Below are 288,358 nucleotides of genomic sequence, written 5' to 3' on the forward strand. Positions count from 1 at the left end.
ACCTTATATAGGCAGGTGTGTGCATTTCCAAATCATGTCCAATTAATTGAATTTACCACAGGTGGACTCCAATCAAGTTGTAGAAACATCTCAAGGACGATCAATGGAAACAGGATGCACCTGAGCTCAGTTTCGAGTCTCATAGTGAAGGGTCTGCATACTTAAGTAAATAAGGTATTTCTCTTTTCGCTTTGTCAGTATGGGGTATTGTCTGCAGATTGATGAGGATTTTAGAATAAGGCTCTAACATACGTAACAAAATTTTGAAAAAGTCAAGGGGTCTGAATACTTTCCGAATGCTCTGTATTCCGAGTTAACCATGGATCTCAACACTGACGCAGACCTACCATTCCTCATTGCCAACGACAAGCACCGAATCTGACCATTCTCCATAGAATTTACAAGACCATTCCCATCAGCAGTCAGAGCGAAGTTCTAGTCGCATGAAGCTCATCAAGAGCTATTTGTGTGCATGCATAAATTACGCCAGACTATCCAATCTCACTTTGCTTTGTTTTGAGCAAGAAAAATAGCCACGAGAAGATGTTTGCGGGTTGGGGTGATGCGATAAAAAATATACAAAATAATTCTGATTTTTCAGGGTGTGCTGCAGCACCCCTACGTCCTGTGACTATGGCAAGACAATGACATTTACAAAGTGGTTTGACAATATGAAGCAGGAGAAGATGACGTTTTAAAATGGGACCTTGATTTGTACATAGTTCGTTCACTTATTGGGATTATTATTTTGTTTTATGGAATGCATGATGATGGAATTAACAAATTGACTACTAGGCTAAATCAATCTACAAAATGGCAAGATTGGCTGAGAAGAGTGAAAAATCTGGTGAGTGAAACATCACCAACATTTGTTGTGTGTGTGTGTGTGTGTGTGTGTGTGTGTGTGTGTGTGTGTGTGTGTGTGTGTGTGTGTGTGTGTGTGTGTGTGTGTGTGTGTGTGTGTGTGTGTGTGTGTGTGTGTGTGTGTGTGTGTGTGTGTGTGTGTGTGTGTGTGTGTGTGTGTGTGTGTGTGTGTGTGTGTGTGTGTGTGTGTGTGTGTGTGAGAGAGAGAGACACTGCCTGCCATGTGTTGCTTACACTGTATCTGTTTTTGAGTTGTAGACTTACGTATCTACTTTATCTTTGAATGTAGGCCTTTTTGTCTACTAAACAACCTCTTCATGCCTTAGATTAATGATTTTGATGAATGGTTTTGATGAATCTTCGCTTGGGTGCTGCTGACCATGGTGCCGACTACCTGTGGAGCTCTCCTGGCCGCTACGCTTTGTAGAGCGACACGTCCTTAGTGCTAAAACATTGTTTTGCTATTAGCGGCCGACTGGCAACCGACTGGTTTTCTTTTTTTTTGTGTCTGGCAAAGTGAAACACCGTATCTCTCTGTGTGTTTTATTGGAAATCTGATTGCATGGCTCAATATGTGATAATGCCTAATTTGCATTTATGATTGGCCATATCAGCTATACTTTAAAAAATGATTTGGTCAGAAGGGCCCCTCGAGACCAATCCACCCCCTCTGTGCTGAGACCATAGCACCGCACCTGGTTGTAGGCCATAGTTTTGTTGAATTATTATTTGCTATAGCTAATGTGGGAAGCTACAATGAATATGTTCTCCAGCTCGCTACCACCAATGTTTTTCATTAAGCGCCAGCTGTTGGCTAATCAACCGGTTACAGACTCATTTTCAGCCAGCTACATTTTCCACTTCATATTAACCAGGCTACTTTTCATTTAAAAGACTCAGTTCGCCAGTCCAGCAAGCCTTCTCCCACTAGAATGAACGATATGCATCTTCTAACAATCTATTGGCAGGATAGGCGCCTGTCAGTCACAAAGCGAACGATGACAGGACAATGCAGAAGAGAGGAAGAAGCGAAGCAAGAGGTCTCACAGCCCAATGCATTTCTATGGGCTTATTTTGGAACTAAGCTTGATGCCTGCCTTCCCGGACAATGACTCCCGTTTTAGGGCGGAGACATGAGCATATTGTCATTATATACAGATCTCCAGTTGCAGTCCCAAAAAAAATACACAGAGGGAGAGAGCATAATGCACATGAATTTTCACGTCCAATGTCATGTAAGTTGTAACGATGAGTCAAAATCCGCGGCATATCTTAATCCTTTTTTTCTGACACATTCATTTATAAAAGATTATTATTATTTCATATTAAAAGGTGTCGAACTTGAACTGACTGAATAAAGTGGATCTCCTATGTCCCTTTGCCATTCATAGATAATGCAACTTGGTTATACTGTATGTCCTATGGTATCGCATTGGGACAAGTAACCTAAAGGATTTCCTAGGTTTCCTTTCCTAGCATGTCGGGGCCAGACAGTGAGTGACTCTTGTCTCGTCAGTCAGTGTAACCTACCGAATCACATCATCGGTGAGAGAGCCGTTCATTTGGTTACCTATTGGTAGGCCTAGGCTTTTTAGCGCTTATCTGCAGTTAAATGATGAAAACATTGGACGAAGTTGGTGAATCATCACTGCGGGAACAATGGGCTAGCCTGGCAAACCATAAAGAGCATGGCCGGCATGTCAGCTCCCTGTAAACCCCTCCACATAGATGATGAGCCGACATTTGTGAAGAAACTGAACCTGTTCTACAAAATAGTTGACACCCATAATCACACAAATGACGGCTTTGCTGTCCTACAGACTCTCCCTGCCTCTCACGCAGAGGAAATCATTGTGACCACAGAGCAGGTCACAAAGGTTTTTAAACAACTGAACCCAAGAAAGGCCTCTGGGCCAGATAATGTCAGCCCAGTCCTCCTCAAGACCTTTGCTGAGGAGCTTGACCCAGTCTGGCAACCCATCTTCCAGTTATCCATCGACTCACACACAATACCACAGGCCTGGAAACGTTTCACTTCATCCCCATCCCGAAAAAGCCCCAAGGAGCACGATAACTACCGACAAGTGGCTCTGACCACAATGCTCATCAAATCTTTGAAGAGAATAGTGGCTCTGAACCTAAAACTCTCTGCAGATGGGAAACTAGACCCTTACCAGCTAGTATATAGAAACGGGCACAGTACAGAGGATGCAATGACCACCCTCACACACCTGATTCTGAAACACCTAGACCAACCAAAAATATATGCCAAAGCACTCTTTATAGATTTTTCCTCTGCTTTTAACACCATACAAACACACCTTTTACTAGCCAAAATGAAAGAACTGGACATTAATCCACACATCATTTACTGGTAACACTCATTTCTCAGTAACAGAACTCAAGGTAAACAACACTCTCTCCCCTCCTGTGGTCACCAATTGGGGAGCCCCACAAGGTTGTGTGAGCTCACCCGTCCTTTTCATTCTGTACACCAATTGCACAAGTCAAAACGCCAAGCATTTTATGATTAAGTACTCCGATGACACTGTCCTGCTGGCCCTAATGGAGGACAACAGCAACCTCCCACTGTACCTAGACAGTGTAAACAGCCTTGTGCAGTGATGTGACAAACTATTTTGTCCTGAATGTCACAAAAACACAGGAGGTTATCTTTGAGCCCAGGTCAGTGGCTGACCGAAACCAGGTAGTCATTCACAGTGAACACATCCAGCAGGTCTACTCTCATATATATATCTGGGAGTACATGTTGACCATGCCCTGAGATGGAGTGTCAAAGTGGACTATGTGCTGTGTGTGTGCTAAGGTGCAACAGTGCATGCACTTTCTCTGCAGGCTGAAGTCTTTCAGGGCAACCTTGGAAATACTGAACATGTTCTTTTGCTCCACTATCCAGAGTGTTTTGCAGTACTGCATCACTGCTTGGTACAACACACAGTACAGGCAAAAACCAGGATGTCAAGTCTACTGAAAACTGCCCAAAAAATGATTGTCAAGCTGACCATCAAAACCTTTCTGGACTGCTACCACACAAACATGCTGAGGACGGCAAACAAAATATCAGAGCCCTCCTCCCCTGTGCTCAACTCAGAGTTTGTGCTTCTGCCATCCAGGAAACGCTACAGACTCCCCCTGTGCAAACTGGTCAGGCACAAAAATGAATTTGTGCCACATGCACTGACCCTTATGAACAAATAAGGAGGACATTAGGGACACAGTAGATTCACTCATTCAGGAACGGGCAATAGTGAAAAGTGAGAAGTGAAATATAACTAACTGAACTAACTGTGTTAAATTGTGCAATAACATTATGTGTCACGCTCAGGGACCTTGAACATTAAGGAGATGTGTAAGGTCTAAATCCTACCCAATATTCTCATCTCCCTAAGTAAACATAATACATAATTAAAACCTATATTCCCTGAAAATTTCCCCAGCAGTTCAGTTAATCTTGGCTCTTCAACCCCATTACTCCTCAAATCTAATAACAATCACTCCCTTTCCCTCCCATATTTCTGGCACTGAAATATACTGAACAAAAATATAAACGCAACATGAAACAATGAAATCATTCTGCCAGGAAAGTGTAAGCTTCTTTGTAGTGAACATGTAATTGAGTATGTTTTTAGGAAAGCCTTTCCATCTATCTACCAGAAGGCAGGGGAAGTCTCGTTGTATCACTGATACATTTTGTTCATGTCTTATGATACATTTGGGCAAATTAATACATTTTCAATACATTAGTTGATTCCTTACTAAGGTAATACATGTTTTAATATTTTTTAATGTCTGGATTCCGTGAGGACCCTAATTATCATACTTGGACCAGAATGAGGCTCTCCACTAAATTAGATATTTCTATTGTCTGATTTTCACAGATATTTACTTTTCGTACAAGAAAATTCACTGGGATATGGTGAGAGGCATGGCATAGGCCAAACATAACATCAAACATACACATTCATGAAAAAAATAAAACAAGAATGACAGTTTAATGACTTACCCCTCCCTTCCACATTACATACACTCCAGTCCAGTTGGTGGCGGTAATGCACTTTAAAGTTGGTTGCCAGCAGTCATAAATAATACACAGAAGAAGACGAAGAGCTTGAAACGAAACATTCTTTCGACTGTATCAACTTCTGCAGCTCAACATACGCAAAATGACTTGTTTTATGAATTTCTTTACGTTTATTTTCAAGGTAGTAACGTTGCCACTACAATTAATGGAAGTGGTTGGCATATATGGCATCTACAAGCGTTTCTTTCCATTTCTAATTTACAAGATATCTTTCACCTACAACAAGAAAATGAACGACAAAAAGAAGGATCTTTTCAGCAATCTCTCAGAGTTCACCAAAGGCAATGGCCCGCTTCGCATTTTGGAGATCGGTTGCGGAAGCGGGGCTAACTTTGAATTCTACCCGTCTGGTTGCAAGGTGGTTTGCACCGACCCCAATCCTCACTTCGAGAAGTATCTACAAAAAAGTCTGGCTGTCAATGATCACCTAACATTTGAAAGATTTGTGGTCGCTTCCGGAGAGGACATGGGGGCAGTGAAAGATGACTCTGTGGACGTTGTCGTCAGCACGCTGGTGCTGTGTTCTGTCAACAACATACCGCGAACATTGCAGGAGGCGCATCGCATATTGAGGCCTGTAAGTTGATTTTCATATTTAGAGTGTAATCATTTGAGCGCTTATCAATTTGGAAAGGAAACAATGCATCCACTCTCAAATAGAAAATATTGGCCATGGTATAACCCTTCAGCATAGTTAAATTATGTTTTTCAGAGAAATGTCAGTAACGCGCTGCTGGCATTTTGTCAACAGTTTATTCACTGAGTGTACAAAACATTAGGAACACCTGCTCTTTCCATGACAGACTGACCAGGTGAATCCAGATGAAAGCTATGATCCCTTATTGATGTCACTTGTTAAATCCATTTCGATCAGCGTAGATGAAGGGGAGGAGACGGGTTCAAATGACTTTTAAGCATTGAGACTATTTAAAACATGGATTGTGTATATGTGCCATTAAGAGGGGGAATGGGCCAGACAAACGATTTGTGCCTTTGAACGGGGTATGGTAATAGGTGCCAGGTGCACTGGTTTGAGTGTGTCAAGAACTGCAACGCTGCTGGGTTTTTCATGCTCAACAGTTTCCCTTGTTTCTCAAGAATGGTCCACCACCCAAAGGATATCCAGCCGACTTGGCACAACTGTGGAAAGCATTGGAGTCCACATGGGCCAGCATCTGTGTGCAATGCTTTGGACACATTGTAGAGTCCATGGCCTGACGAATTGAGGCTGTTCTGAGGGGAAAAGGGTGTGCAACTCAATGCTAATGTAAGAATATTTTAAGATGATACATAACGCAGAGGACGAGAGTTCTTATACAGTTCTAACGATCAAGGGATTTTTTTTCTTCAGTAATAGCGATTAATGCAGAGACATATGGGAGGAATTTGTCTATGTATTGAGTCTGAAATAGGATACTTGTTATTTGGCCATTGGCCCAGTTTTATTGCAAGGAATTCTATTTGGTCAACCACAGGCTAGGGCTGGGTTATAGAACTACATCCTGTCCCTTTGTTCAGGAGAGACTCACGGGAGAGAATCACTGAGGACAGGGAAGGAACGACCATCTACCTCTCAGCATAACATCTATGACTTATTCTCTTTAAATAAACCTATTTTCCTCCCCATGATTTGCTTTGGGGTCAGTGTTATTAAAGAATAACATCAACTGCTAACATTAGGAAGGTGTTCCAAATGTTTTGTACTCTGTGTATAACTGAGGTCACTATTGTTAGGGCTTACTATGTAGATTCTGTAGTCTAAATGATTACAACTACTTTCCTACAGATTATGATGGCAATTAGCGTTACTCAGAAAATCAATTGGTAACTTGCAAAACAATTAATCAAATGGCAGCTTGTAACTCAACTGGCAATCTAACATTGTAAATGTTGTTTTGAAACACAACCAGTATGTCTAGGTAGTTTTTAAGTTATGATGAATATTAGGCTATAGCTAGGAAGTTGCAACAAGCTATAGCAGGCACCAAACGTAGGCAATATATCTACACTAACTAATTCAATTTAGTTTGATTGAATCATCAGGAACACAAGCTAGTGGGCAACGAATACACCACTGTGCAGGCACTTGAATCACTAAACATAAATGCCCTGCTGCGGCTAGTTTTAGAAGGCCGTCATGTTTATAAGTTTCAACTAAATAGTCAGTTACTATCTACATACTGACAATGCATTTTTCTACTAACAGTGGTATGGACTGAAGGTTGGAACACAATGCTTTGTAACTACTGGTAACTTTTGTTGTTGTGACTGTCCAACAGGGTGGTGCTCTGTACTTTTTAGAGCATGTAGTGGCAGACCCATCCTCTTGGACATACTTCTTCCAGCACGTCCTCCAGCCGATATGGTACTACTTTGGGGATGGATGTGAAGTAGTCAGGGCGACATGGAAACATCTGGAGACTGCTGGGTTCTCTGAGCTCAAACTGAGGCACATCGAGGCACCACTCAACTTCATGATCAAACCACATATTATAGGCTATGCTGTCAAGTAAAGTTTGACAAAAAAAAATCAAAAAAGCACTTGCACATCTGAGTTATCTCGTTGCAAGTGTGTGGGGAATAATGTGATGACGGTTTAAAGAAAAAATAAACCCGCACAGTGCTCTTGCTTGTATCACTTGTTCCTATGCAGGCTTTAATATAATACGTCATAAGCAAGAGTGCGGGTTTCTCTTTTCTTTACAGTAAAGTTTGATACAAATCTCTGGTCTTAGGCCTATCCCAGCAACTGTTTAAAAATAATTGTTGACACTTATGTATTCAGTGTAATTTTATAACCCATATTTTACCAGGTAAGTTGACTCAGAACACGTTATTATTTAACTTGGGGAATAGCTATTGGGGATGAATGAGCCAATTGGAAGCTAGGTATGATTAGATGGCCATGACAGTCAGATTGGGAATTTAGCCAGGACACTGGGGTTAACATCACTGCTCTTACAATAAGTGCCATGGGATTCAGGACACCTGTTTAACGTCCCATCCAAAAGACTGCACCCTACACAGGGCAATATCCGTAATCGCTGCCCTGGGATACTTTTATTGACCAGAGGATAGAGTGCCTCCTACTGGCCCTCCAACACAACTTCCAGCAGCAACTGGTCTCCCATCCAGGGAATGACCAGTCCAACCCTGCTTAGCTTCAGAGGAAAGCCAGCAGCATACCACTGTGTTATATTGGTTTTGGGCACTTTTCTTAAAAAGAGTTATTCAAAAAAAGTACTTAAAATGGCATATACAGGGAGTGTATATTAATCTGAAGAGATCACCTCTGTGTAACCAAATGGGGCAACACGCTGTTTTTTCTTTAGGGAGAGTGGAGGCTCAGAATGCTAGGAGAAGAGGACCGCTGTCATCTAGTGGATATAAACTCTAACCAATAGGCCACCACCTGATCAGATAAACTCTGGGTCTGAGACCTGTTCCATCGGGATAATCTCAATTGGATACTCAAGTCCTCCTCTCTACCTTCTCAAAATCCATTGGATGAGAAAGCTAGATGTCCCGCCACTCAAACATTCTCCTCCAACAGGTTATGAGGAGAGGGAGAAAGGATGTGAGGAGTATGCAATTCTCCCATAGTTTAGTTTGGCATTTCCTCAATTTCTCCTGGCATTGCAGTGCTTTCATAAAGTATTCATGCCCCTTGACTTTTTCCACATTTTGTTGTGTTACAGTCTGAATTTAAAATGGATTAACTTGAGATTTTGTGCCACTGGCCTACACATAATACCCCATAATGTCAAAGTGGAATTGTTTTTTGAAATTTGTTCACATGAATTAAAAATTAAAAGCTGAAATATCTTGAGTCAATAAGTAGAATATAAAAGCAGACACTGAATATCCCTTTGAGCGTGGTGGAGTTATGAATAACACAGTTTCATTTAATTTGTCATTTCTCCCAATTGGTAATTAATATCTCATCACTGCATCTCAATTACGGACTCAGGATAGGAAAAGGTCAAGAGCTGAAACACAACCAAACCAAGCCGCACTGCCCACTTAACCTGGAAACTAGCCACACCATTGTGTCAGAGGGAAACACTGTACACCGTGTCAGCATGCATGCACCCAGCATGCCACAGGAGTCACTAGAGCGTAGTGGGACAAGGACATCCCTACCAGCCAAACTCTTCCCTAACCCGAACGACGCTGGGCCGATTGCGCGCCACCCCATGGGTCTCCCGGTCGCAGCCGGCTGCAACAGAGCCGGCTGCTTTAGACCACCACGCCACTCAGGAGGCCCATCAATCACCCTTTGATGGTGTATTAATACGCCCAGTCACTACAAAGATACAGCGTTTTTCCTAACTCCGTTGCCAGAGAGGAAGGAAACCACTCAGGGATTTCACCATGAGGCCAACAGTGACTTTAAAACAGTTAAGAGTTTTATGGCTATGATGGAAGACTGAGGATGGATCAACAACATTGTAGTTACTCCACAATACTAACCTAAATAACAGATTGAATACAGAATAAAAATATTCCAAAACATGCACCCTGTTTGGAATAAGGCACTAAAGTAAAACTAGAAAATGTGGCAAAGTAAAATAACTTTGTCCTGAATACAAAGCTTCACTTAATATTTTCAAGCATGATGGTGGCTGCATCATATTATGGGTATCCTTGTCATCGACAAGGACTAGGGAGTTCTTTAAGATGAAATATATACAATAGAGTTAAGTACAGGCAAAATGTTTGAGCTGGGCCACAACATTAACGCTTGTCTGCTTGCTCAGGACAAGTAGACAAGCAGACTATATATTTTAGTTGTCCGAATGGACAATATAAAACAATTAGGCTATCCTGAACAGAATTGGATTAAAGTGTCCTCCGGATGTGTTGCTCACGGTCTTCCCAATCTCTGGAGACTGCATTGACAGGCACAAGTGGTCTTTCAATCATGCAGTCGCGAGATGCGTTTTCAAATTTGTTGATAATAATTGTTTGTGGTGATTTTCCCAGTTATAGCAAATTTGGTAACACTTTACTTGACACCCTGTGTCATAACATGTTATAACATAACGTTGTCATGTCATAATAGCTAGCATAACCTGTCATTACACTGTCATGACCCATATATTTGCACCTGTTGTAATATATATTGAGTAATTTTATGGCTGGTTATGACACCTAAATAAGAGTGTCAACCCACATTTATAAAAAAAATTATAATAATCCTTGCCAAGAAGTTTTCTTTCGTTTTGAAGGTTTTTCTTAAATCCTTTGTTATAATTAATTATTTACAGTCATGTTTTTTCATCATATTTTAAATAACTTTATAACACTGTCATTATGACCATCCTGTGTCACTTTACTTGGACTAAGAATATACACTTTTGACACTGTGAAGAAGCATTATGACCATCATAATCATATAAGCCAGATGGGCCTGTCACGTACATGCCATTATATCAGTCAAAAAGAGCGTGTCCTGTCCTGCTCCTGAAATCTGCTCCTGCATTCAACCCAGTCATCCGCAACAGAGCATTGGGGTAGGTGCATGTCTGACATCAATGTGTGTGCAATTACAATGGTGATAATTGAATATGGTCAGTTTAAAAAATACCTATACAACATAAACATACAGTTGACACGTAGGCTATGGGCAATGGAATGTTGTGCCTTGTGTGGTGGGTTTTGTGGGTTTTGACACTTATGTACGTGTCATAACCAGCCATAAAATAACTTCCATGGTAGGATTTGTGAGTTTTTACATTGTTATGTAGGGGTCATAACCAGTGACAAAATAACACAAAATATGTGTCATGAGAGTGTTATGACCTGTTATGTCAGCTGTCATCAAATCAAATTTGATGTCACATACGCCAAATACAACAGGTAGTAGACCTTACAGTGAAATGCTTACTTACAAGCCCGACAATGCAGTTTGAACAAAATACCTAAAAAATATATAATAAAAAGTAAGAGATAAGAATAACAAATGATTGAAGAGTAGCAGTAAATAACAATTGTGGGGCTATATAAAGGGGGTACCGGTACAGTGTCAATGTCAGTGTGTAGGGGCACCGGTGTCGAGGTAATTGAGTTAATATGTAGGTAGAAGTATTAAAGTGACTATGCATAGATAATAACCAAAAGTAGCAGCAGCGTTCTGAGGGAGGGGGTGGGGGCAATACAAATAGTCTGGGTAGCCATTTGATTAGCTGTTCGGGAGTCTTATGGCTTGGGGGTAGAAGCTATTTAGGAGCCTCTTGGACCTAGACTTGGCGCTCCGACTACAACCACCGCTTGCCATGTGGTTGTAGTCTTTGCCAATTTTTAGGGCCTTCCTCTGACACCGCTTGGTAAAGAGGTCTTGGATGGCAGGAAGCTTGGCCCCGGTGATGTACTGGGCCTTACGCACTACCCTCTGTAGTACCTTGCGGTAGGAGGCCGAGCAGTTGCCATACCAGCCGTTGATGCAACCGGTCAGGATACTCTCGATTTTGCAGCTGTAAAACCTTTTGAGGATCTGAGGAGCCATGCACAACATCTCTGCTTCTCACTATCACGCATTAGTTTCGCTTCCCCACCCGCCATTTAAAAAAAAGACCCGACGGTGCGCATTGCCTTCTTGAATTATGCAGAGACGGGTTTAGGTCATGTCATTTATTTTGTTGGAAAGGGGAGAAAGTGTGCTTTACAATGGTATTGACATTACAGTTGATCTGGAAGTATTATGTTTTGGGGGCGCTAAAATAAGGTCAATTGTACAGACCAAGGCGATGTACAAAAGTGAGTTTACGTTAGCTAGCTAGGCAGCTGACAGGCAAAATGTGGCTAGCAGTAGTTTCTCTGCTAGCATGAAAACAAGTGAAGAAAATGCTGTACAATAACAAAATATGACTAAAACATTGACAACTCTGTTGGGAAACATTAGCAAACAAATACTGTACTCATGGTTCTTGCTTCCCAAACAGTGAAGGATAAAACAGTTAGAATAATAATGTTAGCTGAACTTGGTAGTTAATTAACACTGCAAGCCTGCGCTAGCTATGACATCATCAGTCGCTCTTAAAGGGACAGACTTTCTTAAAGGTGAATAAAACAAAAATTAATATAGAACGGTTGTCTCCAATTAACAAAAATGTAATTTACATGTTGTATTGTCCTGGAACTTATGACAACAAACTATACTTTTGGGGTTCAATTAAGACAAAAGTTCTGATACAATTACAAGCATACCCATAACATGATCCAGCCACCACTCAATAATGTGTTGTATAGGATTTGCCCCAAACATAACACTTTGAATTCAGGAAAAGTTAACTGCTTTGACACATTTTTTTGCAGTTTTACTTTACTGCCTTGTTGCAAACAGGATGCATGTTTTGGAATATTTTTTATTCTGTTCAGGCTTCCTTTTTACTCTGTCAATTAGGTTAGTAATTGTGGAGTAACTGCAATGTTGATCCATCCTCAGTTTTATCCTATCACAGCTATTAAACTCTGTAACGGGTTTAAAATCACCATTGGCCTCATGGTGAAAACTGTGAGCTGTTTCCTTTCTCTCCAACAGCTGAGTTAGGATGGACGCCTGTATCTTTGTGTTACTTGGTGTATTGGTACACCATCCAAAGTGTAATTAATAATTCGCCATGCTCAAAGGGATATTCAATGTCTGCTTTTTTAAACATTTTTATCCATCTACCAATAGGTAGGCCGTCATTGTAAATAAGAATTTGTTCTTAACTGACTTGCATTGTTAAATAAAATGAAATAAATGGGTGCCCTTAGCGAGGCATTGGAAAACCTCCCAGTTCTTTGTGATTGAATCTGTGTTTGATATTCACTGCTTACAGATAAATGTATGTGTGGGGTACAGAGATGAGGTAGTCATGTTAAACTCTATTATTGCATACCAAGTGAGTCCATGCAACTTGTGACTTTTTAAGCACATTTTTACTTCTGAAATTATTTAGGCTTGGCATAACAAAAGGTGTTGAATATTTATTGACTCAAGGCGTTTCAGATTTGAATTTGTTATTGATTTGAACGAAAAGAAGAAAAAAAAACATTAATGCACTTTGACGTTATGGGGTATTGTGTGTAGGCCAGTGACACAATCTCAATTTCATCCATTTTAAATTCAGGCTGTAACGCAACAAAATGTGGAAAAAGTCAAGGTATGTGAATACTTTATGAAGACACTGTATATCACTGGTTAGAAGAGAATTTGCTAAAGACAGTCATCTACATACATTGTAGAATGTCGGATGGAAGTTTTGTGAGGCTGCCGAAACGGGGGAAGGAAACAAATCAGGTGCTTTTTAATTTAATCACAAACCGCCATAGGATATCAACAGTGACAAGAGCTGGCTGTTATTTGAGTGATACTTTCTCTCAAATCCATGTATTGGTCTGTGACCGCAACTTTTTTTACAGAGAGCACCCTGAATTTTCATTGCCATTTGAGTTTTACAATTATTGTAGAATTCTAAGTCCTAAGACTGACAGGGTGTATGTCAAAATCAACAGTATAAAGCCAATTATATTGATTTGTTTTAATCAATTTTGTGTCATTGTGATTACTATAAATGTTTATACTAACATCACTAATATGAGGTAAACAGGATGTGTAATTACACTGTTTGATGTGGTCAAAACGTGAGGTTCTGTAATGTAGTAATACATACTGTCCACGTTCAGGAAATTAATGCAAATCTAAAATAATCTAATATGTAGCTTTATTGGACAATTTCACAGATTTATATGGCACAGAATCTGTACATTTTATGTTAAACTGCAATCAAGATTAAAGAACAGTAAACTGAGGAACAATCTTTCTCCCGTGTCTCTCCAGAGCATAATCTCCATCTTTTTGTCTACTCACACAAGTGATAATTCTCTGAGGTTCTCAACCTCTTCAACACACCACCAGAACCAGTCCTAGGAATCCTATTGGATTCCAATACAAGAATCCAATAGAAAACCCTATCAGATTTTGGAACCAGTCCTATAGGATAAGTGCTATAGGATGGATTCTATCCTATAGGATAGGTTCCAAAATCTGATAGAAAATTCTATTGGATTGTATATTCTTTTTTTATTGGAATAATATAGGATTTTTTTTTACTAGGGGTCCAACTTGACAAGTGGCTAAAAAAGTTAATGTCAAGCCCTGTAGAAAAAAACCCGGTTCAGTCTGCTTTCCAAAAGACACTGGGTGACCTTCCCCTTTCAACAGGACAATAACCTAAAACACAAGGCCATATACACACTGGAATTGCTTAACAAGACGACATTGAATGTTCCTGGGTGGCCTAGTTACAGTTTTGACTTAAATCGGCTTGAAAATCTAGGGCAAGATTTGAAAATGGCTGTCTAGCAATGATCAACAATCAACTTGACAGAGCTTGAAGAATTTTGAAAAGAATAATGTGCAGATATTGTACAATCCAGGTGTGTAAAGCTCTTAGACTTACCCAGAAAGATTCACAGGAGTAATCGCTACCAAAGGTAATTCTAACATGTTAGAATCTATAAATTTGATATTTCAGAATTTCAATTTCAATAAATTAGCAGCAATTTCTGAAGAATAAATGTAACTTTGTCATTATGGGGTATTGTGTGTAGATGTGTGAAAGAAATATTTAACACTTTTTAAATTCTGGCTGTAACACAACAACATGTGGAATAAAGATTCAGCTCAGACACATTGATGTCCCACGGGTCACTTTCATGATCAAACTGCACATCATGGCATAGCATTCACTTTTTGGCCCACCAGCTACTGTGGCAGGAAGATAAAAAAAAAATTATATATATATATATATAAATAAATAAATAAAGATACAAAAAACTGATGAGCATGCTTTGTAATGTTTCTAAAACAATACATGTATTACTAGTAAGAAGTAACCTATATGGTATATTGAATAACAACATTTTCTATAACTTGAGCCTTTTAACCAAAATATCACAGATGAGACAAATGTTCACTGCCCCTTTAAGTGGTCAGATGAAGCAAATGCTAAGCTACAGGACTGTTTTGCTAGCACAGACCGGAATATGTTCCAGGATTCTTCATTTACATTTACATTTACATTTAAGTCATTTAATGCCATTGTACACCACATGTACACCACATCAGTAACTGGCTTCATCAATAAGTGCATCGACGACACCACCACAGTGACTGTGTTCATACCCCAACCAGAAGCCATGGATTACAGCCAACATCCGCACTGAGCTAAAGAGTAGAGCTGCCGCTTTCAAGGAGCGGGACTCTAACCCAGAAGCTTATAAGAAATCCCACTATGCCCTCCGACAAACCATCAAACAGGCAAAGCGCCAATACAAGATCGAATCGTACTACACCGGCTCCAACTCTTGTCGGATGTGGCAGGGCTTGCAAACTATTACAGACTACAAAGGGAAGCATAGCTAAGAGTTGCCCAGTGACGCGAGCCTACAAGACGAGCTAAATTACTTATATGCTCCCTTCGAGGCAAGTAACACTGAAACATGAATGAGAGCATCAGCTGTTCCGGACGACTGTGATCACGCTATCCGCAGCCGATGTAAGACCTTTAAACAGGTCAACATTCACAAGGCCGCAGGGCAAGACGGATTACCAGGACGTGTACTCCGAGCATGCGCTGACCAACTGGCAAGTGTCTTCACTGACATTTTCAACCTCTCTTTGTCTGAGTCTGTAATACCAACATGTTTCAAGTAGAGGTCAACCAATTAATCAGAATGGCCGATTAATTAGGGCCGATTTCAAGTTATCATAACAATCGGAAATCGGTAATTTTGGACGCCAATTTTATTCTTTATTTAACTAGGCAAGTCAGTTAAGAATACATTCTTACTTCAATGACGGCCTAGAAATGGTGGGTTAACTGCCTTGTTCAGGGGCAGAAAGACAGATTTTTACCTTGTCAGCTCAGGGATTCAATCTTGCAATCTTGCGGTTAACTAGTCCAACACTATAACCACCTGCCTCACGAGGAGCCCGCCTGTTACGCAAATGCAGTAAGAAGCCAAGGTAAGTTGCTAGCTAGCATTAAACTTAATCAATCATAATCACTAGTTATAACTACACATGGTTGATGATATTACTAGTTTCTCTAGTGTGTCCTGCGTTGCATATAATCGATGCAGTGCGCATTCGTGAAAAAGGACTGTCGTTGCACCAACGTGTACCTAACCATAAACACCAATGCCTTTCTTAAAATCAATACACAGAAGTATATATTTTTAAACCTGCAAATGTAGCTAAAATAAATCCAGGTTAGCAGGCAATATTAACAAGGTGAAATTGTGTCACTTCTCTTGCGTTCATTGCATGCAGAGTCAGGGTATATGTAACAGTTTGGGCCGCCTGGCTCATTGCTAACTAATTTGCCAGAATTTTACGTAATTATGACTTAACATTGAAGGTTGTGCAATATAACAGGAATATTTAGACTGATGGATGCCACCCGTTAGATAAAATACGGAACGGTTCCGTATTTCCCTGAAAGAATAAATGTCTTGTTTTCGAGATGATAGTTTCCAGATTTGACCCTATTAATGACCTAAGGCTTGTATTTCTGTGTGTTATTATATTATAATTAAGTCTATGATTTGATAGAGCAGTCTGACTGAGCGATGGTAGGTTGCAGCAGGCTTCTAAGCATTCATTCAAACAGCACTTTTGTGCGTTTTGCCAGCAGCTCTGCTGTCAATGACTTCAAGCCGATCAACTCCCGAGATTAGGCTGGTGTAACAATGTGATGTGAAATGGCTAGCTAGTTACTGGGGTGCACGCTAATAGCGTTTCAAATGTCACTCGCTCTGAGACTTGGAGTAGTTGTTCCCCTTGCTCTGCATGGGTATGGGCTTCGAGGGTGGCTGTTGAGCTTTGAGGGTGGCTGTTGTCGTTGTGTACCTGGTTTGAGCCCAGGTAGGAGCGAGGAGAGGTACGGAAGCTATACTGTTATATTGGCAATACTAAAGTGCCTATAAGAACATCCAATAGTCAAAGGTATATGAAATACAAATGGTATAGAGAGAAATAGTCCTATAATATCTACAACCTAAAACTTCTTACCTAGGAATATTGAAGACTCATGTTAAAAGGAACCACCAGCTTTCATATGTTCTCATGTTCTGAGCAAGGAACTTAAACGTTAGCTTTCTTACATGGCACATATTGCACTTTTACTTTCTTCTCCAACACTTTGTTTTTGCATTATTTAAACCAAATTGAAGATGTTTCATTATATATTTGAGGCTAAATGGATTTTATTGATGAATTATATTAAGTTAAAATATGTGTTCATTAGTATTGGCGTAATGCATTTAAAGAATCGGCCGATTTAATCGGTATAAGCTTTTTTTGTCCTCCAATAATCGGTATCGGTGTTGAAAAATCATAATCGGTCAACCTCTAGTTTCAAGCAGACCACCATAGTCCCTGTGCCCAAGAACACTAAGGTAACCTGCCTAAAATGACCACCGACCCATAGCACTCACATCTGTAGCCATGAAGTGCTTTGAAAGGCAGGTCACAACAAACACCATTATCCCAGAAACCCTAGACACACTCCAATTTGCATACCGCCCCAACAGATCCTCAGATGATGCAATCTCTATTGCATTCCACACTGCCCTTTGCCAACTGGACAAAAGGAACACCAATGTGAGAATGCTATTCATTGACTACAGCTCAGTGTTCAACACCATAGTGCTCTGAAAGCTCATCACTAAGCTAAGGATCCTGGGACTAAACACCTCCCTCTGCAACTGGATCCTGGACTTCCTGTTGGGCCGCCCCCAGGTGTTAAGGGTAGGTAACAACACATCCGCCACGCTGATCCTCAACACGGGGGCCCCTCTGGTGCGTGCTCAGTCCCCTCCTGTACTCCCTGTTCACTCATGACTGCACGGCCAGGCACAACTCCAACACCATCATTAAGTTTGCCGATGACAAAACAGTAGTAGTATCACCGACAAAGACAAGACAGCCTATAGGGAGAGACCTGGCCTTGTGATGCCAGGACAGCAACCATTCCCTCAACATGATCAAGACAAAGGAGATGATTGTGGACTATAGGAAAAGGAGGACCGAGCACAACCCCATTCTCATCGACAGGGCTGTAGTGGAGCAGGTTGTAGAGATTCAAGTTCCTTGGTGTCCACATCACCAATGAACTATCATGGTCCAAACACAACAAACAGTCGTGAAGAGGGCACGACAAAACCTATTCTCCCTCAGAAGACTGAAAAGATTTGGCATGCATCCTCAGATACTCAAAAGGTTTTACAGCAGCACCATCGAGAGCATCCAGACGGGTTGCATCACTGCCTGGTATGGCAACTGCTCGTCCTCCGACCACAAGGCATTACAGAGGGTTGTGTGTACGGCCCAGTACGTCACCGGGGCCAAGCTTCCTTCCATCCAAGACCTCTATACCAGGCGGCGTCAGAGGTAGGCCCTAAAATTGTCAGACTCCAGCCACCCTAGTCATAGACTTTTCTCTTCGCTATCGCACGGCAAGCGGTACCAGAGCTCCAAGTCTAGGTCCAAGAGGCTTCTAAACAGCTTCTACCCCCAAGCCATAAGACTCCTGAACATTTAATCAAATTGCTACCCAGACTTGGCCCCAGTACATCACCGGGGCAAAGCTTCCTGCCATCCAGGACTTCTATACCACTCTAGGCTACCTAGTATTTCATTATCTGATCAACTTTTCTTTTTTTCTGTGTAAACTCACATCGGTAGCCATGAAGTGCTTTGAAAGGCTGGTTATGGCTCACATCAACAGCATCATCCCGGATACCCTAGATCCACTCCAATTCGCATACTGCCCCAACAGATCCACAGATGACAAAATCTCAATCACGACTCCAACACCATCATTAAGTTTGCTGACAGCACAACAGTGGTAGGCCTAATTACCAATAACGATGAGACCGCCTATAGGGAGGAGGCCAGAGTCCTGGCAGTGTAGTGCCAGGACAACAACCTCTCCCTCAATGTGAGCAAGAAAAAGGAGCTGATCGTGGACTACAGGAAAAGGCGGGCCAAACAGGCCCCCATTAACATCAACGGGGCTGTAGTGGAGTGGGTCAAGTGTTTCAAGTTCCTTGGTGTCCACATCACCAACTAACTATCATGGTCCAAACACACCAAGACAGTCATGAAGAGGGCACCTTTTGCCCCTCTGGAAACCTTTAAATGATTTGGCATGGGTCCTCAGATCCTCAAAAGGTTTTACAGCTGCACCATCGAGAGCATCCTGACCGGTTGCATCACGCTCTGGTATGGCAACTGCTCGGCATCTGACCGTAAGGCGCTACAGGGGGTAGTGTGTACGGCCCAGTACATGACTGGGGACAAGCTTCCTGCCATCCAGGACCTATATACTAGGCAGTGTCAGAGGAAAGCCCCAAAAATGGTCAAATACTCCAGTCAGCCAAGTCATCAACTGTTCTCTCTGCTACCGCACAGCAAGCGGTACCGGAGCACCAATCTAGAACTAAAAGGCTCCTTAACAGCTTCTACCCCCAAGCCATAAGACTGCTGAACAATTAATCAAATAGCCACCCGGACTATTTACACTGACACCCCACCCCCATTTATTTTTACACTTCTACTACTTGCTGTTTATTATCTATGCATAGTCACTTTGCCCCTACCTACATGATTAAATGACCTCGACTAACCTGTACCCCCGCACATTGACTCGGTACCGGTACCCCCGGTACATATTCTTATTCATCCCTTTACATTTGTGTGTATAAGGTAGTTGTGAATTTGTTAGGTTACTTGTTAGATATTACTGCATTGTCAGAACTAGAAGCACAATCCTTGAGGCAAGGGAACTGTTCCAGTAATAAAGTTGTAAGTTGTGTCTGTCTCAGATGTTGGGCTGAAAGAAGAGGGATAAACAGAAAATACAACATTAATCAAAAGGTACAATGTTTACAAAAGAATCACAGTCATATTTCCTGTCATAAGGACCATAATTATGTAACTAGTATAGAACATGTTTCTCCAAACTTTTCGATGAGCTGTGGAATCAACACCCGGACCATGGACTGTGTCTGTTGGATTGAGATGCTTGGGGGGGGGGGGCAGGTATCCTAGCAGTTAAGAGCGTTGGGCCTGTAACTGAAATGTCGCTGGTTCTAATACACGAGCCGACGAGGTGAAAAATCTGTTGACGTGATCTTGAGCAAGGCACTTATCCCTAATCGCGCCTGTAAGTCACTCTGGATAAGAATGTCTACTAATTACTCAAATGTAATAGACCTCCATTGAGGCTGGCCACAATGACTTTGCCTTCCAGTGTTGTCTTTGTTCAAAACAGTTCCATTTGAGTTTTCCACATGCTCTGCAGCTAATAAGAGAACTTACAAATGATGCCACAACTGTCTGGTGTCTGTCTCTGGTGCTGGTCCAATAGGTTCTGCTGGTGTATGATGCTGTGCCTTATACATTATGGCCTCTCTCTTGCATTTCAAAGATGATAGTACATGTTTTTTTCTTGGTATTATCTTTTACGAGATCGAATGTGTTACATTCTCTTACATGAATTTAACATTTTCATTAAACTTAAGTGTTTCCTTTCAAGTGGTATCAAGAATATGCATATCCTTGCTTGAGGTCCTCAGCTACAGGTAGTTAGTTACATTTGGGTACGTAATTTTAGCTGAAAATTTAAAAACTGGGCGGATCCATAAGAGGTTTTATAGAAGAACAGAAATAAGTAATCAGTCACTGTTTCATATAGTCAAACTACAATGCATTCGGAAAGTATTCAGACCCCTTGACTTTTTCCAAATTTTGTTACCATACAAACTTATTCTAAAATTGATTAAAATTGATTTCCCCCCCCTCAATCTACACCCAATATGTGACAAATTCATTCAAAATAAAAAACAATGAACTAAATTCCTTTGATCCCAATGTTATGTAATTATACTGTATGTTATGTATATCTAACATTTGGTGATCTACAACATACACTTGAATACAAGGTGTCAGACCAGGTCCAAGCGACTAGTTGGTTAGTTCCAGGGTTTTTAATGTTGTATTCATCTCTTGGAGGGTGTACAGTGCTTTTGTTAAGTATTCACTTTTTCCACATTTGTTACGTTACAGCCTTGTTCTAAAAATGATTAAATAGTTTTTTCACCCTCATCAATCTACACACAATACCCCATGGTCCTTCTGTAGCTCAATTGGTAGAGCATGGCGCTTGTAACGCCAGGGTAGTGGGTTCAATTCCCGGGACCACCCATACGTAGAATGTATGCACACATGACTGTAAGTCGCTTTGGATAAAAGCGTCTGCTAAATGGCATATATTATTATATTATTATATTATAACGACAAGCAAAAACAAGATTTTAGAAATGTTTGCAAATGTATTTAAAAAAAGTAATATTACATTTACATAAGTATTCAGACCCTTTACTCAGTACTTTCTTGAAGCACCTTTGGCAGCGATTACAGCCTTGAGTCTTCTTGGGTATGGCACTACAAGCTTGGCACACATGTATTTGGGGAGTTTCTCCCACTCTTCTCTGCAGATCCACTCATGCTCTGTCAGATTGGATGGGGAGTGTTGCTGCACAGGTACTTTCAGGTCTCTCCAGAGATGTTTGATCAGGTTCAAGTCAGGGCTCTGGCTGGACCACTCAAGGACATTCAGAGACTTGTCCAGAAGCAACTCCTGCGTTGTCTTGGCTTAGGGTCGTTGTCCTGTTGGAAGGTGAACCTTTACCCCAGTCAGATGTCCTGAACACTCTGGAGCAGGTTTTCATCAAGGATCTCTCTCTCTGTACTTTGCTCCTTTTATCTTTCCCTCAAAACTGATTAGTCTCACAGTCCCTGCCGGTGAAAACATCCCCACAGCATGATGCTGCCACCGCCATGCTTCACCGTAGGGATGGTGCCAGGTTACCTCCAGACATGACGCTTGGCATTCAGGCCAGAGTTCAATCTTGTTTCTCATAGCCTGCTAAAGACTCAGACTGTCATGTGCCTTTTACTGAGGAGTGGCTTCCATCTGGCAACTCTACCATAAAGGCCTGATTGGTGGAGTGCTGCAGAGATGGTTGTCCTTCTGGATGGTTCTCCCATCTTAAGAGGAACTCTAGAGCTCTGTTAGAGGGACCATCAGGTTCTTAGTCACCTCCCTGACCAAGGCCCTTCTCCCCCGATTGCTCGTTTTGCCGGGCAGCCAGCTCTAGGAAGAGTCGTAGTTCCCAACTTTTTCAATTTAAGAATGATCGAGGCCAGTGTGTTCTTGGGGACCTCAAATGCTGCAGTCATTTTTTGGTACCCTTCCCCAGATCTGTGCCTCGACACAATCCTGTCTCGGAGCTCAACGGACAATTCCTTCGACATCATGGCTTGGTTTTTGCTCTGACAGGCACCATCAACTGTGGGACCTTACATAGACAGGTGTGTTCCTTTCCAAATCATGTCCAATCAATTGAATTTACAACAGGTGGACTCCAATCAAGTTAAAGAAACAACTGAATGATGATCAATGGAAAGAGGATGCACCAAAGCTCATTTAAGTCTCATAGCAAAGGGTCTGAATACTTATGTAATACATTTGCAAAAACTTCTAAAAACATGTTTTCGTTTTATCATTACGGGGTAGTGTGTGAAGATTGCTGAGGATTTAAAAAAAAAAAAATTATTTTAGAATAAGGCTGAAACAAAATGTGAAAAAAGTCGGGGGGTCTGAATACTTTCCCAAAGGCGCGCTTCCGAGGCTGCGCTGAGTGCGCTCCCTCCCAGTCCCCAGGTATGCATCTCAAAAGGCTACCATGGTTTTTTTAGGGAGAAGAAATGGCCTGAAATGTAAATGTTTTGAATGCTCATCCATGTTGTAGGCCAACCATTTGTAAAACAGGGCATTGCATTGGTTTTATTTTTCCTGATTCCTGTGGCTAATCAATTTGGCTATTTAAGCAGGAAATGCAGAAGTATTTCCTTTTTCACTATGATCAGCTTGTCAAATTGAGGGATACAAACTTCAAAGCACTGATCATGCCAATGGGGTGAAACTCTTGGACAAGTTGTGATTGTCCATTTTACTTTGACCGGTCCTGTTTTTAGGATATGTTAACATGACAGTGCATTTGTTTTTTGGGCACCATATAGGTTAGGCTATTTGATCTGAGAAACCTGCATGATGTAAAAAGTGTTCCCTAGCCAACTAAACGCAACTCCTCGATTTACTATCGTAAATGTACTATTTGTCGTAAATTGTGGTGTTGAGTTCAGTTGGCTACATTTCCCCCTATACATGCATTGACTGTCTCTCCTCTAGAAATAAACTACACTAGATTTTGTTGCCATCTGAAATGTCAAACCAAGCACAAGCATGTTACAAAATTAGCTAGCTAGACTGCCTATTACTTCATAGTACAAAATAACCATGTCCATTGGCTAGCAGCATGGCTATAGGCTAACTATAAAGTTACTGCAGTGTAATATGGGGCTAGCCTCAAATACATCAATACATTGTATACCAATCCATACAAAACACCTTATTTCCAAAAGGTGTTTTAAAAATGTTTACCTTGGAAAGTAGTGACAACCGCTTTCAGAACCTGGCCTAGACAATGGCCCCCATGCTCTTGATCTACAAACTGCATCAATGACCATTCGAGGTCATCATATACCAATGAAAACCTCATACTTGTCACTAAATGGGAGACTGGACCAGTGGCGTAAAATTCTTAAGTTGTTTTTTTAGGGTATCTGTACTTTACTATTTAGGACAAGTTTTACTTCACTACATTTAATAAAATGTCCTTTATTTTACTCCATACATTTTCCCTGACAACCAAAAGTACTATTTACATTTTTAATGCTTAGCACGACAGGGAAATGGTCCAATTCACATACCTATCAAGAGACAATCCCTTATCATCCCTACTGCCTCTGATCTGGTGGACTCACTAAACACAAATGCCTGGTTTGTAAATGATTTGGAGTGTTGGTGTGCCCGTGCCTATACATAAAAAAGTGTGCCTTCTGATTTGCTTAAAATAAGGAATTTGAAATGATTTATACATAAGTATATTTTAACAATTAAAATGTACTTTTGATACTTAAGTATATGTAAAACCAAATACTTTTACTCAAGTAGTATTTTACTTGAGTAATTTTCTATCAAAAAAGGCACCTTTAATTTGACTGAAGTATGACAACTGGGTATTTGTTTTCCACCACTGGACAGCCCAAATGAGTAATTACATAACAGAAAAATCCCCAGTAAGCAATGTATGTAAAGACTGGAAAAATATTTATTTCAATTTACTTACAGAATGAGTGACATTGCTTTCCCTCTTTTTGTTTGATTCACTCATTACCCCTCTCCAGAAATAGAAAATAAATATTACCCTGCCATTGTGTGTTCTCCCTGATAGATTGTCTTAGTAACAGCAAAGTCCGCCTTACACAATGTTATCTTATCTAAATACCCCTTACATCCCTCTTGACAAGGATAAGGAATGGTACTTGTAACATTTCCTCATGGGGGAAAGAATGGGGGTGGGGTTGGAAATAGCTGGTTCACATAAAAAAATACATGAAATCACATCATAGAAGTCATCATACAATCAATACAGCCGCAAATTGATAGATGTTAAAAAGAGCAAATTGAACCTACTGCTACACAAGGAAAACAAGGAGCCGATTCTGGAAAAGGGGGACAATTGGAAATTGAATGTCAATGATAAAGCTCACAATTCACGCCTTCCGTGTGCTTACAAAATATACACAAATACAAATTTAAGCGTTAGTAATCCATTTGTTAGCGCAATAAAAAGACAATGAAAAACAATCAACCTCTTTCACACCCTTTCATTGTCTTTTAAAAATGGGACAGTTCCCATGGCCACCACTCACGACATGTTAAAACAGAGTATAAAACAAACTGAGGAGGAGGATTTCAGGTCTGAAATGAAATGTGTTCCCGGTTAACCCCGCGTTGTCCATGTGGCAGAGCTGAGCCGCTCACTGCCGTTAAATGTCCTGTTCGCTGGCTGGCTTCTCTTCCTCCTGGTTATCCTGTTTTGACACAGTACAGGTCCTTTAACGTCTTGAGTTCCTCAATGAGAGTCTTGTTTTGGTTCTCCAGCACCGCCACACGATTCTCCAGACATTTCACGTATTGCTTCTTTTTCCTGCGACACTCACGGGCAGCTTCCCTGTCAGGGAGAAACACAGAAAACGGCTTTAGAGGATTACATTTGAAGAGCGACTGAACTCATTGATTCTCCATGTTTTTCTGTTGCGCATTAAAGAAAAACAAGATTTCAGTCTTAGTGGTGTGGTTCGATGTGGGTGTCTTATGTTGACTAGATCATATCCTTGCAGTAATGTTGATTGTTCCTAGTCGGTCACCATTCCAAGCAGGCCACCACACCACATGGCTTAGCAACCACATGACGCAGCATAGCAACGTGTACGTGATTGGTCAGGGAATTCCATGCTTCGAGCATCCTGCTTTCTAGATGTTGCCATTTTTGATAAAAGTTGAATTTCTGGGGCTAACATTAGCTCACAATTGTGATTTTAAAACATTTTTATTTATTTAACTAGGTCAGTTAAGAACAAATTCTTATTTACAATGACGGCCTACCCCGGCCAAACCCAGACGACACTGGGCCAATTTTGCACCGCCCTACGGGACTCCCAATCACGGCCGGCTGTGATGCAGCCTGGATTCGAACCAGGTATTCCTGCATTGAGATGAAGTGTCTTAGCCCACCGCACCAATCGGAAGTTTTAGTTGGGGGGGAAAAAGGCTTTTATAAAAGAACTCTCATTCTTTCAACATAGCAATATAAGACATTGTCGCAAATGCTATCTAATCAAGTCTGAGGCGCTGTGCGCTAATGGTTACTTTGGCTGTTTGTAAATAAGTGGCAGGGTAATAGATTGAGTCTGGTGAGCGATTGGATAGTGTGCACTACAGCACACCAGGCAGCTGTGATCCAGATGATTTGATTACTGCCAGCTGTGATTACGGTGCCAGGCAGCAGTCTTGTGTGGGGAGGTTTGAAATCAAAACCCAACCATCGTGTAAGTTGAGATATCTTCAGTTACAAAAATCTCACAAAACACTTTTGGAATATACCGACTTTATGACCAAAATGATTCGACTTACACTCTAGTACATTTGCGTTCTGGAATAAATGTTTGACAAATATCGATGCCTTTTTCAACCAGAGAAGTTGGTTCACACACAAACAGACAAAAGGGACCAACTGTGCAACACATCCTTATACACACACACACACCTGTTCTTGGCGAGGCGGATCTCTCTCTTCATGGTGGGGTCGCCACTCTTTTGTTCAGATATTCCTACAGGGGAAGTCATGACCACGGTCTGTTGCGCTGTGGGTGCCGTGCGGATCTGGTACGTCTGCATCTCTCCTCCTGCATCTGAGGGGGATGAGGCCAATTAAAACAGTAGATGAGAGCATCTCCTCTTCAAAATCTCAACACATTACAATGTGGCCCACAAGCTGGGATCAGTGGATATTTTACACACCTTCAGAGAAGCTTTAGTGACAACACAAGACAATTATTGGGGGGGGGGGGGGGGGTTTAGCAGGCACTACTGGGTACTTCTCCTTGTGGTATTGTCTCAACGCTTACCGTGAGTCATGAAGCCATACTCACTCTGTACGACCACCTGGTTGCTGGGCACAAGTATCTGCTGTCCATCGGGCGTCTGAGCGTACTGTAGGATGGTGGTGCCCTGTTGTTGGCCTGAGTTGGTCATGGTGAGAGTCTGTAACCCCTGGAGACCCTCTGACCCAGGGCTGGCCAGCTGGATGGCGCCATTAGGGGCGATGGTAACTACAGACAAACACACAGGAAGTTAGGGACAATGGTAACTACTAGGTATGACGGGCACCGATATGAGAGAGAGAAAAAAAATCAGTTGCATTTTTTTTCGATATATACATTTTTATAAAAGAAACTGCAACTGTGTGAAGGTTCACTTTTCTGTTCATGCCCATGGCTGCCTGAGTTGAAAGCCTGTGAAAAGTTGAGGGATTTGTGCATGCTTACAGTACCACACATCAGGAGCCAGTTTGCACACCCTGTCCCCGGCGGTACGATATATTTTCACAAAACTGTAGAATCCCATTATTGATGATCCCTTACTCAACAAGTGCCTCCAATTCTAACAATATCTACCTGTATAATCTATTTATGGTGACATTATTATGCACTGGTAGGATGGTGTGTGGTTGTAGTGCTATGTAGTAGGGCAACCCTTACTGTATTGGCCACTACTAGTCTGGTAGATTGTCTGGGTGTTGGGCATTGTCACTGTGGTCATGCCAGAGGAAGCAGGGTTTTCATCCTCTCCTTCATTCCGTGACGCCACCTCCTCAGCAGACAGCTCATTGAGGATCTTCCTACAGACCACGGTGAAGAAGCGGGAGATTACTCATACAGTAATCCATTACCGAAATCCTTACACTAAAACACACAGTGCTACAGAACCAAATTAATGGAGAAGTGGCTCACTAGTGTAGGAATCGGCTAAACTTTGATCATTGAGATAGGAAATGAAAGAGACTGGGTTATGTCCGAATGGTTCTCTGAAGAAAAACAATGGACATCTGTGGATTAGATGAAGGAATGTGTGAGGTCAAGGAGGTGATTATTTTAAGGCAGTAAAATATTTGTCATCCTGTTACCCTCTATTAGTTTCCTGTGGAGCCATAAACTGTAAGGAGGAGGAGTGTCTTAAGTAGGATGTATATAACGGTCAAGAACAAAATGTTTTGCTGTCTGATTACAGCTGTACAGAACCTTTGGGAATGATTAAAAATTATGCAGAAAAATTCATCCATGCTTTTGTTACTTATAGGTTAGACTACGGCAATGCTCTACTTTCCGGCCACCCGGATAAAGCACAAAATAAACTTCAGTTAGTGCTAAATACGACTGCTAGAATCCGGACTAGAACCAAACATTTTGATCATATTACACCAGTGCTAGCCTCCCTACACTGGCTTCTTGTTAAGGCAAGGGCTGATTAAGGTTTTACTGCTAACCTACAAAGCATTACATGGGCTTGCTCCTACCTATCTTTCCGATTTCATCCTGCCGTACATACCTACACGTATGCTACCCGCTACGGTCACAAGACGCAGGCCTCCTAATTGTCCCTAGAATTTATAAGCAAACAGCTGGAGGCAGGGCTTTCTCCTATAGAGCTCCATTTTTATGGAATGGTCTGCTTACCCATGTGAGAGACACAGGCTCGGTCTCAACCTTTAAGTCTTTATTGAAGACACATCTCTTCAGTGGGTCCTATGATTGAGTGTAGTCTGGCCCAGGAGTGTGAAGGTGAACGGAAAGTCACTGGAGCACCGAACTGCCCTTGCTGTCTCTGCCTGGCCGGTTCCCCTCTCTCCACTGGGATTCTCTGCCTCTAACCCTATTACAGGGGCTGAGTCATTGGCTTACTGGTGCTCTTCCATGCCGTCCCTATGAGGGTTGAGTCACTGACGTGGTCTTCCTGTCCGGGTTGGCGCCCCCCCTTGGGTTGTGCCGTGGCGGAGATCTTTGTGGGCTATACTCGGCCTTGCCTCAGGATGGTAAGTTGGTGGTTGAAGATATCCCTCTAGTGGTGTGGGGGCTGTGCTTTGGCAATGTGGGTGGGGTTATATCCTGCCTGTTTGGCCCTGTCCGGGGGTATCATCAGATTGGGGCCACAGGGTCTCCTGATCCTGTCTCAGCCTCCAGTATTTATGCTGCAGTAGTTTGTGTCGGGGGGCTAGGGTCAGTCTGTTATGTCTGGAGTATTTCTCCTGTCTTATCCGGTGTCCTGTGTGAATTTAAGTATGCTCTCTAATTCTCTCTTTCTTTATTTCTCAGAGGACCTGAGCCCTAGGACCCTGCCTCAGGACTACCTGCCATGATGACCCCTCGTTGTCCCCAGTCCACCTGGCCGAGCTGCTGCTCCAGTTTCAACTGTTCTGCCTGCGGCTATGGAAACCTGACCTGTTCACTGTGATTACTATTATTTGACCATGCTGTTCATTTATGAATATTTGAACATCTTGGCCATGTTCTGTTATAATCTCCACCCGGCACAGCCAGAAGAGGACTGGACACCCCTCATAGCCTGGTTCCTCTCTAGGTTTCTTTCTTGGGAGTTTTTCCTAGCCCCCGTGCTTCTACACCTACATTGCCTGCTGTTTGGGGTTTTAGGCTGGGTTTCTGTACAGCACTTTGATATATCAGCTGAAGCCTGCTGAAGCTGAAGATTAAATTAAACTTGGTTAAAGCTTCTCTAGTGTTAGGTTCTTATTTTTCAGAGTAAATAACTCCCGAACACTAGTAAACATTAAAAGATATCATTGTAGGAGTACAGCAGTAGCTCATCCTAGGGAAATGTTTTAAAATTGGTCCTGATGGTGGCAAAGTGGGCCAACAGCTTTAACCTCGACATTGCTGCTAGCAGCTTTAAATTTGGAAAGACAGCCATGAATCATCATAGCTACAGTATTTAGACCCCTTGACCTCTTCCACATTGTTACATTACAATTTTATTCTAAAATGTATTAGTCCCCCCCTCCATCTACACACAACACCCCATAATGACAAAGCTGAAAACAGTTTTTAGAAAAAAAGTCTCCCAGTCCCTGCCTCTGACAAATATCCCTAAAGTATGATACTGCCACCACAGGGGATGGTGCCAGGTTTCCTCCAGACATGACGCTTGGGATTCAGGCCAAAGACTTCAATCAGACCAGAGAATCTGGCGGGCTGTCATGAGCATTTTACTGAGGAGTGGCTTCCGCCTGGCCATGCTACCATAAAAGGCCTGATTGGTTGAGTGCTGCAGAGATGGGAGAACCTTCCAGAAGGACAACCATCTCCAAAGAGGAACTCTGTCAGAGTGAACATCTCAGTCAACTCCCTGAACAATGTCCTTCTCCCCCGATTGCCCAGTTTGTGCCTCGACAAAATCCTGTCTTGGGAGGACTACAGACAACTCCTTCTACCGCATGGCTTGGTTTTTGCTCTGACATGCACTGTCAACTATGGGACCTTGTATAGACAGGTGTGTGCCTTTCCATATCATGTCCAATCAATTGGATTTACCACAGGTGGACTCCAATCAAGTTGTAGAAAAATATCAAGGATGATCAATGGAAACAGGATGCATTTCAAGTCTCAAAACAAAGGGTCTGAATACTTATGTAAATATTTTTTTTTGGTGGGGGGGGATACATTTACAAAAATGACAAATCTATTTTTCGCTTTGTCATTAGAGTATTGTGTGTAGATTGATTAAATAAAAATTCCTCAACAATTTCAGAATAAGGCTGTAGCGTAAAAATATGGAAAAAGGTCAAGAGGTCTGAATACTTTTCCAATGCACTGTACATACGTTGTCTCAACTGTATCAAAAAATTTGTTTTCGTTGTTGGCTACCTAGCTAGCCAATTGCATACAGGTAAAGTTACAGCCAGCTAGCTTGCTGAGCTGGCCAGTTGCATTCTGCTCTTAATGTTGATTGCTGATGTGCTAAGCCATGCATGATCATCTTTGTCATGTTGGTCAGTTTGTCATGTTCACCTAGCTAGCTACTGAAATTAGCCACTGTGGTGCGAATGCTAATCAAACTCCATGTTAAATGATAGGGACATGGTAAATTGGCTAGCTAGCCACAATGAAATTATGGCTAAATAGTTAGCCATCTACACTGGATTATATAACTCTGTTGTTTTTTGCATGTTCAACTAGCTGGTAATTATCTAGTTAAACGTTTCCTAAATCCATTTAGTTATCATGTAGTGTCTGCATTGCAATTGTATGGCTGGAAGCAGGTTGAGTGTACAGGGCATTTTAGTACAGCTGTAGCAGTCAACAGGTAAAGATATAGGAGATGAATGAATTTGTGTATTAACCGGTTTTTCTGGATTTGTCTTTCAGCATAAACCTTCTCTCCGCCCCCAGTACAAGGAGATGAACGAGGGTGAACAACCAACATTTCAGGTATTTTGTCTTTGTACTTTGAGCTTATTGCTTGAACTTCGGGTCAAGGAATGTTATTGCTAGTGTGCAATGTCTATTTTTGTCTGCTTTTTTTCTATTACAGCTTCAATTGTCTGGAGCCTGGTGTTGCAGCCAAGGCACTTTCACTCAGCTGGGACCAGGTTTCAGCTGCTGTGCAACGTTGATGTCCTTCCTCCCAGAGATGTGCAACCATCCCCCATACATGTATTTTTTTTATAGAAAATCAGGACTTTTACACTGAAAAGGCTATGGGCATTACATGTCCTACTCCAAAGCAAAGGACAGAAATATGCTATTTTCAGGTCTCTCGTAAGATGTTAGACCGGGTTCAAGTCCGGGCTCTGGCTGGGCCACTCAAGGACATTCAGAGACTTGTCCTGAAGCCACTCCTGCGTTGTCTTGGCTGTGTGCTTAGGGTCACTGTCCTGTTGGAAAGTGAACCTTCTCCCCAGTTTGAGGTCCTTAGCGCTCTGGAGCAGGTATACATCAAGGATCTCTGTACCTTTCTCCGTTCATCTTTGCCATGATCCGGAATAGTCTTCCAGTCCCTGCCCCTGAAAAACATCCCCACAGCATGATGCTGCCACCACTATTCTCCCATCGCCACATAGGAACTCTGGAGCTGACCAAGGCTCTTCTCCACCGATTACGGTTTAGATTTTTTAAATACATTTGCTAAAATTTCCAAAACTGTTTTCGCTTTGTCATTGGTTATTGTGTGTAGATTGAGGAGGATAAATATTTATTCAATCTATTTTAGAATAAGGCTGCAAGGTAACAAAATGTGGAAAAGTAAAAGGGTCTGAATTCTTTCTGAATGCACTGTATGATATACAATTTTGAAGCTCAGAGTCTGTACTTTTACCTAATGTAAAAAATAACATTTAAATGCTGTTCCATTTAAATGTTGGAACATAACACCAAAAAGAGAAGGTGGTGGGGTCACAAATCAGGTGTTAAACTAGGTGAAAAGGTGACTTGAGTGCCACCAATATCCCAGTCCATCACCAGCATAGACCTCTGCAGTCTGCACACACTTCTTTCCACCACTGCATGGACAGGTTAAGATGGTGTTTGATACAACGGCGCGGTGGCAGGTACCTGTAGGAGGGCCGTCTGGCCAGTATCTCTCTGGTTTTCTGGGCAGAGGCTCCACTGTCTGAGGAGTCCTGGGAATCGTCACTGTCTGAGCCCTGGCCCTGTGGAGGAGAAGAACAGACACCGGTACATGATGAGTTACTTATACACCATGTTTACTTAGAAGGTCCTGCACAGTCAAAAATCATTATTTGTGATATTTTGATGAAATCAGATCATGAAAAATGAGTGTTACTGGTACATTGATAAAGTTTGATCATAAAGTTATTGGTCAACTTCCATGTCAAACACTTGAATTCAGAAGGCGGGATTATTTAGGGGGATTGTGATATCAAAATCTAATTTAAATACACCAATGGTAACATCTTATTCTCTTACCTAATTTAAATACGTACCGCCTTGTAACCAACATCGCAGAAGGTGTGGTTTACAAAACTAGAAAGCTAATCTACTGGTGCCAAAATTTGACTGCAATGTGTCAGCAAATAAAATGAACTAGTCTAAAGTCTAAAGGCCCGTTTTATTGCTTCTTTAATCAGAACAGTTTAACTGTGCTAACATAATTGCAAAAGGGTTTTCTAATGATCAATTAGCCTCTTAAAATGATAAACTTGGATTAGCTAACAACGTGACATTGGAACATAGGACTGATGGTTGATGATAATGGGCCTCTGTCGCATATGTAGATATTCCATTACAATTCTGACGTTTCAGGCTACAATAGTCATTATCAACATTAACAATGTCTACACTGTGTTTTGATCAATTTGATGTTATTTTAAAGATGGGCAAAAAAATTGTATTCTCTTGCAAAAACAAGGACATTTTTAAGTGACCCCAAACTTGAACAGACCGACAGACAGGACATAAAAAAAAAATTTAAACTCAGCAACAACAAAAAAATCCCCTTTTCAGGACTGTCTAACAAAGACCCCCCGCCCAAAAAAAACATCTAAATAACTTGTAAAGGGATTACACTTTTTCTCATGCTTGGTCAATGAACCATCAACAATTAATGAACATGCACCTGCGGAACGGTCATTAAAGACACTAACAGCTTACTGACGGCAGGCAATTAAGGTCACAATTATGAAAATTAGGACATTAAGAGGCCTTTCTACTGACTCCGAAAAACACAAAAGGAAAGGTGCCCATGGTCCCTGCTCATCTGCGTGGACATGCCTGAGGCATGAGGACTTCAGATGTGGCCAGGGCAATAAATACCCATGTCTGTACTGAGAGACGCCTAAGACAGTGCTACAGGGAGACAGGACGGACAACTGATCGTCCTCGCAGTGGCAGACCACGTGTAACACCTGCACAGGATCGGTAAATGATGGCAACAACAAGTTGCCATTCTTTTACACCAGGAACTCTCAATCTCTCCATCAGTGCTCAGACTGTCCTCAATAGGCTGAGAGAGGCTGGACTTATTGGCTTGTAGGTCTGTTGCGAGGCAGGTCCTCAACAGATGGCAAGGGGCAACAACGTCGCCTATGGGCACATACCCACCGTCACGGGACCAGGCAGGACTGGAAAAAAAGAGCTCTTCACTGACGAGTCGCGGTTATGTCTCACCAGGGGTGATGGTCGGATTTGCATTTATCGTCGAAGGAATGAGCGTTACACGAGGCCTGCACTCTGGAGCGGGATTGATTTGGAGGTGGAGGGTCCATGGTCTGGGGCGGTGCGTCACAGCATCATCAGACTGAGCTTGTTGTCATTGCAGGCAATCTCAACGCTGTGCGTTACAGGGAAGACATTCTCCTCCTTCATGTGATACGCTTCCTGCAGGCTAATCCTGACATGACCCTCCAGCATGACAATGCCACCAGCCGTTCTGTGAGTGTTTTCCTGCAAGATAGTAATGTCAGTGTTCTGCCATGGCCAGCGAAGAGCCCATATCTCAATCCAATTGAGCACATCTGGGACCTGTTGGAAGAGGTAGGCGAGAAGCCTGACCACGGAGAAGGTGATGAAGCGTAGTTCATGAGCCATTACCCAACTTAACTGATCAAATAATGCTGTGAAAATTAGCTGGCTAATAACATTACAACATCAGATGAGCTAACGTTAGTAACTAGACCATAACTAACCATTAGTATTAACTGGTATACGACTCCTTGCCATTCCTTAAGTTACAACGCGTGCGTTAGTTGCTTACTGGACCCTGAAAATCTGTGTAAAATGTTAGTACTCTAGTTAGTTTGTTATATGAACTAATGTTTCCCCCCTTTCCTTAAAAAAGGGGTATGCCAGGTCTACTCTCTGCCTGAAAGAGATCAATTATGCCAACAAAGGGTATCATGCTCTGGCGTCACATTGTAGAATCGATGTCCACAGGCAGAAAGTGCACAACGTAATAATGTTCAGTGTAGCCCAAATACGTTGTTTTTGTTGTGTTGATTTTGACTAACACGTGAGTAAGCGGGGATGATTATCCTTTTTTTATTGTAATTTTTACTCCGTGAATATTATTTTTGCACAAGGCTACATGTTGATTGACGTTTACATTTTTTATTTCACCTTTATTTAACCATGTAGATCATTTGAGAACAAGTTGTCATTTACAACTGCGAACTGGCCAAGATAAAGCAAAGCGACAAAAACGACAGCGTTACACATGGGATAAACAAACGTACAGTCAATAACAAAACAAAGCTGTATACAGTGTGTGCAAATGAAGGGGGTAAGGTTATAAATAGGCCAAGTGGTAAAGTAATTACAATTTACACTGGAGTGATATGTGCAGATGAGGATGTGCAAGTAGAAATACTTGTGTGCAGAAAACGAGGATGAGGTAAGTAGTTGGTTGGATGGGCTATTTACAGATGGGCTGAGTACAGCTGCATCAATTGGTAAGCTGCTCTGACAGCTGACGCTTAAAGTTAGTGAGATATAAGTCTCCAACTTCAGTGATTTTTGCAATTCGTTCCAGTCATTGACTGCAGAGAACTGGAAGGAAAGGTAGCCAAAGGTGTTGGCTTTGGCGATAACCAGTGAAATATACCTGCATGCTACGGGCGGGTATTGCTATGGTGACCCGTGAGCTGAGATAAGGCGGCGCTATGCCTAGCAAAGACTTCTAGATGACCTGAAGCCAGTGGGTATGGCCAGCCAATGAGAGCATACAGGTCAGTGGTGGGTAGTATATGGGACTTTGGTGACAAAACGGATGGCACTGTGATAGCAAATTGGATGCAGTCTGGGCAGAGTGTTGGAGGCTAATTTGAAAATTACATCACCAACGTCAAGGATTGGTAGGATAGTCAGTTTTACAACGAGGGTAGGTTTGGCAGCATGAGTGAAGGGGTCTTTGTTGTGAAATAGGAAGCCGATTCTAGATATAACTTTGGATTGGAGATGCTTAATGTGAGTCTGGAAGGAGAGTTTACAGTCTAGCCATACACCTAGGTATTTATAGTTGTCCACATATTCTAAGTCGGAACCGTCAAGAGTAGTGATGCTAGTCGGGCGGGCAGCGATCGGTTGAAGAGCATGCATTTCATTTTACTAGCATTTAAGAGCAGTTGGAAGCCATAGAAGGAGTGTCATCTGGCATTGAAGCACGTTTGGAGGTTTGTTAACACAGTGTCCAAAGGGCCAGATGTATACAGAATGGTGTCGTCTGCGTAGAGGTGGAGCAAAGAATGACCCGCAGCATGAGCGACATCAATATATACAGAGAAAAGAGTCGGCTCGAGAATTGAACCCTGTAGCACCCCCATAGAGACTGCCAGAGGTCTGGACAACAAGAGTCCTCCGATTTGACACACTGAACTCTGAGAAGTAGTTAATGAACCAGGCGAGGCAGTCGAGTCTGGCGATAAGAATACAGTGATTGACAGAGTTGAAAGCCTTGGCCAGGTTGATGAAGACGGCTGCACAGTCCTGTCTTTTATCATCTCATATAGTGGCCACTATAATATAGTAAAAAATATAAAGCACGTCTCATTCTAGTTCTACTTTAAGATGTTTTTTTTTTCACAAGTGCAATACTTAGATATAGGCTGTGTGTGGTCACAAGCATTCTATTATAAAGGCTGTCATGGCAAACTGCAATATTAGTGTATTGTTTTTCCCCAAGACTTGTGTCAGTTGCAGTGAAGTCTAGGCAACAAATAAATCAAATTTATTTATATAGCCCTTCTTACCTCAGCTGATGTTACAAAGTGCTGTACAGAAACCTAGCCTAAAACCCCAAACAGCAAGCAATGCAGGTGTAGAAGCAGTGGCTAGGAAAAACTCCCTAGAAAAGCCAAAACCTAGGAAGAAACCTAGAGAGGAACCAGGCTATGAAGGGTGGCCTGTCCGCTTCTGGCTGTGCCGGGTGGAGATTATAACAGAACAAGTTGGAATGTTCATAAATGACCAGCATGGTCAAATCGAATAATCACAGTAGTTGTCGAGGGTGCAGCAAGTCAGCACCTCAGGAGTAAATAACGACACAACACGCATTTCCTTGCAGGTAACCATAGTTGACAGAGGAAGAACAATGATTCCAAGCACAACGCCTCCTTTTGAAGCTTCCACTCTGATATTCAAACTAAATAGGCATGACAGAGTGATCTCCGGCCGTCTCCATCAACACTCATACCTAAACAAGAGAATCACTGACATGATGTCAGATGGTCCTTTTGTGGCAGGGCTGAAGTGCAGTGGAAATATTTTTTGGGGGGGATTCAGTTCATTTGCATGGCAAAGCGGGACTTTGCAATTCATCTGATCACTCTTCATAACATTCTGGAGTATATGAAAATTGCCATCATAAAAACTGAGGCAGCAGATTGTGAAAATTAATATTTGGCCACGACTGTACACACACCTGAAGTCTGAACTTTATATACACCTTAGCCAAACACATTTAACCGGTTAAGACTCTAGGGGCAGTATTTCATTTTTGGATAAAAAGACGTGCCCGTTTTTAGCGCAATATTTTGTCACGAAAAGATGCTCGACTATGCTTGGAATTGATAGTTTTGGAAAGAAGACACTCTGACGATTCCAGAACTGCAAAGATTTTCACTGTGAGTGCCTTAGAACAAAACCTACAGGCAAAACCAAGATGTTTGAGCGACCAGGAAATCAACAGGATTTCTGATGGCACGTTTTCCATGATCGCCTTATATGGCTGTGAATGCGACAGGAATGAACGGACACTTCCTATCGTTTCCCCAAGGTGTCTGCAGCATTGTGACGTATTTGTAGGCATATCATTGGAAGATTGACCATAAGAGACTACATTTACCAGGGGTCCCGCACGGTGTCTGTGTGGAAATTGGTGCACAAAAGTCAGGTACCAGTATTTTTCCATCCGAATCTGAGAACAATGCAGGCTTCCAGGAATGGCATTTCAATGAAGAGATATATGACAAAACACCTTGAGGATGGATTCAAACAACGTTTTCCATGTTTCAGTCGATATTATGGAGTTAATTCGGAAAAAGTTTGACGTGTAGGTGACTGAATTTTCGGTTAGTTTCGGTAGCCAAATGCATAGTAACAAAACGGAACGTTGTGTCCTACACAAGCATCTTTCAGGAAAAACTGGACATCTGCTATGTAACTGAGAGTCTCCTCATTGAAACATCTGAAGTTCTTCAAAGGTAAATTATTTTATTTGATCCCTTTGCTGGTTTTTGTGAATATGTTGCGTGCTAAATGCTAACGCTAAATGCTAAGCCAGCTATCACCACTCTTACACAAATTATTGATTTTCTCTGGTTCTAAAGCATATTTTGAAAATCTGAGACGACAGGATTGTTAAGAAAAGGATAAGCTTGAGGATAGGCATATTTATTTCATTTCATTTGCGATTTTTAGAAATCGCTAACGTTGCGTTATGGTAATGAGCTTGAGGCTATGATTACGCTACCGAATACGGTGTGGGTAGGACTAACAGGTTAAACTCAGTTTCACACAATTCCTGACATTTTAGTAAAAATTCCCTGTCGTAGGTCAGTTAAGGTCACCACTTTATTTTAAGAATGTGAATAATAGTAGAGAGCGATTTCAGCTTCTATTTATTTCATCACATTCCCAGTGGATCAGAAGTTTACATGTAATTGTTAGTTTAAATTGTTTAACTTAGGTCAAACGTTTTGGGTCGCCTTCCACAAGATTACCACAATAAGTTGCGTGAACTTTGGCCCATTCCTCCTGACAGAGCTGGTGTAACGGAGTCAGGATTGTAGGCCTCCTTACTGGCACACAACTTTTCAGTTGTGCCAAAACATTTTCTATAGGATTGAGGTCAGGGCTTTGTGATGGCCACTCAAATACCTTGACTTTGTTGTCCTTAAGCCGTTTTGCCACTACTTTGGAAGAATGCTTGGGGGATATTGTCCATTCGGGAGACCCATTTGCAACCAATCTTTAAGTTCCTGACTGATGTCTTAAGACGTTGCTTCAATATATCCACATAATTTCCCTTTGTTATGATGCCATCTATTTTGTGAAGTGTACCAGTCCCTCCTGCAGCAAAGCACCCCCACAACATGATGCTGCCACCCCCGTGCTTCATGGTTGGGATGGTGTTCTTCTGCTTGCAAGCCTCCCCATTTTTCCTCCAAACATAATGATGGTCATTATGACCAAAAGGTTCTATTTTTGTTTCATCAGACCAGAGGACATTTCTCCAAAAAGTATGAGTTTTGTCCCCATGTGCAGTTGCAAACTGTAGTCTGGCTGTTTTGGAGCAGTGGCTTCTTCCTTGCTGAGCGGCCTGTCAGGTTATGTCGATATAGGACTCGTTTTACTGTGGATATAGATACTTTTGTACCGGTTTCCTCCAGCATCTTCACATTGTCCTTTGCTGTTCTTCTGGGATTGATTTTCATTTTTCGCACCAAAGTACATTTATCTCTAGCAGACCGAACGCGTCTCCTTCCTGAGCGGTATGACAGCTGGTCCCAAGGTGTTTATACTTGCATACTATTGTTGTTACACATGAACGTGGTACCTTCAGGCGTTTGGAAATTGCTCTCAATGATGAACCAGACTTGTGGAGGTCTACAAAACAATTCTGAGGTACTGGCTGATTTCTTTTGATTTTCTCATGATGTCAAGCAAAGAGGCACTGAGTTTGAAGGAAGGCCTTGAAATACATCCACAGGTACACCAACCATCAGTCAAGGTGAGGTCCCCCGCCACTCAGCCTACTATCTCCCTCTCCACTTGGTCGGTCTTTTCAGACTTACTGGTAGTTTTTTGGTTTTAACATAAGACGCAGTTCTCAATTTTAGCATTTTTATCAGGAAAAAAATACTATGGGTTATGTTTTAGTCACTCAAAAAGCTATTTTACATGGGAATCAGAATCACTGTCCAGGACCCTGACTTAAATTAGAATGTGGTTCTAGAGTGTACAATGTAGAGATATCTGCCCAATCAATCACACATTTATCCTAGTAATACCATTTGGCAAGATAACATAAGCTAAAGGCTAACAATGATTAAAGTATGCTAGAAGAACAGGGGACACCTCCATGTCCTTCAGAGGCACTGTGGTCCAGAGGCAGTATTCATAAAGCATCCCAGAGTAGGGTTGCTGATCTAGGATTAAAATCAAATTTTATTGGTCATATTTAGCAGATTTTGTGGATGTAGCTTATTCATTATGATCTTTATGGTAAAACTGATCCTAAATCAGCAGCACTCCTACTCTGAGATGCTTTGTGAATACGGGCTCGGGCCTAGTTGTTGAGGAGCACCTCTTACCTGAACAGTCTGCAACTGTGGGGACTGGATGACAGACGACTGGGCCGACTGGATCACCCCCTGCACCTGGAACTGACCCCCAGGTAGCTGGACCACAGTCACAGGAGAGCCCCCCAGAGACATCTGCAAACACAGTCAGATTAGACGATGACACAGGAGTGAATATTCAATCCTGTACTGTCCCATCCTTTGGATTCGGTTTGCTGTCCTATTAAAGCTACTCAGCCAGGTGACACAGATGCAAACAGCAGTAGCAAGTTTTAGCATCCTCTAAAACTTGCATCATACTGCAGCACGCCTTGTGGGCTGTTGCAGCATTCTGTGGCACGTTATATAATTGTCAGCCATTTTTCTGATAGTGTTAGTTTGACCACCAGAGGGCATCTTTGAGAAGCATTTGATAGCATTTGATATTGGCATTACATTTTTTTTTGTAATAACATAGTATATGGGATTAATTAAGATATTTGGCTCAATTAATATTAATGGTGTTTCTATTCCAGGAGAAAAAAAGCCTCAGGGTTTCTGTCATGATGGAATAGAACATATGGCGCTGTACAACGTGACGATCAGGAGTAGGCTACAGCATAAGAGGAGTCTAAATTGTTTGCCTTCAAACAATTTACAAGGCAATTCGAGAACAAGGCAATTCTTGAACATGGGGTGTAAATAAAGCCAGTTTGTTATTTAGTATGACTTATTCCTGGAGAAACCTAACTTGATTATTTAGCAGACATCACTTGCTTATATTCAGTCAACATATATCTTAACATTTTAATTTCTCCATGCTTGTCTCAGAGCAGTGTGAAACGGTGCTGAAATAGATAACCGCAGTGGGAAGGCATACAGTGGGGCAAAAAAACATATTTAGTCAGCCAATTGTGCAAGTTCTCCCACTTAAAAAGATGAGAGGGCTGTAATTTATCATACGTACACTTCAACTATGACAGACAAAGTTAGAAGAAAAAAAATCCAGAAAATCACATTGTAAGATTTTTAATGAATGTATTTGCAAATTATGGTGGAAAATATAAATAAAATAAAATATAAAATATAACTTTTTGGTAAAAACTCAACTCGACGTGTTTGGAGGACAAAGAATGCTGAGTTGCATCCAAAGAACACCATACCTACTGTGAAGCATGGGGGTGGAAACATCATGCTTTGGGGCTGTTTTTCTGCAAAGTGACCAGGACGACTGATCTGTGTAAAGGAAAGAATGAAGGGGCCATGTATTGTGAGACTGAGTGAAAACCTCCTTCCATCAGCAAGGGCATTGAAGAATGAAACGTGGCTGGGTCTTTCAGCATGACAATGATCCTAAACACACCGCCCGGGCAACAAAGGAGTGGCTTCGTAAGAAGCATTTCAAGGTCCTGGTGGCCTAGCCAGTCTCCAGATCTCAACCCCATACAAAATCTTTGGAGGGAGTTGAAAGTCCGTGTTACCCAGCAACAGCCCCAAAACATCACTGCTCTAAAGGAGATCTGCATGGAGGAATGGGCAAAAATACCAGCAAGTGTGTGAAAACCTTGTGAAGACTTACAGAAAATGTTTGACCTCTGTCATTGCCAACAAAGGGTATATAACAAAGTATTGAGAAACTTTTGTTATTGACCAAATACTTATTTTCCACCATTTGCAAATAAATTCATTAAAAATCCTACAATGCGATTTTCTGGATTTCTCTCTCTCATTTTGTCTGTCATAGTTGAAGTGTATCTATGATGAAAATTACAGGCCTCTCATCTTTTTAAGTGGGAGAACTTGCACAATTGGTGGCTGACTAAATACTTTTGTCCCACTGTATATGTAAAAAAAAATATATATTTTTGATTTGATTTCGTTTTCCAAAAAATGACAGTGAGCAATTGTAATCTGAACAGGCCAAAATACTATTTATAAAGTCCAAAATATAGCCCTGCTAATAGCCAAAATGGCACTGTAGGAAAGAGTATTTTCCAGTAAGCAACAATTTGTTTACCTTCATTCGACAACTTTGTTCCAAATTGTCTAATTCAGTGATATTTATTCTCATAGTAATTCGTTATGGATCCATAACTAAATCAAACATCAGCATTTTGAAACAGTATTTATATAATTATTTTATTAACAAAAGCATAAAGATGCTGATGAAGAAATACAGTACTGTACAGTATATGCTTTTACAAGACCATGGTGCTTGCCTACGGAGCTGTGAGGGGAACGGCACCTCAGTACCTCCAGGCTCTGATCAGGCCCTACACCCAAATAAGGGCACTGCGTTCATCCACCTCTGGCCTGCTCGCCTCCCTACCACTGAGGAAGTACAGTTCCCGCTCTGCTCAGTCAAAACTGTTCGCTGCTCTGGCTCCCCAATGGTGGAACAAACTCCCTCACGACGCCAGGACAGCGGAGTCAATCACCACCTTCCGGAGACACCTGAAACCCCACCTCTTTAAGGAATACCTAGGATAGGATAAAGTAATCCTTCTCACCCCCCCTCCCCCCCCTTAAAATATTTAGATGCACTATTGTAAAGTGGTTGTTCCACTGGATGTCATAAGGTGAATGCACCAATTTGTAAGTCGCTCTGGATAAGAGCGTCTGCTAAATGACTTAAATGTAAATGTTAAATGTACATTTGTATAATAAAGCATTTTGAAGATAAGCCACCGGCATTTGTTTTGGGCTACTGTGCAGTCTGACAAGTAAACATAGCCTACAGTACATACTGTAGTAAACATGGGAAAGTGCCTAACTCCTTACATAAGGGAGAGCAGGCCATGTCCAGACTTTGTCTTTAATGCTTTTTCGGGTTGCATCAGTCAAAAACAGAAACTGAGACACAGTATTAATGATGAACACCCGGAGGTTCACTGGTAAGCCACATTTGCCTCGGGAGCCATCCCAGTTTCTATTCTGTGCCCACTCGTGGTATCTCTTCGGTTACACATCCTTGGAATAGCTGAACAGCACAATGGGCCGGGCGGCCCTTGCTGTGCCTGTGGAGCAGTTGGTCAAGTTCTGTTGTCAGAAGAGGAATGGAAATGTCAGGGTGAACCGATGACCTGACGAACCCACCACGCATGTTGACTGCCTGCCGGAGGTGGAGTTCCAGAGCTCACAGGTGTGCCTGGCATGGATTGTGACTCCATCTCGTTCCTCGCCCTTTTCAACACGTCATTCTCCACCTGACTCTCCGCCAATGCCGCCTGACTCTCACATTACTTTTCACCAAACAATGGTTTTAGAACTCCCCAACCCCCCCAAAAAATATCAGCAGGAACGTTGGGTTGCCGAATCACGTAACCCTCCTGTTGTGTTCATTTCATGTTAATTAATTCTGTGTTCCCGGTCCAAAATGACCACTCCATTATAACTGATTATAAACCCATAATAATCCATATATTATCAAATAATGTTGCATTAGATATTTTTAAATCAATTTAAGTTCTTGTGAACATTACAACTTCTATTTATGGCCTGTAGGCCTCATTGACCTGAGCTCATACAACTCATTTGAGTAAAAAGAAAACTAAATGTATGGATTATTTTGATTATAACAAATACTCAGATGAAACAGTGCTATTTATCACAGACCTCTGTGTCAAAGTTTAACAAGGACTCTCTCCTCACCGGTGTCATGATAAAAGATATGATACGTGCTGCTAAAGAATGAATTGTGAGCAAGGCCTAAAAAAATGTTTATATACCAGAGCTGCAAGTTCTATGTGCGAATGGAACCACACCTGTTGGCATTGAGGGAAAGATTATATTGGAGAAAGGTTCCTGTGGGGGTTGCCATGGAAGCCAAGAAGGGGAGTGAGGTGTGTGTGCTCAAACACACATGCATGCATGTGGGGATCTGGGAGAGGAAGTGTGTCCATCTTATGAATGGACATGTGCCTGAACTCAATTTTATACACTAATTGTAGTCTCGCCCCTTCATTTTTAATGACCGGTCATTTTTAACCCGGGAACACCACAGGTGTACAAAAGTTAAATAAGACACCCAAAATGTTACGAAAATCTTCAGAAATGTATTTTGTGTGTTCAGATGCCCTGTGTGGACACAGTCATGGTACCTTATGACAATCAGATTAAAATGAACTACATTTTTCAGAGACAAAACCTGTAAAATCAGTCCAATTCAACTGGAACACAGCAGGAGGGTTAAGCAAGCAACATTGCTTTGGTAAGAGGATGGCAATGCCGGTTTATTGTCCCAGCTTTAGATACTGTTGTATATCAAATAGTATAGGCTACCTTGCTCTCTCCTTTCTTTCCTCTGGCAACAGCCCAACTCGCACATGATGTGCACACACAGAGGCGCACATGTTGATAGCTCTCTAACAACTTGAAAGTGCACCTCGAGTTCTCATGCGATTCTCTTGAAACTATGTCTGTAGCAAATTGAGTTACAAAACCCCAATGCAAACCTATCAGTTTTAAAATAGTATAACTTTTATTCACAAATGATCCATCATCGAGAGTAGTCCTTAGATGAGAAAAGTTAATTTAATGAATTATATGCTACAGAATGAGATTCTTATTCTCAAGTAACCCATTTCACCCCACTTGGCCTTCTTATTACCGAAACGGCTAAAAAGCTCAAATTTGGAACAAGTCTGATTTAAAATAGTATAATTTAGATGTAAATATTTTTATTTTCAGTGTTGTTTAACTCCAGCAAGGTTAAAACATTTTTCTTTTAGCAAAGGATGTATTTGTTACTTTGAAAACTGTTGCAGTAATAAGAATTGTGGAAAGAAGTATCCCCAAAAAATGAAATAGATAAGTACAGATCCCAATCTCAGTGATCCATGAGGAAATCGGGAAAAATTCCATTCATTTTCAGTACATTTTTGGTAAAATGTCAGTTGTAAGAATGACCCAATTGTTTATATTTTTGTTGAGTGGTGGAAACATTTAAAGCTGCAATATGTAACTTTTTACATATTTAACAGGAAATGGCAGTGTTTTCTGCATAGTGAGTATTTAAGCAGCAGCTCAATATAGACCAGATAAATTAATGTAAGACTTAAAGGACCTGCAGACACCTTGGTAACTATGCCTCTTCATTACCATGCTGATATTATTCACAGAATGAACCCATCTTGTTCTCTGTGACAGTAACACTACATGGCCATCAAATTTCTCACCTGCATAGTACATTGCCGTCGGCGATATCATTCCCATTCCTAATCCCTACTTCCATTATTAACCTCTTGATATCAGCCTGTCTGTTACCTGTTGGGCTATCTGGGAGATCTGGGAGGCTGTGATGGTGGTGGGGATGGTGACAGTCTGTGTCTCAGCGCCATTGCTGTTCTGCACCTCTTCCATTGTCACTGCGGAGGCAGATATACAGAAACATTTAAAGACCACTGGTAAACTTTCCCGATGGGACACTGGTGCGTATGGGCACTGGACAGAGCCCTCTCTCTGGCAAGTCTATTTTGTAAATAGAGGGATATGGTGGACAAGGACTGGACAGGCCGAGAATCTACATGGAAATAGAGTACAGTCACCTATCCCTCACAACTAAAAAACATTTTTTTAACGATTGACTGGCTAGTTATTCGTCATAGCTAGAATTACTATGCACCTCCACCAGGATCTGTATAGCTAATGAGAGAGTGTCTCGCCGAGGATATGGTCTCAGGTAGCCTAGTGGTAACTGCAAAGGTAAAAAAAAAAAAAAATGGCGTTCTGCCCGTGAATAAGGCAGTTATTATGTTCCTAGGCAGTCATTGAACATAATAATTTGTTCTTAGCTGACTTGCCTAGTAAAATAAATCAATAAAAACTAAGGTACCAGTAGCTAGCTAGGCTGACAGCACTAACCTGTGGTAGCTAGCTATAAGTTTATGTTAGCGTTGCGTTGTCTTTCTTGCTCAACATAGCGTTAGCTGGTGGTCAACAGGCAAATTCCAATGTCGTTAGCTAGCTAGCCCGCACAATAAACCAGTTCACAATAAACCAGTTCGCATTGTTTGCTAGCGGAGTTCTCTAGCTAGTTATTAAGCATGGTGAGCGTTTAGCTAACATAGGATCCTCTCATTTGAATACAAGCTAACTAGTTAGGTAAATTCGGGTGCGTTCGTAATTTCACTCTGGCCATCTACTGCGATTTCAGAACACTCGTCTGAGTGTGCCAGAGCGCAAAATAGCTGATGAATTTACGAACGCTCAACACCCCTTGAATATGGCGGGGATGTCAGTAAACGTCCGCAAAAAACGTAATGAAATTGTTGTCATCAACGCTCTGGAAAACAGCCTAGTCAGTTCTGCTTGGGCGAGTGAGATGTTCTCTCATGCGTGTCTGGAAGTAACTAACAACGTTAGAGTGGTTACGGTTGTGAGGTCAGAACGCTCCGGAACAGCCCTACTCCTCGGCCAGAGCGTCCAGTGTGCACTCTGAAAGCTCCAAGAGCGAAACGCTTTTGAATTTACAAACTGACAATGCTCTGAATTTACGAGTGCACTCTGGCACTCAAGATTGAATTTAAGAACACACCCCTAGTAACGTTTGATAGTTATCAAACGTTACTAATTTATATATTGCTAACTAACGTTAATTGGTCAAATCAGGCAGTATAACGTCAGCCAGCTAACACTAGCTAGCTGGCTAACTAAACATTGTTGGACAAGCCAGCTAACACTAGCTAGGTGGCTAATTAAACATTGGTGGACAAGCCAGCTATTCTTAACATTTGCCTTGTAGCTAGCTAACGTTAGCTAGCGTGGCTAGTATGTGCTTTTGTTTCAATGAATGAGCGAATTTTTGTAATACACAGTCACTGGCACGCAAGTACCCGCGTCAACGGACGTCAGCGATAAGGGGAACCATGATTAGCAACTTACCCTTCGACGAGGAGAGGGAGCCGACAGGCGCCATTATATTAGCAAAGCACACCATAAAATGACATTGTGCAGTTCAGAGCGGAACAAATATGCAGACGGTCAAATCATTGAAAAGCGGTATTACCTTTACAATCCTTCGTGGACCTCAGCGATGGCGTTGATTATCACAAAGGCGCGTATAAATCACGGGAAAACAAATAGTTGTTAGCTAGCTAATTGCTAATATGGTAAATAAAAGGGCGGCGCACAACCATAAAAAAAAAACGGTGTATTTGTTTTTAAAGGAAGGAGGCGGAGATGCGCGCAGCCCCAGGAAGGACATATGACGTAATTGCTTCCTTTGAGAACTGTGATTGGTGGAAAAGTGTGTATAGTAAAACTGATGACATAAAATAGATACAATGTCGCTGCCTCTAAACAAATTCCACATGCAGTTTTGTAAATAGCACTTAATTACATCTGTAGTAAATGGCCACCTTCAGTGGACATACAACTTCCTGAAATAGCTTAGTAATACTAAGCTATTTTAGGTACAGTATTTCTTAGTTGTATTCTTCAAAAACAAAGGGGTATATTTCAATAGTTGAAACGATCAATAAAATGTGACAGACAGCACCTTTAACAAATCCAGTTACCCACCCATACACATGAGTAATGTCCTTGAACTCAAGGAGTTCGAAAAAAACCCCAGAAAATAATGATTTGCTGTAAAATCAGTCTTTAATTCATTTTTTCAATTTCAGTATAAAACAGCAATTGTAACCAATTTACTAAATGAAATGAGTGAAAATAATGGGGTTCAGGTAGTATAATATAATCAAGTCTTTATTTAAAAAATAAATGAGCTAAATTAATTCAGAACACAATTAAATCACTATGACTGACTATGGATATGACCTGTTTTTAAAGAGCAACTGAACGTAATAAGCAACTACTCCTTTTTAAAATGGCATATGTGGCATCAAAATGAGTTAGGAACATTTATTCGATTGTCAAAATTGACTATAAAGTGTAAATAGGATAATTTTGGTCATAATGTCAGTCTCATCCAAAACAGAGATTTGCAAGCTAATTCATTATCCTATTTACACTTATATATATATATCTCACTCACAAATGACAAGGGGCTGAAGCTCATTCGAGATTTTGTGGCTAATTGAGGTAAAACAGTATTTCTGCTCATAGATTATGCATGTATGAACTACACATTGACCCATCCAGCCCAAAGCTGGAGGTTTAAAAAATACTTACTGGTTGCCAAAGTACCGGAGCATGTCTTTAATATATAAATATTGAAGCATTTAATGAGACAACTAAAAGGTGTGCAACGTGAAATTATTGTCCTATTTCCATTTTGGACATTTATTGACAGTCCATAACTAGCCCCACAAATAGGCTATCCTAAGTGAATCCAACTTTGCCAAGGTAGCACACCAGCCCATTTAAGCTAATTGGAGAAAGAAGTTGGCTAGCTTCTGCTCTAGTCTATGCTACTTACAGACACAATACCTGGTTAGACTGTCAAGTTATCTAGAAGGGAGAGTGACTGACTAACTGTGTAATGTTTTGGCAGAGTGAAAGCAAAAAACGTCTCCTACGTTTGAACATACACAAGAGACACCCACATCAAAGCAAGCCTCCAAAACCCAAATCTTGTTCTCAGTCACATTTCCTAATGATGAGAATTGAAACTGAGGCTAAATCAGGAAGATCAGCCCCGCCTTTAAATTGAGATTATTATTAACAAAATAATTTATATACACAGCATACCAAGAGTGCATACACAAAATATTGATTGAACAACTCAGATAAAGAGATATGTGCAGTGCTATATGTACAATACCACAAGTCAAATTGAAGTCCTCTTTGTGTAAATTTATTACAAAATGTATAAGCAACATGAATTTCCCCCTGGCTGTGTAAACATTGGGGTTAAACTGCACGGCCATTGATTGCATAGTGTCAAAAAGTATTTTGGAGAGAGCAGAGAGAAGAGGAAGCCCTTATTGACCTCCCAGTGGTAGATTAATTGCAGTTAGTAGTAATGACAAGCAAGTCCTGGGACAAACATACACAACATGGGGAGAATTATTCACTCGGTTGTCAGAGTAGCCAACTATTGTTCCCTGAAATGTCTCCCCCAAAAATAACTATCCCTTTTGTGCTTGAATCTGATGCCGATGTGTGCTTGGTCTCTGTGTCATGCAGACATACATTCCATGGTGAACTTGGAACTTTAATTAAAATGTAGGATATGGTGCTATAACTTGTCACTGTTATAGTTTTTCTGAATGGATAGGGTTAAATCATATGGTAGCTTCTCATCGCTCAATACATTGTGATTGAACAGCATAAGGGGGGCAATTATTTAACTCACACACATCTCTGGTCCAGAACCTTCCCATAATGTTCTTATTCATATATTACAACAAAATTGAATGCAAACTTTTAAGCTGTAGTGTTGAACATGACTGAATGTTACATATAGACAAACCCCATTCACACATTTAAGATGGAGGGGGATTGAAAATAACAAAACTACAAACTATTTACGCATAGACATGTTAGACAATAATAATTATTATTATAATAATGAATAGTTCATCATGGACTCCTACACCACTGCAAGGAGAAAAAATGTTATTTTGAGGATCACTAGAATCTTACAGACAGGAAGGAGCATACAATATAATAATAACGTGAAAACCTCTAAAGGTTACAGTAAATTATAAACTTTCCTCCCCGAGTGCTAAACATTGTGTGTGGAGAGGAGAGGAACATAATAAAACCTAAACAGGTGGATGTTGTTTTCGGTTTCAATGAAATACTACCTTCTTGATTCCAACAATACGATTGGCTCAGGTGTGCAATTGAAGTTTACAGGGGAAAATAAAAACAGGTTCCAGTGATTTAAAGTAGAATATGATTACATTTTCAAACCTGACCACTATGATAGTGGCCAATGTATAATTACATTAAATATGACAGTCCTACTTTTGTAAATTGGGGCCCTGAAAGTCTGTTTTATATGCAAAATGTTGCATTGCCAAATTCTTTCGCTCACATTCTTCAAATCACTCAGCTTCGGACACTCACTGAAAAGTACACTCCATCTAATCAAATTGATTAGTGGTTCATACAAAAAATAAGAGCTTGCTTTACTATGCCACAAAACAGTCATTATAATGGTTTCATCGTTCTCCCCAAGCTCATAACATCAAACCCATCTCTGGTTGGGCCCAGGAGTTATGGCTGACTGTACAAATCCCTGACAACCTTATTCATGGTGGCGTGGTTTTCAAGGTCCTTCGAACTTGATGTGACTTGACCAGGGAAAACTTCTGGCACTATTAGCTGGTTCCTTTCTGCTAACCCCTAGTGAACTTTGATTCCTCAAAAATGATTCCTCACAATTAATATGCTCCTTGAACATGAGGAATGTGCATAATTAGATCATCAAAAATAGACACGTGCAAGATCAGTGTTAAGATCTTGAATTCACTAGTCTTTACCATTACATGTTTAAAAAAAAATCTTATGTACAATAATCTTTCACCACCATCTGTTCACAACTAGGTTAGCTTTCCAGAAAACTATCAGGTGAGAGAGATAAATAGATTTTTTTTCTTTTCTTTTTTTACATTTATACATACAATTTTAAAATAATATCTATACAGTGAAATACAGTATATCTAAAATACAGAGGCCTTGATGGGTACAGTACAGTAAATGGCCTCCATGTTCTACTCCAAACATCCCCTTTGGATATCAAATCAGGATTATCACTCCAATAACACTAAGTTATGAAATGGAAGAACAGCAACGGACTAAAACAAAACATGTATGGGCAAAGTTTGATAAGGCAAGAAGTCATCTTAATTCAAGAAAGTTGAGAATGTGTTCCATTTCTTATTTAGCCTTTTCAAGCAATAAACCTGTGATGCAAGTACAGCCAATGATGACTGACTGACTTAATTTCCTCTACTGCTTCTGATTGGTCTATCTAATGTGTGTTCATTAGTGTTATTACATTTACATTACATTTAAGTCATTTAGCAGACGCTCTTATCCAGAGCGACTTACAAATTGGTGCATTCACCTTATGACATCCAGTGGAACAGTCACTTTACAATAGTGCATCTAAATCTTAAAGGGGGGGTGAGAGGGATTACTTATCCTATCCTAGGTATTCCTTATAACATGCCTTTACACATCCTTCATAAACCCCTGCCTCAAAGTGCACAGACACGTCACTGCAGGGTGAAGCAAGCACAAGCATTTAGAATAAGTTAAAGATAATTTTAAAAAACAAGGACTGGGTAAGACCTGGAAAGCTTGGGGAGGAAAGCCAGTAAGAATGGAGTAAGATGAATGTCTTTAGTACATACTGTATCACTCAACCCCAGGAAATTATGTCCCCAGAGACAGGAAGTCCTCGTCTATTTGGCCCCTCGCAATACCTTGCAGATGATTGGATCTTGGAGGAGTGGGGAGAGAGGTAAGATTGACTTCAGCACCTTAATACTCCCTGACACTGTGCAAATAGAGGGCCAGTCAGGCTGTTGAGGTGTTGTGTGATTGGGCAAGAGGGCCGTATAGGGTGTGGCAAGAGTAGAGTTCTCTTCCCTTCCAGTTGAAAGCTGTGTTTGGTGTAGACACTGACTCTGTCCGGGTGGATATATATAAATATAACACTAAATAAATATATATCTCATTCCTAAATCATGGGCATTAATATGGAGTTGGTCCCCCTTTTGCTGCTGTAACAGCCTTCACTCTTCTGGGAAGGCTTTCCGCTAGATGTTGGAACATTGCTGCGGGGACTTGCTTCCATTCAACCACAAGAACATTTGTGAGGTCAGGCACTGATGTTGGACGATTAGGCCTGGCTCACACAGTCGGGGTTCCAATTTATCCCAAAGGTGTTCAATGGGGTTGAGGTCAGGGCTCTGTGCAGGCCAGTCAAGTTCTTCCACACCAATCTCCACAAACCATTTCTGTATGGACCTCGCCTTTGTGCACAGGGGTATTGTCATGCTGAAACAGGAAAGGGTCTTCCCCAAACTGTTACCACAACGTTGGAAGCATAGAATCATCTAGAATGTTATTGTATGATGTAGCGTTAAGATTTCCCTTCCCTGAAACTAAGGGGCCGAGCACGAACCATGAACAACAGCCCCAAACCAGTATTTCTCCACCAAACTCTTCAGTTGGCACTATGCATTGGGGCAGCTTGCGTTCTCCTGGCATTTGCCAAACCCAGAATCGTCCGTCGGACTGCCAGATGGTGAAGTGTGATTCATCACTCCAGAGAACGAGTTTCCACTGCTCTAGACTCCAATGGAGGTGAGCTTTACACCACTCCAGCCACCGCTTGGCATTGCGCATGGTGATCTTAGGCTTGTGTGCGGCTGCTCGGCCATGGAAACCTATTTCATGAAGCTCCTGACGAACAGTTCTTGTCCCAATGTTACTTCCAGAGACAGTTTGGAACTCTATAGTGAGTGTTGCAAACGACGACAGGCGATGTTTATGCGCTACGCGTTTCAGCAGTCCCGTTCTGTGAGCTTGTGTGGCCAACCACTTGAAGCTGAGCCGTTGTTGCTCCTAGACGTTTCCAATTCACAATAACAGCACATACTGTTGACGAATGTGACGAACTGACTTGTTGGAAAGGTGGCATCCTCTGACGGTGCCATGTCACTGAGCTTTTCAGTATAGCCATTCTACTGCCAATGTTTCTCTATGGAGATTGCCTGGCTGTGTGCTCGATTTAATACACCTGTCAGCAACAGGTTTGGCTGAAATAGCTGAATCCACTAATTTGAAGGGGTGTCCACATACTTTTGTGTGTGTGTATGTGTATATACAGTGCCAGATAAAAGATTGGAGACACCTACTCATTCAAGGGTTTGTCTTTTTTTTACTATTTTCTACATTGTAGAATAATAGTGAAGACATACAAACTATGAAATAACACATATGGAATTATGTAGTAACCAAGAAAGTGTTAAACAAATAAAAATATATTTTGTATTTGCGATTCTTCAAAGTAGCCACCCTTTGCCTTGATGACAGCTTTGCACACTCATGGCATTCTCTCAACCAGCTTCACCTGGAATGCTTTTCCAACAGTCTTGAAGGAGTTCCCACATATGCTGAGCACTTGTTGGCTGCTTTTCCTTCCCTCTGCGGTCCAACTCATTCAAAAATATCTCAACTGGGTTGATGTCGGGTGATTGTGGAGGCCAGGTCATCTGATGCAGAACTCAATCACTTTCCTTCTTGGTCAAATAGCCTTTGCACAGCCTGGAGGTGTGTTGGGTCATTTTCCTGTTGAAAAACAAATGATAGTCCCACTAAGCTCAAACCAGATGGGATGACTTATCGCTGCAGAATGCTGTGGTAGCCATGCTGGTTAAGTGTGCTTTGAATTGTAAATAAATCACAGACAGTGTCACCAGCAAAGCACCCCCACACCATTACACCTCCTCCTCCATAGTTCACGGTGGGAACCACGCATGCGGAGATCCTCCGTTCACCTACCCTGCGTCTCACAAAGACACGGCGGTTGGAACCAAAAATCTCCAAGCACACATTTCCACCGGTCTAATGTCCATTGCTTGTGTTTCTTGGCCCAATCAAGTCTCTTCTTCTTATTGGTCCTTTAGTAATGGTTTCTTTGCAGCAATTCGACCATGATGTCCTGATTCACCCAGTCTCCAGTTGATGTTGATATGTGTCTGTTACTTGAACTCTGTGAACCATTTATTTGTGCTGAAATCTGAGGTGCAATTAACTCTATTGAACTTATCCTCTGCAGCAGAGGTAACTCTGGGTCTTCCTTTCCTGTGGCGGTTACTCATGAGAGCCCGTTTCATCATAGCGCTTGTCGTTTTTTGCGACTGCACAATTTTCCGTATTTACTAACCTTTATGTCTTAAAGTAATGATGGAATGTAATTTGTCTTTGCTTATTTGAGCTCTTCTTGCCATAATATGTACTTGGTCTTTTACAAATAGAGCCATCTTCTGTATACCATCCCTACCTTGTCACAACACAACTGACTGGCTGAAATGCACTATTAAGGAAAGAAATTCCACAAATTAAAAATGCACACCTGTTAATTGAAATGCATTCCAAGTGACTACCTCGTGAAGCTGGTTGAGATAATGCCAGGAGTGTGCAAAGCTGTCATGAAGGCAAAGGGTGGCTACTTTGAAGAATCTCAAATCTCAAATATATTTTTGGTTTGTTTAAAACTTCTTGGGTTACTACATGATTCCATATGTGTTATTTCATAGTTTTGATGTCTTCACTATTATTCTACAATGTATAAAATTGTAAAAAGTAGGTGTGTCCAAACTTTTGACTGGTACTGTATATATACACCATTTTATACAGTGTACATCTCAAAACACAACAGTGCCTCTTGAAATCCAACAGACCTGGAATGTAAAAGACCTAAGATTTGAACCACATGCACCCCAAAAAGGGCTGTGTCGATAAAGTGCAGCCAACCCCCTCCTACTGCCCATTGTGGTACCATGCATTTTCTGTCTATGGAGCAGGTTGGTCCAAACTACTTTCTTCCCAACCCCCACTCCAACAGCCGGAATCTTTTCCACCATACGATGATCTGCCCAGCCCATCTACCTGGCCTCTCACATATTATAGGCCACGTAGATGGGGTCCAGTTGGTCAGCCAGGAAGGAGTCCCGGAGGTGCATGCGCTGTTTCTCTCCTCTGGAGTTGATGGGTATGACCCCTGGGTCCACGATGACCACCACGCCCACGATAAGATGGTGCTCCTCTAGCACCACATTGGTGACCAGGGGCACCAGGTCCAGGGCATCCTGCTCTGAGCCACACAGCTCAGCCACCACCACCAGTAGGTTGGTCCACGTGAACACCGCACTGCATGGGATACATGAAAAAGGGGTTATATTAAAATCAAATGTCAGACAAAGATGCAGTACACTCGTGCGCACGTACACACACAAACACTAAGAAATCTCTTCATCTCCCTCCAATTATGAAAACAGATAAACCAATTGGACAATAAAGTAAGGTTTCCTGGGACCCTCCGGTGTTCTGACCTCTCTGCGATGCTGCGGTGAGCCCGGGACACAGATGTCTCGATGTCGATGGGGTGGTAGCGCAGTCCCCTAAGCTCCAGAGTCTCATCCAGGGAACCCACCACAAACAGGGCGTCATGACGATCTGATCACAGAGAGGAAATATGTTGAATTACCGGGAATGTTGGGATAGTTCATTTAGCCCTAATCAGATCCCTAGTATGTCTCCCTTTTCATGTTAGCCATTAGTGTTAGCCTCCATAGCCCTCCCCTTTTATATTAGCCATTAGCGTTAGCTTCCATATCCCTGACCGTGCCCAGCCACTCACGCCCAGCGGCATCCAGTAGTTCAGTCCTCTTGACGAAGCCCAGGTAGCCAGTCCTGGCCCACAGGGTCGTGGGGTCTCCAAAGCTCAGCTTGGTGTTAAAGTGGTCGGCCTGCAGGCTCTCCTCTCCATAGATGGTATAGTAGCCACTGGCACTGTGAGGGCTGTTGATCCAGATCTGACAGAGACAGAGAGCAGAGTAGGGGACAATGTACAGTTAAGGATAGACTAGGAGAGTAATATATGAGGAGAATTGTTGGTTATTGACGGGGATATGCGTTTTTCCTAATTATACCCTTCTTATTGCCCATCCTTTTATCAATGCCACATGTTGACATTTTCAATCTAATATTAGTATTCTCTCTCCCCTCACCTCCCCTAGATGGGAATCTCCTAGAGGTCCTCTGGTCTCTGGGTTCACAATGATCACCCTGACTCCTGGTAAGATCTAGAGAAAGTGATAAGAGTAGAGACTGATGGTGAACAACAAACTCCCACAACAACTCATCTTGTTTCTGAATACAAAAGGGCATGTAATGTGTGTGGATCCATCAGGGGAGACTTACTTTTCCAGACTCCATCAAAGGGAGACTCTGAGGGGCCCCTCTCTCCACCAGCCTCACCCTGAGACAGAAAGTGAAAGCACATTGTGATGGTGAACTCAATATTGTAAAAACAAAAATATCCTCAGTGTCAAAGCTGCAACACATATGTTCTCACCTGTCATGGCGGAGGGACTTCATGTCCACATACACAGTGGAGGGGTCCGGTCCAGTGGTTCCCTGAGAAACACGCAGAAAACTTGACTGAAAACTCAGATACACATCCACTGTACATGGATCAGTCCTTGAGGAGACATACAGTGAGGTCCTGCTGTACTAACTGACCTGGCATACAACCCTCAGAGTCCTCTATTTACATGTGACTCTTCTAGTATGTATAGTTAACAGAAGGCTTTAGCCTCCAGTTCAGGGAGACACTGGTTAGCGCATCAAACAACATGAGTCAAGGTTCAGCCACAAATCATAGGAACATTGGCCATGGCCGTCAAAACATTCATGTTTTCCTTTAGCCATTAATAAAAGTCTATCTTTCCAAACAAGTGACTTATGCTTCCATCTTATAAAAATCCCTGTTGCCTAGTAACTCCACACAGAACTGATTCTAGCTGGTTGAATACCTGCATGCAAATGGCCAGGTTGACCCTGGATCCAAAGGCTGTGCTGACAGCGCGGGGGGAGAGGCCCAGGTCCTTAAACAGCTTGGAGAATGACATGGTGAGGGCCAGACGAGCACGCTCCTCTGCTATCACCACACAGCTCCTCACACATGACAGGTTCAGCCCCCGCGCCTGGAGGGAAAGAGAGAAGGACAGTTAGCGTGTGCTTGTGCGTGTGCGTGTGTGTGTATATGTATTGTACTCACTTTGAGTATCTCTGTCTGCGTGCCTATCCCCTTGGTGCAGAGCTCCATGACAGAGTAGGAGCAGAAGGTGTCTCTGATGCGGTACTGGCTCAGGGTGCTCAGCCACAGGGGCAGACAGCTCTCCAACTCCATAGGAGGGATTAGGATGGACTGGTGGCCCGAGTACACACTACACACAGGAAACAAGAAGGTGTGTGTTCAGTATGTGTGTAAGCGAGAGAGATAAAGATACCCTGTGTGTGTGTGTGTGTGTGTGTGTGTGTGTGTGTGTGTGTGTGTGTGTGTGTGTGTGTGTGTGTGTGTGTGTGTGTGTGTGTGTGTGTGTGTGTGTGTGTGTGTGTGTGTGTGTGTGTGTGTGTGTGTTACCTTGCGAGGCACCACAGTACAAAGCCCAAGCCACAGTAAGGGTCCAGGCAGATGGCTATTTGGCGTGAGGAGTAGAGCTCACACTGTAGCTTGATGGAGCGACACAGAGCACTGACTGCTGAATGGGAGATCTGATGGCCAGAGACACACATCCAATCACACACACATCACAATGAAACAACCAATAAGAGAAGCAGAATCAACTACTAAAGCCATGGTTATGGCTACCGCCATTGGCCCACTGTAAAGCAGATGAGCAAAATGGGCCGTTGGCTACTGACTTTGCCGATGGCAGGCTGCTTATGGGCTACCATAGGTTTACAAACTATCTGGGGCTGTTTTAGAGTATTGAGCCCCAGCGGTAGCCTCCTGTAGATGACCTTACCTTGACCCCAGTGAGCATACCCGTGGTGGACACACTGAAGTCCAGATAGGCGATCATCTCTGCCGTGGGGGGCTTGTAGATCGTGGGGGGTCTATGGCGAGGGAGGTCATCTGGAAGAAGGGAACATGCACAACAAGGTTGAGTTTCTCTGGCTCAGGTTATATATGTTCTGTATCTTCTATGGCAGGGTTCTCAAAGTGGGGTGTGGAGGTACTTTATAAAAGAATAAAGGGAACACTAAAATAACACATCCTAGATCTGATCTACATAGTTGAATGTGCTGACAACAAAATCACACAAATTATCAATGGAAATCAAATTTATCAACCCATGGAGGTCTGGATTTGGAGTCACATTCAAAATTAAAGTGGAAAACCACACTACAGGCTGATCCAACTTTGATGTAATGTCCTGAAAACAAGTCAAAATGAGGCTCAGTAGTGTGTGTGGCCTCCACGTGCCTGTATGACCTCCCTACAAAGCCTGGGCATGGTCCTGATGAGGTGGCGGATGGTCTCCTGAGGGATCTCCTACCAGACCTGGACTAAAGCATCCGCCAACTCCTGGACAGTCTGTGGTGCAACGTGGCGTTGGTGGATGGAGTGAGACATGCTGTCCCAGATGTGCTCAATTGGATTCAGGTCTGGGGAATGGGCGGGCCAGTCCATAGCATCAATGCCTTCCTCTTGCAGGAACTGTTGACACACTCCAGCCACATGAGGTCTAGCATTGTCTTGCATTAGGAGGAACCCAGGGCCAACCGCACCAGCATATGGTCTCACAAGGGGTCTGAGGATCTCATCTCGGTACCTAATGGCAGTCAGGCTACCTCTGGCGAGCACATGGAGGGCTGTGCGGCCCCCCAAAGAAATGCCACCCCACACCATGACTGACCCACCTCCAAACCAGTCATGCTGGAGGATGTTGCAGGCAGCAGAACGTTCTCCACGGTGTCTCCAGACTGTCACATGTGCTCAGTGTGAACCTGCTTTCATCTGTGAAGAGCACAGGGCGCCAGTGGCAAATTTGCCAATCTTCGTGTTCTCTGGCAAATGCCGAACGTCCTGTTGGGCTGTAAGCACAACCCCCACCTGTGGATGTCGGGCCCTCATACCACCCTCATGGAGTCTGTTTCTGACAGTTTGAGCAGACACATGCACATTTGTGGCCTGCTGGAGGTCATTTTGCAGGGCTCTGGCAGTGCTCCTCCTGCTCCTCCTTGCACAAAGGCGGAGGTAGAGGTCCTGCTTCTGGGTTGTTGCCCTCCTTCGGCCTCCTCCACGTCTCCTGATGTACTGGGCTGTCTCCTGGTAGCGCCTCCATGCTCTGGACGCTACGCTGACAGACAGAGCAAACCTTCTTGCCACAGCTCGCATTGATGTGCCATCCTGGATGAGCTGCACTACCTGAGCCACTTGTTTGGGTTGTAGACTCCGTCTCATGCTACCACTAGAGTGAAAGCACCACCAGCATTCAAAAGTGACCAAAACATCAGCCAGGAAGCATAGGAACTGAGAAGTGGTCTGTGGTCACCACCTGCAGAACCACTCCTTTATTGGGGGTGTCTTGCTAATTGCCTATAATTTCCACCCGTTGTCTATTCCATTTGCACAACAGCATGTGAAATTGATTGTCAATCAGTGTTGCTTCCTAAGTGGACAGTTTGATTTCACTGAAGTGTGATTGACTTAGAGTTACATTGTGTTGTTTAAGTGTTCCCTTTATTTTTTTGAGCAGTATATATATATTTATTTATATATATGATTGCTCTATATATATATATAATAATAATAAATAAATATATATATATATATACATACACACACCTTTTTTAAAAATAGATTAAACTAATTTTGTCCAAGGGATCTGTGGAATAAGTTTAGATGGCATAATACAATACAATATAATTAATATACCATATATTTTCTTAAACCTGGGCATCACGTGCCTGGGAAGCTCACAGGGATATTGGTATCCACAGTAGTCCACCAATTATCAACTTTTCAACTCAATACTTTACATAAATTCACTGTAATTTAAATTTTAAACAGTTAAGTTTTCTCTCTGCCTCATGGCAAAATGTGTAGAATTGCAGGAAATTTGCAAAAGAATGCTCTATGTTCCATCCCAGGGCCTGAGACTTGGTTCATCTGGCCATGCACTGCCAAAGTCATAGGACAACTCATTGTATGCTATTTTTATCACACTCAAGTTGTGTTCTGAATATGAGGGTGTGAATTTGCTACCCCAAAAGGGGTCCCCGGGACCAAAAAGTTTAAGAACCCCTGGTCTTTGGTACCTGTGTCTATGATTGTCGGCCATGTTTTAATGTTCAGAGTGGCAGCAGCCTCTTTAGAGCGTAGGATCCTCATGAGGTTCTGAGTGGTAAGGATACAGGCAGCTTTACTGACCTGGGGACAGACAGAGGCACCACAAACAACATGTTAGTTTGTCTACCTTTGTCTACATTTGGAAGACCAAAATAATTACACTCAAACACTATGCTCATAAGAAAGCACCCAACCTCATACACTGACTTGATCAAAAGATAGTACATACAGTTGAAGTCGGAAGTTTAAATACACTTAGGTTAGAGTCTCCACAAATTGTCTTGTTAACAAACTATAGTTTTGGCAAGTCAGTTAGGACATCTATTTTGTGCATGACACAAGTACCTTTTCCAACGATTGATTACAGACAGATTATTTCACTGTATCACAATTCCAATGGGTCAGAAGTTTACCTACACTAAGTTGACTGTGCCTTTAAAACACTTGGAAAATTCTAGAAAATGATGTCATGGCTTTAGAAGCTTCTGATGGGCTAATTAACATCATTTGAGTCAATTGGAGGTGTACCTGTGGATGTATTTCAAGGCCTACCTTCAAACATAGTGCCCCTTTGCTTGACATAATGGAAAAATCAAAAGAAATCAGCCAAGACCTCAGAAAACAAGTCTGGTTCAGCCTTGGGAGCAATTTCCAAATGCTTGAAGGTACCACGTTCATCTGTACAAACAGTAGTATGCACGTATAAATACCATGGGACCCACGCAGCTGTCATACCACTCAGTAAGGAGACGCGTTTTGGTGCGAAAAGTGCAATCCAATCCCAGAACAACAGCAAAGGTCCATGTGAAGATGCTGGAGGAAACCGGTACAAAAGTATCTCTATCCACAGTAAAACGAGTCCTATATCGACATAACATGAAAGGCCGCTGAGCAAGGAAGAAGCCACTGCTCCAAAACCGCCATAAAAAAGCCAGACTACGGTTTGCAACTGCACATGGGAATAAAGATCGTACTTTTTGGAGAAATGTCCTCTGGTCTGATGAAACAAAAATAGAACTGTTTGGCCACAATGACCATTGTTATGTTTGGAGGAAAAAGGGGGAGGATTGCAAGCAGAAGAACACTATCCCAACCGTGAAGCGCGGGGGTAGCAGCATCATGTTGTGGGGGTGCTTTGCTGCAGGAGGGACTGGTGTACTTCACAAAATAGATGGCATCTTGAGGAAGGGAAATTATGTGGATATATTTAAGCAACATCTCAAGACATCAGTCAGGAAGTTAAAGCTTGGTCACAAATGAGTCTTCCAAATGGACAATGACCCCAAGCATACTTCAAAAGTTGTGGCAAACCGGCTTAAGGACAGCAAAGTCAAAGTATTGTAGTGGCCATCACAAAGCCCTGACCTCAATCCTAGAAAATTTGTGGGCATAACTGAAAAAGTGTGTGCGAGCAAGGAGGCCTACAAACCTGACTCAGTTACACCAGCTCTGTCAGGAGGAATGGGCCAAAATTCACCCAACTTATTGTGAGAAGCTTGTGGAAGGCTACCCAAAACGTTTGACCCAAGTTAAACAATTTAAAGGCAATGCTAACAAATACTAATTGAGGGTATGTAAACTTCTGACCCACTGGGAATGTGATGAAAGAAATAAAAGCTGAAATAAATCATTCTCTCTAATATTATTCTGACATTTCACATTCTGAAAATAAAGTGGTTATCCTAACTGACCAAAGGCAGGGAATTTTTACTAGGATTAAATGTCAGGAATTGTGAAAAAGGGAGTTTAAATGTATTTGGCTAAGTTGTATGTAAACTTCTGACTTCAACTGTATACACACAAACACACACACTTACGTCGATGATCATGCGGACAGTGGGAAGTGTGGCTGCCAGGTTCTGTGGATGAGGAGGTCTGACAGTGACAGGAACACAGCCAGCGTACAGACAGCCATAGAAGGAGGCTATCAGGTCAATACCTAGAGAGAGAGACTGACTGTAACTCTATGTCATCCTCAACAGAGTCTGACGGACAGACCGAAAGGACTCACCAGGAGGGTAGAGCAGCACCACGTTGTCCCCGGTGTTGATGCTGCCTTTCTCTGTGAGCGCCGCTGCAATCTTCTCCGCCCGCTTATGCAGCTGCACACATGTTGCTGTGGATACCGCTACCCCCTGAAGCACAGGAGTTAGAGAGGGTAAGGGCAAGGGGTTTATTTACAACTGGGCACAACTGTATATGGGGGGTTCTGTTTATTGTAATACGTGTGAGAGTGAGTCTATAAGAGTGAGAGTGCTACCTTTGCATTGAGCAGCACGTAGAGACAGTGGTCTGGGTCAGTCTGTGCCCTCCACTGTAGAGCCTCGGACAGGAACTGGTGCTGAGGAGAGAAAAGACATGGTCAAAGGTCATTACATAGATATCGTATCAATATGCATATATATCAATTGTATATCAACATGAGGGGAAAAATATATATTAATATCAACACTAAATAACTACAAATAAATATAATATGAGTTGTATTTTGCTGATGGGATAAACCTGACAGAACTTGAATTTCATCAAGTTAATTCCTTTAAGTTACAGTAAGTCTAAGGACATGAAGATGGCCAGTACAGGTGCACTGCAGTAAATAGCCCTGAAGCCAAAATGTCCTCAGTTGGTAGCTTTTCTACCAGGAGGAAGGCAACTGTCACTCCCATTGGCAAAATATCAAGGAAATTGTCAATTTACACCATGCAGCATTAGCCAAACTACTCCTTAAAATAATGAAAAACTGATTTAAGTTGTAGCTAATCGCAATTATGGGGAGAAATCAAATTGGGGAAAAAACAGCAAAGCACATGAAGAGCAGATGTGCATGTTTGGATCTCTGCAGACGAGCAAGACCTGTGTGTGTCTGTGTGTGTAATGTTTTGAACATTCAGGAGATGATGGGAGCCAATGGAAGGCATGGGGCATAAGGTGACATTAAGATATGCTACGTCAGACTGTCCCCATAACTGTGCTGTGATGCAGAAGGAAAATAAATGGCATAATACATTAGCACGTGTAGATTCAGAGCATCAATTCTGACAACCATGCAAGATCTCACATCTTGCCAGAACTTAGCGATGCATCCACAGAATTATTTGCGTGTGCAACTGAAAAATAACCCCATTCACATTGAGCGCGTCACTGTACAGCACATTGCAGACAGAAGCAAAGGAAGAACCAGGGTGTGGTGGGTAGGGAGGGGGCAGTAGCTCTTACCATCATAGTAGGCCACATACGGAGCTATGTAATGTTACGTCCAGAGAGAGACGAGTGCATTAGGACAGAAGAAAGAACGCATCATGTTGCTCACATGGTTTACCAGCTATCTTGTCCGGTCTAACTACCCGACAAGCAAACACTTACTGGACCAATGGTGGCAAAGAGGCAGCACACCACTGCAGGCAAGCCCATATTGGACCGCTGTCTGCAACCAATATGGCGGCAGACAAACAGCGCACCGAACGTGACTATCCAGCAGTAGGCATGCCATTGTTTGTAGTGTTGGCTACAAACAATGGCCAGGTTAGTAGTACCAACAACTGCTATAGTCCCTACCATGCTATCTATGGGCCACCGTGCATGTGGGTCCTTTCTAACTGATGATGATGAGAGAGGTGGTCCTACCTTCCTGATCAGGTCCTGGTCCTCGATCATGCCCAGATCCCTGCCTGCTGCCTGGGCTATCCTCTTCCCTGCTACCAGGTTCCCCACCATGATGGAGGCTGGACCCACACCCACTAAAGAAAGAAAGAAAGAAAAAGAGAGAGAGGGAGACATAAAGAGAGATGCATTTTCACAATATTCACAATAAAGTCCCTAGCTCAAAAGTCATGGCCACTGTAAGCCAACCAGTTGCCAAGTTTTGCTCTATGATCTCCTGAGCTGAGCCTACTGTACCTGGCTGTTTCTGCCGTGGTTTGGGGAGGTTGGTGACACAGGTATGGGGGCACATGAGGATGTTACAGGGGTGTAGGTTGCCATCCAGGAAGTGCTGCTTGGTCTCGAAGATGTGGATCCCTCCCAGGTGGGTCTTGGGTAATGTGTTGGCAGGCACCAGGGCTAGGCAGTACAAACCCACCTGGTGAATACTGTCAATGGCCTGGACAGTGGACACACACAACACCCCTCAATTAGACAACTTCTCTAATCAAGTGTTTAGAGTATATTGAAAACTGTGGTGTTAATTTTGGAATGTACCAAGAAAGAGGTGTTTGTAGAGGGGTTAGCTACCTGCAGTACTCGGCTCATCCACTGGAAGCTGTCCTCCTCACTGGCATCTGGCCTCTGCTCTGCCACAACCACTATCCTCTCATCATAGAACACTGTCACAGAGAACACCGCAATCCTGACACACACACGCACGCACACAATTAGAATGTCTGCAAAGATCCATAGTCACACACATAGATATTGACCTCTCCTTCCATAAACTGTATATGTACATCCACACATAAAGCAGAGAACACTGCAATTCCTACACACACAAAACTGCTCTGGATAACAAGCATTTTCACAGCTTGAGATTCTCTTTTCGGAGCCAATACACCCCCACATCCCACACAGAAACATGCTGTATACACTCATATTGGAGTGCACTATGGGCCTGCAGTGCTCCCTAATGACCACCAGATGACAGTGGTGATACACAACAAACAAAGCTTAATGCCATAGACTGCAACGTTGCATCTGTGACATTATGGAGTCTGTGACAGCATGAGCAGCGACATTGAGGCTATCTTCGGTTTAAAGTAGTCCATTTTCTTTAGATTAAAAAAAAGTGTAAAGCTAATATTGGTGACTTACTGCAACCTGCAGTGCTGGAGTCTTGAACCACATCTTGTGTGTCATTCATTTATTGTGGCCACTAGATTATGTAATATAGTTTAAAGCCATTTACAAACTTGGCAAACCAATTTGAAGATGACACATTTTGGTCAATGGCTGATCACTCCCAACCCATAGGAATCCCCACCCAGTTGACTACTTTAAACTGGTGGAAGCCCTCAATGGCAATGTCCATGCAAAAACAGGTTATATCCAAGTAATGATCTCTATACAGCTCTATGCTCAATCCCCAATATACCTGACTCACAGTGTCCCTTCAAATACATGCTGACACATGCACACACACACGAATGCACGCACACACACAGTACTCACCTCCCACGATACACAGTCTTGACAGGCTCCACGGCCAGTGCTGTGGCCACCAAGTCATCAGCGTTGTGTCTCCTCCCACTCACCATCAGCAAGCCTTCGTTCTTCCCCACCACAAATATCAGACTGCCCTGTAGAAGGGTTAGACACAGCATTCAATACACACTGCACGTGAATATGGACACACGCACACAGTCACAAGACAGTCTTACTTACGGGTCCTACGAAGCCTAGGAGTCCAGATCTCACAAAAGGGATCTCTCCAATAGGAGCACCAAGAGCATTGACAGGAATCACCTAGAGAGAGAGAGAGAGAGAGAAAGAGAGAGAAAGAGAGAGAGAGAAAGAAAGAAAGAGAGAAAGAAAGAGAGAGAGAGAAGAGAGAGAAAGAAAGAAAGAAAGAAAGAAAGAGAGAGAGAGAAAGAGAGAGAAAGAGAGAAAGAAAGAGAGAGAGAAAGAAAAAGACAGACAGACAGACAGACAGACAGACATTTTAACATTTCTAATGGAAAACGTGTTGGTAAGCATATTGAGTGTTCAGAGTTTGATGTGTCTGACCATGTTCCCCCATACAGTACGTAACACATAAGGGGGAATCGAATGGTTGTGAGTCCGTACCTCAAAGGTGTTCTTGGTGACTCCTGGTAGGCCATAGTACATGTTGCCTCCTGCACGAGAGTTCACCACAATCTCCCCTATCTCATCTGTCTTACAGAGCTGAGGAGGCCCTTCAGGCTTCACTATACACATCAGAGCTAAAGACACAGAGAATCAGAGTCAGGCTTCACTGTACACATCAGAGACAGAAACACAGTCAGCTGCACAGATAAATACATGTACAGGAATAATAAAGCACATACAATTACAGAAACCAACTTACACATAAATAAACAAATATAATAATAGTAATATATGCCATTTAGAAGACACTTTCGTCCAAAGTGACTTACAGGCATCCGTGCATACGGGTGGCCCCAAGATCAAACACATTCATATTTAGAAATGGACCTGCAGTGAAGGTGATTTGGAATCATACTCTCGTGAGTAGTTACTATAGCCCTGCCTGAGACTTGTACGCTAATTACACACATACACATGGATTTCACTCCTGATATCATTCTCAAGTGAGATCCTCCATTTCTCTCTCTCTTCTATACTGTGCACCCCCCCCCCCCCTCCTCCTCACCTCCAGGCATTACATGACCCACATCCTGCACGGTGAGGGCAGAGTTTTTGTCCTCTGTGTTGACCCTGATGACCCCGTGACTCAGACCCCCCATGGAGAGGATAGCCCTGGCTGGGAGAGGCGTCCCTGGCACCCCCCGGCCTGCACACAGAAAGGTACAGGAGAGGACAGGGATTTTACACAAAATACACACATACTGCCGAAAGACAGTCCTTGTATCCGTAGAAAATTTCAATTATTGAAGGTGCATTATGTAACTTTCATTTCATTACATTTTCCAGAGGTAAATCAGGGTGCTACAAACACGTGTTTTGTCAATTACTTTAAGGAGCAGTTCTCTTTCTGTGGGTCTAACACAAAGTTCTAGAAAATGGTTAAAGACCTGGAGAATAAACCCTCCTCCTCACAGCTGCCTATGTCCCTTAATGTTGATGATGTGGTCGTTACTGACAAGAAGCCTATGGCTGAGCTCTTTAAAATCACTACTTCATTAAGTCAGGATTCCTACTTGACTCAGCCATGCCTCCTTGCCCGTCCAACATTTCCTCATCTCCCACCCCTTCTAATGTGACTATCCCCGATGCTTCTCCCTCTTTTTCCCCTGTCCCGCTACAAAGTTTCTCCCTGCAGGCAGTCACTGAGTCCGAAGTGCTAAAGGAGCTCCTTAAACTTGACCCAAAAAAAAACATGTGGGTCAGATGGTTTAAACACTTTCTTCTTATAGGCTTATTTCTATTTTGCCCTATTTATCAAAAGTGTTTGAAAAACTTGTCAAAAATCAACTGACTGGCTTTCTTGATGTCTATAGTATTCTCTCGGGTATGCAATCTGTTTTCCGGTCAGGTTATGGATGTGTAACTGCAACCTTAAAGGTCCTCAATGATGTCACCATTGCCCTTGATTCTAAGCAATACTGTGCTGCTATTTTTATAGATTTGGCCAAAGCTTTTGATATGGTAGACCATTCCATTCTTGTGCGCCGGCTAAGGAGTATTGGGGTTTCTGAGGGTCTTTGGCCTGGTTTGCTAACTACCTTTCTCAAAGAGTGTAGTGTATGAATTCAGAAAATCTGCTGTCTCAGTCACTGCCTGTCACCAAGGGAGCACCACAAGGCTGAATCCTAGGCCCCACGCTCTTCTCAATTTACATCAACAACGTAGCTCAGGCAGTAGGAAGCTCACTCATCCATTTATATGCAGATGATAGTCTTATACTCAAAGATTTCTTAGTGTCCAACAAGCTTTCTCTACCCTTAAGCTGGTTCTGAACACCTCCAAAATAAAGGTCATGTGGTTTGGTAAGAAGAATGCCCCTCTTCCCACATGTGTCATTACTACCTCTGAGGGTTTAGAGCTTGACCTCATACAAAGACATGGGAGTATGGCTAGACGGTGCACTGTCCTTCTCTCAGCACATATCAAAGCTGCAGGCAAAAGTTAAATCTAGACTTGGTTCCTCTCTCTGTAAGGTATGCGTAACTGGCTGCAGGGCAGTCAGGCGCAGGAGAGCAGAATTGGGTAGCAAACGGGGAGCCCTTTATTACGCCGAACAGACACACGGCACTAAGAACAATAAACAGATATGGGTTGACATAACCCGGTGCAAACCAGTCTGAAGTACACATACACAACAAACAATTTAAATACACGTCAAATAATGAGGGAATGTAAACCAGGTGTGCGGGAAAACAAGACAAATGGAAAATGAAATGGAAAATGAAAAGTGGATTGGCGATGGCTAGAAGACCGGTGACATCGAATGCCACCCAAACAAGGAGAGGAACCGACTTTGGCGGAAGTCGTGACACTATCGTAATCGCTCCTCTTTCACCCCAGCTACCAAACTAACCCTGATTCAGATTACCATGCTACTACCTATGCTAGATTACGGAGACATCATTTATTGATCAGCTAGATGTTCTTTACCATTCTGCCATCAGATTTTCCCCCAATCCTCCTTATAGGACACATCACTGCACTCTATACTCCTTTGTAAACTGGTCATCTCTGTAAACCCGTCGCAAGACCCACTGGTTGATGCTTATTTATAAAACCCTCTTAGGCCTCACTCCCCCATATCTGAGATATCTACTGCAGCCCTCATTCTCCACATACAACACCCATTCTGCCAGTCACATTCTGTTAAAGGTCCCCAAAAGCGCACACATCCCTGGGTCGCTCCTCTTTTCAGTTCGCTGCAGCTAGAGACTGGAACAAGCTGCAACAAACACTCAAACTGGACAGTTTTATATCAATCTCTTCATTCAAAGACTCAATCATGGACACTTTTACTGACAGTTGTGGCTGCTTTGTATGATGGATTGTTGTCTCTACCTTCTTGACCTTTGTGCTGTTGACTTTGCCCAATAATGTTTGTACCATGTTTTTGTGCTGCTACCATGTTGTGTTGCTACCATGTTGTGTTGCTACCATGCTGTGTTGTCATGTTTTACTGCCTTGTTATGTTGTTGTCTTAGGTCTTTCTTTATGTAGTGTTGTGTCTCTCTTGTTGTGATGTGCGTTTTGTCCTATATTTATATTGTATTTATTTTTTAAATCCCAGGTCCACGTCCCCACAGGAGGCCTTTTGCCTTTTAGTAGGCCGTCATTATAAATAAGAATATGTTCTTAAGTGACTTGCTTAGATAAATAAAGGTTAAGTAAATACAAATAAATAAATACAATTTGGCCGAGTAGCAAAACAAAACACAAACTGTTACTTTCGCTAAACAGACGGATTCAGCCCATCCTACCTGCGGATGGCTACCGTCATGGCCTCAGGGGAGGTGGCACAGGGACAGATGACCTCTGGCTTCAGCCCGTGGATCTGGAACACATTGAGGAAGGCATCGCAGGACGACACCGACCCTTAGGGAGAGACAAAGACAGAGAGAGAGAGACTCAACAATGACATCTCACACCTATTAAGACGAGGTGTGCTGGCTCACAACACTGACCATTTTTGGAGGGTATCTATTCTAACCATACAGGGCTTTGTTTATCACTTGCAATTGTCCTATTTGCATTTACCGACAGCAATGTTTTTTGGTCCTGTCCAGACTGGACCAAATCTGAACCAATCATAGACGTCTATGTTTGGTTCAGATTTGGTCCGGTCTAGACCAGCCTTGATTTCAACATCCACTGACGTCCGGACTGGCCTTTATTTGGCCCAAACATAGACATCTGAACCAATTATAGACTTGGTCCACTCCTGACATCTACTGTGCCTTCGGAAAGTTTTCAGACCCCTTGACTTTTTCCACATTCTGTTAGGTTAGCCTTATTCTAAAATGTACTTTAAAAAATGCTTTCCTCATCAATCTACACACAATACACCATAATAACAAAGCACAAATAGGTTTTTAGGAATTGTTGCTAATTTATTAAAAATAAAAATTGAAATATGACATTTACATAAGTATTCAGACCAGTACTTTGTTGAAGCACCTTTGGCAGCGATTACAGTCTCGACCCTTCTTGGGTATGAAGCTACAAGCTTGGCACACCTGTACTTGGGGAGTTTCTCCTAATCTTCTCTGGAGATCCTCTCAAGTTCTGTCAGGTTGGAAAGGGAGCGTTGCTGCACAGCTATCTTCAGGTCTCTACAGAGATGTTCAATTGAGTTCAAGTCCGGGCTCTGGCTGGGCCACTCAAGGACATTCAGAGACTTGTCCCGAAGCCACTCCTGTGTTGTCTTGCCTGTGTGCTTAGGGCCGTTGTCCTGTTGGAAGGTGAACCGTCACCCCAGTCTGATCTCTCTGTACTTTGCTCCGTTCATCTTTGCCTAGATCCTGACGAGTCTCCCAGTCCCTGCCGCTGAAAAACATCCCCACAGCATGATGCTGCCAGCACTAAGCTTCACTGTAGGGGGGATGGTGTCAGGTTTCCTAGACGTGATGCTTGGCATTCAGGCCAAAGAGTTCAATCTTGGTTTCATCAGACCAGAGAATCTTGTTTCTCACGGTCTGAGAGTCTTTAGGTGCCTTTTGGCAAACTCCAATCGGGCTGTCATGTGCCTTTTTTACTGAGAAGTGGCTTCCGTCTGGTCACTCTACCATAAAAGCCTGATTGGTGGAGTGCTGCAAAGATGGTTGTCTTTCGGGAAGGTTCTCCTATCTCCACAGAGGAACTCTGGAGCTCTGTCAGAGTGACCATAGGGTTCTTGGTCACCTCCCTGACCAAGACCCTTGTCCCATGATTGCTCAGTTTGTCTGGGCGGCCAGCTGTAGGAAGAGTCTTGGTAGTTTCAAACTCTTTCTATTTGAGAATGATGGAGGCCACTGTGTTCTTGGGGACCTTCAATGCTGCAGACATGTTTTGGTAACCTTCTCCAGATCTGTACCTCGACAAAATCCTGTCTCAGAGCTCTACGGACAATTTCTTCGACCTCATGGTTTGGTTTTTGCTCTGACATGCACTGTCAACTGTGGGACCTTATATAGACAGTTGTGTGCCTTTCCCAAATAATGTCCAATCAATTGAATTTAAAACAGGTGGACACCAAGTTGTAAAAACTTCTGAATGATGATTAATGGAAACAGGATGCACCGGAGCTCAATTTTGAGTCACATAGCAAAGGGTCTGAATACTTAAGTAAATAAGGTATTTCTGTGTACATTTGCAAAACATTACTAGAAAACTGTTTTCGCTTTGTAGTTATGGGGTAATATGTGTAGATTGCTAAGGAATTTGTATTTAATTAATCAATTTTAGAATAAGGCTGTAATGTAACAAAATGTGGAAAAAGTCAAGGGGTCTGAATACTTTCCAAAAGCACTATGTTTCACAATTTTGGACAGCACAGTACAGCACAGCAGAGTACAGTACATTACAGTATAGTACACAGTATAGTCAAGAAAAGTAGAATATAGTACAGTACAATACAGTAGAGCACAGTAGAGTACTGTAAAGTAGTGTACTGTATTGTCCCCTACTTTATTCTAATGCACTATACTCTAATGAACTAAACTTTACTCTACTGTCCACTCTACCAAATAAACGTTTTCCTGTACTACACTCTACTGTGCTCTATTGTACAAATCGGTGCCGTACTGTACTGAGGTTCAAACTTGTGAAACATAGCCTAAACGTCTATTATTAGTACAGTTTTGGATCTGGTCTACACCGACCAAATGTGTACTTGTTTGGGGGCGGGGACTAATTAGCATAATACCCAGCATGCCACATTATACATAAAAACTATATAATTTATATTTTGGTTATTCAGCAGATGATCTTATCCAGAACCACCTACAGTCAATGCATTCAACTTAAGTAGATAAACAACAATATATCACAGTCATAGTAAGACAGATTTTTAAACTGAGAATGTTATTGTAGTTGAAGTTGTCTGTTGGTTTATTACGTAGGTTGAATTAGTTTGAACATAATTGCTGTCAGGTACAAAGCTTTTGAAAAAGCTAACATACCTAATGCTACAGCTGAAAGTAATACTAAATATTCTGTTGCAATCTTCAGTTGGCTCCTTTTTCCTATAGTAAGAGCCTTGAAAAAGTATTATTGTGATACAATGCTTACTTCATTGAGAATGTATGTGCAGTTTAAATTTTACCAAAAGAATCAACATCTGAATTTAAAAAAAAATTTTTTTTACATCTGTAAATTAAGTATTTTCAATGTCCGGAAAATACATATTTTTGACTGCCAGAAAATAAGTCTTCTCACCTTTCATTCAACACCTACAATGCATCCGATTTCAACATCTGGAAAATAAGTATTTTCGACATATGGAAAATAAGTATTTTCACCTTTCATTCAGTACCTAAAATGCAAAAGACCTTTTAAAGTATTTTCAAGGTAATTTTGCTTACTGGGATGCAGACCAGTTCCAAACATGTCTGCCATCTGTAGTTCCAGTGTGGCTTCCACACATTTCCCTTCATGGACTACATTTCACACTCACAGGGGTTGGCTCCGTCAGCGACAATGAGCATGCGCAGTGAAGCCAGGCTGGTGTCCCTCTGTTCCCTGTGTGCCATCATGGCCCAGTGCAGGTCACGACACTTCACCAAGGCAACGCGCGCTATGGGGGGAGAGGAGGAACAAATGAGTACATGAACATCACAGTGTTCTCATGGTCACACGGAGAGAGAGAGAGAGAGAGAGGGTGTGGAGGTGTGGGTGGTGTAACTACCTTTATGTATGTGGACCCTCTGAACCCAGGAGAGAGGGCAAGCCTTCATCACAGCGTAGGGCACACTGATAGTGTGGATCCTGTTCATTACACTCTGAAAGAACAACAAAATACAACTTATTGAATGGAAATACATATGATATGAAATCAGTTTACCTGTAACTATTATCCCCCCATCCACAAACACACTCTCACCGTGAGAACTCCATGCCACAAGCCCATGTCCTTTTTAAAGTCCAGAACGTTCACTAATGTCTCACCTAAGAACAGAAACAAATAGATGAGTCCCTATGAGAAGCATCCTTCAAATCATCGTCAAAACCCAAGATGGCGTAGCAGTCAGACGTCTTTGTCCTTCGTCTTGTCGTGTCCCATGTATATATCTCTTTATATCTTTTTCTTCGCATATCTTTTTAAAATCTTTTTCTAAACCTCAACTTCAAAATACTCTCCTGCAACCCGCCTCACCCAATGTGGTGTGGATCTGTTTTTTCTAACGTATTTTTATTTACCTCGGAACCGGAATCCCCCAACAGAAGCGAGCCAGCTCACTAGCTACTAGCTAGTAGTCAGCTAACCACTGCTAGCGGTCATCAGCTAACCATTAGCTCGGTAAGCTCTCGCGAGTTTGTACAACGCGACTCAAACCAGAGCATACCGGACCGATTTTCTCTCCATATCCCTGGATTCCTACCGCAAGCTTTGGACCTTTTAATCTGGATCATCGCAGCTAGCCAGCTGCTATCCGAGTGACTACTCCTGGCTAACGTCTGCACCAATTAGCAAGCACCAATTAGCCTGGAGCTAGTCCATGCTAGGCCCATTCTCCCGGCTAGCTGAAGAGGCCCACCAGGTACTCCTGGGCTACAATACCTGGACCCCTTCTACTGCTGATACGGGGCATGGAAGCCCGCCGATCCTTCACAACTGGACTACGACATAATCTGCTCAAGGGGGTACTCAACTGGCCCCTACATCGCGACATCCCCTAAATGCTCATCTGCTAGCCTGCTAGCCGCGGCCCGCTAGCTGCTAGCCGGGCCCGCTAGCTGTCGAGAGCATATTGGACTGTTAGCTGAATAGATCCATCAGCCAATTTATTGGGCCACTATACCTATTTTGCCAATTGGACTTGAACCCCTCTGCTACTCGGAACCCTACTAATCCATCACGACTGGTCTATCGACATCACCGCACACGGAATCTAAAACAGACTTTCCTCTGCCGAGACGTCCCTCTAAGGCCCTTCTGCTAGCTTGCTAACCACGGCCTGCTAGCTATCTGAATCGCCGTGTCTCCAGCCAGCCCAACCACTCACTGGAACCCTACGCATGCATCTCCTTAATATCAATATTCCTTGTCCATTACTGTCCTGGTTAGTGATTATTGTCTTATCTCACTGTAGAGCCTCTAGCCCTGCTCAATATGCCTTAAACAACCATTAAATTCCACCACCCACATATGTGGTGACATCACCTGGTTAAAACGTCTCTAGAGACAATATCTCTCTCATCTTTACTCAATTCCTAGGTTTACCTCCAATGTACTCACATCCTACCATACCTTTGTCTGTACATTATGCCTTGAATCAATTCTATTGCACCCAGAACCCTGCTCCTTTTACTCTCTGTTCCGAACGTACTAGACGACCAGTTCTGAAAGCCTTTAGCCGTACCCTTATCCTACTCCTCCTCTGTTCCTCTGGTGATGTAGAGGTAAATCCAGGCCCTGCAGTGCCTAGCTCCACTCCTATTCCCCAGGTGCTCACATTTGTTGACTTCTGTAACCGTAAAAGCCTTGGTTTCATGCATGTTAACATTAGAACCCTCCTCCCTAAGTTTGTTTTATTCACTACTTTAGCACACTCTGCCAACCCGGATGTCCTAGCCGTGTCTGAATCCTGGCTTAGGAAGACCACAAAAAACGCTGAAATGTACATCGCTAACTATTACATTTTCCGACAAGATAGAACTGCCAAAGGGGGCGGTATGGCAATCGACTGCAGAAATTGCCTGCAGAGTTCTGTCTTACTATTCAGGTCTGTACCCAAACAATTCAAGCTTCTACTTTTAAAAATCCACCTTTCAGAAACAAGTCTCTCACCGTTGCCGCTTGCTATAGACCACCCTCTGCCCCCAGCTGTGCCCTGGACACCATCTGTAAATTGATTGTCCTCCATCTATTTTCAGAGCTCATGCTGCTAGGTGACCTAAACTTGTGACATGCTTAACACCCCGGCCATCCTACAATCTAAGATTGATGCCCTCAATCTCACACAAATGATCAATGTTTTGTTCCCACCAGGAACAACCCCAAAGCCATAAACACAGGAATCCTCATAGATATCATCCTAACCAACTCCAAATACACCTCTGCTGTTTTCAACCAAGATCTCAGCGATCACTGCCTTATTGCCTGCATCCGTAATGGGTCTGCGCTCAAACAACCACCCCTCATCACTGTTAAATGTTCCCTAAAACCCTTTAGCGAGCAGGCCTTTCTAATCGACCTGGCCCGGGTATCCGGGAAGGATTCTGACCTCATCCCGTCAGTAGAGGATGCCTGGTTATTCTTTAAAAGTGCCTTCCTCATCATCTTAAATAAGCATGCCCCATTCAAAAAATGTTGAACCAGGAACAAATATAGCCCTTGATTCTCTCCAGACCTGACTGCCCTTGACCAGCACAAAACATCCTGTGGCATTCTGCATTAGCATCGAATAGCCCCTGTGATATGCAACTTATCAGGGAAGTTAGGAACCAATATACACATGCAGTTAGGAAAGCTAAGATTAGCTTTTTCAAGCAGAAATTTGCATCCTGCAGCACAAACTCAAAAAAGTTCTGGGACACTGTAAAGTCCATGGAGAATAAGAGCACCTCCTCCCAGCTGCCGACTGCACTGAGGCTAGGAAACATTGTCACCACCGATAAATCCACTATAATTGAGAATTTCAATAAGTATTTTTCTACGGCTGGCCGTGCTTTCCACCTGGCTACCCATACCCCGATCAACAGCCCTCCACCCCCCCCACAGCAACTCGCCCAAGCCTCCCCATTTTTCCTTCACCCAAATCCAGATAGCTGATGTTCTGAAAGAACTGCAAAATCTGGACCCCTACAAATCAGACGGGCTAGACAATCTGGACCCTCTCTTTCTAAAATAATCTGCCGAAATTGTTGCAACCCCTATTACTAGCCCGTTCAACCTCTCTTTCATATCGTCTGAAATTCCCAAAGATTGGAAAGCTGCCGCGGTCATCCCCCTCTTCAAAGGGGGAGACACTAGACCCAAACTGCTACAGACCTATATCTATCCTACCCTGCCTTTCTAAGGTCTTCGAAAGCCAAGTTAACTTCTTTGGGATAGGGGGCAGCATTTTCACTTTTGGATGAATAGCATGCCCAGAGTGAACTGCCTCCTACCCAGTCCCAGATGCTAATATATGCATATTATTATTAGTATTAGATAGAAAACTCTGAAGTTTCTAAAACTGTTTGAATGATGTCGGAGTACAACAGAACTCATATGGCAGAAAAAAACCTGGGAAAATATCCAAACAGGAAGAGGGAAATCTGAGGGTTGTAGTTTTTGAACTCACCCCTATTGAATACACAGTGGGATATTGGTTATGTTGCACTTTCTAAGGCTTTCACTAAATATCAACCATCTTTAGAATCTTGAATGAGGATTCTACTGTGATGTGGAGCCGGATGGGAGCACTTTGAGTCAGTGGTCTGCCTACAGCCTTGTTCTCAATCACGAGCTTTCACTTGAAAGGTAGCGGTCATTCCATTGCTTCTCTACAGACATAGGAATTCTCCAGTTGGAACATTATTGAACTTTTATGATAAAAAAACATCCTAAAGATTGATTCTATACTTAGTTTGACAAGTTTCTTCGACCTGTAATATAACTTTTTGAACGTTTCGTCCAAATGGACCACTAGATGTCAACAGTCTGTAGAACATTGTTTCAGGCTTCTACTGTGAGGGGGGGTAAATGAGAGGGGAGTGAGTCAGAGGTCTGCCAGCAGCCTCGGTCTCGTGACGCGTGGTCATAGGAAAGTTACCTCTCGTTCCATTGCTTTTCTACAGACAAATTAATTTTCCGGTTGGGACATTATTGAACATTTATGATAAAAACATCCTAAAGATTGTTTTATTTGTTTCTACGACCAGTAATATAACTTTTTAAAATTTTCGGCAGACATTTCCGCTGGACTTGCCCGCACCTCGTGAGTTTCGATTTGTTTACTAAACACCCTAACAAAAGGAGGAATTTCGACATAAATGATGGACTTTATGGAACAAATCAAACATTTATTGTGGACTGGGATTCCTGGGAGTGCATTTTGATGAAGATCATCAAAGGTAAGTGAATATTTATAATGCTATTTCTGACTTATGTTGACTCCAACATGGTGGATATATTCTTGGGTTGTGTATGTCGTCTGAGCGCCAGATTATTGCATGGTTTGCAATAAAAGTTTTTTTTAAATCTGACACAGCGGATGCATTAAGGAGAAGTATTTCTTTAAATCTTTGAATAACACTTGTATCTTTTATTAATGTTTATTATGAGTATTTCTGTGATTTGATGTGACTCTGTGCAAATTCACGGGATGTTTTGGAGGCAAAGCCAAATGTAAGGTTTTTGGATATAAATATGAACTTGATCGAACAAAACATATATGTATTGAGTAACATATTGTCCAGGGAGTGTCATCTGATGAAGAATATCAAAGGTTAGTGGTAAATTTTATGAATATTTCTGCTTTTTGTGACTCCTCTCTTTGCTTGGAAAATCACTGTATGCTTTATGTGACTAGTTGCTGACCTAACATAATGATAATTTCTGATTTAAAAAAACATTTTATCGGACACTGTGGTTGGATTAACGAGAATTGTATCTTTAAAATGGTGCCTAATACTTTGAAAATTGAATTATGAGATTTCTGTTGATTGAATTTTGAGCCCTGCAATTTCATTGGCTGTTGGAGAGGGGTTCCGCTAGCTGAACGGGGTTCCCCAGTCCTAGACAGGTTATATGCAAGTAAAACTAAATGCATGCTCTTCAACCGATCGCTGCCCGCACCTGCCCGCCCGTCCAGCATCACTACTCTGGACGGTTCTGACTTAGAATATGTGGACAACTACAAATACCTAGGAGTCTGATTAGACTGTAAACTCTCCTTCCAGACTCACATTAAACATTTCCAATCCAAAATTAAATCCCAGAATCGGCTTCCTATTTCGCAACAAAGCATCCTTCACTCATGCTGCCAAACATATCCTCGTATAACTGACCATCCTACTGATCCTCGACTTCAGCGATGTCATTTACAAAATAGCCTGCAACACTCTACTCAACAAATTGGATGCAGTCTATCACAGTGCCATCCGTTTTGTCACCAAAGCCCCATATACTACCCACCACTGCAACCTGTACTCTCTCTTTGGCTGGCCCTCGCTTCATACTCGTCGCCAAACCCATTGGCTCCAGGTCATCAACAAGTCTCTGCTAGGTAAAGCTCCGCCTTATCTCAGCTCACTGGTCACCATAGCAGCACCCACCCGTAGCACGCACTCCAGCAGGTATATCTCACTGGTCACCCCCAAAGCCAATTCTTCATTTGGCCACCTTTCCTTCCAGTTTTCTGCAGCAAATGACTGGAACGAACTGCAAAAAACACTGAGGCTGGAGACTCATATCTCTCTCACCATCTTTAAGCACCAGCTGTCAGAGCAGCTCACAGATCACTGCACCTGTACATAGCCCATCTGTAAATAGCCCATCCAACTACCTCATCCCCATACTGTATTTATTTATTTTTCTTGCTCCTTTGCACCCCAGTATCTCTACTTGCACATACATCTTCTGCACATCTACCATTCCAGTGTTTAATTGCTATATTGTAATTACTTCACCACCATTGTCTATTTATTGCCTTACCTCCCTTATCCTACCTCATTTGCACGTACTATATATATAATTTTCTACTGTATTATTGACTATATGTTTCTTTACTCCATGTGTAACTCTGTGTTGTTGTATATGTCGAACTCCTTTACTTTATCTTGGCCAGGTCGCAGTTGCAAATGAGAACTTGTTCTCAACTAGCCTACCTGGTTAAATAAAAGGTGAAATATCTATATATTTTTTTTAAATCCTCATAAAGATGCCATAGACTTACTCTTGCGATAGGGTATGCCCCTCTCATATTGTGTAGTTACTCACCCTCACAGTAGTTGCAGGCCTGGGTCAGTGCTTGGCAATGGGTTAACATGGCCACCTTAGACACAGCCACACCCATCACTGTGCCCTCTTTACTTGCCTTGTACTAGGGGGAGAGAAAACACAATCCATTAGGATTGAATGAGAAGTGCACACACACACACACACACACACACACACACACACACACACACACACACACACACACACACACACACACACACACACACACACACACACACACACACACACACACACACACACACACACACACACACACACACACACACACACACACACACACACACACACACACCTCTATGTATGCAGGGTCAGTGTTAGCTGTAGGGATGTGGGGCTGCCAGTCCTTGCCAGGTTTGGTGAGGTACTTGGAATCTGTCACCACCCACTTTAGCTGAGGCCAGCCTATGAAAGACAGTTAATAACATATGTCAGCCAATCAACTTCATTAAAAAGAGACTCATAGCGAAAGACAAAAAGTATCACATTTTGATCTCTAGAGACAATGGTGGTGATTGAGATCAACCAGATTGCAGTCGTCGACAGGATGACTACAAATCACCTGGCTTCCTAAATAACTACTCATTACTACTTGTAGATCAGTCAGTCTTCTCAGTCGGTGACCAGTGAATGAAATACATTGATGCTCTGTAATACGGCCAGTAAGAAAGGCAGCTCCTGACCTTTGAACTGTAGTATCTCTCCGGTGGGCGTCTTGGGGAGTCCCTTCAGACAGATCTCACTGGTCAGAGCCAGAGTTACACCACAACTGCCAAGCAGGAAGCCCACCTGACTACTGCCTGCATCCTGGTGGAACAACAATGGACATGGAGTCAATCACAAAGCAGATGTAACAGCATGTCAATGTAGGCTTGAAAAAGTTCCAATGACATGTCCTTACCTTGCGAGACAAAGGTACCTCTATAGGGACAGGGATGACCTCAGCCAGCAGGCAGCCATAGAAGGCCACCCAGAACATCCCAGGGTCACTGTTTGGGTACACTAGAGCCACCTACCGGAAATAAAATAAAACATTTGGTTGATGTATGGACCTTAATGCAGAAATCAGCAGTAAAAACAATAAAAGTGTTCTCCCCGCCCATTTCGGTAAAAACCCTGTTTCTGTAAAAAAGCTGAGGGATGGGGCTGAATCATTTATAATTTTATAAAACAGGGAAGACATATTGAGACCTAAGTCTCTTTTACAAATGTGCCCTGTATATATATATATATTTAACTCAGCAAAAACATTTACGTTCTCTCACTGTCAACTGCGTTTATTTTTAGCAAACTTAACATGTGTAAATATTTGTATGCACATAACAAGATTCAACAACTGAGACATAAACTGATCAAGTTCCACAGACATGTGACTAACAGAAATGGAATAATGTGTCCCTGAACAAAGGGGGGCTCAAAATCAAAAGTGACAGTCAGTATCTGGTGTGGCCACAAGCTGTATTAAGTACTGCAGTGCATCTCCTCCTCATGGACTGCACCAGATTTGCCAGTTCTTGCTGTGAGATGTTACCCCACTCTTCCACCAAGGCACCTGCAAGTTCCCTGACATTTCTGGGGGGGGGAACGGCCCTAGCCCTCACCCTCTGATCCAACAGGTCCCAGACATGCTCAATGGGATTGAGATCCGTGCTCTTCGCTGGCCATGTCTGAACACTGTCATTCCTGTCTTGCTCCCTGGTGTAACTTGGGCAGTTGTTGCCATCCTGTACCTGTCCCGCAGGTGTGATGTTCGGATGTACTGATCCTGTGCAGGTGTTACACGTGGTCTGCAACTGTGAGGATGATCAGCTGTCCGTCCTGTTTCCCTGTAACGCTGTCTTAGGCGTCTCACAGTACGGACATTGCAATTTAATGCCCTGGCCACATCTGCAGTCCTCATGCCTCCTTGCAGCATACCTAAGGCACGTCCACGCAGATGAGCAGGGACCCTGGGTATCTTTCTTTGGGTGTTTTTCAGAGTCAGTAGAAAGGCCTCTTAGTATCCTAAGTTTTCATAACTGTGACATAATTGCCAACCGTCTGTAAGCTGTTAGTGTCTTAACGACCATTCCACAGGTGCATGTTCATTCATTGTTTATGGTTCATTGAACAAGCATGGGAAACAGTGTTTAAACCCTTTACAACGAAGATCGGTGAAGTTATTTGGATTTTTACGAATTATCTTTGAAGGACAGTTTCTTATTTTGCTGAGTTTATAACATAAATATAAACATTTCTATCCAACCTATATAAATACACAGTACATTTACATTTACATTTAAGTCATTTAGCAGACACAAGTTTGGACACACTTACTCCTTCAAGGTTTTGTCTTTATTTTTACTATTTTCTACACTGTAGAATAATAGTGAAGATATCAAAACTATGGAATAACATAAATGGAATCATGTAGTTACCAAAAAAGAGTTAAAACGAATCAAAATATATTTTATATTTTTGATTCTTCAAAGTAACCACCCTTTGCCTTGATGGAAGCTTCCCACATGTGCTGAGCACTTGTTGGCTGTTTTTCCTCCACTTCGCAGTCCAACTCATCCCAAACCATATCATTTGGGTTGAGGTCGGGTGATTGTGGATGCCAGGTCATCTGATGCAGCACTCCATCACTCTCCTTCTTGGTCAAATAGCCTTTACACAGCCTGGAGGTATGCGGAGTCATTGTCGTTTTGAAAAACTAATAATAGTGCAAACCAGATGGGATTTAGAATCGCTGCAGAATGGTGTGGTAGCCATGCTGGTTAAGTGTGCCTTGAATTCAAAATAAATCACTGACAATGTCACCAGCAAAGCACCCCAGCTCCTCCTCCATGCTTCACGGTGGGAACCACACATGCAGAGATCATCCGTTCACCTACTCTGCCTCTCACAAAGACACAGCGGTTGAAACCAAATATCTCAAATTTGGACTCTTAAGACCAAAGGACAGATTTCCACTAGTCTAATGTCCATTGCTTGTGTTTATTGGCCCAAGCAAGTCTCTTCTTCTTATTGGTGTCCTATAGTAGTGGTTTCTTTGCAGCAATTTGACCATGAAAGCCTGATTCACGCAGTCTCCTCTGAACAGTTGATGAAGAGATGTGTCTGTTACTTGAACTCTGTGAAGCATTTATTTGGGTTGCAATTTCTGAAGTGCTGTTAACTCTAATGAACGTATCCTCTGCAGCAGAGGTAACTCTGGGTGTTCCTTTCCTGTGGCGGTCCTCATGAGAGCCAGTTTCATCATAGCGCTTGATTTTTTTTTTACGACTGCACTTGAAGAAACTTTCAAAGTTCTTAAAATTTTCCAGATTGACTGACCTTCATGTCTTAAAGTAATGATAGACTGTAGTTTCTCTTTGCTTATTTGCGCTGTTCTTGCCATAATGCGGACTTGGTCTTTTACCAAATAGGGCCATCTTCTGTATACCACCCGTACCTTGTCAAAACACAACTGATTGCCTCAAACGCATTAAGAAGGAAAGAAATTCCACAATTAACTTTTAACAAGGCACACCTGTTCATTTAAATGCATTCCAGGTGACTACCTCATTAAGCTGGTTGAGAGAATGCCAAGAGTGTGCAAAGCTGTCATCAAGGCAAAGAGTGGCTACTTTAGATGTAGCAACTGCTGATTGCAAGCAAGCAATTGATTTTATAAGCAAGCAGTAAAATCTGATTTTAAAAAACAGATACAACTCCATCTTATGGAACAATGCGGACTGTGAAGAGACACACACAAACTCGCTAACATACACACACCCTACACACACGTACATTGTAATGTTGTAATATTGTTGTATTGGGGAATTATACATTTTGTCGTAGAGTAGTGGTGTAATAATGTGCTGTATGATGTACTATTTGATTTGTATTTTTTTGTGATGTAATTGCCTTAATCTTGTTTGGACCCCAGGAAGAGTCATTTCTGCCTTGACAGCAGCTAATGGGGATCCTTGATAAATAAAAACTAATTTAAAATATATATTATGGCGCTATATCATTACGAGAGAAGTAGAAGTAGTGCAAGTCAATGTGTCTCACCCTGTCCCCAGGCTTGAGGACCTGCTCGTTCTTGGGTCCCAGTTTGTTGAGGAGGGTGTAGGCCAGCTTCACACTGCGGCTCCACAGCTTCCCTGATGGCGGGAGAAGGGGAGGTAGGAGGGAGGAAGGGTATGCATCGTAAATAACAGTGTCACAATATGTCAATCAATCTTATACTCCACCTCTCATAACCCTCCATTACCAAGATGACTTTATCCACATCATGACAACAGTATAGCACCAACAATAACCTAAGAGGATGTAATAAATAAAGTATCCCTCACTAAGTACAGTTATAGATGTCAAAAATCATATGTTCTCTTACCATGGATTAGATGGGGGTATCTAAGTCAGGTTGTAGTATCAGTATAAAATCTCTGCATGGCTCTAGGTCTCTCACCGTGGTTCAGTGTGGTTCGGGATTTGACACTGACATACCATAGGTCAGTGTGGTTCGGGGTTTGGGATTGTGAAATATCGTAAGTCAGTGTGGTTAGGGGTTTGAGATTGAGACATACTGTAGGCCAGTGTGATTAGGGGTTTGAGATTGTGAAGTTCCGTAGGTCTGTGTGATTAGGGGTTTGAGACTGTTACATACCGTAGGTAAGTGTACAGGGGTTTGTGTGTGGGCCTAGTTTCTTACCGTAGGTCAATGTGTACAGGGATTTGCCAGTGATGTCCAGGGCGGTGAGGGCAGGGCTCTTGCCCTGTGTGGCTCCCCATCGGGCCAGGGCAGCCTGGAGGGCCGGAGGCCAGTTACTGACCACCCCCAGGGGCTCCCCCTTCACTGGGATGATCTGACGGCCCTCTGGCCGTGGTGTATTGGGGTCCGGCTGGGGCACTGGAGGGAGAGAGGGAGGGGGGGCAGAATGAACCAGGTAGCACATTTGAGGTTGGTACAGAGGGGTGGAAATGAAAACATTGTAGGTGACATTTACAGAGATATAGTCTGATCTCAGATCTGTTTGTGCTGTCTTGGGAGTTGACAAGACAGCACAAACAGATTTGAAACCAGGCTAAGAGAGATCCACTGACTGAAGAATGAATGGTGGCTCACCCTCTACGATCTCCTCCTGGTCATCCACGAAGAACTCACTGAGGGGGGGCCTCTTGGGCCTCTTCAAGGTATTGAGCAGCTGCTGGATCTTAGTGGACACCCTGCTGTTCACCGGGACACCTGGATAGGGGGAGGCAAACACTGTCACACACACTCACCCTGCCCCAATATACGAAGGGAAGTCTTGATTGACTTCACCCACATCTCTGGCTTTCCTTTCTCAACTTGCAGTCTGCTAGTATGAAAAGCAGCAGGCAAAGGGCTAACTCTACACCAGGACTGGGAGGGATGGAGTGAGGTAAAAGGGAAAATAATCATTGGTTGCATAATAGGAAAACACATGAGGATTCATTCGGTTTCAGAGGATGGTTCTGGTTTCACAGAAATACTACTCTCTCTAATCATATGGCGCAGAGGATATGAACAAGGCACAAACAGTACACAGAAGTATATATGACACCAGTAGTTCATGGGTTTCTCATAGGGAATGTGTTACCTCTTCTGTTACCTATTGCCAGTCAAAATAACATGCGACAGGGTGGAAAAAGGCCAGAAGAAAACAAAACAACATGGTTTAGTTAATGATATGGTCCAGTCGGAAATCAACATGTTTTTCAAGAAAAACACTATTACTGGAAAGAAATATATATATATATTTTCAATGGAAATGCAAAAGTGTATGAAGATTTGGCGAGGACACACACACACACACACACACACACACACACACACACACACACACACACACACACACACACACACACACACACACACACACACACACACACACACACACACACACACACACACACAAAAAGAGGCTGTTCTTACCGTCGGCTGTCTCCATCATGCTGGAGCGACTCTGTCCGCGGCTCATCCCCCGGACCACAGGAGGGTTGTTGGGCCGGTCCACCTGAGAGGAGCCCCTGGCCTGGGGGGCTGCCGCCAACACGTCTGGGGGGGGTCCACTATTCTCTGAAAGGCCTGGCAGAAAGACCGGGTCATTTTATCTGCTCGGTTTATCTTATATAGGGTTACATGCCAAGGCGTTCTAAAGTGTTGTGGTCATGAGGACATATCTTACCAATGCGTGCTTGAGCCAGCATGTCAGCTATGGCTGGATGCTGTGGCTGTGACTGTGGCTGTAGTTGTGGCTGGTACTGTGGCTGGTACTGTGGCTGGTACTGTGGCTGGTATTGGGGCTGGTATTGGGGCTGGTACTGTGGCTTGTACTGGGGCTGGGCTTGGGTCTGGGTCTGGGATGGTTGAGGCTGGGGCTTGCTCTCTCCATGGGACAGGGTGGAGGAGGCGGAAGAAGCGGAAGAGGATGTGGAGGAGCCCTGGACAGAGCGGTTGATCCAGGAGTCAGGGCTCTGCAGACTGGGGGGCTGCAGCAGAGAGGAAGGGGCAGGTACCCCCAAACCAGCACCCACTGACGACTGTCTCAACAGAGCACCCTCATCCTCTGAACTTGACGACGAGTCTGAGATAGGAGAAAGGAAGTAAGAGAGATGGAGAGAATTAGAAAGAGAGAGCGTGTGACCTTAGGATTAAACTCTACAGTACCAACAATAAAGCTTACGTAGGCTGTTCCTGAGGAAATAGAAGCAGTCAGGCTGATTTGAAGGAGTCAGTCCTACGCTACCTGGTGGGGTGCAGTTGTTGATGGGCGACTGAACGTAGGTGGAGCGGCGTTTGGTGGGCATGGGTAGTGCCATCTTCTCCTCCTTGTGTTTGGCCAACGCAGCCTGCACCGCCTCTGTGTGGATATCTGGGACAACGGGAGAGAGAGAAAGGGAGTGAGGGAAAGCGGAAGAAATTACCATTTTGAATTTGGATGATTGCAAAGGATAGGGAATAGGGATGGAGAGGAAGATGAGAACATCCAAGATAAACATTCGTTTTTCTGGAAAAGTATAACTGAAATTTAATTGAACCTGCCAGTCAGAGATATTTAAAAAATTATTATTACATAGATACTGATGCATAAAGACAATCACTGTTCTGTCAACACAGTTAAAGCTGAATGGAGGTTTGACTTTCAACCATCAGAATAGGAGAGATGGCAGTTAGGTCCTGCTGTAACAGGAAACCAGACTGTTTGCTGGAGAGAGAGGGGCTATTATCTTGCTCACCCATCCTTGCACACACACACACACACACACACACACACACACACACACACACACACACACACACACACACACACACACACACACACACACACACACACACACACACACACACACACACACAGATCAGAGGATGACCAGAAGACACATCAGCACTTTCTGATACATTTCCTCATGACACAATCAGAATAGGTAATAAAATCTACATAAACCATCAAACACAACACATTGCATAACCAACACTATAGAATGGCATAAGACAACGTTTGATTCTACTAAAAATAGACGGCTATTCTGTTCCCATTCTTCCTATACGCTGCATGCGTGATCATTCATCGCCATAGAAACATGAGAGAACGACCGTCACACACGTCCGAGAGGCATCTCCTGGTGATAGCCGAGGTTGCCGGGCGTTAAAATGTTAAAGTTGTTAGGTGTCTGTCCTCTTCCTCTCCGGCACTCCACGACAACCAACAATGAACAGCACAGACAGCCAGACGCGATCAGAGCCCACACAACAACACACTTGCAGCACCTCAGCCTAGCAACACGAACATACCCTACACACACCCATGTAAGCTCATTTAGGCTACACACACGCCAGACTACCTGGACCTAAACATCCTCATATCGCTGATAGCTAATTATCAATCTCTCAGTCCTCTTGATCGCACCCTCTCAGGATTCCTTTCTCTGTAGCTCTACCCCCTCCTCTATCTCGCTCTCTCTCGATCTCCCCATCACACTCTCTCAAGGAGACTGAGGTGTCAGCAGGTTCTTCATAAGGACTGCTGGGAGTGTGACTGACCCACCCATCGCTGCTCTTCCCTGACCCCTCACTCTATCCCTCCTCGCTATCTCCCTCTCAGTCCTGCTCAATTTCTCTGTGATATTCCTCCGTTATCCTGTAATAGAACAGTGTTTGCCCTCAAACGTCAATTCTCTTCAAAGTCCTTCTCCATTGTCCCTGCATCCTATTTATTTCCACCTGGCTACCAGCTCTCATTTCCTTTCCCTCTTTCCCAATCCTTGCCCTGAATCCAGTCGGACTTCCAGCGAGATCCCCTGAGATTCCTCGACACGTCAAATGGAACTTGAATCATTTTTGCTGTTCTCTCTGGTGAGCTGTCCTATTAGCTCAAACAGACCCCACACAGTGGTGGTCCTTCCGTCCTTCATCCCCCAAAACTCCACTCCACAATGAGGTATGGGAGCTAGTGTGCGTGTGTGTGTACGTGCATGTGTGTCTCACGTGAGAGGCGAGACCAGACTGATGCAGAGGCTGTCCAAACAGGGATGGGAGGAGAGAGAAATGTATGAAGCTGAGTATGAAGCTGCCTAGAGGGAGGACACATGTACACTGCATGCACCTCTAGTAACAGAAGGAGAGAGAGAAAGAGAGAGGACAGAAAGACTCTTATACACTTCTACCATTCGTTATTTTTTCATGTCTTCTCAACCATCTAACAGTCCATTCTAACACTCCTTCCCTGTACTCTATAGAATCTACAAAATAATGATATTGTGCCGAGATCCTCCTTCCTGTTTAGTATTCCCCCTGCTCTCTCCACAGTCCAGCACATTGCCAAGCCATGACCTCACTCCCCAATCACAATGTGAGGGATCTGGCCTCTTGGGCTCCCCTTTAGAGGGGATTCTGCTGCACACTGTAGGGACTTCTCTTTCTCAACAGCCCAACAGGACACACACACACACGACCTCAGCCAGCACTCACAATCCAACACGCACACACAAAGCAGCCCTTTCATTGGGCTATTTGCAACCATTACAGGATTACAAGATTCTGCTTCAAACCAGATTTGACCATAAATTGACTACTTAATGCTTATATTGAATGAAATGAAAAAGAACTTAACATGAACCAAAAATGCAACATTATTGACTGTGACTGGATTTCCTAAGGCAACATAAGTGTTGATTTAAAAAATGGAAACTGAGACAAGTTGTTGCCCACCTGATCGGTAGCGGTCATCCCTGGTCCCTCCGCTGCGGTGCGGTCGCCGAGAGCGACGATCACGATAGCGGGAAGAGGAGCTGGGTGGAGGAGCCTGGGTGTGAGCATTGGCATGGGTGGAGCCAGAGGCATTGCTAGGACCAGGAGCCTGGGCATCATAGGCAGGGGGGGGGGCTTCCACTGGGGAGTACAAAATAATAAAGTAGATGACTAGGAGACAAAAAGACAGTACACAAAGTCTATAGTATATACGGTGCATTCAGACCCATTCACTTTTGACACATTTTTGTTACGTTACAGCCTAATTCTAAAATGGATTTAATTATATTTTTTCCTCATCACTACCCCATAATGACGAAGCGAAAACATATTTTCAGATTTTTTTAATGCAATGTATTCAGACACTTTGCTATTAGACTCAAAATTGAGCTCCGGTATATCACGTTTCCATTGATCATTCCTGAGATGTTTCTGCAACTTGATTGGAGTCCACCTGTGGTAAATTCAATTGATTGGACATTTATTTGTATTTTTCTATTGAACCTTTATTGAACTAGGCAAGCCAGTTAAGAACAAATTCTTATTTACAATGACGGCTACACTGGCCAATTCTTGCGCCGACCTATGGGACTTCCCAACACGGCCGGTTGTGCAACAGCCTGGAATCGAACCAGGGTCTGTAGTGAAGCCTCTAGCACTAAGATGCAGTGCCTTAGGCTGCTGCGCCACTCGGGAGCCCCCCAAATTATTTGGAAAGGCACACGCTTTTGTATATAAGGTCCAACAGCTGACAGCGCATGTCAGAGCAAAAACCAAGCCATGAGCATACCGAATGGTGCAGCGGTCTAAGCTACTGCATCAGCATCGTAGTGCTTGAGGCATCACTATAGACCCGGATTCAATCCCAGGCTGTGTCATAGCCAGCCGTGACCGGGAGACTCATGAGGCAGTGCACAATTGGTCAAGCGTCGGCTGGGTTATGGGAGGGTTTGGCTGGCCAGGATTTCCTTGTCCCATCGCGCTCTAGCGACTCCTTGTGCAGGGCGCCTGCAAGCTGACTTTGGTCACCAGCTGGACGGTGTTTCCTCCGACATATTGGTGTGGCTGGCTTCCGGGCAAAGCAAACAGTGTGTCAAGAAGCAGTGCGGCTTGGTAGGGTCGTGTTTCGAAGGATGCATGGCTCTCGACCTTCGCCTATCCCAAGTCCGTAGGTGAGTGGCAGCGATGGGACAAGACTGTAACTACCAATTGGATATCATGAAATGGGGGAGACAAAGGGGTAAAAGTACAACAAATAAAATAATACAAATAAATAAATAAAACAAGCCATGAGGTCGACGGAATTGTCCGTAGAGCTCCAAGACAGGATTGTGTCAAGGCACAGATCTGGGGAATGGTATCAAAACATGTCTGCAGCATTGAAGGTCCCCAAAAACACAGTGGCCTCCATCATTCTTAAATGGAAGAAGTTTGGAACCATCAAGACTCTTCCTACAGCTAGCCACCCGGCCAAACTGAGCAATCGGGAGGCCCATGGCTTGGTTTTTGCTCTGACATGCACTGTCAACTGTGGGACCTTATATAGACAGGTTTGTGCCTTTACAAATCATGCCCAATCTATTGAACTTACCACAGGTGGACTCCAATCATGTTGTAGAAACATCTCAAGGATGATCAATGGAAACAGGATGCACCGGAGTTCAATTTCGAGTCTAATAGCAAAGGGTCTGAATATTTATGTAAATAAGGTGTTTGGTCAGGGAGGTGACCAAGAATGTGATGGTCACTCTGACAGAGCTCCAGAGATCCTCTGTGGAGATGGAAGAACCTTCCAGAAGGACAACCATCTCTGTAGCCCTCCAACAATCAGGCCTTTATGGTAGAGTGGCCAGACAAAAGACACTTCTCAGTACAAAAGGCGCCTAAAGGACTCAGACCATGAGAAACAAGATTCTCTGTTCTGATGAAACCTAAATGTTACTCTTTGGCCTGAATGCGTCACATCTAGAGGAAACCAGGCACCGCTCATCACAATACCATCCCCCCTTGGGTTGTGCCGTGGCAGAGATCTTTGTGGGCTATAATCGGTCTTGTCTCAGGATGGTAAGTTGGTGGTTGAAGATATCCCTCTAGTGGTGTGTAGGCTGTGCTTTGGCAAAGTGGGTGGGGTTATATCCTGCCTGTTTGGGGCCACAGTTTCTCCCGACCCCTCCTGTCTCAACCTCCAGTATTTATGCTGCAGTAGTTTATGTGTCGGGGGGCTAGGGTCAGTTTGTTATATCTGGAGTATTTCTCCTGTCTTATCTGGTGTCCTGTGTAAATTTAAGAATGCTCTCTCTAATTCTCTCTCTCTTTCTCTCCCGGAGGACCTGAGACCCTAGGACCATGCCTCAGGACTACCTGGCCTGTTGACTCCTTGCTGTCCCCAGTCCACCTGGCTGTGCTACTGCTCCAGTTTCAACTGTTCTGCCAGCGGCTATGGAACCCTGACCTGTTCACCGGACGTGCTACCTGTCCCAGACCTGCTGTTCTCAACTTTCTAGAGACATCAGGAGCGGAAGAGATACTCTGAATGATCGGCTATGAAAAGCCAACTGACATTTACTCCTGAGGTGCAGACCTGTTGCACCCTCGACAACCACTGTGATTATTATTATTTGACCCTGCTGGTCATCTATGAACATTTGAACATTTTGGCCATGTTCTGTTATAATCTCCACCCGGCACAGCCAGAAGAGGACTGGCCACCCCTCATAGCCTGGTTCCTCTCTAGGTTTCTTCCTAGGTTCTGGCCTTTCTAGGCAGTTTTTCCTAGCCACCGTGCTTCTACACCTGCATTGCTTGAGGTTTGGGGTTTTAGGCTAGGTTTCTGTACAGCACTTTGTAACATCAGCTGATGTAAGAAGGGCTTTATAAATAAATTTGATTGATTGATCGATCCTTACAGTGAAGCATCATGTTGTAGGGATGTTTTTCAGCAGCAGGGACTGGTAGAATAGTCAGGATCAAGGGAAAGATGAACGGAGCAAAGTACAGAGAGATCATTGATAAAAACATGCTCCAGAGCGCTCAGGACCTCAGGCTGGGGACAAAGGTTCACCTTCCAACAGGACAGCGACACTAAGCACAGAGCCAAGACAACGCAGGAGTGGCTTCGGGACAAGTCTCTGAATGTCTTTGAGTGGCACAGCAAGAGCCCGGACTCTCCCGATCTCTGGAGAGACATGAAAATAGCTGTGCAGCGATGCTCCCCATCCAACCTAAGAGCTTGAGAGGATCTGCAGAGAAGAATAGGAGAAACTCCCCAAATAGATGTGTGCCATGTTAACGTGATATTTCTTCTTCTTTTTTTCATACATTTGCAAAAATGTATAAAAACCTGTTTTTCCTTTGTCATTATGGGGTATTGTGTGTAGATTTATGAGGGAAAAAACAATTAAAGAGTAAAGAGCTGTCGCTCTCTCATTTTCATGGATACAAACATAAAAAAGGGTTCAGAACTCTATAGGCTTCCACTTCTTCCTTCTCCTACTAAGGCCCTTGGGATATGACCCTTGACCTGACCTCTAAGTGACTTAATCCTCACACGATGAAGAGAATATATTACTGCCTCTCAAATAGAGATTCATAATCACAATCTTACAAAAATGTCATTAGGATCTGCATGTGCTTTTACGACATACCGCATTTTCATCAAAATGTTAAAGATGTCTCTAAAAGGGTCTCACCATAATAGTACATCGTGACTAGGGTTATTTTGTAAAGGGACAGAACATTGTAAACAAGGGAGCAGCTTTGCTCATCGCTGAGAAATGCTGTCTGAAATTGTTCACATTTACAGACAATCAACCCATAAAGGAAGTGAGCGAATAAAGAGGGAAGTAGAGGATAATGCACCAATCAGAGTCCAGAAACGTGTATGCGTTCGCACGGCAGTGTTCTGGAATATTGGACCGTTGGCTTTTATGCATTTCAAATTCACAGCGCGGCTCAAGCAATTTATCCAACCGTCACCCCCATTCAAATGAATAGAAGACACGTACGCAGAGCCCTGCTGGTTGGGAATTTTGGGGGGAGGTGCGTCGGTGGTCTAAGAGCCGCGTAGCTAAGTCACAATGGGCCGCTGGACCATCGTCTCTCGGCATCCGTGGACTGGAGGAGTCTGGAGACACTTTAGTGACCGGCACTACCACTGTGAGGCAGCAGTGAGCACCAAGCAGATTTGACCATGTTTCTTCATCTTCTTAATGGAGGAGAGAGAAAAAAAAAATCCTCATGGCAAATTTGGTAAATAATCTAAAATCAAACAAAAACAGTAGTTGAATATTGAAGGTATGTTCTCATAGGCCTGAGTGGCATTATCAGGAGATGTATCCAGGATAAGGTTTTATGGGTCGTGTACACAGTTTAGCAGATGTTATAGCGGGTGCAGCGAAATGCTTGTTTGTTTCTTACCTGGTGTATGAATAAAGAAGGGAAGCAGAAGTTTAGTCCTTTTCTTCTCATATCCCTTCTGTGTGATATCACCTGAGAAAGAGGAGAACATTGGTCACTGATGTGATTAAACAGACATACAACATACACAAATACTAATTCAGCAGGCAGTACATATACATAGGCTACTGTCTGCATCAAACCTACAGTGGTCAAATAGACTCAGTTGAACAAAAATGAGCAGTGTGTTCTTTATGTAAAGAGCAAGTGCTATTTATTCATTTTGTTAACATATTCCTCAGAAAAGTTGCTGTAGTACACACACAGAGGCAGAAACAAACACAATGTCCAACTTTGATGAAGAAATACAAGAATATTCTGACCAAACAGTTTAAGTATTACAGAGTAAAATATATTGGGGGAAATATCTACAATGATACTTTGATGGCAATTTTTTTTACACTCTTTTTTTCCCTCCTCTCTGTGGTTATTATGTAAGAAATGTGTCATCAGTATTTTCGAATGGCACCGGACCACCCATACAACCCATACACCCTGAAAGTAAAGCAAAAAGGCAAACGGGGCTAGAAATATAATTGAACTGACTGTAGTTGGATTCCCAACTCCCACATCAGACCTTAGCAACTTTTGTAATAACCCTCTATCCTAAACAAGGTGTGGTGTATTACCTGTTCAAACACAGGCCTATAAGTCACTCCCATTTGAGAGACAGAGAGAGAGAGAGAGGGACGAGAGGGAGGGAGAGCGAGAGAGAGAGAGCGGGACGGGAGAGAGGGACAAGAGAGAGGGAGGGAGGGACAAGAGAGAGGGAGTAACGAGAGGGAGGGAGGGAGAGAGAGCGAAAGAGAGCGAGAGAGAGAGAGAGGGAGTGACGAGAGAGAGGGAGTGACGAGAGAGAGGGAGTGACGAGAGAGAGAGAGAGAGGGAGGGAGAGACGAGAGAGAGAGAGAGAGAGAGGGAGTGATGAGAGAGAGAGGGAGTGACGAGAGGGAGGGAGGGAGTGACGAGAGAGAGGGAGGGAGTGAGAGAGAGGGAGGGAGTGACGAGAGAGAGGGAGTGACGAGAGAGAGGGAGGGGGATGAGAGAGAGGGAGTGACGAGAGAGAGGGAGGGATGAGAGGGAGGGGGACGAGAGGGAGGGACAGAGAGAGGGAGGGACAGAGAGAGGGAGGGACAGAGAGAGGGAGGGACAGAGAGAGGGAGGGACAGAGAGAGAGAGAGGGAGGGAGAGAGAGAGAGAGAGAGAGAGGAGAGACGAGAGAGAGGGAGGGAGTGAGTGAGGGAGTGAGGGACGGAGGGACAAGAGAGAGGGAGGGAGGGACGAGAGAGAGGGAGGGAAGGAGGGACGGGAGGGAGGGACGGAGGGAGGGAGAGAGAGTGAGAGAGAGAGAGAGGGACGAGAGGGAGGGAGAGGAGGGAGAGAGGGAGAGACGGGAGGGAGGGAGAGAGAGAGAGAGAGAGGGACGAGAGGGAGGGAGAGAGAGAGGGAGGGGCGAGAGGGAGTGACGAGAGAGAGGGAGAGAGAGGAGGGAGGGGGACGAGAGGGAGGGAGGGAGAGAGAGAGGGAGGGGCGAGAGGGAGGGAGAGAGAAAGAGAGAGGGACGAGAGGGAGGGAGAGGGGACGAGAGGGAGGGAGGGAGAGAGGGAGAGAGGGAGGGAGAGGAGGGAGAGAGGGAGGGAGAGAGAGGGACGAGAGGGAGGGAGAGAGAGGGACGAGAGGGAGGGAGAGAGAGGGACGAGAGGGAGGGAGAGAGAGGGACGAGAGGGAGGGAGAGAGAGGGACGAGAGGGAGGGAGAGGGACGAGAGAGGGACGAGAGGGAGGGAGAGAGGGACGAGAGGGAGGGAGGGAGAGAGGGAGGAGGGAGGGAGGGAGAGGGACGAGGGAGGGAGGGAGAGGGACGAGAGGGAGGGAGGGAGAGGGACGAGAGGGAGGGGAGAGAGAGGGAGGGAGAGGAGAGGGAGAGAGGGAGGGAGAGAGAGGGACGAGAGGGAGGGAGAGAGAGAGAGACGAGAGGGAGGGAGAGAGAGGGAGAGAGAGACGAGAGGGAGGGAGAGAGAGGGAGAGAGAGACGAGAGGGAGGGAGAGAGAGGGACGAGAGAGAGAGGGGGACGAGAGGGAAGGAGAGAGAGGGACGAGAGGGAGGGAGAGAGAGGGACAAGAGGGAGGGAGAGAGAGGGACAAGAGGGAGGGAGAGAGAGGGACGAGAGGGAGGGAGAGGGGGACGAGAGGGATTAAGCAAATTAAAGAAGGAATGAAAAGAGGGAGAAGGAAAGACAACAGATGACCAGAAAACAGTGATAGATTAAAGTAGCTAGCTACTAGTGTCAAGTGCTTAGCGGCAGTGCTCTGGCGGAGAGAAGGACGGATGGAAAGACATGTGAGCTGGATGATGAAAGTGTTGGTGTGACTCCAGTGACAGGATGAAAGGAGGAAGTGGAGGAAGAGAGTGAACTAAATACGGAGACACATGGATGCCAGAGCAGGATGAATCAGAGATATACACAGAGAATGAGGGGGAGGACAGAGAAGAGAGGAGAAATAAGATAGAGGAATAATATGGAGGAGGAGAAAGAGACAGGGGGAGAAGAGGAGAGTTAGGGGAGGAAAGGAGGGGTACACAAAGGGGGAAGAGTGCTGAGTTGGTGTGATGGCAGGTCATATTGAGCTTGTCTATTGGGGCTCAGTCAGCTTTCTACTTTCTCTCTTTTTCTCACTCTCTCCCTCTTCTCTCTCACCCGATCTAGCTATCTGCCTGAGAATCTGGCCTTGAAGCAGAGCAGTCTCTCTGCCAACCACCTCCGTAAGCACTGCTGCTGCTGCCACACACACACACACACACACACACACACACACACACACACACACAGACGCACAATCCATCTGGAATGCATTCACCTCACCATCACCCCTGGTGAACACAGATGATAAATATGTCCTCCCTCAAACCCCCTGTCCTACCTTCCCCCTCTCCCTGAACCATGGGAGCCATGTGAGCAAAACCTAGTCAACATTAAAACTGCTGTTATCATCATCATCATCATCATTATTATCACCATCATCATCATCATCTGAGCTCAGTCTGAATGAGGCCTGTTAGATCTGGAGGAGAGGAGTATAAGCTGCCTCATTGCAAATCTGCACCGTAAAACTCAATCTCACCACTTCACATAAGGTCTGCCTACTCAAGGTGCAGCATAGGGGGCCAGTCAAACAGAAAGCCACTACTCTAGCTGGGACTAAGACAGTTGTCAGGGTGAATGGAACTACACATCTATTCTAACAAGTAAACCAAAGCAGCAACAGTCCAAGGGCCTCTCTGGCAAACACAGAGGAACGCTTAAGGAATTAACAGCTGTTGAACGAACCCCTGACTGCCCTGCCTCCAAATCAACTCAGTCCAACTTGGTCCGTTATTGAAACATTATATCACAGGTGCTGCGGAGTCTGAGATAACGTTCCAAAAACGGTTAGATAATGAACAATGGTTTCCTGTGTCTGATGCTTCACCCAATCAGAACGGGTGATCGGTTTATCTGAGGCCAGAGATGAGATTCTTCCTGGGTCGTATCATCTGGGAAAGTTCTCAGTGGGCAGTGTGTCTCCAGCCTGTGTGTGGCTGGAGACACACACAGGCAGGAAAAGCCACGGTGAGGTTTAGATGTTCCAGTTATGCTCGTCACCTTCTATAGGGATTCTATAGGACTAAAGTGATTAGAGGAGGGTTTCCTCCTGAAAAGACAGTATGCCAACACTCTACATAATGTACACACACCATGTACACATGTGTTTGGACTCATCCGCAAGATTATTTTGGACACAGATACCGATTCACGCTCACACCCACTCAGATTGTCACATCTACCACAGTTAAATAAATCATTACTATCCCCATTGGGCATGGAGTCAAGAACAGTTTGTTGTCAACGCAACTCCCCAGTGTTGTGGGTCACAGCATACACGAGATACAGCGGCATCATACAGAACACACCGTCTGTTCATGTTAGCAGGTTAGTTAACTTCTTCGATATAGGGGGCGCTCTTTTAATTTTGGGATAAAAAAACATTCCCGTTTTAAACAAGATATTTTGTCACGAAAAGATGCTCAACTATGCATATAATTGACAGCTATGGAAAGAAAACACTGACGTTTCCAAAACTGCAAAGATATTGTCTGTGAGTGCCACAGAACTAATGCTACAGGCGAAACCAAGATGAAATTTCATACAGGAAGTGCCCCAAATTTTGAATGTGCTGTGTTCCAATGTCTCCTTATATGGCTATGAATGCGCCAGGAATGAGCCTACACTTTCTGTCGTTTCCCCAAGGTGTCTGCAGCATTGTGACGTATTTGTAGGCATATCATTGGAAGATTGACCATAAGAGACTTTCATTTACCAGGTGTCCGCTTGGTGTCCTCCGTCAAAATTAGTGCGTAATCTCCAGCTGCGTGCATTTTTCCATTTGGTTCAGAGGAGAAACCAAACTGCCACGAATTATTTATCATCGAATAGATATGTGAAAAACACCTTGAGGATTGATCCTAAACAACGTTTGCCATGTTTCTGTCGATATTATGGAGTTAATTTGGAAAAAAGTTTGCCGTTGTAATGACTGAATTTTCGGGGGTGAACAAAACGTGATGAACAAAACGGAGCTATTTCTCCTACACAAATAATATTTTTGGAAAAACTGAACATTTGCTATCTAACTGAGAGTCTCCTCATTGAAAACATCCGAAGTTCTTCAAAGGTAAATTATTTTATTTGAAGGCTTTTCTTGTTTTTGTGAAAATGTTGCCTGCTGAATGCTAGGCTTAATGCTATGCTAGCTATCAATACTCTTACACAAATGCTTGTGTAGCTATGGTTGAAAAGCATATTTTGAAAATCTGAGATGACAGTGTTGTTAACAAAAGGCTAAGCGTGTGAGCCAATATATTTATTTAATTTCCATTTGCAATTTTAATGAATAGTTAACGTTGCGTTATGGTAATGAGCTTGAGGCTATGATTACGCTCCCGGATACGGGATTGCTCGACTTAATAAGTTAATACAATAATAATAATATAAATAATATACAGCCTCAGTCAAAGGTTTGGACACACCAACTCATTCCAGGGTTTTTCTTTATTTTTGCTATTTTCTGCAACCAGATGGGATGGCGTGTCAACATCATGAAGCTGGTTGAGAGAATGCCAAGAGTGTGCAAAGCTGTCATCAAGGCAAAGGGTGGCTACTTTGAAGAATCTATAATATTAAATATATTTGTTTAACCCTTTTTTGGTTACTACATGAATCCATATGTGTTATTTCATAGTTTTGATGTCTTTACTATTATCCTACAATGTAGAAAATAGTAAAAATAAAGAAAAACCCTTGAATGAGTAGGTGTGTCCAAATTTTTGTAAGCCACTTAAGACGCTTTTATCCAAAGTGACGTATGTATGGGTGGTCCTGGGAATCGAACCCATCTCAACAATGTACTACCTGATCTACAGAGGAACCACACTGGGCTACAGAGGAACCACACTGGGCTACAGAGGAACCACACTGGGCTACAGAGGAACCACACTGGGCTACAGAGGAACCACACTGGGCTACAGAGGAACCACACTGGGCTACAGAGGAACCACACTGGGCTACAGAGGGACCACACTGGGCTACAGAGGGACCACACTGGGCTACAGAGGGACCACACTGAGCTACAGAGGGACCACACTGAGCTACAGAGGGACCACACTGAGCTACAGAGGGACCACACTGAGCTACAGAGGGACCACACTGAGCTACAGAGGGACCACACTGAGCTACAGAGGGACCACACTGAGCTACAGAGGGACCACACTGAGCTACGGAGGGACCACACTGAGCTACAGGACTATTCAGTATTTACTCCCTACTGAATACACTCAGAGTTAGTCTTTTTTTATGAAGACAAGGATGGGAACAAGCTAACACTACCATAAGTAATGCATGAACAGTACAGTTGGCCTGGCTTACTCACAACTTATTTTTAGCTCATGTGAGCAGACTGTTCCACTGAAGAGGGAAGAGGGATGTGGATGCGGGAGGAGCGACTGGGGCAAACTGTTCTCAAAGTAAACACTATTCCATCTGGGAGATTTCAGATTGAGGTCTTTATTTTCTTGATGGCGCCAAAAAAAACTACATCCCTGCAACACCAGCTCCAGTTGAGCTTTTCCATTCACTGGTGTGTACCACTAAGAGCCAAACCCCCCTCTCTGGGTGGAGGTGGTGCAGCCCATGGGCAAAGCGCAGGTGGATGGGGTTGGATATGGTCATAGATGCAGAGCAATGTTAAAAGGGAGGTACAATAGCCTTATATCAGCCTGTTCCGGATGAATGTGTGATCTCGTTCTCTGTCGCAGATGTCAGTAAGACCTATAAACAGGTTAACATTCACAGGGCCAGATGGATTATGAGGACACTTACTCAGAGCATGCGCTGACCAACTGGCAGGTGTCTTCACTCACATTTTCAACCTATCCCTGACCAGGTCTGTCATACCAACTTGTTTCAAGTGTGTTGAGAGCTTCAAGTTCCTTGGTGTCCACATCACTAAGGAATTAACAAGGTCCACACACACCCAGAGGGAACGACAGGAGGCGCTACCGAGGGTGATAAGTACATCACTGGAACTGAGCTCCCTGCCATCCAGGACCTCTATACCAGGCGGTGTCAGAGGAAGGCCCCAAAAATTGTCCAAGACTCCAGCCACCTAAGCCATAGACTGTTCTCTCTGCTACTGCATGGCAAGCGGTACCAGTGCACCAAGTCTGGAACCAACAGGAACCTGAACAGCTTCTACCCTCAAGCCATAAGACGGCTAAACAAGACTACTAAAAATAGCTAATCAAATGGCTACCCGCATTCACCTTTTTTTGCACTAACTCTACACACACACACACACACACACACACACACACACACACACACACACACACACACACACACACACACACACACACACACACACACACACACACACACACACACACACACACACACACACACACACACACACACACACACACACACACACACACACACACCTGTTGCCTAGACTGGTGTTTTGCGGGTACTATTTAATGAAGCTGCCAGTTGAGGACTTGTGAGGCGTCTGTTTCTCAAACTAGACACTCTAGTGTCTAGTAAATGTACTTGTCCTCTTGCTCAGTTGTGCACCGGGGCCTCCCTCTCCTCTTTATATTCTAGGGCCAGTTTGCACTGTTCTGTGAAGGGAGTAGGACACAGCGCAGGGTTTTCTGATGATCAATTAGCCTTTTAAAATGATAAACTTGGATTAGCCAACACAACGTGCCATCGGAACACAGGAGTGATGGTTGCTGATAATGGGCCTCTGGATGCCTATGTAGATATTCCATAACAAATCTGCCGCTTCCAGACTACGGTTTGCAACTGCATATCGGGACAAAGATTGTACTTTTTGGAGAAATGTCCTCTGGTCTGATGAAACAAAAATAGAAATGTTTGGCCATAATGACCATCGTTATGTTTGGAGGAAAAGGGGGGAGGCTTGCAAGCCGAAGAACACCATCCCAAACGTGAAGCACGGGGGTGGTAGCATCATGTTGTGGGGGTGCTTTGCTGCAGGAGGGACTGGTGCACTTCACAAAATAGATTATGAGGCAGGAGAATTATGTGGATATATTGAAGCAACATCTCAAGACAAGTTAAAACTTGGTCGCAAATGGGTCTTCCAAATGGACAATGACCCCAAGCATACTTCCAAAGCTGTGGCAAAATGGCTTAAGGACAACAAAGTCATGGTATTGGAGTGGCCATCACAAAGCCCTGACCTCAATCATATAGAAAATTTGTGGGCAGAACTGAAAAAGTGTGTGCGAGCAAAGAGGCCAACAAAGGTACAGCAGATCCCCTTACTGTATGGGACACTTAAATGTGCCTTTAGAGGCAATGCAATTCAGTGCTCATCTAGAAAACAAAAGCAATTTACATCTTAACAAAGGAAATTGAAGGACTAACAGTAGCATATACAAACGGTACTATAGAGGCACAGAATCAGTTAGAGGAAAAACAAAAAGAAATGGAGGAACTTATTCAAGAAAGATCTAATATTGTAATATATTATAATAATAAAGCGAATTGGATGGAATATGGGGAAAAATGCACCAAATTATTTTTCAATCTTCAACATGCTATCAAAAAAATGTATTAAAACTTGGACAAATGATGGAGTCACGCATGATTCACCGGATGATATTTTGAAAGAGGAAGTAAAGTACTTTAAGAATATGTTTTAATTTCAGGCTCCTCCATCTCCACTAACTGAAACTAATTGTATGGATTTTTTTCCTAATAATAATGTAAAATTAATATCTGTACAGAAAGACTCATGTGAAGGCCAAATTACTGAGGAGGAACTGCTTGAGGCAATTGGGGCCTTTAAGGATGGGAAAAGTCCAGGGCTAGATGGCATACCAGTGGAAGTATACAAAACTTTTTTTGGTATACTCAAAGGACAAGAAGGCCTGATATCATTATTACTGACACAGGACCCAAGTGGTATATATAAAGATCCAGTCCATTTAAAAAAATGGTAGACCTCTTACACTTCAGTGTTGTGATGCAAAAATCCTAGCAAAATGCTTGGCACATAAAATTGAAAAAGTATTGTCAGATATTATTCATCCTAATCAGACAGGTTTTTTACATGGACGATACATTGGAGATAATATAAGACAAGTACTGGAAACAATAGAACACTATGAAATATCGGGGACACCAGGCCTGGTTTTCATAGCTGATTTGGAAAAGGCTTTCAAATAATAATAATAATATATGCCATTTAGCAGACGCTTTTATCCAAAGCGACTTACAGTCATGTGTGCATACATTCTACGTATGGGTGGTCCCGGGGATCGAACCCACTACCCTGGCGTTACAAGCGCCATGCTCTACCAACTAAGCTACAGAAGGACCGGCTTTTGATAAAGTACGACTGGAGTTTATCTATAACTTTTGGGGAATCTCTTATAAAATGGGTTACGGTTATGTATAGTAACCCTAGGTGTAAAATAATAAATAATGGCTACATTTCAGAAAGTTTTAAACTATCTAGAGGAGTAAAACAAGGTTGTCCACTATCGGCATATGTATTTATTATTGCCATCGAAATGTTAGCTGCTAAGATTAGATCAAACAATAATATTAAGGGATTGTGTCATTGTACGCTGATGATTCATGTTCTTTTAAAACCACAATTGGAGTCTCTCCACGGCCTCTTAGAGGATCTAGATACTTTTGCTATCCTCTGGATTAAAACCAAATTATGATAAATGTACCATATTACGTATTGGATCACAAAAAAAAAAAATCACATTTTACATTACCATGTAGTTTACCAATTAAATGGTCTGACGGAGATGTGGACATACTCTGTACACAAATCCCAAAAGAAAGAAATGATCTCACTCCAATACATTTTTTATAGAAAGTTAGCAAAAATAGATAAGATCTTGTTACCATGGAAAGGAAAATACCGGTCTATTTGTGGAAAAATCACCCTGATTAACACCTTAGTTATATCACAGTTTACTTATTTGCTTATGGTTTTGCCTACACCTAGTGACCTGCTTTTTAAATTATATGAACAAAAAATATTACATTTTATTTGGAACGGCAAGCCAGATAAAATTAAAAGGGCCTATTTATATAAGGAATACGAATTTGGTGGGCAGAAATCATTAAATATTAAAGCATTAGACATCTCACTAAAGGCATCAGTCATACAAAAGTTATACTTAAATCCAAACTGGTTCTCTAGTCAATTGGTACAAATGTCTAAGGGCCTTTTCCCCTTTATTCAGATTACACCTGCTCACTTTCGGTTGTTTGAAAAGGAAATAATCTCCAAAATATCTTTATTTTTTTTAAACAAGGCTTAGAAAGTTGGTTGCAATTTCAGTTTAATCCACCTGAAAGGACGGGACAAATAGTACAACAAATATTGTGGTTAAATTCAAATATACTAATTGATTTAAAAAACTGTATTTATCGAAGAAATGTTTTAAAAATTTATAATTTTAGTGAATGATATAAATAGGACTGGTGGAATGGTGGAATGTCTGCTCTACTGCTCTACCCAAAATTACAAGCAATTAATTGCAGCATTACCACAAAATTGGAAGAGGCAAGTAGAAGGGGAAAAAAGTAAGGAACTTGTATGTCGGTCATGTATTAAAGAACATAAATGGTTAAATAAAAGTGTGATAAATAAAAACATATACCAATTTCATTTAAGGACCAAAAAACTGACTGCTGTGCCATATAAATTGCAAAATATTTGGGAAGAGATTTTCAATGTACCCATTCCATGGCACATGGTTTATGAATAGATATGCAAAACAACGCCGGATTCAAAACTTTGAATTTTTCAATATAAATTACTTTACAAAATTCTTGCAACTAATAGAATGTTATATATATGGGGGATACAATCTTCCCAGCTCTGCAGATACTGCTGTGAGGAGGCAGAGTCATTAGATCATTTATTTTGGTATTGTCCATATGTAGGTCGTTTTTAGTCACAGGTCCAGGAATGGCTGAAGAATTGCGACATTTGCCTAGAACTAACACTACAGAAAGCAATACTGGGTGATTTGAAAAGCCATAGTAAATCAATCAATAATATAATAATTACATTAGCAAAAATATTTTTAATTTACAATCTGTAGAATCTAGGAGAATAGGAAGGTTCAATTATTTTGTCAAGCATCACATCACAGTTGAAAAATATATGGCAAATAGAAATCCGAAATGGATGATGTTGAGAGATAGATGGGAGAGGTTGAATGGAGCTGAAGGGTGGGACTAATAACAAGATAAACAATGTAAAGCATACGGGATCTGTAAAATGTATATAGTGTAGGTTCGGAACTTCTGTGAAATAGCATAGTTACAAATAGAATTCAAAAACTGGATGGACATCAGAAATAGAGGAAGGACTAAGCACAAACAAGAGAGAACTATTGTAAAGTAGACTGTATGTAGAGTGTGTATAAGATGTATAAATTGAAGGTAAAAGCAAAAGTGTTTATTAGTTTACTCCAATTGGGGGATAGGCGGGAGGGTTTGCTGGGAATAATAATAAGGTATATTCTTTAAAAAAGTATGTATGTCTATATAGGTATGTGTATGTATATATGTATATATGTGTATATGTATGCATGCGTGTATGGATATATATATTTACCCAAAAAAATATAGGGGATTGGAAATGATGCAGACAATTACATTGGAAGCAACATTCCTTCCGCAATATTAAGCTGATCCTCCCTCTAAAAAAATAAATAATAATATATAAAAAAAGAGGCCAACAAACCTGACTCAGTTACACCAGTTCTGTCAGGAGGAATGGGCCAAAATTCACCCAATTTATTGTGGGAAGCTTGTGGAAGGCTACCCGAAACGTATGACCCAAGTTAAACAGTTGAAAGGCAATGCTACTAAATACTAATTGAGTGTATGTAAACTTCTGGCCCACTGGGATTGTGATGAAAGAACTAAAAGCTGAAATAAATCACTCTCTCTCTCTCTCTCTAATCATTCTCTCATTCTCTCTACTATTATTCTGACATTTTCTTAAAATAAAAAAAGTGGTGATCCTAACTGGCCTAAAAAGGAATTTTTACTTTGGATTAAATGTCAGGAATTGTAAAAAAAATATATAAAAAAATAAAACAATAAAAAAAACAGAGTTTAAATGCATTTGGCTAAGGTGTATGTAAACTTCCGACTTCAACTGTATGTCCAGTTTAGATTTAATGCACTCCAGAAAATAGCAATTGTCTGTTCCAGTAGAATGGTTTGTTCTGAATCCAAATTGCATTTGATGAATGGAGTTTTGCCCTGAATGAGGTGATCAGTCAGATGATCAGCCACCCATCTATCAGCTACTTTTGAGAACACTGGAAGAATGCTTATAGGTAGGTCATTTTCCACCAGTGTTGGGTCACCAGACTTTAAAAGAGGTATCACTGCAGCAGACTCCTAAGCGTTGGGGAAGAACCCATAGTTAATGGACAGATTAACTGGATGTAATATAGGGGCAATCAGAGAATATTTGTGTCTATTCAGGAATACAGTGTCTAGACCAAATACATATTTTGTTCTAGAGCTCCTGAAGAAGCTGTCCAATGCTGACGCTGAGATTTCCGGAATTCTGAATATTGGTTGATTATTATCTATGGGAGTGAGAACTGTGGTTTTGGTTGAAAATCTTTGAGCCAGTTCTCCGACAGCAACAAAAATTGTTAAAGGTTGTGGATATGAAATCAGAGTCTTGAATTAGAATTCCATTAAACCAGATGGGATGGTTACTATGTGATTCCACAAGTTGAGGAGACTAAATTACTTGGCGTTACCTTAGACTGTAAACTGTCATGGTCAAAACAGATACATTCAATGGTTGTAGTCAAAATATATTTTATATCTAAGATTCTTAAAAGTAGCCACCCTTTGCCTTGATGACAGCTTTGCACACTCTTGGCATTCTCTCAACCAGCTTCACCTGGAATACTTTCCTGAAGAGTGAAGGAGAAGCAGCCAACAAGTGCTCAGCATTGCCACAAAGTTAGAAACAAAGTTTGCAAACACACACACACACAGTAATAGGCTAAATGACATGGGTAGCCTACGCTGTCTATGTGGGAACTCATCCCAAACCATCTCAATTGGGTTGAGGTTGGGTGATTGCGGAAGCCATGTCATCTGATGCAGCACTCCATCACTCTCCTTCTTGGTCAAATAGCCCTTACACAACCTGGAGGTGTGTTGGGTCATTGTTCTGTTGAAAAACAAATGATAGTCCCACTAAGCGCAAACCAGATGTGATGGCGTATAGCTACAGAATGCTGTGGTAGCCATCCTGGATATGTGTGCATTGAATTCTAAATAAATCACAGACTGTGTCACCAGCAAAGCACCCCCACACCATCACACCTCCTCCTCCATGCTGTGTGGTGGGAACCACACATGAGGAGATCCTCCATTCACCTACCCTGCCTCTCACAAAGACACGGAGATTGGAACCAAAAAAAATAAAAATAATTGCAAACCTGGACTCAACAGAGCAAAGGACAGATTTCCTCCAGTCTAATGTCCATTGCTTGTGTTTATTGGCCCAAGCAAGTCTCCTCAGCTTATTGATGTTTTTAGTAGTGGTTTCTTTGCAGCAATTCAACCATGAAGGCCTGATTCACACAGTCTCCCCTGAACAGATGATGTTGAGATGTGTCTGTTACTTGAACTCTGTGAAGCATTTATTTGGGCTGCAATTTCGGAAGTGAACTCTAATGAATTAACTCTAACCCTCTGCAGCAGAGGTAACTCTGGGTCTTCCTTTCCTGTGGCGGTTACTCATGAGAGTCAGTTTCATCATAGCACTTCACGGTTTTTGCGACTGCACTTGAAGAAACTTTCAAAGTTCTTGATATTTTACAGATTGACTGACATTCATGTCTTAAAGTAATGATGGACTGTCATTTCTCTTTGCTTATTTGAGCTGTTCTTGCCATAATATGGACTTGGTCTTTTACCAAATAGGGCTATCTTCTGTATACCACCCCTACCTTGTCACAACACAACTGATTGGCTCAAATGCATTAAGAAGGAAAGAAATTCCACAAATTAACAAGGCACACCTTAATTGAACAAGGTACACTGTTAATTGAAATCCATTCCAGGTGACTACTTCATGAAGCTGGTTGAGAGAATGCTAAGAGTGTGCAAAGCTGTCTTCAAGGCAAAGAGTGGCTACTTCGAAGAATCTCAAATATATTTAGAATCGTTTAACACTTTTTTTGGTTACTACATAATTCCATATGTGTTATTACATAGTTTTGAAGTCTTCACTATTATCCTACAATGTAGAAAAAAGTAGAAAATAAAGAAAAACCCTGGAATGAGTAGGTGTGTCCAAACTTTAGACTGGTACTGTATCTACATGTTTTATCTTTATCTTTAATTCTGCATTGTTTGAAAACAACACATAAGTAAGAAATGCACCGTCAGTCTACAGCTGTTGTTTACGAAGCATGTGACAAATACAATTTCATATTGGTACTGGCCTACAATGCCAAATAAACATGATTTAGTTTAGAATGTTTTTTAAGTGTTACAAAATTGCAACAAAGTTAGAAACAAAGTTTGCAAACAGACACACAGTAATAGGCTAAATGACATGGGTAGCCTACGCTTTCTATTTGCAAGGCAAACCACAATTCTCCTGATACGAAATGAAAACAAGGCCTACACTCTCAGTCTCATTGATTTAGCAGCAGAGTCAGTTGCTCAGTCCCCCCCAGTCCAGACCAGAGCAGACACTGAGCTGTGGGACAGACAATGATGCATGGTGACATGTTTCTACTTGATCACACAGCCAGTTCCCTAAAGAAGAGCGAGACGCATGGTTTCATGGTTTCCCTGGTGCGTCCTAGCAGCTAAAGCCATGTTGGTCTCCCTCTAGTCTAAACAATATCCCACTGGGCACAGCCGTCAGTTCAACTTCTAGTTTTCATTTACATTTGGTTGAGTTGTCAACTAACGTGAATTTAAAAAAAATGTTTGTTTTTTAAAATCACCATGTCCATGAATTTAGGTGAACATTTGTGCAAAATAAAAGACAAAAATCCCTTACGTTCATGACTTTTTACAAATCCAATCAATTTTCCATGTTGATTCACCATATTGATTTCTTTGATTGAAATTACATGGAAACAATGCTGATTCAATCAGTTTTTGCCCAGCAGATTGACTGCTGAATTAGTCTTAAACTGGAATTAGATTGAGACCACTCTCTACCCCATGGGCACTCCGTCTGCATAGCAATTAGCTAGCTCTCTCCTCTCTCGTACGCTCTTCCTTTTAACATTATAATTCACCCTGTTTCTTCTCAAGGAGACACAGACATACAGTGGGGCAAAAAAGTATTTAGTCAGCCACCAATTGTGCAAGTTCTTCCACTTAAAAATATGAGAGAGGCCTGTAATTTTCATCATAGGTACACTTCAACTATGACAGACAAAATGAGAAAAGAAAATACAGAAAATCACATTGTAGGATTTTTAATGAATTTATTTGCAAATTATGGTGGAAAATAAGTATTTGGTCAATAACAAAAGTTTATCTCAATACTTTGTTATATACCCTTTGTTGGCAATGACAGAGGTCAAACCTTTTCTGTAAGTCTTCACAAGGTTTTCACTCACTGTTGCTGGTATTTTGGCCCATTCCTCCATGCAGATCTCCTCTAGAGCAGTGATGTTTTGGGGCTGTTGCTGGGAAACACGGACTTTCAACTCCCTCCAAAGAGTTTCTATGGGGTTGAGATCTGGAGACTGGCTAGGCCACTCCAGGACCTTGAAATGCTTCTTACGAAACCACTCCTTCGTTGCCCGGGCGGTGTGTTTGGGATCATTGTCATGCTGAAAGACCCAGCCACGTTTCATCTTCAATGCCCTTGCTGATGGAAGGAGGTTTTCACTCAAAATCTCACGATACATGGCCACATTCATTCTTTACTTTACACGGATTAGTCGTCCTGGTCCTTTTGCAGAAAAACAGCCCAAAAGCATGATGTTTCCACCCCCATGCTTCACAGTAGGTATGGTGTTCTTTGGATGCAACTCAGCATTCTTTGTCCTCCAAACACAACGAGTTGAGTTTTTACCAAAAAAAGTTAAATTTTGGTTTCATCTGACCATATGACATTCTACCAATCTTCTTCTGGATCATCCAAATGCTCTCTAGCAATCTTCAGATTGCTGCAAGATTTGAGTCCCTGGCGGCGTAGTGTGTTACTGATGGTAGGCTTTGTTACTTTGGTCCCAGCTCTCTGCAGGTCATTCACTAGGTCTCCCTGTGTGGTTCTGAGATTTTTGCTCACCGTTCTTGTGATCATTTTGACCCCATGGGGGGAGATCTTGCGTGAAGCCCCAGATCGAGGGAGATTATCAGTGGTCTTGTATGTCTTCCATTTCCTAATAATTGCTCCCACAGTTGGTTTCTTCAAACCAAGCTTGCTTACCTATTGCAGATTCAGTCTTCCCAGCCTGGTGCAGGTCTACAATTTTGTTTCGGGTGTCCTTTGACAGCTCTTTGGTCTTGGCCATAGTGGAATTTGGAGTGTGACTGTTTGAGGTTGTGGACTGGTGTCTTTTATACTGATAACAAGTTCAAACAGGTGCCATTAATACAGGTAACGAGTGGAGGACAGAGGAGCCTCTTAAAGAAGAAGTTACAGGTCTGTGAGAGCCAGAAATCTTGCTTGTTTGTAGGTGGCCAAATACTTATTTTCCACCATAATTTGCAAATAAATTAATTTTAAAATCCTAGTGTGATTTTCTGGATTTTTTTTCTTCTCATTTTGTCTGTCATAGTTGAAGTGTACATATGATCAAAATTACAGGCCTCTCATCTTTTTAAGTGGGAGAACTTGCACAATTGGTGGCTGACTAAATACTTTTGGCCCACTGTCTCTAAACACTTGTTGATAATATACACGACACATGGCACGCACGCACATACACACAGAGAAGTGATGAGGACGGGATTCCCAGTCTCTCACTCACCATAATAAACTGAGTTTAAATGTATTGGGCTAAGGTGTATCTAAACTAAATTGTATTCAACATTCTACCTTGTAGAGACTATTGTGTATTTTTTATAACGACATCTTTCAGACTGATATCCAGGGAGTAACGATGGTAACAGTTTGATGTTTAGGCAAGGTCCAACAGAATGGGTCATACGGACACCGAAACGCACTGAGAAATTATTTTACTGTAATAGAGGAGAAGTTAACCTTCTTATGTCTCAACTAGTCAAATAGCGTGCAGAGTAGACACGACTAAAACAGGAGTATCAATGAACATTTATTCTGGAAAATGAATGCTCAGTTTGTCGTGCGCAACATTGCGTACCACATACCGCAAGCAGCATTTTAGCCAAAGACGGTTATACTTGTTGTGTAGTCTGTGTTTAATAAATTTGCAGTAAACATAAAACACAATTATATAAGGAATTGGCAACTCATACTCATTCTGAGAAATAAGGTAGGCCACTTCATTTCAACATCTGAACAAAGTGCACTGCCTGGTATGGCACCTGCTCGCCCTCCGACCGCAAGGCACTACAGAGGGTCGTGTGTACGGCCCAGTACATCACTGGGGCCAAGCTTCCAACCATCCAGGACCTCTATACCAGGCGGTGTCAGAGGAAGGCCCTTAAAATTGTAAAAGACTCCAGCCACCCAAATCATACTGTTCTCTCTGCTACCGCATGGCAAACGGTACCAGGGCACCAAGTCTAGGTCCAAGAAACTCTAAAGTTTCCAAAACTGTTAAAATAATGTCTGTAGGGATAACAGAACTGAAATGGCAGGCGAAAACCTGAGGAAAATCCATCCAGGAAGTGCTATTATTTTGAAATGGGTGTTTTTCCATTGAAAGCCTATCCACCATTTAAAGGGATAGGACCTATATTCTGTTCCCTATGGCTTCCACTAGCTGTGACCAGTCTTTAGACATTTTTTGGAGCCTTTATTCTGAAAAATGAGGCAGAATGAGCAGTTTCAATGAGAGGCCAGTGAAAAATCCCAAACCTGTTTGGTACGCAATCCCGAGAGCCTGCCTTTCTTGTTTTTCTTTTATATTGAAGACGCTATTGTCCGGTTGAAATATTAGCGATTATTTCGGCAAAAAACAACCTGAGGATTGATTATAAACACCGTCTGACATGTTTCTACGAACTTTACAGATACTATTTGGAATTTTCGTCTGCCTCTTGTGACCCCATTTGAGCCATTGGATTACTGAACAAAACGCGCCAACAAAATGGAGGTTTTTGGATATAAAGAGTGACTTTATCGAACAAAACACACATTTATTGTGTAACTGGGAGTCTTGTGAGTGCAACCATACGAAGATCATCAAAGGTAAGTGATAATTGTAATTGTATTGCTATTTCTGACTTTCGTGACTAATCTACTGTAAGTAAGCATTTCACTGAAAAATACCTGTTGTATTCTGCGCTTGTAACAAATACAATTTGATTTGATTTTGACAGGATAGCATGCTGTTCAAACAGTTGGAGATCGACAGAAGGGTGAGTACATAGCAATTAAACTGTTCTACCTTGTTAGCTAGCAAATTAATCCAATTTGACTAAACTTAAAAAATACAGAGAGTACAAAACATTAGGAACACCATCCTAATATTGAATTTTCACCCCCTTTTGCGCTAGGAAGAGCCTCAATCCGTAGGAGCATGGGCTCTACAAAGTATGTAAAGCATTCCACAGAGATGCTGGCCCATGGTAACTCAAATGCTTCCCACAGTTGTGTCGAGAAGGTTGGATGTCCTTTGGCTGGTGGACCATTCTTGATACACACAGGAAACTGTGGAGTATGAAAAACCCAGCAAATTTGCAGTTCTTGACACACTCAAACTGGTACGCCTGGCACCTACTACCATACGTTCAAAAGGCACTTCAATCTTTGTCTTGCCCATTCACCCTCTGAATGGCACACATACACAATACATGTCAAGGCTTAAAAATCCTTCTTTAGCTTGTCTCCTCTCCATCTACACGAATTGAAGTGTATTTAACAGCTGACATCAATAAGGGATCATACAGTAGCTTTCACCTGGATTCAACTGGTCAGTATATGTAATGGGAAGAGCAGGTGTTCCTCATGTTTTGTACACTCAGTGTAGTGTACAAGGTTAGGGTTGGGCATAAGGTTAGCTGTGTGCTTCAGGTTAGGATTGAGGTTTGTATTAAGTTTAAAACAACATTTTAAGAAAATAAATAGTAGAAATAGGTGGAGTTTATGACTTTGTGGGTGTGGTTATGCTTGAGAGATTGCTTTTGTTCATTTTCTTTAATGCCTGCTTCAATAAGTGAGTCATTATTAGTGAATGTGCATTATGGATGGTTCTGGTAAAATTTGTAACAATAATATAATTTTCATAGACAGACTTGAAAGCCAGATCAGTGATTATAGAAAAGCAGGTTCAACTACTTTGATAAAATATCTTAATTATGAGAGACGGTTTGAAATCCAGTGTGTTTGACCTTTAATGGTACATCAAAGCGTATTTTAGAACATTTTTTTTTAAAATAAAAATGTATTTTGTAAATATATTGTGAATTGCCAAAAAAACGAGATATGATTTTTAGACCATATCGCCCAGCCCTATGCAATGATTAACCTTCTGACAGGAACGCACCGTGAAACCCAAACCGGTCCGTGCAGCAGCACAGCTGCATTGTGAATTCATGTGGAATTTTATTAATTGCTCTTATCGCTTTAACGGAAAAACAATTTTAAAAAATGGTAGTTTAAACATTAAGAAAAACATTTTGGATTTGTCGCATCCCTAGTTTGGACATTACAGCACAGTACTGTACTGTACAGTAAAGAAAATTATAGTATCGGTCTGTACAATACAGTACAGTATTTTACAGTAGAGTTTACCACAGTACATTACAGTAGGGCACACTAGAGTAGAGTATAATTTACTGTACTGTACTCTACTGTGCTGTACTCTACTGTGCTGTACTCTACTGTGCTGTACTCTACTGTGCTGTACTCTACTGTGCTGTACTCTCCAAACTTGTGAAACGTCTAGACGTCCATCAGCACGTGTACATGCACACAATTATACAATTACATGCTTTGCAAGAAGAACAGTTTCCCTAATAAGCCTGTATACATGGACACATCTGAAATCAGGTTACTGATGGGTCTATTGATGAATGCAGAAAATCGGCAATCAAAATAAAACGCTCTACCACAGTGACCATGTTATTTTTGCGAAGACTATTTCATTCGGAGTTCAGACATATTAAGTTTGTATGTGGAAAACTATTTCTAAGATAGCTTCAGTTTTTCCAAACTCACTTCACTCGCACATGACGGAGGCTTGCGCTACCAGTGCTAGCACATGCGCAGATCAAACACACCGTTGGAACACCAATCTAGCTGTTTACATGTCCTAATAATTCGATAGATTGCTCAGAAATTGAGGTGTATTAATCGCCGTATCCTTACACCGATTATGATCGTACGCCGATTACGATAAGCAGAGTAAGGTGAATACATGACTAATGCCAAACTCAGCCTTCTGCCATAATCAGTTTAATATTGAATTACTTGTGTGCATGTAGACGTACTCTATGACTGGACCTGTACAGATTTTGAATAATAGCCAGTGTGTAGAATAATACCCAAACATGCAAAGTAGGATATTACATTTTGCTACCTTTGTGTACCTATTCAGGATACATCACCATGAAGAGAACGACATTCATAATGATGCATTTCTGTATAGTAAAGAACAGTGACCCATGATGTCATTCTGCTACCATCATTCTGTTGCCGGGTGTTAATCCACTTCACTTACTGTAGTTCCATTTTTTTAAGGTCACATAAAAGAACAGGGAGATTTTACCGTCAGTTACCAAACTTTACATCTGTACTGTTCTTCAAGTAAAACTGTTTTTGTAACATTTTCTATGGAAATTGTTAAAAGTAGTCCATAGGCCAAAGTTGTATGATTTTTGTTTGTCAATCTTTTAAAGTGAAGCGTGTGAGTCTCAGTGTCATTGTCAATGTATCCTGTAGCTCTAACTCCAAAAAGTTTTGGGACATTGTAAAGTCCATGGAGAACAAGAGCACTTCCTCCCAGCTGCCCACTGCACTGAGGCTAGGCGACACGATCACCACCAATAAATCCATGATAATCTAAAATTTCAATAAGCATTTAACTACGGCTTTCCTCCTGGCTACCCCAAACCCGGCCAACAGCTCCACACCCCTCGCAAGCTACTTGCCCGAGTCTCCCCAGCTTCTCCCAAATCCAGATCGCAGATGTTCTGAAAGAGCTGCAAAACCTGGACAAGTACAAATCAGCTGGGCTAGACAATTTGGACCCTCTCTTTCTAAAATTATCTGCCACCATTGTTGCAACCCCTATTACCAGTCTGTTCAACCTCTCATTTCGTCCGAGATCTCTAAAGATTGGAAAGCTGCCGCGGTCATCCCCCCTCTTCAAAGCGGGTGACACTCTAGACCCAAACTGTTACAGACCTATATCAATCCTGCCCTGCCTTTCTAAAGTCTTTGAAAGCGAAGTTAATAAACAAATCACTGACCATTTTGAATCCCGCCGTTCCTTCTCTGCTGTGCAATCTGGTTTCCGAGCTGGTACTAAACAATATCATAACCGCCATCGATAAAAGACAGTACTGTGCAGCCGTCTTCATCAACCTGGCCAAGGCTTTCGACTCTGTCAATCACCGTATTGTCATTGACAGACTCAATAGCCTTGGTTTCCCAAATGACTGCCTCGCCTGGTTCACCAACTACTTTGCAGATCGAGTTCAGTGAGTCAAATCGGAGGGCCTGTTGTCCGGACCTCTGGCAGTCTCTATCGGGGTGCCACAGGGTTCAATTCCCGGGACCACTCTCTTCTCTGTATACATCAATAATGTCGCTCTTGCTGCTGGTGATTCTTTGATCCACCTCTACACAGATGACACCATTCTGTATACCCATGGCCCTTCTTTGGACAATGTGTTAACTAACCTCCAGACGAGCTTCAATGCCATACAACTCTCCTTCCGTGGCCTCCAACTGCTCTTAAAATGCAAGTAAAACTAAATGCATGCTTTTCAACCGTTCGCTGCCCACACCCGCCCGCCCGCCCGACTAGCATCACTACTCTGGACGGTTCTGACCTAGAATACGTGGACAACTACAAATACCTAGGTGTCTGGCTAGACTGTAAACTCTCCTTCCAGACTCATATCAAACATCTCCAATCCAAAATAAAATCTAGAATTGGCTTTCAATTTCGCAACAAAGCCCTCCTTCACTCACACCGCCAAACTTACCCTCGTAAAACTGACTATCCTACCGATCCTCGACTTCGGCGATGTCATCTACAAAATAGCTTCCAATACTCTACTCAGCAAATTGGATGCAGTCTATCACAGTGCCATCCCTTTTGTTACCAAATCACCTTATACCACCCACCACTGCGACCTGTACGCTCTAGTCGGCTGGCCCTCGCTACATATTCGTTGCCAGACCCACTGGCTCCAGGTCATCTACAAGTCTATGCTAGGTAAAGCTCCACCTTATCTCAGCTCACTGGTCACGATAACAACACCAACCCGTAGCACGCGCTCCAGCAGGTATATCGCACTGGTCATCCCCAAAGCCAACACCTCCTTTGGTTTCTTTCCTTCCAGTTCTCTGCTGCCAGAGACTGGAATGAATTGCAAAAATCGCTGAAGCTGAAGACTTCCCTCACTAACTTTAAACATCAGCTATCTGAGCAGCTAACCGATCGCTTCAGCTGTACATAGTCCATCTGTAAATAGCCCACCCAATCTACCTACCTCATTCCCATATTGTTTGTATTTACTTTGCTGCTCTTTTGCACACCATCATCTGCTCAGAATCATCTGCTCATCTATCACTCCAGTGTTAATCTGCTAAATTGTCATTTGTTTGCTACTATGGCCTATTTATTGCCATACCTCCTCATGCCATTTGCACACACTGTATATAGACTTTCTTTTTTTTCTATTGTGTTGACTGTACGCTTGTCTATTCCATGTAACTCTGTGTTGTTGTTTGTGTCGCACTGCATTGCTTTATCTTGGCCAGGTCGCAGTTGTAAATGAGAACTTGTTCTCAACTAGCTTACCTGGTAAAATAAAGGTGAAATAAAAAAATGTATTAAAAAAAATTGCCCCCACACACAAAAACATGATATCTACGGCTTCCATAAAAATAACTTTACAATGTAACTAAATCTAATTGCATCAACTGAATTATAAACAGAGGGAGAATGTGTGACATTAAAGCAAGTCTACCTGAAACCATGTCACAGTAGACAGAGGCTTAACCTCACTGATATGTGTGATGACCTTCCCACTCTGTCTGCCGAATTCTTTCTCTTTGCTCTTGTTTTCCTTAATAGGATGTCGGTGGGCGGAGCTGGGAGGGTCTTCAGCGAAATGGGACACACCTGGGCTCGGGTGTGTCCAGGGATAAATACACCTCTTCCCCATTTATTGAGGAGACTCTCTCCATGCAGACACACTGATAGAGTTTGGTTGTGGCATTTTTGTTTGTTTGCCATGGCACCTTTCAACACCCCTCGCGATCACATTTATACACGCAAACTCTCACTTACACTACTGATTACTGACTACACACAGCATTGTTAATTGTTTTTAGTTGACTTCGGTTAATAAATATATTTTGCTTTATTATTATTAATATTATTCCTTATCTCCGCTTTGTCTCCCTTTTTGTTACGAACTTTGAGCCGGTTCATGACATATGATAGAAGTGATGATGAGTTGGAACCAGGAAACAGGATGACATATGGTCCTCCCACTCTTCCTCTGCAGCACCCTACATGCACTGATGTGTATTCTGTCTGTGAGTGTGTGTGCTTAGCCATGATATTTAAGGCTGATGGAAACACTCCATAATGCGATCAGAGGGAGCACGTTCAAGATTACAATGTTTCATATCGTTCCAAGACCTAATGACTTTTACGGGATTTTCTTTACCGGAAATTTGGCTATGGTTGGTTGGCTAACTGTTTGGTATTTTGTGCAACATCTGAGCAATGATGGTTTGTGTGGAGCGCATGTGTGTTAGGGTTGGACGATATGGCCAAAAAAATCATATCACAGTATTCCACACTATCACACCTCCTCCATGCTTTGCGGTGGGAACCACACATGCAGAGATCATCCGTTGACCTACTCTGCCTCTCACAAAGACACAGCAGTTGAAACCAAAAATCTCAAATTTGGACTCATCAGACCAAAGGACAGATTTCCATTGGTCTAATGTCCTTTGCTTGTATTTCTTGTCCCAAGCAAGTCTCTTCTTATTATTGGTGTCCTATAGTAGTGGTTTCTTTAGCAATTCGACCATGAAGGCCTGATTCACGCAGTCTCCCTTGAACAGCTGATGTTGAGATTACTGTTACTTGAACTCTGAAGCATTTATTTGGGCTGCAATTTCTGAGGCTGGTAACTAATGAACGTATCCTCTGCAGCAGAGGTACCTCTGGGTCTTCCTTTCCTGTGGCGGTTACTCATGAGAGCCAGTTTCATCTTTGGGCTTGATAGTTTTTGCGACTGCACAATTTTCCGCATTGACTGACCTTCATCTCTTAAAGTAATGATGGACTGTCGTTTTTCTTTGCTTATTTGAGCTGTTCTTGCCATAATATGGACTTGGTCTTTTGCCAAATAGGGCTATTTTCTGTACACCACCCCTACCTTGTCATAGCACAACTGATTGGCTCAAACGCATTAAGGAAAGAAATTCCTCATGAACTATTGCTAAAATCTCTAACATCAAAAGATTGGAACATTAGTTTTGAAATCAAAACGTTTGGAATGCTCGGGGGGTATTTAAAGAACAATCCTGTCAAATATTTATTATTTTGTGATGTCATTAACCTCTCTAGGGTATGTGGGATGCTAGCGTCCCATCTGGCCAACATCCAGTGAGATTGTAGAGCGCCCAATTCAAATACAGAAATGCTCATGATAAAAATATTTTACATTGGTTGGTTTAACAAGAAGTTAATCTTTAAACCTCAGTGTCATATTTATAAAATACTTTTCGGCGAAAGCATATCTAGCCCAGAACATACCTAGCCCAGAACATAGCCCAGTTTACAAATGATTACAACCCGTAACCAGCCAAGGAGAAGCGTTACAAAACTCAGAAATAGAGATAAAATTAATCCCTTACCTTTGATGATCTTCATATGGTGGCAATCAGAATACATTCAGTTACTCAATAAATGTTCCTTTTGTTCGATGAAGTCTCTTTATATCCAAAAACCTCCGTCTTGTTAGCACGTTGTCTTCAGTAATCCACAGGCTCAAAACGCAGTCAAAACTATCAGACAAAAAAATCCAAATTGTATCCGTAAAGTTCATAGAAACATGTCAAACGATGTTTATATTCAATCCTCAGGTTGTTTTTTAGCCTAAATGATCTATAATATTTCAACCGGACAATAACGTTCGTCAATATAAAAGGTAAACAAGAAATGTGCATGAAAAAGCTCTGCGACACGGTAGGGTTCACTCGTTCAGACTGGTCTTACTCCCTCATTCATAAGAATACAAGCCTGAAACGATTTCTAAAGACTGTTGACATCTAGTGGAAGGCATAGGAACTGCAAATGGAGTCCTAAGTCAATAGATACTGTAATGGCATTGAATAGAAAACTACAAAACCAAAATAAAAACTACTTCCTGAATGGATTTTTCTCAGGTTTTCACCTGCTAAATCAGTTATCTTATACTCACAGACACTATCTTAACAGTTCTGGAAACATTAGAGTGTTTTCTATCCAAATATACCAGTTATATGCATATCATATCTTCCGGGCTCGAGTAGCAGGCCGTTTAATTTGGGCATGCTTTTCATCCAAAATTCCGAATGCTGCCCCCTACCCTAGAGAAGTTAAGGATGGTATAACTAAATAACTATATCTCTGAGGGTGTACACATTACAGTTATCAGGTTTGCATCTAAATGTTGTACAAAATAAATTATTACTCATAAGAATAATTTTGTAAAGATAAATGTGACTTTATCCCTCTAAATGAGATATAGACTTTTGCTCAGTCAGTAACCACGCCCAAGTTGGCACAGACATTGTGATGGAACTGCCCACCAACTTGTGTGTTTAAAAGGACTTGCTGAAGAATTAACACATCAGACCAGAGAACATGAGGACCAGTCCACAAATGGTTTAACCTTTTTGGGATAGGGGGCAGCATTTTCACTTTTGGATGAATTGCATGCCCAGAGTGAACTGCCTCCTACTCTGTCCCAGATGCTAATGTATGCATAGTATTATTAGTATTGGATAGAAAACACCCTGAAGTTTCTAAAACTGTTTGAATGATGTCTGTGAGTATAACAGAACTCACATGGCAGGCAAAAACCTGAGAAAAAATTCAACCACAAAGTGGGACATCTGAGGTTTGTAGTTTTTCAACTCAGCCCCCATTGAAGATACAGGGTGATATTAGTTATGTTTCACTTCCCAAGGCTTCCACTAGATGTCAACAGTATTTAGAACCTGTTTTGAGGATTCTACTCTGAAGGAGGGCTCATAAGGGCTCTTGAGTGAGCGGTCTGGCAAGAGTGCCACAGCCTCAGTCTGGCGCTCTCGCGTGAAAGGTAGCTACGTTCCACTTCATTTGTACAGACAAAGGAATTGTCCGGTTGGAACATTAATTAAGTTTTATGTAAAAAACATCCTAAAGATTGATTCCATACTTAGGTTGGCATGTTTCTACGGGCTGTAACTGGAACTTTTTCAACTTTTCGTCCGACGTTCGGCTCGACCTGAACACGCTTTTGGATTTGTTTACCAAACGCCCTAACAAAAGAAGATATTTGGACATAACTGATGGACATTATCGAACAAATCAAACATATATGGTAGAACTGGGATTCTTGGGAGTGCATTCTAATGAAGATCATCAAAGGTAAGTGAATATTTTAAATGCTATTTCTGAGTAATGTTGACGACCCAATATGGCAGGTATCTTTTTGGCTGCTTTGTTGTCTAAAGTCTGTACTCAGATTATTGCATGGTTTGCTTTCTACGTAAAGTTTTTGGGAAATCTGACACAGCGGTTGCATTAAAGTTCCATGTATAATAGCTGTATCTTTATCAATGTTTATTATGAGTATTTCTGTAAATTGATGTGGATCACCGCATGTTTTAGAACTACTGAACGTAACGCGTCAATGTAAACTCCGATTCTTTATATAAATATGAACTTTATCAAATAAAACATACATGTATTGTGTAACATGAAGTCCTATGAGTGTCATCTGATGAAGATCATCAAAGGTTAGTGATTAATTTTATCTCCATTTCTGCTTTTTGTGACTCCTCTCTTTGGCTGAAAAAAATGACTGTTTCTCTGTGGCTTGGTGGTGACCTAACAATCGTTTGTGGTGCTTTCGCTGTAAATGCTTTTTGAAATCAGACAATGTGGCTGGATTAATGAGAATTTTATCTTTAAAATGGTGTGAAATACTTGTATGCTTGAGGAATGTTAATTATGAGATTGTTGTTGTTTTGAATTTGGCGCCCTGCACTTTCACTTGCTGTTGCGGGGTTTCCGCTAGCGGAACTACCAGACCGGGAAATGGCAAGACCCTGTTATACTATCGAGTGAAGAAGATAAAGGCTACACCGGAATATTCAGTCTGCAGCTGTTTAAATACAGGTAGTCTAGTAAACTTAACCAAAGACCACGGTGTGTAACATTTGAAGGATCCAGTTTAACGAACAGAGGGAAGAACAAGTCCATCTGATCATCTGATCAACCAATCTAACAAACACTCCGAGACAAAGAAGCATACAACCACAAATGACTTTGTGACATCTGGATGACAAACCAGAGGCTTACACCCCTTGATAACTTCCCATAGAACATCAAGTTCAACAGAGAGATGACAGAAAGACAACGCGTAAAGTTCATGTGCAAAGTATTCATATTCCCATGAGCATAGCTTTTACATGTATGTACGATAAATTGACTGTCTCCTTCTCCTTACATGCCCCTCCCTTTCCATTGTGTAACCAAACGGTCATGTCTTTGTTAGTCCACTAGGGACTTTACCTTGCGTGTTTATGTATTAATGTGTGATCCTTTAGTTAGTAAATAAGTAATTAAGCCAATTTGTGTATCGCCGATTTATCACTTAGGCTAGGGTTCGTGCAGAGTTACGAGGTCAACGACATTCAGAATGAGACGGATATGAGGAAATGATTGTTTGATGACTAGTACGATATCGATATATTCTCAAATATTCTTGAGGTTATTCTGGAAATGGTAACTCATTAAACAAACTTTTCCCATGGTGCCCCAGATTCCTAATGTTTAATTGTTACATGATTAATTTAAAACCGGGTAATAATTAAACGTTAGGTAAATATTTGATAAATAGCATGTCATCACATTAATGAGTCACAAGGCACACCTGTTAATTGAAATGCATTCCAAGTAATTACCTCATGAAGCTGGTTGAGAGAATGCAAAGAGTGTGCGAAACTGTCATCAAGGCAAAGGGACGCTCCTTTGAAGAATCTAAAATCTAAAATATATTTTGATTTGTTTAACACTTTTTCGTTAGTGCATGATTCAATGTGTTATTTCATAGTTTTGAGGTCTTCACTATTATTCTACAATGTAGAAAGTTGTAAAAATAAAACAAAACCCTGGAATGAGTAGGTGTGTCCAAACTTTTGACTGGTACTGTAAATAATAGTGTGCACTTTGAATACAGTGTTGTTCTAGGAGTATTCATGTTTCCAAGCTTCAAACATGTTCTCAAATGCCATTGAAATGGCAGCAGCAGTATGAGAACCAGCACATTCTTGAGCATGCAATATGGCTTTCCTCAGTAGGAAATCCTTGTCGACCCACTGTGCTGTCAGACTCATAATGCTCATGGGGCTGATATTGCCGGTCCAAATGTCAACTCCAGTAGGGCAACATCTGAAAAATATCGGAAATAATTGTGTGTACCGGGGCTCGACCAGTCGGTGAAAGCCAACATCATCCAGACAGAGCACGGTTGATTGTCAAAGGCAATGAATTCCGTTATCTTGGCGTTAAAGGATTTCGCCTTTCAGTTGTCTCGCTGAAATGTTCTTACTCTTTCAAATGACTGCTCAACTTGAACTTGTTTAGTTGTTGGAATTGTGCGCTTAGTATTTTCCTGCTTTTGTTCTGTGTAGCGCTGTATTTTTCGTGGCGTCATTACGTCATCTACATATCATATAGATATGCACGTCAGCTTTGACATCGGCTTTGCACATCGGCGTTAAACTAGACATCGGGCCGATGTCAATGTTGGCATTTTTAGCTAATATCATCCGATTCCGATATGCTCACCGATATATCATGCATCCCTAGAGGGATCGTGTGTGAAACAGCCAAACAGCCTTTCCCAAGGAACCAGCATGTTTCTATATGTGTAACAAACATCCTATTAAACCCTCCCCCAGGGTTTCTTCTACCAGCAGCCAACCAGCCCACTCCTGCCAAAAGATAACCCCGTTACAACACATGCACGCAAGTACGTGGACACAGTATCGCCACCCATCCCACTAACTTACAGCTTCCCATTGATACCCTGTAGTTAGGCTAACCAACAGTCATATAGCCTGTTTAGCAAGCACTTACCCAACCACATCCCCACTGTTCCATCTTATCCTATTCTAAATCTAATTCCCTCTACTATGCCAACAGACTTCCCCCACACACACCACCCCCCTGTCTGTCCTCCTGCTCCTCAACCCTCTCTCCCAACAGGCCTCTATCTGTCTGTCTGTTCTGAAGCCCTAGCCTGCTATGACTCACTCGCAAACATTCTTTTGAAGGTGTTACATTTTTTAGGAAATGTTTTCCTTTTTGCTGTAAGTCCCTCTTTCACACACACACACACACACACACACACACACACACACACACACACACACACACACACACACACACACACACACACACACACACACACACGTGACAATAATATTTTTTTCATTGAAAGGCCTTCTTTAATGTTGGAAAAAAAAAGAGAACAATAATTCTCTCATTCGCTTTCTCTCCACACTGGTTTCCTGTCTCTGAGGGTGATGTCATGTTCTCCAGTGCTAAATCTTCTGTCCTTTGACATAGTTCTCTTGCAGCACAGTGAGAACAGCCCTAACCCAAGCATGCAGACACGCACACACACACTCAGAAGCCAGTGCTCGACCTGGGCAGGAGCTCACCGGCACCTCAAATGTTCTACTACTTCAGCTCCTGTTCCTCTTATAGAATATTAGCTTAAAAGTATTGTGGAGCTCCTGTACATAAATGTAAAAAGTATGCAAAATGACCTAATTCAGTTGAAGTCAAGCCCTGTCAGAAGCAAACATAGGCTACGCCCAGTACTTATTGACAAATAACAACTCTCAACAACACAAAGACTCTCGAGCAAACACATAAAGACAAACAAACAGAAACAGGTGAGTCTTTCCATTCACCCCTCCTTTTTCCATTTGGGATTGCTCTCTCTAGAGGAACTGCTTCCCTCTCAGTAACTTAAACAGCAGGGTGTGTCCACACACAGGTAAAGACAGGTGACTCATGTTACCCACTATGCACTAATGACACTACTCCTGGGTGGGGAAAAGCTGTTCACACACTCATTCTTTCTGTTGGGGAGATCAAGAACAAAGAAACACCTTCATGCTGTCATTGGCATAACAGTAAGACAGTGTAGACAAGGAAGTTAGTACCTGCTGTGTATGTGTGCGTATGTGTGCGTGGTGAGGGGGACACCAAAGGGGAGTGGGAGCAGATTGATACTGCACTAAGAAAGGTGAAACCTTGACTCAGCCAGTCACGCTCTCTCTCGCTCTCTCTCCTCCCCCTCTCTTCTCCCTGGCAAGACAACAGTGTTAGGCAAGGCCCAACTGAATCATACCACACCTGTCTTACAACAGAAGCTCCTGTCCTGCTCCTCCTACTCAAATACCTTATCACAATGACAGGCTGCCACATTACACACTACACCCACCCACGTGCTCCGCTCTGTTATCACAAACACACTCACACTCCCAGCCCAACAACCACCTCCTCCACAGAGGATGGCTGTGGAGCGTGCACATTACACACTACACCCACCCCGTGCTCTGCTCTGTTATCACAAACACACTCACACTCACAGCCCAACAACCACCTCCTCCACAGAGGATGGCTGTGGAGCGTGCACATTACACACGACACCCACCCCCGTGCTCTGCTCTGTTATCACAAACACACTCACAGCCCAACAACCACCTCCTCCACAGAGGATGGCTGTGGAGCGTGCACATTGCACACGACACCCACCCCCGTGCTCTGCTCTGTTATCACAAACACACTCACAGCCCAACAACCACCTCCTCCACAGAGGATGGCTGTGGAGTGTGCACACTGCACACACACAATCCACTAATGACTGGTTTTGGACAGGATATTCTCAGTGCCAAAATAACTATCCTGTTATGGTGCAGACACAGGAAGAAATCTGACTGCCTATAGGTACCTATTACAGTAGAAGGCCCATAAATGTCCCATAAACCGACCTGGTACCGACGAACCTGACATTTTCTACATGTAGAATTGCAATGCTCGTCAGAGGCCAAGAACTTGACTTTGAGCCAATCAGAGAGCACAGACCTCCACATATTTTGTATTTATTATGGATCGCTATTAGCACTATTCCTGGGGTCCAGCTAAATTACGGCAGTTATATACAATAAAAAATTACATTTCACAGGGCCTCCCGAGTAGTGCAGTGGTCTAAGGCACAGTCGTCTAAGGGTTCAAATCCAGGATCTGTCGAAGCTGGCCGCGACCGGAAGACCCATGAGGCGGCGCACAATTGACCCAGCGTCGTCCGGGTTAGGGGTGGGTTAACTGCCTGTTCAGGGGCAGAACAACAGATTTGTACCTTGTCAGCTCGGGGATTTGAACTTGCAACCTTTCGGTTATTAGTCCAACGCTCTAACCACTAGGCTACCCTGCCTATAAACTTGATGAAAAGCTGTTGTTCATCCGTTTACTTTGAAAAAACATTGCATCTGGTCAAACACCATTTTTTCCCCCAAGGTTTATGGTCTTTCATAATTTGGTGAGATATACATGGATGTGTAGGTTCAGAATTAGTTGTTGGCAAGTCATGCCTAAATTTGATAATCTTACAGTACGTTGCCAATCGGCTGTGAATACCTATTTGCCATTCCTTGTGCCTCATCCCTCTCAACCATACAATTTTTCAATTTATCATCAATCCAAGAGGATTTAACAGTTATTTCCAGTCATTTGCTTATAAGTAAATGGAATAAGACATTTCATAAATGTGTCAAGTGCAGCATCTGCTTGCTCCTCATTACACACCAAAGACCATCTTCAACATAAGAATTACTACAAGCAAATACTGTATGTGCCTTCAGAAAGTATTCATACTCCTTGACTTATTCCAAATGTTCTTATGTTACAGCCTGAACTCCAAATGGATTTTTTTTAAATCTCACCCATGTACACACAATACCCCATAATGACAAAATGAAAACATGTTTAAATAATCTATTGCAATTTTTTGGTCAAGGGAAATACCACAAGTATTCACACCCCTGAGTGAATAGTTTGTAGAAGCACCTTTGGCCACGATTAAAGCTGTGAGTCTTTCTGGATAAGTGTGTAAGAGCTTTCCACACCTGGATTGTGCAACATTATTATTTTCTAAATTCTTCTAGGTCTGTCAAATTGGTTGTTGATCACTGCTAGACAACCATTTTCAGGTCTTGACATAGATTTTAAAGTAGAGTTAAGTCAAAACTGTAACTCTTAATGACTACAAGCATACCCATAACATGATGCAGCTACCTCTATGCTTGAGAATATGGATTTTGCCCCAAACATACACTTTGTACTCAGGACAAAAAGTGAATTGCTTTGACACATTTTTTGCAGTATTACTTTAGTGTCTTGTAGACAGGATGCATTTTTATGAATATTTTTTTTTCTGTAAAGGCTTCCTTCTTTTCGCTCTGTCAATTAGCTTAGTATTGTGGAGTAACTACAATGTTGTTGATGCATCCTCAGTTTTCTTCTATCATAGCCATTAATCTCTGTAACTGTTTTAAAGTCACCATTGGTCTCAAGGGGAAATCCCTGAGCAGTTTCCTTCCTATCCAGAAATTGATTTAGGAAGAACACCTGTATATTTGTAGTGACTGGTTGTATTGAATCACCATCCAAAGTGTAATTAGTAACTTAATTTAGCTCAAAGGGATACTCAATGTCTGTTTGGTTTTTTTACCCATCTACCAATAGGTCCCCTTCTTTGCGAGGCATTGGAAAACCTCCCTGGTCTTTGTTGTTGGATCTGGTTTTGAAATTCACTGCTCAACTGAGGGACCTTACAGATAATTGTAAACACAATCATATTAAACACTATTACTGTACACAGAGTGAGTCCATACAATGTTTAATTTGACTTTTACTCCTGTCCTATTTATTGTCTCAAAAACATTTGAGCTCAAGGTCCTAAACGATATCATAACCTCCATTGATAATAGAGACATTACTGTGCAGCCAAATTCATCCACCTGGCCAAGGCTTTCAACTCTGTCAATCACAAAATTCTTATTGACAGACTCAACAGCCTTGGTTTCTCAAATGATTGCCTCGCCTGGTTCACCAACTACTTCTCTGATAGAGTTCAGTGTGTAAAATTGAAGGGCCGGTTGTCCGGACCTCTGGCAGTCTCTATCGGGGTGCCACAGGGTTCAATTCCCGGGACCACTCTCTTCTCTGTATACATCAATAATGTCGCTCTTGCTGCTGGTGATTCTTTGATCCACCTCTACACAGATGACACCATTCTGTATACCCATGGCCCTTCTTTGGACAATGTGTTAACTAACCTCCAGACGAGCTTCAATGCCATACAACTCTCCTTCCGTGGCCTCCAACTGCTCTTAAAATGCAAGTAAAACTAAATGCATGCTCTTCAACCGATCGCTGCCCGCACATACCCGCCCGTCCAGCATCACTACTCTGGACGGTTCTGACTTAGAATATGTGGACAACTACAAATGCCTAGGTGTCTGGTTAGACTGTAAACTCTCCTTCCAGACTCACAATAAACATCTCCAATCCAAAATGAATTCTAGAATCGGCTTCCTATTTCGCAACAAAGCATCCTTCACCCATGCTGCCAAACATATCCTCATAAAACGGACCATCCTACCGATCCTAGACTTCGGTGATGTCATTTACAAAATAGCCTCCAACACTCTACTCAACAAATTGGATGCAGTCTATCACAGTGCCATCCGTTTTGTCACCAAAGCCCCATATACTACCCACCACTGCGGCCTGTACGCTCTCGTTGGCTGGCCCTCGCTTCATACTTGTCGTCAAACCCACTGGCTCTAGGTCATCTACAAGTCTCTACAAGGTAAAGCCCCGCCTTATCTCAGCTCACTGGTCACCATAGCAGCACCCACCCGTAGCACGCACTCCAACAGGTATAACTCACTGGTCACCCCCAAAGCCAATTCTTCCTTTGGCCGCCTCTCCTTCCAGTTCTCTGCTGCCAATGACTGGAATGAACTGCAAAAAAAGTCACTTAAGCTGGAGACCCATATCTCCCTCACTAGCTTTAAGCACCAGCTGTCAGAGCAGCTCACAGATCACTGCACCTGTACATAGCCCATCTGTAAATAGCCCATCCAACTACCTCATCCCCATACTGTATTTATTTATTTTTCTTGCTCCTTTGCACCCCAGTATATCTAATTGCACATTCATCTTCTGCACATTCTACCATTCCAGTGTTTAATTGCTATATTGTAATTACTTCGCCACCATGGCCTATTTATTGCCTTACCTCCCTTATTTGCACATGCTGTATATAGACTTTGTCTACTGTATTATTGATTGTATATTCCATGTGTAACTCTGTGTTGTTGTATGTGTCGAACTGCTTTGCTTTATCTTCGCACGGTCGCAGTTGCAAATTAGAACTTGTTCTCAACTAGCCTACCTTTTTAAATAATGGTGAAATATATATACAGTTTATATATATTTGTTGTTTTAAAAAAGCAAACAGAGAGAAGGCGGAGGACTTGCTCACTGTATATATCCTGGCTGCACATACACTATACAAAGGGGAGATGACCAACTCACAAGTTGGTGCTGTAGAAACAAGCAGTCAAACAGCAGTGAGAACGAGCAGCGTGAATGACAGCGTGAAAATAGCAAAAATAACAGCTGTGAAAATAGCACACCTCCGGACCTGGGGGAGTAAACAGAAGTGACAAGAAAAAGATCAAAGGGAGGGCACTTTTCCCAGTGTAATCAACTCCATTTAATCATAATTGTTTTAACTAAAACAATAAATCTGCATAATACATGTTTTTTTTCTAGAGCAAGTCTTTGAATTAGATTTTTTTTTACAACAAGCTAAGGAGTTTTGTGCTTGAAAGATTTTTGTTCGGTTCAGTTTGATCATCTGCATCCGCTCATTAGTTAGCTAGCTAACGTTAGCTTATTGACTGAGCCAGGCAGTCACAAACACTTCATATGAAAAGAATGGGATGTAAGTGAAGCACAAAGCACATAACACTACATAACACTGCTTTACCAAGCTAGCTATCTAGCAAGATCATGAAGAAATCATTTAATTCCCTTTAGCCCATACTGTCAGTGCCAGTAATCTGGCTAGCTAATGTTAGCACACCATAGCTACTAACTAGCTACTCCACCAACTCTCAACAGCTAACAGACAGCTGCTTCATTCAAAAATGAATCCATTGTGATACAATACTAATGTTGCTAGCTATGCTAGTTATCTAGCTGTGGCCAACTGGTTAGTATCAACAAGAGCTTATTACAAATTCTAGCTAGCAAAAACATTAGCACAGCTTGCCAGTTAGCTTACATTAGCTACAGCAGGCACAAGCCCAACAAGCTACCGCCACCTTGTGGCCTGGAGCATTTAAACGTAGAAAATCGGAGGTAAAACTGTTATATATGAACAACAAAAAGTTAACTGCTAACACTGGGCAGAGGCGCTCAGTACCTTTCGGCAATCAGATTTCTCGGTGTGTCTGGCCCTTTACATCCTTAGGGAACCCGGGAGTGTTTCTTTCGACCCCCTCCCTCGCCTACTTCCATGGTTCAAATGAAGTTAAACGATTTCCATTTCCTTGTGATCATGTGGGTGTGTGGAGTAGATAGGCTCCTTAGTTTAGGCCTCATAGAATTTTGTTTTAGCTCTGTATCTCATAATAGTTTAGGTTGAGTTCGAGGGTGAGAAGAGCTGATTGTGTATCTGTTCTTAAGATAACACTTTCTCTCCCTACTGTGATTGTCATATGCTTCTTCTATAATAATAATAATAATAGCTTTAAAAGCTTAGCAGCGCTTTGGATTGTGTTACTGTGGTTTTGGCTGTCAATGTGGCTTACGGGTGTTGTAATCTTCCGGGGTTTAAGCTTTATAATAAAACATACATACCCAAGATAGAGGGGGGATCCTCTGTGTCCATGGCAACCATGCGCATGTGGTGTCCAAGCCTCCCACCACCCCAGAACTGTAGTGTGTGTGTGTGTGTGTGTGTGTGTGTGTGTGTGTGTGTGTGTGTGTGTGTGTGTGTGTGTGTGTGTGTGTGTGTGTGTGTGTGTGTGTGTGTGTGTGTGTGTGTGTGTATCATCAGTGCCCACTCCTCAGGCAAGACTGTCTGACTATAATCCCCAATGGGCCGTGCCAGCGGTTGATCTGTCTGTATGGAGGTGGAGGAGGGGGAAGCAGGTCTCTTCATCTATTATTAGTGGTTCCCAAACTTTTTATAGTCCCGTACCCCTTAAAACATTCAACCTCCAGCTGTATACCCCCTCTAGCACTAGGGTCAGGGCACTCTCAAATTTTATTTTTGGCAGTGAAATGAGGCTACGCAGGCGAGAAAAAAACCTCACCCGAATGTATAGCCCCGTTGGAAAATATAAATGGACTGTTTGAAAATGCGAAGAAAAATAAATTAAATGTGAACCCCAGTTTGGGAATACCTGTATTATTATACAGTGGGGAGAACAAGTATTTGATACACTGCCAATTTTGCAGGTTTTCCTACTTACAAAGCATGTAGAGGTCTGTGATTTTTATCATAGGTACACTTCAACTGTGAGAGCCGGAATCTAAAACAAAATCCAGAAAATCACATTGTATGATTTTTAAGTAATTAATTAGCATTTTATTGCATGACATAAGTATTTGATACATCAGAAAAGCAGAACTTAATATTTGGTACAGAAACCTTTGTTTGCAATTACAGAGATCATATGTTTCCTGTAGTTCTTGACCAGGTTTGCACACACTGCAGCAGGGATTTTGGCCCACTCCTCCATACAGACCTTCTACAGATCCTTCAGGTTTCGGAGCTGTCGCTGGGCAATACGGACTTTCAGCTCCCTCCAAAAATGTTCTATTGGGTTCAGGTCTGGAGACTGGCTAAGCCACTCCAGGACCTTGAGATGCTTCTTACGGAGCCACTCCTTAGTTGCCCTGGCTGTGTGTTTCGGGTCGTTGTCATGCTGGAAGACCCAGCCACGACCCATCGTCTATGCTCTTACTGAGGGAAGGAGGTTGTTGGCCAAGATCTCACGATACATGGCCCCATCCATCCTCCCCTCAATACTGTGCAGTCATCCTGTCCCCGTTGCAGAAAAGCATCCGCAAAGAATGATGTTTCCACCTCCATGCTTCACGGTTGGGATGGTGTTCTTGGGGTTGTACTCATCCTTCTTCTTCCTCCAAACACTGAGTGGAGTTTAGACCAAAAAGCTCTATTTTTGTCTCATCAGACCACATGACCTTCTCCCATTCCTCCTCTGGATCATCCAGATGGTCATTGGCAAACTTCAAATGGGCCTGGACATGCGCTGGCTTGAGCAGGGGGACCTTGCGTGTGCTGCAGGATTTTAATCCATGACGGTGTAGTGTGTTACTAATGGTTTTCTTTGAAACTGTGGTCCCATCTCTATTCAGGTCATTGCCCAGGTCCTGCCGTGTAGTTCTGGGCTGATCCATCACCTTCTTCATGATCATTGATGCCCCACGAGGTGAGATATTGCATGGAGCCCCAGACTGAGGATGATTGAACGTCATCTTGAACTTTTGCTTTCACCAAGCTGCTTGCCTATTGTCCTGTAGCCCATCCCAGCCTTGTACAGGTCTACAATTTTAGCCCTGATGTCCTTACACCTCTCTCTGGTCTTGGCCATTGTGGAGACGTTGGAATCTGTTTGATTGAGTGTGTGGACAGGTGTCTTTTACACAGGTAACGAGTTCAAACAGATGCAGCTAATACAGGTAATGAGTGGAGAACAGGAGGGCGTCCACAAAGACATACATGTAGCATTCTCCATGCCATGCACTGTCTAAGACTGCAAAGTCATGCTATAGGCCTACAACACTAAACTAATGCCATGTTGGCCTATAATTCACACTGTAAAGTACTGAAAAGACTGTATAATGTAAAGACAACTAGTGCGGTATAAACATTAGCTAACGCTAACAGGCACAGTAGGCTCGTTGACATGGGGGTAAGGGATCTGCAGATTAACTCCGTGTACTGCGGCAGAATCGACTCAGCTCCATAATTCAGAGTACATCAGTGAACTTGCCTCATGGCTAACACCTCTTTCTCTCTGTCTTGGAGTACACATCACGGACAAACTGAAATGGTCAACCCACACAGACAGAGTGGTGAAGAAAGCGCAACAGCGCCTCTTCAACCTCAGGAGGCTGAAGAAATTGGACTTGTCATCTAAAACCCTCAAACTTTTACAGATGCACAATTGAGAGCATCCTGTTGGGCTGTATCATCACCTGGTATGGCAACTGCACCACACACAACTGCAGGGCTCTCCAGAGGGTGGTGCAGTCTGCACAACGCATCACCAGGGGAAAACTACCTGCCCTCCAGGACACCTACAGCACTTGCTGTCACTGTCACAGGAAGGCCAAAATGATAATCAAGCACAACAACCTGCTCACCCCACTACCATCCAGAAGGCAAGGTCAGTACAGGTGCATCAAAGCTGGGACCGAGAGACTGAAAAAAAGCTTCTATCACAAGGCCATCGGGCTGCTAAACAGCAATCACTAACACAGAGAGGCTGCTGCCTACATACAGACTTGAAAGCATTGGACACTTTAATAAATAGATCACAAGCCACTTTATTAATGCCACTTTAATAATGATGTTTACATATCTTGCATTACTCATCCCATATATATATTACTGTATTTTATACCATCTATTGCATCTTGCCTATGCCGCTCGGTCATTGCTCATCCATATATTTATATGTACATATTCCAGCCCATTACTTAGATTTGTGTGTATTAGGTAGTTGTTGTGGAATTGTTAGATTACTTGTTAGATATTGCTATCGGAACTACAAGCACAAGCATTTCGCTACACTCGCAATAACATCTGCTAACCATGTGTATGTGACCAATAAAATGTCATTTGTCTCAGTCTCTCTCTGTGTCTGTCTCTCTGAGCTTTATTGGCATGGGAAACATATGTTTACATTGCTAAAGCAAGTGAATTAGATTATAAACAAAAAAACATTTACAGTAAACATTACACTCACAAATCTTGCTGCTATGATGGCTAGGGCAAATAACTTCTAATAAATATATATAATATAGCCTATTCCCAAAATAGGGTGCAATGCTGTCAAGGGTACACCAAATAAAAATGTTATTCACATATATATTTTTTTTGTCTTCACATTTTCAAACAGTCCATTTATATTTTGGTGAGGTTTATTTGTCGCCCGAGTAGCCTCGTTTCACAGGCAAAATTAGATTAAACTATCTAGTGTTCAGCGAAATAACAACACAATGTCAAATACAGGTAGCCTTGTCAAATAATGAACATCCAATCACATTAACAATTGCTCTCTCACAGGAATTCCACTGACTGTAGCTGCTGCTCATGTTGGTATCTGTACTGATGGCGCAAAAGCCATGACAGGGAGACATAGTGGAGTGGTAACGCATGGGCAAGCAGTTGCTCCTGACGCTACTTGGATACACTGCAGCATCCACCGAGAGGCTCTTGCTCCCAAGGGAATGTCTGACAGCTTGACTTTGTTAAAGCAAGGCCCCTGAACTCTCGTGTATTTTCTGCACTATGCAATGATATGAGCAGCGACCATGTAACGCTTTTACAACATACAGAAGCGCACTGGTTATCAAGGGGCAAAATATTGACACTTTTTAAAATTGAGACAACTTTAAAGTCTTCTTTACTGACCATAATTTTCACTTGTCTGACCACTTGGATGATGGTAAGTTTCCCACACGACTGGCCTATTTGGGTGATGTTTTTTCTCACCTGAATGATCTGAATCTAGGATTACAGGGACTCTCCGCAAATAAATTCAATGTGCGGGAAAAAATGTAGGCTATGATTAAGAAGTTGGCGCTCCTCTCTGTCTGCATTAACAAGGACAACACACAGGTCTTTCCATCATTGTATGATTTTTTGTGTGCAAATTTACTCAAACTTACGGACAATGTCGAATGTGATATAGCGAAGCACCTGAGTGAGTTGGGTACGCAGGTAGTTCCCCGAAACGGATGACACAAACAACTGGATTCGTTATCCCTTTCATGCCCTGCCTCCAGTCCTCTTACCAATATCTGAACAAGAGAGCTTCATCGAAATTGCAACAAGCAGTTCTGTGAAAATGTAATTTAATCAGAAGCCACTGACAGACTTCTGGTTTGGGCTGCGCTCAGAGTATCCTGCCTTGGGCAAATCGCGCTGTTAAGACACTGGTGCCCTTTGCAAGCACATACATATGTGAGAGTGAATTCTCGGCCCTCACTAGCATGAAAACTAAATATAGGCACAGGCTGTGTGTGGAAAATTATTTAAGACAGACCCTCTCCAACACAACCCAACATTGTAGAGTAATGTGCATCCTTTCAAGCACACCCTTCTCATTAACATGTGGTGAGTTATTCACAATTTTCGATGAACAAGTAATATTTTATATGTAAGATGGTTAAAGAAAGAGCAAAATTACACTATATTCAAAAGTTTGGGGTCACGTAGAAATGCCCTTTTTTAAAGAAAAGCACATTTGTTGTCCATTAAAATAACATCAGATTTATCAGAAATAAAGTGTAGACATTGTTAATGTTGTAAATGATTATTGTATCTGGAAATGGCAGATTTTTAATGGAATATCTACATAGGCATACAGAGCCCCAATATTAGCAACCATCACTCCTGTGTTCCAATGGCACGTTGTGTTAGCTAATCCAAGTTTATCATTTTAAAAGGCTAATTGATTAGAAAATCCTTTTGCAATTATGTTAGCACAGCTGAAAACTGTTGTTCTGATTAAATAAGCAATAAAACTGGCCTTCTTTAGATTAGTTGAGTATGTGGAGCATCAGCATTTGTGGGTTTGATTACAGGCTCAAAATGGCTAGAAACAAAGACCTTTCTTCTGAAACTCATCAGTCTATTCTTGTTCTGAGAAATGAAGGCTATTCAATGCGAGAAATTGCCAAGAAACTGAAGATCTCGTACAATGCTGTGCCCTACTACCTTCGCAGATCAGCTGGCTCTAACCAGAATAGAAAGAGGAGTGGGAGGCCCCGGTGCACAACTGAGCAAGAGGAAAATTACATTAGTGTCTAGTTTGAGAAACAGACGTCTCAAGTCCTCAACTGGCAGCTTCATTAAAAAGTACCCGCAAAACACCAGTCTCAACGTCAACAGTGAAGAGGCGACTCTGGGATGCTGGCCTTCCTGGCAGAGTTACAAAGAAAAAGACATATCTCAGACTGGCCAATAAAAATAAAAGATAAAGATGGGCAAAATAACACAGACACTGGACAGAGAGGAACTCTCTGAGAGAGAGAGAGCGAGAGAGAGTGTTGAGCGTGAGGTGCATTCTATTATGTAACACAAATGCTTCATTTCCAAAATGGAGAACTTCTCTGGACATTTCTCCAGATCGCTCTGCCAATATCAGACTGTTTTTCTACAATATGTGCCACACACTGAATCTGTGCTTCCTTCTCCATTGGTCATTACTGACCTTTAACTATGGTCGGAGATCAGTGTACAGCCCCCCAGTTACAGTTAAATGAGCTTTTCAATGGATAGGCTGAAGCATCTCCCTGCCCTGTGTGTATCTGTGGCCAAAACACTGTGAGGACACTGACGCAGAAGCTACATTTTGGCTACAATCCCCAACATACACATACACATAGTCCCCATTCTACACTGCCTTGTTTATGGTGATGAAGTGCAAGGGTAGGAAGGAGAGAAAGGCTGAGAAAGGAGAGAGCCATAGAGAAAGCAAATCAGATGTAGAGATAGACAGAGAGAGAGGGAATGAGCGACAGAGCCATGGATAGACAGTGGGAGAGAGAGGGTTAAGCGAGATAGAAAACAAGCGACCGAGCGTCAGAGAGAGGGAGAGAGGATGAGTGAGGGATAGAAGAATGAGTGTCCGAGAATGTAAGCAACAGAGAGAGTGAGCGAGATAGAGAGATCCCCAGCAGCAGTACTGGCCCACTGTGACTCCGAGGGCTAAATGAGCCAGGCGTGTTGCCTCCTGATGCTCTGTGACCTAGATTGGGAGACGCAGACACGACCGTAATCTCTCTTTCTCTCTCCCCCAACTGTCTCTCTCTCTTTTTCTCCCCTTCTCCACTCAGCACTGAACAGGCTGCTGTGCTGAAAAAGCTGCCTCTCCTCCCCACATCAACAGACAGTACACACACACAAACACACGACTGGACAAACACTCACAAGTCACTATAGTCCACACTGAGACAGGGCTCAAAGCAAAGGGAATCCTATTCACTCAGCTCTTATCAGAGCATTACACCACACTATACACACAGACCTTGGAGACAAGGCAGGAGACACAAAAACCAGGCAAAGGGGCACACATTGTGTGTGTGTGAAGTAGTCATATTTACAGTAGCTGTACAGCTAGCTTACTTTCACACACACATACAGTTCATTTTAGCAGCTTAAAACACATAAAGGGTTGTGGTTGAGCATTTTGAATTCCAGCCAGCATGGCTTTGATCCTCTCAATGGCTACCATTGTGTCCCCACAGTCACCGGGGTTAGAGCTGGGTGTACGGGAGACCTTAAAGGGATAATTCAGGATTTTGGCAATGAGGCCCTTTATATACTTCCCAGTGTCAGATGAATATAATTTTCATGTCTCTGTGTCCAGTGTAAAGGAAGTAAGATGTAGTTTCGCAAGCCAATGCTAACTAGCGTTAGAGCAATAACTGAACGTCTATAGGTATCTGCGAAGTATCCCTTTAATACGCACATGCACGCACACGCGCGCACAAACACGCACATAATCCACCACCACTGCAATGGTGCATATTTCCTATATTTGTTGCCATGGGAGTCCCGTCTTTGGGACAAAGTGACAACAATGGGCTGATTGTTAGAAATGTAAAGGATATGCATGAGAAACATTAAGAAGACTCCGGATAGACTGCTACTACTCCATATAAATGGAAATGTACTGGCAGTCCATTAAAATAGATGATGTGTTTTGGTGCATAATACTGATAAAGTACTTCCCTAAAGATAGATAGTAGAGAGTAGGCTGTGTTTACAGCAACAGCTTTGATATTTTTTTTTCTATTGTGTTATTGACTGTACGTTTGTTTATCCCATGTGTAACTGTGTTGTTTGTGTTGCACTGCTTTGCTTTATCTTGGCCAGGTCACAGTTGTACATGAAAACGTGTTCTCAACTGGCCTACCTGGTTAAATAAAGGTGGAGGAAAAATCCAATAAAAAGACTGTTGTTCGCCACTGTGACAGAGACTTTCAGATGAATGGTGGACGCACTGGGGGTTTTGAGTTTCTATTGAGTTGTTGTGCTACTGAAGCCTTTACTGACTCCAGTCTCAACTGATCCAATTCATGTACTGTATGATACTAGCTACAGTTAAACTACAACCACCAGCAGGCTGATGGAACTACAAACATGGCTACTCCGGTCTGGCCATCTGGTCATAGCTCAGTGTGGCTGGAATAATGAGACAGGCTTCTCTTTGTGGTGAATCAATCGTTGGGTGTTAAGTGCTGCTGGGGCTCAAAATGGATTATGTGTGTGAGGAGTCAGTGGACTAGCTGAGAGCTACAGGGCTGATGGGCGGGAATAAACAAACACCTCAAACTTGAGCCATAAGACCACAACAACAGCCCATTTCAAACACTCATCACTCAAAGTACAATGTATCCTAATAAACATGTATCTAGGCTACATTTTAATAAGCCTACACTGTCTGTTAATGTAACTACAGAGATTGTCAAGTGATAGGCCTACACGAGGAGCTGGTAGGTCTTAACAAGGGTAGTTAACTACTGCTCTAAATGTCAGAGGACAACAGACAAATAAGCATACAGCAAGCTGGCATTTACAGTTGAGTAGTAGAGTTGTATAGGCCTACTACTGCTGAGCTCTTCAGTCACTAAAGCAAAAAAAAAAAAACTTTCAATAAAAATAAAATAAAACCAGTGCCACACAACGACACTCGATTTGCACACACAGCAGAAAACTAGAGACAGTCTGTTTATGCAGTACATCTGTTTATATACCATGCCATTATTATTAATAGATAGGAACTCCTGTCTGTTTTCTCTCTCTCCATCTGTGTGTGTGATCCTAAGGAGAGCAGCACTACTCCGAACTGTCACTTACCAAACTGTTAATTGCTGTCTATTATTAAACGAGACCACAAGTAGAAGTGAGTTCACCCACCATTTGTAACAGTGAATTAAGGCTCCTCCATCACTCAGACTTTTTCAGAAGTGCCCTGTGACATATTAAAACAGCCCAATCTAATTGATTTGATCAATGTAAAAATAGATTTCACGCGTCTTTTTGAGCAGACTGGTCTCTGTAACAGCTAGACGCAACATAGTAAACGTAAATCTGGGACACTCAAATGAGTATGATATGTTACATAAGATAGGTTACTTAAGGCAAAAGCAGAAGGAGGGTGGTTGGTCGGGGTGAATGGGTTGGCCTATAACATGGACGTCAAGCAGCCAAAAGGTTGCGTGTTTGGATCTCATCACGGAGAACTTTAGCATTTTAGATCATTAGAAACTACTTACTATTTTTTAGCTACTTTGCAATTACTTAGCATGTTAGTTAACCCTAACCCCTAGAGCTAGCTAACATTAATGTTAGCTACTTAGCTAACGTTAGTCACAACACATTGGAATTAGTATTGTACATTTTGTCATTCGTAACATATCGTGCAAATTGCCTTTCGGAACACATCGTACGAACTGCAATTCGTAACACATCGTACGAAATGGATGATGGACATCCACAAATGAATAGATCCCATACGAAACGTAACATATACTACTAAATGGAGTGTCTCGGATTTACATACAGACTCATACGAAATGCTCTGAGACCATGTTGTTTTGAGGGAGTTGTTTTGATTAGTTTGTAACCACTGAGAGGCCATCTTTGTGGCTGTATCCCAGGGGGGCTGTGTTTGATGATGTGCATTTGATTCTACTATGATTCTCTTGTTAGGCTATTGTCCTCACATTGAGACATTTCAGAAAGCAACTCTTGAATGATTATTACAGGTGAGTAGTGACAAAAGTAACTTTTTTAGTATCAAATAAAACACATTTTGAAATTATACTCAGCAGATTTGATGGAAAATCCCAAAGTGCCAGGACCCACGGCCAAAGGTCTGGTGATGGCAGAATAGTATGGAGGCCTTGGAAAATGACTGAAAATGTTTCTCCACACCTGGCCTCCTGTTTCAGTTTCAATCATCCAACTGGGTCTGGGTGAGACCTGGACAGTCGGAATCCATGATGACTCCATGGAGTCATGCGTTTCAGCGGTAAGCTGTGAAGAGCTCAATAGGCACAGTGTGAAACTGTACTAATTATTCAATGTTCACACAGTGGGGACAGGGGAGCAGGTTCAGGGAGAGAATTGACTTCAGTAAGTCAGTCACCAATGGTAACTCTACTTTTCCATCACATACGTTCTCTCCTTCCTCTGCAAAACTGAAACATTACATTACTCATGCACCCCGGGGTGCTTTGAACCGCATGGCACAGATCTAGCAATACTGTGATTCACCCACCAAGGAGAAGACTTGCATAACACCATATTATTTATTTATTATTTTTAGTCAAAACAAGGCAAACGCTGAATTCCCACATTAACAAGAGAGTTTAGCAGTCGACAGCCTTGAAGGTCTATAGAACGTGCAGCATAATTTCAACAGTACTATCGCTTGAGAAACAGACACAATAACTATGTGATGAGGAAGAGAGCATTGACCTAATTTCTGACAAGAGGAAAACCTCTATGATCTCCTTTTTTAAACTGTAAATTACATGAAGGCAGTTTTTATCCTAGTTACTAGAGAAAAATGCACTGACTCTGCAAAGCAAATTGGAAGATTGTGTTAAATGTTGAGAGCTATGGTAAGTATTATGTAAAGTATAAATAAACAAATAAACTTATTTTTTTAAATCCAGTCATAAGCTATACATAGTATCATACAGTTAATACATCAAAAGCCTTATCCAATAAAATAGTAATCGCTCTATATCCTCATTTCTCAAAAAAACTATGCCAACACTAGGCGAAAATAATAACGATGGTATTTTGATTACATTAACTATAGTAGCTAATCAAATGGAAATAGGTCAGTGTTTTTATCCTCCGCGGCAACATTGCAGGGGGAGGGTGTCGTGCTTGCCCGGCTATAGACTGCAGTTCTCACCACTGACAGCGGACGGGTGATTGTTGTTGTTTTTATCTGGGACACACACGTAGGAGCGTTTACGGGACACAACACCTATTTCTCTTTCCCCCGTCTAAAATCCTTACCTTCGGACAGTTCCAAATCCAACTCCGCCAATTGGTCCTTGACCTCTTTCGGTAGTGCCAACATATCCACGCCTCGGTCCGCCATCGTTGCAGGAATAAAACGTAGAATGTTTACAAATTAAAAGTGGTGACAAGTTCCTGAATCAACGAGAAAAGCAAAAATCAAGACAGTACTCCATCCTTTCGACTCCCTAACACCGCCATAACTGTGAGCAATGAACAACTCACCAAAGGAATCTGTCACATGACCATGTCTGATGTTAATGGTTGTGACTGGAGCATGAAATCAATCAATAGACTGCCTGCTCCCCCTGGCGTTACTGTATGGCAGGGATCATCAACTAGATTCAGCCATCAACTATATTTTCTTGAGCGGTTGGTGAGGGGCCGGAACATAATTACAAATCATTTGTAGACTGCAAATTGCCAGCAATAAACCCAAATAATGTTTGACAATCATTTCAAACATTGCTTACATTTGTATACAATCATTATGCGTGGGAACAGATTTCTTAAATTAAAATCACTGGAGCTGATTTCCTGGTGTTTTTACAGTCTTTTATGTCAGACTATGAACAATCAAAAAAACTTTGGGGGCCAAATAAAACCAACCACATTTCAAATTCGGCCCACCAGTTGGTGAATCCTGCTGTATGGAAAATGAATGTTTATGAGCATTTCACACATCACTGACTGAACACACACTGGGCTACTGTTTATGAAACTATGGTCCATAATATCGGTCAGTCAACTATTGCAATTTCATGACAAGATGAACATACTAACATCACACAAATGTCTGGAACACAATTTTAGAGGCTAATTCTAAATTCCACAAGTCAATTTTCACTTAGTCATGCATTCATGTCAGTGGGAGACTTAGTGAAAAATACATTTAGTGGAAGTTAGGATTCTCCCCTTACGCTCTATACACAGTCACACGCAGGGTCTAGCTCGCTCTCTGGCATACAGAAGCCTTCTCGTTTCCTGTGCTTGTTGTGTACACGTATGCCACCAGCCCACCCTAATCCCTGAGCACATCAGACAGCTTCTGCTCCTACTGTCATGGAGCTCTATACCAAGGGGATAGGCACTTAGATACTAAGCATGAAAAAGATTAACCTAAACCCCTTGTTGCCAGTAACTTATTTATTTTGCCGGAGATCTTTTATTAGTTGAGACTATACACAAGTTAAATTTCCCCCGCCTTGAGGTGTAATTATTTTGGGCAAAAACACCCTGTCGACGGATTGGAGACAAATTCCATAATAGTTTGTGGGAGGTTACACCCTGGGTTCACTGTTGAAGACAGACATATCCATCCTCTTGACAGAACACGAGGGGAAAGGTAACGTGACGCAGGGTTCAGTTACAGCAATAACAAAATTATGAATAGAGCATTGACATGTTAAAAAAAGATTAAACAAACAAGGTATTCAACACAAAATGTGAAGAGAAAAAAAAGACATCACTCAATGACATTTCATAACAAATATTTCAGTGATGTGTCTTACAAAAGTGATATACTCCAAAAGACAGTATAGTTTTTTTAAATGTTGGAAAGCACCCGAGAGTAGGACATGATCTTCATATAGACGTCCCCTAATGGAGATTTGCATTCAAGAATATGTCGTAGGTTTACATTTTTTCTTAGACGTCCCCTAATCGAGATTTGCATTCAAGAATATGTTGTAGGTTTACATTTTCTCTTATCATTTAGAATGTAATTGGTTTTCATTGAATTAGAACAAACCATTCTACCCCTGTATTCACTACACACGTTTTAGCTAAATGCAGGAACATTAATATTTGTTTTGAATATAAAAAATATATTGCACTACTTTCTCCTCAACTTAGCCTGGGTAAATGATTTATAAATCTAATGAAAAGTTTGTTGATTACTACATAAAGTATAATCTAAAACCTAACCATTTCAAGTGTTATATTAGGACATTGTCAATGTTTGCATCAGTCATTTGATATCACTTTAAAAAGTGGGAGAGAAAAGCAGTATGATAAAAACCAGCAATAATATGAGCAGACACCAGCACACAGACAGTGGTCTTCATCAGTCTCCTCTAATATCCATGCAGTCAATAAGGGGTTTCATACACATTGTCAGAATGCAGAATTCCTATTTTAAAAAAACAATAATAATACAAATTTTTTTAAAGGCCAGACATTGAATATACTCATACTTTGGCTCACTCCATGACAAAGGGAAAACAATATCTCACGCTTATTCAGCCCTAAAAATAGTTTCCCCATGGATTAACAGCTGCATGAAGAAGATAAATATGTAAGGAGAGATTTACACTGTAGACAGGGGAGAGTTGCAAATAGACAAAAACACACTACATTCAGTGATCGAGTGTGTGTATTTCACGGGGTGAGAGTATGTACATACGCAATGACAGTGCTTCCAAGCAGGGATTCATCAGAAAAGGGGCGGGACGACTCGTTCAGTGATTATCATTGGCTGTGAGCGAGTGTGTGTGTGTGTTTGGGGGGTAGGGTGGGGGGGTTTGTGTGGCTTTGACAGGATGTCAACTCCCAACATCCTTTCCTGGCTGCCACTGTATCCAAGGTCTGAGCATAGGTTGGAGACAGTACTTCTCACCCCCCCTTCTATTAACAACTGGTGGGATTTCAGATTTCAAATCAGGTCCCTTTCAATCGCTCACATAATTGTACCAGTCCGGCCTTCTAATGTTCTTATTGGCTCCCTGCGCATCATCTGGGGGCGGGCTGAGGCTGTGGCGCCATGAGGACCCCTCCCTGGTGGGCCGCCCCCATCCCGGCCAGGACCGACATGGCCACTGCCTCAGCCGCGCATACGCTCAGCCCGTTGACGGTGATGGCACCAGGGCTGGGGACAGGGGCCGAAGGCCCGTGCTGGATGGCCAAGGCTGTGGAGCCCGTAGGCTCGGAGGGGGGATCCCTGGAGCTCTCCTCTCCTCCTGCAGCTACAGAGAGAGAGAGAGAAACATTCACCCTTAAAGAGAGGTGACAGGCAAGCAATAGATTAGATGGATGAGTTGGATCGGTAGGTAGGTGAATGGATGTACAAGTTGATTGGGAACAGATAAATGAGGCTAAATTAAAAATCAAACAGATGGAGTGAATGACAGACTTGTGTGATTGATAGTTGATTCATGTATACTATATATACACAAAAGTATGTGGACATACTTCAAATTAGTGGATTTGGCTATTTCAGCCACACCCGTTGCTGACAAGTGTATAAAATCGAACACACAGCCATGCACTCTCCGTAGACAAACAATGGCAGTAGAATGGCCTTAATGAAGAGCCCAGTGCCTTTCAACGTGGCACGGTCATAGGACGCCACCTTTCCAACAAGTCAGTTCGTCAAATTTCTGCCAGAGCTGCCCCAGTCAACTGTAAGTGCTGTTATTGTGAAGTGGAAACATTTAGGAGCAACAACGGCTCAACCGCAAAGTGGTAGGCCACACAAGCTCACAGAACGGGACCGCCGAGTACTGAAGCGCGTAAAAATTGTCCGTCCTCGATTGCACCGCTCACTGCCAAGTTCCAAACTGTCTCTGGAAGCAACGTCAGCACAATAACTGTTCGTCGGGAGCTTCATGAAATAGGTTTCCATAGCCAAGCAGCCGTACACAAGCCTAAGATCACCATGTGCAATGCCAAGCGTCGGCTGGAGTCGTGTAAAGCTCGCCACCATTGGACTCTGGAGCAGTGGAAACGCATTCTCTGGAGTGATGAATCACGCTTCACCATCTGGCAGTCCGACAGACAAATCTGGTTTTGGCGGATGCCAGGAGAACGTGCCCCAATGAATAGTGCTAACTGTAAAGTTTGGTAAAAGAAGAATAATGGTCTAGGGCTGAAGGGAAATCTCAACGCTACAGCATTCAATGACATTCTAGACGATTCTGTGCTTCCAGCTAGCAACAGTTTGGGGGAGACCCTTTCCTGTTTCAGCATGACAACGCCCAAAGTCCACAAAGCGAGTCCATACAGAAATGGTTTGTTGAGATTGGTGTGTAAGAACTTGACTGGCCTGACCTCAACTTCATCAAACACCTTTGGGGTGAATTGGAACACCGACTGCGAGCCAAGCCTAATCGCCCAACATCAGTGCCTGACCTCACTAATGCTCGAGGCTGAATGGAAGCAAAGTCCCCACAGCAATATTCCAACACCTAGTAGAAAGCCTTCCCAGAAGAGTGGAGGCTGTTATAGCAGCAAAAGGCGGACCAACTCAATATTAGTGCCAATGATTTAGGAATGAGATGCTCGACGAGTTGGTGTCCACATACTTTTGGTCATGTAGTGTATGTTGTCTTAATTACCTAAGTAGGCAGCCGCCTTCTGCATGGCAGTGACAGGGCAGTCTTTGTGGGCCAGTAGCAGCTGTTTCAGTTGTGTCACCTCGTTCCTCAGCAGACCCACTTCATTCTGATAGAAACAGAACACCCCATATAGGCATGAACACACAAGACAATGTACACACAACATTTGTCTTCTCAACCACTGACAATCATACACCAAAACCCCATGGGCACAAGAATCATATTAGGGCTTCGACGGGTTCATGGTTTTAAAGATGCACTATGCAGAAATCACTTTGCCATTTCCTGGTTGCTAAAATTATAATAGTTACCAAAACAAGGAAGTATAGTGTAGAGAATCATTGTACCATCTAAAAACACTGTGAAATATATTTTCCATAACCAAATATATTGCATTTTCAACTGGTGTACAAAACCAAAAGGAAGACAAAACCAAAATATAAGAATGGGAAGCATAGAAATAAACCACATAGAACAGATCTGCCGCTTCTTAGACTTGCTTTCAACGAGAAAGAAATGTGAGTTATAGATGTCAATGTGAATTTGGTCAGGTCGCCCAAAAAGTTATATATTGCCTTTTATGGTTGATTGTAACTGACTCTAATAGACAGTTACAGTCTAGGTCCAGTTACAGTCATAGTGCAGTAGACTCACGGTCAAAGAGACGTTCATGGTAGCCAGGTCCTCTGCCTTCCTTTCCAGTGAGCCAACCCAAACCTTGCGTTTCTGTCGGCAGCGAGATGCCGCCGCCCTGTTCCTCTCCAGGAAGCGCTGCCTTCTCTCATCTGGGTCGGCCTCCGCACCCCGCCGCCTCCTACCCCCGGTGGGCTGGGCCGGGGATACCTGGGGAGGACGGGGAGTGTGTTATACACCTTGGACTAGGTATGTGTGCATGAGTGTGTGTATGAGAGAGAGATAGAGAGAGAAAATGTGTGAGTGTGAGCTTGTGTGTGAGTGTAAAAGTGCATTTGAATGTGTATTTCAAAGTGTGCCCGTGTATACGCCTCTCACCATCATGTCCTCTGAATGTAGACTATACCCAAATGGAGAGGAGGAGCCACTGCTGGTTTGCTGTGTGAGTATATGTAAATCATATATGCATGAGTGTGCCTGTGCATTTTTGTATTCACTGTTTGTGCACAAAATGTACGCAAATTCATGCAAGCGACATGAGATAATGCATTACCAAATATATAGGGTCAGACGGAACCTGCAGAGAAGTTCTCTTATCAATACTTTTATAGAGTTGCCAGCATATTTAATCTACAAAACATGGTTTGTAGCAGCTTTTAGTTTGTTCAGTGTTCTTTCCAGCATTTTTATCATTTCTGGAGATAAAGGCCACCCTGCCTCTAGCAGATTCCACCTGACTCTTAGGTACTGAATAAGTGTGTATGTGTTTTACCTGTGGCTGTGCAGGTGAGGGGGTGTCAGAATGCTGCGAGGGCTGCTGGCTCTGCTCATGTCTCTGGGGGACAGCGGGGCTGGACCCTGGCCCCCCCTCCCACCCCCCCTGTGCCCTCTCCCACCCCCCCTGTGCCCCCTCCAGTCCCGTTCTGAGCCCCCCGGGCCATGCTGTTGCAGGGTCAGCGCCGCCTTCAGCCTCTACAGAGAGGGATGGACACACAGAAATGCCATACAGATGTCAACAACATGACTTCCTAGGGTTGCAAAACTACAAGTTATTTTGGTAATTAACAGTTACTGGTAACATTGCCTCCCTTTGCCTACCACTGCCACGGGTAGGCCCACTGTTATTTGGTCCTTAACTTTGTGTGTGGTGTGTAGTGTGTGTCCGCCAGTGCATGCGCCTCTCACCATCTTGGCCTCCGAGTGTAGACTATACCCAGATGGGGAGGAGGAGCCGCTGCTGGTCCCACCAATCGGAGGGCCTGGAATCCCAGGGATGTTGGGCACCATATTAAATGGCCTCGCCAGCTACACATTACACAAGAAGAGACTAAATATGAGGAAAAAATAACACTTACCAATATCTGCCATTATCAAGTCTGTTATTGTTAATTACACATCTACTACTTTCACTAAAACTGAAGATGTAAAAAGGCATTATAAATAAATGTGATTGATTCTCACAGATATGACTGAGGTCATATTTGGGCTGGGGAGGAGAGGGACCGTCTGTCCGTTGGGGAGATGCATTACCAGTGGGAAGGAGCCTGTCGGAGAGCTGAGAACAGGAGATTGGTATAAATGAAATAGACAAGAGAGAATACAAATATAGACAGATGTTGGTAGATTAGACTAACCCCAGTTGTCTGTTGGAGGGTGGGGTTTGTGTGATGACAGAAGTCGGCGACGGCAGTGTCGGGTGCAGGGGGTCGTAACCAAGGTGAATGGGGAGGGACCCAGGCCGTACAATGGTTGGCGTGGGGGTGGAGCTCAACACTGGCCGTGGAGGAGGAAGAGTCTCCTGTCAACACACATCACATCCAGTCAGAGAAACCCAGGTGGGAGTTGAACACTACAGGCCGCTGAGCTGAACCCACTAAGACACCCACTACTTTTTGCTGACATCTTTACTTGCCTCATAGTTAAGTGATTACTTTACTCTCTGGCCACCACTGTTCCTTACTCTCTCTCTCTCTTTCACCCAAGTTACCATTATTATTATTATTATATTATTATATATTACCATGCAAACTTGACAAAAGGAAAGAACACACATCGATTCGTCTGTTCAACCATACAACCTGATCGCCCCGCCCCCAGGACATACTTTTCCTCTCCCCATTGGCTCCTTGCTACTGTCCGACATGCTGGAGGTGGAGTCAGGACTGCCTGGCGGGGAGGAGTCAACCTCCAGAGGCCCCTCATCCTCCTCCTTCACCCCAGACAGGGTCTGTAAGGGTGGTGCCAGAAGATGAGGGGTGGGGAGCTGTGTGGGGACCAACAATCAGACACAACATTAATAAATTGGTCAAACTACCCATGTTTAAAAACCAAACCCATCCTATCCCCTCCACCGTCCTCACCCTCACCGGGTTTTTGTTCCTCTGGTCGTCCTCATGGGCCTTCCGGAACTCCTGTTCGAAGGAGCTGGCCAGCTCATTGAACAGACCCACCTCCTCACAGTTCTTCAGGAAGCGGGTGGGCGTGGGGGTCTGGTCTGGTGGTAGAGAGAAAGAGGAGACACTGGTTTAGAGGCTTCATAGTACAGGTAAATCCCCTCTGTCAACAACAGAGATTACTCATCTGTCCACACAGGGTGGTGTTGGTTTGATAGCTAGGCAAAAATGTTTCTCTCATAATTTTCTCATACAGTCAAATTGAGAAATTCTAGGAATAGTAAAGGTAAGCACCTGCGATGATGACGGAGTCAGTTCTGGCAGGACCAAATTTTAGGGTCATCTCATGCTTATGTTTATGGACTGATAGATGGTCTTCATTGGTAAATCTCTGTACACAAAGAAAATGCAAGACACTGGTGAAAGTAATCTGATGGCTCCTAAAAATCCGAGATCTGTAAAGACAAGAGGGAGAGTGGGAAAAAAGAGTGAAGGATGAAGAGAAAAGGAGGGTAAATTAGACCCTACCTGTCCACAGCCTGGGGCGGTGCACACAAAAGGTCGATCGTCCCCCATCTCACACAAAGAGCCTGCAATGAAAAGGTATGGGAGAGGAAGAGAATGAAAGTGTTATTTTGTCTCTGCCTCTAAAATCTTGGTAGATTAAAAAATAAAAACAGGCTGTATTGGCTAATACATTATGATTAACAAATAGATATTCATAAGGATTTCCTACATGTTCAATATTTCCAACTAAAGCACCTTGTTAACACTACAATGAAGAAAAACGAAAAATGATAACGTTAGTATCAAGCAAATATATTAATGCTGACATGAACAATTTTCTTAATGACAAAACGTTATTAAACATATGTGCCAGCTGGCAAGTCAAAATGTGATAGTCTTAACTAGTTAGTGTTTTTGAATAGTAAAATACGTATTTAAGTTACTAACGTTATTGTCCTAGCTAAATGGCCTCCTCTCTGCTGACTGTCAACTGTAAGTCGCTTTGGATAAAAGCGTCTGCTAAATGGCATATATTATATTATTATATTAACAAACAGCGCAGTTCACATGGGGTGAATTCATTACGTCTTGCAACGGAAACCATTTAAGAACCATATCGAGCAAACGTAACTAAACCGGGAGGAACCAAGCGGAATATTTTCCAATATAAACTCGTTTTCGTTGCAAAACGTTTTCAGTTTGGAGTAAACGGTTGTCGACTGTCTCAACCCTGGTTTTAATGTGTATATGGTCTCAACTACCTAACAGACTCTGCTAACTAGTTAGTTAGCTAACAAGGGGCACGATGGCTAACTATGGGCCAATGATCACAACAGCACGTCAAGTTAGATATAGCTAGCTAGCAACATAATGTCAGACAGGACGAAGAATGGACTTCACTATGCAATATCTGACAGGCCATCATCATCATCATCACATGAGATGTTTTGGTACAGGCAGTAAGGTTACAGCAGACCAACCACATTGGCATTAACGGCTGAGCGAATCAAAAGGGCTTCTTGGTGGTCTCTTTGTTAAATTAGTTAGCTTTATTTACCTTCCCCTTTTTTCAGCTAAAAACTTGCTAGCTAACGCCTTGCCAGATGGTATTGTACAGAACACACAGGCTAGTTAGCTAGCTAACGTTATGTTAGCTGGCTAGGCTAACGTTAAAGCACTGACAATTCGAGGCGCGTCAAATAAGTATTTCAGGATGGGGAAGGCAAATGTGAAAGACGGTCAATACACCTGTTCCCCGACAAAAGCTATTGGGTAAAATATTGATATCTGAACACGAGCAACTCAAATGTTTACAAACTCACCCAACGTCCCTACCTCTCCCCTTCTCTGCTGCTGGAACTCCTACACTGCGCTGGGTTGAAATCGCGCGAGAGGTGAAAGCGTTCCATTTTTTACGTAACAGGATTACTGGGGTGAAAAATCCGAGATTATGTAAACATGAGGCGGTTTGCATGTGTCCTCAAATGGCAAAAAATAAATATGAGAGCCCTGCAATTTACAAATAACGGTGTTTTTCATAACATTTTCATCATAATATGATACATTGTATGTTGTATGCTTGATGTAAGTGCAAGCCTACACATATGTAAAATGGCAGAATATTTTCCATTTGTGGAAAATTGCAGTCCCTATGTATGGTAATCCTTTCAGGGCCGGCCCTATCCTTTTGGGGGCCCTAAAGGAGATTTGGTGGGGGACCCCCCCCCCCACCTTGTAAACAAAGCATTTTAGTTTTAGCAGTGCTGATTATTAAACAAAAAAAAGAAAAGGCACTTTCACCCAAATATGTCCAATATAAAATCAGTGCTTTTCTTTGGGACAACAACTCCCATTGTTAGGGCGGAGACATGATCATCTCATCATTATATACAGATCTCTGGACGGATACACTTATGCCTGCTACATTAGTTTAGACCACATGAGATGATTGTACACAACACAATGACGAGAGGGACAGAGACAGTTTGTGAAAGTATGCCGTATCTACTTGGAAGAACTAGTAAAATTATTTTGTAAGACAGCTCTGCAGCATACTTAGGCAAGCTAGTGAAACAGGATGACTAATGACAGTACAGTGTGGCTAGAACATATAATGAACAAAAATATAAACGCAATATGCAACAATTTCAACAATTTTACTGAGATACAGTTCATATAAGGAAATCAATCCACCTACTGGGGAACCAGGCCCAACCAACCAGAATGTTTTTCCCCACAAAAGGGCTTTATTACAGACCGAAATACTCCTCAGTTTCAACTGTCCCGGTGGCTGGTCACAGATGATCCCGCAGGTGAAGAAGCCGAATGTAGAGGTCCTGGGGTGGTGTGGTTTCACGTGGTCTGCGGTTGTGACTCCGGTTGCACATACTGCCAAATTCTCTAAAACGATGTTGGAGGAGGCTTATGATAGAGAAATGGACATTCACTTCTCTGGCAACAGCTCAGGTAAACAGTCCTGCAGTCAGCATGCCAATTGCATTTTCCCTCAAAGCTTGATACATCTGTGGCATTGTGTTGTGACAAAACTGCACATTTTAGAATGACCTATTATTGTCCCCAGCACAAGGTTCAGCTGTGTAATGAGCATGCTGTTGAATCAGCTTCTTGATATGCCACACCTGTTAGGTGGATGGATTATCTTGGCAAAGGAGAAATGCTCACTAACAGGGATGTAAACAAATGTGTAGCCAAAATTTTGAATTTATATTTTTGTTCAGTGTAGATAACATTGGGATGGTCTGTCTGACTGGCTGGCTGCAACTGCCTGAGTAGTAATGAAAAGATGTCTTAAGAGAATAAAAAAATATAGTAATATAATAAAAACTAAGTAATATACAAATATTTTTATTCATAGTCATTTCCTATTGATGTCTACCTAATGTGGACCTGCAGAGACAATGGAATATTTTCAATGTTTTGGCAGTTGAATGTTCAATATTTTTGGCTTTGAAACTTCATTAAATTCTTAAATAATTGTAATGTGATAACGCATTTAATGTCAAATAAAACATTGAAAACCATGATAATTTTAAGAATCAAACCGAATCCAAACCAATCTCAAAAAGCACTAATCGATCCGCACTATCAGTGACTGACAGAGAAACTGCTGATGCACAACCAAATTACACATGGTTTATTCTACGACTCTAACTCTCAATGGTAAATTGAGACCCTGAGTGACAACTGCATTTTTTTATGAATTGGTCCGGGGCCCCCTAAGCAACCGCTTGTCAGGTATGCCTGGAGCTGGCCCTGTAGCTATCCAACAACAGATGGTATCTGTCACAAACTCATCTATTTTCTCTGCTGTATTTGTACTCTACAATCTTATTTCCACAGCAGCCATTCAAGAGTATAATATGACAACAAGCCAGTCTGTCTCACCTATATGGAATTCAAGATCCAAAGAATGGGAGGTCAACTCACGGCCTTGGCTTTTGTTGATGATTGAACCAGTGTGACCTTCAGCCCTATGTCTCAGTGCTAAAGGAGTCCAAGGATGTGTCCGAAATGGAAAACTATATACACATTACCTTGCATAGTATTAGTAGCGGTTGTGTGAATGTTGTGCTTATGTCTTAAGGTATATTTCTCTCATCTCTTGATTTTCAAAAAGGTTAAGACCGGAGGCTGTAACCTGATGACAGTCTGAGAGTAGGGCCCTAGGGAACAGGGTGACATTTGGGACAAACACCAAGCAAATATATACTTCTGGACTTTGCTCATACAATGACAAAACAATATTGCCACACTAGTTTGATTCAGTAAATACAATGGTGTTTAAAATGTTTATTCTCATACATGTTTGCAATGATACATTCACGACAGTAAACCAGTATGTATATATATTCCTGCTCACACCAACCGACTTGCTTCACCTCTTCACTGGTTTTCAAAAGAGCTGTTATGTTGAAGCAGCGTAGTACAATTTCAGCATTGTCATGCAAGGCGCATACATTTATTTGTGACACAGCCTACACACAAAAGTTTAATGTATAAATTCTGAGTGTGAGCCATGTATTTTTGTCTGTCCACTAAACCAACAAAACCTGCCGTGTTCCAAATTAAAGTGTTCATGTTACTTTTACTTTGCAGAGAAGGAAAACCTCAACACTGGAGAAGGCACTGGAATTTTAGTTAGGCCTGAAAAATATTTTTGGGGGACATGAAGGGGACAGTAAAAGTAGGACTGGTGAAGAGGCATACAAGCACCCTGAAACATCTTAATACAGACATCTGGTACAAAACCACAGAACTACTGAGCATGGCACAAACATTTAAAATACACAGACAGCAAAAATCATTGCAAGCACAGGACCCAGAAACATTCAGAAAGGCCAAAACATGTACTTTATTTTAACTTTTGATCAGACCTCTACTAAAATCAGTAATTCAGTGTCTCACACCCCACTTCTGTTACTATGTCCCACCTGCATCCCCTAAAAAACACATGTCCCAGTAGAGAAATGCTAGAACAATCAACAGTAAAATAGAATAGAAATAAACCCCTACTCCTGTAATAACTTCAGGAAGACTGCTAAAAACACCTTTTCTTTAGACATCTAAAATGATTTTACACAACATGGGATATTTTAAAACAAAAGTTAGTGCACTTCATTCCACACCACTACCTGCTTGTAGTTTAGCCATTAAATGGATGTAAAATATAAAAATCAGTACAGGCCCAGTGATTACATGTTACTGCACTGCAAGCACCCAGGCAATGCACTGAATTCTCACTTTAGCCAAGTCTCAAATCAGACATTGAATACTCAACTATTACATCAAACATTTTAGGGTGGGAAAAAAGCCACAAAAAAAAAGGAGGTACATTAGTTACATTTAAACATGTCAAACTGCAGAACTCTCAAAACATTTAATCTAAATGTGTTCAGCAGACCAGAAAGAGAAAAAATAAAATTGCAACAGTCAGCTAACACAAACCAGACTAAAGACTAGCCTGCTAGGCGCAAAATCGGTACAAGGACATTCAGACCACTTATGAAGTGGCTTCTCTCAAACAGGACTACATTCATCAAGCCATGACTGGCAAATGCCATTTCAGCAACATTTGATCGCCACTTCCCACACAGATTTGAGCAAGTTCCCAAAATTGTATTTTTTGCTTGCTTGACTTTGGTCCAGATGTTCAATCCATTCACACACAAAAGGATGAATTATGAGTTAAGAGCATAGAGAGAACAGATATTAAGATTGATGCCCACCAAATCTAGTAAACTCTAACATTTATATTTGAAGAAATCACTCTAAAGCAGGGGTTCTTAAAGTTTTTCAGCCTGGGACCCAACTTAGATCATGTTTTCCTGGGACCCACACTCATGAAAAGATGCACCCTTTTGGGGCCCCTAAGCATAATTTGGTTAGGTGAGAATGATGCACCCCCTCTTGACAGCCGAGAGAAATAACTTAGTTTTAAAGTTACATTTCCTAAATTATACACCTTTTGCTTTGGGGCAGAGAGAGTTTTACAAACGTATAAAACATGTACTGCCATGGGATGGAGAGGAATCTGTGCAGTGTTAAAGCCAATTTCCTGCTAGACTAATTCTGCATTGTGCAATGACTTATGCCATGTTAACATGAGATCCAAGTGAGAGTGATTAACAAAATCAGTGCCCTGCATGCCTGGTGGGTTTCGTCAGCGCTAATACAAGTTTAGATAGATTGGTAAATTAGTCTAGCAGGCTATTTCAGTTGGTAGAGCATGGCGCTTGTAACGCCAGGGTAGTGGGTTCGATCCCCGGGACCACCCATACGTAGAATGTATGCACACATGACTGTAAGTCGCTTAAGCGTCTGCTAAATGGCATACATACATATATATATATATATATTTGCTGACATGGCTAAGAGTGACTGACAAGGGGAAAACTGATTATGCCCAACCAAATGTCTAAATTGTACCTTTTGTAATCACTATTCTAACTCTAAACAGTACATTGAGACCACCTGAGTTCCTAAAATGTTTTACAAAATAAAATACAAATAAGTGACATGTGAACGACAAATGCTCTCAAGTTTCCTTTTAGCAATCAATGGACATGTACAGACCTCAAACATAATTGGATATGCATTCAAATATTCAAATCTAAGAGAAAATCAAAACATTAAATGCACGAGGAAAAATAACCATCTAATCCTGATGCAATCAGCCTACCGAAAGCGCATACAGTGATCGACGTCATTAGCCCTCCACCCAAACGTCTCCTGAAAACTTGTTTTGGGACGGAGGCACCATTTCAATTTAACTTGAGGAAATACGTTCCTCAAACGCAAGGAACGTGTTTTCTGGACTCAAATGCTAGCCAGCTAGCTAATATTTTGGAAAACAATGTTTGGCTAGTGTCGTTAACCCGTTTGCAATCCCCTTCGCGTTACTTTGTTGCTACAGCCATCAATTGTGTTGTCATACTTTACCTATTCCACCGTTCGTAGAACGCATACTAGCATTTTAATATAGCGCGGGAAAAGGGCATACTGGACACCAGACATTTTACACGTAGATGCATGACGCGTTCGGAAATCCATGATTAGGACTATGATCAGAATACTAAAACAGAATTAACTATCAAGTCTAGACACGGCCTTATGAGAATTGTGTGCACTTGCTTCAGAATTCAGGCCTATTTTTGCCGTTTTAAATGAGCAAGTTGGAATACATCGAATTCCAGAGACCAGTTTCATGCTTGGGATACCATTGCACTAAATCTGCCATTACTACTCTGAAATACCATCTAGCCTACTCTACACGATACAACTAACCAAAATGCATGAAAGATTACCCGGGAGGCTGTTGCAGATATGGTAATAGAACATGTTGAACTGAACAGACATCAGGGGTGGAAGGGTTTCCATTTGACTTTCAAGACATAAAATAAAAGTATATATCAATGCTGAACCTGCATTTGACCACATAGGTTGGGAAATACAATTGTAACGATTAATACAATAGGTACAGCTTCTACGCAAGTCACATTTTTTTTTAAACTGCTCTTCTTAAATGGCTATGTACAACACTGCAGAATTCATGAAAAGCCAGCCAGTTACATACACCATTAGTGTCTAGGATGTGAGTGTCTCAATAACTGAATGCCTAAACTAAGGGAAGACTACTCCCTCTATGAGCCTTTACACATGACATACACAGCCAAACATTTAACCATCTGTATGGAAGAAAGAGTAAATGAAGATAAAAATATAACAATTCAGTTACATCAGTCTGACTGTACAAACACTACCCCAAATTTGCACTGTTTCAAGTATTCATGCACGATTGTAAAGTTTTCAATGTTGTACTTATGCAAGGGTGTACCAACATTTTCCGTCAACCATGAAAAGAAATGCATCAATTTTAATTCACATTTCCCCACTGATTAAAACTTTTAAATTTGAAGACGGTTTCTTCACCTAAATGAATGTGCAGCTTGACTTGACAGGCCTCCCAACTTTCAGAACAACTGAACCATGTGGCCATCTCTTGCTTCCAACCTTCATAAAAGCACATTTCCACACAGTTAATGACCAATACCCTACTCACCCCTCCCTCAATATAATTGGTGGATATCCACATCTTTTGCTTTGTTGCATATAAACTAGATTTGCTAACAGCTCAACTGTTGTTTCTTATTTTGCAACTACTGGTATTTTTGAGATACAAGGCTTTACTTACCATACATTTGTCCCCCCTCTCTCAAACTCCACTTTCACATAAAAAATAAAATTCATTGATTTAGCAGAGGGCCCATTCTTCAAGCTAACCAAGGTGAGGCCACATGTCAGCATCTCACTGTTCTTTCAAACAAGTCCTTCAGTTTGTGTTTTGTGACACTCATGTTCACCCCCACTTAAAATGATTACCGCTTTCAGTGTTTTCCCAAACAAAGGTCAGTGTGTGTCCGACTGAGCTCCAGGAGGGTCTTCTAGATTAAGAACGCACATGTTCCTTCATCCAATAATATATATTCATATATTTCTGTCTTAACATATATAGATGTTCGTTTTCCTGTTAGTCTGTTGGTTATGGTTTAAACTACTTCGGCGACCGGGGTGGAATGTTCTGTTCCTTCCCACTCCCTCTAGCCCAGCCGTGGGGGGAGATCCGTCGTCTCATAGAGGCACCACGCTGCTGATCCCGGTACTTTAGGCCCATCCCTCTGGATCGGGCAGGGCCGTTACCCGAACGGTATGTGCCCAGGGAGTCACGAAGGGGCAGGCCTTCTCCAGACCCCTCAGGTTTCTCTGGCCTATCGCCATTGCTGCTGCTGGAGGCGGCAGGCTCGTCGGCCTTGTTGACCCGAAGCTCCTGCAGGGGTTGGCTGGCAGAGGTGATGGGAGGGTTGGGGGAGGTGCTGGGGGCTGGGAGCTGGGTGGCTGGCCGCTTGCACATCTCAGCATAGCTCAGCTTCCTTGGCTCCTGGTTGGATGGTGAAATACAGACAGGAAACAGAATAGGGGGAGGAGAAAAATAATAGGTAGAACAGCTTTTCGTTTAACCAGATGTGTTAAACTGACATATCCAATGCATTATCTATCCAGTGAAATCAGCCAGGTAGTGAGTGAAGTCTTACCGGTGCGGTAGTGGGGGCAGCGGGGACTGGTGTTGTCGTGGAGATGGACTGACTGCTGGTGGGGATAGGGGTGGGTTTGGTAGCAGCAGCGGGCTGTGATGGGGTTGGCAAAGAAGAGGGTGGTGTGGGGGTTCTAGCAGCCTCCCTTTGGACATGAGGCTCAGGCTTCTCTACCGGGTGAGCAACACTGCAGACAGAAGAAAATATTTCTATTAAGGTTGATCTCCAACATTTAAATATCTTAGAAATCCCAATCTTTGTGACCGTAAACCAGAGGAAGACTATACCTTGGAACAGGGGGCTGCACAACTAGAGGGGTGGGGGGTTTGAGGGCTGGCATGACAGGATTGGGCGTGCTCCCAGTTCCCTCCTGTGTACAAACAGGAGGGGCCACAGACTCCTTATTCACCTCAGGCTGGAAATGAGATGGGACAGTTGATTTGGAGGAAAATAATAACATGGCATTTGGTTGAGACCACAATGAGAGAGTGATTACATTTGAGTCATTTAGGTGACGTGCTTATACAGAGCAACACCACAGGAGCACATTAGGGTTCAAATCAAATTGTATGTCACATGCACAGAATAAAACAGGTGTAGACCTTAGTGAAATTCTTAGTTACAAGCCCTTAACCAACAATCCAGTTAAGAAAACATTTAAAAAAAGAGCAACCGTAAAATAACAGTAGCAAGGCTATATACAGGGGTACCAGTTGGTACAGAGTCAATGTGCGGGGGCACTGGTGAGTTGAGGTAATATGTACATGTAGCTAGAGTTAAAGCGACTATGCACAGATAACAGAGTACCATCAGCATAAGGGGGGGTAGAAGCCTTTTGGACCTAGACTTGGCACTCTGCTACCGGATAAGTGCCTTGCTCAAGAGCATAGGCAGTTTCATCTAGCCGGCTCAAGATTAAAACCAAACACCTTTCGTTATTGACCCAACGTTCTTAACCACTAGGCTACCTGCCAGATGTAAGAGTTGGGGTTAAGTGGCCTGACCAGGAAAAACAATAACCAGTTAGTAAGCCTAGTTTTTTTTCTTGACACAAACAAATAAGTGCAATAGCGTTAAGAGTTTCTCCTTACTTTGTCACTGGTCACCACCTTAACACCCCGCACCACGTCAGACATGCGCGTCTCCAGCACGGGCTCTTCTCCCTGCATGCTGACCGTACACCCAGGCAACGGAGGGAAGTTGGAGGTTGCCAAGTCAAACTTGGGCTGTGGAACCTTAACCTCGCTCAGAGGGATGGGCTTCTGTAAACCCACGCACAAGAACCATGTTTTTAGCTTCAATCCAACTGCGCTTGGGGTCAGATAGGGTGTAGAATACAAGTGACAGAAGTGGAAATTATGAAAAAACGTAACTGACCATGAGCCGCTCGTCCTCTCTCCTTCTGCGCATCCCTCGGTAGCTGCCTCTCCTACAAACATTATCACCAAGATTAGCATAAGAAGCCCAAGAGTAAAAGGCATGGTTGCAGTTCTGAGAAGGATTTGTATGGCCAAAAAAGACATGTTTGAACCCTCAGATCTCATAATCTTACAGCTCATCGGGTCAAGTGTATAGACTAGTGACATTGGGGGGGGGGGGGGGTAGAAGAGAGTTTGAGCGAAAGAAAGAAAGAGAGGAGAGTGAAACCCAAAAGTCTTCATCCTACAACTTGGAAGCACCTCTATGCGCATTGATTTGTCATCATAGGGTCAAAGCCATCTGGTAAAGGCCAAATGTGATGATGGCATTTCATGTATGAGCAGGTTGTGGGTGTGTCCGTTTGTCGTCTGTGGGGACTGACCTGCTTCTGCCAGCAATTCCCAGGTCTCCGTTAGACATCCCCTCTGAAGCCAGTGGGAGGGTGTCCCTGAGGCAGTAAGAGGTGAGAGCAGGGCCAGGTTCAGGGGTGCTAACCAGGGGAGCCCCAGTCATGCGGGGTGGCTGAGGGCTGGAGGGGCCAGATGGGCCATCCACCAGGGGGGGTACAGGGGTCACAGATGGAGGTAGGGTTTCATCACATGGCTGGGGCTGGCTCTTCACATGGTTCCTGAGGAAGGAAATCAGTCATAACTGGATCTCATTCTCACCAGGCATAACTGCTAGCCATCATTCAGTCTAAAGATACAATAACTTGATCACAAAGCAGCTAGAGCTGTTCCAGTAAGATTCATGCAGATATGGAGAGGATAAGGACATTAAACATTAAGATGGTGAATATTGTAACTATGCTACTGTATAGAATACTAAGGGAAGGGTTTTTGTTTGCTAAGCACACGCTGATGGGAATTAAATTTCTGCATCTTGTAGTCAAAGTGCAAACTTTAATTTAATCCCTGAGCTCTCGGTTTCATATACCGTCATTTGTGAGTTACGCTAGCTTTCTCAAATATCAGTTGAGGGTTGCCACAGTTCAAGGACACTACACTGTAGCATTAAAATTGATAGTTTCAAGTTGCATTATCTATCTTGCTAACGTGTATGTTTTAGAATGAGAATGGATGAAATGGAGGTGGGGGACATTGACTGATAACGTGATTGAGAACGGTTTATACCTGAAGGCATTGATTACATTCTTTCTGGAATAGAGGGGGACACTGTGGGACAGGGGGAAGTAAAAGGCAACAAGTTATTCATGACAGCAGACCCCAAAAAACGACTAACAAATATAATTTGTCTTATTTTGTTACCGAACATAAATATGAATCATATATGTACTAAATCACATTGTCTGCTCAATTACAACAACCACCCCAGTGCTAATCAACCCGGCTGTTTTATTTAATTTAAACAGAATGTCAGAATGCATCTCATTTTGTAAGGCTGTCGGAATTCAAATGGTCCACTTTGTATGGCCAAACACCTGTTTGAACCCTCAGATCTCATAATCTTAACGCTCATCGGGTCAAGTGTGGAGACTAGTGACTTTGGGGCGCAAAAGAGAGTTGGTAAGAAAAGTAGGAGGGAGGGAGGAGAAAGAAAGAAACCCAAAAGCCTTCATCTCACAGCTTGAAGCACCTCTATGCGCATCAATGTGTCATCATTGGGTCAAAGCCATTTAATAAAGGATCAAGTTGAAGCTGGATGGGGGTTCTTGCCCTGAGCGAAAACACCTACCGGTTGCTGTTGAAGGGCGATCGTCCGAGGCCCAGGGGACAAGTGCCAGTCTTGTAGTTCCCAGGGGTGCTGAAGCCATTCACAAAGCCACTGTTGGGGAACGGGGCCTGGATATAAGAGAAGAAAAAAAATGCCACCCACGATCACTCAGTGTAGCCAGTCAATGACAAAGGTTAATCACCTCAGTTACGACACAGCTCTTACAGGGACAGCTGATCCTGACAGTGCAACATTACTAAATGTCATGACCACTCGCACCCCAGATTGCAAGGTTAAGGGTGTGTGTTACAGCTGACACATGGTATATTCATACGAGTCTGAACAGGACAAGTGGCTTGTCTTCCAGCTTGAAACCACTCTATGCACTTTGACCTGTCATCACAGGGTCACATCTTTATTTTAAGAAAGGAGCCATTTGCTGAAAACTGGACTCAATTTGATCTCTTTGTTCAGAACCGAGTAGCCACAGGTAAACCAACACCATTGTTCCCATGATAAGCAACCGCCACTCTCCATTACATGATCTGGATGGGCTGGTCAGCCTAGGAATGAACAGATCTTATAACCAAGAGTAATACAATATGAGTTAGTCACTTTACCCCTATGTACAAATTACCTCCGTACCCCCTGTATATAGCCTCGTTATTCTTATGCAATTCTATCGTGTTCATTTTTATTTTTGCGTTAGGAAAACGTTTTCTGAACTCGCTTTCTTGAAATGCATTATTGGCTAAGAACTCATAAGCATTTCACTGTAATGTCTACTACATCTGTTGTATTCGGCACATGGGACAAATAAAATTTGATTTGAACAGGGAACCACATTCATCTGGGCCTTACCAGTGGGGTCTCGAAATAAGGAGCAGGCGATGGGTTCCAGGTGGGGGGCACCAGGGGGTAGAGAGGGTACTGCTGCTGGGGGCTGAACACCTGCTGCATGTAGTGGTGTGTAGAGGTGTACTGGGACTGAGACTGGCCCTGCTGGCTGTACACACTGGAGTCCAGTACGCTACGGTAGCCATTCTTTGCAAAGAATGTGTTGATGGCCTTGATACGGGCCTGGACAGAGGAAAAGAGAGCGAGACAGACAGGTGGGGCAGGGAGATGTGTGTGTGTGTGTGTGTGGAGGAATGCAAAGAGGGTGGGAATGAAGTACGAACACACATGACATGTTAGCACACATTAATACTCAGTACAACATGCAGTCCATTGAATAAACGAATTCAAGATTAAAATATGCTTCACATGATTGTGTCCCCACTCTGCCCTTTACAAAGAGAAGGAAATGGAGGCTATGCTCCTTGTTCCCCTCAGAACTCAATAATTAGGTCAGTAACACTGTGCTGACAGAGGGAGGAAGAGGTGTAGAGGGGGGATGAAAAAAAGGGAGAAAGGTCAGAGAGGAGACGAGAGAGATTTAGAGAGCCGAAGAGGAGTCCTCCACAGTCACAGTGCTCCTGGGTCCTTGCAAGCACAATGATCAACACTGCGGGCTTCGCTTTTACCGGAGTTTAATGCACTAAGCTATTTCTAGCGCACCAAATCAAATTGAAGTTGTCGACGGTCAATGAATGAAATTCACATTGTCAGTCGCTCTTAAATTAAGTAGGATCAAAAATAACTACTGCTAAAGAGTGTTTGAATGAAATGTGGACAATGTCATATCTTCTTGAATGTGAGAGATGGAATTCAGACTAATATAACAGAGGGGAGAGAAATTGCATGCAAGCCTGGCTGGCCTCGCCTTCCTTATCGGATCCTTATGCAGGCACAAACTCAAGGTGACCTTGCCGTCGTGTAGCCACAGCTCAGCCACAAGCTCCCGGCAATGAGACAGCAACCCCCTCTAAAACTCAGTGACTTGACCTCATAAAAGCTGACCGCAGAACAGTGAGGGAGGTACAGCACCGCATTCCCCCAACTCCTTTCAGCTGATATCAGAGCTGTACCGTTGACTTATGTTACGCATTGCCTCCCCTCGACTAAATTAAATCTGATCAAAGAAAAGCATGTCTTACGTGAGAAAAGAAATGTGAAATGTACTAACCATGATGGGTTTTCCCTGAAATGTTTTCACTTCTTCCCTTAGATATCTGTGGGCCTGAGGAATGAGAAGCGAGAATAAATAAAAGTACATTTACATTTGAGTAATTTAGCAGACGCTCTTATCTAGAACGACTTAACCAATGAGTGCATACATTATTTCCCCACAAATCACAAAAAAAACAATGTGAACATTGAATGAGGACTTGGAATTTGCAAGTCATGTTCACTATGGATAGTTGTGAATAGGGCTGGGAATGGCCAGGGACATCACGATACTTGGGTGTCGATACGCTATGTAACAATTCTATATGCACTGTGATTCTATATTGCGATGATGTTCCAATCATTTCACACTATGGTCTGCTGCAGGGAGACAATCGAGAGCACGAGAAAATTAGTTTTGATCACTCATGGAAATAAAGTGCTGAAAACATGTTGGCACACTATTTCAAAACTAGAAGAACAAGCTATAGGATGAAAAACACCAGTGTTTCAGCACAAGTAGTGCTAGGTGTGATAGAAAATTACACATTTACCCGATTTGTTTGATACTAATAGTTAGCAATTAATGCTTAACAAATAGGAGGATATTTCTGTCCTGTTAGTCTGTTGTTAAGGTCTCCACTCTAGTTCTCTGCAGCTAATCTAGGTGTATGGTCACTAGAGATGGCTTGAGCTGACAAATGAGTTGAAGACTGCATTGCATAGACAAGATGTGGTGGGTGTAACCGAGAGATAGCCAGGAGGAGTTTAGAGCAATTCCTCATGGTCTCTAAATCGCTCTTGCATCTGGGAAACTAAGCCAGGGTGGGGTTAAGACAACAACCCACGTGCAGATAACAGAATGAACCCAGAGTGAACCAACCATGACTGAGCATTGATATGTCAGATATAAATTCAGCAAAAAAAACATCCTCTCACTGTCAACTGCATTTACTTTCAGCAAACTTAACATTTGTAAATATTTTTATGAACACCAGATTCAGACATGTGACCACCAGATTTGCCCGTTCTTTGCTGTGAAATGTTACCCCCACACTTCCACCAAGGCACCTGCAAGTTGCCGGACATTTCTGGGGGGGGGTGGTGGCCCTAGCCCTCAACCTCCGATCCAACAGGTCCCAGACGTGCTCAGTGGGATTGAGATCCGGGCTCTTCACTGGCCAAGGCAGAACACAGACATTCCTGTCTTGCAGAGAACGAGCAGTATGGCTGGTGGCATTGTCATGCTGGAGGGTCATGTCAGTGGGTGGTCCTTCTGTAGCTCAGTTGGTAGAGCATGGCGCTTGTAATGCCAGGGTAGTGGGTTCGATTCCCGGGACCACCCATACGTAGAATGTATGCACACGTGACTGTAAGTCGCTTTGGATAAAAGAGTCTGCTAAATGGCATATATATATTATATATATTAGCCTGCAGGAAAGGAAGCACATGGGCGAGGAGGATGTCTTCCCTGTAACGCACAGCGTTGAGATTGCCTGCAATGACAACAAGCTCAGTCCGATGATGCTGTGACACACCGCCCCAGACCATGATGGACCCTCCACCTCCAAAAATCGATCCCACTCCAGAGCACAGGCCTCGGTGTAACGCTCATTCCTTCGACGATAAACGCAAATCCGACCATCACCCCTGGTGAGACTCGTCAGTGAAGATAACTTTTTGCCAGTCCTGTCTGGTCCAGCAACGGTAGGTTTATGCCCATAGGCGACGTTGTTGCCGGTGATGCCTGGTGAGTACCTGCCTAACAGGGCTACAAGCCTCCAGTCCAGCCTCTCAGCCGATTGCGGACAGTGTGAGCACTGATGGTGGTATTGTGCGTTCCTGGTGATACTCGGGCAGTTGTTGCCATCCTCTACCTGTTCCGCAGGTGTGTTCGGATGTACCGATCCTGTGCAGGCGTTGTTACACATGGTCTGCCACTGCGAGGACAATCAGCGGTCTGTCCTGTAGCGCTGTCTTAGGCATCTCACAGTACGGACATTGCAATTTATTGTCCTGGCCCCATCTGCAGTCCTCATGCCTCCTTGCAGCATGCCTAAGGCACATTCACGCAGCTGAGCAGAGACCCTGGCATCTTTCTTTTGGTGTTTTTCAGAGTCAGTAGAAAGGCCTCTTTAGTGTCCCAAGGTTTCATAACTGTGACCTTAATTGCCTACCGCCTGTAAGCTGTTAGTGTCTTAAAGACTGTTCCACAGGTGCATGTTCATTAATAGTTTATGGTTCATTGAACAGAACAAGCATGGGAAACCGTGTTTAAACCCTTTACAATGAAGAGCTGTGAAGTTAGATTCTTACTAATTATCTTTGAAAGACAGGGTCTTGAAAAAGGGGACGTTTCTTTTTTGATGATAGATCTAGATAAGTACTCTGCATTTGTGTAAAGGTTAGAGGGGGGGGGCAGCCTCATTATCGCAGTAATTAACTTATATTAAATAGAGATAATTGTTTGAAGATATTGGCAAATCTCCCTCAGTACTGAATTCCCATGACACTAGCACTAGCTAACACTACCTAGCAACAACGATACTGGGGTCAAAGTATTGATATCATCCACAATACTATTGGGATATGTAACGATCGTTTTTCCCCCATCGCTAGTTAAGAAAGTGAAACTACCTGCTGTGCATCAGTGTCCGACCGGAACGTGATGTACCAGTTGTTATTGGCCGCAAATTCAACACTAAGCACTTCAGGGCAGTTTTCATTCTTAAAGAGGGTCTCCACTTCCTGAAGGAAAATGAAATAGAGGGAAGATGAGGATTTACAGTTCAACAAAATAGCTCATTACATGTGACAAATATGGTTAAGCTAAATTGTAAAAACATGAATTCTCCCATTTGGTTACCTCCACCGGTGTGGTCTCGGGCACCTCCCTCAGAATGATGATGCAGCGCTTGTGGTTGGGCCGAACCTTTTTCCCACTCTCGTCTACTTGCACCATGGGCGAGGCTGAAACCACACACGTCAACCAAGGGGTCTCATTAACACAGGATTTTGCATTTTTCTCTAGCCGGAAAGGAAAAAGTCAAACGCAGAAAAATAAAACACAGTAAGGGTTCACGCCAAATCATGAATGTAAAGGGACTAATTTCACACAGTTGCAACAGAGTTGCACTTCTCCACCTGGATGAAATATCTTTGCTCTCGCCATTGGATCACCAGCACTCTGATGCGAAGGCTATCTTTCTCCGGTACAGTTTTTCTTCGGTAGCCAGTTAAAATGCAAGATTAATGTTTTGCTTGAAGTTAGGAAATGTAGCTGGCTGCATTCTATGATAAACATTTGAAATATGATAGCTATGCATCATTTTTGCAAAAAAATAAACTTGATTTTTCAATTCTAAGACAATTTGGCAGCAGACTTCTGAAAGCTAATGCGACCCCTGAACAACGTGTCAGAAATATCACCCACTAGGATTTACTAGAGCCTTTTCCAATAATGACACTGAGGACCATTTTCTCACCTTTGAATGAGTTTGCTCCCAAAGCCAGGTTCATGGCATACCTACCCAAAGTGCTTGAAAATCCATCATTTAAGGTTAACTTTAAACTAGATCAAGAAGTACCAAATGCAATTTCCTCACCTACCTGCATTTTTCCTATTTTGTTGCCTTACAACCTGGATTTAAAATAGATTTTTTTTTTTGGGGGGGGGGGTTCTATAATTTGATTTACACAACATGCCTACCACTTTGAAGATGCAAAATATGTTTGTTTAACAAGGGGGGGAAAAGGGAAAACTTGAGGGTGCATAACTATTCTCCCCCCCCGAAGTCAATACTTTGTAGAGCCACCTTTTGCAACAATTACAGCTGCAAGTCTCTCGGGGTATGTCTCTATAAGCTTGGCACATCTAGCCACTGGAATTGTTGCCCATTCTTCAAGGCAAAAATGCTCCAGCTCCTTTAAGTTGGATGGGTTCTACTTGTGTACAGCAACCATTAAGTCATACCACAGATTATCAATTGGATTGAGGTCTGGGCTTTGACTAGGCCATTCCAAGAAATTTAAATATTGCCCCATAACCAGTTATGCATTAGGGGGCGCTATTCAATTTTTTTGATGAAAAACGTTCCCGTTTTAAACAAGATATTTTGTCACGAAAAGATGCTTGACTATGCATATAATTGACAGCTTTGGAAAGAAAACACTGACGTTTCCAAATCTGCCAAGATTTTGTCTGTGAGTGCCACAGAACTGATGCTACAGTCGAAATCAAGATTAAATTTCAAACAGGAAATGCTCCAGATTTGAGGCGCTTTGTTCCAATGTCTCCTTATATGGCTGTGAATGCGCAAGGAATGGGCCTACACTTTCTGTTGTTTCCCCAAGGTGTCTGCAGCATTGTGACGTATTTGTAGGCATATCATTGGAAGATTGACCATAAGAGACTACATTTACCAGGTGTCCGCTTGGTGTCCTCCGTCGAAACTATTGCGTAATCTCCAGGCGCCTGCATGTTACCATTTTGAGGAGAAACCAAGCTGCCACGAATGATTTATCATCGAATAGATAAGTGAAAAACACCTTGAGGATGGATTCTAAACAACGTTTGCCATGTTTCTGTCGATATTATGGAGTTAATTTGGAAAAAAGTTCGCCGTTTTAATGACTGAATTTTCTGGGGGTTTTCTCAGCCAAACGTGATGAACAAAACGGAGCGATTTCTCCTACACAAATTATCTTTTTGGAAAAACTGAACATTTGCTATCTAACTGAGAGTCTCCTCATTGAAAACATCCGAAGTTCTTCAAAGGTAAATTATTTTTATTTGAATGCTTTTGTTTTTGTGAAAATGTTGGCTGCTGAATGCTAGGCTTAATGCTATGCTGGCTATCAATACTCTTACACAAATGCTTGTTTTGCTATGGTTGAAAAGCATATTTTGAAAATCTGAGATGACAGTGTTGTTAACAAAAGGCTACGCTTGAGAGCCAATATATTTATTTCATTTGCGATTTTCATTAATAGTTAACGTTGCGTTATGCTAATGAGCTTGAGGCTATACTTAAGATCCCGGATTGCTCGTCGCAACAGGTTAAACCACTCGAGTGTCGCTTTAGCAGTATGCTTAGGGTCATTGTCCTGCTGGAAGGTGAACCTCCAGCCCAATCTCAAATCTCTGGAAGACTTTAACAGGTCTCCCCTCAAGAATTTCCCTGTATTTAGCGCCATCCATCATTCTTCAATTCAGACTAGTTTCCCAGTGCCAATGAAAAACATTGGTATTCTCGGGGGGGATGAGAGATGTTGGTTTGCCCTAGTTTTCCTTGATGGCCAAAAAAATCAATTTTAGTCTCATCTGACCAGAGTACCTTCTTCCATATGTTTGGGGAGTCTCCCACGTGCCTTTTGGCGAACACCAAACATGTTTACTTATTTTTCTCTTTAAGCAATGGCTTTTTTCTGTCCACTCTTCCGTAAAGCCCAGTTCTGTGGAGTGTACGGCTAAAAGTGGTCCTATGGACAGATACTCCAATCTCTGCTGTGGAGTTTTGCAGCTCCTTCAGGATTATCTTTTGTCTCTTTGTTGCCCCTCTGAAGCCCTTCTTACCTGGTCCGTGAGTTTTGGTGAGAGGCCCTCTAGGCAGGTTTGTTGTGGTGCCATATTCTTTCCATGTTTTAATAATGGATTTAATGGTGCTCCGTGGGATGGCCAAAGTTGCAGAATTTTTTTTATAACCCAACCCTGATCTGTACTTCTCCACAACTTTGTCCCTGACCTGTTTAGAGAGCTCCTTGGTCTTCATGATACCACTTGCTTGGTGGTGCCCCTTGCTTTGTGGTGTTGCAGATTCTGGGGGCTTTTCAGAACAGGTGTGTATATATACACACCGAGATTGTGACACTTATATAAAGTCCACCTGTGTGCAATCTAACTAATGTGACTTCTGAAGGTAATTGGTTGCACCAGATCTTATTTTGGGGCTTCATAGCAAAGTAGGTGAATACATATTCACATAGCACTAACATTTGTTTTTTAAACAAGTAATTTAAAAAAATGTAACTTCCAATTTGGACTATTTTGTATATGTCCGTTACATGAAAGCCAAATAAAAAGCTATTTAAATTACAAGTTGTGATGTAACAAAATAGGAAAAAACCCAAGGGGGATGAATACTTCTGCAAGGCACTATACTACCTTGTTTTAAGTTTGACTACCACAATTGGCATTATTATTCCTCTATACAATTATAAATGCATCTACTGGTGGCGTTACAGCCATCGCATTGTTACTTCTACCACTAATCTCGTTCCCAGCTTGTATGCCAAGTGTTCTTATGCAGGATTTTCAGCCAGCCACCTGAGCTGGTTTCAGACCATTCTTGTAGCAGGCTACAGCTATAAGCCTATCCAGACAGGCTATTTCCTCAGTTCTCCCCACTCCCACAGGTTAAAGACATGGGTTTGTACCTCGTAGCACCTCCAGAATCAGGTCCATGTCAGTGGTGAGGACCTTGACGCCCTCCATGCTGGCGATGGTCCAGATGGGGACAAACTGGTCACTGTCCATCTGGGACATCAGGTATAAGTCCTTGGACAGATTCTCTCTGAAGAGACAGCAACACGGCATGAGAAACCAACACGCCATGTCTGTTACGAAGATACTAAAATCACACACTCATATGTCCATGTTTCTTTTCCTTGATCCCCTCAGATCTCATAATCTCACAGTCATTAGGTCAGTCACACTGCTGATGGAGCTAGGGGGAAAGAGGGGAAGAGGTGTAGAAGGAGTAGGAAAGTTAGAGTGAATGGATTGAGAGATATGAAGAGGATAGCCCTCCAGTCAAAGCACTCCTGGGCCCTTCCAAGCGCGATGCTGATCCCCGGGGGTACAAATCCAAGGTCTACTCAATAGACTACAACACCATGTAGAATTTCTTAGTTCAACGATAGACATTTCAATTCTGACTGTATTTAAGTCATAACAACCATCTGAAATAGGCTCTCAAAAGCAGTTACATACTCACCTGGAGAAGCAGAACTCCAGCTGTTTCTTCAGACACTCTCTGATGCTCACCTCTAAGAGAGGCTGCTTTTCCTCCACTGCACAAACAATTTCAGATCAAAATTCATGTTTGACTCTAGGCTGCAATTCTACAAGTACCAGCCCTTGTGCATAGGAAAAGTTGCCCAAAGCCTTAGATCTCAGATTGTTACTATTGGTAATCATTATGAAATTAATTGATGTAACACTCAATGACAATACTTGGTGAAAGGCAAAACTGAGAAACGTAATGTATCCAATTCCCTTCAACGCCAGATCAGAGCATGGCATCTCAAGAGCATCTGACCCAGAGGGAGCTGACCAAAGGACTGCTACTGACCTGCTGAACCAGTCACAGGGTCATAGAGAGGGTATCCCAGCTCAGGGGTGTCCATGCCATTCACTACCCCCTCTGTGGGTGCAGGGGCACTGCTGTCCAAGGAGGGGTCCGAGTACCCCATGACATACCCCTTAGCCTCAGTAGGAGGGACCTCTGAGTAACCTGGGAGGAAGAGGGGAGAGTCATGTGGTCAATAAGAGTCTGAATGGAGAAAGAGACTGTCAAGGTTGAACCAGGGAGGCTATGTAATCCAGTCTCATAACAGAGCTTGGTTTTCAGTGCCTCCACAGAGCAGGGTTTGGATGATCTCAGGCCTTGATTAATAGTCCTTCCAAAAAGGGCCATTGTACCCTCTGAACTCTGCAAATCAAAAGCCTAAAACCACGTGCTTAACACGACGTGTACAGAATTTGAGAGAAATCTGTTCAAGCTACTGCTCGTCTGGTGTCAGATCTATGAAGGCCTGTGTATGCATGTAGTGGTGAAATAAAAACTCCAGGGTGCATTTAAATTGGCCCACACCCTCAGTGACATCAGCAGAGTTAGGGGTCATCTGGAGCAAGTAGGGACCCTCTATGCCCTCATCTGGGACTTGGCTCTGGGGCGCAGAGATTTCCTGCCAGACTTTGGCATTGGGGTTCAGACCTGCTCCCTTTGTGGTTACCTGTGTGATGAAAAGCACAAACTCCTTAAGGCTGCTGTAGGTGTCCGGCAAAGTCAAAACATCCATTTAGAACACATACATTCAGATTCCAAAGTTGCATCATTTTCAAGACAGCCAATGATGTCTGTCAAACACATATACCATCAACAAACATAAATCAACCGTGTTCCACATAAAAACACATTCCAAGGTTTATAGGTAATCATTTTACTATCAGAAAAAGGGAATGAATTGAGAGAGAAAAAAATGGGGGGGGAAATGAAATAAATTGCCCAGCTAATGAATGGACTAAATTTAAAGGAGGCATTATATGTCCTGCCAGGTAGGAGGACTACACAAGTTCTTGTCTTTTAAGATTCTGAAATCAAATGCGACATGTAGCCTACTAGCTACAACTCAATTTCTTAACAAGTTTGGTGAGTGTGCAAAGTATCAATGATCTAAAGCATAACGGTATTCCCCAATTGCAACTATTGATTAACGGTAGCATGTATTGACAGAAATGCTACGCCGGCTTCCTATAGCGCCATAAATTCAATTCACATTAGGACGAATACCAAAACTGCAAACTGTGAGCGCATGCTACAGTGAAGTGGCTTTCATGAGTACTCAAATGGATTTTTCTTTGGTTATGGTCCTGTTAGACTCAGACCTCTCCACAAGTAACGACACACTTTGTCAGAGACTGAAGAGCAAGGGAGACCCCCAACTCAGTTTTTTTCCCCCCTGGTTCAATAAACTAAGCAGATCAGACCCAGCTGCTATCGCATTGGTGTCTAGGAGAGTCACTCCCTTAACCTCTTGAAAATCTGGGGGCAGTATTTCATTTTTGGATGAAAAACGTTAGTTTTAAACAAGATATTTTGTCAAAAAGATGCTCGACTATGCATATAATTGACAGCTTTGGAAAGACAAAACTCGGACGTTTCCAAAACTGCAAAGATATTGTCTGTGAGTGCCGCAGAACTAATGCTACAGGCGAAACCAAGATGAAACTTCAAACAGGAAGTGAGCCAGATTTTAGGTGCTGTGTTCCAATGTCTCCTTATATGGCTGTGAATGCGCAAGGAACAAGCCTACACTTTCTGTTGTTTCCCCAAGGTGTCTGCAGCATTGTGACGTATTTGTAGGCATATCATTGGAAGATTGACCATAAGAGACAACATTTACCAGGTGTCCTCTGTCGAAATTGGTGCGTAATCTCCAGCTGCATGTATTTTTCCATGTGATTCTTAGGAGAAACCAAACTTCCACGAATGATATCATCGAATAGATAAGTGAAAAACACCTTGAGGATTGATTCTAAACAACGTTTGCCATGTTTCTGTCGATATTATGGAGTTAATTTGGAAAAAAGTTCGGCGTTTTGATGACTGAATTTTCAGGTTTTTTTCTTAGCCAAACGTGATGAACAAAACAGAGCAATTTCTCCTACACAAATAATATTTTGGGAAAAACTGAACATTTGCTATCTAACTGAGAGTCTCCTCATTGAAAACATTCAAAGTTCTTCAAAAGGTAAATTATTTTATTTGAATGCTTTTCTTGTTTTTGTGAAAATGTTGCCTGCTGAATGCTAGGCTTAATGCTATGCTAGCTATCAATACTCTTACACAAATGCTTGTTTTGCTGTGGTTGAAAAGCATATTTTGAAAATCTGAGATGACAGTGTTGTTAACAAAAGGCTAAGCTTGAGAGCCAGTATATTTATTTAATTTCATTTGCGATTTTCATTAATAGTTAACGTTGCGTTATGGTAATGAGCTTGAGGCTATAATTACGCTCCCGGATACGGGATTGCTCGTCGCAAGAAGTTAAACCGACCACCCCACCGATGGTAAACTGCATGAGTGAACTCATTTAGCCACCATCTTCGACTTTGTGCATCACCTCTCGTTCACACATTAGTATCCACCAAAGATAGTCTCGCAATTGGTTGAAGCGTTGCTTAAATCAAAACCCTCGTTCAACTCTTCTGCTACCTACCCTCTGCCGATAGAAAAACGAATGAACACATGTTGACAGGCATACATGCCATTCCAGCAACATGCTGGAGGTTGACCGATTATGATTTTTCAACGCCGATACAGATTACTGGAGGACCAAAAAAAATCTAATCTGCCAAAAAAAATGTATACATAAGGACAACAACAATACTGAATGGTCAGTTATTTTAACTTAATACATCAATAAAATCTACTTAGTCTCAAATAATGAAACATGCTCAATTTGGTTTAAAGAATGCAAAAACAGCGATGGAGAAGTAAAAGTGCAATATGTGCCATGTAAAAAAGCTGAAGTTTAAGTTCCTTGCTCAGAACATATGAAAGCTGGTAGTTCAATATTCACAGTTCTTCAATATTCCCAGTTAAGAAGTTTTAGGTGGTAGCTATAAGAATTATGACACGTCGACTATTCCGCTCTATAACATTAATGTTAAATCATCCCCCGTTTGGCGAAGTAGGCTGAGATTCGATAAATTAACAGGCACTGCATTGATTATATGCAACGCAGGACAAGCTAGTTAACCTAGTAATATCAACCATGTGTAGTTAATCACAAGTTATGTGAAGATTTATTTTTTTAATCAGATGAGTTTAATACTAGCTAGCAATTTACCTTGGCTCCTTGCTGCAATCGTTGTGAAAAATTGAAAAATCGGCCATAATTAGTATACGCTGCAGATTTGAATTCCAAAGAACATAAAATAGCAATCACTGTAGAGCAACCAGGAATAACATAAGTACTTATTTTACAGCATTGTCGGCTATCTAGTCTCAGAGCGAAAACGTATTTTATGATACTAAGATCCATGCCACTCCATTTAGTATGAAACAGTGAGGTAAAAAAGTATTTGACCCCCTGCTGATTTTGTACATTTTCCCACTGACAAAGAAAGTCTATCATTTTAATGGTAGGTTTATTTTAACAGTGAGACAGAATAACAAAAAAACAAAAACACATGTCAAATGTTATAAATTGGTTGGAGTTGCAAATTAGCTAAAATGCTGAAGTTGTCCATAACACTCCATCAAATTATCAAAATGTATTTATAAAGCCCTTTTGAAAATCAGCCAATGTCAAAGTGCTATACAGAAACCCAGACAACAAACAGCAAGCAATGCAGATGTAGAAGCACGGTGGCTAGGAAAGCAACCTTTGGGTTGCTAGACGTTAGCGTTATTCGCCCACCTAGCTTTAGTTTTTTCCTTAAGTAACCTATCGTCTTATTGAACATAATATATAATACTAAACGGGTCAAATAATGTAACATACTAAATAAATGAAGTGTAACAGACTTTAGTAACAATGTTTTGCTCCGAGACCAGGCTAGATGTGGTCAGGAAAGCAAAAATGCCACAAAAACAGCATCAGTTATGTCAGAGGGCATCAAAACATGATTGAGTGAAAGGGTTGAACCAATGATTTATACGCCATTGGGTTAAACAGAATCCTGGTCTGAGAAAGTAGGCCAACGTCTGACTATGAGCCACAATTCTTAGCCTGCGGAGAGCCAACACAAGTCTTCAGGTCTTAGACAAGGTTACTCAACACAGGAATGAGGTTCACTGAACAACCCCAATCACCACACACGCATATGACCCTCTTGCAGAGTCGCAGTACAAATGAGACAAACTGTTGTTTTTAAAACCTGGGGCTCCTGCAGGTCACAAGACTTTCCGCTCAGGGAGCCAACATCTCTTTTAGGTCTCAGGCAAAGTTAATCATCACGAGTGAGGTTCACCAAATCACTTCAATTTTAATATAAGAAAACAATTTGTTCCAACTGAAATTGTACTTTCACTGTGAATTTAACCCCCCCCCCCCGAAAGACAGGTTTTGGAGATGTGTGGGATGCTGCCACACTGGGCACCCGTGGAGTTGTGTGGTGGGTGAAGTGCCTTTCAAGGGAACAGCAGCAGGTAAGTACATCTAGGATTTAATATCAACAACCCTCTGGTTGCCAGGTTTATTTCCGCCAAACTTTTCCCGTCCATTACACGTCCTGCCTAAGACTAATTCAAAATACAATGATTAGATTTTTGCAAGCAATTCAGACAATGGGTGACATTGAAAGGGGGATACCTCAGTTGTTCAACTGAATGCATTAAACTGAAATGTGTCTTCCGCATTTAACCCAACCCCTCTGAATCAGAGAGGTAGGGGGCGCCTGTTGAACCCCTTTGTTTTGGGTTGGTGATACCTTACACAAGTACTGAAATTGTTCTCACTCCTGGTCCATGATATTGTCAAACATACATATTATTATTATTATTATTATTTTTTTTTTTTACAGAGAAGTGAAATATCCTAGTAGGTTTTGTAAACTAAACATTACACCAATCAAGAATCAGTTTCACCCCCCCACCCCATGGGTGAGGGTATCGTTGGACCTTCAACCACCACCGAAATTGTACATTAGCTAGTAGAGTAACAAGATACTACCGTCATGAAACGATTATGCAAATTCGAAGAAACCAACCAGTTGCATGTCTAACTATCGTTACTGTTTGCATGAAACATGTTGTAAATTAACGTAAGCCAACAGTCGCAAGCAAACGTTACCGAACTCAATTAGTTGTACCATCGTCTTTGGCTGTACCTATTGTCAAGTTTGAAGACCTTGCCTACTGCATCCAACCCAGACACCACCAACGAGCTAGCATGAATTAGCTAACATGGCTAGCAAATGTTAGCTAGCAACAATCAACTAAGCAAGCTACTATACCTAGCTAAATTAACGTTCGATGGGTTAGATCAGACGTTACACTCGGTCTTTGGTTACAACGACGTTACAGTAGCGTTTAATTAGATGAAATGTAGGTACATGGAACGACTAAGCTAAGGCTAAAGATACCGCCAGGTGTTCGCTAGCTCGACTAACGTTAGCTACAAAACTAGGTACTAGTAACGCGGCTAAGCGAGTTACATCATTGGATCTAACACGTTAGTTAAAGTTGAACTAGTCGACCTACTAGGCTTGCTAACGTGTCGACAAAAAAAGTTAGTTAACGTTAGTTACCGTAAAGTGTACTTAGAGGTTACACGCCAGACTGGCAACTAAGAAACACGCGGCAGAACCTGCCAATGCATGTGTCAGTCAACCGCAGACTGTTTAATGGAATTGCAGTAATGTTAGCGCAACATGCTTAGCTTCAAGTTAATGTCACGACGAGTACAGTGAAATGTCTTTCTTGCAAGCTCTAAAAATCAACAATGCAGTAATCAATGAGGAACTTCAAAGATTGGGGGGGGGGCAAGTTAGCACAAGGCCCAAACTTACCATTCCGCCTTGATCTTTCGATATTATCTCCCCTTGCACACGTTCGTCCGATCCCGATTTGACCTCCTTCTGCTGTAGCGCCAGACACTGTTCCGAACTCATCCGGACCGCCCCTGATAATCCAATCCCACCCCACCCCCCAAGTGAAAGCTATCACTCGCAGCTCAATTTGCGATGTTTTGTAGCGGATTGCAATCAATGGAGCAAATGGCACAATAAAAAGGAAATAGAATAATCAATCGTCTAGTATTTATCGGTTACAAACCAAATCGTTCTCATGGTAGCATAACGTTACACCTTTCGAAGTTTAGCTAAGCGCCACTGACAATTCTCCGCGTGTTGAGCCAACATACAACTTGACCTTGTCTCTAGTGGGTCTCATGCTGCTTTCATAACCAAGTGGGATGGTGGTAATGACCAGTTGTAAAGTCGTAAATACGAGTTAAGATGCATTCATGTGTTTTGACTCATTGAAACGTTGATTGACTAATGGCAAACAAACGGTGTCAATCATAAACCATAAGTATAGCTATCATGCTTGTAAACTAATTATAGTCACAGAGTCTCTAAACCCAGAGGTGCAACATAGCAAGATTTCTGGGAACTCTTGCGAAACAGACCAAGCAGAAACAGGCTCAGATTTGAGAAGTCTGAGAGAAGGGACAAATTCTTCCTTAGTTGTTCATTTTTGTCAAATCTAAAGGCACAACCTAGATTCGAGCCACTGTCTTTTAAGTAGTTGAACATATTATTCCAACCTCGTGCAAGTGACAAACTGACGCATTTGAATTTATCAAAAACAACTTTATATAAAAGGAGTGCTTTTGATTTGACAGCTTACGTAGTTTGGCACGAGACGACCTTTAGATCTGATGAAATGTTTCTGTGTAACTGATGTGAAATGGCTAGCTATTTAGCGGTGGTGCGCGCTAATAGCGTTTCAGACCTTGAAGTAGAGGTTCCCTATGCTCTGCAAGATCAGCGTGTGCAGAGGGTCCCTGGTTCGAGACCGGAAAGGGGCGAGGGAACGAACTGAAGTTAAACTGTTACATCTGCACATGAGTTTAGCCAGCCAACTTCACCATGACATCGCCTACAAGCTTGATCTGGGATTTCTATTGGAGAAGCAGTCTCTGTCTAACTCAAATCAAATCCAATTTTTATTTGTCACATACACATGGTTAGCAGATGTTAATGCTAACTTCATACTTGTCTTTGCTATAGTGTTCAAACTCCATATGAATAGATTGTTTTTTATAAATAATGTTTTGTTACATTTAACTGCCAAAATTGCTGTTAGAGGTAATTTCCTTAGGTGATGTCAGAGTTCAGCATGTGGGAGAAATTGGAGTTCATTGATAGACGAGTTTCCCACTAGTAGGCCTAATTACCAGTTGGCGGGCCATTCAACTGTTTTCTTACCAGTCAGATGTGGTAAATTTCTCCTTCCCACTTGGTTATGAACATTCTGCGACCGTGTCCTGGGCCAGGCAGGAACTGCCCAGGGAAAGCCTGCCCTCTCTTTCAATTGGCTTCTGAGTCATCATGGGTAACTGCTTTCCACTGGGCAGCTGTTGAACACAGTGTATGGGGGAGGGCGAATATGGTGTACTAATAAACCTGCCATAATTAGAAAGAAAGAAATGTACACATAAATACATTAATAAATAAAGGCACATAAATAGATAAACAAATGCACACATAAATAGATCAAATCAAATTTTATTGGTCACATATTTAGCAGATGTTATTGTGGGTATAGCAAAATGCTTGTGTTCCTAGTGTAACGGATGTGAAACGGCTAGCTTAGTTAGCGGTGTGCGCTAAATAGCGTTTCAATCAGTTACGTCACTTGCTCTGAGACCTTGAAGTAGTAGTTCCCCTTGCTCTGCAAGGGCCGCGGCTTTTGTGGAGCGAAGGGTAACGATGCTTTGTGGGTGACTGTTGTCGATGTGTGCAGAAGGTCCCTGGTTCGCGCCCAGGTATGGGCGAGGGGACGGTTTAAAATTATACTGTTACATTGATGCTGTTGACCCGGATTACTGGTTGCTGCGGAAAAAGGAGGAAGGTCAAAAGGGGGGTGAGTGTAACGGATGTGAAACGGCTAGCTTAGTTAGCGGTGTGCGCTAAATAGCGTTTCAATCGGTTACGTCACTTGCTCTGAGACCTTGAAGTAGTAGTTCCCCTTGCTCTGCAAGGGCCGTGGCTTTTGTGGAGCGATGGGTAACGATGCTTTGTGGGTGACTGTTGTTGATGTGTGCAGAAGGTCCCTGGTTCGCACCCGGGTATGGGCGAGGGGACGGTTTAAAATTATACTGTTACACTAGCTCCAACAGTGCAGTAGAATCTAACAATTCACAACAATATACACAAATCTAAAAGTAAAATAATGGAATTAAGAAGTATATTAATAATAGATTGAGCAATGTCGGAGTAGCATTGACTAAAATATAGTAGAATAGAATACAGTATATACATATGAGATGAGTAAAGCAGTATGTAAACATTATTAAAGTGACTAGTCTTCCATTATTAAAGTGGCCAGTGATCCCAAGTCTATATATATATAGGGCAGCAGCCTCTAGCGATGGCTTTTTAACAGTCTGATGGCCTTGAGATAGAAGCTGTTTTTAAGTCTCTCGGTCCCAGCTTTGATGCCTCACCTTCTGGATTATAGTGGGGGGGAAAAGGCCGTGGCTTCGGTGGTTGGCTGTGGCTCGGGTGGTTGATGATCTTTTTGTCCTTCCTGTGACATCGGGTGCTGTAGGTGTGCTGGAGGACAGGTAGTCTCCCCCGTTTATGCATTGGGCAGACCGCACCACCCTCTGGAGAGGCCTGCGGTTGCGGGCGGTGCAGTTGCTGTACCAGGCGGTGATACAGTCCGACAGAATGCTCACAATTGTGCATCCGTAAAATGTTTTTAGCCTCCTGAGGTTGAAGAGGTGCTGTTGCACCTTCTTCACCACACTGTCTGTGTGGGTAGACCATTTCAGATCGTCAGTGATGTGTACGTCGAAGAACTTGAAGCTTTCCACTTTTTCCACTGCGGTCCCGTCGATGTGGATAGGGGCGTGCTCCCTCTGTTGTTTCCTGAAGTCCACAATCATCTCCCTTTTTTTGTTGACATTGAGTGAGAGGTTATTTTCCTGGCACCACTGTCCCAGGGTCCTGACCTCCTCCCTGTAGGCTGTCTCGTCATTGTTGGTAATCAGGCCTACTGATCGTCAGGCTTTACTGTCGTCTGCAAACTTGATGATTGAGTTGGAGTCGTGCGTGGCCACGCAGTCATAGGTGAACAGGGAGTACAGGAGAAGGCTGAGCACGCACCCTTGTGGGGCCCCTGTGTTGAGGATCAGCGAAGTGGAGGTGTTGTTTCCTGCCTTCACCACCTGGGGGTGGCCCGTCTGGAAGTCCAGTACCCAGTTGCACAGGGTGGGGTTCAGACCAGTGGTGTAAAGTATTTAAGTAAAAATACTTTAAAGTACTACTTAAGTAGTTTTTTGGGGTATCTGTACTTACTTTTTATATTTTTGTCAACTTTTACTTCACTACATTCCTAAAGAAAATATAGTTTTTTTTACATCATACATTTTCCCTGACAACCCAAAGTACTCGTTACATTTTGAATACCTAGCAGGACAGGGAAATTGTGAAATTGGCACACTTATCAAGAGAACACGTGGTCATCCCTACTGCCCATGGTCTGGTGGACTCACTAAACACAAATGCATCTTTTGTAAATAATGTCTGAAAAACAAGAAAATGGTGCTGTCTGCTTTACTTAATATAAGGAATTTGAAATTATTTATACTTTTACTTCCACTTTTGATACTTAAGTATATTTTAGCAATTACAAGTATATTTAAAACTAAATACTTTTAGACTTTTACTCAAGTACTATTTTACAGTACTATTTTACTGGGTTACTTTCACTTTTACTTGAGTAACTTTCTATTAGGGTATCTATACTTTTACTCAAGTATTACAGTTGGGTACTCTTTCCACCACTGGTTCAGACACAGGGCCCTGAGTTTAATGATGAGTTTGGAGGGTACTAATGTGTTGAATGCTGAGCTACAGTCAATGAACACCATTCTTACATAGGTATTCCACTTGTCCAGATGGGACAGAGCAGTGTGCAGTGCGATGGCGATTGCATCGTCTGTGGATCTATTGGTGCGGTAAGCAAATTGAAGTGGGTCTAGTGTGTCAGATAAGGTAGAGGTGATATGATCCCTGACTAGCCTCTCAAAGCACTTCATGATGACAGAAGTCAGTGCTACGGAGCGATAGTCATTTAGTTCAGTTACCTTCGCTTTCTTGGGTACAGGAACAATGTTTGACATCTTGAACTGGGATAGGGAGAGATTGAATATGTCCGTAACCACTCCAGCCAGCTGGTCTGCGACATGCTCTGAGGATGCGGCTAGGGATGCCGTCTGGCCCGGCACACTTGCGAGGGTTAACACGCTTAAATGTCTTACTCACGTCGGCCACAGAGAATGAGAGCCCACAGTCCTTGATCGTGGGCCACGTTGGTGGCACGGTGTTATCCTCAAAGCAGGCAAAGAAGGTGTTCAGCTTGTCCGGGAGCAAGACGTCGGTGTCCGCGACTTGGCTGGTTTTCCCTTTGTAGTTCATGATTGTCTGTAGACCCTGCCACATATGTCTCGTGTCTGAATTCTCTTGGGAGGTAATACAGTCGACATTTGATTGTGAGGTCGGGTGAACAAAAGGACTTCCCTGCCTTTCTTCTTTCCAGTGAGTTCTTTATTCATGCCTCTGCAATCTACTGAGAACCCAGCTGGATGTATGGACGGGGACAGTATATCCGGAGAGAGCCATGATTCTGTGAAACAGAGTATGTTACAGTCTCTGATGTCTCTCTGGAAGGAGATCCTCACCCTGAGCTCATCTACTTAATTATCCAGAGACTGAACATTTGCGAGTAATATACTCAGAAGCGGTGGATGGGGTGCACGCCTCCTGGTTCGGTTTAGAGGTCCACCCCTAATACCTCTTCTTTCTGGGCTAATAATATAAGAAATAACACAATAAAAACAAAATACTGCAAAGTTGCTTTGGAGCTAGAAGGAGCTAGAAGCAGGAGCTTGAAGCAGAGCCGCCATGTCTGTCGGTGCCATCTTGAGTGAGTCTCTCTGGGAGACAGAGATACTTGCTTTACTCCGAGGTAAGGCCCCTTCTTCTGGTACCACTGAAGGCCACAGTGTTCAGACAGGCAGCTTGAAGAAGATGTCACTATCCAGGCCCATGTCACAGCATGCAGTGGTCTGATAGGGAGATTACAATCAATGCATTATGTACCTTTCATCACAAAAGCCATGATAGCATTTACTGCATTTTGCTGAACAATTCAACCTTTTAGTGTAATTGATAAGGAAATTCACATACACTATTCAGTTGATAAACATGGACTGTAATACCTCTAGGGCAGTGGTAGGCAACCCTGGCAACAAAATCATGTTTTTTATTTAACCGACCTTGATTTAACCGACCTGGAAGATCAGGCAATCACTGAACTGATCAATTAGTTTGGTTGGTCAGGGCTGCGTTCAGTACATGAAAACTTAATAGAATGTTCAATTGAATGGAAACTGTGCTGTACTGACCGACCAGTAAAAAACGGGGAGGGGTTGGGTTGTGGGTTCAAAATGCACTGCTGCCCTTTAAATACGTCACTCATTGCGTCCGTCAAGCCACACTACGGCACACCAACCGAACGGAGCAAACATAGCTCAAAGTCTGGTGTGGTTCCTAGTTGGAACAAAATCCTGCATTACCTGCGGCACTCCTGAAACAGGATTGCCTACCCCTGCTGTAGGGTACTGTGGTGAAACATCTTATGTGCAAGGTATTGGGCAACAGCTTTCTTTCAGGGCCCATATTCACAAAGTGTCTGAGCGTAGGGATAGTGATCTAGGATAACCTCCCCCTTGTCAGTGTAACTGTACTCAATGTGTAGAAAAAAACTGACCCTACAATCAATACTCCTACTCTGAGGTTCTTTGTGGATATGGGCCCTGGCCTGTCAGCAATGCCACTCCACCTGAAATGCAACAACAGCAAAAACATTAACAAGAATTAGTTTAGTCAGTCAGTAGCTAATGAAACACTAATGTAAATGTGCGCAAGCCTAATCAGCCAAATTATGAAAACACAGCCTATTTGCAGTGAAAGCTTTTTGGGCTGACTTTCAGTCACCATCACATCAATATACAGGTTTGACAAAAAGAGCTCTTCAGTCAGTATTTTAGCTTGTCTTAAAAATATATCTCCCAAGATCCATAGGTAAGGCTGTACATTCGAATATGAATGTTCGTTCCACATAGTAGGTCAACTGGTGAGCTAATGTGGCTTATTTCACAGTGGTGTCAAAATCCTGCATTAAGAGCTACAACACTAATATGTGTGTAAACTCTTCACAGTTGTGTTTTGTGGGTGTCACTGAGTAGGCTGATACCACATTTCATGGACGCAAGATCCATAGGTAAGGCTGTACATTGCAATATGAATGTTCAATACGCACAATAGGCTGAATAGTAGTGAGGTGATTTCCCACAGTTAAAGTCCTGCAATAATGTTAAAATTGATGTAAACTCTTCACAGTTGTGAACATTTCCTGGACCCAAAATCCATAGGCAGGAATGTACAGTCAGTGGCGGATTTAGGTATAGGTGACATGGGCAGACGCCCAGGGCAGCATCTTGCCGGGGGGGCGGAACCAGGCGCCCGCACCAAAAAAATTGGAATGGTGACATTTGTGCGGTTTTCTATCGGTCATTTGCACATCATGTCACCGTGTGGGACTGTGGGTTAATTAACCTTGTCGGAGTGATTCTAGTTTGTGAGCTCGGCAGGCTACTGCCTGGGAAGGTCTCCCACTCAGAAGTACGAGATGGGGAGGGGGGCGGGGGTAGGTTGACCTCAGGTCTCCCCACCGGAAGCCCGAGGTAATGGAAGCGGGGGGAATCTATCAAATAGCGCACCTCTAACTTTGTACAGTACTAATGCAATTAGTACAATCAGTCATACTGCAAAATGATACCAAATAAACCACAATTAATTCATAATAGTGTATATAGCTTCACAGACATTGTTGCATTTATTTCTGGTTTGTACGAAATCGTCAGGGTTTAGATGGCAGTTGTGCAATTTAGTTTGTGTGTTTTTTGTTTGAAGTACAATAGTGTAATAATCAGGTTCTCTTCTTTACAAGTGTGTTATTCTATTTGTGTTATTCTATTTGTGTATTTATGTGATATAGGATTTGTGAAATGTAGTTTTCTTTGTGTGTTTTGTGTTAGCAATAGGGTAATAGTGTAATAATTTGATTCTCTTTTTTATTTGTGTTTATGTACTACAATTAGTTTATATTTGTCTATGTTACTGTCTTATTTAAAAAAAAATATTTGTATATTTATGTAGTTTTAAATGTTATGATTATGTATTTGTGTTGTTCCAAATGTCTGAATGAAAATTACAGTTAGTGCAGAATGGTGCTTTTTTAAATTTTTGGCCGGGGGGAAGGGGGCTGAAGGGGGGGTTCGCCCAGAGAGCCATACAAGCTAGAACCGCCACTGTACAGTGCATACAGTATGCCCCCAATGCAATCATGAAGTCTAATACATCCACAGTGCGATTTCAGCAGATTTATATTGTGTCAAATTAACTAATTATTGTCTTTTGTTGAATTTATATAGCAACATTCCAAACTTGTTAAGCATTATCTACTCCAAATGGGGCATGATTCCACTATTTGTATCTGTTTGCATCTGTTCTAATGCAGGACTTTTATTTTGAAGGCGAACCACAAAGTCCACTATTGTGGCTAATCGTTATTGTGGCTAGCTTCACATAGGTGGTGCAAAAGCAGGCAAAAGTAATCGAGCAGGGCACCTTGACATTGATCAAGCAATGTTGCGTTAGATACCACCCACAGATGCTTTATTGACACCCCCTCGTTATCATATTGGCGGAAGAAATACAAAAATTAATCATTAAATATATACAGATATGTAGAAAAAATGAATGCACTTGTCAGTGTTTTTTTATTTCCTTGCTCATGTATTTAATAATGTGTGGATTTATTTATTTATCCATTTAGGTGTGCATTTATTTATTTATTAATTATGGAAGGTTTGATCCTCCATAGGCGAAGGCGCCGTTAGCTAACATAGTGACAAGTGCACAGGTGTCGTATCAAGGTGCTGAGGCTTTCCCACTGGCCTGCTGTATCAAGGTGTTGCCAGTGGTACCATTAGCTAACATGGTATGGAATTACTTTTGTGCCTTTTAATATCAAGCAAACATTTTGAATTTAAGAACAAAGTTCTTAGTATTGCACACATCACAAAACATTAAACCAAAAGTATTGCTACCATTCAGATTCATTTTTTAATATATCACTATTATGAGATAAGATCACGTTATTACAGAATAATTAAATAACTCTTATAATAAAATAATACATTCTCATTCTTATATTTATATATATAAATAAATAAAAATATAACGTTATGTCGGTATTACAAAATAATCAGTTTCCACGTTATTATGAGAAATAGCCTTTATTATGCTGAAACGTGAGCATAGGTTACATGGCAAGCTTGGCTTCTTCTCATGCACAGGTTGGCATTGTGGCCGGTTTGCTTGAGTTGATCACTTTTTAATTTCTCCTCAGTTTGAGGGATTGGGAGATATTAGTATTATTGAGCCATATAGATGGTGTTGTCATTAGTTTACCTACATTTTGGAGAAATCTGAGTTCTCTATGGCTCTACATCAGACAGAAAAAACAATTTGACTTCCTTGAAATAGCACTATTCCTTCTTGATCCAACATGGGAAGCTTCATGGATACAAACTAATGCATCTTAAATGCATCCAAGCGGGTTGTGGGGACCCCAAAAGACAGTCAAGTTGTTACTTCGTATTCTAGATCCCCATAGACTGCACATTTGGGCGAAAGTCTCTGGGAACGAGGTTAACTATAGCTACCTTACCTTCACAAACATGGCTGAAAATGGCACCGTACTGGTTGGCTGACGTTTTGCAAGCTACAACCCAACTTTGCTATATTAATATTATTTTGTAATTTTTACTTTATTTTCTTGAAATGTATCGGCTATTATTTCATACAACCGACAATAACTTTTGAACATTAGATCGACAGCTACTTACCCAAATTCCTCTGCCCTGGGCTATTTCTGTGATTCCGACCCAATATTCGGGTTACCCAAGAGGAAATGCCGGCATTACAGAAGCAAGAGGGGGTGGAGATCCTGGTGAGATTAAAGGGAAGGGAAAACTGGCCACCTCTTCAATCCATTCTACAGTCACTTGATAATAAGATGGATGACTTCCGATCGCAGATTTGTTACCAACGGGACTCTTGAAACTGCAATTTTCTTTGCTGTTCTGAAACATGACTCTCGGACAAGATACCCCCCATGGCTATCCAACTCGATGGATTCTCTATTCACCGATGGATTCTCTATTCACCGATGGATTCTCTATTCACTGGGAAGAAAGGACAGTGGAGTTAGGAAACCGAGGGGGGAGGGGTTTGCCTCTACATGAACACCAACTGGTGTGCTAAATCCAGCACGGTGGAAGTGTTGACCCACTGTTCACACGTCTTGGAATGCATGATGGTCAAATGCTGACCCTTCTACCTCCCGAGGGAGTTTTCAACTGTTATCTTGACTGTTATATACATTCCACCTCAGGACAATATAATAACATGGCACTTAATGAACTGTATAAATCAATAAACAAGCAAGAAAACTTACAACCAAGCTTTTCTGGTTGACAGCGATTTTAATTCCGCATCACTAAGACACAAGATGCCCAACTTCCATCAACACGTCTCCAATGCCACTAGGGGTGATAGTCCTAGACCACTGTTACTCTACCCACAACCAAGCATACAAGGCCCTCCCTCGTCCGCCATTCGGCAAATCAGATTATGACTCCGTACTCCTGCTTCCTGTTTACAAGCAGAAACTCAAACAGGAAGTACAGTTGAATTCGGAAGTTTACATACACTAGGTTGGAGTCATTAAAACTCATTTGTCAACCACTCCACAAAATTCTTGTTAACAAACTATAGTTTTGGCAAGTCGTTTAGGACATCTACTTTGTGCATGAAACAAGTAATCTTTCCAACAATTGTTTACAGGCAGAGTATTTCACTTACTGTATCACAATTCTAGTGGGTCAGAAGTTTACATACACTAAGTTGACTGTGCCTTTAAAAAACTTGGAAAATTCCAGAAAAGGATGTCATGGCTTTAGAAGCTTCTGACAGGGTAATTGACATCATTTGAGTCAATTGGAGGTGTATCTGTGGATGCATGTCAAGACCTACCTTCAAACTCAGTGCCTCTTTGCTTGAAACCATGGGAAAATGAAAAGAAATCAGTTAAGACAGCAGAAAAAAAAGTGTAGACCTCCACAAGTCTGGTTCATCCTTGGGAGCAATTTCCAAATGCCTGAAGGTACCACGTTCATCTGTACAAACAATAGTACACAAGTATAAACACCATGGGACCATGCAGCCATCATACCACTCTCCTAGAGATGAACGTACGTTGGTACGAAAAGTGCAAATCAATCCCAGAACAACAGCAATGGACCTTGTGAAGATGCTGGAGGAAACAGGTACAAAAGTATCTGTATCTTCAGTTAAACGAGTCCTATATCGACATAACCTGAAAGGCCGCTCAGCAAGGAAGAAGCCACTAATCCAAAACCGCCATAAAAAAAGCCAGACCTCAATTTGCAACTGCACATGGGGACAAAGATTGTACTTTTTGGAAAAATGTCCTCTGGTCTGATGAAACAAAAATAGAACTGTTTGGCCATAAGGACCATCGTTATGTTCGGAGGAAAAAGGGGGAGGCTTGCAAGCCGAAGAACACCATCCCAACCGTGAAGCATGGGGGTGGCAGCATCATGTTGTGGGGGTGCTTTGCTGCAGGAGGGACTGGTGCACTTCACAAAATAGATAGTATCATGAGGGAGGAAAACTTTGTGGATATGTTGAAGTAACATCTCAAGACATCAGTCAGGACGTTAAAGCTTGGTTAAAGCTTGGTCGCAAACGGGTCTTCCAAATGGATAATGACCCCAAGCATACTTCCAAAGTTGTGGCAAAATGGCTTAAGGACAACAAAGTCAAGGTATTGGAGTGGCCATCAAAGCCCTGACCTCAATCCTATAGAAGATTTGTGGGCAGGACTGAAAAAGTGTGTGCGAGCAAGGAGGCCTACAAACCTGACATAGTTACACCAGCTCTGTCAGGAGGAATGGGCCAAAATTCACCCAACTTATTGTGGGGAGCTTGTGGAAGGCTACCCAAAACGTTTGACCCAAGTTAAATAATTTAAAGGCAATCTTATCAAATACTAATTGAGTGTATGTATACTTCTGACCCACTGGGAATGTGATGAAAGAAATACATTTTGAAATTAATCATTCTCTCTACTATTATTCTGACACTTCACATTCTTAAAATAAAGTGGTGATCCTAACTGACCTAAGACAGGGAATTTTTACTTGGATTAAATGTCAGGAATTGTGAAAAACTACCTGTGACTCTCTCCAGAATGAGATAATGCTGCAGGACTGCTTTGCTAGTGGTGATTGGAATATGTTTAGCGACTCTGCCGATAACATTGATGAACTAACCACCTCCGACCCTGGCTTCATTAGAGGTGTTGCCGACGTTGTCCCGATGATGATTGTTTGCTGCTTGTCCAATCAAAAGTCCTGGATTAACACAGAGGTTGGCGCTAAACTAGAGGACTGGGCTGCTGCAAACAGAGATATCGTAGATAACCCTGAGGCTTAAGCCGAGGACAGGAATAAGTACAAGACTCCCCGCTATGACCTCCGCAGAGTCATCAAACGAGTAAAAGGACAATATAGGAATAAGGTCGAATCATACTACACAGAATCCGCCACCCGCCGCATGTGGCAGGGGCTACAGTCCATTACGGATTACAAAGAAAGACCCAACCAGGATCTGCCCAAGGATGCCTCTCTACCAGACGGACTCAATGCATTTTATGCACGCTTTGACAACAACAACATCGTGTCGGGTGTGAGGGCCGTCACCGACTTAGAGGATTGGGTGATCTCGCTCTCCAAGGCCAACGTGAGAAAGGTCTTTAAACAGGTCAACACCCGCAGGACTGCTTTATTCCAGGGTGCATTCTCAGACCGTGTGCAGGACAGCTGGCAGGTATATTCAGGGTAATTTTCAACCTCTCCTTGTTCCAGTCTGTATTCCCCACATGTTTTAAGATGACCACCATCATTCCGGTCCCCAAGAACTCTAAGGCTACATGCCACAATGACCACCGCCCTGTAGCACTCACTTCTGTAATCATGAAGTGCTTTGAGAGGCTGGTTATGGCACATATTAATCCCACCATCCCAGACACCCTAGACCCACTCCAATTTGCATACCTCCCCAACAGATCCATAGACCACGCAATCTCAATTGCTCTTGGACCCTCTATTTCTGAAACTATCCGCCGCCATTGTCGCAACCCCTATTACCAGCCTGTTCAACCTCTCTTTCATATCGTCTAAGATCCCCAAGGATTGGAAAGCTGCCGCGGTCATCCCCCTCTTCAAAAGGGGGAGACACTCTGGACCCAAACTGTTACAGACCTATATCCATCCTGCCCTGCCTATCTAAGGCCTTGAAAGTCAACAAACAGATCACTGACCATCTCGAATCCCACCGTATCTTCTCCGCTGTGCAATCTGGTTTCCGAGCCGGTCACGGGTGCACCTCAGCCACGCTCAAGGTACTAAACGATATCATAACCGCCATCGATAAAAGACTGTGCAGCCGTCTTCATCGACCTGGCCAAGGCTTTCGACTCTGTCAATCACCATATTCTTATCGGCAGACTCAGTAGCCTCGGTTTTTTTAATGACTGCCTTGCCTGGTTCACCAACTACTTTGCAGACAGAGTTCAGTGTGTCAAATCGGAGGGCATGTTGTCCGGTCCTCTGGCAGTCTCTATGGGGGTGCCACAGGGTTCAATTCTCGGGCCGATTCTTTTCTCTGTATATATCAATGATGTTGCTCTTGCTGCGGGCGATTTCCTGATCCACCTCTACGCAGACAACACCATTTTGTATACTTCTGGCCCTTCCTTGGACACTGTGCTATCTAACCTCCAAACAGGCTTCAATGCCATACAACACTCCTTCCGTGGCCTCCAACTACTCTTAAAACGCTAGTAAAACCAAATGCATGCTTTTCAACCGTTCTCTGCCTGCACTCGCACGCCCGACTAGCATCACCACCCTGGATGGTTCCGACCTAGAATATGTGGACATCTATAAGTACCTAGGTGTCTGGCTAGACTGCAAACTCTCCTTCCAGACTCATATCAAACATCTCCAATCTAAAATCAAATCTCGAGTCGGCTTTCTATTTCGCAACAAAGCCTCCTTCACTCACGCCGCCAAACTTACCCTAGTAAAACTGACTATCCTATCGATCCTCCACTTCCGATCCTCGATGTCATCTACAAAATAGCTTCCAATACTCTACTCAGCAAACTGGATGCAGTTTATCACAGTGCCATCCGTTTAGTTACTAAAGCACCTTATACCACCCACCACTGCGACCTGTATGCCCTACTCGGCTGGCCCTCGCTACATATTCGTCACCAAACCCACTGGCTCCAGGTCGTCGACAAGTCCATGCTAGGTAAAGCTCCGCCTTATGTCAGTTTACTGGTCACGATGGCAACACCCACCCGCAGCACGCGCTCCAGCAGGTGTATCTCACTGATCATCCCTAAAGCCAACACCTCCTTCCAGTTCTCTGCTGCCTGTGACTGGAACGAATTGCAAAAATCGCTGAAGTTGGAGACTTATCTCCCCACCAATTTTAAACATCTGCTATCTGAGCAGCTAACTGATCGCTGCAGCTGTACATAGTCCATTGGTAAATAGCCCACCCAATTTACCAACCTCATCCCCATACTGTTTTTATTTATTTACTTTTCTGCTCTTTTGCACACCAGTATCTCTACCTGCACATGACCATCTAATCATTTATCACTCCAGTGTTAATCTGCAAAATTGTAATTATTTGCCTACGTCCTCATGCCTCTTGCACACAATGTATATAGACTCTTTTTTTCTTCTTTTTTACTGTGTTATTGACTTGTTTATTGTTTACTCCATGTGTAACTCTGTGTTGTTGTCTGTTCACACTGCTATGCTTCTGATTGGGAACCACACTCGGCCAAAAACAAAGAAATAGAAAACAGACTTTCCCACCCGTGTTACACCCTGACCTAACCAAACATAGAGAATAATAGGGTTTTTAAGGTCAGGGCGTGACAGAGAGAGACTGTCATTTCTTCAAATAATCATCTTTATTTAATATTGATGAATTATTGCAATAAGTGTAAACTACATCAAGCCCAGGGACACAATCTTCACTGAGGAAATTCTGAAATTGCATTTGTCGCCCCCTAGTTTTATCATTGCACTGTTATATAAAAAGAGGCATTGTATGGCCCGTGCCAACAGCGAACTGAGGCAGCTGTTGTCTCTGTGTGTTTAGCTTTTCTCAGAATTGTAAAAGCAAGGAGAGCATAAACTGGCTACGCTATTTGACTGATGTATCTGGCAAGGTAACTGCTGTTTGACTTAACATAAAAAAAAAATGTATTTATTCCCAGTGCACAGCTAGTAGTAACTGCCATGTAACGTTACCTAATGTTTCATCCCCTCTCGACTGAAGTTCTGTCAGAAGCCAGTTCTACCACAGCCAGTTCAGCTCTAGCTATCTGTCGGGTAGGAGTTTCTAACAGCTGTTGTATATATTGAAATGTTTTGTAGCGTTTTTTGTCTCGTTTCAACATAAGTAAATTAACTTGGCTCATTTTCGCCAGTTGATGTACCATTAGCGCTATCCAACAGTTGGTTAACGTTAGCTATTATTTTTCCCTCGATCACACTAGACCTGAATCAAACAATGAAACCAGCGGCCAAACGATTGAAGACCAATATTCTGATGTTTTTTGACAGCGCAATTGGAGTTTCTATTAGTTAGTATAGCAAAGTAATGTTATTGATCTGTCAGTTTTCCTAGCTAATTCCATACTTTTCACACTGACACGGTATAAGGTATAAACAACTCTACAGGCTTCACTGTCATGGTGCACAGGCATTACACAACACTATGCTCATCATGTCTTAGCAGGATCAGATGGTGACAGGTGTCCCAGCAGGGTCAGACAGCCAGAGAAGACCAGTCTACAAAGCTCAGGTGAATTTTGCATTATCTTATAACAATCAGTGAATGGATACAATGTTCCATCTTGATTTGATGGGTAGGCAACAGTCTGGGATCTGGGAATAATGGTCATTTCAATTATTTAACTATTGATTATATTCTAGGATAATATCATTTATAAATGTATGACAAGGTAATTATTTGTCATGGCTCATCTGAGCAGGACCAGATGGTTACAGGGGTCTCAGCAGGGTCAGGGGTCTCAGCAGGGTCAGGCAACCAAGACCAGTCTATGATGGTGCTGAGGTGATTTTATTTTATAATGATCTCTTTTTGGCTTAATCTTCCAAAAGTCCTTAAACATTCAGATACAATTTATAATACAATCACATTTTCACATATAACACAATGTTACAAACAGCCATAATACACTGACATATTTACAAGATAAATACTCTTAGCAGTCTGTAAAGATAGAATGATACTTTCATCTACTATAGTCCTGCACAACCTTCCAATGTATTATTTAAATGGTTCTAAATTGTTTGAATTTGTATATTGAAAGGTTTCTGGTTTGCTCAGATAAATTATTACATTTATTTATTACTCTGAATCTAAATGTTATTTTGCTTATTTCTCTTTTCTGCTGCGATAACACATAGATTGTGGACAATCAATTCCTAGTATTGACTGAATGTCTGTGTCTTACCAACTGAATACTGTTGTGAATGGAGTTTGGCTGTTTTAAATGGTGTACATTGTGAAATAAAAGCAGCATGATGCACAGATGCAACACTTTATTCTCTCTGTGCAGTAAACACTGGACAAGCCAGAACAGTCAAAGATTGAAACTATAATATTTTAAGGCAGTCTAACAAACCTCTAAAGTTAATTATTTTCAAACTGTATCAAGGGTTGAAAGCTTTTCCCTATGACACAAAACATGTAAAACAAAACTGTGAGGAAGACCTGGTATTGATGCTGAATGGATACAGATATGTTTGAATGCCCAGTCATGTTCATATCATCTCAGGCATCAATTACTGCAGTTTAAGACCATTCATAGAATGTACTTTATTCCAGTGAAACTGAATATCATGCACTCAGAAATGGCATTCCTCTGCTGGAGGTGTAAAACACAAAAGGGGACATATTTACATATGTTATACTCTTGTGAAGGCTGGCTGAATTCTGGCAAAGCGTATGTTAATTTATCTCAGCATGTCTACAGATTTTCCCTTCCCCTTGTTTTTGTTTGCTTGGAAATGTTGATACAGGAGACTGCACCATAAAGTGCAGATTATCATTTTTCATTTGAGGGTATTTTTATCCATATCTTGTGAAACGTGTAGAAATTACAGCATCTTTTGTTTTCTGAACAAAAATATAAATGCAACATGTAACAATTTTAAAGATTTTAATGAGTTACAGTTCATATAAGGAAATAAGTCAATTGAAATGAATTCATTAGGCCCTAATCTATGACTTTCACATGACTGAATGTAGATATGCATCTGTTGGTCACAGATACCTTAAATAAAATGTACAGTGCCTTGCGAAAGTATTAGGCCCCCTTGAACTTTGCGACTTTTTGCCACATTTCAGTCTTCAAACATAAAGATATAAAACTGTATATTTTTTGTGAAGAATCAACAACAAGTGGGACACAATCATGAAGTGAAACAACATTTATTGGATATTTCAAACTTTTTTAACAAATCAAAAACTGAAATTGGGCGTGCAAAATTATTCAGCCCCCTTAAGTTAATACTTTGTAGCGCCACCTTACAGCTGCGATTACAGCTGTAAGTCGCTTGGGGTATGTCTCTATCAGTTTTGCACATCGAGAGACTGACATTTTTTCCCATTCCTCCTTGCAAAACAGCTCGAGCTCAGTGAGGTTGGATGGAGAGCATTTGTGAACAGCAGTTTTCAGTTCTTTCCACAGATTCTCGATTGGATTCAGGTCTGGACTTTGACTTGGCCATTCTAACACCTGGATATGTTTATTTTTGAACCATTCCATTGTAGATTTTGCTTTATGTTTTGGATCATTGTCTTGTTGGAAGACAAATCTCCGTCCCAGTCTCAGGTCTTTTGCAGACTCCATCAGGTTTTCTTCCAGAATGGTCCTGTATTTGGCTCCATCCATCTTCCCATCAATTTTAACCAACTTCCCTGTCCCTGCTGAAGAAAAGCAGGCCCAAACCATGATGCTGCCACCACCATGTTTGACAGTGGGGATGGTGTGTTCAGGGTGATGAGCTGTGTTGCTTTTACGCCAAACATAACGTTTTGCATTGTTGCCAAAAAGTTCAATTTTGGTTTCATCTGACCAGAGCACCTTCTTCCACATGTTTGGTGTGTCTCCCAGGTGGCTTGTGGCAAACTTTAAACGACACTTTTTATGGATATCTTTAAGAAATGGCTTTCTTCTTGCCACTCTTCCATAAAGGCCAGATTTGTGCAATATACGACTGATTGTTGTCCTATGGACAGAGTCTCCCACCTCAGCTGTAGATCTCTGCATTCAGAGTGATCATGGGCCTCTTGGCTGCATCTCTGATCAGTCTTCTCCTTGTATGAGCTGAAAGTTGAGTGACGGCCAGGTCTTGGTAGATTTGCAGTGGTCTGATACTCCTTCCATTTCAATACTATCGCTTGCACAGTGCTCCTTGGAATGTTTAAAGCTTGGGAAATCTTTTTGTATCCAAATCCAGCTTTAAACTTCTTCACAACAGTATCTCGGACCTGCCTGGTGTTCCTTGTTCTTCATGATGCTCTCTGCGCTTTTAACGGACCTCTGAGACTATCATGGTGCAGGTGCATTTATACGGAGACTTGATTACACACAGGTGGATTGTATTTATCATTAGTCATTTAGGTCAACATTGGATCATTCAGAGATCCTCACTGAACTTCTGGAGAGAGTTTGCTGCACTGAAAGTAAGTTTGCACAATCTCTCGATGTGCAAAACTGATAGAGACATACCCCAAGCGACTTACAGCTGTAATCGCAGCAAAAGGTGGCGCTACAAAGTATTAACATAATTAAGGGGGCTGAATAATTTTGCACGCCCAATTTTTCAGTTTTTGATTTGTTAAAAAAGTTTGAAATATCCAATAAATGTCGTTCCACTTCATGATTGTGTCCCACTTGTTGTTGATTCGTCACCAAAAAATACAGTTTTATATCTTTATGTTTGAAGCCTGAAATGTGGCAAAAGGTCGCAAAGTTCAAGGGAGCCGAATACTTTCGCAAGGCACTGTACCTCTCAATGGGCCTCAGGATCTCATCAAGGTATTTCTGTGCATTCAATTTGCCATCCATAAAATACATTTGTGTTCGTTGTCTGTAGCTTATACTTGCCCATACCATAACCCCAGCGCCACCATGGGACACTTTGTTTACAACGTTGACATCAGCAAACCGCTCGCCCACACAACGCCATACACCTGGTCTGTGGTTGTGAGGCTGGTTGGATGTACTGCCAAATTCTCTAAAAAGACGGTAGAGAAATGGACATTGAACTCTGGCAACAGCTCTAGTAGACATTTCTGCCGTCAGCATGCCAATTGCACTCTCCCTTAACTTCAGACATCTGGCATTGTGTTGTGTGACAAAACTGAGTGGACTTTTATTGTCCACAGCACAAAGTGCACCTATGTAATGATATCTTTGATATGCCACACCTGTTAGGCAGATGGATTACCTTGGCAATGGATAAATGCTCACTAACAGGGATGTAAACATATTTCTTTCATATTTTGTGAACAAATAAGCTTCAATCAGCTTGGAAAAGTCCAGAAAATTATGCCATGACTTTAGAATCTTCTGATAGGCTAATTGACATCATTTGAGTCAATTGGAGGTGTACCTGTGGATGTATTTCAAGACCTACTTATTTCAAGACCAAACTCAGTGCCTCTTTGCTTGACACCATGGGGAAAATCAAAAGAAATAAGCCAAGACCTCAAGAAGAAAAATTGTAGACCTCCACAAGTCTGGTTCATCCTTGGGAGCAATTTCCAAATGCCTGAAGGTACCACGTTCATCTGTACTAACAATAGTATGAAAGTATAAACACCATGGGACCACGCAGTCGTCATACCGCTCAGGAAGGAGACCCGTTCTGTCTCCTAGAGATGAACGTACTTTGGTGCGAAAAGTGCAAATCAATCCCAGAACAACAGCAAAGGACCTTGTGAAGATGCTGGAGGAAACAGGTACAAAATGTTTGCAACTGCACATGGGGACAAGATCATACTTTTTGGAGAAATGTCCTCTGGTCTGATGAAACAAAAATAGAACTGTTTGGCCATAATGACCATCTTTATGTTTGAAGGAAAAAGGGGGAGGCTTGCAAGCCGAAGAACACCATCCCAACCGTGAAGCATGGGGGTGGCAGCATTATGTTGTGGGGGTGCTTTGCTGCAGGAGGGACTGATTCACTTCACAAAATAGATGGTATCATGAGGAAGGGAAATTATGTGGATATGTTGAAGCAACATCTCAAGATATCAGTCAGGAAGTTAAAGCTTGGTCGCAAACGGTTCTTCCAAATGGACAATGACCCCAAGCATACTTCCAAAGTTGTGACAAAATGGCTTAAGGACAACAAAGTCAAGGTATTGGTGTGGCCATCACAAAGCCTTGACCTCAATCCTATAGAACATTTGTGGGCAGAACTGGAAAAGCGTGTGAGAGCTCATTCATCACAAAACCCACTGATATTGGCAACTATTTTAATATTTTTTTCATTGGCAAGATTAGCAAATTTAGGCATGACATTCCAGCAACAAACACTGACACTACGCATCCAAGATTATCTGACGAAATTATGAAAGACAAGCATGGTACTTTTGAGTATGGCAGAGGTGAAAAAATGTTTTTGTCTTTCAACAATGACAAGCCACCGTGGTCCGACAACCTAGATGGACAATTATTGAGGATAATACTGGACGATATTGCCACTGCTATTTGCCATATCTTCAATTTAACCCTTCTAGAAAGTGTGTGCCCTCAGGCCTGGAGGGAAGCAAAAGTCATTCCGCTACCCAAGAATAGTCAAGCCCCCTTTACTGGCTCAAATAGCCGACCAATCAGCCTATTACCAACCCTTCGTAAACTTTTAGAAAAAAATGGTGTTTGACCAGATACAATGCTATTTTACAGTAAACAAATTGACAGACTTCCAGTAATCTTATAGGGAAGGACATTCAACAAGCACAGCACTTACACAAATGATTAATGATTGGCCTTGATTGATGATAAAGAAGATTGTGGGGGTTGTTTTGTTAGACTTCAGTATCGCTTTTGACATTATCGATCATAGTCTACTGCTGGAAAAAATAATGTGTTGTGGCTTTACACCCCCCTGCTATTTTGTGGATAAAGAGTTACCTGTCTAACAGAACACAGAGGCTATTCTATAATGAAAGCCTCCAACTTAATCCAGGTAGATTCAGGAATTCCCCAGGGTAGCTGTTTAGGCCCATGACTTTTTTCAATCTTTACTAATGACATGTCATTGGCTTTGAGTAAAGTCAATGTGTCTGTGTATGCGGATGACTCAAGAGTGTACACGTCAGCTACTACATCAACTGAAATGACTGCAGCACCTAACAAAGAGCTGCAGTTTCAGAATAAGTAGCAAGATATATGTTCGTCCAAAATATTTCAAAAACTAAAAACATTGTATTTGGGACAAATCATTCACTAAATCTTGCAATGAAAATATGGAAATCTAGCAAGTTGAGGTGACTAAACTGCTTGGAGTAACCCTGGATTGCAAACTGTCATGGTCAAAGCATATTGATACAACAGTAGCTAAGATGGGGAGAAGTTTATCCATAATAAATCACTGCTCTGCCTTCTATACCACACTATTAACAAGGCAGGTCCTATAGACCCTAGTTTTGTCACACCTGGACTATTGTTCAGTAGTGTGGTCAGGTGCCACAAAGAGGGACTTAGGAAAATTACAATTGGCTCAGAACAGGGAAGCACGGCTGACCCTTAAATGTATATGGGGAGCTAACATTAATGATATGCATGTCAATCTTTCATGGCTCAAAGTGGAAGAGATTAACTTCATCACTACTTGTTTTTGTAAGAAGTGTTGACAAGCTGAATGTGTCGAGCTGTCTGTTTAAACTAACTAGTACACAGCTCGGACACCCATGCATATCCCACAAGACATGCCACCAGTCCAGAACAAAATATGGCAGGTTGCACAGTACTACATAGAGCCATGACTACATGGAACTCTATTCCACATCAGGAAACTGATGCAAGCAGTAGAATCAGATTTTTTTTATCTGGTAAAAATACACATGTGTACAGTACCAGTCAAATGCACACACCTACTCATTCAGGGGTTTTTCTTTAATTTTACTATTTTCTACAGTGTGTAATAACAGTGAATACATCAAAACTATGAAATGACACACACATGGAATCATGTAGTAACCAAAAAAAGTGTTGAACAATTCCAAATATATTTTATTTGAGATTCTTCAAAGTAGCTACCCTTTGCCTTGAGGACAACTTTGCACACTCTTGGCCTTCTGTCAACCAGCTTCATGAGGTAGTCACCTGGAATGCATTTCAATGAACAGGTGTGCCTTGTTAAAAGTGAATTTGTGGAATGAGTGTGACATATCCTAATTTTGACTTTAGTGCAGGTAATGTTGTTCTTCACATTGCCGTCTCTGGTAAACACATACTATATCAAATAAAATCAAAGTTTATCTGTCACATGCAGAGGATACAGAAGGTTTAGTGAAATGGTTACTTGCATAGTGGAGTCTTTTGTTTAGCAATGTAGCTAGCTAGCTAAACAATTAACCATAATCCCAACTCAACCTTACTATCCTGCATGAATCTGCAGGTAGCTCACCAACCAAGTTCAATGTTAGCTAGCTATTCTTTATTTTTACAAATGATTTGCCACGTGTTTTACAAGAAGCCAAAATTACAAAGACTGCAGATGATTGCACACTACACATCAGCACCTATAGCCTGTGAGTTCACTGAGACTCTTAGCAAGGAGTTAGTCGGTGTCAGAGTGGGTAATTAATAATAAAAGTATTCTCTTATACCTAAATCTCCACTGGAGTTGTGCATATAGGGTGACCATTGAACAAGATGAAGAAGATTAACTCCTAGGCAGAATATTGGATGGTCAGTTATCATGGCCAAGTCATATTGACAAATATGTTCTGCGTATTTCACACAATGAGCTTTATGCTATTTGCCTCACGACTCCTACGTGCTTTGTTGACTATGAAGTGGCTTGTTAACCCAACCGTGGGACAGACTGAATCTCAGACTCTGAATCTGGATCTTGAGCTCCTGAGTGGAGCAGCGGTCTAAGGCACTGCATCTCAGTGCTAGTGGTGTCACTACAGACACCCTAGTTTGAATCCAGGCTCCCAATCACCGGCCGTGTTTGGGAGTCCCATAGGTCAGCGCACGATTGGCCCAGCGTCGTCCGGGTTTGGCCGGTGTAGGCCGTGATTGTGGTCCTTCTGTAGCTCAGTTGGTAGAGCATGGTGCTTGTAACGCCAGGGTAGTGGGTTCGATTCCCGGGACCACCCATACGTAGAATGTATGCACACATGACTGTAAGTCGCTTTGGATAAAAGCGTCTGCTAAATGGCATATATTTATTGTAAATAAGAATTTGTTCTTAACCGACTTGCCTAGTTAAATAAAGGTTCAATAAAATATAAATAAAACTCTATTGGCCTCCTATTCTAACCACCTCTCACCAGCTTTGTATTCATGTTACCTGATGAAATTGCCGTACAATAAGATCTTATGGCCATCTGATACACATTCAAATGTCATGATTGTATTGCTGCTAATGATATCTGGAAATGTGCATGTACACCCTGGCACATCTACTGTTTCTAGCCCCATTTCGGACTTGTGCTCTGATAACTGTTTCATTGAGTTCTGCGCTCGTAAAAGTCTTGGTTTCTTGTACAATATCAGTAGAAGCTTATTACCTCATTAATCATTTGAAAGTGTGGGTTCATAGCTCCAATCTAGATGTGATGGTCATTACTGAGATGTGATTAAGAAAGAGTGCTTTGAATACTGATGTTAACTTTTCTGGTTGCGACCTTTTTCGGCAAGACCGATCTTCCAAAGGAGGTGGAGTGGTAATCTTTACCAAGGAACACCTTCAATGCTCAGTTGACTCCACAAAGTCAAACAATTTGATTTGCTGGTTTTAAGCATTAAACTTTCAAATAGCTCTTTGTTGACTGTTGCTGGAACAAGCTGCAAAAAACACTCAAACTGCACAGTTTTATGTCCATCTCTTCATTCAAAGACTCAATCTTGGACACTCTTACTGAGCTGTGACTGCTTCTCGTGATGTATTGTTGTCTCTACCTTCTTGCCTTTGTGCTGTTGTCTGTGCCCAATAATGTTTGTACCATATTTCGTGCTGCAACCATGTTGTGCCGATGCCATGTGGTGTTGCTACCATGCTGTGTTGTTGTCTTAGGTCTCTCTTTATGTAGTGTTGTGGTGTCTCTCTTGTCGTGATTTGTTTTGTCCTATTTTTTACATTTTTTAATCCCAGCCCCGGTCCCCGCAGGAGGCCTTTGACTTTTGGTAGGCCGTCATTGTAAATACAAATGTTTTTAATTGACTTGCCTAGTTAAATAAAGGTCAAGTAAAAAAATAAAAGATCAACTGTACTAGTTGTTCAGGGCTCTGATCTTGTCCCATCTTGATTACTGTCCAGTAATATGGTCAGGTGCAGCAAAGAAAGACTTTGTAATCACTACGCAAACAGTTATTTTGGGAGACTTAAGGGACAGATTCAAAACTATATATCATCTCTTTACATTACAGACAAAATACTTACATACAAGGTATATGGAAAGTATTCAGACCCCTTGACCTTTTCCACATTGTTACGTTACAGTTGTTACATTGATTATATTACATGTTTTTCTCAATCTACACACAATAACCCATAATGAAAAGAAACCCTGGAAATATCACATTTACATAACTATTCAGACCCTTTACTCAGTACTTTGTTGAAGCCCCTTTGTGCACCTTTGCGATTACAGCCTATTTCTTTCGCGGTTTTGCTGTCCTTGGGTATGACGCTACAAGCTTGGCACACCTGTATTTGGAGTTTCTCCCATTCTTCTCTGCAGATCCTCTCAAGTTCTGTCAGGTTGGGTGGGGATTGTCACTGCACAGCTATTTGCAGGTCTCTCCAGAGATGTTTGATCTGGTTCAAGTCCAGGATCTAGCTGGGCCACTCAAGGACATTGAGACTTGTCCTGAAGCCACTCCTGCATTGTCTTGGCTGTGTGCTTAGGGTCAGTGTCCTGTTAGAAGGTGAACCTTCACCCCAGTCTGAGGTCCCGAGTGCTCTGGAGCAGGTTCATCAAGGATCTGTCATTACTTTGCTCTGTTCATCTTTCCCTCAATCCTGACTAGTCTCCCAGTCCCTGCTGCTGAAAAACATTCCCACAGCATGATGCTGCCACCACAATGCTTCACCGTAGGGATGGTGGCAGGATCCCTCCAGACATGACGCTTTGCATTCAGGCAAAAGAGTTCAATCTTGGTTTCATCAGACCCGAGAATCTTGTTTGTCATGGTCTGAGAGTGCTTTAGGTGCCTTTTGGCAAACTCCAAGTAGGCTCGTGTGCCTTTTACTGTGGAGTGGCTTCAGTCTGACCACTCTACCATAAAGGCCTGATTGGTGGAATGCTGCATAGATGGTTGTCCTTCTGGAAGGTTCTCCCATCTCCACAGAGGAACTCTAGAGCTCTGTCGGAGTGACCATCAGGATCTTGGTCACCTCCATGACCAAGGTCCTTCTCCCCTGATTGTCAGTTTGGCCAGGTGGCCAGCTCTAGGAAAGTCTTGGTGGTTCCAAATTTCTTCCATTTTAGAATGATGGAGGCCACTGTGCTGTTTGGGGCCTTCAATGCTGCAGAAATGTTTTGGTACCCTTCCTCAGATCTGTGCCCTGACACAATCCTGTCTCAGAGCTCGAAGGACAATTCCTTCGACATCATGGCTTGGTTTTTGCTCTGACATGCACTGTCAACTGTGGGACCATACATAGACAAGTGTGTGTCTTTCCAAATCATGTCCAATCAATTGAATTTATCACAAGTAGACTCCAATCAAGTTGTAGAAATATCTCAAGGATGAACAATGGAATCAGGATGCACCTAAGCTCAATTTCGAGTCTCTTAGCAAATGGTCTGAATAGTTATGCACATAAGGTATTTATATTGTTTATTTTTAACCAGTTTTCACTTTGTCATTATAGGGTATTGTGTGTAGATTTAAGGTGGGGGAAAAAATATTGAATCAAATTTTGAATAAGGCTGTAATGTAACAAAACGTGGGAAAAGTCAAGGGGTCTGAATACATTCTGAATGCACTGTACATGTCAGTACATACACACAACCAGTAGGTCACATGGCAGAGAGGCATTATGCCATGAGGTGTTTATTTGTTTTTTGAAACCAGGTTTGCTGTTCACCTGCTGTGCTGCCATCCTGTTAGAAGGTAACAGATTATTTTATTACAATGGTTAAATTGGATTTTCATTGTGTTCAATGGTGTTATTTGCCCCCTAGTGGCGCTTTCTGGTACTTAGAGAGACGACGCAAATAGGAAGTACAGAATTTGTTTTGCACCCATAGAGCAGCTACAAACAACGCTACGTTGCAGGTCTTTCAATGTAGTTATTTCTTGTCACGCTTCAGCCTTGGAAAAATATTTGTTTAAGTTCGATTCAAGCATTTAGCTAATGATGATAATCTTGTTATTGATAGTTGCTTACATATCAATGTTGGTTTTTTATTTTATTTTTTTATTTAACCAGGTAGGCTAGTTGAGAACAAGTTCTCATTTGCAACTGCGACCTGGCCAAGATAAAGCATAGCAGTGTGAACAGACAGAGTTACACATGGAGTAAACAATTAACAAGTCAATAACACAGTAGAAAAAAGGGAGTCTATATACAATGTGTGCAAAAGGCAGATAGGCGAATAATTACAATTTTGCAGATTAGCACTGGAGTGATAAATGATCAGATGGTCATGTACAGGTAGATATTGGTGTGCAAAAGAGCAGAAAAGTAAATAAATAAAAACAGTATGGGGATGAGGTAGGTAAATTTGGGTGGGCTATTTACCGATAGACTATGTACAGTTGCAGCAATCGGTTAGCTGCTCAGATAGCAGATGTTTGAAGTTGGTGAGGGAGATAAGTCTCCAACTTCAGCGATTTTTGCAATTCGTTCCAGTTCACAGGCAGCAGAGAACTGGAACGAAAGGCGGCCAAATGAGGTGTTGGCTTTAGGGATGATCAGTGAGATACACCTGCTGGAGCCCGTGCTACGGATGGGTGTTGCCATCGTGACCAGTGAACTGAAATAAGGCGGAGCTTTACCTAGCATGGACTTGTAGATGACCTGGAGCCAGTGGGTCTGGCGACGAATATGTAGCGAGGGCCAGCCGACTAGAGCATACAAGTCGCAGTGGTGGGTGGTAAGGTGCTTTAGTGACAAAACGGATGGCACTGTGATAAACTGCATCCAGTTTGCTGAGTAGAGTGTTGGAAGCCATTTTGTAGATGACGTCGCTGAAGTCGAGGATCGGTAGGATAGTCAGTTTTACTAGGGTAAGCTTGGCGGCGTGAGTGAAGGAGGCTTTGTTGCGGAATAGAAAGCAGACTCTTGATTTGATTTTCGATTGGAGATGTTTGTTATGAGTCTGGAAGGAGAGTCTGCAGTCGAGCCAGACACCTAGGTACTTATAGATGTCCACATATTCAAGGTCGGAACCATCCAGGGTGGTGATGCTAGTCGGGCATGCGGGTGCAGGCAGCGATCGGTTGAAAAGCATGCATTTGGTTTTACTAGCGTTTAAGAGCAGTTGGAGGCCACGGAAGGAGTGCTGTATGGCATTGAAGCTCGTTTGGAGGTTAGATAACAGTGTCCAAGGACGGGCCGGAAGTATACAGAATGGTGTCGTCTGCTTAGAGGTGGATCAGGGAATCGCCCGCAGCAAGAGCAACATTGATATATACAGAGAAAAGAGTCGGCCCGAGTGTTGAACCCTGTGGCACCCCCATAGAGACTGCCAGAGGACCGGACAGCATGCCCTCCGATTTGACACACTGAACTCTGTCTGCAAAGTAATTGGTGAACCAGGCAAGGCAATCATCCGAAAAACCGAGGCTACTGAGTCTGCCGATAAGAATATGGTGATTGACAGAGTCGAAGGCCTTGGCAAGGTCGATGAAGACGGCTGCACAGTACTGTCGTTTATCGATGGCGGTTATGATATCGTTTAGTACCTTGTGTGGCTGAGGTGCACCCGTGACCGGCTCGGAAACCAGATTGCACAGCGGAGAAGGTACGGTGGGATTCGAGATGGTCAGTGACCTGTTTGTTGACTTGGCTTTCGAAGACCTTAGATAGGCAGGGCAGGATGGATATAGGTCTGTAACAGTTTGGGTCCATGGTGTCTCCCCCTATGAAGAGGGGGATGACTGCGGCAGCTTTCCAATCCTTGGGGATCTCAGACGATATGAAAGAGGTTGAACAGGCTGGTAATAGGGGTTGCGACAATGGCGGCGGATAGTTTCAGAAATCGAGGGTCCAGATTGTCAAGCCCAGCTGATTTGTACGGGTCCAGGTTTTGCAGCTCTTTCAGAACATCTGCGATCTGGATTTGGGTAAAGGAGAACCTGGAGAGGCTTGGGCAAGGAGCATTTACTCACAAATTGTAATGCCTTTAATGTATGTCGTTAGCTGTATTACTTTGCTCATGCGTCATGCAAACGAATTGTAAAATATACAATACTGTAGTTTTGTTACTGTTTCTAGTGTAATATGCTTTGTTATTCTACATAGATGGTTATACATTAGAGTAATGAAAGGAGCCAATTACCATATGGTTTAGCATCATGCCAGATGCATGGTACCTTAGCGCGTGCTTTGTATTTATGCAACTTCAAATGTTTAATGTACAGCTACAGTATGTCGGTGTGAATTGAACACTAAAGTATATTTCTGTATTTTGCAGTTTCACAAACGTTTTCAATATATTCATTCAAGAAAAGTCACGCCTTGGGAGTTTTATTGAAGACTTAGTTGTTAGCTATCTGTCTAGTTTTGCATGGGAACGCAAATCAAGGGCAGAATACTTGCGCTATATAAGATGGGAGTTCCATGCAATAATTGCTCTTTATAATACTGTACGTTTCCTTGATTTTTGCTGGACCTGGGGACAATGAAAAGACCCCCAGTGGCATGTCTGGTGGGGTAAGTGTGGGTGTCAGTGTTGTGTGTAAGTTAAGTTTGTAAAACATTTGGAATTTCCAGCACATTAATGTTTCTTATAAAAAGTATTTTTTCAACTCTTAGCCAAGAGAGACTGACATGCATGGTATTAATATCAGCCCTCTGATTACAATGAAGAGCAAGATGTGCAGCTCTGTTCTGGAACCGCTGCACCTTAACTCTGTCTTTCTTTACAGCACTTCACCATATGACTGGACAATATTCAAGATAAGATAAAACTAGAGTCTGCAGGAGTTGCTTTGTGGAAAGTGGTGTCAAGAAAGCAGATTCTCTCTTTATTACGGACAGACCTCTCCCCATCTTTACAACCATTGAATCTATACGTTTTGACCATGACAGTTTACAATCTAAGGTAAGACCAAGTCATTTAGTCTTCCCAACTTGTTCAACAACCACACCATTCATTACCAGATTCAGCTGAGGTCTAGAACTTAGGGAAAGATTTATACCAAATACAATGCTCTTAGTTTTAGAGATGTTCAGGACCAGTTTATTACTGGCCACACATTCCAAAATGTTTTTTTTTTACCCCCTTTTTCATCATATCCAATTGGTAGTTACAGTCTTGTCTCATCGCTGCAACTCCCGTACGGATTCAGGAGAGGAGAAGGTCGAGAAGGACTGCTTCTTGACACAATGCCTGTTTAACTCAGAAGCCAGCCACACCAATGTGTCAGAGGAAATACCATACACCTATCGACTGTGTCAGCATGCATTGCGCCCGGCCCGCCACAGAAGTCACAAGAGCGCGATGGGACAAGAATATCCCTGCTGGCCAAACCCTCACCTAACCCGGATGACGCTGGGCCAATTGTGCACTGCCCCATGGGTCTCCTGGTCGCAGCCGGCTGTGACAGAGCCTGGACTCGAACCAGGACCTCTAATGGCACAGCTAGCACTGCAATGTGGTGCTTAAGACCACAGTGCCACTCGGGAGGCCACACATTCCAAAACTGACTGCAACTCCTTGTTAAGGGTTTCAGTGACTTCTTTAGCTGATGCGTACATGGTTGAATCATCAGCATACATGGACACAAGCTTTGTTTAATGGCAGTAGCAGGACATTGGTAGAAATAGAAGAGTAGAGGGCCACAAGAGCGTTAGTGAGGTCAGGCACAGATTTTTGGCCATTAAGCCTGGTTCGCAGCTCATCCCAAAGGTATTCTAAGGGGTTGAGGTCAGGACTCTGACCAGGCCAGTCAAGATCTTCCACACTGATCTCGACAAACCATTTCAGTATGGACCCCGCTTTGTGCACAGGGGCATTGTCATGCTGAAACAGTAAAGGGCCTTACCCAAACAGTTTCCACAAAGTTGGAAGCACAGAATTTGAGAATATCATTGTAAGCTGTAGCGTTAAGATTTCCCCTCACTGGAACTGATGAACCATGAAAAACAGCCCCAGACCATTATTTCTCATCCACCAAACTTTACAGTTGGCACTATGCATTCGGTCAGGTAGGGTTCTCCTGGCATCAGCCAAACTCAGATTTGTCCATCGGATTGATAGATGCTGAAGTGGGATTCATCCCTCCAGAGAATGAGTTTTCAATTCTCCAGAGTCCAATTGCAGAGAGCTTAACACCACTCCAGCAGTCGCTTGGCATTGCAAATGGTGATCTTAGGCTTGTGTGCGGCTGCCCCTGCCATGGAAACCAATTTCAGGATGCTCCCCTGACGAACAGTTCTTATGCTGACGTTGCTTCCAGAGGCAGTTTGGAATTCGGTATGTTGCAACCGAGGACAGGCGATTTTTACCTGCTCCACGCTTCAGCACTTGGCTGTCCCATTCTGTGAGCTTGTGTGGCCACTTCACAATAACAGCACGTACAGTTGACCGGGCAGCTCTAGCTGCCCGGTCAACAAAATAACCACGCCAAATGAAATCTACCGTCAAACTCAAGGTTTATTGTAAAACACACGGTAATGGGGGGAGCAGGAAAAGGGGCTGAGCTGGACCCAAGGAAAGAAATAAGTATTCAAAAACACACCTAAGCTAGACTAGCCTACTTTAACAACAGCTAACTAACCAAAAATACAGTGGGTGGTCCGCCCAGTTCTAACTAGTGTATTTAAAAGTCTACCAACGGGTAGTGTATGCCCATGGGCGACATGTCTTGGTTCCCCCTTTTCCCACCAGCACACAAACACAAACACCATAACCAAAAAACAATACTCACAGGTGAGGACAAAGTGCTATGGAGGTGCTCAAACAAAGAGGTCAATACATAAAGAGAGAGTGAAACACAGACCTACAGACATGGCATTTACAGAGAGATTGAGCTCCACAGCAAACAACTGACAGGGTTTTTAAACAAAGGGAAAGGAACGGTGATTGGGTAGGAAACAGGAGGAGGTGTGTCTTCTGATTGATGATTGGTGACTGATTGGGGAGTGATGATTTTCACCTGAGAGGGGAGAAGGAGAGAAAAGAAACACACACACACAGAATACACACACAGAATACACACACAGGATACTTGTATCCGTAACAGTCGTTACGGGGTGCATGTTTAAATATATAAACATACACAGTCTGTAGAAATATATGACAATTGTCAATTTTGTAATATATTTAAATATGCACTGAGTGTACTAAATATTAAGGACACCTGCTCTTACCTTGATGTGACGTTTTGATAACCGTGTAAACCTCTATAGGACAAGGTGACTTTTATTCATATAGTCAGTCGGCTGTATTTACCCCTCAAAAATGAAATGCTAATTAACTGCTAATGCTAAAAACTAGAAATGCCATGATGATCTGGACGAGACTGCCGAATTTACATTTAAGTCATTTAGCAGACGCTCTTATCCAGAGCGACTTGTAAGAATCTCTGGAATAGCTATCTAATTTTAGTTACATGTTGTAATTAATAAATTGGCAAAATTTATTTGAATGGACAATTCTGTTAACTTTCCTGTGCAAGTTTTAAATTGATACAATACCTGTTAGCAAAGGTGTCGGCTAGAGATGACATGCAGGAGCTTGCAGGGATTGAAAGTTTTACATGATGTCTATAGATGTAAATAGAGCTGAATATACTGATGAAAGTCACCTTGTCCGAGAGAGATTTAGATGTTTATCAAAACGTCACACCAGGGTAAGCCTACATGAAACACAGCCCTTATTTTAAATGTTTCTAAAATCTCCTGAGAGAAATGAATGGTGAAAAAACTATTGGAACCATTTCCCTGTTTGACCGCTATTTAAAAAATACATATATTTAACCAGGCAAGTCAGTTAAGAACAAACTCTTATTTACAATGACGGCCTACCCCAGATGATGCTGGGCCGATTGTGCTCCACGCTATGGGACTCCCAATCACGTCCAGATGTGATACAGCCTGGATTTGAACTAAGGACTGTAGTGACACCTCTTGCATTGAGATGCAGTGCCTTAGACTGCTGCGCCACTCAGGAGCCAATTTTTATTGATATTACGATCCCTCCACTGTAGAGCTCTATGGATGTCACTTGTTAAATCCACTTTAATCAGTGTAGATGAAGGGGAGGACACAGGTTTAAAGATGGATTTTTAAGCCTTGAGACTATTGAGACATGGACTGTGTATGTGTGCCATTCAGAGGGTGAATGGGCAAGGCAAAATATTTAAGTGCCTTTGAATGGCGAATGGTAGTAGGTGCCAGGCACATCAGATTGTTTCAAGAATTGCAACATTGCTGGGTTTTTCATGCTCAAAGGTTTCCTGTGTGTTTCAACAATGGTTCACCACCCAAAGGACATCCAGCAAGCTTGACACAACTGAGGGAAACATTGGAGTCAACATGGGTCATCATTCCTGTGGAACGCTTTCGACACCTTGTAGAGTCCAAGAATTGAGGCTCTTCTGAGGGCAAAAAAAGATGGGTGGGGGTGGTACAACTCAATATTAGGAAGGTGTCTTTAATGTTTTGTACACTCAGTGTATGTACATATACTGAACGAAAAAATAAACACATGTAAATGGTTGGTCCCATGTTTCATGAGCTGAAATAAAAGATCCCAGAAATGTTCCATACCCCACAAAAACCTTATATTTCTCTAATTTTGTGCACACATTTGCTTACATTCTTATTCGTGAGCATTTCTCATTTGCCAAGATAATCCATCCACCTGACAAGTGTGGCATATCAAGGCGCTGATTAAACAGCATGATCATTACACAGGTGCACCTTGTGCTGGGGACAATAAAAGGCCACTCTAAAATGTGCAGTTTTGTCGCACAACACAATGCCACAGATGTCTCCCGTTTTGAGGGAGCGTGCAATTGGCATGCTGACTCCAGGATCTCCACCTCCAGCTTCTTCACCTGCAGGATAGTCTGAGACGAAGCCACCTGGACTTCTGATGAAACTGTGGGTTTTCACAACCAATGAATTTCTGGAAAAACTGTTAGAATGTCTCAGGGAAGCTCATCTGCGATCTTGTCATCCTCACCAGGGTCTTGACCTGACTGCAGTTCGGCATTTTAACCGAAATGCTCAGCTTCGATGGCCACTGGCACACTGGAGAAGTGTGCTGTTCATGGATTAATCCCAGTTTCAAGTGTGCCGTGCAGATGGCAGACAGCGTTTATGGCATTGTGTCGGCTAGCGGTTTGCTGATGTCAACGTTGTGAACAGAGTGCCCCACGGTGGTGGTGGGGTTATGCTATGGGCAGGCATAAACTATGGACATTGAACACAATTGCATTTTATCGATGGCAATCTGAATGCACAGAGATACCGTTATGAGATCCTGAGGCCCATTGTTGTGCTATTCATCTGCTATTCATCTGCCGCCATCACCTCTTGTGTGAGTGAGCATGATGTCACTAGGATCTGTACATAATTCCTGGAAGCTGGGATATATCCCAGTTCTTCCATGGCCTGCATACTCAATAGACAAAGTCGACTTCTGTCTACAGTCGGCTACTTTCACCTTACCACTCAAACGTGCCCAGTGTCTCCTCCTCATACAGTATATCTGAACAGCTGAAATAAAAACTCTGAGATTTGAAGGAACATTCCAAAACATATTATGAAGGCTACAGGCTTCTCCTGTCTGTCTGTTGTAACGGATATTGCAGTTGCACAAGCAGGGCACAGTCCCTACACTTTGGACACATTTTGTGTGATGACGTAGGCTAATCTTTATAGTTGCTGCCATATCGTAGTTCCTGAAAAAAAACACTACTTGACTCCCTATCTGCTTCCTGCACAGTTTAGCCAATGTTTACAATGATGAAAAAATAACATTCAATTGCTAATTAAACTGCCTGTCTGTGGGGGCGTTCGAGTGGATCACTTTTGTCAAGTCAGTGACCATTGTTGCGTTATTGGTTTAAAATTTGTCCAACTTGCACCTACACACAGAGTTTCTAAACCCAAAGGTGCAACATCGCGAGACTTCCGGGAATATATGTGAAACAGACCAAGCAGGCTGGGGTTTGTGGTTTGAGGGGTCAATGAGAGAAGTGAAAAATACTTCCTTAGTTGTAATTTTTCTTAAATCTAAAGGCACAACCTAGATTCAAGCCAATGTCTTAAGTAGTTGAACATGTTATTACTCCAACCTCATGAAAGTGACCAACTGACATGTTTTAATTTATATCGCAGGAGTGCCTTTTGATTTGACGGCCTGCACATGCGCAGCTCAGCACGAGATGACTGTTAGTGTTTCTGTGCATGAGCTTAACTAGCCAACATCGCCATGACATCGCCTACAAGCGTTATCAGGGATTTCGATTGGAGAAGCAGTTTCTGCCTATCTTCATACTGTTCTGTCTTTGGTCTAAATGTCGACTGCATGAACTTTAAAAAATTATGTGATCAAACAAAGGTCACTAAGTTTTGACTGCAAGTTTGTGAACTTGCTCTTTACCAACTTCATTCTGCAGCCATCACCTGCATGTGGGAGGATCTATTGTTAACCAATCATTAGGGTGTTTTTGTTTGACTACGCAAAAGTGACCAAAGACATGACTGAAACAGGAACCAACCTTGTCACGACGCATGTATACAGTGGATATGAATGTAATATTTGAGTCTCTCTGTCACTAACTGATTGTATAATGTGGGCCTACACATATGACTTCAGTTTGTGTGTGTGTTATACTGATATGGGGGTTGGAGACATTGTTATTTCGACATTATAAAGAAAAGCTTTTATAAACAATGGCAACACTGCCATGTTGATTTGAGCCTTGCTGCTGGAAAACCACATTAATGTCCGACTGTCGTCTGTCACAGATGCACCTCCCCCGACTTTCATCTACAATCTGTTGCTTTTGTCTTACCACTCAAACGCACCCTGTGTCTTGCTGCATTCCACCTCTGGGCAGTTGAATGTTTTAGGCAGCCAAGCATGTATCCGGACCGGTAAAAAGAGTCGGACAAGGGACAAGTTCTGACAATGGGCAAGTTCAGTGTGATTTACATTCCATTTCTGAGGTACAGTTGCTGAAGCATATATCACTTGTTGGCTTATCCCTCTGTGCTGGCATAAGGTCGACTACTCACAAATAGCCTCTCTGGCCCTCACCCTTGACCCATGCTCCTCTACTTACTTCACTGCCTCAGCCTACGACAACTTATGCACTACTCTGACTCTGGTCACCTCCACCTGACACTCTGGCACCGGACACTTCCGAATCCCAGCAACATTGGCACCCCTACACAAACAACTTTATCCACCGAAACTACACATTCCCCTGAAACATCATAACGAATTCGGCACAAAAGCTCTAACAGGGTAACTGTTATATCCTAGTATAACTTTGTCAGGTAAAAAATCAGACTCAAAACTCAAAAGGACTGACAATTACTCTTCACCACTCTCACCACTGGGTGAGGACTTTCTTCAAAAATGTCCCTCCAACTGGACTAGATTCTTCTTTATCATGTCCATCGATGACTGCGATGACTGGCTTGCGCTCCAAGCTATTCACCACACCTTCCACCTCACTTAACTCGCCCTTGTTCACTTCCATTTCACCCAAAGTTCTGGCGCACGGCTCACCCCGCTTGTGCTTGACACCAATCTTCCTCGACACCCCATCTCCATTTTTATCGCCATATGCCTCAAATTCAAATTCTCTGCTTTCCTCATTCTCATCAACCACTTCTTCCTATTTTTTCCCCTCCATTCCTACTCAGAAATCCACCTTTGTGTCCCTGTCCCAATATTCTTCTTCTCCCGCCATTGCTTGCGGCCTGCAGCTCCCGTAGCTTCAGATTGCTGGCTAGCCTGCCGACCTGCATACTCCTCCTGCTGCTGATCTCGCAACAACAAAGTTTGTACGAACATGCCAATAAGGTTTTTTGTGTAAAACATATAAACAAACAAACAGTGCCGAAGACATGGATGTCAATTAAGGCCCCTTAAATGCGGAAGACACATTTCAGTTGACGGCCTTCAGTCATACAACTGATTTGGTCTTACCCTTTCTTTTCCCTTAAATAGCTGCATGTAGCAGTGGAGGCTGGTGGGAGGAGCTATAGGGGAACGGGCTCATTGTAACGGCTGGAATGGAATTAATGGATTGGTATCAAACACATCCAACATACCGTATGAAAACCATATGTTTGACTTTGCTCCATTTATTCCATTCCAGCCATTAATGAGTCTTTCCCTCCTATTGCTCCTCCCACCAGCCTCCACTGGCATGTAGCCTACTCCCCTCCTGAAAAAAAGGAAATGAAATCACGCTTATGCTTACTGAGGCATGGAAGGCAATAGTTTGAACAGTTTTGTGTACAGCATTAAGTTTTTAGGCTACACTAATGAATAGACAAAGCCGATCTAGGAGGGGGAGTGTAGTGGCAACAGAGCCCAACAGCTACATAGGCAGCACTCAGCTATGTAGAGAAGAATCCTGCACAAACACAGAAATATCCATAGTTTCAGGATGTGCTAATTGGGATACAGAAACTCTATCAGTAGCCACTCCATTAATGTAAACAGGGCTGAATTTTTCGGGAACAATAATAACTGCGGGCGCTAGCGGTTGTTGGAGGCGAGGCAAAGGTTGAAGATAAAATATACAGCATTTTTGACCTAGGGCAAAGGCTTCGTACAAACCTCAGGTTTGTACCTGAGGTTTAGGAGTGACATAAACTAAATAAATCTGTGCATATGGTTTTATAACAACAATACTACACTGCTGTCTAGATGTTGAACAGCCAAACAGGTATCATATTCTCTGACGTTCTTCAAACATCTGAAGACCCGAGGTAGGAGACAAAAGTGTTGGGAATCCTCTATATACAAAAAGCAGCATAGTAGCAGAGGATCACTGATGGGAGAATGGAATGTTTGGGGCCTAAAACATAGTTTCCTCTCATGCATTTTCCAGTAAGTGATTTTGGACCATACAAATACAAAAAAAAGTCTGATTAAGTCTACTTGTGCACACTAGTTTCCATTCCCATTAGATTGCACTGATGAAAGAAAAACTTTTATTTTCTTTCTAGAACATTTTTCATTTATGCAATATGTAATTGTGGCTGTTGTATTGTATACTGGCAACAATAAGCAACAGCTAGCAACAATTAAAAAGTGACTTTTGGAATTCACTGTCAGAATAAAAGCCCCCCAAAAAACCTCTTGATTTGAGTGTCCCTGTTTTGAGCACATGGGATGTGTCTCAGAGTTGGAGTGCTGATCTAATTATGACTGTATCAGGTTCCCTTGTCAATGTAATTTTATCCACTGTGGTCTATAAGGGTTAAAAAAGTCAAAGTAAAAGCTAGGCAGATTCTGGTCCCAGTACCCTGCCCTGAACCTTAGTCACTGTTGGAGCCGGCCACCACACTGTACTTTACCTTGCACCTTAGAGACTGTTGCCCTACGTACATGGACATAGTCATTGAACACTGGTCACTTTAATAATGTTTACATACTGTTTCACCCACTTTATATGTATATACTGTATTCTAGTCATGGCTCATCCTATATACCTTATTTTAGAAAATTATTCTGGGTAATGTATTTAAGAAAATGTATTTCTAAGTATTACTGTAGTTGCTAGAAACACAAGCATTTCACTGCAACTACAATAACATTAGGAAATGTGTGTATGCAACCAATAAACTTTGATTTGGTCTAAAATTACTACAATAGTCCAAATAAAAACTAGGCAGATTGTTGTCTTTGGCTGTGTTTACACAGGCAGCCCAATTCTGATAGATTTGTCCCACTAATTGGTCATTTGACCAATCACATCAGGTCGTTTCATATCAGATCTTTTTCAGATCTAATTGTGCAAAATATCAACGTTTGGCTTACTCTGTAAACGCATCATACAATGATTAGAATAGATCAAATCATTAAAGTAAAATTCGAGTCAGAGATTTTATTTTGAAGTTTATAACGGAAGTGATCGGCTGTGTCTTCACTGCTGCTAGGTCCACACCAATTTTTTCTCTCAAATTTGTCAGCTTTCGCGAATGGTTTGCATTCTCTTCTACGGATTAAGGTTTGTACGAGACTAAAGGTAATATCTTGCAGTTTTGAACGATGACTATTTACCGATCAGTGTGGTTAAGTATTTAGTTACTTATTCACAGCATTGTCTTTGTGTGTCTGGAGATGATGGGTAGCGTTAGCTAGCTAACGTTAGCTAGCTTGTCGTAATTGATGCTGAGGAGGCCAGCCAGGTAACGTTACTGTTAGCCAGCTAGCAAGCGAGATTTACCATTGTTGTCTGTAAAGTCATTATTGCCACAACGGCTCTGTCATCTCGCAGCAAAAGAGAAACAAGAATGTTTTCATCTGTCAGTAGTGTTCATGGTGACACAGCAAATTTGGAATAAAATTACCACATTAGGCTACAGCTGCTTTATCCCAGACATCTGTCAAATCAGCACCCAACTGCTCTCCTCATCTGAGTGAAGAGTCGTCGAACGAGGACCAGTAAACACTGATCAGGGCCTTTATTATATTCTAGGTAATGGCGTTGAAGCAGGGTTAGCGCCCTTTTGATGATAATGTTAATACAATATTACTACAATATTTGTCACATTTTAGGTAAATTGACCTAAAATGCTGTAATTATTTTTCCTTTTTCTTCTTTCCAGGTATTAGACTCATGGGCTCAAAAAGGAGAAGGGCTACGTCCCCCTCTAGTAGTGTCAGTGGGGGGGACTTTGACGATGGACAGCCTTCATCCTCAGCATCTTCGGTAGGTCGGAAAAGGAGAAGAACCTCAAATATTCCCACTGTTGATCCAGTAAGTTCAGTTAACAGCTGTTTTGTGTGTGGAAACGTTGCATTCCGATTCAAATATATTGTGTGTACTCAACTTCTCTGGTAAATGCCTTTTGGGTTCAATGTCTTCCCCCAAAAATGAATGATTGAATTTTGTAAACTCTAAATCCACAGTCACAAGTCAAACCCAAGTGTAGTTTTTGAGTGTTCATAAACATTGTTGTTTCCTGTATTGTTTTGTATTCATCCACTATGTTTTGCCTCCAGATTGCAGTATGCCATGAATTGTACAACACAATCAGAGATTATAAGGATGACCAGGGAAGAATGTTATGTGAGCTGTTCATAAGAGCACCCAAGAGACGGTAAAGAGGATGGTTAACATAGAATGTGTAAAAAAAAAGAGTTTCCATTACTACGAACATAAGCCTCATTAAATTAACTTATCGTGTTTTCTGTGTTGAAGAAATCAATCGGATTACTATGACGTTGTGACTCAGCCTATTGACATGATGAAGATCCAGCAGAAGCTGAAGATGGAGGAGTACGATGATGTGGAGCAGATAACGGCTGACTTTCAGCTCTTATTCAACAATGCAAAGGCATACTACAAGGTAATGTATCTCTCCCTGTAATAACAAACACATTTACTGGATTCTTTAGGTGAGACAAATCATGTTTACAAGGCATGTTTTGTATGAAGGAGTTTTCAGAATAAATGCCCTGTCTCAGGCCTAAATCCTGGAGTTAACCAAATTAAAGGGAATGTGTTGCATGTCTGTAGTCGGATTCTCCAGAGTACAGAGCAGCATGTAAGCTGTGGGACCTCTACCTGCGTACTAAGAATGAGTTTGTTCAGCGGGGGGATTATGATGACGATGATGAGGACGGGGACGATGCACAAAATAATCCTGGAGGGTCAAATGAGGATGAGGTAACATCAGTACTTCCGATGTAGCATGACAATTTTATTACACGATGACTAACCTGTCACACAAGTAGTACGTGTAAACCCTCAAAACATAGCACAACATGGCAAATAAATGGAAGATATCTGTTCACTCTGTTGAACTGTAAGTGTTTCTTATGACTGTGTTTTACTTTGAATGACAGAATGCACCCAATTGCCTGAAGGAGGTCCTTGAGCAGCTGCTGGATGCTGTGGTGACATTCTCCGAGCCCTCAGGGCATCTCGTCAGTGATCTATTCCAGAAACTGCCCTCTAAAGTGGTAATAGAACAATTATCTCCGAAACTGTGGCCTTTGCATATTTTTGTGATTTAATATTTATATATTATACAGTTTGATTTATTTCCCCTCAGCAATACCCAGACTATTATGCCATAATAAAGGACCCAATAGATCTGAAAATCATTGCCCAGAAGATACAGGTATGCCACCCAACCATCTGACTGAATGTACTGTAAGGGGTTAAAGTAACACTACGGTTCGCATACAGTATATCACTGGTCTATTCATTTTTTAGATGAGCCACTACAGAAGTGTTGGTGCCATGGCAAAAGACATAGATCTTCTGGCTAAGAATGCCAAAATGTACAATGAGCCTGGGTCACAAGTTTTTAAGGTATGCTGTTTTTAAGGTATGCTGTTCAGAATTTAGTCAGAATTCTATGTCAGTTTTGTTTGTTATAACGCTCTCATTCTTATTCAATTAAGGATGCCAACACCATCAAAAAGGTCTTTGCACAGAGAAAGACAGAAATTGAGCATGCTGAGCCAATCAAGTCCAGTATTCGCATCAGGCAAGTAACACCGTAGACATGGTAGAAAGTAGACTTTACGAGTCAAACAAACAACATGCAACATTTTGAAGCATTTTTCCATGAATTAAACAGCTGTGTGTGTGTCAGGAACAGAAGGTCAGCCCAGGGAGACCGGCTCTCAGCTATTACCATGGCTCTTCAGTATGATAGTGATGACGATGGCATTCTGGCTGGTACGTCTCACTGGTCTTCACTTCACTAATTTAGCTGTTTTGGAGGAACGTATAAGAACAGAGGGGACATTGCAGTGAAAAGTAAACTGGCGTATGAGGGTTTGTCAGAATACTTCGGACTTCATCTGTCTGAATCAGTTGTCTCTCATTGCCCAGGGTCTGTCCACTATGACGAGGGGGAGTCAGAGGCAGAGAGCATGCACCACAGCATGGACATGAGTAACCCCATCTTCCAGCTGTACGAGGCTGTGCGTGGCGGCAGGAACAGCCAGGGCCAACTCATCTCCGAGCCCTTCCTCCAGCTGCCCTCCAGGAAAGACTACCCAGACTACTTCCAGCAGATCAGCCAGCCCATCTCCCTGCACCAGATTAGGTAGGCCAGCCATTGGAAGGACCTCTGCTAAATAAATGGCAGATTGTGCTGTTCCACAAAATGGGTTATTTGAAACAAATTCATGCAAGTGTGATTTAGGTAATCTGGCCTTCAAAATGTACACTACCGTACCGGTCAAAAGTTTTAGAACACCTACTCATTCAAGGGTTTTTCTTTATTTTTTACTATTTTCTACATTGTATAATAATAGTGAAGACATCAAAACTATGAAATAACATATATGGAATCATGTAGTAACCAAATAAGTGTTAATTAAACAAATCAAAATATATTTTATATTTGAGATTCTTCAAAGTTGCCACCCTTTGCCTTGATGACAGTTTTGCACACTCATGGCATTCTCTCAACCAGCTTCACCTGGAATGCTTTTCCAACAGTCTTGAAGGAGTTCCCACATATGCTGAGCACTTGTTGGCTGCTTTTTCTTCACTCTGTGGTGGACTCATTCCAAACCATCTCAATTTGTTTGAGGTCGGGGGATAATAATAATATATTGTGGAGGTCAGGTTATCTGATGCAGCACTCCATCACTCTCCTTGGTAAAATAGTCCTTACACAGCCTGGAGGTGTGTTGGGTCATTGACAACAAATTATAGTCCCACCAAGCTCAAACCAGATGGGATGGCGTATCGCTGCAGAATGCTATGGTAGTCATGCTGATTAAGTGTGCCTTGTATTCTAAATAAATCACATACACTGTCAAATGCAAAGCACCCCCACACCATAACACCTCCTCCTCCATGCTTTACGGTGGGAAATACACATGCGGAGATCATCCGTTCACCCACACCGTGTCTCACAAGGACACGGCGGTTGGAACCAAAAATCTCCAATTTGGACTCCAGACCAAAGGACACATTTCCACCGGTCTAATGTCAATTGCTTGTGTTTCTTGGCCCAAGCAAGTCTCTTCTTCTTATTGGTGTCCTTTAGTAGTGGTTTCTTTTGAACCTTGTAGAAAGTTGACCATGAAGGCCTAATTCACGCAGTCTCCTCTGAACAGTTGATGTTGAGATGTGTCTGTTACTTGAACTCTGTGACGCATTTATTTGGGCTGCAATTTCTGAGGCTGGTAACTCTAATGAACTTATCCTCTGCAGCAGAGGTAACTCTGGGTCTTTCATTCCTGTGGCGGTCCTCATGAAAGCCAGTTTTGTCATAGCGGTTGATGATTTTTGCAACTTCACTTGAAGAAATGTTCTAAGTTCTTGAAATGTTCCGTATTGACTGACATTCATGTCTTAAAGTAATGATGGACTGTCATTTCTCTTTGCTTATTTGAGCTGTTCGTGCCATAATATGGACTTGGTCTTTTACCAAATAGGGATATCGTCTTGTCACAACACAAGTTCAAACGCATTAAAAAGGAAAGAAATTCCACAAATTAACAAGGCACACCTGTTAATTGAAATGCATTCCAGGTTACTACCTCATGAAGCTGGTTGACAGAATGCCAAGAGTGTGCAAAGCTGTCATCAAGGGAAAGGGTGGCTATTTTAAGAATCTCAAATATAAAAAATAAATGTTGATTTGTTTAACACTTTTTTTGGTTACATGATTCCATATGTGTTATTTTATAGTTTTGATGTCTTCTCATTATCATTCTAAAATGTAGAAAATAGTACAAATAAAGAAAAACCCTTGAATGAGTAGGTGTTCTAAAACTGAGTAGGTGTTCTAAAATGTCTTGAACAATTTATTCAGGCTTCATAATTTTCTCAAATCAGTTGCTCTATGTTTTGTGTGGCATGACATGGCATGAGCTGTACAGTGTATTTCTACCCTATCCTTTTCCAAATGTGAGAGCCCTTAATTCCCCACACACAGGAGCAAGATGAAGAACAACGAGTATGAGAGTGTTGATCAGCTAGACGCCGACCTCACTCTGATGTTTGAGAACGCCAAGCGCTACAATGTGCCTCATTCCTCTATCTATAAGCGTGTGTTGAAACTCCAGCACATTCAGCAGGTCAGTGGGTGTATGAGCTGCCAATGCTGAAACTCAAGTTCAAACCCAAGCTCTGCTGTAGTTGTGTATCAGCATCTGTATGGTTGTTAGTGGGCTGTAAAGTATCCTATGGTGATTATTGGGTGTAACATTGCTGGAGTATTAACTAACAATGAGATGGTACTGCTGCTTAGGCAATCTGGTCTCTCAGGCCTCTCTGGTGTTATAGGTCCCAGACATTGAAAATCGTGTTTTCCATCAAATTGGATGATATTTGAATGGAACCAGTTCAAAGTAGTATGTAAACTGACTGTTGCTGGTACATTGATCAAGTTTGATCATAAAGTTACTGGTCCCGTCCCTATGTGCCAAACACTTGGATTCAGGAGGCAGGCACTACCAAGGATTTACTTCCGGCTTTATGCAACGTCATATAAAGGTAGCGTCGTCTCGTCTTAACTCATTTAAATATGTACCGCCTTAAAACCGGCATCACATGTGCGCCTACACAGAACATACAACCAAAGATACTGGTAACCTTTAATCTGTGGTGTGACTGTTAGCTAGCAATCTACTTACCAGCATGCCGTCAAAAGCACACTGTGTTGTGACTGGATTCCATAGTGTAAAATTAAACGTACACTATTTTTATGAAGACATCTGACAGCAATGGCTGCTTTTCATTTCGGGTGGACAGGCTGCACCGAAAATTGTATGTCACGCGTGTGCAGTGCACATTTAGTGTGAAGTTACTTTATCAGTTGGGGAGAGCATTCGATAGGTCTTGCCAGGAAGCTAATCCTGAAGACGGATTCTGTACCATCATTGACAGTGGATCTTGCAAGCGCTGACCATGATGTGAGTATTAGAGTTTGATGAGTCTGACACAGTAGCCAACATTTAGGGGGGGATCGCGGGTCTAACGTTAGATCATTCGGCTGTGGCTGCTTTGACTTGTGAATTATCTATTTTCCATAACACACCTAATAGTCACTATATGGTTTTGGTTTTTCCATCCCTAAGCGTCCAACATTGAGTCTTAGAACTGCCAGCGCACAGCTGGCACGAAGGAAGGTTGTCCACTAAGGAGTTACGGTGTGTATAGTATTTTGTAATTTACCCCTGAAAATCACATTTTGCCATTTCATTGTGTGGGTTGTTGTCTTACAGGCTAATTCCCTCTCCATTTGTCTTTCCACTATCATCAAGCTGTCATGATAGACATTTTAGAAAATTCAACATCCACTCCCTCTGCACAGCTTCCCGGGCAACCACTGCATCAGGAATGCTGTAATTCAAAATCAGCTTTCCCAAGGCAAAGAAGGGGGGTATGCTGTGAAGCCTGTGAAGACAGACCCAACATACTGTAAGTCATAGTTATTCATTTAAAATCAATTGAGCATTTCAGGCATAGAAAAGTTTCAAAAACGGTGCACGACCAAATATTGCATATATCAAATTCAGTACTTCAAAAACACCAAAAATCACATTGTAGAATGAGTAGATCACTTCATCAATGAATTTATAGCATTATAAATCAGAACGGTAAATAAAAGGACATTTAAATTCACTACCCATTTAACAAACATTTCTTTTTTCAAAAACAATACAGGCTACGTAGACAGGCTCCTGGATCTCCTCTTCAACGAGGTCATCCTTGAACCAGCGCTGTATGTGGGGATGCTGTGTGAGCTGTCCTTCCCAGGACCCCTGTCTGCCCAGTGTGAGAGGCCTGACAAGGAGGCCATGGTTGAATTTGTCTCCCGCTTCAATCTTGTGGGTGACTTAAGCCTGCTTAATTGAAGCGTGGTACATGGGTCCCCGTCCTCTCACGCTTCCTATCAATCTCTGTAGTTGGTTGTATTTCCTAAAGCCTAAGTAATTCACTTGTACATATGTTTTTTTTAAGCATTCGGTCGGGAGTGTTACAAATTGCACGAATCACTGGGTCTCAAACACATGTAGGGCGGCCGGGTGACTAAATTAGGCTTATTGGCTCTAATACTTTATGTTATGTCAAATGATGTCTCACCATTATTTCTCATGAGTGTTCATGTTGATCAATATTTAGGCAATGCTGGCCTATTGTAAATAAATAAATGTCTGATCAATGCGTACAATTCTGAACATATTGTCATTTATAATACTAATGCAGAGGTACCAATAAATTGTCCAGTACACTTATTGTATGCTGTTTTCATGTAATGACTAATTATTGTGAGGAAGCGTTATCAGTGAACTTTATTCTGTAATTATTTACAAAACAATAGAAATGCAATTGTGTATTGCTGCTGTTTGTCGGATATCCAACAGTCCATGATCAGCTCTGTTGACCATGAGAGCATTTTGCAGGGAAAATGGGTTGAGGCATCCCACTGGGCACCGATGTCAATTCAACGAATATTCCACGTTGTTTCAACGTCATGTCATTGAAATTACATGGAAACAATGTTGATTCAACCAGTTTGTGCCCAGTGGGATACTATTTAGGCTCGGGATGACATGTGACCCATTGTTTATCTTGTCATCAGTGACATTTCCCATTATTTACCTTGTTACCTGTCAATGACCACAAGGTTGTTTCAAAGAACTGTCAGTCAAGGCGAGCTCATGAATATAAGCTCCTCGCCCACTCAGCCTGTTCTTTCAGGCTTCCTGATAGTTGAGAGAAGGTACAATTTCTTCAAATCTGAGCTTTTTAATAGTGTAAAAATATTATGGGTGATGTTTTGGTCATTCAAAGGCTATTTTTACTTGGGAAATAGGATGACTGTACGGGACCTTTAAACATGGATTAGGTCTGACTCACTGTCTGTCTGTACGGGACCTTTAAACATGGATTAGGTCTGACTCACTGTCTCTGTCTGTACGGGACCTTTAAACATGGATTAGGTCTGACTCACTGTCTCTGTCTGTACGGGACCTTTAAACATGGATTAGGTCTGACTCACTGTCTGTCTGTACGGGACCTTTAAACATGGATTAGGTCTGACTCACTGTCTGTCTGTACGGGACCTTTAAACATGGATTAGGTCTGACTCACTGTCTCTGTCTGTACGGGACCTTTAAACATGGATTAGGTCTGACTCACTGTCTCTGTCTGTACGGGACCTTTAAACATGGATTAGGTCTGACTCACTGTCTGTCTGTACGGGACCTTTAAACATGGATTAGGTCTGACTCACTGTCTGTCTGTACGGGACCTTTAAACATGGATTAGGTCTGACTCACTGTCTGTCTGTACGGGACCTTTAAACATGGATTAGGTCTGACTCACTGTCTGTCTGTACGGGACCTTTAAACATGGATTAGGTCTGACTCACTGTCTCTGTCTGTACGGGACCTTTAAACATGGATAAGGTCTGACTCACTGTCTCTGTCTGTACGGGACCTTTAAACATGGATTAGGTCTGACTCACTGTCTGTACGGGACCTTTAAACATGGATTAGGTCTGACTCACTGTCTGTCTGTACGGGACCTTTAAACATGGATTAGGTCTGACTCACTGTCTCTGTCTGTACGGGACCTTTAAACATGGATAAGGTCTGACTCACTGTCTCTGTCTGTACGGGACCTTTAAACATGGATTAGGTCTGACTCACTGTCTCTGTCTGTACGGGACCTTTAAACATGGATTAGGTCTGACTCACTGTCTCTGTCTGTACGGGACCTTTAAACATGGATTAGGTCTGACTCACTGTCTGTCTGTACGGGACCTTTAAACATGGAATAGGTCTGACTCACTGTCTCTGTCTGTACGGGACCTTTAAACATTGATTAGGTCTGACTCACACCTGTGTTACTATGCAATAGTGTCTTTGGCAGTGTTCTCTATGTACTGTACCTGGTTGCAATCATTTATTTGGTGGATAGTTGCATGTTGTACTTATCAAAAGATAGAAGATGAAATAGTGGACCTGCCAAACCATGATGGCTTTTATGTCTGTGAGTGCACTACTTTTGTGTAAGTGGAGATTTGTTTGAGAGAGATGGGGAGAGTTAGAGGTGGTCGTTTATATTCATGAACGTGTGGGAGGAAGAGCAGCTGGTTGATATTGTTTGTGTGGTTTTCCTAGCTAAAGAGGACAGAGCTATTGAGGAGGGAGGACGACAGCATGGATGGGGACAGCATGCTCTCTTCTACCATGTCTGATACTGGCAGCACTAAGAGGAAGAGGTACGCACTACTTATTTAACCTTCTCAGCAGAGTTAATAGTAAATGCCAGGCACCTGCAAAATAAAAGTCCCTGTACTTTTGGTTTATAAAATTATTGCTTTGGCCACAATATCATTGCATTGTTTTTTTATTGATCCTTCAAGGCAAAGTGTCCTTCTTTTAACTAACCCACATCCCTGTGACCACCAGCCATAAGAAAAACACCAAGAAGAACCGGATGAAGGCCCTGTACTCCGCAGTGACGGAGGCCCGGGAGATGGGCACAGGCCGGAGGCTCTGTGAGCTCTTCATGGTCAAGCCTTCCAAGAAGGACTACCCGGACTACTACAAGATCATCCTGGAGCCAGTGGACCTGAGGATCATCGACCACAACATCCGCTCTGAGAAATACATGACTGAGGACGCTCTGCTGGAGGACATGAAGCTCATGTTCCGCAACGCACGACACTACAATGAGGAGGGCTCACAGGTGATTGGCCAACAGGGGTCAGACTCAGGGCAATGAAATGTGCTTACTAGATTATTTAGCAGTAACGTACTAGTGTCTTACCTTTAATCATGAATCGTGATTTCTAAGATCGAAACTACATTTCCATAATATCAGCAGTATGCAGTGTAGCAACTATGTCTGGCTCTAAATGCCCCTCAATTTTGCCACTGAACAATTGGCGTTGTTCCAGGTCTATAACGATGCCAACGTCCTGGAGAAAGTCATAAAAGACAAACGGAGGGATCTTGGCCCAACGCCTGACGATGATGACATGTCACCAAAGTTGAAAATAAGTACGTTGCTGACATTTTGGCTTAAATAATTCAGATACAGTACATGGATGTCATTTTAGTCTAGTAATTTCGCATTATCACTTCATCCCCAAAATAATAATACACACACCCCCTCTGTAATTCCAGGGAAGAGTGGTATCACGCCTAAGAAGTCCAAGTACCTGACCCCCCTGCAGCAGAAGCTGAACGAGCTGTACGAGGCGGTGAAGAACTTCACAGACAAGCGTGGCCGCCGCCTCAGCACCATCTTCCTACGGCTTCCATCGCGCGCTGAATTACCCAACTACTACATCGCCATCAAGAAGCCAGTGGACATGGAAAAGGTCAGGAGCCACATGCTGGCCAACAAGTACCAGGATGTAGACGCACTGGTGGAGGACCTGGTGCTGATGTTCAACAACGCCTGCACCTACAACGAGCCAGAGTCTCTGATCTACCGCGACGCTCTTGTGCTGCACCGTGTTCTGCTGGAGACTCGCCGGGACCTGGAGGGAGGCGAGGACGCCCATGTGCCCGACGTGGCCCGCCTCATCCAGGAGCTCATCCGCAGCCTCTTCGTCTCCGTGCTTGGTCACCAGGATGACGAGGGGCGTTGCTACAGCGACTCGCTGGCTGAGATCCCCGCTACTGACCCCAGCAGCCCCGACAGACCGCCGCTCAACTTTGAGATCATCAGAGCTAACGTGGACCGGGGACGCTACAAGAGACTGGACGTGTTCCAGGATCACATGTTTGAGGTGCTGGAGAAGGCCAGGCGCATGCACAGGTGGGGCACAATTAGGAAACAGTGTTTGCCATTTTCTCTTTTATTTTCTCTCTGCAATATTTGGGTAATATCAACCATAGAGCTAATTTCTGTGCATTTAACAGTTAGAACATCCTATGAGATACAGTGCCTTGCGATAGTATTCGGCCCCCTTGAACTTTGCGACCTTTTGCCACATTTCAGGCTTCAAACATAAAGATATAAAACTGTATTTTTTGGTGACGAATCAACAACAAGTGGGACACAATCATGAAGTGGAACGACATTTATTGGATATTTCAAACTTTTTTAACAAATCAAAAACGGAAAAATTGGGCGTGCAAAATTATTCAGCCCCTTTACTTTCAGTGCAGCAAACTCTCTCCAGAAGTTCAGTGAGGATCTCTGAATGATCCAATGTTGACCTAAATGACTAATGATGATAAATACAATCCCCACCTGTGTGTAATCAAGTCTCCGTATAAATGCACCTGCACCATGATAGTCTCAGAGGTCCGTTAAAAGCGCAGAGAGCATCATGAAGAACAAGGAACACACCAGGCAGGTCCGAGATACTGTTGTGAAGAAGTTTAAAGCCGGATTTGGATACAAAAAGATTTCCCAAGCTTTAAACATTCCAAGGAGCACTGTGCAAGCGATAGTATTGAAATGGAAGGAGTATCAGACCACTGCAAATCTACCAAGACCTGGCCGTCACTCTAAACTTTCAGCTCATACAAGGATAAGACTGATCAGAGATGCAGCCAAGAGGCCCATGATCACTCTGAATGCAGAGATCTACAGCTGAGGTGGGAGACTCTGTCCATAGGACAACAATCAGTCGTATATTGCACAAATCTGGCCTTTATGGAAGAGTGGCAAGAAGAAAGCCATTTCTTAAAGATATCCAGAAAAAGTGTCGTTTAAAGTTTGCCACAAGCCACCTGGGAGACACACCAAACATGTGGAAGAAGGTGCTCTGGTCAGATGAAACCAAAATTGAACTTTTTGGCAACAATGCAAAACGTTATGTTTGGCGTAAAAGCAACACAGCTCATCACCCTGAACACACCATCCCCACTGTCAAACATGGTGGTGGCAGCATCATGGTTTGGGCCTGCTTTTCTTCAGCAGGGACAGGGAAGTTGGTTAAAATTGATGGGAAGATGGATGGAGCCAAATACAGGACCATTCTGGAAGAAAACCTGATGGAGTCTGCAAAAGACCTGAGACTGGGACGGAGATTTGTCTTCCAACAAGACAATGATCCAAAACATAAAGCAAAATCTACAATGGAATGGTTCAAAAATAAACATATCCAGGTGTTAGAATGGCCAAGTCAAAGTCCAGACCTGAATCCAATCGAGAATCTGTGGAAAGAACTGAAAACTGCTGTTCACAAATGCTCTCCATCCAACCTCACTGAGCTCGAGCTGTTTTGCAAGGAGGAATGGGAAAAAATGTCAGTCTCTCGATGTGCAAAACTGATAGAGACATACCCCAAGCGACTTACAGCTGTAATCGCAGCAAAAGGTGGCGCTACAAAGTATTAACTTAAGGGGGCTGAATAATTTTGCACGCCCAATTTTTCAGTTTTTGATTTGTTAAAAAAGTTTGAAATATCCAATAAATGTCGTTCCACTTCATGATTGTGTCCCACTTGTTGTTGATTCTTCACAAAAAAATACAGTTTTATATCTTTATGTTTGAAGCCTGAAATGTGGCAAAAGGTCGCAAAGTTCAAGGGGGCCGAATACTTTCGCAAGGCACTGTATTTGAAGTGCATGTGATTGTCACTCCAGGACGGACTCTGAGATCTTTGAGGATGCGGTGGAGCTGCAGCAGTTCTTCATCCGGATCCGAGATGAGCTGTGTAAGAATGGAGAGATCCTGCTCACCCCCGCCCTCAGCTACACCTCCAAACACCTGCACAGTGACGTGGAGAAGGAGAAGAAGGAGAAGCTGCCCAAGGAGATAGAGGAGGACAAGCTCAAGAGGGAGGAGGAGAAGAAAGGTATGCTCTCACTGACACTCTGAACCTAGCAACTTGTAGCAAGGCAGATAGATATACCTATTCCACCAATCAAAGCAGTGTCCAACAACAGTTACCCAGTGGCATCAGTTATAGGGCTTTAGTCATCATTATGCCCCTATGAAATAGTATTTATTGACTGAGTGATTAACTGAGTTGAGTTGTGAACGCACAGAAGCTGAGAAGAGTGAGGACCCTGCTGGAGGGGCGTGGCAGTCTGGTCTCCAGCGTACCTACAGCCAGGACTGCAGCTTCAAAGACAGCATGTACCACGTGGGAGACTATGTGTACGTGGAGCCTGCTGAGCCCAACCTGCAGCCGCATATCGTCTGCATTGAGCGCCTGTGGCAGGATGATGCAGGTTGGTGGCTTTGCACATCCACTACTGAAAAGCATTAGTAGTGATTCTGTATTTACATTTTGTTGTGGAAATGGCCCGACTTGTCACATTCAATCATTCCTTTTGCTGTATCAATTGTGCTGTCCTTTTGTAATAGTATTGCTCTGTGTACTTCTCTCCCCATTCCAGGTGAGAAGTGGCTGTATGGCTGCTGGTTCTACAGGCCAAATGAAACCTTCCATCTCGCTACACGCAAGTTCCTGGAGAAGGAGGTCTTCAAGAGCGACTACTTCAACAAGATTCCTGTCAGCAAGATACTGGGCAAATGTGTTGTCATGTTTGTTAAGGTACTAAGCTCTTTTCTATTTCCATTTTCATGTTCCAGCTCTTTCTAATATGGTTGAAGCATAAAACATTTCAAGTGAATCATTGGCCTTGGCTTTTTTTTTGTAACTGATCCCAGGACTACTTTAAGCTTCACCCAGAGGGCTTCAGGGCAGACGATGTGTATGTCTGTGAGTCTCGCTACTCAGCCAAGACCAAGTCCTTCAAGAAGATCAAGATGTGGACCATGCCCCTGAGCTCCGTTAGGTTTGTCCCTCGGGGCGTACCGTTGCCTGTAGTCCGGGTTGCATCCATGTTTGCCCCTAAACAAGAAGAAGAGAAGCCTGCAGAGATACAAGAAGAGGGCAAAGCCTTGGACACTATGGATAAGGTGAGTGGTTAGAAAATATTGGGCAATTGGAATGAGATTAAATTGGATTAATATGTGATCCAACAGAGTGCAAACAAAGACAACCATACTGCGTGTGTATGTGTAGGAGAGGGAGGATGTAATCCTGGACATGACCAATGGGGAACCAGGCTGCCAATACTATGAGCAGCTCTGCTACAATGACACCTGGCTGAAAGTGGGAGACTGCATCTATATTCGCTCACATGGACTAGTGCGCCACCGAGTAGGCAGGTAGGGTAAATACAACTCTACAGACACAATTTCCAAAATGGGATGTGGCTTGATATGTAGTGATTATTTATTTAGTTGAATAAAGTTATTATTATTATTATTAAAGTGGGTTTTATTTTTATCTGCCAGGATTGAGAAGATGTGGATGCGGGACGGAGCGGCCTACTTCTTTGGGCCTATTTTCATCCACCCAGAGGAGACAGAACACGAGCCCACCAGGATGTTCTACAAGAAGGAAGTGTTCCTTAGCAACCTGGAGGAGTCTTGCCCCATGACCTGTATCATAGGTATTCTCTCTGCCCTGATAACAGACCCTATTATTGGGTTGATGATATGCCATGTTATTTTCAAATGTTGAGAAGAGAAACAAGTTTAAGTGCATGGGTTGATTGTATTTCACTGGGCATGTGCCATGCTTATATCTCTCTCTGATGACTTGTTCCACAGGGAAGTGTGCGGTGTCCTCCTTCAAGGAGTACCTTTCGTGCCGGCCCACGGAAGTGCCTGAGGAGGACGTTCTGCTTTGTGAGAGTCGTTACATCGAGAGTGACAAACAGATGAAGAAGTTCAAGGGTCTGAAGCGCTTCTCCCTCTCTGGGAAGGTGGTGGAGGACGAGATCTATTACTTCAGGTGAGTGGCTTGACTTTTTACGTGCCTCGAGATACTGTCGCATAATCAGCAATAGTTAGAAACCATTCCACAACGTAGTAAAGCAGAATTGAGTGACCCTGAAAGGGGGAGTTCAGAGTCGGTCAAAAACACTCCTTTTAGTTAAGGTAGAACAGAACTCAACACCCAGGTGTAACTGCAGTCTATTCCACGTGTCCCGTACAGGAAGCTGATCGTGCCCCAGAAGGAGCCATCCCCTCTGCTGGACAGGAAGATCGCAGTGCTGGAGGCCAAGTTTGCCGACATGACAGATGAGGAGTTGGAGGACCTGGGGGAGGATGATGGGGAGCTGGGAGACACCTCCATACCCCAGCTCCAGAGCCCCATGGCAGGCAGCGACATGGACATGCCTTACACCCCTCCACAGGTCAGAGCAGCAACATACACTGGGCAAATGTGTGGTCATGTTGTGAAGGTAAAGCTCTTTTACATTTGTCTCAAAAGTTATTGGTAAGATCATCGCACCCTGATAAAGACGTGTCAACTGAATTGCATGCATCCTGATTGAAACAAAACATGTCTCAAATGATTTGCATGTTCAAGGTGAGATTCAAGAAAAAGGCCTCTTAGCCATCCAGTTGGAGGTGTGTATAGCAATGACAGTAGAGAGATGACATGACACACTCTCCCTTACTTGACTGCAGTCCACTCCCAAGTCCATGAAGGGGATGTCCAAGAAGGAGGGCTCCAAGAGGAAGATCAACATGAGTGGCTACATCCTGTTCAGCAGTGAGATGCGAGCGGTCATCAAGGCCCAACACCCAGACTTCTCCTTCGGGGAACTCAGCCGTCTGGTGGGCACCGAGTGGAGGAACCTGGAGTCTCCCAAGAAAGCTGAGTATGAGGGTAAAAGATCTTACAAATGTACTTTTTCTGTGGTAGTTTGTTCAATGCCCCTAGCAGTAGTATCTCTGCAAATTCCCTTGCAAAAAGTTGTATTAGTATGTGTGTGTGTTTGTTGTGTTTGCAGAGCGAGCAGCTAAAGTGGCCGAGCAGCAGGAGCGGGAGAGGGCTGCCCAGCAGCTGGCTTTCCCTAGAGCAGGTACCCCAGTAGGGCTCTGAGGGTGGTTCCTCCCCCGACCCCAATGGTGTTGCTTTATCCCAGCATGACATGTCAGGTATCCCATAACAGAGGGGGATGCACCCCCCTGGGGACACTTGGAGCTGCAATAAGAAGCTGTACCCTTTTCATTCCTTCATTACTAATCTTTATTCTAGTACTGTACTTTCCCCTCTTTTCAATGATACACTGCTTCAACATTTATTTAGAAGCTTACCAGTTTCACTGCATCATTCTACCATCAGTCTGATTCAAGTAGTGCTTGTGATTTGTGAATGAATTACATGTGTATGAATGTCTGATTATGGATTATCAAATATCCTAAATCTAGATGAATGTTTAGTCATTTAGCTAGTGCATGATCTCTGCTAGCTAGTTGCAGTTGCATGTCGCACTGATGCATGCATCTGTTGCTATACCCTCCTCCCCAAAGGCATGATGGGTTCATATATGCCACACATGATGCTGCAGGACCTAGTTGACGGCATGTTTAGTATGACTGGCATGCCACCACATCACATGAGGTTGCCTCTCTTGACCCATCATCACCTAATGCCAGGCATCCCTGGGTTCCCTGGCATGCCATACCCGGGTAAGAGCACTTTTACAGCCACCCTACCTGCCACGCCACTGCTTCCTGTATGCCACTCTAACTCACTGGAGGGGCTACCTGTAACGTAGGCTGAGGTCCTGTAGTGATACACAGTCATTGAGTGATTCATCAACAGGGTCATGTATTCTCTGAAGTACCCTTACCTTGAATGCAGATTGTTGCTGAGAGGCTGTAATGACCCAACTTTGTCTTTTTCTTAAAAGAGCAGTAGTAAAGTCAGTAGTACACAACACAATCCAAGATGGCCAGCTGCTGACAGCTGTGGTCTGGAGCACTCTGTGATTGTTGATGCCTTCCTTACAGGTGTCAACGCGGGTGCCCCTGGAGCCTATGGAACCCAGGTAATCTACACTTCTATACAATTGTATTTAAGAAAAGCACATAGACTGTAAATGTTTATTTGATTAGTCACATCATTACTCACATCTGTATTTGAGTATGAGAAGTAAAGAGGCCTTTGATGCTTTTTTAGATGATTGGTCTTGGGCAGCAGGCCCCGCCACCCTATCCAGGACAGGGCCAGCCTGCCCTCCAGCAGCCCTCAACACCCATATTTGTAGCCCCGCCACCCAAGCCCCAGCGCCTGCTCCATTCGGAGGCGTACCTGAAGTACATTGAGGGACTCAATGCAGAGTCCTCCACCATCAGCAAGTGGGACCAAACTCTCTCAGGTGAGTTCTCCTCATTGAAAGAAAGTGATTCACACCACAACAAATCTACAAATCACTTATATAATATGTCAGAGATTGATTTATCAGTAAATTGCCTTATTGAATAACAGAAATGTATATACAGACAGTATTGTAATTTATCGATTCACCTACATTGTGTATCGTGAATGCATGTATAATTTCCCTTGATACATTTTTGCATTAAGATCAGAGCAGAAGTATGTGAGTGTGATGACTTGTGTATGTCTTCTGTATGTGGACATGTTTGAGCAGCTCGAAAGAAAGATGTGCGGCTGACCAAAGAGCAGGAGAGCCGGTTGCCGTCCCATTGGCTGAAGAGCAAGGGCGCCCATTCCACCATGGCGGACGCATTGTGGCGTCTGCGAGACTTGATGCTGCGTGACACAATGAACATCCGCCAGACGTACAACCTGTAGAATGTCTGAGCCACTGCTCCTTACACTGTCAGACAGGAAAGCGGGTTTAGGCTCATTTAAAAAAGTGTTTATGTTGTTGTCATGTTAAAGTTGTCATTCGTTTGTAGAATGGTTAAATGAGCTTGCTTACTCTGTTCAAGCAGTTTTGTATTGACATCTTAATTGTTCTAACAAGTGCATTATTATTGTATTAAATGTTTCTCTGTGATGGATAAAAGTTTTCATAAAAAATGAAGAATTGACTTGTTCTTGAAGGCTAATTTAGTATCTGTACTGCAATATGGAACATTCTAGTGGGCAGTCATGTCCTGACTCAAAGGCACCAGACAAGAAAAGAGGAACCAACAGACACTTTGATTCTTCTCTTTAAGTTGTTCTATTGGCCTTCCATGACATGAATACGAGGTTATAACTAGGTGAACACACTTCATCAATCAATAACAGTGATAAATGAATCAATAACATAGCATCTGTTCTGAACACTTGCCAACGCCATTCACTCCCTTTCAAGTGCACAGGGGCGTGTCGAGCGTGGTTTTCCAAACTTATTTTGCGCATGCCCCGTACACATGCCGCGCAGTCAGTGGCATGAGATTTCTTTAAACAAGCTAACGTTAATCAGGCAGCAGCGAATCGTACAACGGCACATACCGGCTGAGAGACAACTCAAAACAAGAGAAGGTATAACATCTCACCGCTGTATCAAATGATACAGTTTAATGTACATTACTGGCTTGCTTGTAGAAAGACTGAGAACTGCGGTAGCCGTTTCTAATTAGCCTATCGTGGATAATTTAGCATCAGCAAACTAGCGAACATTTACTAGTAGAACAATGTCAGTACGATACTTGCTAGCTATTCACGTTTAGTTATCTAGCTAGCTGTGTTCCCTAAACAGAAAATGAATTGCAGAAAGGGCTATCTGGCCTAACCAAGTGTAACACTATCATCTGCCCCGCTACTAACGTACAAGTCGTGAGAAGACGTTCAAAGTTAGCCTACCAGACCGCTATGGCTAGTTGGCTACCAAACTATCTAGCTAACTTGCGCAGTCATTAAGTCAACTTTCTGTGATTTACTTACTCCGTAGCTAAGTTTTATATCCTCGAAACAAGTGTTGGATATTTGAGATGTAAGCAACCTGCCTTACAGTTGACAAAGTATTGAAACTGAAGTATTTTGAATCAGCATCACCATGCCAGAGTACCATGCTAATTTAGCTAGCTAGTTGCTAACGGCATCCCCCAAAGTCCTTCCCTAGATTGACTGTGAGTGGGTAAAGTGTCTGACGCAGAGGAAAATAACGAATTTCATTGGAGCACAAAGGTTGTCATTTTAAAAATGTATTCCAAACGTGTCGGACGGCAAAGATGGGCTAACATTTGCTAGCTTTAGGCCAAAGTATTTGTCAGTACCTGGTGTTTTAGTGATGTATAGCGAGCTAGTATGACTTACTCAATCATATATTGATCGGGTGAATATAACATCTGCGTTTTTTTGTCAATATAACTTTTCATGAGCTTGTAACCGAAGACAATCAGTTAATGGTACTACTCAGTTTAGACCATCACTACCGTTACTATGCCTAACGAATTGATTTTGACCATATTTACAGGGCACCATGGAGCTAAATGATGGAAACCTTCAGACCCTCACAGAATTTATGCGCAAAACTCTGGACCCAGATCCATCCGTAAGACGTCCAGGTATGCGAACTCAGAGTAGAATGCTTGTTAATTTTAAAATACTCATGCCCTGATCAGTCATGGTAGCAATAAACATATACAATGATATATACTTGGGCATTTATGTACAATTTTCCAGTGCTTGACTGGAATGTTCTTATTTCCCTCTTCCAGCTGAAAAGTTTCTTGAGTCAGTTGAAGGGAACCAGAATTACCCAATATTGCTGCTTACATTGTTGGAGAAATCCCAAGACAATGTGATCCGGGTGTGTGCAGCTGTCACCTTCAAAAATTACATCAAGAGGAATTGGCGCATAGTAAGTTATATTGGAACAAATGTTATGGGTTGTGCAAGTATTGTTGTCCCAATGTTGGCATGACAAGTGTTACTTTGTATTCTGTCTCTTTCAGATTGAAGATGAACCCAACAAAATCTCAGATCCGGACCGGACCACAATCAAGGCCAACATTGTAAATTTGATGCTGAGCAGTCCTGAACAGATTCAGAAACAGGTATTTCTTCACATGAGTCAAGACCTGTTACCTGTTCATCTACTCTAAATCAAAGTCAGTGGGCTGGTGCTTGTTTTGAGTTTCATATGAGGTTCTTGGAATCCATGGTTTCCCAATCCTTTAGAATAATACATGTATACAATCAAAAGGTAGATTTGTAGAGATGGTTCAGTTTTTCTGTATTTACTGTTCTACAGTTGAGTGATGCCATCAGCATCATCGGTAGAGAGGACTTCCCTCTGAAATGGCCAGACCTCCTGACAGAGATGGTAACCCGCTTCCAGAGCGGAGACTTCCACATCATTAACGGAGTGCTCCGGACCGCACACTCACTTTTCAAGAGGTAAACTACCATGAGCATGACACGTGGCCCTCTAATGATAGGTGTCATAGTAAATCATGTCTTTGTGGTTAATTTTGAAAGATATTAACCCTGATCATCTGTTTTCCCAGGTATCGACATGAGTTTAAGTCAAATGAGCTATGGCTGGAGATTAAACTGGTGTTGGACACATTTGCGAATCCACTGACTGAACTCTTCAAGGTTGTGGTGGATTGGTTTCAGAGTTAATCAACTTGAACAATTGAAGTGTATTTCAAGTAAAAACAACATGTCTGGAAATTGTTGCTTGCTGTCCCTTGCTTCTACTTCTATAGTACTTTAATTATTCAGACATGGGAAGACATTGTCTGCTATTAATGTCTATTGTTTTTTCAGGCCACCATTGAGCTGTGTCAGACCCATGCGACAGACGTCAATGCTTTGAAGATCCTCTTCTCGTCCCTTACTCTGATCTCAAAGCTTTTCTACAGTCTCAACTTTCAGGTGCGCCCCCCCCCTGCCTCTTACCTGCTTTATGCCCACAGGGACTTACTGTATTTAAATGTGATGCTTTTTTACTGGAGTTATCTCATTATTCCATCTTTGTCTCTGCCTTCACAGGACCTTCCAGAGTTCTTTGAGGACAACATGGAGACCTGGATGTCTAATTTCCATAACTTGTTGACCTTGGATAACAAGCTACTACAAACAGATGTGCGTGGACCTGGTGATTAACAGCACTTTCACTGTAAGACGTTCAAGTGGCTATTAATGAATCAGTTGATTAAACTTGTGATACGATCTTGTCTTTTCCTCCCAACAGGATGAAGATGAGGCAGGTCTTCTGGAGCTGCTCAAGTCTCAGATCTGTGACAACGCTGCTCTGTACGCCCAGAAGTACGATGAAGAATTCCAGCCTTACCTGCCTCGGTTTGTCACCGCTATCTGGAACCTGCTGGTCTCCACTGGCCAGGAGGTCAAGTATGACCTGGTGAGACTGCTGATGCATTCATGTAGCTTATCAATAGATCATGTTGACCACCTGCTAATACGTTTGCTTGGGGCGGCAGGTAGACTAGTTGTTAGAGCGTTGGACTAGTAACTGAAAGGTTGCATGATCGAATCCCCGAGCTGACAAGGTAAAAATATGTCATTCTGCCCCTGAACAAGGCAGTTAATCCACTGTTCCTATGCATTCATTGAAAATAGGAATTTGTTCTTAACTGACTTGCCTAGTTAAATAAATACATTTTTGCTCCTTTTATATTTGTGACGTAGCTTGTGAGCAATGCTATTCAGTTCCTGGCATCTGTGTGTGAAAGGCCCCACTACAAGCATCTGTTTGAGGACCAGAACATACTCACCAGCATCTGTGAGAAGGTCATTGTGCCCAACATGGAGTTCAGAAGTGAGTTTAGACTTAAACATTATCTTGGGGATGAATGGCTACATGACTGTTTCTGATCTTGCCATTGTATATCAATAGTAGCGATTTGCATAATGGTCTTTGATACTGATACATAGATTTCTGTCTCCAGGTGCTGATGAGGAGGCCTTTGAGGATAACCCTGAGGAATATATCCGAAGAGATCTTGAAGGATCAGGTAAAAACATTTTTTTAAACTCAAGACCAAAATTTAACTGGAGGATTGTTGAAGTTTAGGTATTCAAGGCACACTGATATTCACCACTCGGTTCTGTCTCCTTCCTGCAGACATAGACACTCGGCGCAGGGCTGCTTGTGACTTGGTGAGAGGCCTGTGTAAGTTCTTTGAGGGCCCGGTCACAGCCATCTTTTCTGGCTATGTCAACTCCATGCTTGGGGAGTATGCCAAGAACCCAGGGGTGAACTGGAAGCACAAAGACTCTGCCATCTACCTGGTCACATCTCTGGCCTCAAAAGCCCAGACAGCGAAGGTATGATTAGGTCATTATGCCTATTGTATTTGGGTGTGTTTGTGACATCTGATGGGTTATACAGTTGAAGTCCCAAGTTTACATACACCTTAGCCAAATACATTTAAACTCAGTTTTTCAAAATTCCTGACATTTAATCCTCGTACAAATTCCCTGTCTAAGGTCAGTTAGGATCACCACTTTATTTTAAGAATGTGAAATGTCAGAATAATAGTAGAGTGAATTAATTATTTCAGCTTTTATTTCTTTCATCACATTCCCAGTGGGTCAGAATTGGGTCAAACGATTTGGGTAGCCTTCCACAAGCTTCCCACAATAAGTTGGGTGAATTTTGGCCCATTCCTCCTGACAGAGCTGGTGTAACTGAGTCAGGTTTGTAGGCCACCTTGCGCGAACAAGCTTTTTCAGTTCTGCCCACAAATGTTCTATATGATTGAGGTCAGGGCTTTGTGATGGCCACTCCAATACCTTGACTTTGTTGTCCTTAAGCCATTTTGCCACAACTTTGGAAGTATGCTTGAGGTCATTGTCCATTTGGAAGACCCGTTTGCGACCAAGCTTTAAGCAAGCTTTAACTTTCTGACTGATGTCTTGAGATGTTACTTCAACATATCCACAAAGTTTTCCTCCCTCATGAAACTATCTATTTTGTGAAGTGCACCAGTCTCCTGCAGCAAAGCACCCCCACAACATGATGTTGCCACCCCCATGCTTCACGGTTGGGATGGTGTTCTTCGGCTTGCAAGCCTCCCCTTTTTTCCTCCAAACATAACGATGGTCCTTATGGCCAAACAGTTCTATTTTTGTTTCATCAGACCAGGGGACATTTTTCCAAAAAGTACGATCTTTGTTCCCGTGTGCAGTTGCAAACCGTAGTCTGGCTTTTCTATGGTTGTTTTGGAGCAGTGGCTTCTTCCTTGCTGAGCGCCCTTTCAGGTTATGTCGATATAGGACTCGTTTTACTGTAGATATAAATACTTTTGTACCCGTTTCCACAAGATCCTTTGCTGTTGTTGTGGGGTTGATTTGCACTTTTCGCACCCAAGTATGTTCATCTCTATGAGACAGAGCGGTATGATGGCTGCGTGGTCCCAAGGTGTTTATACTTGCGTACTATTGTTTGTACAGATAAACGTGGTACCTTCAGGCGTTTGGAAATTGCTCCCAAGAATGAACCAGACATGTGGAGGTCTACACTTTTTTTTCTGCTGTCTTGGCTGATTTCTTTTGATTTTCCCATGATGTCAAGCAAATAGGCACTGAGTTTGAAGCTAGGCCTTGAAATGCATCCACAGGTACACCTCCAATTGACTCAAATGATGTCAATTAGCCTATCAGAAGCTTCTAAAGCCATGACATTTTCTGGAATTTTCCAAGCTGTTTAAAGGCACTGTCAACTTAGTGTATGTAAACTTCTGATCCACTGGAATTGTGATACAGTGAAATAATCATTCTGTAAACAATTGTTGGAAAGATTACTTGTCATGCACAAAGTAGCTGTCCTAACTGACTTGCCAAAACTATAGTTTAACAAGAAATTTGGAGTGGTTGAAAAACGAGTTCTAATGATGCCAACCTAAGTGTATAAACTTCTGTCTTCAAGTGTAAATATTATTGCAGTAGAGACATTGAGCAAATTACACAGACAAAATGTTTATTTTTCAGCATGGTATCACGCAAGCTAACGAGTTGGTGAACCTTACAGAATTCTTTGTGAACCACATTCTCACAGACCTCAAATCCCAGAACGGTAAATATAAAGTTGAACTTGGAAACAAACAATGAATTAACCATCACAGCTGTGGATTGCTTTATAGCTGCACTTTTATGGAACATGTTTACTCTGTTCTATTATAGTCAATGAGTTCCCGGTGTTGAAGGCTGATGCCATCAAATATGTCATGATCTTCAGGAGTCAGGTATGATTTTGTTTTCTCTACCCTCTGAAAATTCATTCTCACGAGTTCAGCCCATTTACTAAGGGTTGACATCAACGCTTGCAGGGGCCCGTGAATAACCAGTCCTCGGTCCCCTCTTGTCTTCCAGCTGCCCAAAGAGCAGCTGCTGCAGGCTGTCCCTCTGCTGGTGGCCCACCTGCAGGCAGAGAGCACGGTAGAGCACACCTACGCTGCCCATGCACTGGAGAGACTCTTCACCATGAGGGGCCCCAACAACTCTACTCTGTGAGTAGTAACCATCTATACTTAGATAAATAAAGACTTTGTCTTTTCAAACACCACACTACACAAATATAATCAACTATACACCACATCCATAGTAGTTTGTTTGTTAATAAAACTTTGGTCATTACCAATAACCTTAGTTTGTAACTTTTGGTGCCTCATGTCAGTAGTGATTAATCATCTATCATCGTATGTTTCAGTATCACTCCTGCAGAGATGGCCCCCTTCACAGAACAGCTGCTAAACAACCTGTTCAAGGCTCTGGCTCTGCCTGGCTCCTCAGAGAATGAATATATCATGAAAGGTACTTTAGTTTGAGTGTTAAATGCTCTCCTTATAACTTCTATGGCTTTCATTGTATTTTTAACTATCCATCCTTTTGCTTAATGTCGTCACGGAGGACCTAATGTCTGCAACCTTAAAAGGAAGGTGACAACGTTTTTCAGTGTGTACTGATCCTTGTCCTCTACCCAGACTTCTCCTTTATTCTCTTCCAGCCATCATGCGCAGCTTCTCCCTCCTGCAGGAGGCCATTGTTCCTTACATCCCCACTCTGATTGGCCAGCTCACTCACAAGCTCCTGCTGGTCAGCAAGGTAGGTCACACACTCATCTCTTGTCTGCATTGCTGTGAATGCATGTACATATGAGCTGACTTGCATTGTCTAAAGGCATCCGGAAACACAGGTTCGGTTTGCTCCTTGCAGAACTTGGCTAGGCGTAATTCATGTCTGTTCTCGCATGCTCCCTTAAAATACCTTCGCTTCAAAACAATAAAAAAATTGTCAATATTACGGTTTGTCCCGCTTGAGACGCTAGTACACTTGCAAAAATAATCTCTAAATATATCTAAGATTAACAACTCAAGAAATCTGTAATAAATTGACACTTGTCGAGGACGTCTTAGTCGTGCAATTTTACATCTAACTATGATGTTTAGTGCAGTATTTCTCAAGTGAAAAAAATGCATGGAAAATAATCGTCTCTCGTTGAATGACAAACACTTCATTAACAAATCTCTACTGTTGCCAATCACAGATGAAGGGGCTTGGACAACCAAACTTAGACTTGCCTCAAGATAAACAGCTGGGAATAAATTGTCGAACACCAAAACGTCACAATTTCGCCATAACATACAGTGCCTTCGGAAAATATTCAGACCCCTTGACTTTTTCCACATTTTGTTACGTTAAAGCCTTATTCTAAAATGGATTAAATCAATAAAAATCCTCAGCAATCTACACACAATACCCCATTGACAACAAAGCAAAAACAGGTTTTTAGAAGTTTTGGCACATTTATAAAATAAATATTTAAAAAACAACCCTTTTTTACAGAAGTATTCAGACCCTTTGCTATAAGACTTGAAATTGAGCTCGGATGCATCCTGTTTCCATTGATCGTCCTTGAGATGTTTCTACAACTTGATTGTAGTCCACCTGTGGTAAATTAATTGAACATGATTTGGAAAGGCACACACATGTCTATACAAAGCCCCACAGACCAAAAACCAAGCTATGAGGTCGAAGGAATTGTCCGTAGAGCTCTGATCTGGGGAAGGATACCGAAACAACATTTCTGGAGCATTGAAGGTCCCCAAGAACAGTGGCCTCCATCATTCTTAAATGTAAGAAGTTTGGAACCACCAAGACTCTTCCTAGAACTTGCTGCCTGGCCAAATTGAACAATTGGGGGAGAAGGGCCTTGGTCAAGGAGGTGACCAAGAACCCGATGGTCACTCTGACAGAGCTCTAAAGTTCCTCTGTGGAGATGGGAGAACCTTCCAGAAGGACAACCATCTCTGCAGCACTCCACCAATCAGGCCTTTATGGAAGAGTGGCCAGACGGAAGCTAGTCCTAAGGCACATGAAAGCCCACTTTGAGTTTGCCAAAAAGGCACCTAAAGAAACCAAGATTGAACTCTGGCCTGAATGCCAAGAGTCACGTCTGGAGGAAATCTTGCACCATCGATAGTTAAAAATCAGGATATTAGTATCGTATTTGAAAATATCGCCATACAATTTTTTTGTGCTACTTGGATATACCAAGTACAAGAACGGCAGTATTTTTCCTTCATTGCTTCTTCTCCATCTTTTTAGATAGGGGGGCAATTTGTTTTCAGCACTTTATATTTCTGTGACTGTCTCTCTTGTCCCTCTGCAGCAGACATATGAAGAGCATTATGTTTGGAACATTGAATCGCTATATAATCACAATAAATATCGTATTGGCACGTAAGTGCTGTGATATCGTATCGGGAGGTCCATGGCAAGTTCCAGCCCTGGTATTTACCTGTATCATGTTTCTTCCAGAACCCCAGCAAGCCTCACTTTAACCACTACCTGTTTGAGTCCCTGTGCCTGTCCATCCGGATCACCTGCAAGGCCAACACAACCACTGTGGGCAGCTTCGAGGAGGCCCTCTTCCCAGTCTTCACTGAGATCCTACAGAATGATGTACAGGGTATGTGGCTGTACCCTAGAAAGAAGCAGGCTATAGAAGTTCATGTTAAGCGTAAGATGCCTGTCTGACTAGAACATGCCTAGGAAACTGAGTAGGTGGATGAAGGGGTTGAAAAGCCATCCTCTGAATCGCATGGATGCCGTGTTGTTGGCAATCTGCACATTGCCCTTCTTACATCAAATGTCCCGCTTCCTGTTGCAGAGTTTGTGCCGTACGTGTTCCAGGTGATGTCCCTGCTTCTGGAGATCCACACCAGCTCCATCCCCAACTCCTACATGGCCCTTTTCCCCCACCTGCTGCAGCCTGTGCTGTGGGAACGCACTGGCAACATTCCCCCTCTGGTGCGCCTGCTTCAAGCATATCTGGAGAAGGGGGGAGCCACCATAGCCAGCTCTGCTGCTGACAAAATAGTGAGTTACAGCTGGGGGTAGTATGTCAATGGTAAGATGACTCTTACTGTAATAAGAGGAGTCTTACTGTACTTTTCTGTAACCTCTTGTCTTAATCTACCTGTTGATGCATGCAATTAGTTAGTTGTGATAATCTGATGTTAGTGCTCTCCCTATACAGCCTGGCCTGCTAGGAGTCTTCCAGAAGCTCATAGCCTCCAAGGCCAATGACCACCAAGGTTTCTACCTGATGAACAGTATCATAGAGCACATGCCGACGTGAGTCAACAGCCTCCACCTTTGTCTTCTAACGGTGAACTTTGTGTGTAGTTGACATGGGGGCTGTATCATGAGTTATTTTGTTCACTCCCTCTCAGGGAGTCCATTGTTCAGTACAGGAAACAGATCTTCATCCTGCTCTTCCAGAGACTGCAGAGCTCCAAAACCACCAAGTTCATCAAGAGTGAGTATAGCTTAAAACAAATGTTGGCATGTTTATTTAACTTCTTTGGATAGGGGGCAGCATTTTGGATGAAAAGCATGCCCAGAGTAAACTGCCTTCTACTCAGTCCCAGATGCTAATATAGTATTGGATAGAAAACACTCTGAAGTTTCTAAAACAGTTTGAAGGATGTCTGAGTATAACAGAACTCATATGGCAGGCAAAAACCTGAGGAAGAAATCTAAACCAAGTGGGAAATCTGAGGTTTGTAGTTTTTAAACTCAGCCCACTAACTTCAATAGGGGCTATTGATTATGTTGCACTACCTACGGCTTCCACTAGATGTCAACAGTCTTTAGAAACTTGTTTGAGGCTTCTACTATGAAGGGGGCTGAATGAGAGGGGGATGAGTCCAAGGTCTGCCAGCAGCCTCTCTGTCACGCGCATTCACATGAGGCAGCTCTCGTTCCATTGCTTTTCTACAGACAATGTAATTCTCCGGTTGGATGATTATTGAACATTTATGATAACATCCTAAAGATTGATTCTATAGTTTGATATGTTTCTACAGACAGTAATATACATTTTTGAAATTTCCGTCCGAGCATTCCGCTGGACTTGAACGCACCTTTCGATTTGTTTACCAAACGCCCTAACAAAAGGAGGTATATGGACATAAATTATGAACTTTATCGAACAAATCAAACATATATTGTGGAACTGGGAGTGCATTCTGATGATCATCAAAGGTAAGTGAATATTTATAATGCCATTTCTGACTGTTGACTGCGCAACATTGCAAATATTTATTTTGGCTGTTTTGGGCTCTGAGCACCGTACTCAGATTATGCTTTATCCGTAAACCTTTTTTGAAATCTGACACAGCGGTTGCATTAAGGAAGTTTAACTAAAGTTCCATGCATAACACTTGAATTTTCATCAACATTTTATAATGAGTATTTCTGTGAATTGATGTGGCTCTCTGCAAAATCACCACATGTTTTGGAACTACTGACCATAACACGCCAATGTAAAATTAGATTTTTGGATATAAATATGCACTTTATCGAACAAAACATACATTAAAGTCCTATGAGTGTGATGATTTTCATCAGATGAAAGGTTAGTGATTAATTTTTCTCTTTGTGCTTTTGTGACTCCTCTTTGGCTGGAAAAATGGCTGGGTTTTTCTGTGACTTGGTGGTGACCTAACATAATAGTTTGCTTTACAGCGAAAGCTCCACATTTTGGAAATTAGACACTGGCTGGTTTAATGAGAATTTGTATCTTTAAAATGGTGCCTAATACTTGTATGTTTGAGATTTCTGTTGATTTGTATTTGGTGCCCTACCATTTCATTGGCTGTGTTCCCAGACAGGTTAAGAAGTATAATTGAAACTTTGTTATGCTAGCACAACAGGAGTGTGTAGGGTTATATTAACCCAGTTTTAGAATGAGCTCTGTGTGATTTCTCAATGCTGCACATTTTCACAGGCCCTCCTATTTTCCACAGGCTTCATGGTGTTTATCAATCTTTATAGTGTCAAGTACGGAGCCATTGCTCTGCAGGAGATTTTTGACAGCATACAGCCAAAGTAAGTATCTCTTGTCAGATTAAATGAGACTGACCTTTGGCACGTTTGATTCAGTTTATGTCCATTAGTGTAGCCTTGGAGCGGAGTGTGCAGATGACTCATTTACATTGATCTGCATACATGCCAGTCAGTTGTCCCTATTGGCTTTTAAAGGCCAACCATGTCCTCTTACTGCATTACACACACTTGCATGGCATGTTAGGCTGAGCTTGGAATGTTTTATCATATTCCATATTATAGGCCTTCATGAATGATAAAAGATAAGAACCACGTGGAGAGGTATTCTCAGTGCTGAGTCTAATTTCTCTTGTAGGATGTTTGGCATGGTGCTGGAGAAGATAGTCATTCCAGAGGTGCAGAAGGTGTCTGGACCAGTGGAGAAGAAGATCTGTGCTGTGGGCATCACCAAGATCCTCACTGAGTGCCCTGCCATGATAGATACTGAGTACACCAAACTCTGGTGAGAAACTGTCCTGGAATATTATTACACTTTGCAGTGTTTTTACTAAATTAATGGCCTGCTAAATTGTTTGTTCTTTAGGACCCCCCTGCTTCAGGCCCTCATTGGGCTATTTGAGCTACCAGAGGATGATAGCATCCCTGATGACGAGCACTTCATTGACATAGAGGACACACCCGGTTACCAGACTGCTTTCTCCCAGCTGGCCTTTGCTGGGAAGAAGGAGCACGACCCTATCGGAGAGATGGTCAGCAACCCCAAGATCCTGCTAGCTCAGTCTCTCCACAAGCTCTCTACTGCATGTCCTGGACGGGTAAGTTGATTTATTGAAATGCACTAACACTAGGCTATATTAGAGGCAGTGGGCCTATTGACTAAATCACTCCCTTATAGCAGGAACAACTACACAGCAAGACTCCAAGAGATAGCTAATGCTAGCTAGCAAATTCTTTATTTTCACGTCCACCTTGTGTTCCAATCTTCTACTCTCATATGATTTAGTCGGTCATGGAATGAAAGTTAAGTACCAACTCTGTCTTTGGTTAGTGTCCGTTCTGAGATTGGATGGTTGGCCTGATAGCCGGTCGAGTCCAACCAAAGACATTAAAATGGCTCCTAATGTCTCTGTTTGGCACTCAGAATTAATGAGTTGAATAGGGGTACGACCTTGCGACAGACTAGTGTTCTTTCAAAGGGGTGTACTTGTACAACAAGCTGCCTCATACTACAGACACTGAAGATGGGTTCCTGTCCTATGGTGCATTCTGTCTCGGACAAGGCTTACTTATAAAAGTGAAGCCCCAGCAGACTGAGCCAGTCACCCAACCGAGTGTTGAAGGTGCTCTAGCCCAGCATAGACTGTGTGAGGCCCCAGGAATAGCAGAGCGGGGTGTAGTGTACAACATTTTGGCTTCTAGATTGCTAATGCCTCCCTGAATTATTTTTCTTTGAGTACTATATATGCTTTCAGTAGTAGATGACAACTGAGTGAATCTCTCCTGTTTTCCTCCCATGGCAGGTCCCCTCTGTGCTGAACACCAGCCTGAACGCTGAGGCCCTCCAGTACCTGCAGGGTTACCTCCAGGCTGCCTCTGTACAGCTGGTGTGAAGATGGACACAGAAGCTTCCTCACTGACTCATAAGACACTGCACAATAACTGGGCACTGTCGCCCATGGGCCACACTGGGACTGACTCATCAGGATTGAATGGACAAAACAAAGACTGATCAATTGACTACTCATGGTGGATACTTGGACAATGGGTCATGTTCATTGACGAATTGGGATTTTTAAGGGTTTTTAAATGGTGTTAAAAGAAATGGAAGTGCAATAGTTTTTTTTGTGGGGGGTGGAGTTGTCTTTGTCCTTTATTGGCATGCTGTGCAGTTATGGAAAGTTGTGGAAGGCTTGCTTCACCAACACTCAACTTTGTGAATGTTATGCTTTGATATGACCAATATATCTGCTTGTTTGTCGATTTTGCCATAATAACGACCTGTCATTGAACATACATTGACAACCCCGACAGCACTTGGAGTTAACTGGCTGAATTGGACTTCATGACTCTTTGCGGAATCAAATGAGAAGTTTTTTGTTTTTTTTCTTTGTCCATTTTTTCAATAGTTGGATTTCCATTGTTTTTACTCTTATGGAGGACTGGTGGTCATGACCTCAAAATATAGGACTTAAAATGTTTCTCTGTTGCATGTAGTTGCACCTAGCATTGTCTTTATGTCTGGTCTTGGTGCAGAAACTGTCTATAAATTTGAGTGAAGAGGATCTTGTATAAAACCTGATTGGTTTTGCACTTTCAGTGAAAGTCATTGTGTACAGCCTCTTGATTAGCTGTGGCACTCAAATAAAATAATCACACTTAATACACATTCCCATTTATTTTATTCACATGAATGGCATTTGATGTAGCAGATTGTTACCCTGACAACCTGTTATGAAGATTTTACAAGTTTATCAATAAGTGATAACAGTTGCTATAATGCACTTTCTCACCCTTCAGATATCCTGTCAGGGTGTAGTAAGATTGACCCTTTTGGTGTGCAGATGGTGTTGGTATTTGGTGACAAAAAACATTTGGGCAGGAAGGATTGGTCCTATGAGGATTTAGCATGGCTGTTGGTAGTGGCAGCCTTCTGCTCCATTGGCTTGATGAAGGGCAGCATGCACTTGTCACCTCACATGAAGCGGTATTTTGCATCGTTTGCCTCCCAAGGAAGCAGTCTATAGCTCAACATCTTTTGTCAAACTACTTTTTGGTCAAGGAAACGTATCGCGTGAGTTTATTTTAAAAAATTCAGGGTACTGCATTTACATCAAATCAAATTGTATTTGTCACATACACATGGTTAGCAGATGTTAATGTGAGTGTAGCGAAATGCTTGTGCTTCCAGTTGCGACAATGCAGTAATAAACAAGTAATCTAACTAACAATTCCAAAACTACTGTCTTATACACAGTGTAAGGGGATAAGGAACATGTACATAAGGATATATGAATGAGTGATGGTACAGAGCAGCATAGGCCAGATACACTCTGGATAAGAGCGTCTGCTAAATGACTTAAATGTATGTAAAGTAGATGGTATCGAGTACAGTATATACATATGAGTATGTAAACAGTGGCATAGTTAAAGTGGCTAGTGATACATGTATTACATAAGGATGCAGTTGATGATATAGAGTACAGTATATACGTATGCATATGAGCTAAATAATGTAGGGTAAGTAACATACCTTATATAAGGTAGCATTGTTTAAAGTGGCTAGTGATTATATTTACATCATTTCCCATCAATTCCCATTATTAAAGTGGCTGGACTTGAGTCCGTGTCAGTGTGTTGACGGCAGCCACTCAATGTTAGTGGTAGCTGTTTAACAGTCTGATGGTCTTGAGATAGAAGCTGTTTTTCAGTCTCTCGGTCCCAGCTTTGATGCACCTGTACTGACCTCGCCTTCTGGATGATAGCGGGGTGAACAGGCAGTGGCTCGGGTGGTTGATGTCCTTGATCTTTATGGCCTTCCTGTGACATTGGGTGGTGTAGGTGTCCTGGAGGGCAGGTACTTTGCCCCCGGTGATGCGTTGTGCAGACCTCACTACCCTCTGGAGAGCCTTACGGTTGTGGGCGGAGCAGTTGCCGTACCAGGCGGTGATACAGCCCGCCAGGATGCTCTTGATTGTGCATCTGTAGAAGTTTGAGTGCTTTTGGTGACAAGCCAAATTTCTTCAGCCTCCTGAGGTTGAAGAGGCGCTGCTGCTCCTTCACGATGCTGTCTGTGTGAGTGGACCAATTCAGTTTGTCTGTGATGTGTATGCCGAGGAACTTAACTTGCTACCCTCTCCACTACTGTTCCATCGATGTGGATAGGGGGGTGTTCCCTCTGCTGTTTCCTGAAGTCCACAATCATCTCCTTAGTTTTGTTGACGTTGAGTGTGAGGTTATTTTCCTGACACCACACTCCGAGGGCCCTCACCTCCTCCCTGTAGGCCGTCTCATCGTTGTTGGTAAATCAAGCCTACCACTGTTGTGTCGTCCGCAAACTTGATGATTGAGTTGGAGGTGTGCGTGGCTACGCAGTCGTGTGTGAACAGGGAGTACAGGAGAGGGCTCAGAACGCACCCTTGTGGGGCCCCAGTGTTGAGGATCAGCGGGGTGGAGAGGTTGTTGCCTACCCTCACCACCTGGGGGTGGGCCGTCAGGAAGTCCAGCACCCAGTTGCACAGGGCGGGGTCGAGACCCAATGTCTCGAGCTTGATGACGAGCTTGGAGGGTACTATGGTGTTGAATGCCGAGCTGTAGTCGATGAACAGCATTCTCACATAGGTATTCCTCTTGTCCAGATGGGTTAGTGCAGTGTGGTTGAGATTGCATCGTCTGTGGACCTATTTGGGCGGTAAGCAAATTGGAGTGGGTCTAGGGTGTCAGGTAGGGTGGAGGTGATATGGTCCTTGACAAGGCTCTCAAAGCACTTCATGATGACTGAAGTGAGTGCTACGGGGCGGTAATCGTTTAGCTCAGTTACCTTGGCTTTCTTGGGAACAGGAACAATGGTGGCCCTCTTGAAGCATGTGGGAGCAGCAGACTGGTATAGGGATTGATTGAATATGTCCGTAAACACACCGGCCAGCTGGTCTGCGCATGCTCTGAGGGCACGGCTGGGGATGCCGTATGGGCCTGCAGCCTTGCGAGGGTTAACACGTTTAAATGTCTTACTCACCTTAGTTGCAGTGAAGAGGCTGTGTCAGTGGCACTTATTGTCCTCAAAGCGGGCTAAAAAGTTATTTAGTCTGCCTGGGAGCAAGACATCCTGGTCCGTGACTGGGCTGGATTTCTTCTTGTGGTCCGTGACTGGGCTGGATTTCTTCTTGTAGTTCGTGATTGACTGTAGACCCTGCCACATGCCTCTTGTGTCTGAGCCGTTGAATTGAGATTCTACTTTGTCTCTGTACTGACGCTTAGCTTGTTTGATAGCCTTGCGGAGGGAATAGCTGCACTGTTTGTATTCGGTCATGTTACCAGTCACCTTGCCCTGATTAAAAGCAGTGGTTCGCGCTTTCAGTTTCACGCGAATGCTGCCATCAATCCACGGTTTCTGGTTAGGGAATGTTTTAATCGTTGCTATGGGAACGACATCTTCAACGCACGTTCTAATGAACTCGCACACCGAATCAGCGTATTCGTCAATATTGTTATCTGACGCAATATGAAACATATCCCAGTCCACGTGATGGAAGCAGTCTTGGAGTGTGGAGTCAGCTTGGTCGGACCAGCGTTGGACAGACCTCAGCGTGGGAGCTTCTTGTTTTAGTTTCTGTCTGTAGGCAGGGATCAACAAATGGAGTCGTGGTGTAAGTCGCTCTGGATAAGAGCGTCTGCTAAATGACTTAAATGTAATGTAATGTCAGCTTTTCCGAAAGGAGGGCGGGGCAGGGCCTTATATGCGTCGCGGAAGTTAGAGTAACAATGATCCAAGGTTTTTCCACCCCTAGTTGCGCAATCGATATGCTGATAAAATTTAGGGAGTCTTGTTTTCAGATTAGCCTTGTTAAAATCCCCAGCTACAATGAATGCAGCCTCCGGATAAATGGATTCCAGTTTGCGAAGAGTCAAATAAAGTTTGTTCAGAGCCATCGATGTGTCTGCTTGGGGGGGGGATATATACGGCTGTGATTATAATCGAAGAGAATTCTCTTGGTAGATAATGTGGTCTACATTTGATTGTGAGGAATTCTAAATCAGGTGAACAGAAGGATTTGAGTTCCTGTATGTTTCTTTCATCACACCATGTCTCGTTAGACATGAGGCATACGCCCCCCGCCCCTCTTCTTACCAGAAAGATGTTTGTTTCTGTCGGCGCGATGCGTGGAGAAACCCGCTGGCTGCGTCTCCGTAGTCTGACCAGAAGACCGCCTCATTTCCCTCTTTCAGAGTCGTTTTTTTGGGTCGCTGCATGGGATCCATTCCGTTGTCCTGTTTGAAAGGCAGAACACAGGATCCGCGTCGCGAAAAACATATTCTTGGTCGTACTGATGGTGAGTTAACGCTGATCTTATATTCAGTAGTCTTTCTCGACTGTATGTAATGCAACCTAAGATGACCTGGGGTACTAATATAAGAAATAACACATAAAGCATAGTATGAAGATCATGTGCTTGTCCCCAAGGATGGCAGCCAAGGCTGTCTGCACTGTGTCCAGGGGGAATTAAACCCTGCAGCTCCTTCCTGTTGAGCGTGCCAGAAAGCAAAAATAGATGCAGTAGGTTCAATGGCACAGGTCATGGCATCATTGTGGAACTATCATCTCGCAGCCAGTGAACATACCAGTGTCGACAATATAAGGACAGACCTGTGGTTTTGATGCCGTCCAGGCCCTCTTCTGCCAGAAAACCATGGTTTAATGAAACCCCACCGCCCCAAATTTACTTGCACAGTAGTCCTGAGGGGTGAAAAGGGGAGAGTGCTACATCTGTTGGCCTATAAACATTACTGACAGGGTTTGCAAAATAACTCTTGCTTGTTCCTCTATGGTGTGGAGCAGCCGAGTAGGGTCGGCTCCAGGCATAAGTGACATTAGGGACCCTGGCTGCTAGAGGGTCCCTGACCCCAAATTATTTTTTACAAATTGGGAGGGACTGTTGAGAGTTAGAATAGTAGAATATACAAGGCGCAAGTTTCAAGTTTGGTTGTGGATCAGCAGTTTTTGTCTTGTTTTGTCAGTCACTGACAGTCACTCAATAATACTTATCAATCTAAAAATGATGATCTGACAAGTTAGTCTAGCCAGGGTGGCCCAACCAAATCTCGATGAAAGCATTCTCATTCAGAACAGTTTGTGAATATATTATGATATTTGTGACATTTTGGACTTCGTAAAGTTTTATTTTGGCTGTTCGTGCACACAAAAACATTTCTCAAGGCAAGCCAAAGTTTGGAAGCCGAAGTCTACGCCCCTTCGTCGGTGATTGGTCAACAGTAGGGATTCTTTGATGAAGTGTTTGTTGTCATTTAATGATAGACAACTCATTTTCATGCACATTTTTCACTTCAGAAATACTGCACCAAACATCCTAGTTAGATTTAAAATTGTGCAACTAAGATATCCTCTGAAAAAAAGGCCAAAATGAATAATGTTCTTGAGTTATCATAGATTAATTATATTTTGAGGAAGTGTATACTGGCTACTGTATTTCAAGCAAAGGTATTTTCAAGCGAAGGTTGAATGTATGCGAGCGAGCACACTCGTTCAGTTCAACATTTAGATATTACACACTCGGTCAGGGAGAGGTTGAAAAGGAATACCTAGGATAGGATAAGTAATCCTTCTCACCCCCCCCCCTTTAAGATTTAGATGCACTATTGTAAAGTGACTGTTCCACTGGATGTCATAAGGTGAATGCACCAATTTGTAAGTAGCTCTGGATAAGAGCGTCTGCTAAATGACTTAAATGTAAATGTCTAGCCGAGTTTGGCTAGGCACCAACCGAACAGAAGGGCGTTTCTAACATCAATAGATGCATGACAAATTGTGTGATCATTCATCTTATCTGATATGGTTTACAACAAACCAACAGACATTAAAAGTACATTTAAGCATAAAGAGGAAACCAAGTAATGTCCAGTGCTCCAGTCTCACCTCTACACAGGCAGTGCTGAAGGGCACTTCCCCAGGGCACTTTGAATTGGGGCAGCAGGTAGGCTAGTGGTTAGAGCATTGGGCCAGTAATCAGGTGGCTGTATCGAATCCTTGAGCTGACAAGGTAAGAATGTGTTGATTAGCATTGGGCCAGTAATCAGGTGGCTGTATCAAATCCTTGAGCTGACCCCCCTACCTCTCTGATTTAGAGGTGTTGGGGTAAATGTGGAAGAGTGAATACATTCAGTTGGACAACTGTGGCCATGGTTCTTAGCTTTCATCTGAGGCAGAAAAATCCTTTGTTGTCTGTTGAATGGAGGGGTAAAACCAGTCATCCCCAAACCTTTGCAGTAACCCTGGGCCACTGTTTAATACATGTCATTCTGAGGTGAGGTGTCAAACATGAAAGAAAGGAACATGTAATAGGATGAATAGACATTTGTTTTTCTGGAGCTTATCCATTTTTTGAGCACGGGACTAAGAAGATTCACATTCCATCATAATTGGTGGTGTGCCATTTTGGATTGCAGGGGTAAGTGAATAAGTCTGAGGTGACATGCATGCCTTGAATTCAAGAGGCATGCATGTCATCAACTGACGTTACATACTCCACTTTTCACATTTCAGTGAGCAAACACTGTCTGCACAATTGCACACAGTGCACAAGTATAATGGTCGAGTTATGTCATTCAAAGAGATGCTTTAGGTCCTTCTGTAGCTCAGTTGGTAGAGCATGGTGCTTGTAACGCCAGGGTAGTGGGTTCGATTCCCGGGACCACCCATACGTAGAATGTATGCACACATGACTGTAAGTCGCTTTGGATAAAAGCGTCTGCTAAATGGTATATATTTATATATATATTTATTATTTTATATATTATTATTAATATTATATATTATATTATGATGCTCTCTGATTTTATTTCTAACACAGACATTTTATCTGAGCATTTAATGTGAAATTAATGTGGTGCAGGTAATTTCTGTAGTTTCACCCAGAAGAGCGCATGGCAGTTGACGAGGAGCTTCCTCTCCAGCAGCTCATCAGGACACTCCAGCAGCTTTCATCCTACCACCCCGGTGTTGTTCACCAACATGGTGACATCGCCGACCTCGCGCCGCACCTGCTCAGTGGTCTCTAATATTCAACCAGCGGGAAAGCTCGACCGTGTAGGTGTGCGCCTGGGCCCCCCAGTTCCCGGGCAAGCTTGGCATTCTCGTTGGCTGCGGTGTTGCAGTCCCAGAGCTCAAACTCAAAACCCTCTTTGGCAAACTCCAGAGCGAACAACTGACCCAGTGCAAGTCGAGCTTTATTTGTTGCTTTTCTGTGCTATGGTATTGAAAACCATATACTTTATTGGCAAAAATGAATGGCAACTTATTGCCATTGGACAAACCATATACACAAAAGCAAATACCAACGATTTGGACGGCAGATCGTCCAAAACGTATTGCAAATGGCATATGCCTAATGGACCATGCAATAAACCAAAAATCCTATAGATGGCGCGTGCGCTCTACCGTCAGAAACAATAACGCAAATGGACAGCAAGTAACATCTCAAGGGTAAAATTACAAATTTCAAAAGCATATTTGAAAGTAAGTTTTGCACCGTTTTCACATTTTCTTTGTTCTTTGTCAATGATCCATTACTAAAGAGCAGTATGGATATAGTTTTGTCTTATTTTATGTGATTTTGTCCATAAGACCTATGTTATGTCCATGTCAGGCATATCATACTTCAAATGGGCAAAATGTCCTCTTGTCACATTAAATTCTCCAAATGGGAAAAATGTCAGTTTGGAACATATGATCATAGGAAGTCAGGTTCCAAAACCAAAAGTCAGAGAACCATGTCGAAATATATATATAACATTCAAATGGTACATGTAAGTATTAAAGTACCAAATCGGGGTGTTATGTCCATTTGCTACATATGATCATAGGAAGTCAGGTTCCAAACCCCAAAATCTGGGAACCATGCCCAAATGGCCTATATAATGACTAAATGGTATACAGTGAATTCAGAAAGTATTCAGACCCCTTTCCCTTTTCCACATTTTGTTAAATTACAGCCTTATTCTAAAATGGATTAAATAAAAATGTTCCTCATAAATCTACACATAATACCCCATAATGACAAAGCGAAAACAAGTTTTTATACATTTTTGCAAATGTATAAAAAACTGAAATACCTTATTTACATAAGTATTCAGACCCTTGGCTATGAGACTCAAAATTGAGCTCAGATGCATCCTGTTTCCATTGATAATCCTTGAGTTGTTTCTACAACTTGATTGGTCCTCTTGTGGTAAATTCAATTGATCGGATATGTTTTGGAAAGGCACACACCTGTCTATATAAGGTTCCACAGTTGACAGTGCCAAACTGAGCAATCGGGGGAGAAGGGTCTTGGTCAGGGAGGTGAACCCGATGGTCACTCTGGCAGAGCTCCAGAGTTCTACAGCTCAAAATGTTCTACAACTACACCATCGAGAGCATCCTGACCAGTTGCATCACCGCCTGTTATAAGACTGCTGAACAATTAATCAAATGGCCACCCAGACTATTTACATTGTTTTTACACTGCTGCTACATGCTGTTTATTATCTATGCATAGTCACTTTACAAATGACCCCCCCCCCACACACACACACACACACATTGACTGGGTACCAGTAACAGTCTGTATATAGCCACGTTATTGTTATGTCATTTTCTTGTGTTACTTTTTCAAATTTATTTTTCACTTTAGTTTTTTTAGTAAATATTTTCTTAACTCTATTGTATTGAACTGTATTGTTGATTAAGATCTTGTAAGTAAGCATTTCACGGTAAGGTATGAATGCCTGTTGCATTCTGCGCATGTGACAAATACAATTTGATTTGAGTTGAAATTAATTTAACATAAATGATGTAGCCTAGGGTAGAAAGAGTAGTAGTACCCTATGAGGTTTTTCTGCAGCCCATACACTGGATACCAAATGTATTACAATGTCATGAGACTTTTTAAATCATTAACTTTTTAAATCATTAACTTATTAATAATAAGGAGAGAGTGCAGGAGAAAGTCAACTAAAAAGGCAAACGGGCAGACATCAGCTTTGGAGCGGATGCGGCAGAATCAAACAGCGATGGACAGTAAAAGGTGCTGAAAGTAATACATTTAAACACTTGTCTTAACTTGAATTCGACTTCACTAACAGCAAGAAGGCTTTGTTTGAGCCTATTACAGATGCAATTATGCTATCCACAGATTTGTCAGTATAGACACATCCTCCAATACTGTCACCATGCACTCCGTAAAGTCTGAGAGGGGTGTTTAGTGTGTTTAGTTAAAACCAGGGCTCAAACTGAGTGAGGGTATACCATAACCTTTCTTAAAGAAAAGGGAAAAAAACAATAACTATTGTTATCTTTAAATAAAAAAAAATATATATATATATATATATATATGTAAAAAAAAAAAGGGTCCAGGTAATATAAAGCGTTCTACAATGCTTAATTCCGTGATGCCTCATGCTGGAAACAAGCTTTAATGCCCACAAAAGACGTGACTGATGAATATGGAGATTTATTGATTCGTCTCTGACATTCTGAAGCTGAGCTGCAGCGTTCGATATTCGAGAAGACCAAAAATGTACTTTGCTATTCTGTCCCTACTAATTGAGCTTTTCACTTTCTGAAAAGAGAAGATGCTTAAACCCAGGCAGCTTTTAGGGAAGCCCTTCTGTTGTTGGGTAAAGCAGCAGTTGAAGCTTAAATTTGTCTGCGTCGTTAGAGCCTCTGGGTGGAAAAGTAACTTTTGAAAGTACCATGCTTAGATTTGTAAGGATGTCTAATATTTAACGATTTGAAAACAGCAACCGCTTCATAGCAAACGAGACATTATGGTTTGGCATTGGAGAAATATGGTAATGCCTATTTCTCTGTCCATTCCTCCCTGGATCTTCTATTTTCATTATTCTGCTTTCTTCTGAGACTTTTTCAGAGCGACATTTTCTCTTTATAGCAAGCTGTTTTTCCCAACCAACGCACAAAAAAACGTATTTAATGGAGACGTTGGGGATTTTATCACTGTAATCAGATTGAAAATAGTAGGATATTTTATTGACATTGTACAGCCTACCAACCAGATGTGTTAAAATTCTGTTTAATTTGGAGCATATGCATATGAAGTGGGCTGCTATTATGTTCTGTTCCGCCTACTATTAGCCGAGAAAAAAATGGCCGAAGGACAAATCTATTGCTTGCGGCTGTTGTACACTATTATAGTTTTCCGGGATAGAATGGGGGTGGCAATGTTTTGTCTCGCCTACGGCGGCAGAACGTACAGGGCCGCTCAGCTGCATTTTTTTTGTACCACGCGCGTGCACACAAAGGAGGTCAAATTAAATCTACTTTCACCCTTGGATAAGAGTGACAATATTTGTATTTGTCAAACGGCAGTCAAGCATCGATCATCATGTCACCATAATAAGACCCTCACCTCAACATTTATTGGAAAGGAGCATCAAGTTCATACCGTGCACTTTCGCCACGCGGTGAAGTTCATCATAAATGATTTAATATGTAGCCTAATAAACTGCATGTTTTCCCGATTTGTAGTGGGAGAACCACACACCATGTCACCGTGTGACTCCAAGTTTACTTAGATATGATGGTTATTATATCAATATTTGCGCATAAAGGTGTAATTAAGTTTACCCACACAAAAATGTCGAATGAACAAATTATCTGTCGCTATTTGTGAAATTTTACCAAAACTTCCTGTTTCCATCACAACTGTCGTGATTTTTTTTTAAAAAATATGGTATGAATTTACTCACATAAAAACTATATATGGAAACGTAGTTAGTGGCATGGCTGAAATGCAGTGATTCCAGGGCAGGGCTTTGCTTCATAAAATGTGAATGAAAAAAAGAATGAGGTCTGGAATTCCCTCTTTGCATTATTGAATAGACTGACCGCCCGAGAGATAGCGATACGGAGAGAGAGAGGCCAAAATATTTCACTCGTTGAGTGTATGCTTTGACAATGTAGATCTCGGACACTGGAGGACGCTATTAGATAGCAGATACTGTATACATTTAACATCTAACGCAAATATCATTCAGTTCCTCACAGTTTTTAGTAGAACTGGACACTGTTTGAAATGCGTTGATGTATTTATAAATACATACCAACAAGAACAGACAGAGACTGATATTTCATTCTGGACTTGTATTTCGTTTTCAGTCAGTAAAGGGAGAACATTGATTCAAAAAGATCATAGACATTTTGCTTTTGCTATGTACAAGAAATGTACAGTTTCTGTGTCACAACTTGGTAGCGCTACATGCGTCAAACAACAGAACACAACAGAGACAAGAGCCTAGAAAGTAAACTGGTCCAAACGAAGCATGAAACTTAAAAGGACAGCATAGAGGGCTGCGTGAGAGAGCGGAGGGGAGGATACATTCTCTGGAAAAGGGGGGATAATTCTGTTCAGTTTGTGGAGCATTAGCAGTTGGCTGCATCTGTTTGTTTGGTAGTTGGTGATGATGAAATAAAATTCATGAATCAAATAAATAATCAATTGTGCTTTTGGGGACATCATATTTACAACCATGTAGTAAGAATGTTATTAATGAGTCTGTCTGGAGTCCGTGTGTTTGGTTTGGCCAAGTAGGAGGCCCGTTTCAAAGACATAGCTCAGGGTCCAATAGAGCGCATTTATTTATAATAAAAGAAAATGGGAAACAAAAACAAATAAAAGCCACAATAAAAAAATCATAGAAGTTCATCCAACACCAGAGTGTAAAAGAGAAACAGGAATCATGATCACCATTATGCGTGGTTTGAAATCTGTATTATTTGACCCTTAAATGGCCATGTACTCTTATAGTCTCCATCCGGCACAGAAGAGGACTGGCCACCCCTCAGAGTCTGGTTCCTCTCTTGGTTTCTTCCTAGGTTCCTGCCTTTCTCTGGAGTTTTTCCTAGCCACCATGCTTCTACATCTGTATTTCTTGCTGTTTGGGGTTTTAGGCTGGATTTCTGTATAGCACTCTGTGACAATTTTTTATTTATTTTTAATAAATAAAGGGCTTATAAATACATTTGATTGATTGATTGTTAAATTTGACTTTACCATGTGTGAATGAGCTCTGCTGTAGTATTTTCTGTGGAAGGAGACCCTGACTTTCGTATGATCTATGCATATATCCTCCCATTTCCCCATCTCCAACTTTGTTTCAATGTATTGATTGTTATACATCAATATCCTAGACCTAGAAGACTACTAACACAGGAAAGATCCAAATTCATTTTTGAATGAATCATTTGTCTGAATTCAGTTTGTATTGGATTTAATACAGGGGGTGTTGGGCCTTGATGTTATGCACATAATCAGTAGTTACTTAGGGGCCCACTCACTGAAGCAATTACCAAATGTGGGGGCTTGAGAACTGAACCGGACTTCAAGGTTAGATGCCACCGAGGACTTTCAGCTATAGAGAACGGGACAGTTGACAAAGTAATCTGTGACGGATGAAGCAAGTATATAATAATATAATTTTATGAGAATAATAATACACCCTGCAATAAGAGAACAATGTAGGCCTACCCTCTTGTCTCTAAAATGCAACTTATCCATGGATGTGCAGTTCCCACAACGGAACCCTCTCACAACTTTACCTGGCCTGTTGTTTTCTTGTAAATGCCAATTCCACCTTTCCCTGACACTTTACACTTTAAAACGTTTACTTTCAAAGAACTCTGTGACTTGAACTGCCAAAGGCACATGTGTACCTGCGCGACTTTGTTGGTGGCCTGATCTTTCCACTGCCCTGCCCAGACTGGTATTTATGGAACCAGAGAAATGGATTCAAATCCAAAAACCTGCCTCAAAACAACCATCATTTGCACATTGTCATTATACACAAACATGCTCAAGAGTGCAACCCTTTCAGTAGGAAATACACAAAAATGATCACAAACACTCTTGTGTTTTGTGTTAACACAGAAGAATGGAACACACTCAAAATAACCCTTCAGTGTTTGAGTCACCAAACAGACAGGCATTATTCCTTGACTCGGTACAGTAGTTCTATTGATTTAATAGCCATCTTCCCTTTGAAAAGCATGAACATAGATGATAAAGTGATCTATATTTAAGATGTGTCTTAAAGGACGTAATGCTGCTCTGGTAAGTCAGGGGGTAATGGTCTTTCTACCGGGTGTGTGTTCAGAGGTCAAGTGTCCTACAATGCTCTGTAATGCTTATTCAATTCATTCCAATACAGACTAAATGGCCCAATATTCCATTGTTAGGGATAAAATCATCTAATAGTGGACTGGCTATGGATATAAAGTGGGGCTGGACTAGGGCCTGAGGTCCACAGGAATAGCTACAGACATCAGGAGGAACAGACAGCTCTCTGCCCAACTGTACTCTCATCATCTGACTGTAACTAACTAAATGGTTGGTCACACCAGCCTACCCCCCCCCCCTAGGGATCTCTTTTAATTTTTGATAGTATATTTCTTTAGTAGGCCATGCCCTCATGTGTGATTGTGTTTGGCTTTGGTTATTCAGAATTATGTGTGTATTTATTTAAGTCTATTAGGCAGCACACTATTGCTGTGTGTGTCTCTGTGTGCTACCAGTGTGTGTGTGTGTTGTGTGTATTGCGTGTCTGGGTGTTGGTGTGCTTTAATACCACACCCTGACAGCATGGTGACCCAGTTCACTGTGTTTATTTGCTTTACACTTTATTGAATTGTCATGTGAGCTCTATTAAACTGAGGCTATAGTGACAGACTTTTCAGAGTGGAGATGGGGAGGGAAGCAAGTTTGTTACTGGCAGAGGCACAGAAATACCTATATATTTGCATGTAGTCTGACAATAGAAAAATAGGACAATGGAAGTCAACAATACACTTTTTTCTCACTCTATATTGAGTGTTTAGCCGGGTGTTTTAAAGGCTAAATTAAAATTGTATCTTTAACATTGTATAGTGTATGAGGGTAGTGGATATATTGAGCTGGAAATGTGGTCTGTATCAGATACTACCTATGATATGTACTGGGATAGGTTAAGTTTAGATTGAACCCACATAAAACATGCCTGTGAGCATGTGTTGACTGCTGTGTATGAGCATGTGTTGACTGCATGTGTATGAGCATGTGTTGACTGCATGTGTATGAGCATGTGTTGACTGCATGTGTATGAGCATGTGTTGACTGCATATGAGCATGTGTATGCATGCATATGAGCATGTGTTGACTGCATGCATATGAGCATGTGTTGACTGCATGTATGAGCATGTGTTGACTGCATGCATATGAGCATGCATGTTGACTGCACTGCATGCATATGAGCATGTGTTGACTGACTGACTGCATGTGTTGACTGCATGTGTATGAGCATGTGTTGACTGCATGCGTATGAGCATGTGTTGACTGCGTATGAGCATGTGTTGACTGCATGTGTATGAGCATGTGTTGACTGCATGTGTATGAGCGTGTGTTGACTGCATGTGTATGAGCATGTGTTGACTGCATGTGTATGAGCATGTGTTGACTGCATGTGTATGAGCATGTGTTGACTGCATGTGTTGACTGCATGAGCATGTGTTGACTGCATGTGTATGAGCGTGTGTTGACTGCATGTGTATGAGCATGTGTTGACTGCATGCGTATGAGCATGTGAGTGGCTCTGTGTTTGTCAGTGTCTGTGTAAGTAGCCATATGATGCTTGTTGTGAATTCTGGCAGCTGGTCCCCAGCTCTACCATCCATAGTGTGGAAGTCATCCAATGAGATCATGATTCCCTCTTCCCTATCCTTTCTTCCTGTCCTGTTTTCCTGTGTGCCATCTTACCATCTCCCCCTTCCGTATTTCCACTCCTCCTTTCTCCCTTCGTCTCTGCTGTGTTTGAATTTGTCCAAGGCTTCATGAAATATTTCGGACATTCTGCTGTTTTGAAACTATTGTTGTTATAATGAATTAATAACATTTTGTGGGTCCATGATATGATTAAAGATGCCCTGGATTTAACAGAGTGTTATACAAAGTCATTCACATTTACGAAGGATAGAAGGACAAACATTTACCCTAACTACTAGCAAAAAATACAAATTCATTATCTTGTAATATTCTCTCTAAAATAAAACAATGTATTGAAATGCAAATCTATGAATTTAGTATAATTAATTCTTCTAATATACCATTCTAAAAATATATTTTAAAAATATAACTTTTTGCACAATGAGTGTGTTCTTTTTTCATGTTCTTGTTGAGTTATATGCTCGTACAGTATTATCAATTGTACAAATGTGGAACTTTAAAATGGAAAATCTGAGTGTTTTCAGTACTTTCAATCCAGCTGAAATGGATGCTATTATCCCCTCCCCAGTATCAATGGTGATTGGATATGAAGTATGACATTCAACCACAACCACACATCTGAGAGAGTATTAAAATATAAAGGAGAGCGGGTTCAACATAACCCTAACCCTAACACACACAATCAAAAACAAAAAAAAAAAGTAAACAAACAAAACAACAAAGAATACCCTGTACAGAATTGAAAATATTCGGTTAATGCGGTTAGTGCTACCCGAGAGGCGGGAGGTGGGAGGCAGAGGTGTGATGGGAATGAGGAAACAGACAGGAAATCAAAGTGGCCGTTACCTTTCTAATGGCTGAACCAAACTGTTGATAAACAAGGATGAAAGTTCACCTCTCAGATAGAGTCATAAAATAACAGACCAAAGAAAATATACTATTTATATTATAAAAAAAGGAAAACAATATACATAAAATACTGCATAACTGTGTGTGTATGTTTATCTGCCTATCATCCTGCATACACATACACCTACAGACATACAAACACTCGTGCACGCTATGCATACACATAGTCACATATAACTAAGGCCAGTTTTGAGGAAGAAAACACAAGGAAATCAACAACATTTCTTTTAGCACAATGCTGATTCAGTAATGCCTAAATCTACAGTGTGTGACCAGATCTGCAGAGTTATGCACAATGTCCTCCTGTTTGGGTCCTGTCTGTACTATCTATTCCCTCCCCTACCTCACTTGCTCTCGCTCTCATTATGGGTGTTTGAATGACTCCTCTCTCCCCGAGAGAGCACATGATTCCCCTGTCCCCCACCTGACTGGGCCTCCAAGGGGAACACACTGTTACCCAGCATTCTCTGGGAGCCCTCCAGGTGGTTGGCCATGCGGTGGTGGCTGCTGTAGGAGCTGAGCTTGGGGCTGGCTTTTCCCAGAAGCCTCTGGGAGGCGTTTGTACCCGAGCTATCATGGAGGTGTTCCTCCTCGTCCGTGTCAGCATCAATGAACTTACTGATGGACACGTCATGGAATGTGAAGACTGTCGGGATCAGGGTCTCAGGGGGTGGAGTCTTGCTGCTGGCAGTGGTGTAGACAGACACCTCAGGACTCATGAGGGAGTGGGCAGAGAGGGCAGAGCTATCTGAGAGGGCCCCGCCCCCTGGCCCCTGTGGTAAGGAGGAGGAGGAAGGATCTGCGTCCCCGCCTTTGAAGTTGACCTTGAGGGAGCGGTTCTTTAGCGGGTTGCTGAAGCGTAGGCCCCGGGGGCTGTCAGAGAACAGGCCGTGCTTGGAGCCTCGTCCTCCAGGGACCTTGGTGGTGCTGTGGGGGGACACCATGGCCTCGTGCTCCAGGGTGGTCTCGAGCACGGGGTTGGTGCTAACCCTCCCTGGAACAATGGTGCTGGGGCTGTGGGAGAAGCGAGCACTTTCGTTGAAGTCAGCAGCACAACTCATGAAGCTGTCAATACTGGACATGCTCCTCATGTCTGTGGTTGGGGCAGGCTCTGTGGGGATGATACCCATCTCTATCTCGTCTCTCTTCTTGGGCGCTTTAGACAAATGCCCCTTGTCCTTACTGTTCAGGTTAGGCTGAGACTGGGTCTTAGCCATCTTGTTGTACATCTCCTCCAGTTTCTGAGCGTTGAGTTGCTGAGGGCTGGCGGGATGGGCTTTGTCTGGTGAGCTGGGCTCTAATGACTGAGTGAAGCCCATCTCTGAGGTGGTCCTCTTGGGAGTCTCTTTCCTGTGGCTAAGTGACAGGTGGTTGTCCTGCACCTTCCCCATGTTCTCTCCATTATTTTCTACCACTACGTCCATGAGCTCGACACTGCGTGCAAACGCCTCCTTCATGTTCATGGAGATGATGCTGCCGTTCCTCTTGGCCCTCTCCAGGGCCTCCCGCCGTTTGATTGCCTTCTCCTGCCTCTTCTGCTCCTTGTAGAACTCTGAGAAGTTGTTGACGATGATGGGGATGGGCAAGGCTATCACCAACACTCCAGCTATGCAGCATAGACCCCCAATAATTTTACCCAGTAAAGTCTTTGGGTAGATGTCCCCATACCCCACCGTAGTCATAGTAATGGTAGCCCACCAGAAGGAGGCCGGGATGCTTTTGAACTTGGTGTCCTCCTCGTCCTTCTCGGCGAAGAAGACAAGGCTGGAGAAGATCATAATGCCCATGGCCAGGAATAGGATGAGTAGGCCCAGCTCATTGTAGCTCCTCCTCAGGGTGAAGCCCAGAGACTGAAGCCCTGTGGAATGCCTGGCCAGCTTCAGAATACGGAGGATACGCATGATCCTGAAGATCTGCACCACCCTCCGGACGTTCTGGAACTGTAAAACGCTCTTATTGGATTCAGTCAGGAAGATGGTGACGTAGTAGGGTAGGATGGCCAGCAGGTCTATTATGTTTAGTGGACCCTTGAAGAACTTCCACTTGCTGGGCGAGGAGATGAAGCGGAGAAGGTACTCCATGGTGAACCAGGCGATGCACACCGCTTCCACGTGAGCTAGCTGAGGGTTGTCTGTCACCTGGCCAAACTCGTCTATGTCCTGCAGCTCCGGGAGGGTGTTCAGAGACAAGGCAATGGTTGACAGCACGATGAAGAGGATGGAGATGATGGCCAGGACCTGTTGAAACACAACCAAGACAACATGCAAACGTCAGTGCATTGACATGTAGAACATTAATGCCAAATAATTTCAACGCTTTTTTTGTCTGAATCCAACTGTGGGACAAAATTACTTTTCAACAACGCTTTAAACTTCTTGAGTATGGCTGCGGCAAATAATAACAGTCATTTTGTGAGGCTGACGCCTGAAGTATATGGTTAATTCATGACCCATTTAGCTCTCTGACTGATTCCTCCTGAACATTATGAAAAGGTTACTGTCATATCAGGACTACCAGCTTTTTAAGAGAAAAAAAGGTTAAAGATAAATATGATTTATTTGCCTGGCTGAGCATTCATGTCTGAACCCCCCTCCTCCCTCGAGCACCCCATTTGTTCATGCATGAATGCTCCCCCTTTAGCACGTCATCCTCATGCTCGTGTAACACTTTTGATGTTCTGGATTTCCCCTGATATGCGATTAAAATATTGGTATTATCTGAGTTTTTCGATGGCAAATGCCACTGTCTACTGGTGACCTAGCAAGCTAGACACCGGTATCACCCCCGCCTCCCACCTGATGTGTACCACAGTGTTAGCTAGCAGACAGTGTCCTTCGCTCCCGCCTGCTAAGCACCTGGCCTCATTATCAGAACTGCAGGAAAGCAGTGCCCGAAAGGTGGGGCGAAGGTCACTGTTTACCGGTATCCTAGCTAGCCACCTACTGTACTGGAGCGCCCCTGCCTCCCACCTTTGTACGGTAGTCTTAGCTTAAAAATGGACTCTTCTCGTCTTTTATGTGGCTTGTGATTGACAGAACATACATGAGATGAGGGTGCACATTGATCCAAAGATGGTGTGTGTATTACCAGCGTTCCCTATCTGAGCAAATTTGCGGGTGTTAAACTCTTGGTGTTGAGGTAAAAAAGTGTTGTTTACATTATAGTCATTTAGCAGACGCACTTATCCAGAGTGACCTTCAAGAGCAATTAGGTTTAAGTGCCTTGCTCAAGAGCACATCGACCAATTTTTCACCTAGGCGGTTCAGAGATTTCAACCAGCAATCTTTTGGTTACTTAACCGCTAGGCTATCTACCATCGTTGAGTGTTGATGCTAGTGGGGTTAGTGGCGCAGCGGTCTAAGGCACTGCATCTCAGTGCTAGAGGCGTCACTACAGACACCCTGGTTTGATTCCAGGCTGTATTACAACCGGCCATGATTGGGAGTCCCATAGGGTGGCGCACAATTGGCCCAGTGTTGTCCGGGTTTGGCTGGTGTAGGCCGTCATTGTAAATAACAGTTTGTTCATAACTGACTTGCCTAGTTAAATAAAACATTTTAAAAACATTTTTTTTTTTACAATTACAAAAAAATACCGGTGGGATTGAAATTGTCGCCAAGTGCACAATGGAGCGTTATTTGAATCAAAAGCCCTATCACATTAAGAAGGAAATACATTTTGTTATCAAGGCATAAGCTAAATATATTTGATTTGTTTAACACTTTTTTGGTTACTACATGATCCCATATGTGTTATTTCATAGTTTTGATGTCTTCACTATTATTGTACAATGTAGAAAATAGTAAAAATAAAGAAAAACACTGGGATGAATAGGTGTTCTAAACCTTTTGACCGGTACTGTACATATTTTTTACCCCTTTTTCGTGATATCCTTGTCTCATCACTACAACTCCCCAACGGGCTTGGGAGAGGTGAAGGTCCTCCGAAACATGACTAACCAAACCACGCTTCTTAACACCTGCCCGCCTGGAAGCCAGCTGCACCAATATGTTGGAGGAAACACAGTTCAACTGACGACCACAGTCAGCCTGCCGGCGCCCAGCCCACCACAAGGAGTCGTTAGAGCGGCCAAAACCTGCCCTAACCCGTACAATTGTGCGCTGTCCTATGGGACTCCCGGTTGAACCCGGGACTGTAGTGATGCCTCAAGCGCTGCGATGCAGTGCACTCGGGAGGCCCGGAAGTCTAATTTTTCAATCTTCCCTACCTTGACAGTCATTCTAACTGCAAATTGCGGGTGATTAAAAGTTTAAATTGTTGGATATCCTAACTGGCTGAATTCCGATTGGAATTATGTAGCACTACGCAAGCTAGTGAAATGACTTGCAAACCAGTAGTTTCAGACAACTGTGTTAGGATAAAACTAGGCTGTCAAAGTATGGTATTGTCAAAAAAGCAAAGCCTTGTTATAATGTATGAGCTTAGGCACTCACTAATTGAATGCTACAGGATGTCATCCATTGCAACAGTCGTGTCTCTGTCACTAGGAATCACAATCATGGGTGGCACTGGAACCATTTAAAATGCATTTTGAAGGCCCTTGGATCAATTCCCCCCCATTATTATTTTGGGCTGGGGTCTCAACTTACTGTTGCGAGTTAAAATAGTAGGCTACACAAGATGCCATTTCTAAATTTGGTTGTGCATCAGCAGTTTTCCTCTTGTTATGTTATTCACCAATAGTCAGGGAATTAGTCCATGTCAGCTAACAATTTTTAGATTTGACATTTTTTAAATTAAATCAAATTAGGTTAGCAGCCATCTATCTAAACAAATAACTGCCCCCACCCCATTGATTTTCAGTCTCATTCATATTAAAAATCGCAAACATTTCACTCCGCCCCATGGCGAAATGAGTAGAACTGCATGAAACGTGTTATAAAATTGCAAAATCTACTCTCCGTCCCATGGCAAAATGTGTAGAAATCATGAAATGTGCTTTAAAACTGTAACATTTGCTCTCTGCCCAATGGCAAAATGTGGAGAAATTATGAAATGTTCTTTAAAACTGTAACATTTGCTCTACACCCCATGGCAAAATGAGTAGAATTGCATGAAATGTGTTATAAAATTGCTAAATCTTCTCTCTAGCCCATGTCAAGATGTGTAGAATGCAGCAAACTTACTTTAAAATTGTAACATTTTCTCTACACACCATTGCAAAATGTGTAGAATTGCACAAAAATTAACTCTAAACAGGACTGCAGCGTGCCTATTGAGTCATGCAAAAATGTTTTCTCTCTGTCTAGAGGGGGGCCACTACAGTGTTTTGCTTGCAATGTGGAGGCTTTGGATGTGGGTACGCAAACCATATATATTTTTTTGGGCCTCCACCCCATCAAGGTTTCCCATCCCTGCCCTAGAGTGTTAAAACAACACCCCAAAGCAAGTTACTGTAACAGAATAGGTGTTAATTCCCTGACACTGAGAAAGTGTAACAGCATCAGCTCTAATAAAAGGTTAATTTAAGTCAGATGTTGCCCATGGTTTTAGGGACCAAACATTCTTAGGGTGTTAGTTCATCAACACTTTAAAAGTGTTAGTTTAACACTATTTCTGATGGTCACATATACAGTACACACTAAGAGATTCTTACATTTAACCCTGTGGGTGTTAAGTTTTTTATTTCAAATTTGCTGTGCAGCTGTAAATTGTGGTGTCATATCCCTGTGAAATGTGTGACTTTGTTCCTCTCCTTCTTTCTGCCTCTCCTCTCAGTCCCTCCCATCTGCCTCTCACCTTCAGACTGACTCCCTCAGACTTATTGTCCTAGTTCTTCTACAAAGCACCTTGCAAAGTGAGTCTGTCCTACTAGCAGACTACTAGAGACCTAGATTCATAGCACAGCCTGTGACTCCCCTGCATGATAAGAGCATTTGAACCTGTGTGGAAGTTACAGGGGACAGGAGGATGAGTACTACATGCTGAGTACATCAGGATCTGGACGAGGTGTTGTGGATTAACAGAGCTCATTCAGATCAGGGCCATGTACGCTGGGTGTGGCACACCTATTAGTCCTCTCCCAGCTAGTGTGTGTGTCATCTCGACACAAGGTCACAGTGGAGGTCCCTGTCCCTGTCCCAGGTCAGTGGAATGCAGGATTACTCCCTGGCACCGCTCATCATTCATTAGCTTTAATTAATCCTGGCAGGTGAGGTGCCTGCAAACCCACCCTGGCCTTTAGGGAGAGGCTGAGCGAGAGAGAAAGAGAGATAGAAAGAGACAAAGAGGTAGAGGCAGTCTGGGCTATAGTGTTCCAGCATCAGCTCAAGGCCAGACAGTTCAAACTCAATCAGAGCCACACCTACCTAACATGTTCTTCATCTTGTCAGGATCCTGAGGGACCAAAGTGATGTATAAAAATCTACAAACACATTAGATCCAAAGGGGATTTCACCGTTAATGACTCAAGTTCACACCATTTCAAGTGTAAACTGCACTTTACCTATTGGCAAGGACGAAGTCTATCTGACCATTGAATATTTTCATTGTATGTCTCCTTATATTTCCAATGTGTTTATAAGGATACTGTGTAGAGGTCAATCGATTAATCGGAATGACCGATTAATTAGGGCCGATTTCAAGTTTTCATAATGATTGGAAATCGGTGTTTTTGGACACCGATTTATTTTTAATTTTTTTACACCTTTATTTATCTTTTATTTAACTAGGCAAGTCAGTTAAGAACACATTCTTATTTTCAATGACGGCCTAGGAACGGTGGGTTAACTGCCTTGTTCAGGGGGCAGAATAACAGATTTTTACCTTGTCAGCTCTGGGATTCAATCTTGCAACCTTACAGTTAACTAGTCCAATGCTCTAACCACCTGATTACATTGCACTCCACGAGGAGACTGCCTGTTACGCGAATGCAGTAAGAAGCCAATGTAAGTTGCTAGCTAACATTAAACTTATCTTATAAAAAAACAATCTATCAATCATAATCACTAGTTAACTGCACATGGTTGATGATATTACTAGTTTATCTAGTGTGTCCTGCGTTGCATATAATCGATGCGGTGCGTCTTCACGAAAAAGGACTGTCTTGCTCCAATGTGTACCTAACCATAAACATCAGTGCCTTTCTTAAAATCAATACACAAGTATATATTTGTAAACCTGCACATTTAGTTAATATTGCCTGCTAACATGACTCGTTGCGAACTGTGAAGACTATTTCTTCCTAACAAAGACATCCAACTTTGCCAAACGGGGGATGATTTAACAAAAGCGCATTTGCGAAAAAAGCACAATCTTGCACAACTGTACCTAACCATAAACATCCATGCATTTCTTAAAATCAATACACAGAAGTATATATTTTTAAACCTGCATATGTAGCTAAAAGAAATCGAGGTTAGCAGGCAATATTAACCAGGTGAAATTGTCACTTCTCTTGCATCATTGCACACAGAGTCAGTGTATATGCAAAAGTTTGGGCCGCCTAATTTGCCAGAATTTTACGTAATTATGACATAACATTGAAGGTTGTGCAATGTAACAGGAATATTTAGATTTAGGGAACGGTTCCGTATTTCACTGAAAGAATAAACTTCTTGTTTTCGAGATGATAGTTTCCGGATTCGACCATATTAGTGACCTAAGGCTCGTATTTCTGTCTTATTATATTATAATGAAGTCTATGATTTGATAGAGCAGTCTGACTGAGCGGTGGTAGGCACCAGCAGGCTCGTAAGCATTCATTCAAACAGCACTATCGTGCGTTTTGCCAGCAGCTCTTCGCTGTGCTTCAAGCATTGAGCTGTTTATGACTTCAAGCCTATCAACTCCCGAGATTAGGCTGGTGTAACCGATGGCTAGCTAGTTAGCGGGGTGCGAGCTAATAGCGTTTCAAACATCACTCGCTCTGAGACTTGGGGTGGTTGTTCCCCTTGCTCTGCATGGGTAACGCTGCTTCGAGGGTGGCTGTTGTCGATGTGTTCCTGGTTCGAGCCCAGATAGGGGTGAGGAGAGGGACGGAAGCTATACTGTTACTGTAACAATACAGAGGCGGATGCAAGATGCAAGCAACGATGGTTTAATGAATATAATTTACAGCAGCAACAGGACAAACAGACTGTACTCAGACGGAATCCGACCCAGGGACTAGGGCGCATCTTCCGGTGATAGCGTGCTGAGAAATCCAGGGGAGTGTGTCCGGATGGGAAGGAAGGAGCACAGCAGATAATCCACACAAGGGTGGCGAGAGATGAGCACTGACACACGACACAACCTCCAGGGAAGTAACGACACAACCTCAGGGAAGTAACAACGATCTGACAACAAGAAACACTGGTTACAGAACATATAAAGGGAAGATAAGTGGTTCCAGCTGGCGCAGACAATCAGGCCGAGATTGGGAACCACACCCACACAAACACGGGACAGAGAGAGAGAGAGAGAGAGAAAGAGAGAGGGAGGCAGTGGATTCATGAACCGTGACAGTTACACTGGCAATACTAAAGTGCCTATAAGAACATCCAATAGTGAAAGGTATAGGAAATACAAATCGTATAGAGAGAAATAATCCTATAATTCCTATAACAACTACAACCTAAAACTTCTTACCTGGGAATATTAAAGACTCATGTTAAAAGGAACCACCAGCTTTCATATGTTCTCATGTTCTGAGCAAGGAACATTATATTTTTTTAAACATTATACTTTGTTTTTTTTTAAACCAAATTGAACATGTTTCATTATTTATTTGACATATTGCATTGTTGTAATTGTTATTATTACAAATTTACTTTCTTGCCCTACAATAATCGGTATCGGTATCGGCATTGAAAAATCATAATCGGTCGACCTCTAATACTGTGTAGTGTTTGTGGTTCTTGAGTATTTCACTGACACACTTAAACTGACACACATTGGCTGATGTGGTCGTTAGGTATACTGTACCTCATGCATGACACATTACGTGTGCACATTACGCCTGACATCCAGACATGCAATACTGTAACTCTGTCTGTAGACCAAACACAAATGACGTTCCACAACATTCCACACACTTCAAGACATAACACACCATATCACGTGAACATTATCACACCTTTAAATGTATTATGAATAGCATTAAATAAAGCAGAGATATCCGCTTGCCCTCTCTGTGTCTAGTCTACATGTAGATGTTTATCTCTCACATTCTCACACTCAGTGTTGGGTTACAACGCCGGGATGGGGAGAGCTTAAGTGTTAGAACGTGGACCATGTAAAGCCATAGAGCCAGCTCCACGCACTGAGAATCCAGGTCAATTACACTGTACAAAAATATAAACGCAACATGCAACAATTACAGAGTTACAGTTTCAGTCATTTGAAATAAATGTATTAGGCCCTAATCTATGGATGTCACATGACTGGGAATACTGATATGCATCTGTTGGTCACAGATACATTTACATTTACATTTAAGTCATTTAGCAGACGCTCTTATCCAGAGCGACTTACAAATTGGTGCATTCACCTTATGACATCCAGTGGAACAGTCACTTTACAATAGTGCATCTAAATCTTAAAGGGGGGGGGGTGAGAAGGATTACTTATCCTATCCTAGGTATTCCTTAAAGAGGTGGGGTTTCAGGTGTCTCCGGAAGGTGGTGATTGACTCCGCTGTCCTGGCGTCGTGAGGGAGTTTGTTCCACCATTGGGGGGCCAGAGCAGCGAACAGTTTTGACTGGGCTGAGCGGGAGCTTTACTTCCTCAGTGGTAGGGAGGCGAGCAAAAAAAAAAGGTAGGGGTGTGGATCAGAAAACCATTCAGTATCTGGAATGACCACCTCATGCAGCGCACACATCTCCATGGGGTCAATTTCACGCCATATGTATTGAATTCAAAATCAAAGAAATTGAGAACATGAAAAATAAAGTTGAGAATGTAAAAATTATATTTTCGAGAATGGGTGAAATAACGGATGTCAAAATCAAAAACCAAACAATTGAGAGCAAAATGTATAGAATTGTAAACAAAAATAATACATCAAAAGCAAAACCCCAAAACTTGTAAGCAAATCATTTAAAAGCGGGAGCAAAACTGTCTGGCAAATGATTAAAGAAAATATTTGAAAACGAACACAAAAATCATTTTCTGTTAACCTTCCCAGCAACCAATCCTATTGAATAGATTTTGCCTACGCTCTTGCCTGCATGTACTACCTTTTGGTTACACTACACGTATCTTTGCTTTAAATGTCTGTTTCTTTGCTTTCACTGCCTGTCTTTTTGATTTTGAGTTTTGGCATTATTTTTCCATGAAGGGCGGGGTTTAGAGGGAGGCGTAGACAATGAGTCTCCATTGGTCCGCTAGTTTTCGAGTGAAGGTTCATCTTAACCCATCAATGAACATGATAGACAGGCTTTTTTTTCTATTGCCTACTTAATTAAGTAAACGTTCTGACGTCACCTTGTTTTAGTGTTTTAGCTAACGTACTTCAAAATTGTCAGTCACGTGTCAATAATGTATGGATATTAGAAGCATGTCTATCTAATACATTTAATGACAAACCATCTATCTACTTAGGTAGACATGTGAAAGACCTGTTTCACAACGTTTCGGCGCAGGTGTATGGCGAACCAGTCACCAACACCTGCGCCGAACGTTGTGCAACAGGTAATTCATGTTCACGATTGATTTGATTTTGAATTCAATACATATGGCGTGAGATTGACCCCACACATCTCCTTCGCATAGAGTTGACTAGGCCGTTGATTGTAGCCTGTGGAATGTTGTCCTCATCAATGGCTGTGCGAAGTTCAATCCATTTTAGAATAAGACTGTAACGTAACAAAGTGTGGAAAAAGTCAAGAGGTCTGAATACTTCCCGAAGGCAACTGTATTGATATTTTTGACAACTTTTACTTTCCCCTCACTACATTCTTTTAAAAAGTATGAACTTTTAACTCCATACGTACCTGACACCCACAAGTACTCTTTGCATTTTGAATGCTTAGCGGGACAGGAGAATTCACAAACTTATCAAGAAAACATCCCTGGTTCATCCCTACAGCGGCTGATCTGGCGGACTCACCAAAAACATGTTTTGTTTGTAAATGATGTCAGAGCGTTAGAGCGTGCCCCTGGATATCTGTAAATAAAACATTAAATGGTGCCGTGTGGTTTGATTAATATTTGGAATTTGTTATACTTTTACCTTTACTTTTGGTACTTAAGTATATTTGAGCAATTACATGTACTTTTGATACTTAAGTATATTTAAAACCAAATACTTTTGGACTTTTAGATTCTACTAGGTGACTTTTACTTTTTCTAAAGCATGACTATTGGGTACTTTCTCCACCACTGGTGACAGTGTCTGGTGAGTATGCAGGCCATGGAAGAAATGGGACAGTTTCAGCTCCAGGAATTGTGTACAGATCCTTGCGACATGGGGCCATGCATTATCATGCTGAAACATGGGGTGCTGGCGGTGGATAAATGGCACGACAATGGGCCTCAGGATTTCGTCACGGCATCACGGCCTCTTAAAATTGCCATTGATAGTATGCAATTGTGTTCGTTGTTCGTAGCTTATGTCTGCCCATACCATAACCCCATCGCCACCATGGGGCACTTTGTTCACAACGTTGACATCAGCATACCGTTTTCTCACACAACTCCATACAGGCGGTCTGCCATCTGCCCGGTACAGTTGAAACCGGGATTCATCCATGAAGAGCATACTTCACCAGCGTGCTGGTGGCCATCGAAGGTGAGTATTTGTCCACTCAAGTCGGTTACGACCCCGAACTTCAGTCAGGTCAAGACCCTAGTGAGGATGACGAGCAGATGAGCTTCCCTGAGACAGTTTCTGACAGTTTGTAAAGGCATTCTTCAGTTGTGCAAACCCACAGTTTCATCAGTTATCCGGGTGGCTGGTCTCAGACGATCCTTTAGGTGAAGAAGCGGTTTATGGTAGAGAAATTAACATTACATTCTCTGGCAACAGCTCTGGTGGACATTGCTGCAGTCAGCAGGCCAATTGCACACTCTCTCAAAACTTGAGACGTATGTGGCATTGTGTTGTGTGACATAACTGAACATTTTAGATTGGCCTTTTATTGTCCCCAGCACAAGGTGCACCTGTGTAATTATCATGCTGTTTAATCAGCTTCTTGATATGCCACACTTGTCAGGTAGATGTATTATCTCAGCAAAGGAGAATGGCTCGCTAACATGGATGTAAACAAATTTGTGCATAAAAATGTAGAAAAATCATTGTGCGTATGGAAAGGGATCTTTTATTTCAGCTCATGAAACGGGACCAACACGTTACATTTTGCATTTATATTTTAGTTCAGTGTATATCAACTACAATCCAAGCAGCACAGTGTGGTGTGAATGGGAACTGTATGCACATCTCTCTGGCTAGAGTGGGTGAGTAAAGTAGCATACAAGGGAACACGGAGCTCTTGGCTCCCGAGGCCTGGTTCTAAAACGGGCCTTTGAGGGGAACTCACACTGATCAGATCATGGCTAATGTGGCCTGACGAGCAGACAGGGCTGCAGCGTGCCTAATGACTCGTACTAAATACGAACGGCAGCCTTGAAACTGACTCCAGGTGTGTGTGTGTGCTAACTATAGAAGAGCAGCCGAAGCATGACAGCCTCCCCCTCCCCCTCAATCTCTCTCCCATAATGCATCTTCCCACTCCAGTCTGGGCGCAGTGCCAGTCCCAGCCAGCCAGGCAGAGAAGAGATCACAGTTACATGGATTCACTCAGAGAGAAGTATACCCAGGCCACTCATAGCAAAGACAACACTCTACAGAGGTGGATGGGTTAGACTAGAGTGACTGACTGAAGCAGGGAATCAGGCAGTGTGGCAGAAATGTGTGAGTTTCCTGGAGGAGGAAGTGTGAGGTGTGTGTGTGTGTGGAGATGGCATCAGGGTCCCACAAGATGGCAATTCGTGTGGGTGTGGGAGCCAGGCAGAGGCCGGATCAGTGATGTGAGAGGAGTAGGGTTGATTTGTGGTAAGTGGGAGTGGGAGGTATTCTCGAGGGGACTGAATCATAGTGAGTGTGTCTGTAAGGTGGCCAGGCAGGGCAGCGGTGAAGGAACAGCAGGGTTGGATATGTCCGTAAGGAGGCCAGGCAGGGCAGGGATGAAGGAACAGCAGGGTTGGATATGTCCGTAAGGAGGCCAGGCAGGGCAGCGGTGAAGGAACAGAAGGGTTGGATGTGTCTGTAAGGAGGTCAGGCAGGGCAGCGGTGAAGGAACAGAAGGGTTGGATGTGTCTGTAAGGAGGCCAGGCAGGGCAGCGGTGAAGGAACAGAAGGGTTGGATGTGTCTGTAAGGAGGCCAGGCAGGGCAGCGGTGAAGGAACAGCAGGGTTGGATGTGTCTGTAAGGTGGCCAGGCAGGGAAGGGGTGAAGGAACAGCAGGGTTGGAATGTATCTGTAAGGAGGCCAGGCAGGGCATCGGTAAATGAACAGCAGGGCTGGATGTGTCTCTGGTGTCTGAGTGTTACGCAAACAGGAAACGGGACGATATGTCCCCATGACCTCACTGCCTGTCATTAGGAGAAAATGATGAGGTAAAGGAGCCTGCGGATCCACTGCCGTTCACTACTGCTACATCTGGCAGATATTCACATACAAGACAGGACAAACATTAATTCAGGTGAGATGTAGACACATTCACTCCTGTTCACTTGTGTGCATACCACACACACAGTACATGTCTATAAATTCAGTAGCATACAGACACACACATGCAATCCTCCCCACCCTGCCCATATATACTCCTAATTAGACCAAAGCGCTAGCGGCCCCTCCCCCGTCTCCTCGGAGGCAATGTGAATATTTAATATGTCCTGAAGTGCGAGCAGAGCGATCCTCCTGTCCTGAACAAGGTATGTGTGAGTGGGTGCTTAGTGGGGTGCACAAAGAGGTAGCAGTTCAATCAGCTTTATCAAGCTTCATGGGGGTTGAAGGATGAAAAGAGGGAGGAAGAGGGAGAGAGAGAACTCCACTCGCCACCTGAGCAGGTAGTGTAGGAGCTCTGCTGTGGGGTTGTATGGAGATCTGTGCTATCATGTACTGTCTGCACCCCCCTGGGCGTCACATCTAGTTTTACCACCAGTCTGATGGGAGCTGAGGCCAGCCCAGGGCCAGGGGGAGATGTGAGAGAGGGGGAGGGATGGAAAAGAGGATACAAGAAACATGTCTGCCACCTGGAGCAGAGAGGACAGAGAAGGATACATGTAATAGGATTGCATTGCTCTATAAAGCCTGCTATAGGATGGGATGTTTTCTTTCCCTCTCTCCTGGACCACAGAGCATGGATTCAGTTTCACTGCAATTAATCATGGCTCTGCTCGCCCAGTTCACCACCTGATCTTGTCTGTAGAGGGAACGTTCTCTCTCTCTCTAATTATTTCTCTCTCTGGGTGAAATTGGCACACATAGGGTATTTCTGATCTTGTTATGTGTAGCGGTGCTATGATCTATGTACTGTATGCTTGACCTCCTTCACTCCCCGCTTATTACTAGGTCGTACAGGCCACGGCTGGAGGATTCAGTGTCCCTTGTTTTTGTTTCTATTAATGACAATGTACTGGAAAGGATGGATGGAATTACCCAGCCACTGCCAATAAACACTGAGTCTTCCTCAGGCCTGACGTGAGAAGAGTATGGGGTAGAGAACAGTGTAGACAAAAACACCTACACCAATAGGGAACAGACTGGTCGGAAAGTTCCATGTTGGGAGTGACCTAGGTGTTTGCAAGTCTACCCTCAAACTCCCCCAAACTTGTCTCCCCTCCTCACCTACTCCTTTATCACCCTCCCAGAACCACTAACAAACAGCCTTATATGAGGCAGGTGGGGAGTGGAGTGGTAAAGAGACAAAGAGAGGCACAGAGAGAGGAAGGACACATAGAGAGGAGAGATGGAGTAGTAAGAGAGAGAGAGGTTTGGATGCCAAACAAACAGTACAGCGAGACAGTTTCCTCTCCTCAAACCTCCTCTCACGTCCTCTCCTTTGTCACATTGAAGAGCTGACTGTGATTATGCAATCATGAGGGGATGACAGCAAATGTTACCCACCTTCCCCAACCTTCCCATCCCACCTCTGGGCCTGTCCTGATAAATGGGGTGCAGAGTGTAAGACAGAGAGATGGATGGCTGGGCTCCCAAGCAGTGGGCTGTGTCCTCTGAAGCTGTGAAGGTGGCGCTGTCACCGGGAAACCGGTGTGTGTGTGTGTGTGTAGGTTTAGGTGGGTGGGTGTAAACTCTGAGCTTATGCCTCTGCCTCTCAGCTGTGCTAAAGCACACTGGCTGGTTTAGACAGGTAAGAGAGAGAGAGAGAGAGAGAGAGAGAGAGAGAGAGAGAGAGAGAGAGAGAGAGAGAGAGAGAGTGTGTGTCTGACTGTGTACAAGATGGGAAATGGCTCCCTGTGTGTCACTGGCCTCCACTAGAACAGCTGTTTAACACCGGCCTTTCTCCCAGGACATCTGGCAGGAAATACTCTCTCTTCTGCAAGCATCAGGAGCATCTACTGGAGCAGGGTGGACATTCTCTAATGGGTGTCACAACTTTTACTTACACATGGGTTGCTATGTGGGGAAGGAATTTTAGAATGGTTTACAGCCAGAGAAAGAATTACAGTGCCTCCAGAAAGTATCCACAATTTACAGCCTGATTTTTTTTGTTGTCTCTGGCCTATACACAACACCCCATAATGTCAACGTGGAATTCTGTTTTTCAAAATTTGTACAAATGAATTAAACATGAAAAGCTGAAAGGTCTTGATATCACGTTCGTCATAAGGATAAGGATAAGACCAAGGCCCAGCGTGGTATGAGCACATTCTCTTTTTAATGAATGAACAAACAAAAACAACAACAAAACAAACGGACCGTGAAGCTGTACAAACTAGTGCTGACAGGCAACTAAACATAGACAGGATCCCACACTAGAAAGGGGGAGAAAAAAAAGACCTGCCTAAATATGATCCCCAATCAGGACAACGATAAACAGCTGTCTCTGATTGGGAACCATATCAGGCCAACATAAATATACAACAACCCCTAGACCTACAAAAACCCTAGAAATACAAAAACCCTAGACATACAAAAACTAGAGTACCCACCCTAGTCACACTCTGACCTAACCAAAATATATAGAAAACAGAGATATCTAAGGTCATGGTGTGACACTTGAGTTAATAAGAATTCAACCCTTTTATTATGGCCTAAAAAAGTTCAGGAGAAAACATTTTCTTTAAAAATCACATAATAAATTGCATGGACTTACTCTGTGGGCAATAATAGTGTTTAACATGATTTTGAATCACTACCTCATCTCTGTACCCCACACATGCAATTATCTGTAAGGTCCCTCAGTCAAGCAGTGCATTTCAAACACAGATTCAACCAAAGACCAGGGAGGTTTTCCAATGCCTCGCAACGAAGGGTAAAAATAAAAGTATCCCCTTGAGCATGGTGAACTTATTAATTACACTTTGGATGGTGTATGAATACAGCCATTCAGTACAAATATGTATTTATTTATTTTCATTTCACCTTTATTTCACCAGGTAGGCAAGTTGAGAGCAAGTTCTCATTTACAATTGCGACCTGGCCAAGATAAAGCAAAGCAGTTCGACACATACAACGACACAGAGTTACACATGGAGTAAAACAAACATACAGTCAATAATACAGTAGAAAAATAAGTCTATAAACAATGTGAGTATGTGAGGTGAGATAAGGGAGGTAAAGGCAAAAAAAGGCCATGGTGGCGAAGTAAATACAATATAGCAAGTTAAACACTGGAATGGTTGATTTGCAGTGGAAGAATGTGCAAAGTAGAGATAGAAATAATGAGGTGCAAAGGAGCTAAATAAATAAATACAGTAGGGGAAGCGGTAGTTGTTTGGGCTAAATTATAGATGGGCTATGTACAGGTGCAGTAATCTGTGAGCTGCTCTGACAGCTGGTGCTTAAAGCTAGTGAGGGAGACATGTGTTTCCAGTTTCAGAGATTTTTGTAGTTCGTTCCAGTCATTGGCAGCAGAGAACTGGAAGGAGAGGCGGCCGAGGCGGCCACCAAAGAAAGAATTGGTTTTGGGGATGACCAGAGAGATATACCTGCTGGAGCGCATGCTACAGGTGGCTGCTGCTATGGTGACCAGTGAGCTGAGATAAGGGGGGACTTTACCTAGCAGGGTCTTGTAGATGACCCGGAGCCAGTGGGTTTGGCGACGAGTATGAAGCGAGGGCTAGCCAACGAGAGCGTACAGGTCGCAGTGGTGGGTAGTATATGGGGCTTTGGTGACAAAACGGATGGCACTATGATAGACTGCATCCAATTTATTGAGTAGGGTATTAGAGGCTATTTTGTAAATGACATCGCCGAAGTCGAGGATTGGTAGGATGGTCAGTTTTACAAGGGTATGTTTGGCAGCATGAGTGAAGGAGGCTTTGTTGCGAAATAGGAAGCCAATTCTAGATGTAACTTTGGATTGGAGATGTTTGATATGAGTCTGGAAGGAGAGTTTACAGTCTAACCAGACACCTAGGTATTTGTAATTGTCGACATATTCTATGTCAGAGCCTTCCAGAGTAGTGATGCTGGACAGGCGGGCAGGTGCAGGCAGCGATTGGTTGAAGAGCAAGCATTTAGTTTTACTTGTATTTAAGAGCAATTGGAGGCCACGGAAGGAGAGTTGTATGGCATTGAAGCTCGCCTGGAGGGTTGTTAACACAGTGTCCAAGGAAGGGCCAGAAGTATACAGAATGGTGTCGTCTGCGTAGAGGTGGATCAGAGACTCACCAGCAGCAAGAGCGACATCATTGATGTATACAGAGAAGAGAGCCGGTCCAAGAATTGAACCCTGTGGCACCCCCATAGAGACTGCCAGAGTCCCGGACAACAGACCCTCCGATTTCACACACTGAACTCTATCAGAGAAGTAATTGGTGAACCAGGCGAGGCAATCATTTGAGAAACCAAGGCTGTCGAGTCTGCCGATAAGGAAGTGGTGATTGACAGAGTCGAAAGCCTTGGCCAGGTCAATGAATACGGCTGCACAGTATTGTTTCTTATCGATGACGGTTAAGATATCGTTTAGGACCTTGAGCGTGGCTGAGGTGCACCCATGATACAGCTTTCTTTATAACTCAGTTGCCTGAGAGGGAGAAAACCGATCAGGAATTTCACCATGAGACCAAATGGTGACTTAAAATCAGATACAGAGTTTAATGGTTGTGATAGGAGAAATGGATGGATCAACAGCATTGTAGTTACTCCACAATACTAACCTAATCAACAGAGGGGAAAAAAGGAAGCCTGTACAGAATAAAAATGACAAAACCTGAATCCTTTATGCAACAAGGCACTAAAGTAATACAACACATTACTGAGTACCACTCTCCATATTTTCAAGCATAGTGGTGGCTGCATCAAGTTATGGGCATGCTTGTAACCGTTAAGAACTTTGAAGCTTTCAGGGGAAAAAAGCAATAGAGCTAAAGCACAGACAAAATCCTAGAGGAAAACCTGGTTCATTCTGCTTTCCACCAGACACTGGGAGATGAATTCACCTTTCAGGAGGACAATAACCTAGAACACAAGGCCAAAGAAGACAGTGAATATGAGTGTCCAAGTTACAGTTTTGACTTAAACCTGCTTGAAAATCTATGGCAAACCTGAAAATGGTTTTGAAAAGGAAAATGGGCAAATTTTGCACAATTCAGCTGTGGAAAGTTCTTAGAGACTTACCCAGAAAGACTCACAGCTGTAATCACTGCCAAAGATGATTCTATAATGTTTTGACTCAGGGGGTTGAATAGTAATGTAATCAAGATACAGTATATTAGTGTATTATTTTTCCTATGTTTTCTACAATTGTCTACCATTCGTTCCCCACTTTGACATAAGAGTATTTTGAGTAGATTGCTGACAAAAAAGGAATTAAGAATGAAATCCATTTTAATCCCACTTTGTAACACAGAAAAATGTGGAACAAATCATGGGGTGTGAATACTTTCTGAAGGCACTGTACATGTTTAGCTCATCGGTGTGGGCCACAATTCCAGAGGCTTCTTTATGTGTATGTTATGTGGTGTGATATTATGCTCCTTTTTCACCTTCTACCAATGAAGAACTGTAGTACTCTTACAATGGAACGGGTCAAGGTTGTGGGGTGGGGTCAGCAGGTGTGTAGATTGATGGCCCCGAGCACTTAGCTGACCATGGTGCCCACTTATGCTGAGGGTCTGGAGTCACAAATGAACGACTCTGACACAGGGATAAGACAGGGATGAATTCATGTGCTCCTAAGACAACAAATGACATCATCATGATAAATACAGATAGTCATGGCAGGAGACATGTTACATATGACTCATGGTTTATTAAGAAGCTATTTCAGCCCACATGCTCTGGTTTTCTATTAGCTTTGAGGATGTTTTCTATAAGTTTTGACTGGTGAGTGGTTAAATGGTGTCTTTCTCTTGCTTTCTTTCTCTTTGCCTCTTTCTTTCTCCCTCTCCCCTCTCATTATTTCTCACCCCCTTCTACCCCCCCCTCTCTCTCTCCTTCTCCCTCTCTTTGTGCTGTATCTTGATATGGAGGAGGCACCTCTCGTTTTCTCTGAGTTCCTGTTTGGCTGCGTTTGCAGTGGGAACCCTCAGTAGACTGTCAGTGAGGCTTTCCTCAGGGCAGTGGAAAAACCGACAGATTGTGAGGCTCCCTCTAATGGGAGTAGTGTGGCTGTGATCCTGATCTACGTGTGGTGGGCATGTGTCTGAGTGGGCCAGGAACACACAACACCAGGAGGCTCACAGCACTCACACTCTTCCTACTGATAAAGATATGTCACACCGCTGACATGACAAGTACTTAAAGACTGTTCTTTTTTTCTTATTTCATGCATAAAGTCCAGCTCTCTTGTCTTGTTATGGTTTTGACACACGTACGGTATACCAGGGCTGGCAGAAGTGTCTATTGCCAGGATTTCTCTAGTGAACTAAGTGAGGACTAGGATATCTATGAGATTTGAGATTGCCACCCAGTAAACATATTTAAACAACACCCAGTGTGGGCCATCTGTCCTTAGTTGGCGGGCCGAGTGTGTAACATGGGGATTAGCTGATGGACAATATGAGGATTTGATCCCGATTAAAGTAACTGAGGCATGTTGAAACTTCTGGAGTGACAGGAGGGCTATAAAACAACCATTGAGCTAGAGATGGCCACAGGACAATTAAGAGGTTGATTGCAAACAATGATTAGGATCCGAGAGAACATACTGTACAAATCAGAGATTAAACTACACAGGCCTAAGGGCAAGGGTCATGACCCATGTTCGCATTAGTTAGACTGAGGTGAGCCAGAAACGTTGGTGTGCTCAACGTCACATGAGATACAATACAGAAGCTTAGTGACCGCTAGATCTTTGCTGTTCTGCGTCGATGTAAATCTCAAGATTTCCTGTGGCTAAACCCTGTTGTTTGATTGGTCATCTCCAATGTTATCGACCACAACCTGAAGCTCAATATCAGCCACTGCTGAAAGCTGGGTACAACAGGAAGCGATAAGAGCCTACGCTGGTCAGTTGACCACTAATTAACAGTCACTAATATATCCCGCTCCAGTGACCCTAGTGACCTGTCCAGTCCTGTTTTGTGTTTACCACAAAGAGAGGTGTCACTTGACGCAAACAGCAGGTTGTCACAGCAAAACGTAGGTGGGATGGACCCGCAGGTTTTATTTCCTGAAACAGGAGAAGGCTTTGTGCACTCAGATCAACGGGTCCTGCTGTGGGCAGGTCCACTATATTTTCCTCTAGACCCTCTGACAAACAACGGCCCTGATGAGAGGTGGAGAAGTGTTCTCCTGTCCAGCAAGCTGTAGCCTGTAGAGGGCGTGTTTAGAACAGTAGAAGTTTACCCACATAAAGCCTTTAGAGCTCTCTTGACCCGTCAATTCACCAGAGACAGTGTCTCTACAGTCGCCTTAGGGTCCAGCTGTGACCCACTCTTTGGGAAGCACAGGTGTAGAGCTCCCACAGTGGTCTGTCTCTTGTGGACACATCACCAGAATATAATCATACTGTTGTTGCCACCCGGGCCCATCGCTCATTGTGGTCATGACAACCGACTCAGAGCTCACCAGGTGGTGATTATAGAGAGTTCCTGGACCATTACCAGTTTGACAAATCACTCTGCTCTCTCCATCTTTCTTTTTCTCACCACTTTTCTCGTCTTCCTATCCCGATCGCATGTTTTTGTCTGTTCTGTCTCAGATAAACGTTCCTTTTCAAAACCATGACCTGTTATGGTTGATATTGAAGCCATGGCGGCACTTACCTCTAACTGTCACTTTGGCAGCCATTTATAACATTTGTGATGTGAAAGAAAAACGAGCAGACATACAAATTGCCTGCAGTCCGTTCCTGACATCTAACAGCACTGACAAACTTCTCCCTTGGAGTATTATATATTCACCCGGCAGCAGAAGACTTCACTACCTCTGGTAATACTTATTCTGAACTAAAGACACATTTTATCATACGACTGAAATCTCCTGTTACATGCAGATAAATGATTCCACGTGTCTCTCACACGTCTTTTTGCCATACTAAATCTTTCCCTTTAATTCACACTGAATATCAATATAAAATGATCTGTCCACAACTGCCAGCAGTTGCCTTCTTTCCTTGGCATGACATGTTATAAATTGCAGGGTAATACCAAAGCAAAGAGCAGTATTTGCCATTTTCATTTGTTAGTTTACTATACTTCTCATTTATGCTATGAATACAAGAGCAGTGTAATTACTGACAGTGTAACAGAGTTCAAACTGCGTCCTTTGTGTGTCTTCCACTAAGATACCAGTTGTATTTACGTAGAGATGTAGGTTCTGCATCAGTCACATTACATACTGTGTTTGACAAGTAGCCCATGTCTTGTTATAGGAATAAATGTGAAAAGCAGCACTGAAATGGTTTGAATCACATGAAATGATTACCTGTCTTGTAATATATAATGATGGAACATGATTGATGTATGATGTAGGGTAATACAAATGATAAAAAATGACCATGAGATTGCTAATAAAAACATTTTATTTGTATTATTTCAAATGACACTTTTGAATGAATACATAACAGCTTTAAGAATAAGTGCAGTTTATCCACCCAATACACTGCATGCTTGACATCTCTCTCCCTCTCCAGTGCTGTTACGTAAAATGAAGTCATCTCCTCTGCCTTCCGACCAGCTGTTCCTTCATGCCATACCACTGAGATTGTTTTCTTCTGCTTTTGAGACTCTTTTCCAATGGTGGCGAATGTCTCGTGATAGGCAACGATTCTTTGTGAACAATGCAGTTTTCACACCTGGCATGCGAGGGAGCATGATGACTTTTTGCATATCAACGCTCCTCACAGACCAGTCCTCAGGCCAATCTTTCTGTGCATCTGCCTGGTAATGGCTTCTGCTCTGCCCTGCAGACTTCTTATGTTCCTCACATTTTCTACATTGCATGCAGTCGGTGTTGGTGATGGTGAAGTCAGGTGCTGCATCGCTGTTGTCTTGGCAGGCTTGGGTTTTCATGGCCTCATTCTCCCTGTGCTCCATCTTCATATGATGACCCTGCACCAAACAGAGCTCGCACTCCTCCTCTCCAAGCTTCACAAAGCTGATGTTCCTTCCCTTTACCGCCTTGCAATAGGTTTCCTAACCGCAGCTGGCATCTTTGTTCTTCTCCTTGTAGTCATTATGCATGAACCGAATATTGACGTTACTAGGGAGGTAGAGACGATGTGGGGCATGCTCTTATCTGTAGTGGATGATTTGGGGATGGAAGGATTCAATGTGTTGCAGGATTGGATTCATGTTCAATTTCCTCGCTGAAGCTTTCTTTCCCCTCTGATCCTTTGGTGGAATCAGTTTGGTGGTGATTGACTTGCCTATCATTGTGACAATCAACCTGTCATTTTTGAGGTGGTAGCCCAATGTTGTCAGAAAAAAACAATTTGCACACCTGTTGTGCAGAATCGCTCTGGTTTGGAAGATGGTACAGAAACGACCTGCTGTGTTGACTGTATTTTTCTTAGATTGCTGTACCACCATGTGGAAGATCCATGTCCTCTTCTCCTTATACTTAATTTCCCAATACTTCTCCCATATTTCCTTTCGCCTAACCTCTGAAATTTTCTGAGTACATTGCCTCTTGCATTTTGGACCACAAATGAGTCTGAACGCAGAGTGAAGGAAAAGCAGACAACAAGTGCTCAGCATATGTGGGGGCTCCTTCAAGGCTGTTGGAAAAGCATTCCAGGTGAAGCTGGTTGAGATAAGAGATAAGAGCCAAGAGTATGCAAAGCTGTCATCAAGGCAAAGGGTGGCTACTCTGAAGAATCTAAATTTGTTTCACACTTTTTTGGTTACTACATGATTTCACATGTGTTATTTCATAGTTTTGATGTCTTCACTAGTATTCTACAATGTAGAAAATAGTCAAAATAAAGAAAAACTCTTAAATGAGTAGGTTTTCTAAAACTTTTGACCGGTGGTGTACACACACACACACCCACACACAAAACTTGAATATTACATTGTTGAGAGGGGACACACTTCTTCCGTGCAGCAGTCAGTCTGTGGTTGAATAATTCAGAGGGTAAGGACTGAGGAGAGGATAACTGGGTCTATATTTGAACCCTTCTGTCCTAGCAAATGGGCATAAATAGAAAGGGGATGTCTCTCTCATGGGTCAGTCTGAGACCACTGTCTCATTCGCGTTCAGTTCCACCAGCTAGAGAAGAGCTCAGCTGCTCTCTAGTTAATATCTAGTTAGAATCCTGCAGTTAGAAGTGCACACTTGGTGGCTACAGCCTCTTTATCAACTTTACGTTAATAAGAACGACAAGGACTGCAGTGAGGACATTGCCATTTGTGTGTGTCTCTGTGTGCATGTGTACATCAGTGGAGGCTCCTCAGAGGAGGAATGGGAGGACCATAAAAATAAAAATAGTGTAACATTTAAAGTTATAATTTTAGATAGAACTATACTAAATATATCCACGTCACCAAATAATTGATTAAAACACACTGTTTTGCAATGAAGGTCGACAGTAGCCTCAACAGCACCCTGTAGGGTAGCACAGCACCATGGTGTAGCCAGAGTTTTTCAAAAATGAATTTATTCAAAAATGAAGGAGAAGCAAGAGAGAGAAAGCTATCGATATGTTGTAGTATATTTTTTTTCACTTTCACTTTCACTTAGCTAGTGTCAAATGCAGCTAGTTTCTTTAGCCTACTCAAGGACCCAGCTCAAACAGAGAAGTCAAGGTAAGCTTTTGGTTTTATTAATTTATTGCCACTGAGGCCGGCTGGCGTAACTGCTAAACTGATTGCTGCTGACTACACTGCACTGCATGATTACAGTGGGTTTACTAATGCATTAATTCTAGTAGCGATGTTGACTATGACGAGACAACGATGTAAACTGTGCGTAGTGGTTAGCGGTGTGTATTGTTAGATATTACTGCACTGTTGGAGATAGAAACACAAGCATTTCGCTACACCTGCAATAACATCTGTTAAACATGTGTATGTGACAAATAACATTTTGATTTGATTTATAGACAATTACTTCACCCTCATGGCACACAACTGTGGGACCTTACATAAGCAGGTGTGTGCCTTTCCAAATCATGTCCAATCTATTGAACTTACCACAGGTGGACTCCAATCAAGTTGTAGAAACATCTCAAGGATGATCAATGGAAGCAGGATGCACCTGAGCTCAAATTCATGTCTTATAGCAAAGGGCTTGAATATATATGTAAATAAGGTATTTTTTTCTCAAATATTTCTAAAAACCTGTTTTCGCTTTGTCATTATGAGGGAAAAAATATTTTATTAATTTTAGAATAAGGCTGTAACGTAACAAAACGTGGAAAAGGTCAAGGGGTCTGAATACTTTCCGAATACACTACTGTACATGTGATAATGTAGTCCTCTGTGGAGATCTCTCCTCAGGCAGGAGGCAAACAAAAACAACCTTTGAACAAACTTTATAAAATTATGGGTTAAGAATTAACATACCAGACCAGAGAAACGTAGAGCTGCAGCTTTACGTTTAAAAATGGTTTGAACTTTGAATATCAACACGAGGTAGAGATGATAAACTCACCTCCCAGACAATCACTGGTACATCTGACTAGCTGTCCTAAGGCAAGTAACTTCGAAAGTGAATTTAAGTAGGATCATTCTACTACTCTGTTCAAACCATCATTTTACTCTACTCTCCTCACCCCACTGGGAACCATCGACACAGCTGGCTAGCTTATCAAAGAAGCATCTTCGAGAGTGATTGGAAGGAAAATGAACTCTGTAGTTCTGTTCAGGACAACATGACAAGTCACCAGCTACTAGACATTGCCTTACCTCCCTACTATTTATTGCCTTACCTTCCTACTCTTCTACATTTGCACACACTGTACATGGATTTTCTATTGTGTTATTGACTGTACGTTTATTTATGTGTAACTCCGTGTTGTTGTTTTTGACGCACTGCTTTGCTTTATCTTGGCCAGGTCGCAGTTGTAAATGAGAACTTGTTCTCAACTGGCCTACCTGGTTAAATAAAGGTAAAATAAATAAAAGACAACTACAGAGGAGAACAACAGTAGAAGAGTTGTTGGAATCCTTTTGGACAATCAGAGCCTTACAAGTGTGCCGCGAAAAGGCCCAGCCCCCTTTCCAAGGCGCCCCGGTTCCAAGAGAGATACCCTGCGACCCTAGGCATTTAATGTAAATACATTCATGATTTCTCATGTCACTCTCTCGCCCTTTCCATCTCTTTTGTAACAAGCAGCTATATTGTTGTTATTCCACCAGGGACCTGTTTTTAACATATTAAGTGTGTATGTTTATCCTGTGTTACCATTTAATTAGCTAGTAAAGAAACAATTAAACAAATTTGTGTAGTACATAATCATAAGTAAGGCTCAGGTTTGTGCATATGCAAGGAGGTTACGACTGTTCAGAATGATGATGTGATACGAGGTTATTAATAAGTTGACTGTTTATAGATGTGATAGGTAAAGACATTTTAGAGTTTCATTCGGGAGATGGTAACTCTTTAAAAACTGCTCTCGTGGTGCCCCAGACCCAACTGAGTTAACAATTATTGTTACATGATTAATTTAATCGGGTAACAATTAAACATAGTAGATTAGATAAATAACAGTCATCAGATTAATGTTAAAGTCAAGTCATGACCGATATAACCTTTAAACATGAACAGTCATTCTTGGCTTAGAGAGCTCGAGACACATAGATGTAGCCATTCATTACAAATAACACTTTAAGATGTATTTATTCCACACAGACAGTGACTATTCAGCCAGTAAAGCATATGGGACACAGAACATACACAATCAGCTCTTATACACCATATTTACACTATGTTGCTCCAGTTTAATGTCAAGGTGACGTGTTTTCAACATAAGGACATGATGAATGGATGTCAATGTTTTCCCCTCCTATGACCTGCACAGGACCTCTCCCATAGGGGTGCATTCCAATTATCTCCCTTTCTGCTGTAGTTCACACCCTTTTTTCACCTATTAAGACTCTCTCCAGCTAAGGTTTGTGCATTCTGTGCATTCTGTAATGGACGTGTGCATTCTGTAATGGAAGTCCCTGCTGACTCTCTGTCTGTCTGTGTGTTTTACTGTGGAGGGGAACTCTCCTGCTGTAGCAGAGCAGGACAGCCGGTCCAGTGGGTCTTGGTCACACTGTGATCAGTCTGGACAGGGCTGTAATAGGACTGGGGAGCGTGGCCAGCTGGCTGTCACAGTCCTTATGGCATTTCTAAAACAATGCCCAGCCACCTGATAGGATGGGCATGGGGACATCATGACATGGGTTTGTTGTCCAATGGTTCCACTGGGCAAACGGTGGTTGAATCAACGTTGTTTCGATGTCATTTCAACTGAATTATGTTGAACCAATATGGAATGGATGTTGTATTGACAGTCAGTGCCCAGTGGGGTGTTTGCCCTCTGAAGATCATGGATAAAATGGTAGGATCTAAGCGATGGCTATTTTTTGAATGATGGGAAAACTAAACACAAGCATATGCACTTACCACATGCTCCAATTTGGAGAGAGACTGCAGTATCTTGGCTATAACTAAAGTAATAGTTTCCATGGTGACATGAGGCTTTTTTTTGCATAGCAGAGACACAAGGCATTCACAAAAACAGAACAAAACAAAACACAGAGGGAGGAAGATGGCCTGGAGGAATGACATCCCAACTTGGCTGTGAGACAGAGCGAGACAGGGAGAGAGACAGGGGAGAGAGAGAGAGAGAGAGAGAGAGAGGGGAAGTGGGATATAGCAGTGACAGTACATCTCTCAATCTCTACAGAAAAGCAATATGGGCTAAAAGGAGTGGAAAGAAACTCTCTTTTTATTGGAGGAGTGATTACTGGGAACTCTGGCTTCAGGGAGCTAGTATAGCGCTCTGATGAATGGGAGCAAGTGAGTAAGTCTATCACTACCGGTAAGATCAGTTGGACCTAAGTGGCCCAGAACACCCTGAAGAGACTGTGTGTCAGAGTGACTTCTTGATCACCTCTCCCAAACCTCCTTTCAATCTCTCAGGCTGCAGAGACAAAGAAAAAAAGAAAATGAGGGAGGGATTGGATTTCTCCACTCAAGTAGTGCCCTCAGTTGAATAATTAATAAGGAAAAACCTGAAGCTTGTGCTGTGAAGGAAAGGGAAATACACACACACACACACACACACACACACACACACACACACACACACACACACACACACACACACACACACACACACACACACACACACACACACACACACACACACACACACACACACACACACACACACACACACACACACACACACACACACACACACACACACACACACACACACACACACACACACACACACACACACACGGAGGTATAAACATCAAAGTTGTCTACTCTCTGTTGCCAATCCCATTCTGGCTGTGTCATATTGTTGTGAGAGTGATAAGTGTCCGTAGCGGCCCCGTGCTGGCAGGGGGCCAGCGGAGACTGTGGCTGGCTGCCCGTCTCCAGTCTGAACGGCCAGCGCATCCCGCTTGTATAAAGAGAGAGTGACAGGCAGGGTGATTTGCAAGGGGAATGAAACCTTAAATCACAACAGGATGTGTGTAATGCAGTTGTCATCCCAAGGATCCTGGAGCTGCTGATGAGAGAGAGGATGGGAAGGAGGTGAAAAAAAAGAGAGAGAGAGCAAAAGAGAGAGGGGGGAGTCTCTGTTTAAAAGAGAGAGATACATGTCCCTGAACAACTATGGGCATCTATAAAATAGGAATACAAGACAGAGGGGTATGGAAAGGCAAGGAGAGACAGGAAGCCAAACATAGAGAACATATCTTCCCAGTTCTCCAGCTGTAGCTCTCCAGTCTCCCAGGCATGGTTAGTGAAGTGGGTTCGACACACTCCGGCAGAGGGAAGGCTAAACAGACGTCAGACTGGGGGTGACACACAGCACACTGCTTACATCCATCCAGCAGCAAGTAAACAGCCCGTCACTCTGGCACGCTGGCCCAGACAGCCCCTGCCATACATGGAGCCGTAACACTCCCTCACCAGCTTCCCCCTCTTCCTTTTCCTTCTCCTTCTCACCCCCCTCCCTTCAGTAAAAGTACATTACTGCCTCTCTCTAATGAGGACGCAATCACAGCCCCAAGCAGCTGAGACCACAACCATTCACTTTATGAAGTGAATCAATCATGGAGCCATGCTGAGACTTTTAATTTGCGGCTGTTATCCGCCTCTCCTCCCCCACCCCTTCCCAACACACTCCTACCCTGTCTGTATGTCTGATAGTATGTCTGATAATATGTCTGTGACTGTGTCTGTTTGGTATTGGATCTGTCTGTACACTGTTAGCAGTTGTTTTGTCATTTTAGTATTAAACAACAGTATGATACTTTATAAACAGAATACAGTAGATTACCAGAGAATCCACAGTAAAATACCGTACAATTGCTTTACTGCACACTCTAAGACCTTTCTGTAATTTCAACAGTGAAACACTAAAATGCACAGTAAAATACCAGCAATGTGTTTTACGGTGTTAACTATGGTGCATTGTGGGAAAATGTTGTCGGCATGGAAACATATTTTAACATATTTTAAGGCGTTCCGTGTAAGAGGCTATATTTGTTGCACTCGTGAGTGAAAATGCTGTACACAGAATATGGTAATATACTGTTTGGGAATTCTATAAACTGTGCACTGAAACGGCATAGTATTGTCGTTTTACATTCATTAACAATTTTGGAGGTGTGTGAGGCTATATTTTGTCACGCCTGTTAGAGAGAGTACTGTACCAATTAAAGTGATATGTGGTAGTGGTTCCATGAAAAATATTATATATGGGACAGATCAGAGTGGCAGCAAGTCACAAACCTTCAATGGTTGAAATCATGTATTTCATGAAATTGGATGATATTTGGATGAAACCAGATGAAAGTATGATGACCAAGGTAGGATAAATGACTTTTTCTTCTACATTGCTAAAGTTTGATCATAAAGGTACTGGTCACCTCCCCAATCTCAAACACTTGGATTCAGGAGGGGGATTTATTAAGGGGGAAACAGGAGCCATTGCATGCATTTATCTAATCACTTTTTACCATTAGACTCAGAGAATCCAGGATCAGACTAAGATTAGAAAGCAAATCCTGGGAGATTTTGTAACTCTGTGGCCATGCACCCAAGGTTCCCATGGAATAGACCCGGGGGATTTCCCTGTTAATACTGAGTGTGATCTGGGCTGAGGGGTGATAAACACTCACTATCTAATCACCAGCCTCCTCATTTCCTCCGACCCCTGTCCTGTCCTACTGGAAACTCTGTGCCAGTGGGCAGAGTGTACAGCATTACACAATAACATTATCAAGCAATGTCCTCAGTTAAAGTCCTCAGTCTCAAGTAAATCTTCACTTTGAAGTGACTATTCCGTCTTGAGGAAGAGTAAAAGAGAGAAGAAGAGGGAGATTGACATGAAAGTTTGATGAAGGTCTTCTTGTCCTTTTGGGGGTGACAAGGTGAGTGTTGGAATGTCCTCTCACAATCATGGCCTTTATTAAGAGGTACCTCTCCAGTCTCCATGTGGTTACTATGGGCTCTGTCTATGGACGACTATGTGGTGTCCTGATAAAACTACAGATA

At 42.6% G+C, this 288,358-nt stretch overlaps 8 protein-coding genes across 10 annotated transcripts in view; 3 read left to right on the forward strand and 5 right to left on the reverse strand.

The window, feature by feature from the left end:
• The first annotated feature begins 4,971 nt into the window (after positions 1-4,971).
• On the forward strand, positions 4,972-9,384 carry LOC124003524 (methyltransferase-like protein 7A). The gene is made up of 2 exons (XM_046311847.1): positions 4,972-5,543; positions 7,246-9,384. The coding sequence occupies exons 1-2, from the start codon at positions 5,049-5,051 to the stop codon at positions 7,477-7,479; spliced, it is 729 nt and encodes a 242-aa protein (XP_046167803.1). The 5' UTR covers positions 4,972-5,048; the 3' UTR covers positions 7,480-9,384.
• Positions 9,385-24,237: 14,853 nt separating this feature from the next.
• Positions 24,238-46,963, reverse strand: LOC124003388 (cyclic AMP-dependent transcription factor ATF-1-like). 3 transcript variants are annotated; one of them, XM_046311597.1, is made up of 8 exons: positions 46,806-46,963; positions 45,065-45,165; positions 39,833-39,955; positions 32,118-32,215; positions 27,255-27,394; positions 26,646-26,825; positions 26,261-26,405; positions 24,238-25,165 (listed from the first exon to the last, which is right to left on the reverse strand). In XM_046311597.1, exons 2-8 carry the CDS (start codon positions 45,158-45,160, stop codon positions 25,021-25,023), a joined length of 927 nt encoding a protein of 308 aa, XP_046167553.1. In that variant the 5' UTR covers positions 45,161-45,165; positions 46,806-46,963; the 3' UTR covers positions 24,238-25,020. The 3 variants fall into 3 exon arrangements, with proteins under 3 accessions (XP_046167553.1, XP_046167551.1, XP_046167552.1); XM_046311595.1 differs by having other exon boundaries at positions 26,622-26,825; XM_046311596.1 differs by lacking the exon at positions 46,806-46,963 and adding an exon at positions 45,662-46,135 and having other exon boundaries at positions 26,622-26,825.
• A 6,995-nt stretch (positions 46,964-53,958) lies between these two features.
• Positions 53,959-138,888, reverse strand: LOC124004032 (disco-interacting protein 2 homolog B-A-like). The gene is made up of 38 exons (XM_046312771.1): positions 138,671-138,888; positions 92,009-92,080; positions 87,554-87,733; positions 85,092-85,217; positions 84,531-84,929; positions 84,278-84,430; positions 83,447-83,566; positions 83,033-83,230; positions 82,390-82,481; positions 79,250-79,360; positions 79,032-79,155; positions 78,644-78,753; positions 78,331-78,433; positions 72,286-72,350; positions 72,091-72,184; positions 71,860-71,979; positions 68,691-68,801; positions 65,935-66,075; positions 65,367-65,503; positions 64,965-65,045; positions 64,752-64,879; positions 63,822-63,936; positions 63,489-63,690; positions 63,216-63,328; positions 61,852-61,932; positions 61,603-61,726; positions 61,409-61,530; positions 59,561-59,672; positions 57,262-57,371; positions 56,877-57,007; positions 56,511-56,679; positions 56,266-56,436; positions 55,806-55,867; positions 55,652-55,709; positions 55,459-55,533; positions 55,089-55,263; positions 54,781-54,904; positions 53,959-54,598 (listed from the first exon to the last, which is right to left on the reverse strand). The coding sequence occupies exons 1-38, from the start codon at positions 138,753-138,755 to the stop codon at positions 54,346-54,348; spliced, it is 4,947 nt and encodes a 1,648-aa protein (XP_046168727.1). The 5' UTR covers positions 138,756-138,888; the 3' UTR covers positions 53,959-54,345.
• A 1,846-nt stretch (positions 138,889-140,734) lies between these two features.
• Positions 140,735-147,963, reverse strand: LOC124003652 (cyclic AMP-dependent transcription factor ATF-7-like). The gene is made up of 13 exons (XM_046312140.1): positions 147,876-147,963; positions 146,562-146,623; positions 146,328-146,424; positions 146,007-146,134; positions 145,745-145,903; positions 145,275-145,438; positions 145,102-145,195; positions 144,826-144,945; positions 144,584-144,612; positions 144,413-144,527; positions 143,662-143,850; positions 143,008-143,113; positions 140,735-141,636 (listed from the first exon to the last, which is right to left on the reverse strand). Exons 2-13 carry the CDS (start codon positions 146,607-146,609, stop codon positions 141,404-141,406), a joined length of 1,482 nt encoding a protein of 493 aa, XP_046168096.1. The 5' UTR covers positions 146,610-146,623; positions 147,876-147,963; the 3' UTR covers positions 140,735-141,403.
• A 2,358-nt stretch (positions 147,964-150,321) lies between these two features.
• LOC124002632 (la-related protein 4-like) lies at positions 150,322-173,986 on the reverse strand. Its single transcript, XM_046310203.1, has 17 exons — positions 173,592-173,986; positions 168,166-168,307; positions 167,644-167,805; positions 167,287-167,362; positions 166,727-166,863; positions 163,158-163,261; positions 162,929-163,039; positions 160,311-160,364; positions 159,104-159,322; positions 158,264-158,370; positions 157,702-157,743; positions 156,951-157,196; positions 156,527-156,578; positions 156,241-156,411; positions 155,437-155,564; positions 155,150-155,336; positions 150,322-154,995 (listed from the first exon to the last, which is right to left on the reverse strand). Exons 1-17 carry the CDS (start codon positions 173,691-173,693, stop codon positions 154,612-154,614), a joined length of 2,424 nt encoding a protein of 807 aa, XP_046166159.1. The 5' UTR covers positions 173,694-173,986; the 3' UTR covers positions 150,322-154,611.
• A 14,179-nt stretch (positions 173,987-188,165) lies between these two features.
• On the forward strand, positions 188,166-229,487 carry LOC124002910 (protein polybromo-1-like). The gene is given in 31 exon segments (XM_046310743.1): positions 188,166-188,286; positions 188,397-188,449; positions 188,856-188,924; positions 212,327-212,478; positions 212,724-212,821; positions 212,923-213,070; positions 213,241-213,390; positions 213,570-213,686; positions 213,779-213,847; positions 213,943-214,041; positions 214,134-214,413; positions 214,570-214,786; positions 216,635-216,776; positions 220,833-220,933; positions 221,124-221,403; positions 221,615-221,717; positions 221,844-222,483; positions 224,265-224,476; positions 224,670-224,855; positions 225,024-225,181; positions 225,298-225,549; positions 225,656-225,801; positions 225,931-226,088; positions 226,249-226,432; positions 226,637-226,886; positions 227,116-227,317; positions 227,442-227,513; positions 227,965-228,123; positions 228,448-228,485; positions 228,617-228,815; positions 229,089-229,487. Coding segments are annotated over 31 exon segments (5,112 nt in total). The 5' UTR covers positions 188,166-188,272; the 3' UTR covers positions 229,253-229,487.
• A 316-nt stretch (positions 229,488-229,803) lies between these two features.
• Positions 229,804-243,098, forward strand: LOC124003553 (exportin-2). Its single transcript, XM_046311900.1, has 25 exons — positions 229,804-229,933; positions 230,868-230,958; positions 231,112-231,254; positions 231,349-231,450; positions 231,648-231,793; positions 231,904-231,994; positions 232,169-232,276; positions 232,394-232,486; positions 232,596-232,763; positions 233,051-233,180; positions 233,311-233,376; positions 233,487-233,689; positions 235,355-235,439; positions 235,547-235,608; positions 235,736-235,872; positions 236,073-236,176; positions 236,370-236,467; positions 238,184-238,334; positions 238,536-238,744; positions 238,905-239,002; positions 239,101-239,186; positions 240,679-240,760; positions 241,074-241,220; positions 241,302-241,533; positions 242,239-243,098. Exons 2-25 carry the CDS (start codon positions 230,874-230,876, stop codon positions 242,326-242,328), a joined length of 2,916 nt encoding a protein of 971 aa, XP_046167856.1. The 5' UTR covers positions 229,804-229,933; positions 230,868-230,873; the 3' UTR covers positions 242,329-243,098.
• A 13,867-nt stretch (positions 243,099-256,965) lies between these two features.
• LOC124003670 (potassium voltage-gated channel subfamily B member 1-like) overlaps positions 256,966-288,358 on the reverse strand; it is a 75,582-nt gene continuing 44,189 nt past the window's right edge. Inside the window, exon 2 of the mRNA XM_046312174.1 lies at positions 256,966-260,345. Within this exon, the coding sequence (XP_046168130.1) occupies positions 258,453-260,345 (1,893 nt within the window). The 3' untranslated portion in view covers positions 256,966-258,452. The remainder of the gene's footprint in view (positions 260,346-288,358) is intronic.

The sequence above is a fragment of the Oncorhynchus gorbuscha genome, linkage group LG18 (genome assembly GCF_021184085.1).
Source record: "Oncorhynchus gorbuscha isolate QuinsamMale2020 ecotype Even-year linkage group LG18, OgorEven_v1.0, whole genome shotgun sequence".
In the NCBI taxonomy this organism is placed as follows: domain Eukaryota; kingdom Metazoa; phylum Chordata; class Actinopteri; order Salmoniformes; family Salmonidae; genus Oncorhynchus; species Oncorhynchus gorbuscha.

Excerpts from the sequence above, each read along its gene's own strand:
- LOC124003524 (XM_046311847.1), top strand. The coding sequence starts at position 5,049 with ATGACTTGTTTTATGAATTTCTTTACGTTTATTTTCAAGGTAGTAACG. Across the intron at positions 5,544-7,245 it reads CGCATCGCATATTGAGGCCT|GGTGGTGCTCTGTACTTTTT; the intron begins GTAAGTTGATTT and ends ACTGTCCAACAG.
- LOC124003388 (XM_046311595.1), bottom strand. The coding sequence starts at position 45,160 with ATGGAAGAGGTGCAGAACAGCAATGGCGCTGAGACACAGACTGTCACC. Across the intron at positions 27,395-32,117 it reads GCCAGACGGCCCTCCTACAG|GAAGATCCTCAATGAGCTGT; the intron begins GTACCTGCCACC and ends CGTGGTCTGTAG. Across the intron at positions 25,166-26,260 it reads ATCCGCCTCGCCAAGAACAG|GGAAGCTGCCCGTGAGTGTC; the intron begins GTGTGTGTGTGT and ends TCTCCCTGACAG.
- LOC124004032 (XM_046312771.1), bottom strand. The coding sequence starts at position 138,755 with ATGGCGGACCGAGGCGTGGATATGTTGGCACTACCGAAAGAGGTCAAG. Across the intron at positions 84,930-85,091 it reads CAACAACTGCACCCCACCAG|ACTCGTCGTCAAGTTCAGAG; the intron begins GTAGCGTAGGAC and ends CTCCTATCTCAG. Across the intron at positions 63,329-63,488 it reads ACCACGGCAGAAACAGCCAG|TGGGTGTGGGTCCAGCCTCC; the intron begins GTACAGTAGGCT and ends TTCTTTCTTTAG.
- LOC124003652 (XM_046312140.1), bottom strand. The coding sequence starts at position 146,609 with ATGGGGGACGATCGACCTTTTGTGTGCACCGCCCCAGGCTGTGGACAG. Across the intron at positions 145,196-145,274 it reads CCCTCCAACAGACAACTGGG|CTCTCCGACAGGCTCCTTCC; the intron begins GTTAGTCTAATC and ends TCCTGTTCTCAG. Across the intron at positions 141,637-143,007 it reads GAAGGCGGCTGCCTACTTAG|CTGCAGGAGGAGAGGAGAGC; the intron begins GTAATTAAGACA and ends CTCTCTCTGTAG.
- LOC124002632 (XM_046310203.1), bottom strand. The coding sequence starts at position 173,693 with ATGAGTTCGGAACAGTGTCTGGCGCTACAGCAGAAGGAGGTCAAATCG. Across the intron at positions 166,864-167,286 it reads CTGGAGTTCTGCTTCTCCAG|AGAGAATCTGTCCAAGGACT; the intron begins GTGAGTATGTAA and ends CTGTCTCTTCAG. Across the intron at positions 159,323-160,310 it reads TTCAGGGAAAACCCATCATG|GCCCGTATCAAGGCCATCAA; the intron begins GTTAGTACATTT and ends TCCTCTGTCCAG.
- LOC124003553 (XM_046311900.1), top strand. The coding sequence starts at position 230,874 with ATGGAGCTAAATGATGGAAACCTTCAGACCCTCACAGAATTTATGCGC. Across the intron at positions 231,451-231,647 it reads CTGAACAGATTCAGAAACAG|TTGAGTGATGCCATCAGCAT; the intron begins GTATTTCTTCAC and ends ACTGTTCTACAG. Across the intron at positions 239,187-240,678 it reads AACCACCAAGTTCATCAAGA|GCTTCATGGTGTTTATCAAT; the intron begins GTGAGTATAGCT and ends TATTTTCCACAG.